At 37.3% G+C, this 288,358-nt stretch overlaps 15 protein-coding genes across 37 annotated transcripts; 11 read left to right on the top strand and 4 right to left on the bottom strand.

The window, feature by feature from the left end:
• Positions 1 to 28,497: 28,497 nt before the first annotated feature.
• Positions 28,498 to 46,876, bottom strand: LOC128217982 (E3 ubiquitin-protein ligase RNF180-like). Its single transcript, XM_052925466.1, has 7 exons — positions 46,823 to 46,876; positions 46,412 to 46,503; positions 45,482 to 45,567; positions 42,167 to 42,312; positions 40,738 to 41,287; positions 30,946 to 31,135; positions 28,498 to 30,308 (listed from the first exon to the last, which is right to left on the bottom strand). The coding sequence occupies exons 2-7, from the start codon at positions 46,476 to 46,478 to the stop codon at positions 29,782 to 29,784; spliced, it is 1,566 nt and encodes a 521-aa protein (XP_052781426.1). The 5' UTR covers positions 46,479 to 46,503; positions 46,823 to 46,876; the 3' UTR covers positions 28,498 to 29,781.
• Positions 46,877 to 52,860: 5,984 nt separating this feature from the next.
• LOC128218061 (gelsolin-like protein 2) lies at positions 52,861 to 72,973 on the top strand. Of its 2 annotated transcripts, none has more exons than XM_052925585.1 (13): positions 52,861 to 52,983; positions 53,499 to 53,538; positions 58,203 to 58,283; positions 63,655 to 63,728; positions 64,487 to 64,561; positions 65,946 to 66,017; positions 68,461 to 68,588; positions 68,871 to 69,090; positions 69,517 to 69,603; positions 69,783 to 69,871; positions 70,182 to 70,263; positions 71,413 to 71,508; positions 72,057 to 72,973. In XM_052925585.1, the coding sequence occupies exons 2-13, from the start codon at positions 53,535 to 53,537 to the stop codon at positions 72,150 to 72,152; spliced, it is 1,104 nt and encodes a 367-aa protein (XP_052781545.1). In that variant the 5' UTR covers positions 52,861 to 52,983; positions 53,499 to 53,534; the 3' UTR covers positions 72,153 to 72,973. The 2 variants fall into 2 exon arrangements, with proteins under 2 accessions (XP_052781545.1, XP_052781546.1); XM_052925586.1 differs by having other exon boundaries at positions 52,921 to 52,944.
• A 1,695-nt stretch (positions 72,974 to 74,668) lies between these two features.
• Positions 74,669 to 76,539, top strand: LOC128216303 (uncharacterized). Its single transcript, XM_052922869.1, has 3 exons — positions 74,669 to 74,700; positions 75,424 to 76,309; positions 76,489 to 76,539. The coding sequence occupies exons 1-3, from the start codon at positions 74,669 to 74,671 to the stop codon at positions 76,537 to 76,539; spliced, it is 969 nt and encodes a 322-aa protein (XP_052778829.1).
• A 3,162-nt stretch (positions 76,540 to 79,701) lies between these two features.
• LOC128217532 (gelsolin-like protein 2) lies at positions 79,702 to 104,033 on the top strand. Its single transcript, XM_052924721.1, has 13 exons — positions 79,702 to 79,861; positions 80,973 to 81,018; positions 92,699 to 92,779; positions 93,412 to 93,485; positions 94,260 to 94,334; positions 95,755 to 95,826; positions 98,962 to 99,089; positions 99,355 to 99,574; positions 100,009 to 100,095; positions 100,577 to 100,665; positions 100,976 to 101,057; positions 102,350 to 102,445; positions 103,157 to 104,033. Exons 2-13 carry the CDS (start codon positions 81,015 to 81,017, stop codon positions 103,250 to 103,252), a joined length of 1,104 nt encoding a protein of 367 aa, XP_052780681.1. The 5' UTR covers positions 79,702 to 79,861; positions 80,973 to 81,014; the 3' UTR covers positions 103,253 to 104,033.
• A 13-nt stretch (positions 104,034 to 104,046) lies between these two features.
• Positions 104,047 to 150,152, bottom strand: LOC128217530 (kinesin-like protein klp-3). 8 transcript variants are annotated; one of them, XM_052924711.1, is made up of 23 exons: positions 149,731 to 150,152; positions 144,483 to 144,804; positions 139,497 to 139,550; positions 138,566 to 138,607; positions 136,146 to 136,238; positions 135,362 to 135,847; positions 132,312 to 132,419; positions 130,666 to 130,743; positions 127,952 to 128,110; positions 122,994 to 123,107; positions 122,033 to 122,141; positions 121,121 to 121,215; positions 120,215 to 120,265; positions 119,429 to 119,587; positions 118,224 to 118,376; positions 116,924 to 117,040; positions 114,854 to 115,027; positions 114,389 to 114,525; positions 113,268 to 113,331; positions 112,337 to 112,542; positions 111,538 to 111,724; positions 111,079 to 111,174; positions 104,047 to 109,648 (listed from the first exon to the last, which is right to left on the bottom strand). In XM_052924711.1, exons 2-23 carry the CDS (start codon positions 144,768 to 144,770, stop codon positions 109,514 to 109,516), a joined length of 3,105 nt encoding a protein of 1,034 aa, XP_052780671.1. In that variant the 5' UTR covers positions 144,771 to 144,804; positions 149,731 to 150,152; the 3' UTR covers positions 104,047 to 109,513. The 8 variants fall into 8 exon arrangements, with proteins under 8 accessions (XP_052780671.1, XP_052780673.1, XP_052780672.1 ...); XM_052924713.1 differs by lacking the exon at positions 136,146 to 136,238; XM_052924712.1 differs by lacking the exon at positions 139,497 to 139,550.
• A 4,495-nt stretch (positions 150,153 to 154,647) lies between these two features.
• On the top strand, positions 154,648 to 163,079 carry LOC128217531 (uncharacterized). 2 transcript variants are annotated; one of them, XR_008258230.1, is made up of 5 exons: positions 154,648 to 154,768; positions 155,007 to 156,233; positions 156,728 to 156,838; positions 158,446 to 161,394; positions 161,433 to 163,079. XR_008258230.1 is itself a non-coding variant. In XM_052924720.1 (4 exons), exons 2-4 carry the CDS (start codon positions 155,150 to 155,152, stop codon positions 158,619 to 158,621), a joined length of 1,371 nt encoding a protein of 456 aa, XP_052780680.1. In that variant the 5' UTR covers positions 154,648 to 154,768; positions 155,007 to 155,149; the 3' UTR covers positions 158,622 to 163,079. The 2 variants fall into 2 exon arrangements, 1 of the variants encoding a protein (XP_052780680.1); XM_052924720.1 differs by having other exon boundaries at positions 158,446 to 163,079.
• A 2,478-nt stretch (positions 163,080 to 165,557) lies between these two features.
• Positions 165,558 to 177,256, top strand: LOC128217534 (gelsolin-like protein 2). Its single transcript, XM_052924724.1, has 12 exons — positions 165,558 to 165,621; positions 166,036 to 166,143; positions 166,834 to 166,907; positions 170,958 to 171,032; positions 172,625 to 172,696; positions 173,779 to 173,906; positions 174,166 to 174,274; positions 174,682 to 174,792; positions 175,102 to 175,188; positions 175,863 to 176,024; positions 176,604 to 176,699; positions 177,130 to 177,256. The coding sequence occupies exons 2-12, from the start codon at positions 166,065 to 166,067 to the stop codon at positions 177,229 to 177,231; spliced, it is 1,095 nt and encodes a 364-aa protein (XP_052780684.1). The 5' UTR covers positions 165,558 to 165,621; positions 166,036 to 166,064; the 3' UTR covers positions 177,232 to 177,256.
• A 3,452-nt stretch (positions 177,257 to 180,708) lies between these two features.
• LOC128217533 (gelsolin-like protein 2) lies at positions 180,709 to 193,097 on the top strand. Of its 2 annotated transcripts, XM_052924722.1 has the most exons (12): positions 180,709 to 180,827; positions 184,321 to 184,428; positions 185,853 to 185,926; positions 187,327 to 187,401; positions 188,365 to 188,436; positions 189,743 to 189,870; positions 190,064 to 190,172; positions 190,692 to 190,802; positions 191,278 to 191,364; positions 191,834 to 191,995; positions 192,269 to 192,364; positions 192,518 to 193,097. In XM_052924722.1, the coding sequence occupies exons 2-12, from the start codon at positions 184,350 to 184,352 to the stop codon at positions 192,617 to 192,619; spliced, it is 1,095 nt and encodes a 364-aa protein (XP_052780682.1). In that variant the 5' UTR covers positions 180,709 to 180,827; positions 184,321 to 184,349; the 3' UTR covers positions 192,620 to 193,097. The 2 variants fall into 2 exon arrangements, with proteins under 2 accessions (XP_052780682.1, XP_052780683.1); XM_052924723.1 differs by lacking the exons at positions 180,709 to 180,827; positions 184,321 to 184,428; positions 185,853 to 185,926; positions 187,327 to 187,401; positions 188,365 to 188,436 and adding an exon at positions 189,250 to 189,357.
• Positions 193,098 to 197,503: 4,406 nt separating this feature from the next.
• LOC128218086 (transmembrane protein adipocyte-associated 1 homolog) lies at positions 197,504 to 205,980 on the top strand. Of its 2 annotated transcripts, none has more exons than XM_052925623.1 (11): positions 197,504 to 197,601; positions 198,602 to 198,859; positions 199,115 to 199,247; positions 199,608 to 199,697; positions 199,956 to 200,028; positions 200,710 to 200,789; positions 201,446 to 201,562; positions 201,969 to 202,029; positions 202,449 to 202,551; positions 202,851 to 202,931; positions 203,624 to 205,980. In XM_052925623.1, exons 2-11 carry the CDS (start codon positions 198,639 to 198,641, stop codon positions 203,853 to 203,855), a joined length of 1,191 nt encoding a protein of 396 aa, XP_052781583.1. In that variant the 5' UTR covers positions 197,504 to 197,601; positions 198,602 to 198,638; the 3' UTR covers positions 203,856 to 205,980. The 2 variants fall into 2 exon arrangements, with proteins under 2 accessions (XP_052781583.1, XP_052781584.1); XM_052925624.1 differs by having other exon boundaries at positions 198,597 to 198,859.
• A 7,589-nt stretch (positions 205,981 to 213,569) lies between these two features.
• Positions 213,570 to 218,511, top strand: LOC128216725 (uncharacterized). 4 transcript variants are annotated; one of them, XM_052923377.1, is made up of 3 exons: positions 213,570 to 213,754; positions 216,337 to 217,034; positions 217,540 to 218,511. In XM_052923377.1, exon 2 carries the CDS (start codon positions 216,338 to 216,340, stop codon positions 217,013 to 217,015), a length of 678 nt encoding a protein of 225 aa, XP_052779337.1. In that variant the 5' UTR covers positions 213,570 to 213,754; position 216,337; the 3' UTR covers positions 217,016 to 217,034; positions 217,540 to 218,511. The 4 variants fall into 4 exon arrangements, with proteins under 4 accessions (XP_052779337.1, XP_052779339.1, XP_052779336.1 ...); XM_052923379.1 differs by having other exon boundaries at positions 213,570 to 213,796; positions 216,337 to 216,984; XM_052923376.1 differs by having other exon boundaries at positions 213,570 to 213,796.
• Positions 218,512 to 218,922: 411 nt separating this feature from the next.
• On the bottom strand, positions 218,923 to 228,835 carry LOC128216437 (MTRF1L release factor glutamine methyltransferase-like). Its single transcript, XM_052923003.1, has 11 exons — positions 228,799 to 228,835; positions 223,199 to 223,336; positions 222,464 to 222,588; positions 222,003 to 222,085; positions 221,461 to 221,554; positions 221,183 to 221,317; positions 220,874 to 220,988; positions 220,635 to 220,743; positions 220,374 to 220,472; positions 220,106 to 220,219; positions 218,923 to 219,901 (listed from the first exon to the last, which is right to left on the bottom strand). The coding sequence occupies exons 2-11, from the start codon at positions 223,284 to 223,286 to the stop codon at positions 219,850 to 219,852; spliced, it is 1,014 nt and encodes a 337-aa protein (XP_052778963.1). The 5' UTR covers positions 223,287 to 223,336; positions 228,799 to 228,835; the 3' UTR covers positions 218,923 to 219,849.
• A 16-nt stretch (positions 228,836 to 228,851) lies between these two features.
• LOC128216436 (uncharacterized) lies at positions 228,852 to 233,064 on the top strand. Its single transcript, XM_052923001.1, has 5 exons — positions 228,852 to 228,930; positions 229,576 to 229,864; positions 231,355 to 231,421; positions 231,550 to 231,650; positions 232,096 to 233,064. The coding sequence occupies exons 1-5, from the start codon at positions 228,872 to 228,874 to the stop codon at positions 232,525 to 232,527; spliced, it is 948 nt and encodes a 315-aa protein (XP_052778961.1). The 5' UTR covers positions 228,852 to 228,871; the 3' UTR covers positions 232,528 to 233,064.
• Positions 233,065 to 241,917: 8,853 nt separating this feature from the next.
• Positions 241,918 to 254,098, top strand: LOC128218434 (putative testis-specific Y-encoded-like protein 3). Of its 3 annotated transcripts, none has more exons than XM_052926099.1 (9): positions 241,918 to 241,952; positions 243,502 to 243,972; positions 244,114 to 244,251; positions 245,012 to 245,083; positions 246,638 to 246,755; positions 247,076 to 247,239; positions 247,588 to 247,723; positions 248,668 to 248,775; positions 251,329 to 254,098. In XM_052926099.1, the coding sequence occupies exons 2-9, from the start codon at positions 243,502 to 243,504 to the stop codon at positions 251,919 to 251,921; spliced, it is 1,800 nt and encodes a 599-aa protein (XP_052782059.1). In that variant the 5' UTR covers positions 241,918 to 241,952; the 3' UTR covers positions 251,922 to 254,098. The 3 variants fall into 3 exon arrangements, with proteins under 3 accessions (XP_052782059.1, XP_052782060.1, XP_052782058.1); XM_052926100.1 differs by lacking the exon at positions 241,918 to 241,952 and adding an exon at positions 241,962 to 242,046; XM_052926098.1 differs by lacking the exon at positions 241,918 to 241,952 and adding an exon at positions 243,163 to 243,283.
• A 1,289-nt stretch (positions 254,099 to 255,387) lies between these two features.
• LOC128217537 (protein-serine O-palmitoleoyltransferase porcupine-like) lies at positions 255,388 to 275,946 on the bottom strand. 3 transcript variants are annotated; one of them, XM_052924733.1, is made up of 14 exons: positions 275,622 to 275,946; positions 269,550 to 269,700; positions 267,481 to 267,642; positions 266,681 to 266,894; positions 266,182 to 266,222; positions 264,889 to 265,076; positions 263,585 to 263,691; positions 262,739 to 262,864; positions 261,753 to 261,853; positions 261,364 to 261,440; positions 260,375 to 260,438; positions 260,096 to 260,181; positions 258,131 to 258,235; positions 255,388 to 257,015 (listed from the first exon to the last, which is right to left on the bottom strand). In XM_052924733.1, exons 2-14 carry the CDS (start codon positions 269,668 to 269,670, stop codon positions 256,917 to 256,919), a joined length of 1,491 nt encoding a protein of 496 aa, XP_052780693.1. In that variant the 5' UTR covers positions 269,671 to 269,700; positions 275,622 to 275,946; the 3' UTR covers positions 255,388 to 256,916. The 3 variants fall into 3 exon arrangements, with proteins under 3 accessions (XP_052780693.1, XP_052780692.1, XP_052780695.1); XM_052924732.1 differs by lacking the exon at positions 275,622 to 275,946 and adding an exon at positions 270,487 to 270,653; XM_052924735.1 differs by lacking the exon at positions 275,622 to 275,946 and adding an exon at positions 268,234 to 268,262 and having other exon boundaries at positions 269,550 to 269,678.
• On the top strand, positions 271,084 to 284,946 carry LOC128217536 (ankyrin repeat domain-containing protein 50-like). 5 transcript variants are annotated; one of them, XM_052924728.1, is made up of 15 exons: positions 271,084 to 271,883; positions 272,630 to 272,719; positions 272,906 to 273,127; positions 273,800 to 273,928; positions 275,242 to 275,286; positions 276,433 to 276,522; positions 277,013 to 277,120; positions 277,543 to 277,662; positions 277,878 to 277,967; positions 278,191 to 278,289; positions 279,037 to 279,189; positions 282,209 to 282,301; positions 282,416 to 282,538; positions 283,737 to 283,838; positions 284,199 to 284,946. In XM_052924728.1, exons 1-15 carry the CDS (start codon positions 271,842 to 271,844, stop codon positions 284,331 to 284,333), a joined length of 1,641 nt encoding a protein of 546 aa, XP_052780688.1. In that variant the 5' UTR covers positions 271,084 to 271,841; the 3' UTR covers positions 284,334 to 284,946. The 5 variants fall into 5 exon arrangements, with proteins under 5 accessions (XP_052780688.1, XP_052780687.1, XP_052780689.1 ...); XM_052924727.1 differs by having other exon boundaries at positions 278,188 to 278,289; XM_052924729.1 differs by lacking the exon at positions 275,242 to 275,286 and having other exon boundaries at positions 278,188 to 278,289.
• The last annotated feature ends 3,412 nt before the right edge of the window (positions 284,947 to 288,358 follow it).

The raw sequence follows: 288,358 nt of genomic DNA, 5'->3' as shown, positions 1-288,358 counted from the left end.
TTACTGAGCGGTAACCATTTCTTCAACTCAAGGTCATGGCAACCTTGACCTTTGACCTACTGATCTCAAAATCAATAGGGGTCATCTACTAGTCATGACCGACTAGCGTACCAAGAATGAAGTTCCTGGGTACAAGCGTTCTTAAGTTATTGAGCAGAAACCATTTTTAAGCTTAAGGTCACCGCCAACGTATCATTTTTTACCTGAAGGTAACCTTGACCTTTGACCTTTTGATCTGAAAATCAATAGGGGTCATCTTCTAGTCATGAACAACTAGCTTACCAAGTATGAAGTTCCTGAAACCAAAGGATCTTTAGTTATTGAGCGGAAACTTTTTCTTCACTTCAAGGTCATGGCAACCTTGACCTTTGACCTAGTGATCTCAAAATCAATATGGGTCATCTTCTAGTCATGACCAACTAGCATACCAAGTATGAAATTCCTGGTTGCAAGCGTTCTCTAGTTATTGAGCGGAAACAGTTTCTTCACCTCAAGGTCACGGTGACCTTGACCATTGACCTACTGATCTCAAAATCAATAGGAGTCATCTACTAGTCATGAACAACTATGAAGTTCCTGGGTACAAGCTTTCTTTAGTTATTGAGCAGAAACCATTTTTAAGCTTAAGGTCACTGCCAACATAACATTTTTTACCTGAAGGTAACCATGACCTTTGACCTTTTGATCTCAAAATCAATAGGAGTCATCTAATAGTCATGAACAACTAGCATACCAAGTATGAAGTTCCTGGACCCAAAGGATCTTTAGTTATTGAGTGGAAACCGTTTCTTCACCTCAAGGTCACGTTGACCCTGATCTTTGACCTAGTGACCCCAAATTCAATAGGGGTCATCTACTAGTCATGACCAACTAGCATACCAAGTATGAAGTTCCTGGGTCTAAGAGTTCTATAGTTATTGGGCGGAAACGAAGTGTGACGTACTGACTGACTGACTGACAGACTGATGGACTGACTGACGGACAGGGCAAAAACAATATGTCTCCCCATGAATGGGGGAGACATAAAGATATTACACGGAAATGATTTTTACATGGAAGGTCACCACGACCTTGACTATTGACCTTGTTACCCCCAAAACAATTGGGATCATCTAGACATCATGACCAACCTCACTTCAAAGTTTGGTGAACCTAGATCAAAGCATTCTCCTGATATTGCACGGAAATATTTTTTTACATTAGAGGTCACAGCGACGTTGACCTTTGACCTTGTGACCCCCCAAAATATAGGAGTTTTCTAAACCTCATGATCAACCTCCCTACCAAGTTTGGTGAACCTAGGTCAAACCATTCTCAAGATATTGAGCGGAAATGTTTTTTACATTGGGGGTCGCCGCGACCTTGACCTTTGACCTAGTGACCCCAAAAACAATAGGGATCTTCTACACCTCATGACCAACCTCCCTACCAAGTTTGGTGAACCTAGGTCAAACCGTTCTCAAGATTTTGAGCAGAAATGTTTTTTATATTGGGGGTCGCCGCGACCTTGACCTTTGACCTAGTGACCCCAAAAACAATAGGGATCCTCTACACCTCACGACCAACCTCCCTACCAAGTTTGGTGATCCTAGGTCATGCGGTTTTCCAGTTATCGATCGGAAACGAAGTGTGACGTACGGACGGACTGACGGACTACCGGACAGGGCAAAAACAATATGTCTCCCCCAGAGAGGGGGAGACATAATTGAAAGTTGCATATAGCTATGTATTTTATTGCACAAGAGATTCATATATTCAATGGTTACAAACAAGAATAGTTCACAGAATTAATCCAACAAAGTCATTGCTATATAAAATTAAATTAGTTGATGATAACCTAGGTTCTTTTTGTGAAAGCAGTGAAGAAACTCTGCTCCATCTTTTTTGGGGATTGTAATAAAATACAGCCTTTGCTACAGCATATTTTACAAAAAGTGTATTCCATTGATCCAAATATTGTCATAAATAGTATGTTTGTTTTGCTAGGGTCTGGAAAAAATAATTTTAGTTTTGATTAATTGTTCCTAGAATTTAAAAAAATCACATTCCATTGTAAAAGAAAAAAATAGTTCCGACAGTACATGGATTTAATAATAGCCTTAGATTGGCTCTGGATATTTATTATAACATAAACTTATCAGTTAAGGACAGAAGTAATTGGACAGTTGTAGAACGTTTTCTACTTTAATCTACATTTTCATTGAAATTATTTATACTTGAATAATAGTTAAATATTAAGCATACAAATGAATATATGTGATATACTTGCATGTTTGTTTTTTTCTTTTCTTTTTTTTCCCCTTAGTTTATAGTTTATAATCATGGATATTTGTACGGTGTTTAAAACGATACAATAGAACATGTATGAATGTAACTTTTCATGTTTGTATATGCTGTTGTACTTATTGTTTTGAATAAACGAAAATGTCCATGAAAAAAAAAAAAATAAATAAATAAATATAAAAAAAACATTATTGCCGAAAGGCGACTGCTAATGGTTGATGGGGAATATTTCAGTAAATGTAGGTGGGCACAAATGAGGCAACTGTGTCAGATGTTGCTGGTAAGTAGCTTCTTGATTCTGGCATATTTGAAACAAAAACAGTAAACCTTGACCAAAATCTTTTATACAAGAGCCTTGTTGACGGAGCAAGAGATGCAGTTATTAGATGGGTTTTTATTGCAGCAATGCTAGTGGGCTCATCTGGAGTGGTAATGGTAGCGGTGTTTTGTTCAGATGTGGTGCTAAGGCCAGTGCTACTTGAACCTGTAACCAGGCACCAGAAAGCGGAAATCAGGAGGGTATAAATATTACTTATTGAAATGAGGACAGAACAACAACCAATATCTTAAACACAACAAAATTGGCCTCCTGAGCATGACCACAATATCCTGAATATAAGCCCATAATAAAAAAGTGAAAAAACAAGATATAAATTTCCACCACGCCCAATTATGTTATACTGATAAAAACCTACAGCAGAGGTTGAAACTCTCGTTTTTGTTAGTCAAGATCCTTCTATTGACTAAGATATTAATAATTGGGGATTGTAAGGATTTCCATAATAAATAGTAAAAGGGTCAATTATACTTACTCTTCCTTAACGCTTAAGGTTAAAAAACACAATTCTTAACGTCCGAACTTCATAACCCCAAGCCCGAAGACTCCTGTTCGAGCCCCGATTTAAATTTAAAATGAAAAAAGAGAGAAATAATATGTACTTTGTTCATAATTTCAGAGGTAAAGGTTGATAAGTAACTATCAACCTTTGATCAGAATTACCTTTGCAGCTGTGTTCTTGTGTTAATTTATTTAACAACAAGAGTGGCAAACTGCCACCAGATACACCCTTCTGAGTGTTGTTGGATTTAATTAGTGCTCATATATTGTGTACAATATTTCATACAGAGTAGATTCTGTGGACATTAAAAAATACCAGGATCAGTGAAGGTATATTGTGGATTGACATTATTCTTTTATACATTGTACGTCAGAATGATCATAGTCCCATTCCCATTCTGATACACATATGGATGATGCCAAAGACTAGAATTACTGATTTCAACACTTCAAAACCAATGCAGTAAGACAAACTTTTGCCAGTGGACAAAGGATCTTACTTCTGGAAAAAGAAACCTCAAACGCGAAAGAGGTAGCCACAGTTCAGTCTATGTCAGGAAAGTATCACCTTATTGATGGCCGGCATTTTGATTAAAGGCCATTCATTTACGAGACGTCCCTCTTCCTGGTGTGTCCAAAATGGGTAGGCTAATATGAACATTGATTCCAGCAGGTTTCAGGCATTTTGGTATGGACAGGGTAGAGCCACCATTGTACAACCCAGTCAATCTAAATCCCTGTGGAGGGAATTACATCTGGCTACTGAACTGGATGCTGCAATGACTTTTGTAGATATCGGTAGCAACGACCTTTGCAATCCCACTGCTACTCCTTCCATAATGGCTAATGCTATTATTTCTTTTGCACAGGATCTATTGTCAGGAGGTTGCAAAGTTGTTGTCCTCAGCGAAATACTACCCCGGCAGGGAGCTTCAGTGTACAGTCAGCGAGTGGCTGACAGGAACGCGCAGTTAGAGGGTTTCTGCTCTGGCGCATTTCAGGTGATATTTTGGAGACACTCCAGGAACAATTACAACAAGCTCTTCCTCACAGATTATGTTGCCCCTGATGGTATCCATGTTGATCCTTCACGAGGCATGAGGACGTACGTTTTTAAACTTTACAAACCTTTTTCTAATTTGAAACTTAAAAAATAAATCTGTCTGGCAACCATTTCGGAGTTACTCTTCATTTTCCCTTTTGTCACAAATGAACTGCGGAAACTTGGCTGTGCAAAAATAAAAAATGCCTCTAAAAAGAATAGCCCCAAACTTTTTCTATCAACGGCATATTCCCATTCCAGATACCATAACTATTTTCTGTCCCAGAAACAGAAACATCTGTGTGGCTGAAATATGTTTACATTCATTATAATATTGGCATCTGATTTCTGCTGTTCTACAAGTGCTTCGTAGCAAACCACGTGGAGGGACTTCAAATTCAGCTATTTGAAGGACAGATGAATATTTTACAGATGCAACGAGTCGATAGTAAATGACAGGAAAAAGCACCTGTCTGCAAAGGTGCATGATCTGACACCAGGTCACCCGAAATACACATATCATTTGATACTGGGTTCATTGAAGCCCGCTCGTTCAAAACCTTCTTGCCAGTGTATTTGGATGTTTACGACATTGGAAAAGGGGAGTGAAAATGATGGGCAACTGTTACTGTGTCGGCAACTGCAACTGAGTCGGCAACTACAATTGGGTCGGCAGAATGGTAAGGACTTTTGATAACTCCATAAATGAAATGTTCTTCGTTGACTTCAAAACGCATACAAACTTGTTATACTTGCATTTCCATTTTTGTTTCATTCAGTTGATAGTTTGGGTGATGCGAGGTTCCAGAAGGGGCCAGGTGCATTCCACCTGGTTTCAAAGCATGTAGGTAATACACTCAGCTGATATTTACATAATGAATCATTTTTATTTTGTCATTTTAACACACGTTCCTTTATATAATGCAGTTTTCCAACTGTTACTAGATGGAAGGACTTCCGACTCAGTTGGCTCGGAGGGCAAAAAACATCAACAATTGGGGAAGACTCAGGGTGTGTAATAGCTGTCGCTATATGCTGAATAAGTTTATTACTAATGACTTGCCTTATTGTTTACATGGTGCTTTATAATAAGGCTTCTCAAATTTCAGTTACATTAGCTGGTTCCTTGCCTTGTTAGGGTTTATGGAATATGGGTGACAGCAAAAGAGGTCAACCAGAGGCAGGTGGAAGTGAATGTCCACAACGAGGCGAACATGGTCACTGTTCACATAGATGGATTCATTACTCACATTTAACTTTTGCATTTTTTACAGCTGCTTGTATAACACTCTTATTATATCAATGATGTTTCAGGACTTCGATATGCACCCATACATGAAGGACACCATGGAGATGTTCGCAAAATCACCAATCAATCTTTTTGCGACAATGGCAGTAATTTAAATCGTAAAGATGAGTGCTTTCAATGGTGCCCGGGCGTCAGCATACAATAATCTGACTGTACATATTCTATCATGGTTGACTTTTGGTGGGTAAATCAAGAAAATAGACAAATTATTACAGAAAATATGACTTATTAACATAAAGTGGTGCTTTTGCCAATTTTTCAAAATCACAATAAGTATCCCTTGTTATATGCATGAAAAACATTGAAAATTCACCCATTTACAAGTGATAACTGTTTTGTAAGACTGATTATTAATCAAACTTCCAATTTTTTGTTGCTTTGGGCATTCATGATTCACATTCTTAAAAAGAAGGAGGTTCACCTGTAAGATTTTCAGGGTTAAAAAATCTGTAGAGTCCGTAATCATGCATGGGCTTGTATCTACATATGTATTAATGACAGAAATGTGGCATTCCACAAATAAAAACCTCTGTATGAGTATGTTTAATGGCTGAAATATTTTTGGAATATTTTGATTTTAAGTTGCATTTTTTTACATATTTAATGTTACGGACACTACAAAATCTGCCTTCAAATTTTGATTTGAAATTTCCATTGTTTTCAATAGCATATTTCCTTATATTTTTTCATGGTAAAAGCAATTTTTTTATTGTGCAATATTGCATCATCTTTTAACTATTGGAAAATACCAATAAAACGGCTGATGCAACAATATATGTGATGAATTATTGCATCATCCAAAACAACCGCCTTTCTAAGAAATACAACAGTCCAGCTGTAATGATGGAATCAGCTAAGAAAATGGCTTATTTTGGGTAATAGTCGGTCAGATTCCAGCAAGAAGTCCTTTCAAATGGAAAACACTAAAGGTGTTGGTTCCAGTGATGCTCTAGGTATGTATTATCCTAATCTAAACATTCCATGCTATGTTACGTAGGGTCCGTAACCAAAACCATATGTCTGTACATGATGCCCTGAATTAATGCAATTGTCCACATGAAATGCACATGTTGTGATGCTTATTTGTTGAAATTGCCATGCCCAACATATAACAAACTAAAATGGTCTTAACAGGTTGTTTAATGGAAATCCTATGACAGTATGACGCACAATTTCATTTTGTGTAGCCTATTACGGAGCCGAGATGAAATATTTTTACATAAAGATTGGCGTGTATGCCAATGAATACAATCAGTGTTATAATATACAGATCACAGACACAGTGGATACTTGTTAAATGAACAGAATTGAAGCTTAAGTAATATTTGATTTGTACTTGTACTCAGGTTACAGACTCTACAAAATACGGCCACTTGTTTCTAAGTCTACTGTAAGTATGTTCAAACACATTTTTATGAACAGAAACAATACAATTGAACCATATAGGGACATTTATACCTTTTGAGGTTTTTCTTTTCACAAAACCTGTCTTTATATGAAGATTTATATACCATATATATTAATATTCTAAGGTATACATTGAACCCAACCGTTTAAGGTTAATTAATATTCAGAATGTCTTTTTACAGAAGAGAGCCGAAAATCATCACTGCGATCCCGGAAACTTGAAAAAAATGCTGAAAAGAATGAAGACATAGAAAAGAAGCAAAAGGAGAAAAACAGGCTGAAAGTCAAGGCATGGAGAATGCGTCAGAAAACAGAAAACTCCACAAAATATTCTGAAATCAAAAAGAAAGACACAGAAAGAAAGAAGGAAGCTCGAATGAAAGTGAAACTCATGGCCAATTCAGATCCTGAATTAAAAGCCTCCTTAAGAAAGAAAAAAGCTGAAGAATTGAAAAGATACAGACAGAGAAAAAAGATGAAAACAACATGTTCTTCTGAAGATCCTGGTGTTAAAAAGAGTAAGAAACCGGCTCTGGAAGAAAAAAAGAAAAAAGCTGTGAAGCGAACACAAGCCTGGAGAATGCGAATTAAACTTAAGTCTCCTACAATTCCAATTGTTAACACAGTTGATGAAAATGACAAGTCATGGAGAAAGCAGACAGAACAAAAGTAACTTATCCCGTGCAACAGTATACAGACGAGCGCAAATGGTGAAAGGCATTCTGCCTAGGACACCAAAGAAGAAAGCCGCCATTTTAAAGAAGCTTATTGAGTCACCTTCAACATCCAAAGTACTTTCTGACCAAGGAGTAACAATGACACCAGCTTGTAAGAAGAAACTTGAAGTAGCAGATGCTATAAACAATAAAAATGTATTTAGGTTGCATATTTACTTTTGTAGTTCAGAGGTGATAACATGGAGCCGATATTCAGAAACAATGATGGATGACCTCGTCTGCCCGAAGCTCTTTGGTGAAGAAGGCATGGGATAAGTAAGGTACTTTAAATTATTGGTATAAACCGTTAAGCTAAAGGTCTGACTCTCCGACAATGAATCCATAACCAATACAAATTCAATTCAGGGTAAACCCAGCCAAGAACTTTACTATAACAGACAGGAGAAAGATGGTTGTGGTGGAGGGAAGCAGCCTCTTTGCCGAGAACAGAGAGGCATTGTCTCAGATGTGTGGGCATCGTGCTGCGCCAGCCGACCACTGAATATATCTATTACCTAATGACATTCCTAACTGTATACATGGTGCTTATGATGCTTCTCGCATTACAGTTATGTAAACCGGTTCCTCCCCATGATAGGGTACTTGGAATGTGGGTGAATGCAATCACTGTGACCGAGGTAGAGGAGCACGAAAGGGTGCTGCAGGATGCTGGGTTGGAACCAGGCACCAGAAAACGAATCCTGCATGCTATCATCGATTTCAAGGTAAAAACGCATTACAGCACAGCTAGTATTTCTCGTTACAGCAATACTGGTTTGCAAAGAATTATCCAATCACTTTATGTTTACAATACTGCCAGGACTGGGGCCAAGGGCCGGACAACGCGTCAAAGCTGTTTTCAAACCTAAATGGTTTGAAATCAGTGACCGCTAAGGAGGTCAGTCAGAGGCATGTGGAAGTGAATGTCCACGACGAGGCCAACATGGTCACTGTTCAGGTAAAATAGATATATTACTCACATTAAACTTATGCATTTTTTACAGCTGCTTGTATAACACTCTTATAATATCAATAATGTTCCAGGACTTTGAGAATTTCGATATGCACCCATACATGAAGGGCACCATGGAGATGTTCGCCAAATCTCCAGTCAATATTTTTGCGACAATGGCAGGAATTTTCATTGTAACGGTGAGTGCTTTCAATGGTGCCCGGGCGTCAGCATACAAGAATCTGACCGTACATATATTTTCATGGTTGACTATTTGCCTTATGTTAATTTAATCATCATCATAATTCGAAAAATAACGTTGTGAGTATGTGTTTCAGATCAACAACGTTATCCGGGCTGATGAGGATGGTGATGCTTGTGATGGCTACTGGACATACACAGTAAGCTGTCACAAGACATCAGCAATACATGGACCAGCATACATAACAGTGACCGAAGACATCCATTAGGCCATGATCCTTTACGGAACTCACCTTCCAGTGAGTAACTGCACAGCAATGCAATAAACAAAATGAACTGTATCAACAACAGACAGTGTTCCTGAACGCTAACAATAAAATGTATTTAGTTTGCATATTTACTTTTGTATTTCAGAGCTGATAAGGTCAAAAAAAAAAATATGTCTGGTTCAGGAAACCCGACCGACCCTATTTTTTACCCGCCGACCCTAAACTTTTTTTTCGAAATCGCGGCCGAAAACCGCTATACTGCGTATTGAAAATTTTCTTTTCTGTAGTTATTGCTCTTTGGGTTAATAGAGCGCGTTTATATCGATCTTTGGGTTAATAGAGCGCACAACAATGGCGGCGCCCATGGCGTGTTCACCAGCCACTTTGATGGCCATAAAACTCCAAAAATGTGAACATGGAGCAGAGCGGCAGGTCATGAAAGCGGTCCAGCATGGTTGCACAGCTTCGGAAGTATTCGAGGAGCTCCATGGGCCAACCAACCCCAAACTGTTTGCCACCAAATATGAAGCCGCAACTAGTTTAGGCCCGGGCGGAACGTTTTGGCAGGTGAAATGTGCCTTCCTTTGCTTTTGAAAAAAAGATCGAATTTAATATTTGTATTTTTGATGTCTTTTAAAATTAATACCAGAAAGGTACAGGTAGTTGATAAAGCCATAGGAGGTCAGATTTATTTAAAATAAATACTCAGCCAGTCAGATATATCAACAGTCAATTAATAATATTAAACTCACAAAGTATTGGATAATACTTTTGTTGCTCTTCTAACCTGGACCCCTAGGTCCTCAGTGCACTAAGGTTGCCTAGCTAATGCCTTATATGATTTTGTGCAACACCACTCACAATGTGCATTTGTTACAATGACAGAATTCACAAAAGAGATGTATTAAAGTGACTTATCTTTACAAGATATTTTAAACAAAATTGTCGACAGAAATCTTTAAAAAATGGAATTTTTATAAAATACTAGGTTGTACATGAATCTCTTTTGTGAACTCTTTGTGCAGGTTAGCATTGTACAGAGGGTGACTAAAAGGCATAGGGTACATAAACAGCAAGCATAGAAAAGGAAAATAATGTGAATAAACAAAGATGATACATGGTTAGATAGATTAGATAGATTTATTCGACATAAAAATTGCATATAACATGACAAATACAAATTTAAACATGTATAAACATATATAACATTTATGTCAAGGATAACACAAAAAAGAGTTAAAATAAAACCTTATTTCCATTGTGGTCCTTACAGATAATACAGGGTTGAAATGCTCTGTTATTATGTGGTTAAATGACTGCATTGAAACAAGCACACATCACAATACCACATGCTGGGAGTTACAAAGTGATCTGACTGCTCTGTGCATCGTCTACACATAGACAACATACGTCCAAAAAAAAAAAAAAAAAAAAAAAAAAAAAATGGAAAAAATGCCTTCCCTCCTAATTTTTTGGGACAACGTTTCCTGAACCAGACATATTTTTTTTTTTGGCCTAACATGAAGCCAATATTCAGTAATAACGAGAGAAAGGCGCCAGATACCTGGTCTGCCCTCAGCTCATTGGTGAGGAAGGCATGGAATAAGAAAGCACTTTAAATTATTGGTATAAACTGTTAAGCTGAAGGTCTGACTCTCTGTTACAAGCACTAATGTGACACAACAACCACCCCACGCCATTATTTTGAGTTTGAAGCTTATATCTTGAGGGAAATCACACAATGAATACAAGTTCTTTTCAGGGTAAACCCAGCCAAGAACTTCACCATAAGAGATAGGAGAAATATGGTTGTTGTGGATGGGAAGAACCCTCTTGAATAGATATTTGAACTTTGAATGATAAAATTAAAAACATGAACCAATTTTTCCTTCTACCTATGGGTACAGTTTTTGGTCCAACTTGCTCAATATAGAAACTGTATGAGGGAAATACAACACATTGTTTTCATCTTGTTAAAGCCTTTCAAAGCTTGTCACTTATAACTAACCAGTGGATAACATGAATTAGTGTTAAACTGTCCACATTAGTTGCTTCAACATCTTGGAGGACATTTAAAGATACACTGCCACAAAAGTTCAAACAAAAAATCCTTACTGCTATGACTATTGTGGTAGCATTAGTGATAAACACTTGACAATTAAGTCAGGACTCCTTGATTTATATGAGGCTTGTGATGGGATAATGGTCGATAAGGGCTTCCTTATATCTGATTTGACAATACTGCTGAGCATGCATCTGATAATTCCACATTTAAGTAACAAAAGTTCGACCGCTAACATGTTGAGGAAACAAGGAGAATTTCAAACTTTCGAATTAATGTTGAACACGCTATAGAAAGAGTTAAAAAAAACTTGAGAATTTTGCAAGGTGCAATGCCTGAACCTCCATTAACACAATGTCTCAATGGGATGTCCTTTAGGACATAGCAAGGAGGTTCCATGCGTCGAAATCAACATTTTCCAACATAACTAAACAGTGGATAACATACATGAGTGTTAAACTCTCCTTATTAGTTGCTTCGCCATCTTGGAAGACATTTAAATATACACTGCCACAAAAGTTCAAACAGAAATATCGTAACTGCCGCATAATTATTGACTGTACTGAATTCTATACCGATCCCCAACAATCGCTCGCCAATAAATCAATGTTGTTTGTATTCACACTACAAATCACATGACTTGGAAAGCACTTGTAGGAATAAATCCATCTGGAATTATGACATTTGTTTCAGGCTTATGGAATGGTAGCATTAGTGATAAACGTTGATAATTAAGTCAGAACCATATAGCCTGGTTTAATGCCAGGATTGATGACATGAATATGCAATTGATGTCGATGCTTCACGGGACAACACATGGTCGCTCATACGTTTGGCGGATGAAAGGTTTTTGGTCTGCCAACTGCCAACACCGCAACTTTTCTTCTGATGGTTACCACCTATCGAATGCCGGCCAGCTTTGTTTTATGAGCAATGTCCGTGCTGCATAACTAAAAAAGATACGTATATGAGCTTTCTCTCTTTTTTGGTGTGGCTTTCTAAGGCCCGTCATATAGTTCATGGTTACGTTTGGTTTCATTACCATTTATTTCTATTTTGTCCGCTAAATAATGCTTCATTTCTACATACTTGCATGGTTTAGTTATCAGTCCATGCCATACAAGCTTTTCTACTCAGTCTTCGGGCTGTACACGGTTTAGTTATCACACCGTGTTTCAAATTTTAAGCATGGTTTAGTTATCAGTCCATGCCTTAATTCGCCTTTTCTTCTCAGTCTCGGGGCTGATACATGGTTTAGTTATCACACCATGTTTCTAAATTTTAGCATGGTTTAGTTATCAGTCCATGCCTTTCTTCTTTTACCAGAGCAGTCCCATTACCATAGCTACTGTTATGGGTAACCTGGATTATTTCCTCCTTTAAGCACTGGCCATGGGTACACTGGCTCCTTTTTTAAGTCTTTCTATTGGTTACCTTATTCAAATTCAGATGAACCGTTCGTCTAAACGGAAACGGACTTCAACTACTAGTGCTTGCTCTTGCTGCGCTAACCTGTCGGTACAGACCACTCATGCCAGTTAGCTGCCGCCCAAGCATTCACTTGAGATGGCTGAAGCTACACCGAGCAAGGGCCCATCAAGGGTACAAACTTCCGCAAAGCATTCGCGTAAACGCCCGACCCTATAACCATTTCCCAATGAGGACAGCGCTGATCGTCATGCTCCGCATAACCTTCACAATCAATCATGTGTAAATCTGCCACTTGAGGACACTGCAGATTTTCAGGACCTTGACATTCCCAACGTCATTTCTGACCATGCACCTTTCCCTCTGGCTCCTCTACCGGCCCAACCACAGGCTTCTTCATTTCCGGCGTCCGTCCATCCACGGCCTTCTCGAATGGCTCCGCACAAGCCATCATCGACGATGACACATCAGATGACGATTTCCAAGACGTCGCCCAAGCCGTCCAGTACCATGGACACAATATTCTACCAGGTAACGGCATTCATTATGCTAAACCGATCAGCATACCAATTTCCAATCAGGTTAAAAAATCAATCCAACATGGCATATGGCGCAACAGATTCATTGACCTTGCGTCTCTACTACCCTCCCTTTCCTCTTCCTCTCAGTCTCCCGTACAGTACATCCTCAATTTAGATCAACATTCCAACATCTCTGTCCAAGCATTTTCACGATTACGCAAAATTACCTCCATCGACACTTGGACTACTGCCTTTCTTCGCTTCGTGGCTATATACACAGCCAAATTCCCTTTCGAAACTCCCCAGCTCATGAAGTATGGCAAGATTGTCCGTGACTTGGCTGCTCGTCGTCCTGGTTTGGTCCACCCAGATATGTTTTTCGGACAACTTTTCTAAATTACCTTTTGAATAACTTAGCAATATTTATGGCATTTTAATAAATGCCCATTTTTAATTCAAACAGTGTTTGTTTTCCTTCAATCCATACTAGTTCGACTTCCCTGTACATAACGTAACTTTGACCTTGGACAATTACATAAATATTTCAACGCAAGTTTCTAATGTAAATAAGTTGGTGTTTTTTCAATGGTTATGAAAAACTTCTGCACAAAATTTGAAATAAGCTCTTATAAAATTAAAGTAGAAGTTGGTAGATATAAGAATATTACAGCTAACAATATAATATAATTATATTGCAAGAAGTGTTCTTCCATAAAAGCATTGCAAAAACTATTTTAAACATTTATATCCATGGCTATCCCCGTCTTTAAGGCAACAATTGGCGCAGCAAATACTGTCACTACATGACACAATCACATTGCAATCCGCCCTGAAGGTTATCAGACTATTTAATGGGGACACAAAGACATTCATATAAATGGGTTAAAGTAATTGAAAAATATGCATTTTTAAATAATTGCCATGGGGCACTGCCGTAAGAAGAAATTACTGTTTCAAACCTCACATGGTTCGTTTTCGGATTTCATACAAAGGTATTTGCAGGCAAACGCTAAAATACCTACAAACAGTTAAAACGGGAATTTAGGGTTTGCTTTGGTGATATTGTAGACCCTCGCCATGCATTAAAATTGCTTAGGGAGGTCAAGGAAAGATATGGGGTAAATATTGTCAGTTTTGCTAAAAGGCTTCTCTCTCTAGCTACCGAAGCTAATGGTGGTGCTTTAGAGGGTATTGTAACTATTGAACGACTAATGATAGGCAGAAAATATCACTTCAATTAATTTTGTGAAAACTTTTTGGCAAATAAATTGTAGCCAGTAATATTAATGAGAATAATGAAATGGTCAGGTGACTGTGTTGACACAAAAATGAACTTGACAATGTTATTGAAATGATGAAAACATTATTTGTTTAGATGCTTTTGACAATAGAAGAATGATGCTTTAGAACATTTATTTTTCATTTCAGGCAATACAACAAAATTTCAGTTTCATTTACAACACGATCATCCCCATGATTATACTGTTGAATAAAGAAAGCCAAAAAACAACCAGTCCAGGCAACCAGTCCAGGCAAAAACAACCAGTCCAGGCAAAAACAACCAGTCCAGGCAAAAACAACCAGGCAAAAACAACCAGTCCAGGCAAAAACAACCAGTCCAGGCAACCAGTCCAGGCAAAGTTGAGTTTCGTGCCCCTGAGACTCAACTCGGATAGACAGGCCATCATAGATGATGCGTTGCTGAAACTTCTTGTTGGCAAAGTATTACCTATCAATTGACCATACAATTTTCTAAACAAACATTTGTACTGGTAGATTCATACTGGTGACTTTGGAATGTCTAATGTGAACATTTCAGTTTAATGTTTGTTGTTGTTTTTTCCTGAAAAAAAATTAGATTTATTTCTGCTTTATGTTTGTTAGTGCTGTTTCCTGAAAAATAAATATGTTAGTTCTATTCCTTGATTTATACATTAAATTCAGCTTACAGTGACAAAATGATACCCATTACCTTCCAAGTATATTACTAGCAACCACTGCTCTATAATATCCGACTATAGCCGATGTCTAATCGGTTGATGGTCTCCAATGGTAACCGATAATTGATTGTAAAATAAACTGATTGCCCATCACTAATGATGACTGATATTTGCAGAGAAACATGTATGCTCTTAGCAGCAGGGAATAAGTAAATATGACAAAATTTTAATCATGAATATATGAGTTATGACCATGACCTTTGACTCTTATGACCTCAAAATCCATAGGAGTCTTCAACTGGTCACCCATAACCATAAATGACAAATTTGGGGGCCATGGGTGCAGGCACTGTCAAGTTATTACACAGGCAAGCTTTTGTGTTCAGGGTCACTGTGACTTTGACCCAATGACCCCTTAAATTAAAAGGGGTCATCTACAGGTCAGGCCCAAGAGCCAAGCCAAAATCAGTAGGGGTCATCTACTGGTCAGGCCCAACCTTGATGTCAAATCTGAAGACCGTAGGTCCGGAAATGGTTGAGTTTGCCTTCAAGGTCAGGACAAGCCTCCATGTAAAGTTTGATGACCATAGGTCTAGGCATAGTTGAGTTAACACTCTGACTAGCCTTAAAATACTTTTACCATTAAATGTCACCCTGACCTTGACCTTTGATCCAATGACCCCTAAAATCAATAGGGGTCATCTACTGGTCAGGCCCAACCTTGATGTCAAGTGTGATGACCAAAGGACCAGAAACTGTTGAGTTTGCTTCAAGGTCATTGTGACCACGACCCTTGACAGAATGGACCCTAAAATCAATAGGGGTAATCCACTAGTCAGGCCCATCCTCAAAGTCGAGTTTGAGGGCCATGGGTGCAGGCATTGTCCAATTATCACTTGGACAACCTTTTTTCATTCAAGATCACTGTGACCTAGACCTTTGATCGGATGACCCCAACAATCAATAGGGGTCATCTACTCGTCAGGAAAAGCCTCCTTGTCAAGTTTGATGACCATAGGCCTAGGCATTGTTGAGTTATCACTTGGACAACCTTTTTTCATTCAAGGTCACTGTGACCTTGACCTTTGACCCCTAAAAACAATAGGGGTCCTCTGTTGGTCAGGCACTACCTTCATGCCAAGTTTGCTGACCATACATCCAGGAATTGTTGAGTTAGCATTCGAAGGGGGGCATAACAATACAAAGTACATTTTTGCTGAAAAATTACCATTTTTTTAACAAAATACAAATCAACATAGAACAGAGAGAGAGAGTCAATGTCTTTATGGCATCAAGATTTAACAGCCTGTTCTGATTTACTATATATTTTACCATAGACAGCAAATATTTTTGTAACAATAGTGTCAGAATCCTAATTGTACAAATCAACAAACTCAAAAACTGAACAATTTGCAGTCTGCCATAATGAACACCAGGGAGATGAGGACTTTTAACAGCGACTGGCGGATAAAGCCATTGAATCACTTATCAAGAAGTTGAAGTAGAAGGAAGTGTTAACATACAAGGGTTTTTGCATGAATTTGCTGAATCCATATTTTCTATATTTGCTGATACAAAGTTTCTTTACAGTATATGCCTGCTCTTTGGCTATAAAACTATCTTATTCACGCCTGACAAATTTATTGTCCTTCTAGGATAAAAGTGTCACGACTGACCATAAGAATATTGTACTCATTTGGCTGAGCTGAAGATCCGGAGCGGCAGGGCTCACAATAAGGGACGGGGGCCGGGGATATCCCCCGGCAATTATGGCTGTATGACCCGGCTATTCTCAGGTTAACAGCTGATTTCTCAATTAGTAATATGTCATGATTGTATTCTTAGAATGTCCCTTATCTTAAATAAAAAATAATACTTTGATTAAACGTAAAAAAATTGAATTGAAACAATGTATTACGATCAATTTTATTGTTAAATACGCCCGATTACCGATTTGCATCGTGGTATTCAAAGAGCTTGTATTTGAACTAATATGCATCTACAAGACTTGGAGTGCTTTGAATCAGACAGACGCTTATTTAAAATAATACGAGATGGTATCGGCGTATTAATTCGTTAAAGTACAACCCAGAACATCGGCGATAACAAGCTAAAAATAAAACAACAACATTAAAATGCGAAAATGTCAAAAAGTAAAAAGACGGGAAGGACGATGTTAATCAAAGAGAAATGGAATCGTTCTTTGTTTCTAGGTAGGTATATGAATGATATTCCAGTTCTATTTATGGCAACTCAATGACGGCGCAATGGTGGCTTTGAAATGTCATTGCAAGAACTGCACATATTTCGGATACGATTATTTTCGACTGTGTTGATATTCTTTTGAAAGACCCAATTTTCTGTTACAATGACTGCTTTAAGCTAGTTTATCTGACATCTTACTGATACAGGTATGTGGATTGTTATATATATAAACTTTAAAGCTGTTTGATACTCAGGAATGATGCTAACTCTCCCCCAGTTTTTTGAAGACTTGGAGAGGGGGGCACTTGTTATTGATTTGAGGTATCAAGTAACACTGCAATAGGAAAACCCCTGCCCAAATTATTTTAACATCTGTTGTTAAAAATTTCAATATTGTTAATACTGCATTTACAATCTTTGATTTTCATAATACATGTTGTTGTATTGTACATGTTAAATGATGCTTCTGTGCAATCTGAAGGTGGAAAACCTATGACCCGAGACAAGATTGCTGATCTGGTTCAGGATGAAGTGCTGGTTTATAGCAGGGCATTTGATCTGCCATGGGCTGATGACTCAGAGCTGGAGGATGACTATTTTGATTAGAAGATGACTATTTTAGATGACTATTTTGATTCAATGTATAATATGTAAGATTTTGAACCAAAGATTATTTTTGTTTACTTGTATCAATGGTATTTGCACATGTAAAATGATGTTCAAAACAGGAATTTTGCTCTAATGAGAGCTAACCTTGACTGAATTCATAACGCTTACAATCGTTTTTGGCCAGGGGCCTGTGGCCCCCTTGCTGAATAGGGGCTCTGCCCCTAAAACCCCCACTGGGGGAGATCCCCCCCTTCTACTTTCGTAGAACACCCTCCTACTTCAAAACTTATTGAGAGCCCCAGAGCGGAGGCAGTGATAAGCTCCTGGAGCGGAGGCAGTGATAAGCTCCTGGAACGGTGTTTAAAGATCAGCTAAGAGCTTTATACTGAATTCTTGATCAAGAACCAACATGGCTGGCCTGCCCGTTATGCAACAATTGAAGCAGCAAATATTGTCCCTACATGACACTAACGCATCTCAATCCACCCTGCAGGTTATCAGACCATTAAATGGGGACACAAAGACATTGATAGAAATGGGTTAAAGAAATTAAAAAAAATATGCGTTTTTAAAAGATGGGGCACTTAATATTCACACTGAGGCAAGGGAGGGACAATGAATCGTCGGCCAGTTAAATAATAATGGCTAAACACCTATGGAAGTTCTGCTCTTGTACTTTCACAGCAAAATTCAGCTGGGATCGAGGTGGTGGAAGACCCTAGTTCAGTGGAGATCGAGGCAGTGGAAGACCCTAGTTCTGTGGAGATGGAGGTGGTGGAAGGCCCTAGTTCAGTGGAGATCGAGGCAGTGGTAGAACCTAGTTCTTTGGAGATAGAGGCGGTGGAAGACCCTAGTCAGTGGGGAGTGAGCAATAGGATGAGCTGGTGAACTTTGGGCCAGGGCTGATGTACCTGTCCCTGAGGCTAGAAGGGCTGGATGTTTTGGGGGAGGCCAGACAGAACATAGAAATACATCCCATGTTGAGGTGTGTCTGGTCCTGAAGGCCCGGGAGATACTGGTGGAACTGTTGTGGGGGGATATCCCGGGGTTAAATATACACAGACTTGCTGCGCTTTTATATAAAGAATATTATTTTTAATGTTGAGTTTCACTCATGAGTAATTATAGTTGATTTCATTTATAACACTTAGAGTTTTTAGACAATGACACCAAGGGGTTCATGGGTAGTTTCTGCCAATTGAAAGACTTAGTTTATTAAGAAGAATAAGATTATATTTAGGGCTGTTTTCCAATCATATGTCCCATGAATAGTATGCATCAGTTTATCCCGAGTTATTCTTTAATATAGAGCTATATTTGGGACTATTTGTCTTGTTCAGGTTATGGCCTAATGTTGTGGAGAGTTATGATTTAATCCCCTATCCCTGTTTAGGCCAGGGCCAAAGAAAAACTTATTCATATTTACTTTGTTTTTCCTTACCTTAGAGATGTATCAATGGGGAAGTCCACGCAGATATCCCTTTATTGGAATAAGTTTATTTTCTGAGATTTGAAAAATGTATATATGAGGAAGAATTCACTCCCCGGCGAAATAATGACCATGGTCCCCACGGTTTTTGACAGTTTTTGACGGTCAACCATGTTTTATCATGGTTAACCATCAAGTACCGTGGGAAAATCATTGCCTGGACCACGGTCGACCATGGTCGACCATGGTACAAAAAAAGATCACCATGGTGTAACCATGGTTTGACCATGGTCGACCATGGTCTACCATGGTACAAAAAAAGATCACCATGGTATACCATGGTTTTTGAAGGTCAACCATCAAGTACCGTGAAAAAACCAACAGTAGACCATGGTACAAAAGTTTTACTCCGAGAGTCACCATTTCAACCATGGTCTACCATGGTACACCAAGGTTGACCATGGTCAGCCACTGTGACAGTTTACCATAGTCTACCATCATCCTTTTTTATCTGATTCTTTACTTTGGATAAGTCTAAAAATGATTTGTTGATTTTGGTAAATAACAGAAATAGCAACTTAATAAATGTGGTCTTATTCTTTACTGATATTTAGTAAACACACAACTTGTCAACAACAGAAGTTGTGTTACAGTATTAACCCTTTACCAGCTGTTCTGCTAATTTTAGACTCATCCACAACGAAAGCATCTGATGGAAAGGAAGAATATCTATTGGAAAGGAAGAATGCCAAATTTGAAAACCTTTGAAAACATTGTGGGAAATAGAGCATTTGCTCATTACCGAGCATCTATGCTCCATTACCTCTGTGAAATGATGTTCTTGTGTTTAATTACTGTTCAAGAACTATGCAAAACTGTACTAGAACAGTAACTGATCACTTTTAAGAACAGTTGTACTTGAACAGTTCAAGAATACTTTTTAAGAACAGTTCTTGAATTTTTTAAAGACTATTGTTGTTCTAATACTGTTCTATATTAAAGTCTAGTACAATATAAGAACAGTTCATGAATAGTGTTTGCACTTAAAATGTTCTTGAACTGTTCATAAAGACAAGTTGGCACATTTAAAGAATAGTTTATGAACTTTTATGTTCTTAATATGTTCTTGAAATGTTCTTTTTAAACAATTTGGCACATCATAGGAACAGCTTATGAACATGGCAAGTTCTTAAAATGTTCTGCATATGTCTTTGAAAGGAAACTTGTACAAAAACAAGTAGTTGCATCAGCAACAGGCAGGAAGTTGAGGTAGCTGTGGTTACAACTGGCTGGTGCATTTAGTGTAACACATTTGGCCCAGTTATAACCCAAAGATTATAAATAAAAAAATAACAAACGTAAAGAAAATTCCATATCAAAATAACATGAACATTAAAATTAAATTTATTTTAATTAAAGCACCACATATATCATATGTATCATGTAAGGTGCCATGGATTGCTGGTCACATTGCCTGGATACAGTAATTTATTTTTTATATATATTTTTTTTTAATAGATTTTTTTATTTATTTTTTGTCAAGATTTTGTCAAGTTATTAGTAACTTTTTTTCATGAAAAATGTGGAATATTTTTTAAAATGACATATATTCACTATCTTGTCAAAAAAAAAATTAAAAATAAAAAAATATAAAAAAATATTTTATTTTATATAAAATTACTGTATCCAGGCAATGTGACGAGCACCTGTGGTCAACACTGGTTAATTAGTTGTTAAACCGGTTAAATATAATATTTACAAAATACTATAGCCATATTCTAACGTAGCTATATAACTATATTCTAACGGTTACGCATTTAAGACGAAACGCTCTTCACTGGCGGAGATAGTTTCGAACGCCCGCCTTTTTTGTCGAAATAATGTGCCAAATAAACTGATGTCTTGTTTCGTTTATTTAAGGTAAGTTCAAGCGATGTAAGGAGTATAATTCAGTAACGTTTATAACGATCTTTTACGCTAATATTATTGTTTAAAATAACATAGCAACATTTTGAAGTAATGAGCAAATATGTTTTGTTGTAATACATTTTCGCGACAAACATACGAAATACGTTTGTGTAGAAACACAGTTAAATGCTTGTTTTTGACTAGCGTTCAGCTAATACTTAATTTATATATATATATATTAAAGCAGCTTTTAAATTTGTTTCTTAACGTTGGTAAGCTATTTTTGTCGAGAAAAAGGATCAATTGTAATGGGCCGGCAGCGATGCAAAAGTGGGTGGGGAAGGTCAAAAACTAAAACCTTTAAAAAAGTTTTTATTGTTTTGAGGAACGATCTTTTAGGGGAGTGAAACATATATTTTTGGCGACATGTTAGTAGGGAGTTAACAAATTTTACAATAGAATATTAATATTTTAATCAATACAATTCCATTTCACTGATTTTGATCTTTGTTAAGTTTGTTGTCAATCCTATTTATGTGACCATGGTCTACCATGGTATGTGACCATGGTCTACCATGGTATGTGACCATGGTCTACCATGGTAGTTCATGGTAGGTCATGGTCATATACCATGGTAGTTCATGATATATCATGGTAGTTCATGATATATCATGGTATACCATGTAACGTCAAATGGCCGCCCCACGGTTTATGACCATGGTCTACCATGGTGTGCTACCATGGTCGACCATGGTATCAAACCATGGTAGACCATGGTATAATACCATGGTCTACCATGGTGTGATACCGTGGGGCGGCCATTTGACGTAACATGGTAGTCCATGGTAGTCCATGGTCATATGACCATGAACTACCATGGTAGTCCATGGTTATTGGCCATCATTTTCGCAGGGGCAGTGTCCTGCATTTTCAGTTACATCTCAAATAATTAGATTTAGTTGTAGTTCGCGTTTTTTCTATGCTTCCAGTGTTGTAATCATTAGAAAGACAACATTGATGGAATTTTATATGTGTATAATAATAATTTTTAAAAATACAGGAACTAGTTATTTTTTATAAAATTTGGTCAGTTTTGTTTGACATTTGATGAACATTTTTACCGTGGGTTCAGAAAACTGATATTGCCTCCTTCAGCACTTTGGACTTTTGGTCGCTTAATCAGACGATTTATCTTTATAGAAAGGTATATTTCCCAACATCCATTTGCCAAATAAGCATTTGGAAGAGTTGAAAACATATAAATCCCGATTTAATCTGAAGAAAACATGACGTAACATTTCGTGTCAAATATGTTACGTCTCAAATCGCTTGGTTTTTTGACAACAACAGACATGCATAATTAACTTTAGTGACCTATTTTTAATTTTACCGAGGTCAGGTGTTCATTTGATGAAAACAATAGTTCCCATAAATACGTACAAAACGTGTATTGATCGACGGAAATATTTCGCCTAAAGTCGTGTCTCAAATGTTACGTCACAAATTATTCAGATTTTGTTCATGTACACAGCCCTTTGTGTATTTCGACAAACTTTAACTGTGTGGCATATAGCTAATACTGCGACAGAAAAGTAGCACCGAACGCCCGCATTGATACTGTGTAGTATATCCAAGATGGCGGAACAAGCAAAGCATGGGTAAGTGTTGTCGTGGAAGTTACGTCCTAACAGATTCGAGGTGGGCTTATTTTATTCAATTTCATGACATTAATTGATGCAGCTTGTATATTTCGCCTGTGCGGGTGCACAAACTAATGATTTGTCTCAATTGTCTTGAGGTTTAAAACATTCGATTTCACGCGCGTTCAGTTCAAATGTGTTGTAAAGATCGATCCAAAGCTGATATTTTGGTGTCTTATGTTACGTCTACGGTGTCTTATGTTACGTCTACGAAGTCATTGTGTTTACATCTGTACACGCTGTATTTTAAGCAGTCATAATTCGCAATATTGCATATAAACAGAGTAAATTTTAACCAGATAATTGGGAATTTCTTAAAAAATGCCTGTTGTCACACAGCTCTTATTACATGAATACGTAACGGCGACACCATTCATTACCGATTTTGACATTTGGGTAAAAGAGTCCCAAGTTACGTCCAAATAGTTTTGGAAAGCATTTTAAGTCTCTAGTGCTAGTAAGAAAGAATGTATAAACATGTTATGTACCTGTGTTACGCAACAATCAAGAGACATATACGAGAAATAAGCCTCAAATAGCTCATATTACTGCCACAAAAGTATATAACTTTACTCTTTGATGTGCGCCTTTGTGTCCAGTTACATCTGGATGTAAAGTCCTAAAACCGATTGTATGCTTCAAAACTCAGCATGGTTTGCTTGGTTTTTCTGCATAAAAAAACAACTATTTATGTGACAAAGCATTACAAATTATAATAAAGCAAATGTTTACAACAAGAAAGGGTTCCATTTATAGTGGAATGTCATCGTTACATCACCAATTTTTTAAATAAATTGAAGGCTCATTACTTTTTTTGTGTGAAGTGCTTTATTTAAATCTTCTAAGGTATTTTAGAAGTGACAAAAACAAATGCAGTAGCATGTAAAAGAACTCACTAAACTATTGGTAATTTTTTTTTTTTATGTGGACACCAAGCAATTTGTGATGTAACAAAACAAGCTGGACAGTGAATTCTTTCTCATATATATTACCAAATGGATGGTTAGTTTGGTCTCATAACCATTGTATTATGCCGATATATATTATCGGCACTAAAGTACAATAACACACAGAATCAAGACACAGAACTAACCACAAGCAAAGTACAGACTTATGGTATCCGGAAACATGGACAGTAAGTTTGATCATAATCTGTGCCAATAACCATTGTATATGACACTAAATAGTGCTATTAGTTTAAGCTGCTTTTTTTGACAAGACAATGCAACAATTCTGTTGATAGATAAATGTCTAATAATCTCTATATTCAAGCCAGCTGAAATTTCTACACAATCTAGGAATGAAGTTCTAAATCTATCAATATTTGGCTTTGAATTTTTTTTTTCCTTTTACAGTAATGAATACACCCCAAGGAAGTTTGAATATTCAGGTTTGGCTAATCAAGTGTAGTTGTATCCTCAGCGACACATCACATAGCATTAGAAAATGTCATTTTTCAGAAATGAAAACACGAGCAAATATATGTCGTGAACTATATGATTCAAGAGAGTATTTGTTGTTAAACCATTTCAAACCATTTCAAAATAGTGGTTTCTGAGCCAAACAAGTTGAGAATAAAACTCGAAACATAAAGTTATGTCATGCTTTATTTTACATTGTATTCACCTACTTTTATATGATAAAAGAAGTAGCAAGTACAATCCATGGCCGAGCAAGGGACCAGCAAAACACCCCCAACGGGTACAGAACTGGAAAAAAGTCCATCTTCGTTAATAGCGGTATGTATCGTTATGTCGCATTATTTCACCCTACTTCAAACTAATAGCATATTAAGGAACTATTTTCATTCAAAAGTCAGAGCACAGCACTGCTTCTTCTGCTGCTGACGACAACAAAGACGAAGGGCAAAAATGACATCATTATCATCATCATCATACCTATGCTGGTTATTCGATAATAGTCTGAGCTTGTTGAATACCAACTGAAATATCTTTATTTGCTTGTTGTTAAGATTATAACGCAAAATATAATCTTAAGAATGCCTTAAATGTGGTCAGTAAGAAACTAAAAATGATTCAACAACTTGTTTTATGATAAGGATAATGTGGACGATGATGATGATGATGGGAAGGTTTTATTGTGATCTTTCAAACGATTACATTTAGAGACTCTTGGATCAAGCTCATTGTCACTAAAAAAAAAAAAAAAAAAAAAAAAACACTGTTAATACAAAATATAGTAAATGTGGGTTGACATATTGTCAACAAATTGAGACTTTAATGTGTAAACATACAAACACCATCCGCTTGAATATAATTCTCTCAACTGGGGCTGAAATTATTCTATCAATTATTATGCCCCCTAAGAGGAAGAAGGAATATATTGTTTTCATACAAGTTTCATAACAGTCGGTCTGTCGGTCGATTTATTTTGTGAAACTAATACAGATCTTTATACATGATTCCTCGGATCTAAATTATCACTTAGTTTGCAAGAATCACCTCTCTTTCAGTACACGGGTTACCCAGGCACCACAGCTTCATCAGTGTTTAACAATTTGTACGTTGTGTACCATTTTGATCTTGACATAGTGATTCTTGTAGTGGGAAACTATGACATTTATCTTCCTGCATGGTGAATATGTCATTAGGACCATGTCCGTTCTACACATTTAGCCAGCGACAACGCCAGTGTGTGAACGATGTAGAAAGATCCTTGGGGTCCCTGCTCCGGATACGTGTGAGGTGCTACGCTAACATCTCCGGCAGCTCTAGTACATTGGAGAGCGCAACAAGTGTTGTGTGATCTCTTGGGTTGTGAAAGAACTGCGTCCCTAAGACAGGAATTCAAGGGAGTGATGGAGGACAACTAGGGTGGATAGTCATTTCCATTTGGATGGTATGGGAAGTAGTGGTCATCTTAATGTGTTGGACATAACTGCTGTACTTGAGTGTCAACCAGGTGATAGTGCAATCATGACAACTGCATTAATAAATATGGGAATCTAGACTGCCATAGGAAACACCCAAAAACTGCCAAAGACATGTAGGAGGACAATTGGCAAAAAGTTGAAAATAGTTCAGCTTTGCCAGGTGTACTTAATAGATGTGATCTTTTAGGTTTATCCATTAAGATGTGGACTTCCACTTTTCACCGTTTTGCAGCCGTTTCATCTGACCTTCATTACTTGTGGCAGTGTATTAGCTGCCCAGATTATTGAAATATAACTTAAAAAACGGCATTCTAGAATAAATGCCCTTACTTTAATTCAAACAGATGTTGTTATTCTTTCCATACATAGTGAAACCAGGTTGTCAATTACACCGGAAACAATCAAACATAAATGAATTTTATAAGCATAAAAAAGAACACTTGGGACTCGATCAATCTGCTGGATGACACAGGATATTTCTGTGTATTATACACTAGAACATCAATGATTGGCTTTTTAATCGGGATGGGGTTTTTTATGATAGGAGTAATAAAAATCTACATAATTTTCTTTTGTTTTTTAAATTTGTTTTTACATCTTGAGGCAGGATTAGCTGCACAGATTATGGAAATATAACTTAAAATTATTTAATTTCATTGTTAAGGCATATATGTAACGGGTGCTAATTTGGTAACATGCTTTACCTTACTTTCGGCATCTTCTTTTCGACAAAAGAACATCAATAAAAATTACAACTTTAAAATCTTTAAATATCCTGCTGATTATACATATAATTATTAAAATATAAATACACAATTGTTCACATAGTATGCACACACTATATATGTTAACAATTTTGATTGTATTTCTAAATATTCATGCTTTCTCCAGCAATTGAATATCTACAGCTAAATAATAATAGTTATTTGATCAATTCTTGAACCTAGTCAGACATTATTCCTGGCCTTTCTACTATGCAATGGAAGTCAGACATCAACGTCAGAACATCTCAGGACAAGGACTCCTGCAGGATCAGCGGCTCCGCCTTGCTCTCTCCTAGTTTCATCCTCCTGACTGACCATAAAAACTAATATGTCAAACTTGTGGACGTATAAGAGCTACATACAACAATAAATGGGTCAAACCGAGGCTCTGATTTGAAGTCAGAAATCAACGTCAGAACATCACAGGACAAGGATGCCTGCCAGATGAGCGGCTCCGCCATGCTCTCTCCTGGTCTCTTACTCCTGGCTGAACATAAATACAAATGTGCCAAACTTATAGAGCTACATACAACAATAAATGGGTCAAACTGAGGGTCTGGCTTGAAGTCAGACATCTACATCAGAACACAGGGGTTTCTCTCGAAAAAAAAAATTCTTACATATATTATATAGACCATCACAGGACAAGGATGCCTGCAGGATCAGCGACTCCGCCTTGCTCTCTCCTAGTCTCTTTCTCCACAAAAACAAATTTGTCAAACCTGTGGACATATAAGAGCAATATACAACAATAAATGGGTCCTTGTTTCTATTAGCTGAATTATACAAAAGAGTTAAGAATGGAAGACCAACAACAAAATTGAAGAAGTATACTGATTCTGCAAAACTGTTGCTCCAATAGAACCAAAAAATAAACAATCTCAGACAACTGTTTTTACATGTATGTCAGAACGGAATGCTAGAAGCACGACCATACGCGTTGAATGAAAAAAAACAAGAGTACCTGGTAATTTACTGCAACATAAAGCTCAGTCAAAGAAGGCATGTTATGTTAGCAACTATAAGTTCTATGGAGCATGTTTGTTTTCACAATCAACCTCTGAGAACTTATGGTAATCAATTATTGTTAGACCTGGATTACAATGCTGCATGACATTGTACTTCTATGAAAATGCCGTATTAGGGAGCTGATATTGGTCGGAAGGACTTGTGTGCCAATTGTTGCTTGCCTGAAGCCATCACTGATGAGGAGTTGAAACAAATGAACAGGACAGTTTTGCCCTTATGTGATGATTTGAAAATGATGGGTAAAACACAGTTGTTAAAAGGAAATATGAGAAAATAAGTCAACCCATTAAAGACTAGAGAACCTGACTACGACGAGAGGTACGAGTAGCCATTTTGAGAGACATCATGTCGAAGAAATTTATATTGTCGAACTTTGTAGAAAGTGAATGTGAGGATGTTGACATGGAAAAGGTTAAGAAGAATGTTGTGAACAGAAAAAGAAAGGGTATTTATTATTTTTTTAATATTTTATATGTTATTTTATGGTTTAATATGCATAAATGATGGGTGGGGAAATATAAACAAAAATGTTATGTTGTTGTGTTTCTGTTTTTAGCTGAGGAACATATGGTACAGGAGATAGAGAAAGACGAGAAAAGAAGAGCTGCATATTTCATTGATGATTCGTTAGATGTTGACAGCACCACCAATAATCCACCTCCTAATCCCTATATGGAAATGCCATCAACATCATCATCAGTCAAGAGGTCAAGGATGGAGTCAGATGTAACAGGAGATAGGGTTGTGATGCAACGCTTCATTGACCAGTACTGCTCTCCCACTGGTATGTTAAATTATTTATTTATTTTGTTAATATTATAATACATATTATTTATTTGTAATATTTATTTTGTTTATGATGAATATAAATATATATATATATATATATATATATATATATATATATATATATATATATATATATATATATATTATATTAGAGTCATCATCAATGAGGTTCTACCTGTCACCTCCATATGCCGTAACAACTACTGATGAGGACATGAGGACACACCCACCATTTACAGCAAGCAGACTGTCGCCAATCGCCAAAAAGAAGACACTGGGGATTGGGCATACTAAGCAACATAATAAGAGTTAGTAATAGTATTATATTTATTTAATTAGTATAGTCGAATGCAGATAAAGGTGAGACATTTTATTATTTTTAATTATATATATAATATTATGTAATATCATTATTTATAGTTGTATTCCGGGTGCCAGCAGCAGAGATTCCCACTCCCCACCACCACAACATCATTTGAACCACCACAACTGCCAGCGGCTGCAGGATCTTCGAAGTGGAAGGACAATGACAACAGATGGCAGAGGAACAAAAAGAACCCCACACTGGTCAACCCAAAACGGACAGTAGAGATGAATGATGATAAACTTACTCCACAGGTGAAGATCTATCACTTTCAAAACAGAAACCTCATATCATTAGATCCAGAGGCCAAAGTCAGCATTAGGCAATCTGAGCCTAATCTATTGATTATTAAATTTGAAGACAAAGTAGATAAGAATGCAATCTTGAGAACAGCATGTACACCATCACCAGCTCAAAGACCACCAGCAGCAACTATACAATCACCAGACACAGACATTATTGCTCAGCATCCCTACACCTGAACAGGCTGGGACCAATTTGTCCATGTAGGGAACGCTAAACCCTTCAAGATGCACCCCTTGGGGTGTGCGGGATGATATTTTCAACAAAGACGAACAGGTAGAAAATATTTAAAGGAACACCACCCATTGCAGTTGTCAGATGTAAAATTTAAATGAAATTTAGTGTTTTTCTGTTAAGTAAAGAAGACTGTATGCCAGGATCAGGAAACCTGGGCTTCAATCACAGTAAAGACCATCCTGACGCAATATTATCGTTGAATATCTTTGAGAAGTTTTTACGCCATAAACTTAATGACAACATAAAGAATACAACTAAGAATTATTGTATACGGGAATATTGATGAGATGTCTTCAATGTTTATACAGCACACATTTGTTTCTTTGACCAATGTTACCTGAACCACACATTTTTTTTATAACCTTAACAGAATTTCTTAGTCAAATAATAAGGGGGCAAACTTTGCATTATTTGCAAGATAGAGTTATCATACTCGATTGTATGTCAAGATTTTGGCAAGATGGACTGACTGACAAACTAGAGCAAACCTTGATGTCCATCTCAATTCAAGATGAAGCAATAACATTCTGTTTGTATAAATTATCAAATAAATAGACATAATAATTCACACACTAAATTGTGTTCAGTTAATAAATAAAGATCCTAAAATCACCATGCTATATCCAAACTGAATCCATGTATTAGTGTCAAAGTAAAATACCATGAACAAGGCTGCGTACACGACTAGGTATCCAAAAATATCACTTCGAACAAAGGTCAACCCTAGGCATTTTCTCACTGTGTGTAAAAATCCAAAATTAATTAACTTTAACATCATACTTCTAAGAAAATCATTAAAATGGAATGCATTATCACAATAAAAACTAAACCCAATCGCTTCACAGAAGCGAAAAACAAAGTTATGAATAAGAAAAAGAACCATAACCCAGGCGAAGCGCATGATGATGTCCTGAAGACTGGCCATCAGTAATTCCTCCATACCCGTTTCAGCCGGGGATGCGCCCCATCCCGCCAATCGTTGGGACAACGAGTTGTTGCCATGGTTACCTGGCAGGGGGTAGAAGCTCTTCGACTTTCGCATCTTCTTCACCTCCCGCTGTCGCTCCTCATAACTGTTCGCATACTCCTGTTTGATTCTCTCCACACAAGCTGACAATAAATTATAAATAAGCATTCAGCTATTGTAACTTCAAATATGAGCTACATGTACCTATGTCATCTTTGTACATATCTGTCATTCATCTTTACATTCCTTAAATCATTCAGCATTTTAATGACTAGTGTCCAACTTAAAAGCAAGCAAGGCTTCAGGAACCTATGCCAGGCCAATTAATATCACAGCAGCATCTTCCATTACTTTATTTATGACTTTAAGTAAAACTTAATAGACACCACCAAGATAGTCACTCGACAAACCTTTTCACAAAACGGCTGTCAGATCACTGTCAAAACATTATTTTGGAAACAGGTTTGTCGAAGGTTTGTTGAAACTAATCACCTTATTAAACTACGAAAATAAAACAAAGGCGGTGCTCTTTAAGCGGCATAGACTGCCCTTTGTTTCAATTAAAATGGTGTAGTAAACAAAAAGTTATCTTTGTTTTAAGTCTTAATTTAAAGCAAAATGTTGCCTTCCGATGTAGTATATAGACATTACTTATCACATGTTATATACACACTAATAGAATGGGTTGGTAAATAAAAATTAAAGTCAATGAAGAGTGTTCCAATTGGGGCTCGTTAATTCAAAGTCTTATTACCAAGAGTGAGCCCACCAGTGACCTACCATTATTAATAGTACAAGTGTCAATAAGGACCCTGCACAGGGGACACGGTGTGTATACAGGCTTCTGTTTACAGACATCCCTCAGACAATGTTCACAGAATGTATGGCGACACGGAAGACAAACACACGGCCGGTAATACAGGTCCAAACACACAGAGCAGGTCAGGTCTGCAGGGATCTCTACCTCCGGCTGGAAAGAAAATGTAACTCTTGAGTAAGTAAACTGCTAGAAAGTAGAAAATTTGGCAATTTGGCTGGAAAGAAAATGTAACTCTTGAGTAAGTAAACTGCTAGAAAGTAGAAAATTTGGCAATTTGGCTGGAAAGAAAATGTAACTCTTGAGTAAGTAAACTGCTAGAAAGTAGAAAATTTGGCAATTTGGCTGGAAAGAAAATGTAACTCTTGAGTAAGTTATAAACTTCATAAAAACATCAGTATATAAAACAGCAAGCAGCCAGTAGAACAGCTTCTTTGCCCATATCCATTAAAAATGTCATTTTCTATCCTTAGTCATTTTCCTGATTAAGGTTTCTCACTGGTCAAATGAATTAATTACTTAATATGTCTGAAAGATTGTTTATTCATTGACTCTATATACACACTTCAATTATGTTAAAAAATATTCATTTACTTCTTTTAATTTGGCAAAGAAACAAGAATTCTGCAAACTTGATGCATCACCAGTATTGAGTGCCCAGGCCTAAAAAAAATAACTGTTTGGTTAGGGTTACATCCTTTTCAAAAATAGGTAGGGTAGGTAGGCTTTTTTTTAATTTATTTTTATTTTTTATTATGCTTTATATAAGAATTTCATTTTCATCATTGGAGAATGGTGTTAAAGTTATCTCCTGTATAAGCATTTAAGGTTTAAACTACATATTGAAAAGCAATTATAAAAAAAAAAACGAAAAAAAAAAAAAATTGAATTTTTTTTTGTTTTTCATTTTTTTTTAAACTGACTATAAAACGGTAGGGTCGGAGCCTATTCCGTAGGTAGGGTCGGGTAACCCGAACCAAATGTATTTTTTTTTTAGGCCCCATCATTATGAACCATACCTAGGGTTTTCATGAGGGTATGAAACCCAAGAATCATTTGGCCTAATTTTTAAGAGTCAAAGTAAGATTTTCAAGAGTCATGGTCCCTTTTTCAGACTCATGGTCTAAGGGAGCCTTTGTTTGCAAGTCATATGTAAACATTGCTTGAGACTTTGTTTTGAAAGTAACAAACAAAACATAATAAACTCCATTTATTGCAATATATACATGTATCATAAGTATTATGAACAATGCAGCCCTTTTTTTATGGCAAATTTGTGGCCGAACCACCAAGAAAAGTGTTTATTTTTCCCCAGTTTTTGTCAAAAATTCCCGTTTCATTGAAATATTAAATCACCACTTATGTCCATGCTTAATGCTCAAAGTCGGAAATCGGGTAAATAACGAATCATTACCGTTTTGTAACCACCTTTTTTGCAGGGAGTTAAGGGGGCCGCGAAAGGCCCCCTTATGGGTCCAGGGCAGCCCCCTTGTGGGGGTTCAGAGGGTGCGAAGCCCCCTGAAGCTCATGTGTTTAAAGCATTTTAAGAGCCTTAAATTGCATTTAATTAGCACATTGTCATGCAGAACATAATATAATATTGTTGTACATGAAGCACAAGATATGAGAAATTGTTATTCTATTGACAAAATATATGTACAAGTATATCAATAAACAAGAGCTGTCACAGTATGTGACGAATGCCCCCGAATGTGACATTGACCTACAAACAAGGTCAGTACATGAAAAGTTGATCTTGCCTTTACGTGTCAAATACATATGGCAAGTTATTTTAAATTGCCTCTGAACATAAAAAAATACCACCCATGCTTGACAACCTACACTGTTATGTCCTTATGTTCAGAATTCCCTTGTGAATAAACACTTAGTGTTTCGTTCACCTTAGAGGTAGGGACATGGGTCTTGCACACGACACGTCATCTTCGTATGTGGGACACATGTAGCAAGTGATTTTAAAATCTGTCCATACAAGGGAAAGTAATAGCCCTGACACGACAACCTAAACTCTATGTCCTTATATGCAGCACTCCATTGTGAATAAACACTAAGTGTGACCTTGACCTTTGAGGTAGGGACACGGGTCTTGCACGCGACACGTCGTCCTGGTATGTGGAACACATGTGGCAAGTTATTTTAAAATCTGTCCATACAAGAGAAAGTTACAGCTCGGACACGACAACCTATACTCTATGTCCTTATATGCAGCACTCCATTGTGAATAAACACTAAGTGTGACCTTGACCTTTGAGGTAGGGACACGGGTCTTGCACGCGACACGTCGTCTTGGTATGTGGAACACATGTGGCAAGTTATTTTAAAATCTGTCCATACAAGGGAAAGTTACAGCCAGGACACGACAACCTATCCTCTATGTCCTTATATGCAGCACTCCATTGTAAATAAACACTAAGTGTGACCTTGACCTTTGAGGTAGGGACACCAGGGGTGTAGAAAATAATTTAAGTAGCAGGGAAGATCCCAAAAGTAGGCGGGGGTGTGTGTGGGGGGGGGGGGGGGGTGGAGTCTGCGTGTCCTCCCCCAGTTAGGGTCAAGGGGCCAATGCCCCTTGTGGGATGAATTTAAGCCTTTTTTAACCAAAATTTCTAGTGTTCTGGTGCATGTTTATTTTGTAACACAGGGAAACTTATGTACTTGAATATGTTACTGAATCTGAGAACTACCCCACTGAAATGAATCTGAATACTACCCCCCCCCAACCCCACCCCCACCAGTGAGGGCTAACTTATAACCCAAATAACTGTCAAATTCAGATTCAGGATACTATTAAAACATTCCAGACCACATGCCTTGCCATTTGCTAGCAATTCCCTCCTAATCGTATATGTTATTTCTTCTCTATCAATTATATACTTTCAGCCACTGAATCTCTGTGATCCTCTGTAAAATTAAACATCTAACTTCATTTTCTGTGGTTCTAAATATTTCACCTGCAGCTAACTTATTCTGCTTTAACACCCACACGAAATATCTGGACACTTTGTGACGTTCAAAGCGTACAAAGGTTCACCAAAGGTACATGTAAAATTCATCAATATAATGGATTATTTTTAGCAGTGACATCACCGCAAGCTTGTTTCATTTTGTTTACATCAGGGCAACACGCTTATATTAAAAGGAATGTTGCGTAAATGGTAATAGGACTAACAGAAGGCCAGACACGCTCATGTTGCAAACTTACTACGCTTTTTGGTGTCTGGAAAAAATATTCTTTTTTTCACCCTCTATTGCTTCGCAAATCATAAACTTCAAAACATCCCCATGGGGGGATGCGACTAAAGAGGTCATGTATTGAGCTAATGTTATTGTATTCAGAATACTGGGAAACCCAAACCTAGAACTTGAAAACATCCCAGAGGGGGATGCGACTAATGACGTCACGAATCGAGCTAATGCTGTATTGTAGTCCGAACGCGCGGAAACCAAAATAAACAATACCATCAATCGGGGTTTTAAACCGATGTTAACATAAAAACATGACGAAAATAACAGATTTTATTTTTGTTGATGCGGAGAAAATAGCCGGGTGAAAATGCTAAAGTAACCGGGTTTTTTTACCGGCTTCCGGCCCATTTCTACACCCCTGGGGACACGGGTCTTGCACGCGACACATCGTCTTGGTATGTGGAACACATGTGGCAAGTTATTTTAAAATCTGTCCATACAAGAGAAAGTTACAGCCCGGACACGACAACCTATACTCTATGTCCTTATATGCAGCACTCCATTGTGAATAAACACTAAGTGTGACCTTGACCTTTGAGGTAGGGACAGGAGTCTTGCACGCCACACGTCGTCTTGGTATGTGGAACACATGTGGCAAGTTATTTTAAAATCTGTCCATACAAGGGAAAGTTATAGAGCCGGACAGACGGACGGACGGACAGACAGACGGTGCGATTTTAATATGCCCACCTTCGGGGGCATAAAAAAAAGAAATATTGCCAAAAATGCGACATATACATCAATATGTTGATTTCAGTCGAATGCCTGCATACGAAAGTGTCAAACAATTAAAGAATACAATTATGAAATTATGAGATAAACTTAAAATTATGAGATAAACTTAAAATAAATGGAAACTTTAAACAATTCACATTGTCAAACTAAGGCCATACTGTCCAAATAAAATAGTGTCTACCGTATTTTCTCGACTATAAGACGGGGAAATTTGGTCCTGATTTTGAACCTTAAAGTAGGGGGCCCGTCTTATAGGCGAGTCTATAAGAATTTCATAAAGAATAGAGTCATAATCAGGAATATTCAACATAAGGTATTCAACTGACTGATTTATTGTCTGTGGATGACACCCCAATAAAAGTGACACAATCACACCCATCGGATTAAGACGACCATAGATCTGCTTTGTTTCGCTACGATGAACACTCAATATAACACATGTTATCGGTCCAAAAACGTTGGAGACTTATTTTGTTACCTTTAAAATAAAAATATTTTGACAATTTTTTTTTTTTTTAAATGCATTGTTATTTTTTCTATGTCGTAAATAAAACTTACTTTTTCCTTACTATAAGCAGGGTTCCCGCTGGCGATCGCCATTGTCGCCATTTGCGACAAAATCGCAAAAGTGGCGACAACTTATCTCATAATTTCACAAATGTATTCTTTTATTGTATGCAGGCATTAGACTGAAATCAACATATTGATGTTTATGTCACATTTTTTGCAATATTTTTTTATTTATATACTAGTCCATATACAATGAATTTTGTCAACAGAATAACAATTTGCTATTAATATCTTGTGCTTCATGTACAACAAAATGTTATGATTTGCACGACAATGTGCTAATTAAATGCAATTTAAGGCTCTTAAAATGCTTAAACCCCATGAGCTTCATGGGGGCTTCGCCCCCTTGGCCCCCACAAGGGCGCTGCCCTGGACCCGTAAGGGGGCCTATCGCGGCCCCCTTAACCCCCCGCGAAAAAGTGGCGACAACTTTTTAGAACCCAGGGGGAACCCTGTATAAGGCTTTGCATATATCATGCACATGCATGTAACTAGCAGATTTCAATACTTATTTCATTAATCGTTACATTTATTTATCCGCAATCATCAATGGTTATTTATTACTCAAAATTTAAGTCCCATCAACTGCAATCCTAACAAACACTTGCGAAAATATAACTCATTAACACATGTAATGGAATTTGTTCTGTTTGACGGCTGCAGATCAAACAGTACAATTTGTGACGTCACAGCACGAGCTGTGTAAAGATAAAAGATGCACTGCAATGGTTTGTATTTAAATAGGTCAATCAAATACCGTATGAACCCACTTAAATCCCAAAATTGCGTCTAGGCTGGTTCAAACATACCATACCATCGGAAAATAAAAATCAATAATCCCAAGCAAATGAACAAATTTAGTTGATACATGTATTTGACTGTTAAGCTTGAACATTATCACATACTTGGAGAATTTCAAGTGCTGGATTTGTTTTAAAAATCTACCCCGTCTTATAAACGAGTCAAGACAAAAACACCAGATTTCATGGGCAAAGTAGGGGGGTCGTCTTATAAGCGGATCGCCTTATAGTCGGGAAAATACGGTAATCTTTACTCCAGCCAAGTTATTGGAAGCCTTATATCAAATGGGATGTAGTTCTATTTATTTGTAAGCATACCAAATGACTTCTGTTAATCTTTTTAACACTTTTCAAACCTCTTAATTACTGCATTTAAAGCAATTACAAATTGCAACAAAACTGAAGGCAAATCTGTTTTTAGCGCTTAAACGTCATTACGAAATTTGCATATCACATGTCTTTCCAACAACCTAAAATTGTTAAAAACTAACCCGTTAATTATGCAACAACAAAGCTGTTGAGCTAAATCTTAATAGTGTTTGCTAATAAGAGACATACTAGTAAAGGATGGCATTGTTAATCCATGAAAGCAATAAAATTCCGCAATTATTAGCGAGGTGTTGACTGGGCCGTGACTGCTTGCCCTAATTATTGGATTTGTTGTCGCACCCGCAAATGCGCTTGATTTATGACAGTGACAGAATCGATTATCTATGTAGGCAGCATGGGCTCTGCTTACGCCATTTTAAGAAATATTTACAAAAAAATAACATTGTCTCCATAAATACGCCAAATTTGAAAAGTTGTCGCCATTTTTGCGATTTTGTCGCAAATGGCGCCAATGGCAATCACCAGCGGGAACCCTGCAATTCAGCCATGGTCAATAGGCGCTTATGAATAATTAAGCTAAAATCCTCTAGCGACCGGTCTGATTTCTGCACATCAGAAAAGCGTCCAGCAGATGGTGATGAAAACTATTGTCAAAAAGATTTTCTAGCAGTTTACTTTCAATTATTTTGAGGTTTGTGTTTTCTTTGTTCCGAGAGCAAAATTTCTCCAATGATACTTCATATTACAAATCCACTTCAAAGATATATACATTATAGTAAAGTTATTTATATTATGCTCTTAAATAAAACATACAACAATCAATGTCGGATAGTGTTCAAAAACTTACAGTATTAATTTAGATACATTTCTATTGACACTCAGTAAATAACAAAAGAAAAACAAAATACTTTTTTTTCCTGATTAAAACAGTATTTGCAGACACCAAGGTGGAGCTGATGCTTAAATTTAAGCTGCACTCACACAAATATACCATTTTTACAACTTTTTTGTCTTGGAAAGAGCAAATGTCTGCGGAAATATCTGCAAACCAATGAAATAAGATTGCTGACAAAAAATCAGATTTTAATATTTCCGTTCAAAAAGTGTTTAAAAACTAGAGATTGCTTTTTTGAAAAAGCGCTTGTCTCCCCTATTGTGTGGTCGTAGCTGAGAAAAAATAAATGATGGACATGAAATTTGTAACTTTGGACTGGAGACAAACCAACAGTGAAGTTTGGTTTATTCGATTATATTAAATAGTGAAGAGAAGAAAGTGTTGTTGATTAATCATGGAAAATGTAAACGAAGTTTGCATTGTATGAAGTTCCTGGGCGCAAGCGTTATTCAATTATTGATCGGAAACCATTTTTCAGCTCACAGTCATCGTGACCATGACCTTTTACCTACTGATCACAACATCAATAGGGATCATCTACATAACCAACTTGCATACCAAGTATTAAGTTCTTGGGTGCAAGTGTTCTTTAGTTACTGAGCGGTAACCATTTCTTCAACTCAAGGTCATGGCAACCTTGACCTTTGACCTACTGATCTCAAAATCAATAGGGGTCATCTACTAGTCATGACCGACTAGCGTACCAAGAATGAAGTTCCTGGGTACAAGCGTTCTTAAGTTATTGAGCAGAAACCATTTTTAAGCTTAAGGTCACCGCCAACGTATCATTCTAGACATCATGACCAACCTCACTTCAAAGTTTGGTGAACCTAGATCAAAGCATTCTCCTGATATTGCACGGAAATATTTTTTTACATTAGAGGTCACAGCGACGTTGACCTTTGACCTTGTGACCCCCCAAAATATAGGAGTTTTCTAAACCTCATGATCAACCTCCCTACCAAGTTTGGTGAACCTAGGTCAAACCATTCTCAAGATATTGAGCGGAAATGTTTTTTACATTGGGGGTCGCCACGACCTTGACCTTTGACCTAGTGACCCCAAAAACAATAGGGATCTTCTACACCTCATGACCAACCTCCCTACCAAGTTTGGTGAACCTAGGTCAAACCGTTCTCAAGATTTTGAGCAGAAATGTTTTTTATATTGGGGGTTGCCGCGACCTTGACCTTTGACCTAGTGACCCCAAAAACACTAGGGATCCTCTACACCTCACGACCAACCTCCCTACCAAGTTTGGTGATCCTAGGTCATGCGGTTTTCCAGTTATCGATCGGAAACGAAGTGTGACGTACGGACGGACTGACGGACTGACGGACTACCGGACAGGGCAAAAACAATATGTCTCCCCCAGAGAGGGGGAGACATAAAAAATGTTTTGTCTTAAACCCTTAGTCGGTTTAATAAAAATGCATAAAACATCAATATTTGAACTTAATTATAAAAATCTAATATTTTGTCAGCAGTCTCATAACAGATTTCCATGGATTTTCGCAAACATTGGCTAGTTCATAGACAAAAAATAAAAAAAGTTGTCAAAACGTTCAATCTGGTAGAGTGCAGCTTTAATGAAGGATGATGCCATCACCAGATCTGATCCGGCAATCAGCTATTTGGTGGACATGAGCCTGCTGCTACCCACTTCAACATTATGTGTTGAAAGACTTCTCAGCATCTTCAACTCCCTTTGCACACCTGCCAGGAGCACACTAGGCGCAGAAAATCTAGAAGCTCTCATACACATATGCAGTGCAGAAAAATAAACTCTTTCAAAAAGAGACATCAATGCCATAATTGACATATTCACAACAAATAGGAGGGACATCAACCTGTGATATGAAAATAAATACAGAATTATGTCCAGTTTTACTTTTTGCATCCAAAACTTATTAAGTAACATGTATGATGATTGCCTGCTATTTCCCCTATTTGGCAGTTCGTGACTCAAATTTCACGTCATAAGGCCCTGCCATGCTTCCCCAAATTCTGAAAAAAGGGCTACAAATTGCAATGTCTAGTCTTTTTTTTTTACAAACCCAAATATAATTTAATAGCCCATATAAAATTCTCTAGCCCAACTATAATTAATGACAAACTCTTTCAACCACCCGAAATAACAGTATTAAATAATAATAAAGATATTGAAATAAATATAGCACATTCATCTTTCTACTGCAGCGTGAATTCATAAAAATTGAATAATTTTTTGAATAGATTGTTGGGTATTTCTTCACCCCACTGAAATAAGTGAATGGTTTTAGACCTGCTGGTGTGAAATAAATATCTTTAAATGAAGAAATATGATACGATACAACCCTGAAGGTGTTACATGTGCTTTCCTGTACCCGGACGTATTCTGAAGACATAACATTGCAATTATTTGATATTTGCTTTTTGTCTGAGGGACAATTGTTGAAGTAAATTACCATGGTGATCATAATGATAAATTTGTCAGATTTCTTTAAAGAATGATCAGATTACTGTTTACAGACAAATTTACACATGATCATACTAAATATTCATTTATGTAAAATCAATTGAAGATATATTGAACTACAAAAATTATTTGTGTATTCAGGAAGCTCAGCTTAAAAAAATTTCTTCTCCAAGAACAACTTGCCCTATGCTTCCAGAATGCATAATGGCCTCATTGATCGTCAGTGAGGACCTTCAAGAAACTTTGCTAAATACAATATCCAGATTGCTAAATACAATATCCAGCTCATCCTTCTGCAGAACCCTGTATAGCTCAAGTATTTAATCTTCCAGCTGAGTTGTGGACCTTGGATGTAGGGTATAGGAAGTACCTATTCACGTTTAATACTGCGATGTGATAGTCCATGAAAGCTTTAACATCCCTCCTAGCCTGTCTAGCACACAGTGTCAGGCAGTGCGCAAAACATGGCGGGGTTCAAATTTAGTGGTCAATAACTCACTAAATGCGGGTCAAAGTCAGAAAGTGTTTAAAACATTGTGAAAGGTAAAACCTGTATGTCACTTTTTGCTGGGAACACAATTAAGTGAATAAACCTTAAACAATCTATTACCATATCATTTGACTTTATACTGAATTACTTGTCAACTAAATTTTTTTATCAACACTGAATCTGCTTTTTGACAACGAAACAACAAACAAGTACCTCTGGTTCAAAGAAATCTGTGTCTGGTTGAGTTGCTTTCTCTCCCATACAGCTGTCTGACAGGGCCCCAAACATGTTCTCTGACCGGGCACCATCCTCCCTGTGCATTAGAGCGCAGATACAACCATTACCATCACCAACAGAGGCAAAACACCTATCACACTGGTATTCAGCTCTTTTTCGTCTCTTTCTTTTCCTTAAACTTGTCTTATTACAAACATTATTTGTACCATTATCAGTTGACGATTCTAGCAGATTTTCCATCTTATTAGTCACCCCAAATCCTGTCTTCAACACTTGTATCCTTTCACCATCAGAATCATTGTCATTGTCACAAACATCGTCATCCTTTTTTCCATCAATCACCTTTGAAAGACTAGGACCAGAATTGTCCATGAATGTCCAGGCTGTAGTATCTATGTTCCTTACATGACTGTCCCCACTTGTTTGTCTTTGTTTTTCTGTACCCGAGGTGTCAGCAGGTGGTGAATCTTGACGTCTGTAGGTGGCTCGTCTGGGAAAAGGACCAACCGGAGAAATGCTCTGTTTTCTAAAATAAATACAATTTTACAATACAAGTACAGAAATTAAAATCTTTATTTATGTGTGGGATGATCTCTTTTTTTTGAAATTTAGGACTTAAAAAGAAAACAAAAGCTGTCACAGAGACTCAACTATCCAGGCCTTTTTCTACCCACTTAGGGAAAAACCCTTAGACATTTTGGGAAAATTGTGTTGCAAATTACGCCATTTAGACAAAAAAATAATCGCTTTACATCAAAAATTGGGAAAACTTTCAGTTAAAAGAATAAGTTTTCCTTTCCCCTACAAATGAGGAATTTCTTTAAATAGTTTCTTTTGCCCATTCAAATGGCATGAGATATCAATCCTTCAGGTGTAAATCAGGGAACACATACTTAAAACTTAATGTGGTTACATCCTAGCTAACAGTGTGTGAATACCACGTGATAAATTATGTCATTTATGCTACCTCGGAAGGCAATATTTTGCTTAAAATGAAATCTTAAAACAAAGATAACTTTTCTTTTACAACACCATTTTAAATGAAACAAAGGGCAGTCTATGCCGCTTAAAGAGCACCGCCTTTGTTTTATAACCGGAGTTTGACAAGGTGATTAGATTAATCAAACACTTCGACAAACCTATTTCAAGATAATGTTTTGACAGTACGGCCAAACTGTGAAAAGGTTTGCCGAAGTGTTTAAAGAAACTAAATTCTCAATCAATCTCTGGTAAAAGGCCGAAGGCGGGGCACTGTAAGCGGCATAGACTGCGCAACATTTAATTTAAAATGGTGAAGAAAAAGTGAAGTGTCTGTAACAACTGTTATACAGAAACCACAGGAATGAAGTAAATTGTTCCTATACTAACAGTGCCAAAACAAGACAACCAAGTGTGTTCATTATACCTGATTTGGTCGACTCTATCCTTGACCAGGTGAGCACAGGGGACAGTGTGTAGGCCACATTGGCATATCTTCTCATTAGTGAAGTCGAACGACCCCACACGCCCACTGCATTTGGGACATGTAAGTTTGCCTTTTGCCCAGCTTGCCTGAAATATATCATTTTAAACTTTTTACAACCAAACTTAATATTAATGCAAATGACTCATGCACTGTCAGATATTAGGTAAGTCCACTACAAAAGTTACATAGATATGAACATGAACCTACAACCTTTCTTTTTCTCTATTTGTTACTAACACAGTTGTATTGTTAATAAACTATTTCCCCACTAAACTCAATTATTGCCCAACCCTGTAGAGCATAACTACATTGGTGACAGCAGTGTTGACCCACCCTGGAGCCCCTCCCCTGCAAAGCACACCTACACTGTTGACAGCAGTGTTGACCCACCCAGGAGCCCCTCCCCTGCAAAGCACACCTACACTGTTGACAGCAGTGTTGACCCACCCAGGAGCCCCTCCCCTGTAAAGCACAACTACACTGTTGACAGCAGTGTTGACCCACCCAGGAGCCCCTCCCCTGCAAAGCACACCTACAGTGTTGACCCAACCAGGAGCCCCTCCCCTGTAAAACACACCTACAATGTTGACAGCAGTGTTGACCCACCCAGGAGCCCCTCCCCTGTAAAGCACACCTACAATGTTGACAGCAGTGTTAACCCACCCAGGAGCCCCTCCCCTGTAAAGCACACCTACAATGTTGACAGCAGTGTTAACCCACACAGGAGCTCCTCCCCTGTAAAGCACACCTACAATGTTGACAGCAGTAATTACCCACCCAGGAGCCCCTTCCCTGTAAAGCAGACCTACAATGTTGACAGCAGTGTTAATCCACCCAGGAGCCCCTCCTCTGTAAAGCACACCTACACTGTTGACAGCAGTGTTGACCCACCCAGGAGCCCCTCCCCTGTAAAGCACACCTACACTGTTGACAGCAGTGTTGACCCACCCAGGAGCCCCTCCCCTGTAAAGCACACCTACACTGTTGACAGCAGTGTTGACCCACCCAGGAGTCCCTCCCCTGTAAAGCACAACTACACTGTTGACCCACCCAGGAGCCCCTCCCCTGCAAAGCACACCTACACTGTTGACCCAACCAGGAGCCCCTCCCCTGTAAAGCACAACTACACTGTTGACAGCAGTGTTGACCCAACCAGGAGCCCCTCCCCTGGAAAGCACACCTACACTGTTGACCCAACCAGGAGCCCCTCCCCTGTAAAGCACAACTACACTGTTGACAGCAGAGTTAACCCACCCAGGAGCCCCCCCCCCCCCTCCCCCGTAAAGCACACCTTCAGTGTTGACAGCAGTAATTACCCACCCAGGAGTCCCTCCCCTGTAAAGCACACCTACAATGTTGACAGCAGTGTTAACCCACCCAGGAGCCCCCCCCCCTCCCCCGTAAAGCACACCTTCAGTGTTGACAGCAGTAATTACCCACCCAGGAGTCCCTCCCCTGTAAAGCACACCTACAATGTTGACAGCAGTGTTAATCCACACAGGAGCTCCTCCCCTGTAAAGCACACCTACAATTTTGACAGCAGTAATTACCCACCCAGGAGCTCCTCCCCTGTAAAGCACACCTACAATGTTGACAGCAGTGTTAACCCACCCAGGAGCCCCTCCCCTGTAAAGCACACCTACACTGTTGACAGCAGTGTTGACCCACCCAGGAGCCCCTCCCCTGTAAAGCACACCTACACTGTTGACAGCAGTGTTGACCCACCCAGGAGCCCCTCCCCTGTAAAGCACAACTACACTGTTGACAGCAGTGTTGACCCAACCAGGAGTCCCTCCCCTGTAAAGCACAACTACACTGTTGACAGCAGTGTTGACCCACCCAGGAGTCCCTCCCCTGTAAAGCACACCTACACTGTTGACAGCAGTGTTGACCCACCCAGGAGCCCCTCCCCTGTAAAGCACACCTTCACTGTTGACAGCAGTGTTGACCCACCCAGGAGCTCCTCCCCTGTAAAGCACAACTACACTGTTGACAGCAGTGTTGACCCAACCAGGAGCCCCTCCCCTGTAAAGCACACCTACAATGTTGACAGCAGTGTTAACCCACCCAGGAGCCCCTCCCCTGTAAAGCACAACTACACTGTTGACAGCAGTGTTAACCCACCCAGGAGCCCCCCCCCCCTCCCCTGTAAAGCACACCTACAATGTTGACATCAGTGTTGACCCACCCAGAAGCCCCTCCCCTGCAAAGCACACCTACAGTGTTGACCCAACCAGGAGCCCCTCCCCTGTAAAGCACACCTACAATGTTGACAGCAGTGTTGACCCACCCAGGAGCTCCTCCCCTGTAAAGCACACCTACACTGTTGACAGCAGTGTTGACCCACCCAGGAGCCCCTCCCCTGTACAGCACACCTACAATGTTGACAGCAGTGTTAACCCACACAGGAGCCCCTCCCCTGTAGAGTAAACCTACAATGTTGACAGCAGTGTTGACCCACCCAGGAGCTCCTCCCCTGTAAAGCACACCTACAATGTTGACCCACCCAGGAGCCCCTCCCCTGTAAAGCACACCTATACTGTTGACAGCAGTGTTAACACACCCAGGAGCCCCTCCCCTGTAAAGCACACCTACACTGTTGACAGCAGTGTTGACCCACCCAGGAGCCCCTCCCCTGTAAAGCACCACTACACTGTTGACAGCAGTGTTGACCCACCAAGGAGCCCCTCCCCTGCAAAGCACACCTACACTGTTGACAGCAGTGTTGACCCATCCACGAGCCCCTCCCCTGTAAAGCACAACTACACTGTTGACAGCAGTGTTGACCCACCCAGGAGCCCCTCCCCTGGAAAGCACACCTACACTGTTGACAGCAGTGTTGACCCACCCAGGAGCCCCTCCCCTGCAAAGCACACCTACAGTGTTGACCCAACCAGGAGCCCCTCCCCTGTAAAGCTCACCTTCAATGTTGACAGCAGTGTTGACCCACCCAGGAGCCCCTCCCCTGTAAAGCACACCTACACTGTTGACAGCAGTGTTGACCTACGCAGGAGCCCCTCCCCTGCAAAGCACACCTACAATGTTGACCCACCCAGGAGCCCCTTCCCTGTAAAGCACACCTACAATGTTGACAGCAGTGTTGACCCACCCAGGAGCCCCTCCCCTGTAAAGCACACCTACACTGTTGACAGCAGTGTTAAACCACCCAGGAGCCCCTGCCCTGTAAAGCACACCTACACTGTTGACAGCAGTGTTAACCCACCCAGGAGCCCCTCCCCTGTAGAGCAAACCTACACTGTTGACAGCAGTGTTGACCCATTCCGGAGCTCTGTCAACCTCCAGGTACCACACATGTTGCTGGGTCAAGTAACCTTCACATACTGGAATATACAGTTATGTTTGTACAACAGATACAATGGTGACATAAGTGCAAACCACTTTAAAATGAATCGAAGCAGCAAACAAGCAAAATCTTTTTAGCATTCCATTGATGTCGAGTTTTGTTTTTATTTATTATAAGTTTGTGATAGAAATAAGAATAATCAGTATAAGAATAATGCACCAGACAATTGTAATCACAGCCCCGCCAGGTCTGGAGGTATACTAGAGATAGCCGGGGAAATGGGCTGTGTTTTTACCTTCCAGGTGGCCCTGCAGTGCCGTGGTTTTGTCTTCCCACCAAAAATAGCGAGGAATGGGCCTTACCTAGGGTCCCTCAGGTACAGGGGCATTTTTTTGATGGGGGGGGGGGGGCCGAAATGGTGACTGAACCGATAAGGACCAGCCGAAGAGGTAATAGGGCCAAGTTGACCCAGACTCAAAGTGAAATGGGTAGGAAGTGACTGAAGTAAACTCTTGGATGTCAGAATGCTATACCCTAGCTCCTTTTCAATACTGCTTGGTTCTTTAATCATTAATGTGCACCAACATTCTAGTGCAAATGACCGTTCCACAGTAGACAATTTTCCTAAGTTTTAACTAGTACAGAGTACTCAAGATTTCCCAGTAATACCCTCTTATAAATGTAAAGCTCAAAGCAAGGGCACTCTACCACAATTTACTAGGCTATCGAATCTATAGATCATTTGCCCGTCTGCCGAAGCGATTAATTATGGTTGAACGAAGAGTTTTATTCTTCATATAAATTCAGCCTTTTAAAATATAACTGTTAAATGATATTTGCTTTCAGTTGTACATAAACTATGCATGTAAAACATTGTTTACCACTGTTTACTACAGCATGTGTGACCTGCAGATCACAGCGACATTTCCTGCATCGGTACACATCCATTGTTGATCAGCCATTTGTGTAAGCACTGGAAGATGTTTAAAATCAATAAGAAATCAAACTAATACTTCCACAGACTTATTAGGCTACCCATCATAAAAAAGCCTGGACGGCATTTTAGAATTACTAACAGCTATCTGAGCTTTATTTTATATTGGGCCTTTTGGGGTGAAAGCGCGCAAAAGTTGGTTCGAGACGTTATGAGTACGGAACACAAAGCTAGCAATATTTCATCATGGTCGACATACCACTTCCAGAGAGACATGTATATACACAAACAGAATTAACTCGATGGTGGTGTACTGTATTATTTGCAGAGTGATGGGTAAAAGTACGCAAAATAGCACCTAATCATTTCAAAATTCTTGTCGTTTCCTACGTACTACCTTTCCGCGATATTGGTTACATACTACTGATTAGCTAACGGTTACATATAACTAATAATTCATTCTCTAACGATTACTTCACCAAGTGTATGTAGGTTTTATGGGTAAACGCCATATATATAATTTTGAAATGTAGCAAATTAATTTAAGAAATTTGAAGATCATGAATTATATGATACATTATATATATATATTTCTTTGTTCATACGGGGAGGAGAATTAATAGAACTTCCAGTCTTGGACATATGTATACATATTTGTGTCACTTTCAGCTGCCTGAAATACTTTCTGTGCGTATCTATAAGAAGATCATGGTAGGGTAACGGTTATTGGTCGGATTTCACTTCATTATACACCCATTGACACCAGAGGCTCAACGGAGAGGGGCAGTACATTCCCCTTGAACCAACTCCGCGACCTTCTAATGTAATACTATCTTTTAAAAACGTAGTCATCCCCAGCCTGAGGTCAATCCATGCCTTTAAATATCTGTCTAAAGACATCCCCGAACCGTCACGGTTAAATATTCTTAATTTCTATCCAGCACCCTCGTCAATTTATTTGCCAACGCGGGTCATATATAGCGGCATTGAAGATTAAGTATATCCAACCCCAGTGACGTCTGAAATCACCATAGACACCAAAGTTTTATCCTGTCTGAAGTCGATCACCACTTTTTAAAGGTACCCCCACACACACACACACACACACACCCCATCCCCCTGAAGCTATCCCCAATCCGAGGTAATCCCATTCTGAAACCATCCCCTGCCTGAGGTAATCCCATTCTGAAACCATCCCCTGCCTGAGGTAATCCCATTCTGAAACCATACCCTGCCTGAGACAATCCCATTCTGAAACCATCCCCTCTCTAACGTAATCCTAATCTGAAACCACCCCATCCAGTAGATTATCCACTGCATGACACCATATCCTATCTGAGCTATTCGAGCTAGATCTTGCCCATACATAGTATTTGCAACGTTAGCCCGCTTCTCAACAAACTTCACCAACTTATTAAAATTTTGTTCTCGGCCTTCGTCAATAATTGAACTAGCCTTATCAACCCATTTTGTTTTAATGTGCATAGGCAGGCGTTTTACTACTTTCCTCAAATTTTCAGAGCTATTAACATCTGACATAAAACCTAACTGAGATAGTATAATCTCACATTTTTTCCATTTCTAGGGATAATCTTATGAGACCCTGCACCATTTGCCTTTAACGGCTGACCATTAACTAAACGATCTACATGGGACCGCGCGACAAGATGCGGCTTACCATACCGTGAAGACATAATCGTGTTTCTCCGTAAATATTGGCAATTGAACAACAGGTTTAATGCCTGTCGATCTGAGCAAGACATGTTTAAATCCTTTTGTTGTAACTCAAGTTTTTGTCTTTCTTTTAATTGCGAAAGTTTAAGTTCAGAGAGTTTTCTCATTCGGAACACCTCGGCCATTTTTATCGAAAACAACCTCGGATGTATGCCGGTACATCAGTTCAAGTAGTTCGTAATTTTTTTAATTATATCATTTATGAAATGTAGTGTTTTAGAATTGTATTTATTAAACGTACTTCTTTTTGAGTATGTAAACCGTCCAAATACACCCGAGGTTGTTTTCCATGAAAATGGCCGAGGAGCTCCGAATGAGAGTTTTCTCTGTATAGAAATATCCCTTTTACCTTTTGACGACACTGATGAGCCAGTCTCATGTTCTTGTCTCACGCTCCGGCACCAGTTTATAATCATGTTGTTCTTTTCTACAAATTCCATTTGTGACCTTTTGAACGACTCTTCCAGTTCATCTATGTCCTGCCCACTTAATGAGCTGATAAGCCTCTCATAGGTAAACGCCAGAACCTCGTATTGTTCTCGTATTTCTTTCAGTATGCCAATTAGCGAGGTGTAATTTGACACACTCTCGCTCACCATAAGCAGCTCTGCAGTTTTATACTGCCTGGCTAACAAAGCCGAATTCCTAGCTAGATCACGATTAAGCTGTTCACCGTCGATCGCCGCTCTCTTACTGCCGTCTTCAGAGACGTCGACGTCACGTATCGAACCAGTTGCCATCGCAATCCAATTAAACACTTAATGCACTTTGCACATTGCAAATTTCAATGTTTAATAATATCGCGGTTTCAAAGTCACTAAACCGCGGGATCTGCCTTTTCACATAATAAACCGGCACTCGTTGTAATATACTCGTTCATATTTATTCCATACAATCAAACAGTCAATCAGTCAGCATAACAGTACGTAATGTAACACATCTTAAGGCTATTGTATGTATAGGAACGTTAAGGAACGTTGGAACGTATGAACGGTTTTCTGAAATAACCCAGACACAATAATCAAGACATATACATCATATACACAATAACAATCCAAATAAGGCAATTAACATAGCAAATAGATGTTCACGGAGTATTTTTATGACTTTCAAAAATTCTTAAGTTACAAGAAATGATCTGAAGTTGTGAACCTTCAACATTTGCATTAACTAAACTTTCCGTTATATATTGTAGATTCACTTCATTTATAAAAAAAATGTTTCAAAATATAACTTACTAAACATTGGTACGTATTCCGATTTATTTAACAAAACCCAAACATTTATTCATGTCTTTTTACTTGCACCTCACTTACTGACCAAATTTACTTTCGCCCGGAGCCCTCGCAGCTGCCAGCCAATCAAAACCCAAAACAAGCTCATGATAAACATGCTAAGTATATTTTGTATATCTTGCATATGCCGGGCAAATAATCTAAACTATGGGTTTGATTAATTTGTTTTATTATTATTACAATGATTCATACTCGTTAGCGACCTACAAAGCTTATGAATTAAATAAACATATTCCTAGCTGCGGCACAGAGGTCATCCAATGTCTGAGCTAATCCTCTGTCTTAAGTATTTCGCTGTCTGAGATACACCCCCCCCCCCCCGTCACTGGTCATCCTCTGTCTAAAGTCTTACCCTTTCTTAGGTAAACTCCCTGTCTGAGGTTATTCGCTGCCTGAATCAATCCAGTGTCAGGGTTATTTCCTTGTCTGAGGTTTTCTCATTTCATTGCCCATCCACAGTCTGAGGTTATCCCATGTGTGAGAGCATCAGATGGTCATTACTGTTCAAGCAATAACCCGAAGCCGAGATATGTCCATCAATTATACATTAATTATCTCCATTGACTCGAACTCGATTGGCTTGCATTCCTCGTTGGCTCGAACTGGATGCAAAGGACCGATTTCTTCAGACTGAAGGTAAGCATACCCGCTTGGCTCGATGTATTTTCGCCGGTTCCTGGGAGTTCGAGAAATGCGTGAAATTAACCATCGTCAATGAGGCTGTATTAGGTAAATGACATGCCCATTGTATACATGTTGGCAGATGCGCCAGAAATGTTATTGGGTGATTCAGTGATTAAAATTGGATTGTGGTTACTCGAGCGCTAATTCCACTGTCGTCATAGAGGACGAGAAACTCATACCGTTTTACTATTTGAAAATACCACTAGCCTATTTTGCAATACTATGAGTCATTCGGAGCTCCTCGGCCATTTTTATCTAAAACAACCTCGGATGTATACGGACGGTTTACATACTCAGAAAGAGGTACGTTTAAGTCCGCTGCAAGTAGATCGCGTAGTAATTTTATTTAGAAGTGTAACTTTATGACTGAACTCTTGGGAATTTTAATTATGTTTGCAATAATACACTTCACTGGCAATCAATTTAATCTTAAATCAATAAATACAACTCTGAAACACTAAATTTAATTAATGACACAATTCAAACATGTACGAACTACTTGAACTGATGTACCGGCATACATCCGAGGCAATCGGAACTCCTCGGCTAGTATCAAGATATGGCCTCGGATATAACACGGGTTGTAAGAAAATAGTCCATCATGGCCGACCAAGAAGATGTTCAAACAACCAAGAGATACGTTAGACCAAAGACAGAATGAGGAGCGTAACTTTTATCACTTATTTGTGTGAAAGTGTTTTTTCATTCTTATTGTATTTTATTAAAATATAAAAATGGTTTTAAAAGAGCCCATATGAGAAACCAAATGGAAATGTCATTAATTCTTAGTGGGTGGGGTAAAGTCTTCTTCCATTTGACAGATTCTAAGATATACAGTTCATTAACTTGATTTTTTTATAATTAAAATTTACATTCTTTTGACACAGTTCATTAACTTGATTTTTTTATAATTAAAATTTACATTCTTTTGACCAAGGATGTACTGTATGGTTTATATGTCCGTGAGTGTTGGTATCGAACAGATTAATGTAATGGCACAATTGATGCCTGTTCACTAATATAGCTCTCTAACTAAATTAGATCTTCATTTAAGTAGTTTAGCAAAATGAGTTTGAACGCATAAACCAGCACACATTTTTTTTCAAGCTGGGAGTAAGATTACTATTATTTGTCCCAGTATCAACTTCATTGTTAAATTCTATGATATCCACCGGTGGTGCTAATGCAGAAACATTGAAAGATGCTTACATTTTTACTGTGCCAATGAAATGCAGACATTTAAATTTTAATCTTATTTTCATTGTCAGAGAGCAGTATGGTACCAGTGGTGCAGCCGACTCTGAATTCCTGGCTTGTTCTAATGAAAAAAAGGAAGATGAGGTAATGGTTGTGCTATTTTCGAAATTGGAACAATAATTTACCAATCAAGTATCCTATTTGTTTAAGCCCAAATGTACCTGCATGTTTATACAATTAATCAACAAGGATTGATAGTATTATTATTAAAATATCAACATTGTAGTGGAATTTAAATATGATAACAATTTCATTTCATATTCTTAAATTTACCACTAGTCCAGAGCTAAAAGCTGCTCTCTCACAGATTGATAGTTCTTCTTGGTCATTCTTCAAAAGCCCTCAATTTTTATCAAAGGAGTAATAAAATTAAATGTACACAAATATATGGCTTAAAGCAATAGCAACAAATTAGTTTCCAAACAATTGAAATCTGTTCTATTATGTGTAACTTATATGACTAAGTAGAAGGCATTTATACACATTTTCAATCTTGAATATGAAAGACTGTGATCTGATATTATGTCAGCAGTCTAATATCACTGGTTTCCATACATTTGCACAATAATTGCCAATTGGCTCGTAAAAAGACAAAAATAAAAAGGTGGCAGAACAGTAAAACTGTGAGGATGCAGCTTTAAATTGGTGTTGCACTTAATATTTTGTAAATACATTTCTGTTGTTGTTCAGGCTTTTAAAATAATTGATATGAAAATATAATTCTTATTATTTCTGCTGTATTTTATGTTTTCTATTTCAGGCACTGGAATCCGAATGAAATCAAAAATGCCATTGTATGAGGATTGACCTGCAATGCATGGAAATCATCTAACACAACTGCAACGCCTACCTTGGGGAAATGAGTGCAAGATGGAAACAAAGCGTTCAGTGAACCATCTTGTCATTTTAAATATTTGATGACTCAATACTGATGTGCAGTTGCAGATAAAAGTCATCTGTTGTGAAAAGGTGAAGTGGTCTAGTGGATAAGTCTCAAATCCAAGGTTTTGGGTTCAAGCCCCTCCAAGATACTTTCTCATGACCTCAGGAAAAGGATGTCCGTACGTGTTTCTACTTTGGCAACAGACTTAAGAGTGCTTCTGTAAGCCTCCAGATTGCATAGCGATCTGATAAGGCATAAAATAAGATACTAGCTGAATTGTAAACAGTTTTTCCATTTGTGTTGATTTGTTTTTCAGTCTGTTGGAATGTTTATTAGAAGTGATGAGCATTGCTTACCGCAACCAATTTTTTTTTTCTTTATTAAGTTGAATTTAACGAACACATAACATGACTTGTGATCTATCTCGAAGCTTGACGGAGATGGCCGAGTTGTTACGATTGACATCCGAGGTTGTTTTAGATAAAATGGGAGAGGAGTTCCGAATGTACTATGCGTCTATTTATACGAGGTTATTTCACGGTATTGGTTAGTATATCCGCTGAATTCTGTACTGTGACAGTGAAGTTGTTCCGGAGCTACTGTTTGATAAGATATTGAGAAATCCGTGTGAGTAAAAGATACAAGTGTTTTTGGTCACTTTAAAAGGTATGTCCTTCAACATATTTATGTATGTATTATTCATTCATATAATCTTAATATTCATATTTTTTTACAATATTGCAGTGTATTTACATTGAACAATATGTATTAAGATAACACACATGAGTATTATGTGTTTAAATATTCATATTAATTTCATTCGTGAACTATTTGCGTGTATATCAAATTATATGACTTCTAATAGCCGGTGCCAGGTTAATTAAGCTGCGAAATGCCGTTGTTGAATTAAGGTGCACTGTCAAGTTGTAGTTTTTTCCGCTGAGACAATGTTCTTCGTTGATTAAAGTGGTGAACATTAAACTCAATTCATAAAAAATATCATCATGCATTAAATGGAAACAAAGCTATGCATTTATGTACGATCGATCAGTATTGTGGGAGATGTTTATTCAAATCTCTGCGACTTTGTTAATGGAACACGTATTGATTATATCGAAATGATCGAATACCTGTGTTTGCTGTTAATTTGAATAAATAATCCGATTTTTGATGTATTTCAGAGAAAAACAGTTATCAGTAGACCTTATTCAACAATAATGGGTGAGTTTTCTGCAACCTTCTCTGGACAGGGGTGTAGCCACTTATGTGCCATGGGCAATAACAAAAAAGTTGCAATAAACTTTTTCCATCTAAATTTTAGCGTACTAGCAAAGCGGTTATCTGAAATTAAACATACTCTCAGATAAAAAAACAGCACACAAAACAAACTGGATACAAATGCATGCGTGCATATGAATATTAACAAAACACAATAGAAGGTATGTTAACAAAGAACTGTGGGAATCCTGCAAATAGTGATCGACATACAGTTTAATTAACCTTAACAATAAAATGTAATTGTATTTTATCTTAACAATAAAAATATAATTATCTTAGAATAAAATTATTAAAACAAATAATTCCTACGAACAAAGGGAAACAAACAAAACAAAAGTAAACTGAACAATGATATTTGTGCCCAAAACGTAATGAGATAATTAAAACTAATTTTCGTACTTAACATTCCGAAAACTAAACTGCGCCCTTGCAAGGCGGCAAATCTTGCATTTGCATATAATAATTATTCCAAAGGACAGTTTGGACCAATCAAATGCAGGAAGCGCCCTCTTACAAAAATAAATTCAAAATTTCATTTTCTACATATAGGACAAATTAATAACAAATGAACATTTTGGCAGGAACCAGAACGCACTGAACTAACACTGCGCTGGACAGTTGACATGATGCATTGTTATCCAAACACAGTAAAACCCGATAACTAGAAATCACCTGTAGCATTTTAGTCTACAACTTTCTCTAGTGTGGGGCGTACCTGTAGCATTTATAGTCTACAACTTTCTCTAGTGTGGGGCGTACCTGTAGCATTTTAGTCTACAACTTTCTCTAGTGTGGGGCGTACCTGTAGCATTTTAGTCTACAACTTTCTCTAGTCTGGGCAGTACCTGTAGCATTTTAGTCTACAACTTTCTCTAGTCTGGGCCGTACCTGTAGCATTTATAGTATACAACTTTCTCTAGTGTGGGGCGTACCTGTAGCATTTTAGTCTACAACTTTCTCTAGTGTGGGCCGTACCTGTAGCATTTATAGTCTACAACTTTCTCTAGTGTGGGGCGTACCTGTAGCATTTTAGTCTACAACTTTCTCTAGTCTGGGCCGTACCTGTAGCATTTTAGTCTACAACTTTCTCTAGTCTGGGCCGTACCTGTAGCATTTTAGTCTACAACTTTCTCTAGTCTGGGCAGTACCTGTAGCATTTTAGTCTACAACTTTCTTTAGTCTGGGAGTACCTGTAGCATTTTAGTCTACAACTTTCTCAAGTCTGGGCGTACCTGTAGCATTTTAGTCTACAACTTTCTTTAGTCTGGGAGTACCTGTAGCATTTTAGTCTACAACTTTCTCTAGTCTGGGCAGTACCTGTAGCATTTTAGTCTACAACTTTCTTTAGTCTGGGAGTACCTGTAGCATTTTAGTCTACAACTTTCTCTAGTCTGGCCGTACCTGTAGCATTTATAGTATACAACTTTCTCTAGTCTGGGCGTACCTGTAGCATTTTAGTCTACAACTTGCTCTAGTGTGGGGCGTACCTGTAGCATTTTAGTCTACAACTTTCTCTAGTGTGGGGCGTACCTGTAGCATTTTAGTCTACAACTTTCTCTAGTGTGGGGCGTACCTGTAGCATTTATAGTCTACAACTTTCTCTAGTCTGGGCGTACCTGTAGCATTTATAGTCTACAACTTTCTCTAGTCTGGGCGTACCTGTAGCATTTATAGTCTACAACTTTCTCTAGTCTGGGCGTACCTGTAGCATTTTAGTCTACAACTTTCTCTAGTGTGGGGCGTACCTGTAGCATTTTAGTCTACAACTTTCTCTAGTCTGGGCAGTACCTGTAGCATTTTAGTCTACAACTTTCTCTAGTGTGGGGCGTACCTGTAGCATTTTAGTCTACAACTTTCTCTAGTGTGGGGCGTACCTGTAGCATTTTAGTCTACAACTTTCTCTAGTGTGGGGCGTACCTGTAGCATTTTAGTCTACAACTTTCTCTAGTCTGGGCGTACCTGTAGCATTTATAGTCTACAACTTTCTCTAGTCTGGGCGTACCTGTAGCATTTATAGTCTACAACTTTCTCTAGTCTGGGCGTACCTGTAGCATTTTAGTCTACAACGTTCTCTAGTCTGGGCCGTACCTGTAGCATTTATAGTCTACAGTTTTCTCTAGCCACTGGCGTACCTGTAGCATTTCTAGTATACAGCCTCCCATAGTCTGAGGCGTACCTGTAGCAATTCCAGTCTACGGCCTTCTCTAGTCTGGGCGTACCTGTAGCATTTATAGTCTACAACTTTCTCTAGTCTGGGCGTACCTGTAGCATTTATAGTCTACAGCCTCCTCTAGTCTCGGGCGTACCTGTAGCATTTCTAGTCTACAGCCTCTTCTAGTCTCGGGCGTACCTGTAGCATTTCTAGTCTACAGCCTCCTCTAGTCTCGGGCGTACCTGTAGCATTTCTAGTCTACAGCCTACTCTAGTCTCGGGCGTAGCTGTAGCATTTCTAGTCTACAGCCTCCTCTAGTCAGGGGCGTACCTGTAGCATTTCTAGTCTACAGCCTCCTCTAGTCTCGGGCGTACCTGTAGCATTTCTAGTCTACAGCCTCCTCTAGTCTCGGGCGTACCTGTAGCATTTCTAGTCTACAGCCTCCTCTAGTCTCGGGCGTACCTGTAGCATTTCTAGTCTACAGCCTCCTCTAGTCTCGGGCGTACCTGTAGCATTTCTAGTCTACAGCCTCTTCTAGTCTCGGGCGTACCTGTAGCATTTCTAGTCTACAGCCTCCTCTAGTCTCGGGCGTACCTGTAGCATTTCTAGTCTACAGCCTACTCTAGTCTCGGGCGTACCTGTAGCATTTCTAGTCTACAGCCTTCTCTAGTCTCGGGCGTACCTGTAGCATTTCTAGTCTACAGCCTCCTCTAGTCTCGGGCGTACCTGTAACATTTCTAGTCTACAGCCTCCTCTAGTATCGGGCGTACCTGTAGCATTTCTAGTCTACAGCCTCCTCTAGTCTCGGGCGTACCTGTAGCATTTCTAGTCTACAGCCTCCTCTAGTCTCGGGCGTACCTGTAGCATGTCTAGTCTACAGCCTCCTCTAGTCTGCGGCGTACCTGTAGCATTTCTAGTCTACAGCCTCCTCTAGTCTGGGGCGTACCTGTAGCATTTCTAGTCTACAGCCTCCTCTAGTCTCGGGCGTACCTGTAGCATTTCTAGTCTACAGCCTCCTCTAGTATCGGGCGTACCTGTAGCATTTCTAGTCTACAGCCTCCTCTAGTCAGGGGCGTACCTGTAGCATTTCTAGTCTACAGCCTCCTCTAGTATCGGGCGTACCTGTAGCATTTCTAGTCTACAGCAACCTCTAGTATCGGGCGTACCTGTAGCATTTCTAGTCTACAGCCTCCTCTAGTCTCGGGCGTACCTGTAGCATTTCTAGTCTACAGCCTCCTCTAGTCTCGGGCGTACCTGTAGCATTTATATTCTACAGGCTCCTCTAGTATCGGGCGTACCAGTAGCATTTCTAGTCTACAGCCTCCTCTAGTCTGGGGCGTACCTGTAGCATTTCTAGTCTACAGCCTCCTCTAGTCTCGGGCGTACCTGTAGCATTTCTAGTCTACAGCCTCCTCTAGTATCGGGCGTACCTGTAGCATTTCTAGTCTACAGCCTCCTCTAGTCAGGGGCGTACCTGTAGCATTTCTAGTCTACAGCCTCCTCTAGTATCGGGCGTACCTGTAGCATTTCTAGTCTACAGCAACCTCTAGTATCGGGCGTACCTGTAGCATTTCTAGTCTACAGCCTCCTCTAGTCTCGGGCGTACCTGTTGCTTTTTGAATGCAACGCTCATTCACATTAGCGAGCTTTCGGTATAATTATGAACCTAATTTAAAGCTCTGTCACATTCTGTGGAATTATGACGAATTATATCAGTAGTTGCTTGTATATATATACAAAGCCTCGGGATTTAAGCCTTTGCGATTTCGGATTAATCAAAATTAATTTTTACCCCCAACAATGCCTTGGTTCACCCATGCTGGTATGCTTATAACCTTTTAAGCATTTACGACCATATATTTTGTTCTTTAGGCAATACATGGTTGTAATATTTTAAGCTATCTTTCGAGTACCTATATATACATAATTTATGTTTAAGGCAATAGTTTCTATAAAGTTTCAAGTACCTTTTAAAAAAAAAATAATTTATTGTACAGTTTCATATATCATCTGGTTTTCAATTTAAACGCACTTTTCACTAGTCGAAAACGAGTCTTTGAATGCACGTGCACACAATAAAAGGCATCCGATTTCATTGCAATTATTAACAGTGATAGCTTGAAAAAACGGGCGGATATATGCATACAATGGGGATTCCCGGATGCACAAATCTGTAGATAAATTTGTGAAACGTTCCGCTAGGTAGTGCGTTCGTAGTGCGTTTTATGTACTTAATGGTATGCAAAATGGCATAACCAGTTCTCCGTGTGGACGGAGAATATACTGTTTATAAGACCAGTCGACCCTTTCCAGGTCGAGGTTTTTTCTCTGAAGGGATCAGCCGGCCTTGTTGGCCTCGCACGCTACAATTGCACTAAACCTACATATTAAGAGGCTGAATTGCTCAAACATAATTTTGATGACGCTTAAATAAATAAATGTTGTTTTTTTTCAGCGTTGAGAAAACAAAAGCAGTACGACTGGAAGGACTCCAACCTCGCCTTGTTTGGCTCCGACACGGAAATACAAGTGAAAAGTATGTATACATGTATTGGATTCTCATTAAAGATGCACTCTTACTCCCACCAGAATATTTTCCAAAAATAATAGTATACTTTCGTAATCTGTTATATAATGATGGAGTCATGCCTATTTCTGTAAATAACGACATGCACAATACTGATATTGATGATAATGATTCCAATACTCTAAATGAGCCTATTACACAAATTGAAAACGCGATCCGCAAGTTAGTTAATGGCAAAAGCTGCGGAATAGACATAATTCCATCTGAATTTTATAAAGGCAATATCGATAGTATTGCGCCTTACTTATTGACTTTGTTCAATAGAATATTTCAATCAGGGGACTTCCCTATTTCATGGGGTCAAAGTATAATATCTCCTATACATAAAGCGGGACCCACACACGTTCCTGGAAATTATCGTGGTATTTCACTTACCAATACTATGTATAAGATTTTTTCAGGTATCATACACAAACGTTTATATACCTGGGCTGAAAATAATAACAAAATAGATGAATCACAATCCGGATTCCGATCTGGTTATTCAGCCATCGATAATGTATTCTGTCTCCAAGCAATGGTTCAAAAATATATATCAAAAGAGGGGGGTAGGTTTTATTGTTTATATGTCGACTTTCGTAAGGCGTTTGATAAAATAAATCACCAGATTCCAGTCGTTACAAAAAAGGATATCAACGGGAAGTTCTTATATGTTTTAAAGCAAATGTATAACACATTTTACTCTTGTGTTAAAGTACCAAATTAGGTCTCTGGCGCGCAATCTAAGAATAACGCCCGAACAACTATTACCGAATTCTTTAAATGTAATATAGGGACGAGACAAGGGGATAAGTCAAGCCCGACCAATTTTGCATTGTTTATTGTTTATTTTATATTACGAGAGAGATGTGGTTCCGGACCATTTATTACAAACGAAATTAATGATATTATATGTCTGATGTTCGCCGATGATGTAGCTAGCTGTGCGGAAACAGCGAACAAATTACAACAACAATTAAATGTCATTGAGTAATTTTGTGCAAATACTGGCATGGTAGTCAATTTAGACAAAACTGAAATAATCGTTTTCAGAAATGGTGGACCGCTAAGAAACTACGAAAAATGTTTTTTAATGATACCCAAATAAATACTGTATCTTTCTTCCAAAACATGTGGTTACTACTTACTCCCCAATTATCGTGGAGTGCAGCACATGATGAATTATCTGCACAAGCACAAAAGGCAATTTTTTCAATATATAGCTATAAGAAACACTTTGGAGCTTTCCCAACAAAGGTATTATTTATACTTTTTGATAGCATGGTTAAGCCAATTTTGTGATATGGATCGCAGATTTGGGGATATAAATATATTGATACCATAGAGACAGTTCAAAATAAATTCAGCAAGAGACATTTGTATGCTAAAAGAACTACAAATACATGTATAACTCTGGGCGAATGTGGACGTCTTCGTCTGTGTGTTACTTATTTTGTTAACTGCATTATATACTGGTGTAAGTTATTAACTATGTCTAATCATAGATATCATAAACACTGCTACAAAATGTTAAAATCGTTAGATGACGCTGGGCGAAATTGTTGGGCATCAAATATTAAATCTTTTTTTTATTCGCGTACCGTTTTGGATATATTTGGATTGCTCAAGATGTAGGAAATATAGATCTATTTATATATACTTTTAGACAACGGTTGATAGACTGTCTCGTCCAAAACTGGCATAACGACATTAGTGAGTCCTCAAGGTGTCATCATTATAAACATTACAAAACATTATTAAATACAGAAAGGTGCCTACATCTGGAAATTCCATTAAAATAAAAGATTGCGTTTGCTAGGTTTCGCTGCTCCAACCATAAACTGAATATTGAACTTGGAAGATATATAAATACTCCACAAGATGAGAGACTTTGTATATATTGTCTGAATCAAAATTTGACAGTTATTGATTGTGAATATCATGCATTCTTTCAATGTCCTAAATTCGATATTATTCCTAGACAATATCTTTTTAATTGGTATTCATCTGGTAATAGTTTAAATGATTTCTACTCTTTAATGTCTACTGAAAATGATAATACAATATTGAAGTTAACAATCTATGTATACCATCTGTTAGACATGATAAATGTGTAAATCGTATGTTGCAACTACTATACTATGTTTGTTTTTTGTACATTTTGTGTATTTTGGGCCGGTGGCCTTTATTTACTTGAATAAAATGAATTGAATTGAATTAAAATATTCCAAAAGTATGAATAAATGTCGAAAACAATGGTTCTTATGAAGGATACTAAGCTTAGTTTGAAAGAAATGTGCATAAAACACGATATTTCTACCTTATCAGACTATTAGTAGATCACAGTAAATCTATTAGCATTCACCATCATTAAATACTTTTGCGCTTTCTGCTATTGAATACATGGTCACAATCTTGTTATCAGTAATTAATATTTCCCATAAATGCATTATTCAGTAAGTAGTTAAAGGTTTATCAGTCAAAATGTATGTTTGATATACACATGTATGTTTTGTTTTTATATAAGAGTGTCACCTTAATGTAGTATCATTGGTGCCGATGATAGAGGTTTGGCTACAATTTGTTCTAACGGTTTGTGGTCGGTGTACACTGTGTTTCTTTCCCAAACACATAACAGTGAAATTTCTTTACGCTGTACACAATAGCAAGCATTTCTTTTTCAGTTTGCGCGTATCGTTGTTCTGCAGATGTAAGTGCACGCGACCCGTAGGCTATAACTTTTCCCTCTTGCACGAGAACTGCTCCTAGTCAATCTTTACTGGTATCACATTCAATTTCCACTGGTGGTGTACAGCACAATTTCTTTATTGTCATAAAACTATTTTTCTGTACATGTTCCCAGTGAAACTCAATGTCTGCTTTCAATAGAGTTCTTAATGGCGCATCCACCTGGCTTAGGTTTGGTGTGAATTTACCCAAATACTGTACGAATCCAAGTATTCTTCTCACACCTTCCTTGTCAGGTGGTCGTGTCATGTCCATAAGTGCTTTCACTTTGCTCGGATCTACTTTAAGACCATTTTCAATCAGTTTGTGTTCCATATATGGTACTCTTGACTGTCGAATAAGACACTTGTCGTAGTTCAGCTTTAAGTTGTACTGCGTCGCTCGTTCTACTACTTGTCGGAAGACTCTGTCATGATCTTCGACTGTGAGTTTTCCCAGCACTCAGGATGTCGTCAATGATAGCGAACGCACCTGGAATACCTACTACCATTTCGTCCATAAACCTTTGGAAAATTTCTGGAGCCGACTTAATCCCGAATGGCAAACGTAGCCACCTATATCTCCCCATGGGGGTGTTAAAAATTGATAAGAATGCTGATTTCTCATCCAGCTTGATTTGCAGGAAGCCACTTTTAGCATCTAATACAGAAAACACTTTCATGTCATTTATTTCAAGCTATGTCCTCTAAACATTGGGTGGTGTTCCCTCTTTGTTGCTTTGTTCAGATCTTTTGGATCTATGCAAATTGTAACTTTATCATTTGTTAAAGACACTGTTATTGAGCTGACCCACTCTGTTGGTTTTCATACTGTTGCGATGTGCTTGTTTTCCTCCATTTCATGAAGTTTTTCAATTGCCCTTTCTTTAAATGAAGCTGGCATCCTTCTTGGTGGGTGAATTACACCTTTAGCTCCTGCACACAATGTTATTAAGTGTTCACCTGGCATTACACTAGTTGTTTTCACTAACTCAGGGTAGTCACGGGATAGCTCATGTTCTAGGGGTAGTTCACTTAGCTTGTGCACTCTTTGCAGCAGACCAAATTTCTCCGCAATATCCAAAGAAATTATGTCCACAACTTCGAATGTTGCATTTGTTGATCCCCCTCTATTCTCGATAGCAGTTGTGAAACATCCGATTGGCTTTATTTCGTGGTTTGAATTGCTTTTAGGCGTTTTCAATGAACTTAATAGCTTTGGTTTAGGATGCATTTGATCATGCATTGTTTTCACTAGTATATTACTTTTAGCACCTGTGTCAATTTTGAATTGTATCCTATGTTGCTTTATTTCTAAAGCCAATGACCACTTGTCTTCAAGCATACTGATATTGTCATTGTTTGTAGCACAGTCGTCACACGTTGATGTGAAGTAGTTCTTCACTGCTAAACGCGTCGGATGTTTCATCAATTGACTTCACAGCCTGGTTCTTATTCCGACATACATTAGCCCAGTGATTTCTCTTTTTGCAGCAATTACATGTAGTTCCATATGCTGGACATTTGTCTTTATCGTGTCCTTTCCCACATTTACTACACCTTTTCCTATGTTTGTACTGAGATTGGTTTGCTTTGGGTTTATTTTCACATTGCTTTTCTTTGTATGTTGCTTTAAAAACATCACCTGTTCTCCACGTATAAGCTTTATTTGTGACTGCGACAGCTCAAACTGCTGGCCTATTTCTATTGCCTTATCAAGAGTCAGTTTTTGTCCTTGATCTAATAGCCTTTCTTGGACTTTGCTGTATCTCACTCCATTAATTATCAATTCAACAAGAACATCGTCCGTTTCCGGATACTCTCACTCCCTTATTAAAAGTCTTAAGTCCTTAACAAAGTTATCAAATGTCCCACCCTCAGTTTGTTTACGCTGTTGCGCACGGTATCTTGCAACACGTTTATTTCTCCTTGGGCGGACGCATTCCGCGAGTTTCTGTAAAACTATAACGCCATCTTCCTCTTCATCGTTCTGAAAGTTGAGGGTTTTGTATATTTTCTGACCTTGCTGGTTTATCCACATTCCAAGCCAACCGCATTTATGTTTCTTGTCTGTAGTCGCGAGCGGACCCTTGAACGTAAACTCCACGTGTTTCTTACACGTTAACACCGTAGAATAATGTCGTTGCATTCACTACGTTCAAATGTTACGTTCCGATTGGCAATATGCAGCGTGAAATCCTTCGATTTTTTGACACCATGTAAAATATCACGTTTATATGAAGGACGCCATTTATTGAGAGGTCGCTTACATACACAATTCCAAAAATACCACTTATATCATAATAATTAAGAATGTATAAAACATGTACGAGTGCCTAAATCGTTGTCGGATACATTACGCTTAACTTTTAAGGTCACATTATGATCTATATAGTTCGACAAACCCACCCACCTAGGAATGCAATGACGCTGTGGCGTCAAAGCACAGCGTCAAAGTGGCGTCATTGCATTGCGGCCAAGATTCGATGAATATTATTGCACGCACGTTTACAATTTATTACTGCAAGAACAGAAATTATATTCTTTACGGTTTTGTTTCACGAATGAAATCAAGTTACATGTCATTGGCTATTTCTCGGTTTGGTGTATTACAGAGGAGTCGGCGCAAACGGAACCCGCGTGGAAGAATGCCGGGCAGAAGATCGGTATCCAGATCTGGCGTATTGTGGTTGGTGAACTAATTCTTACAATTGCATATAAAAATCAACACGTATTTTACTAATATGAAAGTGTTAATCATTTTATCATTTATTTTCATAGAGAAATTCTCTGCCAATCACTAGGGGATCAAGGGGGGGGGGGGGGGGGAGGGGGCGCACTTTCTGTTTCAATATAGAATAAAAATGTTATAAAATAGCCCAAAACGCATTATTTCGGACTAGAAATTGTTACTGTTTTTAAGGTTTAGTACCCCCCCCCCCCCCATCAACCCTGTAGTTCAAAGATATTTCGGTTATGAATGAGGTGCGCAAGTCAAAAGGTTACACCCCTAAGGTACGCCCTCTCTAACGTCAAATTCTGGGTCTGCCCCTTGCAATGCATTTAAAGCCTTTTCCTGCTCAATCGGTATGGTCAAATTGTTGTTCCTTTTCAATTGGTGTGGTAGATGCACGTTTAAACATTAGCAATAAAAGTACTTTAAATGTTTTAAAATACAACATACCGAGCGTATTTTAATGATTTTGTTCTGTGTTGCTAGTTGTAAGCTTACCAGGGACGGGTCGAGTTTTAGACGTTGAAAAGGGTGCTCATCGGGGTGCAACCTAGACCGCCCGCCCCTAACCCAGAAACCGAACAATATTGGCTCTAACAGTTATATTGTTTTTTTTATAAGTATAATTATTTTTGCTCCTCACGTATATATTGAAGGCAGTTCACATACAAACATGTCACTTCGAGTTAATGTTGTTGTTTATTGCTTTGTAGAACTTCAAGGTTACCCACTGGCCGAAAGAGGATTATGGGAAGTTCTTTGACGGAGACTCCTACATCATACTCAACGTAAGTATGCGAATATGTAGATATAGGTTTCCGCCTTCCACCAACGAGGTTGTAGGATCGATCCCTAGCCGGGATACTTTCCCATGGCCTCTCTGAATGGACACCAGTACTGATTTCTACACAGGAGAGGGGCTCGAGAGTTATTCACATTAGCACCTTTCAGATCAAATAGTAATTAAGAATAAACGCTCTTGGTTGTCCGGTTAGCGCAGTGGTTAGCGTACTCGCTTCTCACCAAGGTGACCCGGGCTCGATTCCCGGCTTGGGCGCATGTGAGTTTGGTATGTATAAGTGGGTTTTCCCCGGGTTCTCCGGTTTCCCCCACAAGACCACACCACGCGTAAAATCATGCCAACGAAAGTGATTAACATAATTTTGTTATAACGTGTGTCTCCGGCAACGTTGTAAAATAAAAATAAAAAAATGTTTAAACTAAGTTAAACAAATTCAAGACAGTGGACAACGACTGTTTGTGTATTTGTATGAGAGAAGGAAGAAAGGGAAATACATTTGACAAGGCGTGTTTCAAGATTTTCTGAAGAGAAAATGTACTTACATTCATTAACTTCATTATTCATTGTCCATTGTTCGGGTGTAATATCCACGTACGTGGTCATACCACAGCGTTGCAGCTTGTGGGTCATAGTGCTGGCCATACTCATGTGGTATTAATGACTGAAACAAACTTGTTAATCTAAGTGACACTCTTATTTAAAATCAATGCATACACATGTATAACAAACTTAAATTATAAGTGATAAACCTTTCACTACTTACTAAATTATGCATTTGTGGAAAGTAGTAATTACTGATAAAAAGATTATACCGTGAAGTTAATAGCTGACAACTCACAAATATTAAATGATTGGTGACTCCTAAAATAAATAAAAACTACCGTGTTTTCTGCCCCTTTTTCAAATTAAACTCGGTATTCCTCATAAGAATCATTGATTTCGACATTCTTTTTGGTACATTATAAACACGTGTATTAATTGTTGTACACCTTATTTGGGAGTAAGAGTGCATCTTTACGAGCATTTGATAAGTTTTCTAATAAGTTTATGCACCAGTCAATTATTACCACGGCCCAGGTCCCGGGGCTATACAGGGGATAGCGGGGAGGGGGAATGGGCCATGTTTTTACCTTTCAGGTGGCCCCGCAGTGCCGAGTGAATGCGAAGGGATTTTTTTGCTCCCAAGATAGCGGGGAATGGGCCTTACCTAGGTCCCCGGACCTAAGGGAGGTGGGGCTAGCCTTACATTTGATTGGTGCATTATACCAGTCTAACTCTTCATAATAGCGCAAAAATACTTAAGCAAACTGTGAATATTTACCGTCGAAGATAGTCGCCTATTTATGGAAATGTTGTTGTTTTTATTGTAGACGTACAAGGAAGAGGATACGGAAAAGCTGTTATATGACGTCCATTTCTGGATCGGCAAATTTAGCACTCAGGTACTTATGACCATTGTTTGTCGATATAAATTTACCATTTTCAAGTTTTTTCAAGAAACAACATTGTCATTCCATCTGATGTTGTGACAAATTTATTTCAAGTCCAGTCTGCGTTTGTGTTTTGCAATATGTAACAATGAAAACTTCGAAACAGCGGTGAGGTTTATAAACGTCACGTGATGAAATGATTCTAGTGTGTTTACTTTACTTTAAATTGCCGTCATCAACCATTCAAATGATACAGTCGAACCCGTTGGCTCGAACTCCCAGGGACCAGCAAAAATACCTCGTGCCTCTAAATTTCAAGCCAAGTAAGATTTTTTACCTTCAGTATAAAGAAATTGATCCTTTACATCCAGTTCGAGCCAACGAGAAATTCGAGCCAAGCGAGTTCGAGTCAACGGGGTTCGACTGTACATTACTGCTTGTACTATGCTTGAGATGATTCCCTTCTTTGTCTATATATTAATTTCCTTATTGGAACGATAACAAGAAGGAGGAGCTTAGCCGTTCAATAACTAGCATGCGGATGACTTACAACGCTATTCACGCCCTAGTTATTGAACCTTGACCTTCACGACAGGGTAACGTCATTCGCCATACTCGTGATTAAAAATAAACACACTCGCCGACGCCCCAATGTATTATCTCAATAACCCGGGTTGTGGATGCAGGAACTATTGCGAAAGGCCCCAAAACGTGCATTTTGAAATAGTTCTGAAATACGAACTTGTCGAACTTAACATTTGCGTAAATGTATTGCTAAATTGAGAATGTCGAAATTAATTAAGTTTAGTCGAAAATAGAATATGCGCATATCGGATAAACTTTCACCGAACAAGTCATATAATAACAGGAAAGGTTCTATGAAATCCTGTCGCAAAAAATAGTTATATATTGCTTTAATACATTATGTAATAAATTCTCATTGTGGCGTGTTCAAGTTCCTTTGTTCATCTATAAATAAAGTTGTATCAAGAAACCTGATATCGTTTTATATGAAATATGATGGTTGAGTACCTGGTACAAGAAAGACAGGAGTTTATTTTCTTCCCGGTTTTAAATTAGAAGAAAACATTAATATGGTCAATATATACCGCAATGCAAAAAAAAAAAAGAAAACCGTATTTGGTTATCATCATGGAATTGATCTAAAAATGAATTCCTTGTTCTGAGCTTACTGAGATTTATATTATCAAATCTTGTTTTATTTTGGCTTGTATTTTGTCAAAGTAAATTGAATAGATTAAACTGGCATTATTAAATGAACACGATTCATATTTACACTGTTGAGCAGGCATATTTCACTTTTCACCAAACAACCCCACACTCGGCCTATATTAAATACGCCCCTGTTCTAACAATGCTACAGTGTTCACATTATACTTCCCTGTACATATACACCCCTTATAACTCAATTATCGTCTGTTCACTCCGTGTTTATCATCCCTCCTGTTCACTCCACGTTTATAATCCCTTAATGTTCACTCCACGTTTATAATCCCTCCCTGTTCACTTCACGTATAATCCCTCCCTGTTCACTTCACGTTTATTACCCCCCACCCGTTCACTCCACGTTTATAATCCCTCCCTGTTCACTTCACGTTTATCATCCCTCCCTGTTCACTTCACGCTTATTACCCCTCCCTGCTCACCTCACGTTTATAATCCTTCCTGTTCACTTCACGCTAATTACCCTTCCCTGCTCACCTCACGTTTATAATCCCTCCTTTTTCACCTCACATTTATAATCCCTCCCTGTTCACTTCACGTTTATAATCCCTCCCTGTTCACTTCACGTTGATCATCCCTCCCTGTTCACTTCACGCTTATTACCCATCCCTGCTCACCTCACGTTTATAATCCCTCCCTGTTCTCCTCACGTTTATAATCCCTCCCTGTTCACCTCACGTTTATAATCCCTCCCTGTTCACTTCACGTTTATAATCCCTCCCTGTTCACTTCACGTTTATAGTCCCTCCATGTTCAATTCACGTATATAATCACTCCGTGTTCACTTCACGTTTATAATCACTCCATATTCACTTCACGTTTATAATGGCCCCCTGTTCACATCACTTTTATAATGCCTCCCTGTTCACCTCACGTTTATAATCACTCCATGTTCACTTCACGTTTATAATGGCCCCCTGTTCACATCACTTTTATTATCCCTCCCTGTTCACTTCACGTTTATAATCACTCCATATTCACTTCACGTTTATAATGCATCCCTGTTCACTTCACGTTTATAATGCCTCCCTGTTCACTTCACGTTTATAATCCCTCCCTATTCACATCACTTTTATAATGCCTCCCTGTTCACCTCACGTTTATAATCACTCCATGTTCACTTCACGTTTATAATGCATCCCTGTTCACTTCACGTTTATAATGCCTCCCTGTTCACCATATATTTAACATATATCCATGTTCACCTCAGGATGAGTACGTCACAGCGGCGTACAAGACCGTGGAGCTGGACACACTGTTGGACGATGTTCCCGTGCAGCATCGCGAGGTCCAGGGTCACGAATCTGAGCTGTTCCGATCATACTTCAAGTCCATCACGTGAGTTTCAATAGTAAAACTTACAGGTATTGTTATTTTAATCAGTGACTTTATTTTGCAAGGGCCTAGTCGATAGGTATCATGAATTTCAAATGAAAAATAGAGTAACAAATATTGAAAGTTATTATTGTCGGGAATGAATACTAGTAAACACATTTCTACATTATATCATAGTTTATAATTTTATAAATGAATTAAATGCTTGACCTTTGCCGTGTAATCTAGTATCAACTATTTCATTATCGTTAAAACAATCATTAAAATGTATTTTCCTAATCAAAGGATTATGAAGGGCGGCGCGGACAGCGGCTTCCGGCACGTGAAACCTACAGAGTACAAACCGCGCCTGCTGCACTTCCACGGGGACCGGAAGGGGGTGATGGTGCAGGAAATTCCTCGGAACAAGAGTCTCCTGGACAACACAGACGTGTACATCCTCGACCTGGGCCTCAAACTCATCCAATGGAACGGCACTGGCGCCAACAAGGAAGAGAGGATGAAGGTATGGTGGACTAACAACTCTTAAGCCAAGTTTAAGGAACACCCGGAATGTTAATCCTCAGCTGTGGGTTCCCCTATGCATAGCTCCCATGTCACAGCAGGGTGCCATATTTCCTTTGCGTGATCATTGGCCAATTGTCATTTAGGGATGGGTTCAAAGAAAAAGAGCTGCATCGATTATGTTTTAACAGATAAATGAATTGATCAGTGTTCGTTTATCTGAGATCTGGTCATTAATAACAAAGGGCAAAACAGATTAGGACCATTAAACATCCTGGTGTCATGCTCCGGATTTGTGTTGGGTTGGGGTTTACGTCAAGAGGGCTAAAGAAACTATTTTACTTTACAAACATCTTTAAGGCAACTTTATCACGTTTTGACAAGTTCGCAATAAAAAAAATTGTTTGGTTTTGATTTGTTCTTTCAGGCGTTGATGTACCTGAAGGAACTTCAAGGAGAGAGGGGAGGGAAATGTAAGACCGAGACCCTGGATGAGGACCCTGTAGAAGATCAGGTAGGTCCTGTCACATCTTAGTGCAGTCTAAGTGAATGGTCTGCTTACTTTCTAAAGCGTAAATGATGTGGTAGACACGAGTTATGCACAGTGCTAGTATTTTTTGTATCGGCTACCGTGCCATAAATGAACGTTTCTATGACCCGAGCATTTACATTTATGGGCTTTGTGTATTACAGGATGAGTTTTACGGGGCTCTGGACGAGGAGCGGCCCTCGGTGGACGAGGAGGAGAAGGGCGCCCAGGACATGGTCAAGGAACTATACAGGTAAAATATATCTCTCTCCTCTCGGACAGGTAAAAGTCGAAGAAGTGAAAAACCACCACATGTCACAGGTTTAAGTACTCATCACATCTCTCTACATATCATGCTCTTGTGGCAATTGCTTCAGTCTCATTTTTGAGATCTTGCATACAATCTATACATGTTTTCCATACGGTGAAATAACATCTTTAAAAATAGACACGAACATATTTGGGAGGATGGGTTGCAATGTATCTGAGTATTCATCTATTAAAGTTAATTGTCCGGGTTCGCTTACTTGAGATTTCGATGATATCCGACATTGACTTTTCAGATTGTCGGATGCTACCGGGAAGATGACGATGGCCCTTGAGAAGAAAGGATCTGATGTCACCAAAAATGCTCTTGACAGCCAGGTGGGTAATCGGGTCGACATCCATTCGGAACTCCTCGGCCATTTTTTATAGAAAACAACCTCGGATGTATGCCGGTACATCGGTTGAAGTAGTTCGTCAATTTTTGAATTATATCATTAATTAAATGTAGTGTTTTAGAGTTGTATTTATTGATCTAAGTTTAAATTGATTGCCAGTGAAGTGTTTTATTGCAAACATAATTAAGATTCCCGAAAGTTAAGTCAAGTTTAACTGCTAAATAAAATTACTACACGATCTACTTGCAGCGATCTTAAACGTACCGCTTTTTGAGTGTGTAAACCGTCCAAATACATTCGAGGTTGTTTTCGATAAGGATGGCCGAGGAGCTCCGAATGCAAGGTGGGCAATTGGGTCGACTTCCAGTGTGAAATTGAAACTCTGTTTTAATTACTTAACCAAAGTCAAATGTCTGGTTACAAATGACACCTTGCTTTAACTTCACTCGGTGAAACCACGCTGTTTTACACTATCATATTGTATTGTAAACTGAAATTTGGATCAATACAAACAGGGACCAGCATCCAGCCTTTAGGAAAATCATACGGAACTCCTCGGCCATTTTCCACCGAAAACAAGATAGAATGTTTATGGAAGGTTTATTATGTCAGAAATATTTACATTTTACTACGCTGCAAGAAGATCGCGTAGTAATTTCAATTTAGCAGTTAAACTTAATGACTTGACTCTTGAGTTTCTTTATTATTCATGCAATAGTACACATTACTGGCAATCAATTAAAACTTCGATATACAACATACACGTTAAAACATTACACTTAATTAATACTATTATTTCATTTTTTACGAACTACTTCTACTGATGGACCGGCATAACTCCGAGGTTGTTTTCGATGGAAAATGGCCGATGTGTCCAGAAGGTAGGGCAATATATGTTTTCGCGCACATGCATCAGACTGGATCAAACTTTGTGTACAAAGCGACATATTTTGCAGTGTTAAATATGTTTGGGTAATATTTAACGTCAACAACATGATCTATTTTTAAGGCGATGTTTGTTTCACTTCAACCGCATGGATAAATACACAAGAAATTATTTATGCATATTTGTTATTTGCATAATTGAAAATCGTGTACATGTTACATTTGGGAAAGTATGTTTCTACTACAGGACGTGTTTATCCTGGACACGAAGGACTCTGTGTTCGTCTGGATCGGCAGCAAGACGACTGTCAATGAACGCAGAAACGCCATGACATATGCTCACGTAAGTCAACGCATGTAATAAAACAGTAAGCAATGGTTGTCCGTGAAATGGCATTCGTTGAGTGCATTCTTAAATTTCTTATTTATTAAAGACCAATCACATTTACTTGCACACACATGTTCGAATCGGAATACTTCCCTATTCAGGCGGCCTGTTTACTTAAATGACAGTCGCAAGGCAAGGCACAAATTTATGTGCATGTGTCAGGCAGGGATCTAATCCACGCAGGCGAACACTTATAAAAACTAACTTAATGGCAAGAAAGTAAAATACTGCTTTACTCACATTTTGGGTATGACATCTCGTTAAAACTACATGTATATACTAGTTTTATAACACGTTAATGGCATTTGCAATAAATAACATTTTTTCATTCAATCTACGTGTTTATTTTTCCCTTAATCCATACTAGTTCGCCTGAGACTGATTTCGTTCAAACCCATCTTTGGTCAATATATAAATGGTCAACGTCATTGGTAAATACCTGTTGACCATTTGCACGGGGTAACATTTAAGTGAGCTATCATGCATGTCCTTTGTGTTTACAGAACTACCTGATGAAGACTGACCACGCCCTGGTGCCAATCTGCTGCGTGTCCGAGACGATGAAGAACAAGTGGTTTGACACCGCAATCGCTGCCTAGGGTGCCAAAGCCACACCCACACGTCCATGTCTGGGGGCGGGGCGGGGGGTGGCTACGCCCAGACAGGCTTGATTATTTACTTCTCATGTAATATGTTCCTTCTTGCGTTTGTCCCGAAATTGTTATGCTTAAAACAGTGTTCATGTACAGTGTTGCTTATACATGTGCGTGGCAAAGAACTCGAATCAAAACCTGCGCGTGTTCTGGATTATGATTTTCAATCTACCCTTTAGAGGGTACACGGTTCATATGTACATAATAGATACCAAGAATTACTGATTATTTGGATTGTATTATTTGATTCATAATAGTTTATAACCATTTCCAGTACTTTTAATACAACTGATATTCAAGGTTCTACTAAGTTTAGTCGCCAATCATGTTCAGTCTGGGCATGCACTTGTCTTTCTGTAATGCTCCAGCATTTTATATGTACAGTCGTACTCGTTGGCTCGAACTCACAGGAACCGGCAAAAAGACCTCGAGCCTCGGAAATTCGAGCCAAGCGGGAATGCTTTCTTTCAGTATGAAGAAATAGGTCCTTTACATCCAGTTCGAGTCAAGGAGAAAATCGAGCCAAGCGAGCTCGAGCTAACGGGATTCGACTGTATTGTGTCGTTGACACTGAACAAACTTTTTCTTACTTGTAGTTTTGTTATGTGTTATAGCATATATAGTGAAGTGTTCACAAATTTTAGATGCAATAACAGTTACTGTCTGCAAATCCATACATCATACATGCAAATAGCTCTTCTTTGGTTATCTGGATCATTACAATCCTGGAAATAACTATATTTCTGAAATAAAATCACTAAAACAAGCCTTTGCTTTTTTTGAAAATATGTTTTTATTTCTTTCTATCAAACATCTAACAAATGGACAGATAATAAATAATGTAGTGAAAACTTGTTCCTCGGAACGCAACAAGACCGACATAAAATACCCAATAAAACAAGACCCAACATAAACACAATGAAACAAGACCTAACATATACAATGAAACAAGACCCAACATATACCCAATGAAACAAGACCCAACATATACCCAACGAAACAAGACCCAACATATACCCAATGAAACAAGACCCAACATATACCCAACGAAACAAGACCCAACATTTACACAATAAAACAAGACCCAACATATACCCAATGAAAAAAGACCCCAACATATACCCAACGAAACAAGACCCAACATATACACAATGAAACAAGACCCAACATATACCAAACGAAACAAGACCTAACATATACCCAACGAAACAAGACCCAACATATACCCAATAAAACAAGACCCAACATATACCCTATGAAACAAGACCCAACATATACCCAACGAAACAAGACCCAACATATACACAATGAAACAAGACCCAACATATACCCAACGAAACAAGACCCAACATATACACAATGAAACAAGACCCAACATATACCCAACGAAACAAGACCCAACATATACCCAACGAAACAAGACCCAACATATACCCAATAAAACAAGACCCAACATATACCCTATGAAACAAGACCCAACATATACCCAACGAAACAAGACCCAACATATACCCAATAAAACAAGACCCAACATATACCCAACGAAACAAGACCCAACATATACCCAACGAAACAAGACCCAACATATACACAACGAAACAAGACCCAACATATACCCAACGAAACAAGACCCAACATATACCCAACGAAACAAGACCCAACATTTACCCAACGAAACAAGACCCAACATATACCCAACGAAACAAGACCCAACATATACCCAACGAAACAAGACCCAACATATACCCTATGAAACAAGACCCAACATATATCCTATGAAACAAGACCCAACATATACCCTACGAAACAAGACCCAACATATACCCAACGAAACAAGACCCATCATATACCGTATGAAACAAGACCCAACATATACCCAACGAAACAAGACCCAACATATACCCTATGAAACAAGACCCAACATATACCCAATGAAACAAGACCCAACATATACACAATGAAACAAGACCCAACATATACACAGCTACGCATACTACACGTGTAATACATATATTGTCGTCAACATGGCTACACTCTCAACATTTAGTCTAATTTGCAAAATTCAGGTGCAGGGAAAAACAGTTGCTACCTACTGTTATAATTTTGAATTATTATGAAATCCAGGCACTCTGGAATGTCGAATGCAACGAACTGTGTACTGTATCACCAACAGGCTAGTTCAGATCAGAAAATAGTTCCATGCTTTCGTGCATGATCACAGTCTATCAGAATATAGCAGTTTAAACTAAAATGACTTGCACATAACTTAATATGTCGTTTAGGAAGTTTATATACTGGTCTGTCTGATAGAAAATCTGATAATCTTCTGTTTAAATTTCATCAAACATTTCCACAACCATTACAATCCTGGTTTTATCTAGAAGTATATTTCTAAGACGACATCAAATAACTAAAATAAGCCTTGCATTTCTTTGAAAATACTTTAATGCAGCACAAATAAAATGCGAATGACAAACCTTTCTTCTCAATACAGGTAAAATACCATTACAAACTATACACTTAAAGCTATATTAATTTTTAAACAAGTAAAAGCACTTAAAATATTCATACATTTATTTTTCATTAAGTGAACTGCAACAAGGAGGGAGGGGTCTAATTGTAACTTTTTTAATGATCAGTTTTGGGAATCATGTCAAATAAAGAATTCATAAAATGAAAAGATTAGCTTAAAACTACCCTTGACATTTAATACACATCACAAACTAGAGGCTTACTTCGTTGTTTTTTTCTATTCATAAAGAATCTTAGTGAAAATTCTCAATTTAGTGAAAAAAATATCAAACAAATCTACCTGACTATGTTGATTTTAAAGAAATCTTACAACAATAATACACTAAATTGCTGCAGGCAAATCCACATGAACTTTCTGACATTATAGCAAAATTATAGCAAGTTCAATGTTTTTCCAGCTATTTTAAACAGCCAGAGTTGTAACGCTGATGAAGAAAGTACTACCACCATATTTACAAAATTAAGAGATCCTCGCAGGACGGTGTTAGCTGACCACGGTTTATTGGACACAGGTGTATGACATCAGATTTAGTAACATGCTGCAGACAAGAAATTATAAATAAAATAGTGAAGAGATCCTAATGTGAGGAATAAGAAGATAAATGAAGACGTTTGGAAAAAATATACAAATAAATTAAACCATAAGCGATTACACAAAGCAAAAGCAAACCTACACTGTTGACAGCAGTGTTGACCCACCCAGGACCCCCTCCCCTGTAGAGCAAACCTACATTGTTGACCGCAGTGTTGACGAACCCTGGAGCCCCTCCCCTGTAGAGCAAACCTACACTGTTCACAGCAGTGTTGAGCCACACCGGAGCCCCTCCCCTGTTAAACAAACCTTCAATGTTGATAGCAGTGTCGACCCACCCCGGAGCCCCTCCCATGTAAAGCAAACCTACACTGTTTACAGCAGTGTCGACCCACCCCGGAGCCCCTCCCATGTAAAGCAAGCCTACACTGTTTACAGCAGTGTCGACCCACCCCGGAGCCCCTCCCATGTAAAGCAAACCTACACTGTTCACAGCAGTGTCGACCCACCCCGGAGCCCCTCCCATGTAAAGCAAACCTACACTGTTCACAGCAGTGTCGACCCACCCCGGAGCCCCTCCCAGGTAAAGCAAACCTACACTGTTCACAGCAGTGTCGACCCACCCCGGAGCCCCTCCCATGTAAAGCAAACCTACACTGTTTACAGCAGTGTCGACCCACCCCGGAGCCCCTCCCATGTAAAGCAAACCTACACTGTTTACAGCAGTGTCGACCCACCCCGGAGCCCCTCCCATGTAAAGCAAACCTACACTGTTCACAGCAGTGTCGACCCACCCCGGAGCCCCTCCCAGGTAAAGCAAACCTACACTGTTCACAGCAGTGTCGACCCACCCCGGAGCCCCTCCCATGTAAAGCAAACCTACACTGTTTACAGCAGTGTCGACCCACCCCGGAGCCCCTCCCATGTAAAGCAAACCTACACTGTTCACAGCAGTGTCGACCCACCCCGGAGCCCCTCCCATGTAAAGCAAACCTACACTGTTTACAGCAGTGTCGACCCACCCCGGAGCCCCTCCCATGTAAAGCAAACCTACACTGTTCACAGCAGTGTCGACCCACCCGGAGCCCCTCCCCTTTATTTGAAAATAATGAATTATGTGATACATTATATATTTTTTTCTTTGTTCATACTGGGAGAAGAATTATAGAACTTCCAGTCTTGGACATATGTCATGATACATGTATGTGTCATTTTCAGCTGCCTGAAATACGTTCTGTGCGTAGCTATAAGAAGCTCAGGGTAGGGTAACGGTTATTGGTCAGATAACACTTCATTATACACACATTGACACCAGAGGCTCAACGGAGAGGGAAACCTGGCGCCAATACATTCCCCTTAAACCAACTCCGCGACCTTCTTAAGTACATTATACTATCTTAAACGTAGTCATCCCCAGTCTGAAGTCAATCCATGCCTTTCATCAACCTCTGTCTAAAGACATCCCCGACCCGCCACTGAACATTTGTAACAAAGTCCAAGTTTCATAATTATTACATTTTATTTTTTAATGAGTTCGATGTAATGTAAGGGAGAAAACAAGCAAATCAGCTTTGATGTTATTGACAGAGTTGTCTTTCTTAGTAATTTTAAAATATAATTGCTGTGTGGTCATCTGTGACTATTATCCCTAAATTGACATTTTTGGTGGGAACACTGGATCACTCTGTTCTTTGTTTTCAAGGCGAACACATCATATTTTACTTTATCTGTTATTGTTGGAATTGGCGGGAAAAGATATTGAAGGTAAGTCAATTAGTTATACTTCTAGAACCTAGTATTTCTAGAATATTATCTAATAAGAAGTGTAATTGTTATAATTACATTTGAGCTGTTGTATCTAAGTATTTAGTAAGTTGGAAATATGATAGTTAAAATCTTTCTAAAAGGTCAAGATAGTGAATCAACCTTGCATGTTAATATTATAAGTAATATTAATAAATCCACTTATTTTAGATTTGCGGCACCAGTTGAATGTATGTGTCAGGAAGAATATAAAGGCAGTTTGGCCTACAGACGGTGAGTTAGATTATATGTAATGCGATGTGAAATGTGTTTGTACCTGTTTTGTATATGATGTTTGTATTGTTTTAATATGATTATATTATGTAATAGTATGGCCGCTAGAAAATAGTATTAATTATGAGGAATATTGATTCTCAAAGTATTATAGAAAAAATATACTGAATTAATTGTTAACTCTTGTGTGATATGCTTAAGTTGATGTTTATATACTTTCAGAGCTGTGGATTTATAATACATGTAATAAAAGCCCCTAAAGACTTCCGACGTGTTATCCAACTACACTGAACCCTAACTGGTGGTGGTGGTGTTAGTAGTTTATACTCCGGGTCCCGGCGTAAGCACATTGAAGGGTCCCAGAGTGACAGTTCGACCACCGCACGCCTATCCTGGGAAGAACCAGTACTAGGTGCCTTCACCTCTGCAAGGAACTGACAACTTCTGTACATGCCATGGGCAGTGGTACAGTGCGAATGGTCGTAGAAAGGATTTCATAACCAATCACAACAGAAGTGACCTGGCCCGCCCGGGAATCGAACCCGGGTTGTCCGATTCAGAGTCCAACGCTCTACCGATTGAGCTAACCGGGCGGACGAATCCTAACTGCTGAGTCAGACCGTTCTTATAGTTGTGGCCATAAGAAGCCACCCTATTACACATAAAGTAAACCATAAGAAGCGCTACCCTATTACACATAAAGTAAACCATAAGAAGCCACCCTATTACACATAAAGTAAACCCTAAGAAGCCACCCTATTACACATTCACCGTCACGGTTAAATATTCTTAATTTTTATCCAGCACCCTCGTAAACTTTTTTGCTACGCGGGTCATATATAGCGGCAGTGAAGATTAAGTATATCCAGCCCCAGTACGTCTGAAATCACCATAGACACCATGTCCGAAGTATTATCCTGTCTGAAGTCGATCAGCACTTTGTAAAGTCACCCCCCCCCCCAATCCCCCTGAAGCTATCCCCAACCTGAGGTGATCCCATTCTGAAACCATCCCCTGCCTGAGGTAATCCCATTCTGAAACCATCCCCTGTCTGAGGTAATCCCATTCTGAAACCACCCTGTACGCAGTAGATTATCCACTGTATGAAGCCATATCCTATCTGAGCTATTCCCCTGTCTCAAGTCATTCCATGTTCTCGAGGTAATCCCCTGTCTGAAGTCATGACATGCCCGTGAGGTTATCCCTGCTTTAAGTCATGCCATGCCGGTGAGGTTATCCCCTGCCTGAAGACATGCCATACCCGTGAGGTTATCCCCTGCCTGAAGTCATGCCATCCCCGTGAGGTTATCCCCTGCCTGAAGACATGCCATACCCGTGAGGTTATCCCCTGCCTGAAGTCATGCCATCCCCGTGAGGTTATCCCCTGCCTGAAGTCATGTCATGTCCGTGAGGTTATCCCCTGCCTTGAAGTCATGCCATGTCCGTGAGGTTATCCCCTGCCTGAAGTCATGTCATGTCCGTGAGGTTATCCCCTGCCTTGAAGTCATGCCATGTCCGTAAGGTTATCCCCTGCCTGAAGTCATGCCATGTCGGTGAGGTTATCCGCTGCATGTAGTCATGCCATGTCCGTGAGGTTATCCCCTGCCTGAAGTCATGCCGTGTCCGTGAGGTTATCCCCAATACGAGGTGTCAGAGGTCATCCAATGTTTGAGCTAATCCCCTGTCTTAAGTCTTTCGCTGTCTGAGATACCCCCCCCCCCCCGTCTTTGGTAATCCTCTGTCTAAAGTCTTACCCTCTCTGAGGTAATCTCCCTGTCTGAGATTATTCGCTGTCTGAATTAATCCTTTGTCAGGGTTATTTCCCTGTCTGAGGTTTTCTCATTTCATTGCCCATCCACTGTCTGAGGTTATCCCATGTGTGAGAGCATCCGATGGTCATAATTGTATAAGAAATGACCCGAAGCCGAGATATGCCCATCAATTATACATTAATTAACTCCCTTGACTCGAACTCACTTGGCTCGAATTCCTCGTTGGCTCGAACTGGATGTAAAGGACCGATTTCTTCATACCTAAGGTAAGCTTTCCCGCTTGGCTCGATGTATTTTCGCCGGTCCCTGGGAGTTCGAGCCAAAGGGGTTCGACTGTAATAGGTCCATTTATCATCATATACAATTTGAATAAAAAGTACATGTTTTATAAGCATATTCACGTGCGTGAAATTAACCAACGTCAAGGAGGCTGTATTAGGTAAACGACATGTCCATTGTATACATGTTGGCCTCATATGATTATGCGCAAGAAATGTTATTCGGTGATTCAGTGATTAAAATTGGATTGTGATTACTCGAGCGCTAATTCCACTGTCGTCATGTAGGACGAGAAACTCATACCGTTTTACTATTTGAAAATACCACTGGCCTATTTAGCAATACTATGCGTCTATTTATACGATGTGATTTCACGGTATTGGTTAGTATATCAGCTGAATTCAGATTACTGTGACAGTGAAGTTGTTCCGGAGCTACTGTTTGTTAAAATATTGAGAAATCCGTGTGAGTTAAAGATACAAGTGTGTTTGGTCACATTAAAGGTATGTCCTTTAACATATATATATACATGTATGCATTCTTTATTCGTATAATCTCAATACTGTAACCTTGACAATACTGCACTGTATTTGCGTTGAACTATATGTATTAAGATAACACACAGGAGTATTATGTGTTTAAGTACTTAGATTAATTTCATTCGTGAACACCCTGATGACCATTTGCGTGTATATCAAATTATATGACTTCAAATAGCCGGTGCCAGGTTAACTTAACTCCGAAATGCCGTCGTTTAATCAAGGTGCACTGGTGGTTTTTCCGCTGAGACTATATTCTCTTATTGAATATAGCTTTGTACATTAAACTCAATTCATAAAAAAATATCATCATTAAATTGAAACAGAATTAAGCTATGCATTTATGTACGATCGATCAATATTGTGGGAGATGTTTATTCAAATCTCTGCGACTTTGTTAATGGAACACGTATTGATTATATCAAGATGATCGAATACCCGTAACCTGTTCAACCATCGGTCAGATATTTATCCCAATAACAAAATAACTTGAATAGCACTCTAGCTGTTTTACAGCTCAGTGCTACTGGGGTATTCAGCAGTTAAATTTCTACAGTAAACAGCTTTTCATTGAGAGTTCAAGGTGAAACTGTTTTGTAGTGGAGATAAAAGGTCAATAAAGCGAGGTATTATATTGATAAAAATATTTTTATCAATCAACTATATTGATATTCTGATAACGCGGCAAAAATGATCGGTTTTACATATCAAATGTCACAATTATAAAACAGAGATTTGTTCTCAGTGGAAGATAAATGACTTTAGATAACAAAATATATGGTCATTAGTTTTCTGACTAACCCCAATTGTCCAAGTTCGACTCCGGCTTCCACATGATAGCATAATTCACTACCGAACTGCGCTGTTCTTGGTTTTAGATTAGTTATCTGTTTATATACATTTGTATTAAGAATATTTAAACAGCCTAATGCTGAATATAGCAATTATCTAAGTAAAGCTGCTATTCACTATCTAATCATTAAGTACGATAATTATGCATAGTTTATGAAAGCATGCTATATAATGACAATTTGCTGTTAATTTGAATAAATAATCCGATTTTGATGTATTTCAGTGCAAAGCAGTAATCAGTAGAGCCACATTTGATTCAACAAAAATGGGTGAGTTCTTTCTGCAACCCGTTCTCCAGTCAGGGGCGTACCTGTAGCATTTTTAGTCTACAGCTAGCCAGGGGCGTACCTGTAGCATTTCTAGTCTACGGCTAGTCAGGGGCGTACCTGATTCATTACTTATCTACAGCCTCATCTAGTCGGGGGCGTACCTGTAGCATTTCTAGTCTACAGCCTTCTCTAGTCTCGGGCGTACCTGTAGCATTTCTAGTCTACAGCCTTCTCTAGCCGGGGGCGTACCTGTAGCATTTCTAGTCTACAGCCTTCTCTAGTATCGGGCGTACCTGTAGCATTTCTAGTCTACAACCTTCTCTAGTATCGGGCGTACCTGTAGCATTTCTAGTCTACAGCCTTCTCTAGTATAGGGCGTACCTGTAGCATTTCTAGTCTACAGCCTTCTCTAGCCGGGGGCGTACCTGTAGCATTTCTAGTCTACAACCTTCTCTAGTATCGGGCGTACCTGTAGCATTTCTAGTCTACAGCCTTCTCTAGTATCGGGCGTACGTGTAGCATTTCTAGTCTACAACCTTCTCTAGCCGGGGGCGTACCTGTAGCATTTCTAGTCTACAACCTTCTCTAGTATCGGGCGTACGTGTAGCATTTCTAGTCTACAGCCTTCTCTAGTATCGGGCGTACCTGTAGCATGTCTAGTCTACAGCCTTCTCTAGTATCGGGCGTACCTGTAGCATTTCTAGTCTACAGCCTTCTCTAGCCGGGGGCGTACCTGTAGCATTTCTAGTCTACAACCTTCTCTAGTATCGGGCGTACCTGTAGCATTTCTAGTCTACAACCTTCTCTAGTATCGGGCGTACCTGTAGCATTTCTAGTCTACAACCTTCTCTAGCCGGGGGCGTACCTGTAGCATTTCTAGTCTACAACCTTCTCTAGCCGGGGGCGTACCTGTAGCATTTCTAGTCTACAACCTTCTCTAGTATCGGGCGTACCTGTAGCATTTCTAGTCTACAACCTTCTCTAGTAATGGGCGTACCTGTAGCATTTCTAGTCTACAACCTTCTCTAGTAATGGGCGTACCTGTAGCATTTCTAGTCTACAACCTTCTCTAGCCGGGGGCGTACCTGTAGCATATCTAGTCTACAACCTTCTCTAGTATCGGGCGTACCTGTAGCATTTCTAGTCTACAACCTTCTCTAGTCTCGGGCGTACCTGTAGCATTTCTAGTCTACAACCTTCTCTAGTATCGGGCGTACGTGTAGCATTTCTATTCTACAGCCTTCTCTAGTCTCGGGCGTACCTGTAGCATATCTAGTCTACAACCTTCTCTAGTCTGGGGCGTACCTGTAGCATTTCTAGTCTACAACCTTCTCTAGTATCGGGCGTACCTGTAGCATTTCTAGTCTACAACCTTCTCTAGTATCGGGCGTACCTGTAGCATTTCTAGTCTACAGCCTTCTCTAGCCGGGGGCGTACCTGTAGCATTTATAGTCTACAACCTTCTCTAGCCGGGGGCGTACCTGTAGCATTTCTAGTCTACAACCTTCTCTAGTATCGGGCGTACCTTTAGCATTTCTAGTCTACAACCTTCTCTAGTATCGGGCGTACCTGTAGCATTTCTAGTCTACAACCTTCTCTAGCCGGGGGCGTACCTGTAGCATTTCTAGTCTACAACCTTCTCTAGTATCGGGCGTACCTGTAGCATTTCTAGTCTACAGCCTTCTCTAGCCGGGGGCGTACCTGTAGCATTTCTAGTCTACAACCTTCTCTAGTATCGGGCGTACCTGTAGCATTTCTAGTCTACAGCCTTCTCTAGTATCGGGCGTACCTGTAGCATTTCTAGTCTACAACCTTCTCTAGCCGGGGGCGTACCTGTAGCATTTCTAGTCTACAACCTTCTCTAGCCGGGGGCGTACCTGTAGCATTTCTAGTCTACAACCTTCTCTAGAATCGGGCGTACCTGTAGCATTTCTAGTCTACAACCTTCTCTAGTAATGGGCGTACCTGTAGCATTTCTAGTCTACAACCTTCTCTAGCCGGGGGCGTACCTGTAGCATATCTAGTCTACAACCTTCTCTAGTATCGGGCGTACCTGTAGCATTTCTAGTCTACAACCTTCTCTAGTCTCGGGCGTACCTGTAGCATTTCTAGTCTACAACCTTCTCTAGTATCGGGCGTACGTGTAGCATTTCTATTCTACAGCCTTCTCTAGTCTCGGGCGTACCTGTAGCATATCTAGTCTACAACCTTCTCTAGTCTGGGGCGTACCTGTAGCATTTCTAGTCTACAACCTTCTCTAGTATCGGGCGTACCTGTAGCATTTCTAGTCTACAACCTTCTCTAGTATCGGGCGTACCTGTAGCATTTCTAGTCTACAGCCTTCTCTAGCCGGGGGCGTACCTGTAGCATTTATAGTCTACAACCTTCTCTAGCCGGGGGCGTACCTGTAGCATTTCTAGTCTACAACCTTCTCTAGTATCGGGCGTACCTGTAGCATTTCTAGTCTACAACCTTCTCTAGTATCGGGCGTACCTGTAGCATTTCTAGTCTACAACCTTCTCTAGCCGGGGCGTACCTGTAGCATTTCTAGTCTACAACCTTCTCTAGTATCGGGCGTACCTGTAGCATTTCTAGTCTACAGCCTTCTCTAGTATCGGGCGTACCTGTAGCATTTATAGTCTACAGCCGTCTCTAGCCGGGGGCGTACCTGTAGCATATCTAGTCTACAACCTTCTCTAGTATCGGGCGTACCTGTAGCATTTCTAGTCTACAGCCTTCTCTAGTATCGGGCGTACCTGTAGCATTTCTAGTCTACAACCTTCTCTAGTATCGGGCGTACCTGTAGCATTTCTAGTCTACAGCCTTCTCTAGCCGGGGGCGTACCTGTAGCATTTCTAGTCTACAGCCTTCTCTAGCCGGGGGCGTACCTGTAGCATTTCTAGTCTACAACCTTCTCTAGTATCGGGCGTACCTGTAGCATTTCAAGTCTACAACCTTCTCTAGTATCGGGCGTACCTGTAGCATTTCAAGTCTACAACCTTCTCTAGTATCGGGCGTACCTGTAGCATTTCTAGTCTACAACCTTCTCTAGCCGGGGGCGTACCTGTAGCATTTCAAGTCTACAACCTTCTCTAGTATCGGGCGTACCTGTAGCATTTCAAGTCTACAACCTTCTCTAGTATCGGGCGTACCTGTAGCATTTCTAGTCTACAACCTTCTCTAGTATCGGGCGTACCTGTAGCATTTCTAGTCTACAACCTTCTCTAGTATCGGGCGTACCTGTAGCATTTCTAGTCTACAACCTTCTCTAGTATCGGGCGTACCTGTAGCATTTCTAGTCTACAGCCTTCTCTAGCCGGGGCGTACCTGTAGCATTTCTAGTCTACAACCTTCTCTAGTATCGGGCGTACCTGTAGCATTTCTTGTCTATAACCTTCTCTAGTATCGGGCGTACCTGTAGCATTTCTAGTCTACAACCTTCTCTAGTATCGGGCGTACCTGTAGCATTTCTAGTCTACAACCTTCTCTAGTATCGGGCGTACCTGTAGCATTTCTAGTCTACAACCTTCTCTAGTATCGGGCGTACCTGTAGCATGTCTAGTCTACAACCTTCTCTAGTCTCGGGCGTACCTGTAGCATGTCTAGTCTACAACCTTCTCTAGTATCGGGCGTAGCTGTAGCATTTCTAGTCTACAACCTTCTCTAGCCGGGGCGTACCTGTAGCATTTCTAGTCTACAACCTTCTCTAGTATCGGGCGTACCTGTAGCATTTCTAGTCTACAGCCTTCTCTAGTATCGGGCGTACCTGTAGCATTTCTAGTCTACAACCTTCTCTAGTATCGGGCGTACCTGTAGCATTTCTAGTCTACAACCTTCTCTAGTATCGGGCGTACCTGTAGCATTTCTATTCTACAGCCTTCTCTAGTCTCGGGCGTACCTGTAGCATGTCTAGTCTACAACCTTCTCTAGTATCGGGCGTACCTGTAGCATGTCAAGTCTACAACCTTCTCTAGTATCGGGCGTACCTGTAGCATTTATAGTCTACAGCCGTCTCTAGCCGGGGGCGTACCTGTAGCATATCTAGTCTACAACCTTCTCTAGTATCGGGCGTACCTGTAGCATTTCTAGTCTACAGCCTTCTCTAGTATCGGGCGTACCTGTAGCATTTCTAGTCTACAGCCTTCTCTAGCCGGGGGCGTACCTGTAGCATTTCTAGTCTACAGCCTTCTCTAGCCGGGGGCGTACCTGTAGCATGTCTAGTCTACAGCCTTCTCTAGTATCGGGCGTACCTGTAGCATTTCTAATCAACAACCTTCTCTAGCCGGGGGCGTACCTGTTGCATTTCTAGTCTACAGCCTCCTCTAGTCTGGGGCGTACCTGTAGCATGTCTAGTCTACAGCCTCCTCTAGTCTGGGGCGTACTTATAGTATTTCTAGTCTACGACCTTCTCTAGCCGGGGGCGTACCTGTAGCATGTCTAGTCTACAGCCTTCTCTAGTATCGGGCGTACCTGTAGCATTTCTAGTCTACAGCCTCCTCTAGTCTGGGGCGTACCTGTAGCATTTCTAATCAACAACCTTCTCTAGCCGGGGGCGTACCTGTTGCATTTCTAGTATACAGCCTCCTCTAGTCTGGGGCGTACCTGTAGCATGTCTAGTCTACAGCCTCCTCTAGTCTGGGGCGTACCTGTAGCATTTCTAGTCTACAGCCTTCTCTAGTCTCGGGCGTACCTGTAGCATGTCTAGTCTACAACCTTCTCTAGTATCGGGCGTACCTGTAGCATGTCTAGTCTACAACCTTCTCTAGTATCGGGCGTACCTGTAGCATTTATAGTCTACAGCCTTCTCTAGCCGGGGGCGTACCTGTAGCATGTCTAGTCTACAACCTTCTCTAGTATCGGGCGTACCTGTAGCATTTCTAGTCTACAGCCTTCTCTAGCCGGGGGCGTACCTGTAGCATTTCTAGTCTACAGCCTTCTCTAGCCGGGGGCGTACCTGTAACATTTCTAGTCTACAGCCTTCTCTAGCCGGGGGCGTACCTGTAGCATGTCTAGTCTACAGCCTTCTCTAGTATCGGGCGTAACTGTAGCATTTCTAGTCAACAGCCTTCTCTAGCCGGGGGCGTACCTGTAGCATTTCTAGTATACAGCCTCCTCTAGTCTGGGGCGTACCTGTAGCATGTCTAGTCTACAGCCTCCTCTAGTCTGGGGCGTACTTATAGTATTTCTAGTCTACGGCCTTCTCTAGCCGGGGGCGTACCTGTAGCATGTCTAGTCTACAGCCTTCTCTAGTATCGGGCGTACCTGTAGCATTTCTAGTCTACAGCCTCCTCTAGTCTGGGGCGTACCTATAGCATTTCTAGTCTATGGCCTCCTCTAGCCGGGGGGGCGTACCTGTAGCATTTCTAGTCTACAGCCTTCTCTAGTCTCGGGCGTACCTGTAGCATGTCTAGTCTACAACCTTCTCTAGTATCGGGCGTACCTGTAGCATGTCTAGTCTACAACCTTCTCTAGTATCGGGCGTACCTGTAGCATTTATAGTCTACAGCCTTCTCTAGCCGGGGGCGTACCTGTAGCATGTCTAGTCTACAACCTTCTCTAGTATCGGGCGTACCTGTAGCATTTCTAGTCTACAGCCTTCTCTAGCCGGGAGCGTACCTGTAGCATTTCTAGTCTACAGCCTTCTCTAGCCGGGGGCGTACCTGTAGCATTTCTAGTCTACAGCCTTCTCTAGCCGGGGTCGTACCTGTAGCATGTCTAGTCTACAGCCTTCTCTAGTATCGGGCGTAACTGTAGCATTTCTAGTCAACAGCCTTCTCTAGCCGGGGGCGTACCTGTAGCATTTCTAGTATACAGCCTCCTCTAGTCTGGGGCGTACCTGTAGCATGTCTAGTCTACAGCCTCCTCTAGTCTGGGGCGTACTTATAGTATTTCTAGTCTACGGCCTTCTCTAGCCGGGGGCGTACCTGTAGCATGTCTAGTCTACAGCCTTCTCTAGTATCGGGCGTACCTGTAGCATTTCTAGTCTACAGCCTCCTCTGGGGCGTACCTATAGCATTTCTAGTCTATGGCCTCCTCTAGCCGGGGGGGGGGGCGTACCTGTAGCATTTCTAGTCTACAGCCTTCTCTAGTCTCGGGCGTACCTGTAGCATGTCTAGTCTACAACCTTCTCTAGTATCGGGCGTAGCTGTAGCATTTACAGTCTTCAGCCTTCTCTAGCCGGGGGCGAACTTGTAGCATTTCTAGTCTACAACCTTCTCTAGTATCGGGCGTACCTGTAGCATTTCTAGTCTACAACCTTCTCTAGTATCGGGCGTACCTGTAGCATTTCTAGTCTACAACCTTCTCTAGTATCGGGCGTACCTGTAGCATTTCTAGTCTACAGCCTTCTCTAGTATCGGGCGTACCTGTAGCATTTCAAGTCTACAACCTTCTCTAGTATCGGGCGTACCTGTAGCATTTCTAGTCTACAACCTTCTCTAGTATCGGGCGTACCTGTAGCATTTCTAGTCTACAACCTTCTCTAGTTTCGGGCGTACCTGTAGCATTTCTAGTCTACAGCCTTCTCTAGTATCGGGCGTACCTGTAGCATTTCTAGTCTACAGCCTTCTCTAGTATCGGGCGTACCTGTAGCATTTCTAGTCTACAACCTTCTCTAGTATCGGGCGTACCTGTAGCATTTCAAGTCTACAACCTTCTCTAGTATCGGGCGTACCTGTAGCATTTCAAGTCTACAACCTTCTCTAGCCGGGGGCGTACCTGTAGCATGTCTAGTCTACAGCCTTCTCTAGCCGGGGGCGTACCTGTAGCATGTCTAGTCTACAGCCTTCTCTAGTATCGGGCGTACCTGTAGCATTTCTAATCAACAACCTTCTCTAGCCGGGGGCGTACCTGTTGCATTTCTAGTCTACAGCCTCCTCTAGTCTGGGGCGTACCTGTAGCATGTCTAGTCTACAGCCTCCTCTAGTCTGGGGCGTACTTATAGTATTTCTAGTCTACGACCTTCTCTAGCCGGGGGCGTACCTGTAGCATGTCTAGTCTACAGCCTTCTCTAGTATCGGGCGTACCTGTAGCATTTCTAGTCTACAGCCTCCTCTAGTCTGGGGCGTACCTGTAGCATTTCTAATCAACAACCTTCTCTAGCCGGGGGCGTACCTGTTGCATTTCTAGTATACAGCCTCCTCTAGTCTGGGGCGTACCTGTAGCATGTCTAGTATACAGCCTCCTCTAGTCTGGGGCGTACCTGTAGCATTTCTAGTCTACAGCCTTCTCTAGTCTCGGGCGTACCTGTAGCATGTCTAGTCTACAACCTTCTCTAGTATCGGGCGTACCTGTAGCATGTCTAGTCTACAACCTTCTCTAGTATCGGGCGTACCTGTAGCATTTATAGTCTACAACCTTCTCTAGCCGGGGGCGTACCTGTAGCATTTCTAGTCTACAACCTTCTCTAGTATCGGGCGTACCTGTAGCATTTCTAGTCTACAGCCTTCTCTAGCCGGGGGCGTACCTGTAGCATTTCTAGTCTACAGCCTTCTCTAGCCGGGGGCGTACCTGTAACATTTCTAGTCTACAGGCTTCTCTAGCCGGGGGCGTACCTGTAGCATGTCTAGTCTACAGCCTTCTCTAGTATCGGGCGTAACTGTAGCATTTCTAGTCAACAGCCTTCTCTAGCCGGGGGCGTACCTGTAGCATTTCTAGTATACAGCCTCCTCTAGTCTGGGGCGTACCTGTAGCATGTCTAGTCTACAGCCTCCTCTAGTCTGGGGCGTACTTATAGTATTTCTAGTCTACGGCCTTCTCTAGCCGGGGGCGTACCTGTAGCATGTCTAGTCTACAGCCTTCTCTAGTATCGGGCGTACCTGTAGCATTTCTAGTCTACAGCCTCCTCTAGTCTGGGGCGTACCTATAGCATTTCTAGTCTATGGCCTCCTCTAGCCGGGGGGGGGCGTACCTGTAGCATTTCTAGTCTACAGCCTTCTCTAGTCTCGGGCGTACCTGTAGCATGTCTAGTCTACAACCTTCTCTAGTCTCGGGCGTACCTGTAGCATGTCTAGTCTACAACCTTCTCTAGCCGGGGGCGTACCTGTAGCATTTCTAGTCTACAGCCTTCTCTAGCCGGGGGCGTACCTGTAGCATGTCTAGTCTACAACCTTCTCTAGTATCGGGCGTACCTGTAGCATTTCTAGTCTACAGCCTTCTCTAGCCGGGGGCGTACCTGTAGCATTTCTAGTCTACAGCCTTCTCTAGCCGGGGGCGTACCTGTAGCATTTCTAGTCTACAGCCTTCTCTAGCCGGGGGCGTACCTGTAGCATGTCTAGTCTACAGCCTTCTCTAGTATCGGGCGTAACTGTAGCATTTCTAGTCAACAGCCTTCTCTAGCCGGGGGCGTACCTGTAGCATTTCTAGTATACAGCCTCCTCTAGTCTGGGGCGTACCTGTAGCATGTCTAGTCTACAGCCTCCTCTAGTCTGGGGCGTACTTATAGTATTTCTAGTCTACGGCCTTCTCTAGCCGGGGGCGTACCTGTAGCATGTCTAGTCTACAACCTTCTCTAGCCGGGGGCGTACCTGTAGCATTTCTAGTCTACAGCCTTCTCTGGGGCGTACCTATAGCATTTCTAGTCTATGGCCTCCTCTAGCCGGGGGGGGGGGGGCGTACCTGTAGCATTTCTAGTCTACAGCCTTCTCTAGTCTCGGGCGTACCTGTAGCATGTCTAGTCTACAACCTTCTCTAGTATCGGGCGTAGCTGTAGCATTTACAGTCTTCAGCCTTCTCTAGCCGGGGGCGAACCTGTAGCATTTCTAGTCTACAACCTTCTCTAGTATCGGGCGTACCTGTAGCATTTCTAGTCTACAACCTTCTCTAGTATCGGGCGTACCTGTAGCATTTCTAGTCTACAACCTTCTCTAGTATCGGGCGTACCTGTAGCATTTCTAGTCTACAGCCTTCTCTAGTATCGGGCGTACCTGTAGCATTTCAAGTCTACAACCTTCTCTAGTATCGGGCGTACCTGTAGCATTTCTAGTCTACAACCTTCTCTAGTATCGGGCGTACCTGTAGCATTTCTAGTCTACAACCTTCTCTAGTATCGGGCGTACCTGTAGCATTTCTAGTCTACAGCCTTCTCTAGTATCGGGCGTACCTGTAGCATTTCTAGTCTACAGCCTTCTCTAGTATCGGGCGTACCTGTAGCATGTCTAGTCTACAACCTTCTCTAGTATCGGGCGTACCTGTAGCATGTCTAGTCTACAACCTTCTCTAGTATCGGGCGTACCTGTAGCATTTCAAGTCTACAACCTTCTCTAGCCGGGGGCGTACCTGTAGCATGTCTAGTCTACAACCTTCTCTAGTATCGGGCGTACCTGTAGCATTTCTAGTCTACAGCCTTCTCTAGTATCGGGCGTACCTGTAGCATTTCTAGTCTACAGCCTTCTCTAGCCGGGGGCGTACCTGTAGCATTTCTAGTCTACAGCCTTCTCTAGCCGGGGGCGTACCTGTAGCATGTCTAGTCTACAGCCTTCTCTAGTATCGGGCGTACCTGTAGCATGTCTAGTCTACAACCTTCACTAGCCGGGAGCGTACCTGTAGCATTTCTAGTATACAGCCTCCTCTAGCCAGGGGCGTACCTGTAGCATTTCTAGTCTACAGCCTTCTCTAGTATCGGGCGTACCTGTAGCATTTCTAGTCTACAGCCTTCTCTAGCCGGGGGCGTACCTGTAGCATGTCTAGTCTACAGCCTTCTCTAGTCTCGGGCGTACCTGTAGCATGTCTAGTCTACAGCCTTCTCTAGCCAGGGGCGTACCTGTAGCATGTCTAGTATACAGCCTTCTCTAGTATCGGGCGTACCTGTAGCATGTCTAGTCTACAGCCTTCTCTAGCCGGGAGCGTACCTGTAGCATTTCTAGTATACAGCCTCCTCTAGCCAGGGGCGTACCTGTAGCATTTCTAGTCTACAGCCTTCTCTAGTATCGGGCGTACCTGTAGCATTTCTAGTCTACAGCCTTCTCTAGCCGGGGGCGTACCTGTAGCATGTCTAGTCTACAGCCTTCTCTAGCCGGGGGCGTACCTGTAGCATTTCTAGTCTACAACCTTCTCTAGTATCGGGCGTACCTGTAGCATTTCTAGTCTACAGCCTTCTCTAGCCGGGGGCGTACCTGTAGCATTTCTAGTCTACAGCCTTCTCTAGCCGGGGGCGTACCTGTAGCATGTCTAGTCTACAGCCTTCTCTAGTATCGGGCGTACCTGTAGCATTTCTAGTCTACAGCCTTCTCTAGCCGGGGGCGTACCTGTAGCATTTCTAGTATACAGCCTCCTCTAGTCTGGGGCGTACCTGTAGCATTTCTAGTCTACAGCCTCCTCTAGTCTGGGGCGTACTTATAGTATTTCTAGTCTACGGCCTTCTCTAGCCGGGGGCGTACCTGTAGCATGTCTAGTCTACAGCCTTCTCTAGTATCGGGCGTACCTGTAGCATTTCTAGTCTACAGCCTCCTCTAGTCTGGGGCGTACCTATAGCATTTCTAGTCTATGGCCTCCTCTAGCCGTGGGGGGGGGGCGTACCTGTAGCATTTCTAGTCTACAGCCTTGTTTTAACTCGGGCGTACCTGTAGCTTTTTGAATGCAACGCTCATTTATACTAGCGAGCTTTAGGTATTTGAACATTCTATGGAATTATGACGAATTATATCAGTAGTTACTTGTATGTACAAAGCCTCGCGGGATTTAAGCATTTGCGATTTCGGGGTAATCAAAATTAATTTCTACGCCCAATAATGCCTTGGTACGCCCATGTTGGTATGCTTATAACTTTTTTAGCATTTACGGCCATATATTTTGTTTTTCATGCAATAAATGGTTGTGATATTTTAAGCTATTTTTCGGGTGACAAATCATTAGGTATGTATATTATGTTATTTAACTTATTTCTGTGTGAAACATAATTTGCTCGATCAATTATTCATGTCCTGAAGCACACATGGTTATCGCTCCCATCTATCTATGTATATATACTTTAACTACAAAACAGAAGGAGTGGGAGGCTTGGTAGCACGTGTCATATATACGCGTACTTCCGTACAGGAATACAACAAATTTAAAATGATATTGTTATCACGCTTACTTCCTGAATGGAAAGTACCTATATACATAATTTATGTCATGTTTAAGGCAAAAGTTTCTTGAAAGTTTCAAGTACCTCTTTTCAAAAAAATATAATATAATTTATTGTACAGTTTCATATATCATTTTTTTTTCAATTTAAACGCACTTTCCACTAGCCTAAAACGAGTTTTCGAATGCACGAGCACACAATGAAAGGCATCCGATTTCATTGCATATATGAACAGTTATAATTTGAACAAAATTGCTGTCGATGTACAAGTGAAAATCGGGCGCATATATGCATACAAAGGGGATTCTGGATGCAATAATCTGCAGATAAAATTGTGAAACGTTCCGCTGTAGGCGGAAGTGCGTTCGTAGTGCGTTAATGTTCTTGATGATATGCAAATTGGCATAACCAGTTCTCCGTGTGGACGGAGAATATACTGTTTATAAGACCAGATGACCCCTTTAAGGTCGAGCAGATTTTTTCTCTGAAGGGATCAGCTGGCCTTGTTGGCCTCGCACGCTTCAAATTGCATCAAAACCTACTACATCCTAAGAGGCTGAATTGCCCAGACATAATTTTGATGACGCTTAAATAAAATAATGTTGTTTTTTTCAGCGTTGAGAAAACATAAGCAGTACGACTGGAAGGACTCCAACCTCGCCTTGTTTGGCTCCGACACGGAGAGACAAGTGAAAAGTATGTACATGTAATGGATTCTCATTAAAAATGCACTCTTACTCCCACCAGAATATTTCCAAAAATAATAGTATACTTTTAATATTCCAAAAAGTATGAATAAATGTCGAAAACAATGGTTCTTATAAAATATACCTAGCTTAGTTTGAAAGAATGTGCATAAAACACGGTATTTCTACCTTATCAGACTATTGTAGATGACAGTCCATCTTTTAGCATTACCTATCATTTAATATTTTTGCGCTTTCTGCTATTAAATACATGGTCACAATATTGTTATCAGTAATTAATATTTTCCATTGCATTATTCAGTAAGTAGTTAAAGGTCTATCAGTCAAAATGTATGTTTGATATACATATTTATGTTTTGATTTTTAATAAGAGTGTCACTTTAACTTTCGTGGTCACATTACGTTCTATATGGTTCGACAAACCCACCCACCTAGGAATGCAATGACGCTGTGGCGTCAAAGTGGCGTCATTGCATGGCGGCCAAGATTCGATGAATATTATTGCACACAAGTTTACAATTTTATAACTGCAAGAACAGTAATGATATTCTTTACGGTTTTGTTTCACGAATGAAATCAAGTTACATGTCATTGCATAATTCTCGGTTTGGTGTATTACAGAGGAGTCGGCGCAAACGGAACCCGCGTGGAAGAATGCCGGGCAGAAGATCGGTATCCAGATCTGGCGTATTGTGGTTGGTGAACTAATTCTTACAATTGCATATAAAAATCAACACGTATTTTACTAAAATGAAAGTGTTAATCATTTTATCATTTATTTTCATAAAGAAATTCTCTGCCAATCACTAGGGGATCGGGGGTGGGGGGGGGCGCACTTTCTATTTCAATATAGAATAAAAATGTATAGCCAAAACGCATTCTTTCGGACTAGAAATTGTTACTGTTTTTAAGGTTGAGTACCCCCTCCCCCCCCCCCACCAACCCTGCTATCCAAAGATATTTCGGTTATGAGGGAGGTGCGCAAGTCAAAAGGTTATGCCCCTAAGTTACGCCCTCTCTAACGTCAAATCCTGGATCCGCCACTGGCAATGCATTCAAAGCCTTCCTCCTGCTCAATCGGTTTGTTAAATTGTTGTTCCTTTTCAATTTGGTGTGGTACATGCACGTTTAAACCTTAGCTGTAAACGAACTTTAAATCTGTTAAAATACAACATTCCGAGCGTATTTTAATGAATCTGTTCTGTGTTGCTAGTAAGTTGTAAGCTTACCAGGGACGGATTTTGACGTTGAATAGGGTGCTCATCGGGGTGCAACCTAGACCGCCCGCTCCTAACCGAGAAACCGAACAATATTGACTCTTATAGTCATATAAGTGTCAAGCAGATTTGAGGCTATTTTAGAAGTATAATTATGTACCTTTATTTTTGCTCGTAAATATATATATCTTCAAGGCAGTTCACATACGAACATATCACTTCGAATCAATGTTTTTGTTTATTGCTTTGTAGAACTTCAAGGTTACCCACTGGCCGAAAGAGGATTATGGGAAGTTCTTTGACGGAGACTCCTACATCATACTCAATGTAAGTATGCGAATATGTAGATATAGGTGTCCGCCTCCCACCAACGAGGTTGTAGGATCGATCCCTAGCCGGGATACTTTCCCATGGCCTCTCTGAATGGACACCAGTACTGATTTCATCACAGGAGAGGGGCTCGAGAGTTATTCACATTAGCACCTTTCAGATGAAATAATAATTTAGAATATACGCACTTGGTTGTCCCGGGTTAGCGCAGTGGTTAGCGTACTCGCTTCTCACCAAGGTGACCCGGGCTCGATTCCTGGCTTGGGCGCATGTGAGTTTGGTACGTGTAAGTGGGTTTTCCCCGGGTTCTCCGGTTTCCCCCACAACACAAGACCACACCACGCGTAAAATCATGCCAACGAAAGTGATTAACATAATTTTGTTATAACGTGTGTCTCTGGCAACGTTGTAAAATAAAAGAAATATGTTTAAACTAAGTTAAACAAATTCAAGACAGTGGACAACATTATTATTGTTAAACGACTGTTGTGTATTTGTATGAGAGAAGGAAGGAAGGGAAATACATCTGACAAGGCGTGTTTCAAGATTTTCTGAAGAGAAAATGTACTTACAATTATTAGCTTTAATTGTCCATTGTTTATTGTTCAGATGTAATTTCCACGTTCGTGGTCATACCACAGCGTTGCAGCTTGTGGGTCATAGTGCTGGCCATCATGAAACAATCATATTGTCAGAAACAAACTTGTTAATTTAAGTGACAATCTTATTCAAAATCAATGCATACACATGTATAACAAACGTACATTTTAAGTGATAAACCTTTACCTCCTTACTAAATAATGCATTTATGGCAAAAAGTAATTACTGATAACAAGAGTGTAACCGTGAAGTTAATAGCTGAAAACTCACAATTATTAAATGATTGGTGACTGCTAAAATAACTAAAAACTACCGTGTTTTCTGCACCATTCTTTCAAATTAAACTCAGTATTCTTCATGAGAATCATTGGTTTCGACATTTATTCATCCTTTTTAGTATATTAAAACACTTGTATTAATTGTTGTATATCTTTTTTTGGAGTAAGAGTGCATCTTTAAGAGCATTTGATAAGTTTTCTAATAAATTTATGCATCAGTCAATTGTTACCACGGCTCCCAGGTCCCGGGGCTATACAGGGGGATAGTGGAGGTGGCTCGGGGGGGGGGGTATGTTTTTACCTTTCAGGTGGCCCCGCAGTGCCGATTGAAAGCGGAGGGATTTTTTACCTCCGAATATAGCGGGGAATAGGCCTTACCTAAGTCCCCGGACCTGGGGGAGGTGGGGCGTAGCCTTAAAATTGACTGATGCATTATACCAGTCTAACTCTTCATAATAGCGCAAAAATACTTAAGCAAACTGTGAATATTTATGGAAGTTAGTCGACTCTTTATGGAAATGTTGTTGTTTTTATTGTAGACGTACAAGGAGGAGGATACGGAACAGCTGTTATATGACGTCCATTTCTGGATCGGCAAATTTAGCTCTCAGGTACTTATGAACGTTGTCTGTGGATATAAATTAATTTGCTATTTTCAAGATTTGTTTAAAGAAACAATATTGTCATTTCATCTGTCGTTGTGACAACTTTATTTCAAGTCCAGTCTGCGTTCGTGTTTTTTATATGTAACAATGGAAACTTCGAAACGTCACGTTATGGAATGATTCTTGTGTGTTTTCTTTACTTTAAATTGCCAGGGTCAACCATTCCAATGATACAGTCGAACCCGTTGGCTCGAACTCACAGGGACCAGCAAATATACCTCGAGCCTCGAAAAATTCGAGCCAAGCGAGATTTTTTACCTTCAGTATAAAGAAATTGATCCTTTACATCCAGTTCGAGCCAACGAGAAATTCGAGCCAAGCGAGTTCGAGCCAACGGGGTTCGACTGTACATTACTGCTTGTACTATGCTTGAGATGGTTCCCTTCTTTGTCTATATATCAACTTCCATATCGGAACGGTAACCAGAAGGAGGAGCTTAGTCGTTCAATAACTAGCGTGGGGATGACTTACAACGCTATTCACTGTTACCGCGCACTAGTTATTGAACCTTGACCTTCACACAAGGGTACACACCAGTAACGTCATCCGCCATCCTCGTGATTAAAAAATAAACACTCTCGCCGACGCCCCCGTGTATTATTTCAATAACCCGGGTTGTGGATGCAGGAACTATTGCGAAAGCCCCAAATACGTGCATTTTGAAATAGTTCTGCAATACGAACTTGTCGAACTTAACATTTGCGTAAATGTATTGCTAAATTTCGAATGTCGAAATAAATTTAGTTTAATCGTAATGTGAACATGCGCTTATCGGATAAACTTTCACCGACCATGTCATATATTTATGCACCAGTCAATTGTAACCACGGCCCCCAGGTACGGGGAATAGCGGGGACTTTGACTTTCGGTCCAGCCAAGCCCGGGTAAAACCCCCGAACTGCTGGTAAAATCCCCGCCAAATCCCCCCGCAACCCAGGGACCCTAGGTAAGGCCCATTCCCCGCTATTTTTAACGCGAAGCCAAAACCACCGCATGCACCCGGCACTGCGGAGCCACCTGGAAGGTTAAACCACGGCCCATTTCCTCGGCAATCCCCGGTATACCCCGGACGTGGGGGGGGGGGGGCGTGGTTGCAATTGACTGGTGCGTTACAGGAAAAGCTCTTATTTTTATGAAATCCTGTCGCAAAAAATAGTTTTATTGCTTTCATACATTATGTAAATACTTCTCATTGTTGCGTGTTCAAGTTCCTTCGATGACCTTGGTGTTCATTTATGAATAAAGTTGTATCAAGAAACCTGATATCGTTTTATATCAAATATGATGGTTGAGTACCTGGTATAAGAAAGATAGGGGTTTATTTTCTTCCTGGTTTTAAATTAAAAGAAAACATTAATATTGTAAATATATACCGCAATGTAAAAGAAAAGAAAACCGTATTTCGTTATTGCCATGGAATTGATCTAAAAATGAATTCCTCGTTCTGAGCTTACTGAGATTTTACCTAGTCTTGTTTGAAAATTTCTTTTTTGGCTTGTATTTTGTCAAAGTAAATTGAAAAGATTATACTGAGATTATTAAATAAACACGAATCATGTTTACACTTTTGTGCAGGCATATTTCCTTGTTCAGCAAACAAACCAACACTCTCGGCCTATATTAAATACGCCCCTGTTCTAACAATGTTATACATTCACATTATACTTCCCTGTACATACATACCCCTTGTAACTCAGTCGTTGCCTGTTCATTCTGTGTGTATCGTCCTTCTCCTTTTCAATGCGTGTTTATAATCCCTCCCTGTTCACTTCACGTTTATAATCACTCCCTGTTCACGTCACGTTTATAATCCCTCCCTGTTTACATCACGTTTATACTCCCTCCCTGTTCACCTCACGTTTATAATCCCTCCCTGTTCACCTCACGTTTATAATCCCTTCCTGTTCACGTCACGTTAATAATCCCTCCCTGTTCACGTCACGGTTATAATCCCTCCCTGTTTACATCACGTTTATACTCCCTCCCTGTTCACCTCACGTTTATAATCCCTCCCTGTTGACATCACTTTTACAATCCCTCCATGTTCACCTCACGTTTATAATCCCTCCCTGTCCAGCCCACGTTTATAATCCTCCCTGTTCACTGCGTGTTTTTAATCCCTCCCTGTTCACTTTACGTTAATAATCCCTCCCTGTTTACATCACGTTTATACTCCCTCCCTTTTCATCTCACGTTTATAATCCCTCCCTGTTCACTGCGTGTTTTCAATCCCTCCCTTTTCACTTCACGTTTATAATCCCTTCATGATCACTTCACGTTTATAATCCCTCCATGTTCAATTCACGTTTATACTCCCTCCCCGTTCACCTCACGTTTATAATCCCTCCCATTTCACATCACGTTTATAATCCTCCCCTGCTCCCTTTACGCTTACAATTCATCCCTTTTCACTTCACGTTTATCATCCCTCCCTGTTCACCTCACGCTAATAATCACTCCCTGTTCACTGCGTGTTTTCAATCCCTCCCTTTTCACTTCACGTTTATAATCCCTCCATGATCACTTCACGTTTATAATCCCTCCATGTTCAATTCACGTTTATACTCCCTCCCCGTTCACCTCACGTTTATAATCCCTCCCATTTCACATCACGTTTATAATCCTCCCCTGCTCCCTTTACGCTTACAGTTCATCCCTTTTCACTTCACGTTTATCATCCCTCCCTGTTCACCTCACGCTAATAATCACTCCCTGTTCACTTTACGTTTATAATCCCTCCCTATTCAGTCCACGTTTATAATCACTCCCTGTTCACTTTACGTTTATAATCCCTCCCTGTTCAGTCCACGTTTATAATCACTCCCTGTTCACTTCACGTTTATAATCCCTCCCTGTTTACTCCACGTTTATAATCGCTCCTTGTTCACTACACGCTTATAATCCCTCCCTGTTCACTTCACGTGCATAATCCCTCCCTGTTCACTTCACGTGTATAAACCCTCCCTGTTTACTTCACGTGTATACCTCCATGTTCACCTCACGCTTGTAATACCTCACTGTTCACTTCAAGTTATCATACCCCCTGTTCACTTTTTTATCGTACATCCATGTTCACCCCAGGATGAGTACGGCACAGCGGCATACAAGACCGTGGAGCTGGACACACTTTTGGACGATGTTCCCGTGCAACACCGCGAGGTCCAGGGTCACGAGTCCGAGCTGTTCCGATCATACTTCAAGTCCATCACGTGAGTTTCAATAGTAAAACTTACAGGTATTGTTGTGTTTAATCAGTTACTTTTTTGCAAGGGCCTAGTCGAAAGGTATTATGAATTTCAAATGGTAAATAGAGTAACAAATATTGAAATTTATAATTGTCGGGAATTGAATGAACACATTTCTGCATTATATCATAGTTTAATATTTAATTAATGAATTAAACGCTTTACCTCTTTCCCGGAACTACTTCATTATCGTTTAAACAATCATTAAAATGTATTTTCCTAATCGAAGGATTATGAAGGGCGGCGCGGACAGCGGCTTCCGGCACGTGAAACCTACAGAGTACAAACCGCGCCTGCTGCACTTCCACGGAGACCGGAAGGGGGTGATGGTGCAGGAAATTCCGCGGAACAAGAGTCTCCTGGACAACACAGACGTGTACATCCTCGACCTGGGCCTCAAACTCATCCAATGGAACGGCACCGGCGCCAACAAGGAAGAGAAGATGAAGGTATGGTGGAATAACAACTCTTAAGCCAAGTTTAAGGAACATCCGGAATGTTAATCCACACCTGTGGGTTCCCTAACCCTAACCCTATAAGCTCCCATGTCACAGCAGGGTGCCATATTTCCTTTGTATGATCATTGGCCAATTGTCATTTAGGGATGTGTTCAAAGAAAAAGAGCTGCATCGATTATGTTTTAACAGATAAATGAATTGATCAGTGTTCGTTTATCTGAGATCCGGTCAATAATAACAAAGGGCAAAACAGATAAGGACCATTAAACATCCTGGTGCCATGCTCCGGATTTGTGTTGGGTTGGGGTTTACGTCAAGAGGGCTAAAGAAACTATTTCACTTTACAAACATCTTTAAGGCAACTTTATCACGTTTTGACAAGTTCGCAATAAAAAGAATTGTTTGATTTTGATTTGTTCTTTCAGGCGTTGATGTACCTGAAGGAACTTCAAGGAGAGAGGGGAGGGAAATGTACGACCGAGACCCTGGATGAGGACCCTGTAGAAGATCAGGTAGGTCCTGTCACCTCTTAGTGCAATCTAAGTGAATGGTCCGCTTACTTTCCAAAGCGTAAATGATGTGGTAGACACGAGTTATGCACAGTGCTAGTATTTTTTGTATCGGCTACCGTGCCATAATTGAAAGTTTCTATGAACCGAGCATTTACATTTATGCGTAATATTGGTTTGTATTATTTGCTACTGAGGCGATATTTTATAACTTAAATCATTTTCCTAACTCAAATCATTTTCCTAACTTTAGTCAATTTCCTTACTTGAATATTTATATATTGACCATGGTTAGGTAGAACGAAAAACCAGTCTAAGGCGAACTAGTATGGACGAAGGGAAAAAAGGGCATTTATTCAAAATGCCATAAAAGTGTTCTAAACTATTATATATATACATGTAGTTTTTCCAAAAGATCATATCTGGGTGGATAAAACCGCTAACAGGAGAATCCTACGCCATTTATGGGCTTTGTGTATTACAGGATGAGTTTTACGGGGCTCTGGACGAGGAGCGGCCCTCGGTGGACGAGGAGGAGAAGGGCGCCCAGGACATGGTCAAGGAACTATACAGGTAAAATATATCTCTCTCCTCTCGGACAGGTAAAAGTCGTAGAAGTGAAAAACCACCACATGTGACAGGTTTAAGTACTCATCACATCTCTCTACAGATCATGCTCTTGTGGCAATTGCTTCAGTCTCATTTTTGAGATCTTGCATCCAATCTATACATGTTTTCCATACGGTGAAACACCATCTTTAAAAATAGACACGAACATATTTGGGAGGATGGGTTGCAATGTATCTGAGTATTCATCTATTAAAGTTAATTGTCCGGGTTCGCTTACTTGAGATTTCGATAATATCCGACATTGACTTTTCAGATTGTCGGATGCTTCCGGGAAGATGACGATGGCCCTTGAGAAGAAAGGATCTGACGTCACCAAGAAGGCTCTCGACAGCAAGGTGGGTCATTGGGTCGACATCCAGTGTGAAATATCCTTATAATTACTTAAAGATGCACTCTTACTCCCAAATAAGCTTTAACACATTTAATACAATTGTTTTAATATACCCAAAATGATGAACAAATGTCGAAATCAATGGTTCTTATGAAGGATACCGAGTTTAATTTAAAAGAAATGTGCAGAAAACAGGGTATTTTATGCTATCTTATGAGACCATAGTAAATCGCAGTAAATCTTTTAGCATTCACCAATCATTTAATATATTTGCGTTTTCAGCTATTAAATACACAGATATAATATTGTTAGTAGTAATTAATATTTTCCATAAATGCATTATTTAGTAAGTAGTTGAGGGTGAAGCACTCAAAATTTATGATTGTTTCTGAAGTGTATGTATGGATTTTGAAAAAGAGTGTCACTTTAATCCAAGTCAAATATCTGGATAAAAAGGACTCCCTTGCTTTAACTTCACTGGGTGAAACCACGCTGTTTTACACTATCATATTGTATTGTACACTAAAGTTTGGATCAATACAAACAGGGACCAGCATCCAACCATCATTGGAAAATCATACGGAACTCCTCGGCCATTTTCCATCGAAAACAAGCTCGAATGTTTATGGAGGGTTTACAATGTCAGAAATCTTTACATTTTACTACGCTGCAAGTAGATCGCGTAGTAATTTCAATTAAGCAGTTAAACTTAATGACTTTACTCTTGAGAATCTTAATTATTTCTGCAATAATAATAATACACTTTACTGGCAATAATTTAAACTTAGATATACATCATACACGTTAAAACATAACAATTTATTTATACTATTATTTCAATTTTTACGAACTACTTCTACTGATGGACCGGCATACCTCCGAGGTTGTTTACGATGGAAAATGGCCGAGGTGTTCCGAATGTAGGGCAATATATGTTTCCCCCCCCCGCATGCATCAGACTGTATCAAACTTACTTGAGACACATGTTGGAGTGTTAAACATGTTTGCAGGCGCGTAGCTATCTGTACGCAAATGCGCAATGAAAGTTTGACAGGCCGAAGTTCTTGTCATACCAAAACCCCCGAATTTGAAATAAACACCGAAGGGGGCATGGGTGAAGGGGTTGAGCATCGATCTGCGTAATCCCAAATAGGCTCTAACTACGCGCCTGTTTTGGGTAAAATGATTCTTTAAGGTGATTGAACTTCAACCGCATGGTCAAATACACTAAAAATTGTTCATAAAAAAATATGTTTGAGTTATTGAATTATTTGAGAGAGTATGTTTCTTCTGCAGGACGTGTTTATCCTGGACACGAAGGACTCCGTGTTCGTCTGGATCGGCAGCAAGACGACTGTCAATGAACGCAGAAACGCCATGACATATGCTCACGTAAGTCAACGCATGTAATAAAACAGTAAGCAATGGTTGTCCGTGATACCGAAAATGGCATTCGTTGAGTGCATGCTTATTTATAAAACCAATCACATTTACTTGCACCTACATGCTCGAATCGGAATACTTCCCTATTCAGGCGGCCTGTTTACTTAAATGACAGTCGCAAGGCAAGGTACACATTTATGTACATGTATCAGGCAGGGATCTAATCCACGACCCCTTGCATTGCAGGCGAACACTTATAAAAACTAAAAACTAAATTAATGGCAAGAAAGTAGGAATGCTGCTATAAAAACTAAAAACTAACTTAATGGCAAGAAAGTAGGAATGCTGCTATAAAAACTAAAAACTAACTTAATGGCAAGAAAGTAGGAATGCTGCTATAAAAACTAAAAACTAACTTAATGGCAAGAAAGTAGGAATGCTGCTTTACTCACATTTTGGGTATGAAATCTCGGTAAAACCTACATGTATATACGTACTAGTTTTATAACACTTTAATGGCATTTGCAATAGATAACCTTTTTTCATTCAATCTATGTATTTGTTTTCCCCTTTATCCATACTAGTTCGCCTTAGACTGATTTCGTTCAAACCTATCTTTGGTCAATATATAAATGGTCAAGGTCATTGGTAAATACCTGTTGACCATTTGCACGGGGTAACATTTAAGTGAGCTATCATGCATGTCCTTTGTGTTTACAGAACTACCTGATGAAGACTGACCACGCCCTGGTGCCAATCTGCTGCGTGTCCGAGACGATGAAGAACAAGTGGTTTGACACCGCCATCGCTGCCTAGGGTCCGAAGCCACACCCACACGTCCATGTCTGGGGGGCGGGCGGGGGCTGGCAACGCCCAGACAGACTTTAATTATTTACTTCTCATGTAATATGTCCCTTCTTGTGTTTGTCCCGAAATTGTTATGCGTAAAACAGTGTTCATGTACAGTGTTACTTATACATATGTGTGGCCAAGAACTCGAATCAAAACCTGCGCATGTTCTAGATAGCTATGATTTTCAATCTACCCTTTCGGGGATATATGTTTCAAATGCCAACGAGAATTACTGATTATTTGGATTACAAGTATTATTTGATCCATAATAGTTTTTAATCATTTCCAGTACTTTTAATACAATTCATATACAAGGTTCTACTAAGCTTAGTCGCCAATCATGTTCAAACATTTGGGACATGCACCATCTTTCTGTGATGCTCCAACATTTTATATATACAGTGGAACCCCGTTGGCTAGAACTCACAGGGACCGGCGAAAATACCTCGAGCCTCGGAAAATTCGAGCCGAGTGGGAATGCTCTCCCTCAGTATAAAGGATTCGGTCCTTTGCATCCTTTTCAAGCCAAAGGGGTTTTACTGTATTGTGTCCTTGACACTGAACAAACTTTTTCTTACTTGTAGTTTTTTATAACATATATAGTGGTGTTCACAGATTTTAGATGCAATAACAGTTACTGTCTACAAATCCGTACATCATACATGTAAAAAGCTCTTCTTCGGTTATCTGGATCATTAAAATCCTGGAAATAACTATATTTCTGAAATAAAATCACTAAAACAAGCCTTTGCTTTTTTGAAAATATGTTTTTATTTCTTTCTATCAAACATCTAACAAATGGACAGATAATAAATAATGTATTGAAAATTTGTTCCTCGGAACGCAACAAGACCAACATAAAATACCCAATAAAACAAGACCCAACATATACACAATGAAACAAGACCCAACATATACCCAATAAAACAAGACCCATCATATACCCAATGAAACAAGACCCAACATATACCCAATGAAACAAGACCCAACATATACCCAATAAAACAAGACCCATCATATACCCAATGAAACAAGACCCAACATATACCCAATGAAACAAGACCCAACATATACCCAATGAAACAAGACCCAACATATACCCAATGAAACAAGACCCATCATATACACAATGAAACAAAACCTAACATATACCCAATGAAACAAGAGACAACATATACACAATAAAACAAGACCCATCATATATACCCAATGAAACAATACCTAACATTTACCCAATAAAACAAGACCCATCATATACCCAATGAAACAAGACCCAACATATACCCAATGAAACAAGACCCAACATATACCCAATGAAACAAGACCCAACATTTACCCAATAAAACAAGACCCATCATATACCCAATGAAACAAGACCCATCATATACCCAATGAAACAAGACCCATCATATACCCAATAAAACAAGACCCATCATATACCCAATAAAACAAGACCCATCATATACCCAATAAAACAAGACCCATCATATACCCAATAAAACAAGACCCATCATATACCCAATAAAACAAGACCCATCATATACCCAATGAAACAAGACCCAACATATACCCAATGAAACAAGACCCAACATATACCCAATGAAACAAGACCCAACGAAACAAGACCCAACATATACCCAATGAAACAAGACCCAACATATACCCAATGAAACAAGACCCAACATATACCCAATGAAACAAGACCCAACATATACCCAATGAAACAAGACCCAACATATACACAGCTACATATACTACACGTGTAATACATATATTGTCGTCAACATGGCTACACTCTCAACATTTAGTCTAATTTGCAAAATTCAGGTGTAGGGAAAACAGTGCTACCTACTATTAAAAGTTTTGAATTATTATGAAATCCACGCACTCTGGAATGTCGAATGCAATGAACTGTGTACTGTTTTACCAACAGAATAGTTCATTTCCGAAAATAGGTCCATGTTTTCGAACATGATCACAGCCTATCAGAATATAGAAATTTAAACTATAATGACTTGCACAGAAGTTAATATGTTGTTTAGCAAGTTTTTATACTGGTCCATCTGTCTGATAGAAAATCTGATAATCTGATAATCTTCTGTTTAAATTTCATTAAACATTTTCACAACCATTATAATCCTGGTAATATATACAAGTATATTTCTTAAATGACATAAAATAAGTAAAATAAACCTTGCATTTCTTTGAAAATACTTTAATGCAGCACAAATAATAATGAGAATGACAAACCTTTCTTCTCAATTCAGGTAAAATACCATTACAAACTATACACTTAAAGCTATATTAATTTTTAAACAAGTAAAAGCACTTAAAATGTTCATACATTTAATTTTTATTATGTGAACTGCAACAAGCAGGGAGGGGTCTAGTTGTAACTTTTTAATGATTTTTGGGAATTACGTCAAATAAAGTATGTATTCATAAAATGAAAAGATTAGCTTAAAACTACCTGTGACATTTAATACACATCACAAACTGGAGACTTACTTCGTTTTTCTATCAAGGGGCTGTATTTATAAAGCATCTTAGTGAAAAATGTCCACTTAGTGGAAAAAAAATATTTTAAAGAAAAATTAACATGTTTTTTTACGCTAGATATATGAAAATTAGCCAGAAAAAGATCCAAAGAAGAAAGGCAAACGAATAATTTTATGAAAAATATAGGTTATTTAAAATATTTGTTGTTAAAAAAAATAAAAAAACGTTCACAAATTTGTATTATCATGAATACGACCTCAGACTGCTCGTTGTTTCTTTTACTTACAGATTCTGTATTTTCCATATTATAACTAACAAACTGAAGTCTTAAAAAAATAACATCCAACATTTTTTTATATACAGTAGCTGGAAATGAAAAAAGCAAAATCCCAGCGTATGTAAACCCACAAGTAAAATAATAGCTTTTTTTAACATATCCTCTTGAATAGAGCAAGCCCTTAGTTAAAACAAGCCCTTAAGTACAAGTATAGCAATAAACTAACTATCACAGACATACTTAATATCTTAAAGGTACTCATGTATATATAAATATATGTTTAAATTATATATATACATATAACAACATTGCAACATAACAGTATGACAAACATGCACAACGTATAAACTATTGAAAAGTCACAGAATGCCAACTATAGTTGAAGTCTATTTATTAACATATTATATAGTGATAAAGTGATTTGTTCCATTATAAAACAAATCAGCTTGTTCCAGTCTTCCTTGAATTGGTTATCAAATAATGTACAACATGTTACATATATTCAAATCTACCACAAAAATATTATCACATAACAATGATTATCACAGAATTATACCATAGAATGTTGTACTTTTAAATCAAAAGATCAACATAAATATGCAACATTACTGGCAAAGCTATGTTAAACATGTGGCCCATAACCGTGGACAACAATAATTGGTGTTATGCTGGTTGTTTTTTTTAAAAGCAGACTGCATTCAGCTTTCATTATTACCAAAGAATTCAAATGTTTCCAATAATTCCTTCTATTCATTATTGAGATGTCTTCATAAAAAAAATACCTATGTGTATAGACATTAGCTTGAAGCTTGTTGATTATCAAGAATTCAACTGACAGGATACATCCATCAAAATTATTTATGTTTTTATATCAGAAAATCAAGGGCAAAAACAATAAAATAACTGGGGCAACATGGCTGGTTATTTAATTTGCTCACATAGTCTGCTCATACACATATTAACCAAGTTTCATAAAGCTCCATGAGTTAGAGCTCCTGCAACTTAATGGATGACGCCTGTCTGCCCGCTACAGGCAAATCCACATTATTACTTTCTGACATTATAGCAAAATCATAGCAAGCTTAATGTTGTTCCAGCTATTTTAAACAACCAGAGTTGTAAGCTGATGAAGGAAGTACTATCACCATATTTACAAAATTAAGAGGTCTTGCAGAACGGTGTAAGCTTTATAAATGTGACCACGGTTTATTGGACACAGGTGTATGACATCGGAATTAGTAACATGCTGTGACAAGAAATTATAAATAATATAGTGAAGAGATCCTTATGTGAGGAATAAGAAGATAAATGAAGACGTTTGGCACAAAAATATACAAATAAATTAAACCATAAGCGATTACACAAAGATTGGACGGCTTTAGTTTTTCATTTGATATGGTTTTTTTAAAAATAAGGCTGTATAACCCTATAATATGGTACATAAAAATAGTTAAGCAGACTGTATCGGACTGACATATTTTTCTGCAATCTAAAGTATGGCAACACAGAAGGTCTTTTTATCAGTGGTCCAGCCACTTATTCATGTACATGCCTACTTTTCACCTGTATTTTATTATAAATCATTATCAGTTTTAGCTCAAGAACAAAGCAAAAAGGTTCTAAATGATATCGAATAAAGACGCAGATAAAACCTTTTCCCTTTTGCCCCCGTTATCATTTTTAAAGTTAACTGGTTTTGCTTTGAATTAAGTAATGTCTAAAATGTAACACATATGCGTTTTATTGTACATTACATTTTAAAGCATAAAGTGAATAACAGCATATCTTGGCACAAACTTTTTTTACAGAAAATTATAAAAAAATAACCCATATAAATAAAACAGAACAATGAAATTTCAATGAAAGGTGCTGGCCAAATGATAAACAAGAGATGTTTGTCAAACATTATGCCCCCTGAGCGCCAAGTTGCCAGAAATATTTGGACAATTGAATGAAATATGCATGGACTGAAATGACAGCTGATTTGTCATTGGATGCATATGAGGCAGGTCATCTACTGGTCATACCTAATCTTCATGTCAAGTTTGATGACCATAGGTCCGGGAATTGTTGAGTTATCACTCGGACAAGCTTTGGTCTTCCAATAGACCGACCGACATGTGCAAAGCAATTATATAACCCCTCTGCTTCGAAGGGGGGCATAATTAAACTAGATGTTCACTGAAAACTGATACTTCAACTCATGCATTTAGTGACATATAAATTTCTACTGTCTACTATATAAGAAAATAAAATATGGACAATCAGAAAACCTTTTTTCAGCTTACAGTCACACTGACCTTGACCTTTGACCCACTGACCTCAAAATCAATAGGGTTCATCTGCTGGTCATGACCAATAAGCCTACCTAGTATGAGGTCCCTGGGTCAAAGCGTTCTCAAGTTATTGATCGGAAACCGTTTTTCATGTTAAGGTCACACTGACCTTGACCTTTGACCTCAAAATCAATAGGGTTCATCTGCTGGTCATGACCAATACACCTACCAAGTATGAGGTTCCTGGGTCAAAGCGTTCTCAAGTTATTGATCGGAAACCGTTTTTCATGTAAAGGTCACACTGACCTTGACCTTTGACCCACTGACCTCAAAATCAATAGGGTTCATCTGCTGGTCATGACCAATAAGCCTACCTAGTATGAGGTCCCTGGGTCAAAGCGTTCTCAAGTTATTGATCGGAAACCGTTTTTCATGTTAAGGTCACACTGACCTTGACCTTTGACCCACTGACCTCAAAATCAATAGGGTTCATCTGCTGGTCATGACCAATACACCTACCAAGTATGAGGTTCCTGGGTCAAAGCGTTCTCAAGTTATTGATCGGAAACCGTTTTTCATGTAAAGGTCACACTGACCTTGACCTTTGACCCACTGACCTCAAAATCAATAGGGTTCATCTGCTGGTGATGACCAATACACATACCAAGTATGAGGTCCCTCGGTCAAAGCGTTCTCAAGTTATTGATCGGAAACCATTTGGTATTCCGACCGACCGACCGACCGACAGACAGACAGACCGACCGACCGACCGACCGACCGACCGACCGACATGTGCAAAACAATATACCCCACTTTTTTCAAAAGGGGGGCATAATAATTGTTATCTTAAATACATTCATATGCAAAAAATTCTGTAATACATGTATCTTGAAATAAGAAAATGTCATGAAAAAAATAGAGGTCAAAATAATTGACAAAGATATATATTATATGCAGTTCAATTTTAAATTCCTACAACTATATGATGAATAAAAAATTCTGCTTTCTAGTACAAGTAGATACTTAAACGTACCGTCAAATCAAGCAAAATGTTAAATATTATCACATATTATAACCACTTCCAAAATCCCCATCTTGAGGTGACGTTGACCTTGTCCTCGACCCTTGTATTGACCCCTATGAATTGATCCCCAGACCTAGCCGTGATGATCATTATCCCTTGCCTTTGGAGATGTTCTGTTTGGCCTGCCCGAGGGCGACCTGTCGGGCGTTGGCTCCAAACTGCAGCGTGCTCACGGACTCCATGAAGTTGTAGCTGTCCGGGCTCACATTCACAAACAGGCACGCCTGGTGGGGGATACAAATGTATGGTCAGGGGGATAGTGATACCACTGTAAGTCTCAATATAGAATTACACCATAGAAATAGAAACACTTGTCCCGAAATAATTCTTGTGGACAGACTTTTTTCAATGTTTTTATGATAATGCTATTTCTAAACTGGCTTTATTTAAGCTGCACTCTCACAGATTAAACATTTTGACAACTTCTATTTTTTGACTTGGAACGAGCCAATTTAAATGAAAATGCATGGAAACCAGTTATATAAGACTGCTTACAGAAAGACAGATTGCAGATTTTCATAGTTTAGTTCAAAAACTGATGTTTTATGTATTTTTGTTAAACCGTTAGTAATGCTTTAGCCATAAAACATCAATTTTAGACGGAAATATGAAAATCTGCGATCTGATCTTTTGTCAGCAGTATTATATCACTATTTTGCAGATACTAACGCAAAATTGGCTCATTCCAAGACAAAATATAAAAAAGTTGCCAAAACAGTAAATCTGAGAGAGTGCAGCATTAGAAAAACAGTGACACATAAAATAACGAGAGTGCCACAGAGAGCAAGTTTGTTTCTTTTGTTATTTATTTCAGGCGATAAAGGAGCATAGCGCAACTATTATGTAGTCAAAGTAATGGGCCTTGCTGTAAATCTAGCAACATGCATATCAAGTTTCATTTACTCATCTTGAACAGTATTAGAGTTATGGCCATGGTTAGAGTTGTTGCACAACCACGCTGACACCATTAAGGTTACCAAGGCACCACTGATGTCACCAAAAATTTGTCAACACGTAGACTTTTTCTCATTGAAAATCAGACAAGCTTACAATGATAACAGTTCATGTTTGTTGACTCCCAGGTACATCAAAAATACAAAGTTAAACACATGAATACTCTGACCTTTCTTTACAATACTAATTGCAAGACAGCCTTTAGGGATTAGTGTTCGCCTCTCACTTAACACACCATGGATGTGTTCGCCTCTCACTTAACACACCATGGATGTGTTCGCCTCTCACTTAACACACCATGGATGTGTTCACCTCTCACTTAACACACCATGGATGTGTTCGCCTCTCACTTAACACACCATGGATGTGTTCGCCTCTCACTTAACACACCATGGATGTGTTCGCCTCTCACTTAACACACCATGGATGTGTTCGCCTCTCACTTAATACACCATGGATGTGTTAACCTCTCACTTAATACACCATGGATGTGTTCGCCTCTCACTTAATACACCATGGATGAGTTAGCCTCTCACTTTACACACCATGGCTATGAGCCCAGTTAGGTGTACTTTCTCTAGGCACTTCATAATGGACACCAACTAGTTTCTAACGAGCTGATTTAATAATTTATTGCCTGTTGTCTTTATTGAGCTCAAATATTAAATGAACATGAACTAATACATAAACCACAGTGTACCTTAGCATCTCCACCGAGGGATGGCTGTAGGATTTGGGTGAGTTTAGAGTTCCTGTACGGTACATGGAGCTGGGAGCTACGCAGGGCTGTAAACACCTGCAAAATATGATTCAATATATTTTAGATTTTATTCTTAATTAAATAAAAAAAATATATATATTTTCCATTTCAACAAAGAATTTAGAAATCCTCCGACAAAGGATACAGACATCAATGCAAACTTCAATATGTATAAAGGTTATAACACTGAAACGTTTAGATATAAATGTTTATAAAAAAACATATTTTGCTTGTTTGATTTTCATTTATATATCATTTCATATCAGACAAAAAAGTATATCAAAACTAAATGGCAAAAAATCATTCTTAATCAATATATTGTGTTAACATGATAATTCCAACTAAATCAATTATTTGGCAACAACCCTCACTGACCAAGATTCATTCACGTCCATTTACCTGGCCAAGCGCTGACAGTGACTTGTTAATGGCGGCTGCCTCCACAAGGCGCTGACCTTCGGCCTCTGTCTTGGAGATGCGCTCTGATCCTGCCAGATCACACAGCACAAGGGTTCCCCGGGTTATCGCCCCAGTCACCTTGTCCTTGCCCTCGACTGCCAACATCAACACCAGGTGGGACCGTGAACTGTATGAAAAGATATTACATACGATCAATGAAATCAGTTTTCAGGCAAATCTATCAATGGTTAAAGTTACAAATAGTTCTTGCTATGTAATAATGTGTATAACTTTTTGTAGCTGTTTTCCATAACTTGTTGATGTTATTACTGTTTTCAATGCTCTTATCCATTTTACTTTTTGTAATTGCATGCATGAATATAACAAGAAACGGCTTTTGTAAATACTTGTTCCAATATTTCCACCTATTTTAAACTGTATGCTTTTATTTCCAGGTCACAAACTCATTGCTATGTTTTGATAAGTTCTGTATGTTTGTTATTCATGTCGGAAAATAGGTCATTGAGCTAATGATTCTTGTTTACATATACTCGACCTTGATTAAAGATTCTTGATTATTATAGTTTTGAGATTTGATCAAGGTGCAAACTTTTATTTCTGTGAGAGTGTTGGGACTCTCTACACAAATGAACCATGTTTCATTTAAACATATTTAATTGTGAAAGATTTATAGCCATTAATCAAGTTTTAGCATGATGACCATAAAAATGATGAAAGAAAGGCTATAACAATGCCACTTACTCTTCCTCAGATAAATAGGGAAAATATCAAACCAGACCTGGTTGAGTTCATCTTGGTTGAGGCGACAGATCGGTTCTTGTCTCCCAGTCCCATGACCGTCTGCACGTCCTTGAGGTTTTTGATCGGGTACTCAGTAAGCCCGGGAATGTTCACTTTATTACCCGCTGTGCGCAGTTCCAGGGTCTTGGCCTCGCTCGTAAGCAGATCCTGGATCGTCTCATTGTAAATCTCTACCAGCGACACCTGCCGGAAAATACAGAAAGTAGTAATTAGATTAGTAGTAGAAATAGATCGAGTATAACTCGAGTCATACTTGGATACTTGTTCAGTGTCTCCAAATTGAGCTGTTGCAGGAGTGAGGACAAACCTAGCATTAAATGCAGTCGAGCTTACATTATTTCCGGTCAGTAAAACCCTGATTAAATAACTACATCAGTGATATCAAATTTAAGTTAGATGAAAACTGGTCCTATAGAGTGAAAGACTTCAAAGTTTAACCTGACCAAAAATGCTGTAACCATACTTATTGTTTTATATCTTTAATAAGTTTGAAATTTTTGTTATGTAAGCCCACATAGCTTGTTGGTCAGACAAGTTTCCCTCACACGGAGAGCCACTATAGTACACACCAAGCCCAAATTTCTCCAAAAGTCTTAAGTCCCTTATAACTGAATCAAGCTAAGCTTACTATTTTAGATTTGGTTTAAATCATTTCATTTTCTCCTTTTCAAGAGTTTTGAGATATTGAAAGAAAATTGTAAATAATTTGGGTAAATGGAATAAAGTTACTGAAGCTTGTAAGGCCTTATTTTTTTCTTGAAAAAATGGGTCAAGTGGGATTACTTGCAGAGAAATTATAATTCATGGTTTCTTTTTTTTCTCACACATTGGAATATTCACACAAATTAACCCACTAGGAACACTTTTTTAATATTAGGGCACACTAAGCTGTACACATGTATACTTACAACGAGGTTAAAACTCATTGTTTCTTTTTTCTCATCACACACTTTAAACAGCTCCTTCATCGCCCTGCAAACATAAAATAGGGGGCTATCAATATGCTGGTCACTTTGACATATTCCACATTTATTTTTACAGATAGATTAGAACATGTCTACGGTAAGGTTTCAGATGTACTAGATGTTTTGTTGCTACAACAATTCTTTAAAAAATCGCTTTCATTTACTCCACTTCAGTTTTATCATCAGCTGTTAAACTTTTTAGAATTAAGTCCCACTGAAATAAATAACCATGTAACAGGGGTTATAGCACAGTCTATGGGTAACTTACCTAATGTTGTACCATACTTGATGTCGCAACATCAAATCAGTTGTAACATACCTGATGTTGTAACATACCTGATGTTGTAACATACCTCATTTTGTAACATAAAATAAGTTGTACCATACCTGATGTTTTTAACATACTTGATGTTGTAACATACCTGATGTTTTTAACATACTTGAGGTTGTAACATAACTGATGTTGTAACATACCTCATGCTGTAACATAAAATCAGTTGTAACATATCTCATGTTGTACCATACCTGATGTTGCAACATAAAATAAGTTGTACCATACCTGATGCTTTGAACATACCTGATATTGTAACATACCTCATGTTGTAACATAAAAGAAGTTGCAACATACCTGATGCTGTAACATTCCTGATGTTGTAACATAAAAGAAGTTGCAACATACCTGATGCTGTAACATTCCTCATGTTGTAACATAAAAGAAGTTGCAATATACCTGATGCTGTAACATTCCTGATATTGTAACATACCTCATGTTGTAACATAAAAGAAGTTGCAACATACCTGATGCTGTAACATTCCTCATGTTGTAACATAAAAGAAGTTGCAATATACCTGATGCTGCAACATTCCTGATGTAACATAAAAGAAGTTGCAACATACCTGATGCTGTAACATACCTCATGTTGTAACATAAAAGAAGTTGCAACATACCTGATGCTGTAACATTCCTGATGTAACATAAAATAAGTTGTAACATACCTGACATTGCAACATAAAATAAGTTGTAACATACCTGATGGTGTAACATAAAGCAAGTTGTAACATACCTGATGTTGATACCCGGGTTATTTTCTGGTCCCATCATTGTGAATGTTTTCCCGCTGCCCGTCTGCCCGTATGCGAGCAGACACACATTGTAGCCATCAGCACATGACGTGATGATAGACTTTGTGTCGTCAAACACCTGACAACAGATACATGTAAGTCATTAGCTTAAGCACCTGATAGACAGACAGTTATAGTTGTAACAAAATCAATCAAACACATTTAACTTCATTCATCAGTGTCAAACAAAACACAGCAATCCACACAATAGGCAGCCATTTTGAATGGTTCAGAAAATCAACTGAAAATTCATAAACTATTGACATGATACTACAGATTTACTCTACTATTGATAGTTTGTTTAATTATATTGAAATCCATAATATGCTATTAAATGCTTATGGTTGTTTTAAATTTCAATAAGAAAACCAAGTCTTCTTTTAAGTATAAAATATGTTATAACATACCTGTTCCTGAGTTGAATTGGGATCAAAGACACGGTCAAATGTGAACATCTTCTTGCCCTGCTGGGGGTTGATAGCAACAATGTCCGTGTCACTCGGAAACTTGAGACAGCTCTCAGCCCGGTCATCCTTACGTACACGGCAGAACACCCGAATGTTGCCTCGCAACTCTTGTAGCTGAGCGAATAGAATGAGATAATATCAGCAAGATGACAGATACATCTAAATGAGGAGAAGAAATATTTTTAATCAAATTCTGGAGCCATATTTAGTACGCAACTTAAATTGAACTTAAATTTAAGATTAGAAACTGAGTGTTTTGATTGGCCTGTATATTTAGTTGACCAATAGGCTGAGTGGAATTACTGAGGCATGTTTAATGATAAGGATAAGATTAATATTGAATACTGGCCCTGGCCAGTACCAACCATAAAATTAACAAGAGCTATCACAGAGACAACGCGCTCGACTATTCCGGTGCTTTTCAGTGTAAGGATTGAAAAGTTTTGGCGAAACATGCATGGATCACTGTTAGATTAGATTTCAATGCAATACATGATGCGGAGATATTAACATAAATGTGGTTACATGCAAAATTTTAACCAGAATTTTTAAGTGTAATAATAAAGGGCCATTATTTGCAAAACACAGTTATCTAAATTGATCATTCATTTAGGTTGGGTGGTTGAATACCATTGTATAAAGTCTCAATGCAATGCATCAAGTAGTTGCTGAGATATTATCGTATGTGTGTTAACATGCAAGACCTTAACCAGAATTTCCAAGTCGCATAATAAAGGGGCAAAAATTATATAATATGAAACATAGAGTTATCTTACTTGATTAAATAAGAAGGTTAAATGGTTATGAGCCTGAGTGTAAAGTTTCAATGCAATACATGATGTATTTGCTGAAGCATTGACTTAAAAGTGGTTACATGCAAAACCTTAACCAGAATTTCTATGTTGAATAAAAAAGGGGTCATTATTTGAATTTAATGCAAACTAGAGTTATCTTACTTGGTTATTTAAGTAGATTGGATGGTTGAGTACCATTTTATAAAGTCTCAATGCAATTCATCCAGTAGTTGCTGAGATATTAACCTATGTGTGCTTGCACGCAAAACCTTAACCAGAATTTCTAAGTCAAATAACAAAGGCCTATTATTGGCATTAAATGCAAACTAGAGTTATCTAACTTGGTTAATTAAGTAGGTTGGATGGTTGAGTACCATTGTATCAATTCTCAATGCAATACCTCAAGTAGTTGCTGATATATTAACCTATGTGTGCTTGCACGCAAAACTTTAACCACGGGGTGATGTCGACGCCGACACTTGGGTGAGTAGTATAGCTCTCCTAATTCATCGAATAGTCAAGCTAATAAAAATGTAGTGAAATATCCATCCATCACTCTTAAACTACCAGGAATACAAACTGACCCATCTCTCAACCTGGAGCCTCGTGTAGCCGATAAAGGCTGTGCTATATTGCTTCTCAAATCTGGAAAACCCACCATGCTCTACGTCTACTCAAACCCTTTATCCTTAAATCAGGTCAATCCTCAGAGTAATATACGTCATCCCATGGGGTACATCTGCAAACATCCCTTGGTGACAACTCCCAAAGCTGAATCCCAGGATATCACCCACCCCCTCATCCCCAACCCCCCTGGTGACATTCCCCATGTGAAATCCCAAACCCCCCAATTCCTGGTTATACAGAAGTTTGCACTCTATCTCCTCCCCCCCCCCCCCCCCCCCGACCAAACCAAGGATCAAACCAAAACCCTCCCAATACTCACAGAGTGCTATACCTGGTTATACAGGAGTTTCTGTAATATGGCCTTCTTCATGTACATTGCACTAACTTCCTTTATCTTACCCTGGCCCCCAAAACAAGTCCTGACCCAAGGGTCCAGCCCCGAACACATACAGTGCTATACCTGGTTATACAGGAGTTTTTGTTATATGGCTTCTTTCCTGTGCAGTAACCTCACTTCCTTTACCTCACCCTGGCATCCCAACCAAGTCCTGACCCAAGGGTCCAATCCCAGCCCCCTAGAGTACTATACCTGGTTATACAGGAGTTTGCGCTGTATGGCCTCCTTCCTGTACAGCGCCCGCACCTCCTCTATCTCACCCTGGCTACTCTTCTCCGAGAGTTTCAGCTGCTTGATGGTCGGGCCAATCTGCCAATAGAGAGGCATAATGCAGGAACTTATACAAGTTATTTGTAATGTATGTTTCAGTTTGTGGGTTTTTTCTTGGCTTTTCTTGAAATCATTACATCCAATCTTAGCTGACCTAAGTGTTACTGAATAAAATGAACAGCAAATGTCATTTTAGTCTTTAGATGTATTACATCAAACAGTCAGTCCAGCCACATACTGGCCTGTTGATGTCTACCTAGCAATTTTATCATTTTGCAATATTACCTATTAGTGAATAGGGTCGCATAAGCCTAGTACAATTATGTTAACCCCCACCCCATACCTGTGCCATGATGTGAACCCCCACCCCATACCCGTCTCATGATGTTAACCCCCAACCTCATACCTGTCCCATGATGTGAACCCCGACCCAAATACCTGTCCCATGTGAAGCCCCATCCCCGTACCTGTCTGATGATGTGAAGCCCCACCCCCGTAACTGTCCATGATGTTAAGCCCCACCCCCATACCTGTTCCATGATGTGAACCCCCATCCCGTACCTGCCCCATGATGTGAACCCCCACCCTGTACCTGCCCCATGATGTGAACCCCCACCCCGTACCTGCCCCATGATGTGAACCCCCACCCCGTACCTGCCCCATGATGTGAACCACCACCCCATACCTGCCCCATGATGTGAACCACCACCCCATACATGCCCACTGATGTGAACCCCCACCCCATACCAGCCCCATGATGTGAACCCCCACCCCGTACCTGCCCACTGATGTGAACCCCCCACCCGTACCTGCCCCATGATGTGAACCACCACCCCCGTACCTGCCCCATGATGTGAACCCCATCCCCGTACCTGCCCAATGATGTGAACCCCCCACCCTGTACCTGCCCCATGATGTGAACCCCCCACCCTGTACCTGCCCCATGATGTGAACCCCCCACCCTGTACCTGCCCCATGATGTGAACCCCCAACCCTGTACCTGCCCCATGATGTGAACGCCCCACCCTGTACCTGCCCCATGATGTGAACCCCCATCCCATACAAGCCCCATGATCTGAAGCCCCATCACCATATCTGTTCCATGATTTGAAGCACCACCCCCATACCTGCCCCATGATGTGAACCCCATCCCAGTATCTGTTCCATGATGTGAACCCCCCACCCTGTACCTGCCCCATGATGTGAACCCCCACCCCAGTACCTGTCCCATGATGTGTTTGAGGTCTCCCATATATCTTTCCACATCCATTTTGAGTCGTGTGTGGGACTTCCGCAGCTCCTTGGCGTTGGCGTCCAGGTCCAGGACATCATCGGGGTTCACAGTCTCCTCAACCTGAGGCATTGGAACAGGCTTCTGGAATGTAGAAATGTTACACAATAAAGAGAATATAAATAAATCCTTATTTCAAAATAATGTTTATATGATTTGAAGACGAAATAAATTATTTAAATTATCAATTTAAAAAGAAAAACTAGCTATTCACATGAGCTACCAACACACAAAGTTTCATCACTACCCATCAATTCTAACTAAAGTTATTTAGGGGAATCCATTTTTCTATTATTAATTACAGTGACCTTAGCCCCACTCCCCTCAAAGCGATCCTAAGCTAGCTTTTCACATAAACTATCTACACACCAAATGAATTCACTATCCATCAATCCTAACTTTAGTAATTGGTTGGAAACCATTTCCCTTTTTTTAATTTGACCTTGACCCCATCCTACTCAAAAGCACTCCCAAAGTAGCTCTTCACTTAAGCTACCCACACAAAGTTTCATAACGATCCATCAATTCTAACTTAACATATTGGGCGGATGTCATTTTTCTATTTGAAGTAACAATGACCTTGACCCCACACTTGTCAAAAGCACATTAAAAGTAAGCCACCTACACACCAAGTTTCATCACTATCCATCAATGTTCACTTCAGTTATTGGGCAGAAATCAATGTTCAACAAAGATTCAGTTTGTATCAAAGAATTATATGTAAAATTGTTCACTTTAAATGCATTGAATACATCTTGCACTACAAAGTAAATAATTTAAAACTTATGGAAAACAGCCCTTTCCCTGCAGTCCTCCATAAATAATCTATTACTTTTTTGCTTTCTACTCTATACCAATTATCCATGGAACTGTTTATACAAATGTAAAGTGCTTATTAGTGCCATAATTTAAAATCTAATGAAAGCATAGCTTTAGTAAAACCATTAAGCTTCAGAAGTTGTAACAAGAGAAATCTTGTCTGGAAATAGCATCACTTAACAGTCATTAAAGCCAGTGTTATGTGCCGTACATGTGTGCACTGTCTCAGGCAACATGTGTTCAAAGAACAACCATTTAAGAAAATTAGACGACCTAACAAATACTGAAATAGAAATAGAAAGAGTTTCAACACCTACCCCTTTGCCTCCCTTTGGTGGAGGCCCCTTGCCGGCCTTGTGCATACGGGAGATGGGTCGGGCGGACATTGGGCGTCCCCCTGTGGCAGCAGACAGCTGGGCCTCCCATTCTTTGGCCTCCACCTCAAGTTCACTGTATTTGGTCATCTGCTCCTCAAGCTAATGGGGGGGTGGAATAAATATGAACAGGGTTAATGGTGAACATTTGTGGAGAAATCATTAGTATTACCAGTATTCTTGAATGGTTTTGCTGGACTTTATTTACTTTCATCATCTTTGCTGGACTTTGAGAATAAACAATCACAGATGAACAGTGATCCTTAAATAGTTTTCCTGATTTTAACAGACTTGTAAACTTGTTTTTTATTTAATAATATACGATTTCATCAAATCAATTTCCACACAACAAATCAAACAAAATGAAACAATATGCACAGTATTTTGGGAAAGACTAGTTTTGCTCAAGTTAACACTATTTTATCATATTTGCAAGCCTATAAATAGATTTCTTGAGTTAATTGGCCAGCATTTACTGAAAAACACTGCATGGGCACATGACCACATTTGTTTCATTTTTTTCCAAATGAATTTCATATAATTTGCCACGATGAATTGATGATGTGGATTGGACTTTTTTCTTAGTATGATGAAAAGGGTTTTTCTTTTTACCGAAATAACACGTGGGTATATATTCATCAGCCGGAACATATTTTTTAAAATGCAAATAACAATTGTTCCTATGTTTTTGATTTGATATTGAAAACCGTGAACTTGAGAGCCACATACATTTCTCTCCATCTCCTGCCTTGTTGTCCGCTCCTTCTGCAACTCAATTTCCTGAAAGAAGAAACCAGTCAATATTTTATGCAATGAAAACCAGTCTGCACAATATCTCGCTATACTTTTACAGGGTTGATACAATCATGATCGTGTTTTATTTCCTGTTTATTGACAATGAAAAACAACATTTATCACAGTTTTACCATCGGAGGAAAAATAAACAGAATATTACATGAAAGGCCTAAGACAGATATACAATCACATTATTTCATGACGACGACCTTGTTTATGAGATGAATACAGTAAATTTACAGGAAAAGTAATGTTTTTCAATCAGAACACATGTTCAACTTTCCAGCAAACAATATCTTAGCAAACCTAAAGCATTTTTGTAGAAAGGCATTTTTTAATTATTTTTTTTTACTTTATTTAACATTTAAAACATCATTTATGGCCAGATAACTAACTGAGCCCTCACATTTTTTTCATTTGAACAAGGGGTATAACACAACAGTTATAAAAGTCAGAGTTTTGAGCCTTGATGTACAAGTGTGTACTTCCTCTGGCAACATGCGTACTAAGTTTCAGTGAATTTCATGAACCTTTTTTAATAAGGTTCAAGTTTTTCACCAGGACGTCCAAAAAAAACCCAGAAGCTATCACAATTACACAACATTTTTTTTTTAAAACATGAGATATGAATGGGAGAATCTAAGTAATATGCATACAAGCATCATTTCTCAAAATATGATCCAACTTTTAGGTTAATGACTTGAACAGTTTTTTAACTGTGGCAAACATGAACGGTGAGCATGACACCATAACAACATTGATATCAAGCCCATGACAACACCCATCTTTGTTTCAGAAAAATAGACAAGCTTAGCACAGTTATATGCTAGAGGTCAATACCATTTTCCGGACTTTTTCCTCCAAATCAGCCATCCGGTTTTCACCTTCCTCCATCGCCTTCCCTTCCTTTGCTGTCTTGGGAGCTTTCATCCATTCTGAAATGACAAACATGGTGTGCCGAATAACATGACATAAATTGGAGGCTTTCTCTCCCTTATCACTTGTGGGAGGCTGACTGTCACTGTCACAGGTCTTAACTATAATCATCAGATTATGCAAGCATATGCTATTATTTATTTAAGAAATAGGTTCAATCATTTTTTTTTATGAAGAACAGTCTCTGGATTTTGACACCGGTATTTATTTATTCACTGAAAACTCCAATGTGATTAAGATCTTATTATAGCTGTCTTCAAAACCAAGCTAAAATAGATAAAGACTAATAATGCTGACAGAATACAGACAGATATTCCACAATCCAACTTCTTGGAGAAGCAAGAATGGACTTAACCAATTTAATTTTCAGCAATTCGACAGAAGAAATTTATGCATGAATATCTTTAAATTATATCAATCTACAGACTAACATTTTTTTATTTTCCAGAACCATATAAATTCTGATAATAATTCAATGTACAATGCGCCAAAACTAATATTTGAGAAAGTTATCATACTCTGGTAAAAAAATGTGATGACGAACCACTCTGATACAAATATTTCTAACTGTTCAACCAATGGAGATATTTACTAGCCACATGGTAACTCTGGACTTACAAATGCTCTTAGAACTTGCAGGCGTTCAATTAAAGTTTGGCTTCAACATTTAAAAAAGTGATTCTTATGTATAAGAAAACTACATATTCTCTCGTTAGGTACTCAGTTATCATAGTCTGTTGTAATTCAATTAACAGTCAAATCAATTAAGATCTTATTATAAGTCTGATATAATATGTTTCCAGCATGTTTACTTACGGTCCTTCTGTAGATGTAGGTATATTGATATACACTCATCGGGGTCATAGTTGCACGCCCGCAGCAGAGACAGGATGTCCTGACGATCGCCCCATGTTGGTACTGCTTCCTGTCATACAACGATAAGAGTACAACCTACAATTACAGCCAATGAAATTGCAGATAGGCTATCATTAAGTACTAAAGTGTGAGAATAATTGGTTCAGATTTTAATCAAGTTCAGATGATGACTGATATTTGCAGATAAACATGTCTAATTATCATTCGGACAAGCTTTTCGCGTTCAAGGTCACTGTAACCTTGACCTTTGTTTCTATGACCTCAAAATCAATAGGGGTCATCCACAACCCCCAACCTAAATGTCAAGTTTGAGGGCTATGGGTGCAGGCATTGTCGACTCACACAGACAAGCTTTTTGCGTTCAAAGTCATTGTGACCTTGACCTTTGACCAGATGACCCCTGAAATCAAAAGGGCTCATCTACTGGTCAGGCCAAACCTCCAAATCAAGTTTGAGAGCCATGGGTGCAGGGATTGTTGAATTATCACTTGAACAACCTTTTCACATTCAAAATCACTGTGACCTTGACCTTTGACCTGATGACCCCTACAATCAATAGGGGTCATCTACTGGTCAGGCCCAGCCTCCATGTCAATTTTGATGACCATAGGTCCAGGCATTATTCGAGTTATAACTCTGAAAAGCTTTGACCACTTTTTTGCATTACGGGTCACTGTGACCTTGACCTTTAATAAATAGGGTCATCTACTGGTCAGGCCAAACCTTAATGACAATTTTGATGACAATAGGTCAATGATTGTTGTGTTTACACTCGTAGAAGCTTTGGTCTACCGATGGACCAACCAACTGACATACCCACTGACATGTGCATAGTAATATACCCCCTCCTCTTCTAAGGGGGGCATTAATATTCATGAATTAAATTATTATGAAGACATACCTCAACTTGATCCACAAGACTCTTGACCATGTTATGATGTAACTCCCAGCCAATAGGCATACGCACCCACGATCCCGTATCCTTGTCGAAATACATGTGAACATTGTGCTTTTTCTGAAATATACCGGATAAATCACAGTAAAATTAATAGTACACATATTGGGGTTATTTCATCAATACTACCATCTTCTTGACAAGCATTCAAATGCAGACAAACTGTTCATAAAGCTGTTAACCAACCTTGTCCTATATGGTCACTTTATACCTTGAACTTAGACCTACTGTCCACAATAGGAGTCATCTACTGGTCAAAGGTAACATACCACAAAAGTTTCATGATCCTACGTCAAACTGTTCTTAAGTTAATGTACAGTGAAGATAAAAAAGTTATGGTCTAAAGACTGACCAACCTATATATTTGCAAACCCATATACCCTATCTTCATCAAAGGGACCTTGAAGGGGGCATAATAACTGTTTAACTGCTGTTTAAACTTTACAAATATCGATTTATTTATTTTTAAATATTACAACAGATTTATACCGAATGCCAAACTCTATGGTATTAGATATAAACTTGAGCCCTGATACTTCAAACTTTGGAAAAAAAATGTTTTGCTACTTGTGGTTGTATATATTTCACGAAACATTTAAGAGAATAATTTACAATGTAAAACATTTATATCTAATTGACATATGAGCCGCGTCGCGCGATTTTGGGCCTTCGGACATATTTTTGCTATTACAATGTTTTAAGGTATTTGAATGCCATGTAATTACAGAAAGATATTCTGAAAATTTCATGCTGATATCACTTAAATTGCTTAAGTTACGTGTTTACAAGTGAGATCATGTATTGCGCATTTTGAATACTAAATTTGACGTCACTCAAATGACGTCATAATAAAAATGCATTATTCAAATGACGTGCAAAATTATTGTATCAATATTACAACTAGCTTATAATTTAAATTATTTTCTTTTCACAGAATCTTTAAGGAACATAAATTAAGATAAAAATAATGAATCATTTTTGTATTTTTAATACATTTGGCAGTTTTAAACACAGACTATCAATCCAGTCAAAATACGTCGGGACGAAATCATGGTTGCTATGGAAACATGAGTAAACCTATGGTCATAAATTATCGAGAAAATGATGCACCAATGACAAACCTTAAAAAGAAAGAAGTCAGGAAGAAATTGATTTACATAGAAAAAAATCATTATTTTTGGCATTTTTTATTAATGATTATTTCATTTGTAATAATTATGTCCGAAGGCCCAAAATCGTGCGACACGGCTCATATATCTTTCACTTTGAACTATTTGTTTTAAGTTTTTTGAGCACTTAATGTTTAAGTGCTTTTCCTACTCATTACAAAATGGTTCTGAATGTTAACCCCAACTATCGCAATGGGTGTGAATGGAATTGGCAGTTTTAATTTCTTACTGATCAAACGACAATAAAAACAAGAGATGTTTGTCAAACATTATGCCCCCTGAGCGCCAAGTTGCCAGAAATATTTGGACAATTGAATGAAATATGCATGGACTGAAATGACAGCTGATTTGTCATTGGATGCATATGAGGCAGGTCATCTACTGGTCATACCTAATCTTCATGTCAAGTTTGATGACCATAGGTCCGGGAATTGTTGAGTTATCACTCGGACAAGCTTTGGTCTTCCAACAGACCGACCGACATGTGCAAAGCAATTATATAACCCCTCTGCTTCGAAGGGGGGCATAATTAAACTAGATGTTCACTGAAAACTGATACTTCAACTCATGCATTTAGTGACATATAAATTTCTACTGTCTACTATATAAGAAAATAAAATATGGACAATCAGAAAACCTTTTTTCAGCTTACAGTCACACTGACCTTGACCTTTGACCCACTGACCTCAAAATCAATAGGGTTCATCTGCTGGTCATGACCAATAAGCCTACCTAGTATGAGGTCCCTGGGTCAAAGCGTTCTCAAGTTATTGATCGGAAACCGTTTTTCATGTTAAGGTCACACTGACCTTGACCTTTGACCCACTGACCTCAAAATCAATAGGGTTCATCTGCTGGTCATGACCAATACACCTACCAAGTATGAGGTTCCTGGGTCAAAGCGTTCTCAAGTTATTGATCGGAAACCGTTTTTCATGTAAAGGTCACACTGACCTTGACCTTTGACCCACTGACCTCAAAATCAATAGGGTTCATCTGCTGGTGATGACCAATACACATACCAAGTATGAGGTCCCTCGGTCAAAGCGTTCTCAAGTTATTGATCGGAAACCATTTGGTATTCCGACCGACCGACAGACAGACAGACAGACAGACAGACAGACAGACAGACAGACAGACCGACCGACATGTGCAAAACAATATACCCCACTTTTTTCAAAAGGGGGCATAATTACCTTAAATTGAGAACGTGAGCACATAATAAAAGGATTGTATTTATTAATATTTGACATTTATTCTTCCATAAGTTAACCTTTCCAATTCAGTAGTTAGCTCCAGACGTCACTGAAAACCATATACCCACCCAAGTATGGTCATATCATTAAAGTCATTACTTAAACATGAAATGACTTAAACACGTCCCACCATTCATCACATAGTTACTGTTCAAAATATTTGTAATTTGTTGAACATGTATATCATTTTATTGCAAAATATTATTGTCGGTAATTGATAATTAGTATTGGTAAAAAACTGGTTCGTTTCAATGACCGATCTTATAAGAACAGTATGCGTTAATATCTAAAAAACAAAACAATACAAAAGGCAGATAAAAAAATGGAAATAAATCTATTATGCACACACAATCTTGTGACGATGTTTATGAATGAAATTATAGAACATCAATAGATGGCAGATTATTTAAATACAGTTCCGCTCGATTTTTTATCAGAAACGAAACTGTTACAGGCCTTTTGAACATGTGTCACAAATGAATCCTGCAAAATGATTAAAAAGTCAATTGTCTGATCAATATGTATTGAAATAATTGAGGATGAGTTGACGTCAAACGGGCATCAATAATTCATCTGGTAAATGTTCATGGCCTGTCGATTCTGCACAATAATGGTGCAAAGGAACCAAATATAAATCAATATTTTTTTTCGAAACTTAAATATTTGAATATTAATGGCAACAAGTTTAGTTTATTCACTGTTAAAGGGACTTAATTGACACCAGATGGTCCAAAAATAGGCAAAAAGTATTTCCTCAAAGAAGCCTAGAATTGTCAACACAAACTAGAATATGGATATTACATAATTTTATTTTGGTTTTAAGAATATACGCAACAATCATGTCATCTCACAAGCTTTCTCAGCTGAGTTTCCGCGTTTGAAAATAGTGCGGAATTGTTTTTCTGAACACTTAGAAAGTCTAATGTGATTGTTTCACACACTAATCTGTCATACCCAGTAAATTTTAAATTGGAGAAATACACAAAAACTGCAAAATATAAATGTGTGGTATGCGATAAGATACATCAGTAAATCAGATTAAATGCCTTGTACACAACGATATCAATTTGATGTAAGTTTTTTACATTTGTCTTTTCTACTTGATATGGTATCATTTGGTATCAAGTCCCTTTAATATCAAAACATCTATAATTAGTTCTCTCGATAAATGTGTTCTAAAACCAGAAAGACATTGTCAGGGTCAATGTCTCACTATGAATAGATATCACGAAACTAAATTGAAGTCATTGTCTTGAAGTGTTTAAGGTTGGCGTGAATATTTGCAAAACAACATTAGAAAGTCACTTGAGAGTGATCGATTATTACTTCACTTTAGGAAATGATATCAAACCAAAATGTACACAGTTAGATACCGGTTATTTAAAACATACTGCTATAAAACACGATATATTTTCAGTCATGTCGATTTAAACATACCCAAACCTTACAACTGTATAATATTTTAGATATATTTTTCAAACAAATGCGCCTTTTATCAAGATATTTTTTAAAAATAAAAAAAATAATCACAAACAACAAACTTTCAGTCATTCTCATAGAATTCTGACTGTAGGTGCTAAAAGGCAAAGATTCCTGTTTTTACCAGGAATGAGGCCAGCGTCATGGTATAGCTGTATTTTAATCATCACCCTCATGTATTCGAGGCCCTCATAGTGGATTTATCCAGATATCTTTTATGTATCAATGCTCACAACTTATCACCAATGACTTTTTATTCAGTTATTCTACAAACCGATGATAACAGGGCCCTGCAACGGATGCCTTACATATTATAATCATGGAGTGTTTGCATCTAACAGTGAAAACAGTATCAGGGATCTTGGTCTTTAAATTAAATATGTATCTATTAATAAATTATTGTATTTATTCAATTAGTTCCGTGACAGGAATTAACAATCATGAGTCTCTGTGAATATGCCTCATTTCTCTAATGTGCAAAAAACATTAACTAGTATGATGGACGATTCCTTAGGAGTTTAAAGACTGATTAAAAAAACAAGCAAAACTTTTTACACTCTAGAACATATTGATGAGTTAAGTTTTCCTTATTGACCATGAACATCTTCATCGTGAACAACCACAAGTTAAAAGCATGAAGACAGTTACAGCCATCTGAAGCCGAATTCAATAAGCATCTTAGTGAATATTTCAACTTAAGAGAGAATTTCGTAATTTTTGACATCAATTATTTGATATACCAGCTCAGCAGCTTTTCATCCAAATTATTCATATGCATAAAATGTTTAGACCTTTTTCTTGCTTATTTTCATATTTTTGGTGTACAAACATTTTTCGTTTTCTTGAAATTCAATTTAGAAAAAAGACATTTTTTTCAATAAGCAGAAAATTGTTACTAAGATGCTTATTAAATACGGCCCTTGAACTCTGATTGAATAGAAACCACAGAGACAATACCATTAGTCAAAAAGTTAAAAGAAAGCTTTGCTATATAACTTACATAGAATATATATGTCGGTATTCTTCCCCTTGTTGGGTGCATCAGGAATCCCTCACGGTCATCTGCCCCTCCACCCCGACTGCGACCCTGGGACTTTGAACTCTGACCCTGGCTTGACGCCCCTGCACCCTGCTCCCCTGATTGGCCAGCCTGCTCCTGCTGTAATATACGTACACAGGGATAGAATGTAGCATAATATAGACACACAGATCATAAGTCAACAAGTTTACAACTATTCAATTCAGTTTGATTTTTAAAAAGCTGATAATGTTCTATATTTATGTACAATAAATGATGATCAGTAGTGTTCTATGTTCACATTCAATGACATGACAATCTGTGTTCAATGAGTTATATGTTCATGTAAGTAACAAGACAATCAGTAGTGTTCTGTGTTCACATACAAATAAATGACAATCTGTGTGTTCAATGAGTTATATGTTCATGTAAGTAACAAGACAATCAGAAGTGTTCTGTGTTCACTAACAATGACATGACAATCAGTAGTGTTCCATGATCACATACAATGACATGATGATCAGTAGTGTTCTGTGTTCACATACAATGACATGACAATCAGTAGTGTTCTGTGTTCACATAATTATGATGATCAGTAGTGTTCTGTGTTCACATACAATGACATCACAATCAGTAGTATTCTAACCCTAACCCAACAGCTGAACTTAAAATTCCATACTATTTAAAACTCTGACAAATATGTAAATTGGGAGTATGAGAGTGGTCTAGCAGTATATATATGCACCCGCCTGCCTTTAAGAGGGCGTAGGTTCTATCCCTAACAGAAGCATGTTATATTGGTCTTTCAAAAAGCACACCAGTTCTGATTTTTACCCAGGAAACTGAATCAGGTATGATTCTATAAGCTAGCTATCAGCTTTTGTCTCAATCATGCTAAAAGAAACGAGTATAAACTAAATAACTGTCTAATAGCGTAAAACTGTAAAGAAACACAGAGCTGCTGTTTTTTGTTTGGAAATCTGTAGACCATCATTATATAGCGGGAAAAACTTATCTATATAATCTACATACCATCATAGTGGAAACACTAGCAGATTCCCCCCCCCCCTTAAATCATCCAAGATTTTTTTAATATAGGAGAAAAAGTAAAAGAATACGCCCAAAATGCACCATTTTGGACTAGATTTTTTTAAATTTTCTTGAGGAGGTACCCCCAAACTCTTCTGCCAACATTTTAAACAAATATAATTTTGCGTCTGATGGAGGGGCGCAAATCAAAAGGTGCGCTCCTAAGTTACACCCACTCTAACGACAAATCCTGGATCCGCCCGTGGGAAAATAAACAAGAATGACACGGACTGAATGGCAATGCTCGACTTTTTTAAATAAAAATCAGTAAAAAAAACAAGGGTCACAGCTGAACAATGATTAAATCCAGGGTTACTGACCTTGCTGAATACAAATGTGTTTTGTCACAGGTAACATGTGCGACAAGTTTCATGTGAATATCGTTAATGGTTTTTGAGGGTCGTGGTAAAAGCTTCTTTTATGCAGACAACAACAACACTAAGGTTATCATGTTAAGCTATTTTTCATAAAAAACAGACTATCTAAAACAAAATGGGGGGAGAAAATCACTGGCGATAAAATGAAATGAGCTAGCTGATAAGGCAACAAAATGAATATAAATTGAAATTAATGTTCATGTACAATAAAAAGAAACAAAAATGGTAAACATTTATTTTACTCGATAATAAAAAAATGAACTTTGTAGCATGCACTTAAATTCTTTTAAACTACATTTTGTAATCATTTAATACACTAATTATAAAAATAGCTCTAATTGTTATGACTAAAGAATAATATAAACAATTATATTTCAATTATCAACTATTTTCATATCTAAAACTGCATTTGAGCACTAAGAATCTACAATAATACACAAGTTTACCTCAAAGATATAAAATTGCAAACCCTCTAACAACATTACCTGTCCACCTTGTGCACGCTGTTTTGTTAAAAACGCAACAATCTTCATTTATCAAGAACATTATAAAACTGTCCGGAGCACAAAGAATATGCATCAGACAATTTGTTTCTTAAATGTAAGTGGACCATAGGATTTAATACAAGCCTACATTATTTTTAAATTTTTACATGAGGCCATACAAAATGGTTTTTCATGTTAAGTGTAAAAAAAATGAAAAAACATAAATGAGTGACATCCTATGTAGAATATAGACCCAAGAGCAGGCTCCTTCGTCCAATCTGAGTTCATTTTTAAATGTTATATAAGATTTCCACTAACAAAATGAGTTCAAATAAAACTCGTATCTAAGTTGATCATGGGAATCACACAAAATGCATCATTTTCTAATATCAAATGCCAGGAATTCTAATTCCAATTTATGAAGCATGATGTTTTAACTTGTGTTCTGCAGTCTTCATTTAGTTAAAGGAAATTAACATGTTCAGCAATCATTGTTGATCATATAAAATGTTTTTGTTTTTATGGGGAAGCCCAAAATCTATCCATCCACAGCCCTTTAACAAAGAAAAATAACACAGGGAACTGAATCTTAACACGTTAATCATTAAAGATTGTCATAATTCTATAAAATACTGAAATTTGCAAGAGATATAATATTTTCAGTTATAAAGCCTGCAAGTGAAGCCTTGAAGGTCAAAGGTAAAAGGTCAAGGCTACAAGCTGAGGTCATGTAAAGGTCAAATACCTGGCTGTCATCCTTGAGTATGGTGTTCGTGACGAGCAGACCCTCGTTGTACCAGCGCTTCGGGAATGGCTGCCACTCCTGAAAATATAGGGGGGGAAAAGATGAGAAATCCAGCTCAACAGTATCTTTGACAGCATTTTAAGAAGAATTAAAATAATTCATACATTTATAGCATGTGTACAATGAATATCCAACGGTTAGCTACACCACTGGATATGTGCAGACTTTCCTGTTATATGTGTCCTGGGCAATAATGAGGTAAAAATAATTGAACTTAAAGATGCACTCTGACTCCAAAATAAGATTAACCACAATTCATACAATTGTTTTATTATACCAAAAACGATGAATAAATGTCGAAAACAATGGTTCTAATGAAGTATACCAAGTTGACTTTAAAAGAAAGGTGCAGAAAACACCATATTTCTGACTTGTGAGTCAAATGTAGATCACATTACAAAACTATACTTTCAAAAACTTGATTCTTACATTAGATTTACACTGTTGAAGTATTATTTATACAAGTTAAACTCTTAAGAAATTTCACAACATTTCACAAACCAACACTGCTTTTATAATTAGATCATTTGTAAGTATAATGGTGTTATACAACGTCAATATTTGAACATGGTAGTTCAAACAGCGGCGAACTTGCCTGATGTTAGACCCCACGAGAATTCAAGCCTAAAGCAGGTCTAGGAATATGTAATCAATGGAATCCTGCTCTTTTAATATTTTCTCAGGTCATAATCAATTTAAGAAAGTTTCAACAAATATGTCCAATCAAGGATATATAAAAGTTTTATACGTTGTGATGGTAATACTTATAACAATAAAAACCATAACATATAAATGTTATTATTGTTAACTTTCATATATTTTTAGCTTTGGAAGTTTCATGGATACTATTGTGATCTGCAGTAGCTTCTAACAAGATTTGGGACAACTGTTTCAGCTGCACTGGTTTTATGAAAATATATGAACATATCATTAACTATTTCAAGGTTAAAAGTAAACAAGGATGTTGTTAACCAGGTTGTTAACCAGGTTGTTAACTTGAAAACAGTTCTGAACAATAGGTCTGATGTATCTCTTTCTATTTCAAATCTCTCTCAAGTACCCAATATCATTATAACATCGAATACTGGTGATGTAATCAATAAATTACTGTGATCTTAAAGATGCACACTTACTCCCAAATGAGATTTACCAGAATTGAAACAATTGTTTTAATATACCAAAAAGGATGAATAAATGTTGAAAACAATGGTTCTTGTGGAGATCGAGTTGAATTTTGAAAGAAAGGTGCAGAAAACATGTTTTTTTCTACCTTATGAGACTATAGTTAATCTTTTAGCACTCACCAATCATTAAATATTTTAGCGTTTTTAGCTATTAAATACGCAGTTATAAACTTGTTATCAGTTATTAATATTTACCATAAATGCATTATCTAGTAAGTAGTTAAAGGTGTATCACTCAAAATTTATGTTTGTTATACATGTGTATGTATTGATTTTGAATAAGAGTGTCACTTTAATAACTTTCAATTGAACCGAATAAAACAATTTAAGCCTGTCCAAGGGTAAGAGTTAAACTAATATTAACTTTTGAGTAATTTCCCTTGCCCACAAAGAGTTGCGTACCTTGGAGCCCCAGTCGTCGAGGTAGAAGCGCATTCCAGTCTGGTAGATACATTGGAACTCCTTCCCGCTTCGATGGTAAAACGTCTCAAACACAATGTCATCTTCTTTCTGAAAAATGCACAAAAAGTATTTTTACAACATTTATACATTGCCAGAAAAACCTTGAAATTACATGAGTATATATAAAACATGATTTATTACACCAGCATATAATCTGTATAACAACAAAAACAACATTTTATTAAAATGAAAAATATTAAAACTTTACTAACAATGGAAATAACTCATTCAACATTATAACATTTGCATATAATTATGATGGAAATAGTTCATACAACATTGCAACTATGGCATAATAATTATGTAAATAGCATATCTGTAATTAAAAAGCGATATTTGTTTTTTAATGATTGTATACTATAATTTTAAGTCAAAATAAATTGACAATATTAAAGCTTTACTGCATTTCTAAATTACCAAATATCAGTCTAACCGCGATGATACACAAGGATGATAAAATCATGGAAATCTTGAAAAGTTGAGTTTGAGTATGTGGGTTTCAAGGGCTAAGACCCCCCCCCCCCCACTTCCCTCCCCTCACCTGAAAATGTCTGAAAAAGCCATTTATATCCATTTAAAAGTACTGTTTTGCAACTACCCAGAACCACCTCCCCCCCCCCCCCCGAACTACGGTAGTGTAAATTGATAGCTCCCAATCCTCACTTTAGGGTTACTCCGGAATTTTATCATCCCTATTTTCTATAATATGATTTTCACAGTACTATTATAATTCTTTTTGAGGTTGTATATATTCATAATGACTACAGACATCTGAAAGGTTAGTAAAATTATGCATTTACCATAAACAATCTTATAAACATCCAAAAAGGCACCATTAGAAATTAACTTCAACCATTTTTTAGTGTTAAAATAATAACACCAAGTCATATCCCTTATATAGGAAAGATCAAATCATTATGACATACTGTATTAGGATTTAACACAAATCATTATGACATACTGTAGTAAGATTTAACACAAACCATTATGACATACTGTATTAAGATTTAACACAAATCATTATGACATACTGTAGTAAGATTTAACACAAATCATTATGACATACTGTATTAGGATTTAACACAAATCATTATGACATACTGTAGTAAGATTTAACACAAACCATTATGACATACTGTATTAAGATTTAACACAAATCATTATGACATACTGTAGTAAGATTTAACACAAATCATTATGACATACTGTATTAAGATTTAACACAAATCATTATGACATACTGTATTAAGATTTAACACAAACCATTATGACATACTGTATTAAGATTTAACACAAACCATTATGACATACTGTATTAAGATTTAACACAAATCATTATGACATACTGTATTAAGATTTAACACAAACCATTATGACATACTGAATTAATATTTAAAGGGACTGTACACCAGATTGGCACCAAAAAAATGGTTTTTTTCTGTGACGAATCTCAGGACAATTATTTATAAAATGTTTTACTCTTTGATATCATAATTGTAAAAAAAATCCAAAATGTAAAAAAAAATCCGAGTCGGAGACCGGGTTCGAACCGGGGTCGCCAAAATTGCAGTCCAGTGTTGTATCCACTGTGCTATTAATGCTTACCCTGAACAGTAGGAATATTTCAGCTATATACCTAACTTGGTAATATCCTGTGATAACATCGACTAGACAATCACGCATAAGGAATGAATTCTACTAGGTAAACATACCTAGTAATCTTTTTTAATGGAAAAATACAAAAAAACTACAAAAAAATAAATTAATCGTTAACTATGTGTTACTTCAGTTAGCAAGTTTCAATACATTGTACACATTGATACCAAGTTTATGTCAGTTTTTCGACAATTTTATCATCATACGGAGTACTGCCCCTTTAAAACATATATTATTACCTGAAATAAATTAAAAAGCAAATTGTTTTGAGTTACAAACAATCATGCTTTAAAATGAAAAACAATACTTCACAAAAATGCTAAAAATTGCAAATTAAAAATAACATGCAGAGGTCTTAATTAAAATACATTTGAATATAACCATGCGATATACACATGTTTCAGTCCTTATTTCATTCAAAGGAGTAAATATACACCCAAATAACAATCATTGTCCGAGATCATGTAACTAAACCTTGTCAGTAACATTTTGACCTCACAAGGACAGAGTTCCTAATTTGTTAAATAGAAAACTATGACCCTGATGTGCTAATCTTATCTTTTGTATTCACAAGTTTTTACAAATTGAAGCATTTGGTGATAGTCACTTAGAGTAAAATTTGACAAGAAGCCATCTATGCTACATAAAAAAAGAAAAGAAACAGTAGGTTTTTGAAAATAAAATGTTTCTAATTTTCTGAGATTTATTTCAAGGAGTGATTAACCATTTCAGGAACTGATTTGTGAATTATTTAAACCATTTCCTGCTTTCGTTAAAAGCCTAACATCCATTTAAATCTCATGTGAAAATCAAATATTGACATTTATATAATGAAGATATATGGAAAGCCATTAACATAAATTTTGAATGTCCTCACAGGTAGAAATTTATTAAAACCCTTCAAGATGGCCTGTAATTTGGACTTTAGTCCATTTATTCCTGCTATTGATAAGAGGATCAATTCAATGAAATCTGAAAAATGACAAAATCTTTAATTGCTTAAACACTCGGACAACCTCTTATTCTACTTGTCATATATTTATCAAATCATATATGTATGTAAATTTGATTTAGTGTGGCTGTATTTTTCATTACAATTAAATCTTGGCGAGCTTAAAATTAATGATAGTTATTGTCAAAAACAAATCTTTTTTGATTCTGTATTATACTCATTAAAATGCAAGACTTAGTTAATTGTTAAAATTTTCTGTTATACATATATTTTTTTCATTAGACATGTTTTATACATTTAGACATGCAAAAACAGGTAAGTGTTACAAACTACTTTAGATTTCTGTTATCCAATCATTAGTCTTTGTTTTCAAAGTTGTTACCATGGATACACCCTCCGCTTTATCCTCAGTTCCTTTCGTCTTATTTTCCTTCTTTTTCTGTTTCCTATCAGTGTTGTTGCCCCGACTACCATCCCCATGACTACTCGACCCCTCAACAACCTTGACCTGAGACGTCCCTCCGTCCCCACCATCATCAAAACTAAGGTCAGAGTCAATGCCAGCATTCCTCTCATCATCATTAACATTCTGGCTGGTATTTTGACCTTGACTGCTGATCATTTTTCCTTTGCCTTTATTAATATCATCTCCAATTTTTAGATCAGCTTGTTGGACCCTTTCCCCAGCTTGTGCTGGTTTTCCGCCAATATTCTCCAGTCCGCTCTCCCGCAGGAGTGCTAGGTCTTGTTCTATCTCATCCAGAACCTGTTTGGTGGCACTGGGTCTCACGGTCGAGCCAACCTGGGAATCTGATGGGGCTTTCCTAGCAAGGGGAGGCTTCCCAGACACAGCTGGCTCATGGAGACCCTGTTGTTACATAAAGCTGGGGATTCAGATATAGGGCTAAAGATAATAAGATGACAAGTAAATGTGACCAAAGTCTTTCCATTCCAAGGTGTGTAGTCATGGTGATGGCATCTTGGAAACAAATGTACAAATCTTATTTAAATCATGACAATATGAAATAAAAACATCAGAAATAAACAACTATTTGATAACACATATTATTTTAGACTACAAAATAAAAACTTTACTCCGTACAAAAATTTATAAAACTCCCTCAATAAGCATGTTAATTATAAAGCCCACGCCAAACTTTGTTTACCCCTGCAATCTGCCCATGGGCTGCAGATCCATTTGATGTGGCTGGCTCGTTACCCTCGGCAACCGTTTGTAATGGTTGCCGGGCAACAGATCTCTATAGCAAGACATATAGAACATGCTATTACATAGAAAACGGGAAATATATGAGAATATGGGCAAAACGTTGATAAATGCCTTCAGACAACATGATGTGGATGTATCTGTGTATATTTAGACATATAGATAGTGAATATATGCAACAATAAATATCACAACTGTACCATGTCATACATCATCGGCAACCACAGTACTTTCTGCTGTTACACTTAATACGACGCATAGCGTAGTGTGTATTGGGGGTATCAGAGGATGCATGTGATAGTGAATTGAATGGCGTAGGGGAGTGTTATATACAAGAGATAATTTTGTGTTTTACTACAAATACACAACAGTCAATCATACTTGACGAGTTTCAAACAAATCTTGTAATGTATACATGTTTTTCCCTTCCTGTAAAAAACATTTGAATTACATGATATGCAGGATTTCATATCAAATACAATCCAATGAGGAAGAGAATTATTTACACCAAACATGGTAATTGAAGTCAATGATTAAAAACCCAGGGGCAGATGTTAAGTTTTAAACAACACTATGGGCTAATTGTTGAGATCTTTGTTTTAAGTTAAAAACATTGTTAATGTTATCATAGATATCTTTCAAATCGTTACAACTATGGAATGTTTATGGAAACACCTCATCTGTTGTATTTCTGTTGAGACTATCATTTCAGACGTACTTGTTTAAATATAATGCACCAGTCAATTGTAACCATGGCTACCCCAGGTCTGAGGAATAGCTGGGACTTTGACTTTCGGTCCAGCTAAACCCGGGTAAAACCTCCGCCCTATAGGACAAACTGCTCGCAAAATCCCCGCCAAATGCCCCCGCACCCCAGGGACCCTAGGTAAGGCCCGTTCCCCACTATTTTTGGCGCTAAGACAAAACCACGGCATTCAACCGGCACTATGGGGCCACCTGTAAGGTAAAAACATGGCCCATTTCCCCAGCATACCCCCGGCCTGGGGGGGCCATGGTTACAATTAACTGTAGCATAAATATATGAGCATATCATCGTTTCACTTTTAAAGTAAAACAGCGACGCCGTTAATCATGCTGTTAACCTTAACAAAATTTTGAACAATCGGCCCTACATAACACATAAGCAATGTGGTGTTAACATTCTAAAACCATTTTAATACAACGCACTAGGAAGTAAAAAAACTGCCTGTATTTTAGTTCCAACATATTTGTTTGCCTTAAAAAATATATTTGAACAGACTTGTTAAAAACTGCATCACCCTTTGGTCTTTTCTGAAAAAAAATTGCTGAAATATTCACAGACAGTCAACATAACAATTATGAAAAATATTTTCACAACATAATGACGGTTAAAAAAACAAATAAATGTTTTACTGCATTTAGGAATGATTTGAGTGGTACTCATTCATAACATAGCAATTACAATTGTGAACAGCGAGCAGTTTCACCCCCTTTGATATCTACAAATCTGCAATGGAAGATACCATACAACAACAAACACTGTGCAGAGGTCTGCGAGCTACAACAGTAGGCGTGTGGTAATTTGTCTGGGAATTAGTGTATATTGCTATACAGAGAACACAAAAGGTCTGCACGCTACAACAACAGGCGTGAATTGCATCTGGGAATCAAGCTCTGGTGAGCGAGGGCGATAGTTTACATAACAATACAGAGAACATGGGTCGCACGCTACAAGAAGCAAGTGTGAATATTGTCTGGTAATTAAGCTCCGGTTAGTGCGAGTGATAGTGAACTTAACAATACAGAAAATATAACATACTACACAAAATACTTGCATCAAATAAATTAGGATATATTAGCCGATAGTCATTCTTGAACATTTAGAAATGTACGAAATAATAGTTTGCCAAACATTGTAATGAATAACGCAAAAAAAAACATTGACAGGGGAGGTAATTCTGTTCCAAGAAGACACAGAAACCTAGACAATCTAATTTAAAACCTTTTCTTCTTGTTTTTCTACATTTCTGCATCATAATAGACTATTGAAGAAATCCAACTAAATCCAACTAAGTATAATCAATTTTAACTGTTCCTATTTTTACCTAAGATTTTGGCTTATTTAAGAAGAGAAATGGAAACATTTGTGATTTTTCATGTTACAATAAATTATTGCAAAAACAAAATACCATGTCATGCGAGTGTTTGTTCTTGAAAATACTTTGATTTTAATTTACCGGTAACATAAATTCAAAACAAAGAAAACATAAACAACATCCATGACCTGACTTCTAGGGTCAAGGTCGGAGTGTTTTCAAGGTCAAAGTGTTATAAGGTGAGTGTTAAACTGCAGTTAGGTCAACAACCATCAACAAGTACCTGCTGTGCCGGCATGTTGGCTGATCTCCCCTGAGATTGAGGCTGAAAACAGAGGCAGTCAACAGTTTCTAACTCTGGTTATATTTATCTACTCAAACAAGTTATTGACCCTAAAGGTCATTGTTAAGACAGATCAAGTATACATTGTTGTATGGTGACCACGATTTCAAGGTCAATGTCAAGGTCATTTAATGTATGTTATATATACTTAATGTTTATATGTTTTTTTTATGATAAATTTGAAAATACTACATATGAGTCTGCCTTCCTTAACTGCGATTACAATACCTTGAAGTAGTTTGTGGAGAGGGAAACATAAAAAATATATTTGATATTTAAAGACTGCGATCAAACAGTAAAGAGTTTTTAATTACAGTATGTTTCAAAGCTTTCCATAATGGATTTTTTTTTCTATTATGTCAGCAGAAAAGTAAAAAAAAATAGAAATCATAGACACTGAACTTAAAAAAAAGCATGGTTACAAAATACTTATCATCGTAAAGTAATAAATATAATTACGGTGGGATTTTTTTTATTGCAATATTTAGTTTTTGGTTTAGAAACTGGTCCCAATTTCTCCAAAATTCTCAAGCTCCGAGTACGCTATTATTTCTTTTATGTATATTGCTAATAGAAAGGAAATAAATTCTGGTCCTTATATTTTGAACATCTTTTGAGTTCTTGGTGATCTAAGCTGAATTTTGTATGATAACTATTATATTGTCAATTAAAATGTCATTAGACATGTAAAAAAGTTGAGAACTCTAAAAATAGTATGTTTCAAAGCAAAATCAAAAATATAAAAAATAAATTCTCAAATCATGCCTCATAAAAATAGCGTGCATTAATACATTTTCAAATACTCTTCTAACTTAAACAGTATAGAAAGCAAAAATACGATGTACACAGAAATTACAACATTTATTCATACTTTTTTGTCCTTTAATTTTACACCCTCCAAGGCAGGGGTCTGTTCTGGGGGGTCCTGGAATAGTTTATTTACGCTTGTGTTTGTATTATACTGTTAGAAACTTTTAGCGCAGAGTGGCCAAGTGGTATCCTAGGTGTCTGCCTCTCACACAAGGGGTCATAAGGTCGAGCCCAACCAGGGGCCATTATGTTACCCTGTTCCGACCAAGCGACAATGGAAACAAACTTGATCATGGTCAAGGTTTGATAGATTGTTTGTGTTTATGCTGTATGAACTCAGAAGGGCAAGTTTACCAATTCATGGAAATTGTGCTAGCACTTCTTGGGAAATTTGCATGTGTGACCAGCTGCATTCATACAGCATAAACAAACAAAAAATCCAATCAAGCCTCACATTTACAGTACATGTTCAATATACACGGTAATTTTTATCATGAATAAAACTTTCGAAAAATCTTAAGATGTTAATTATATTGAGGCCAAAAAAAAATTGGTTTGGTTAGGGTTACATCCTTTTCAAAAACAGGTAGGGAAGAAAGGCTTTTTTTCTTATTAGGGTTAGGGTTATATAAGAACATTATTGTTATCATTGAAGATTGGTGTTTAAACAATCTTCTCTATAATGCTTTAAAGGTTTTAAAGTACATATTAGGACACACACTTAATTTTTTATTTTATTTTTCCAACTGACTATAAAAACAGTCGGGCCGGCGCCCATTGGGTAGGTAGGGTCATGCAGGTAACCCGAACCAAATGATTTCTTTTTACGCCTGAGTGGAGTAAGAGGCAGACACCTACAGCACTGAAATATCACATGTCACTGAAATATCACCTACATGTGATCAGAAAATGTGTAATAGTAATTTAAAAGACCATCTGCGTTAAAATCAGCATTAGTAACATGGAAAATACAGAAGATAGTTCACACAGCAAAGAGCTCACAATAATAAACTGCACAATATAATAAACTGCACAATATTTTAAAAGAGCATATGAAAACCTTTAGAGATTAAATAGTCACTAATCTGTTATTTACAATCCAGTGGAGATTTTAACTGGTTAAGAACAATTGAAGAGCCAAAAGATTTTAATACCTGTATGTACAATTATTATGTACTAACAGTAGAAGTATTACAACCAGGAGCTATTTTGGTTACATGTAAACAAACTGTACTAAAGTTCATTTTGTTAACTAATATTATGCTTTCACATTTTCATATTAATGACAAGAGCTTAGCGAATAAGTATAACACTAATGTATAACGGTGTAAAACATTGGACAATAATTTGTCCTTAAAATTGTAATCATAATCATGTACATGTTCAGAATATTCCATATTGTTTAGTTTACAATTTTAAGCATCCATATTCTGAACAGGGAAACATAACCAAAATTTTAAGGGTCCATATTCTGAACAGGGAGATATTATTACAATTTATGAATCCATATTTTTAACAGAGAAACATTATCACAATTTTAAGGATCCATATTCTGAACAGGGACACATGATTACAATTTAAGGATCCATATTCTGAACAGGGACACATTGTGACAATTTAAGGATCCATATTCTGAACAGGGACACATTGTGACAATTTAAGGATCCATATTCTGAACAGGGACACATTGTGACAATTTATGGATCCATATTCTGAACAGAGAAACATTATCACAATTTTAAGGATCCATATTCTGAACAGGGAGATATTATTACAATTTATGAATCCATATTTTTAACAGAGAAACATTATCACAATTTTAAGGATCCATATTCAGGACAGGGACACATGATTACAATTTAAGGATCCATATTCTGAACAGGGACACATTGTGACAATTTATGGATCCATATTCTGAACAGGGACACATTGTGACAATTTATGGATACAAATTCTGAACAGGGACACATTGTGACAATTTATGGATCCATATTCTGAACAGGGACACATTGTGACAATTTATGGATCCATATTCTGAACAGGGACACATTGTGACAATTTAAGGATCCATATTCTGAACAGGGACACATTGTGACAATTTATGGATACAAATTCTGAACAGGGACACATTGTGACAATTTATGGATCCATATTCTGAACAGGGACACATTGTGACAATTTAAGGATCCATATTCTGAACAGGGACACACTGTGACAATTTAAGGATCCATATTCTGAACAGGGACACATAATTACTATTTATGGATCCATATTCTGAACAGGGAGACATGCTTACAATTTAAGGATCCATATTCTGAACAGGGACATACTGTGACAATTTAAGGATCCATATTCTGAACAGGGACACATAATTACTATTTATGGATCCATATTCTGAACAGGGAGACATGATTACTATTTATGGATCCATATTCTGAACAGGGACACATAATTACCATTTATGGATCCATATTCTGAACAGGGACACATAATGACTATTTATGGATCCATATTCTGAACAGGGACACATTGTGACAATTTATGGATCCATATTCTGAACAGGGACACATTGTGACAATTTATGGATCCATATTCTGAGCAGGGACACATTGTGACAATTTATGGATACAAATTCTGAACAGGGACACATTGTGACAATTTATGGATCCATATTCTGAACAGGGACACATTGTGACAATTTATGGATCCATATTCTGAACAGGGACACATTGTGACAATTTATGGATCCATATTCTGAACAGGGACACATGATTACAATTTATGGATCCATATTCTGAACAGGGACACATTGTGACAATTTATGGATCCATATTCTGAACAGGGACACACTGTGACAATTTAAGGATCCATATTCTGAACAGGGACACATTGTGACAATTTAAGGATCCATATTCTGAACAGGGACACATAATTACTATTTATGGATCCATATTCTGAACAGGGACACATGATTACAATTTAAGGATCCATATTCTGAACAGGGACACACTGTGACAATTTAAGGATCCATATTCTGAACAGGGACACACTGTGACAATTTAAGGATCCATATTCTGAACAGGGACACACTGTGACAATTTAAGGATCCATATTCTGAACAGGGACACATAATTACTATTTATGGATCCATATTCTGAACAGGGAGACATTATTACAATTTATGGAACCATATTCTGAACAGGGACACATAATTACTATTTATGGATCCATATTCTGAACAGGGACACATAATTACTATTTATGGATCCATATTCTGAACAGGGAGACATGATTACTATTTATGGATCCATATTCTGAACAGGGACACATAATTACTATTTATGGATCCATATTCTGAACAGGGACACATAATTACTATTTATGGATCCATATTCTGAACAGGGAGACATGATAACTATTTATGGATCCATATTCTGAACAGGGACACATAATTACTATTTATGGATCCATATTCTGAACAGGGAGACATTATTACTATTTATGGATCCATATTCTAAACAGGGACACATGATTACTATTTATGGATCCATATTATATACAGGGACACATGATTACAATTTATGGATCCATATTCTATACAGGGACACATAATTACTATTTATGGATCCATATTCTATACAGGGACACATGATTACAATTTATGGACCCATATTCTATACAGGGACACATAATTACTATTTATGGATCCATATTCTGAACAGGGACACATTGTGACAATTTATGGATCCATATTCTGAACAGGGACACATTGTGACAATTTAAGGATCCATATTCTGAACAGGGACACACTGTGACAATTTAAGGATCCATATTCTATACAGGGACACATGATTACAATTTATGGATCCATATTCTAAACAGGGACACATAATTACTATTTATGGATCCATATTCTGAACATGGAGACATGATTTCTATTTATGGATCCATATTCACAACATATTCTGAACAGGGAGACATGATTACTATTTATGGATCCATATTCTATACAGGGACACATGATTACAATTTATGGATCCATATTCTATACAGGGACACATGATTACAATTTATGGATCCATATTCTATACAGGGACACATTATTACAATTTATGGATCCATATTCTATACAGGGACACATGATTACAATTTATGGATCCATATTCTATACAGGGACACATGATTACAATTTATGGATCCATATTCTATACAGGGACACATAATTACTATTTATGGATCCATATTCTGAACAGGGACACATGATTACAATTTATGGATCCATATTCTTGTGACAATTTAAGGATCCATATTCTGAACAGGGACACACTGTGACAATTTATGGATCCATATTCTGAACAGGGACACACTGTGACAATTTAAGGATCCATATTCTGAACAGGGACACATAATTACTATTTATGGATCCATATTCTATACAGGGACACATGATTACAATTTATGGATACATATTCTATACAGGGACACATGATTACAATTTATGGATACATATTCTATACAGGGACACATGATTACAATTTAAGGATACATATTCTACACAGGGACACATGATTACAATTTATGGATCCATATTCTGAGCAGGAACACAGAATAACAATTTTAAGGGCAGCTTAGAATCCAATGTTTAATACCTGTTACATACCAAAAATACTTTATATCCGAATTACAGAGTAATGTTAATATAACATGTGTAAAATGTGTTTTAACCCGTTATTCATATAGACATTCTCATACTCAAAAGAGGGACAAACACCATCCCTTTTAACATGTCATCTGAGGCACTTTTAATTGATCAATTTGAAGTCAACATATTTTGCAGGAAGTATTGAACAAGTAAAGATAATGTTAATGTTAATGACTAGCAACATGAAACAACCTAAAGAAATGTCATATTAATGTTAATTCTTCTAAAAATCTAATGGGGTTTGACACTGGTTTGTGTCTTAAACTAAATGTTGAACACATCTGGCTAAACTGCCTAAACAATTATTGGCACACAATTATCAACATTATTAACACAATTAATTACCTTTTTGCCGTTGCTAGCGTTTGCAGCTGCCCCGCGCTGCGAGGTCTGTTCCTTCGGCCGCCTCTCTGCGGTGCTGCCCGAGGCTCCTGGGTCCTGGCCCCGCGGTGTGCGATTACTGGAGCTGCCCGGGTTGGGGCTCGCTCCTTGGGAACGCGCACGGGAACTAGTCCCGGCGGCGATCTGAACCTCCTCGAACTGACGGTTACGTTTGGGCTGTTTGGGTGTCTGACGTGCGGTAGGTGGTGCTGACTGGACTTCTTTAGCTTCAGATGAAGAGCCACTCCCCATCGTCACCTACAGAGATCCACACATCATTCTCAACCTGAAATATAACACTTTAAAGTGAAACTCTTATTTAAAATCAATACATACACATGTATAACAAACATAAATTTTAAGTGATGAATCTTTAACTACTTACTTATTAATGCATTTATGGAAAATATTAATTACTGATAACAAGATTGTAACTGTGTATTTAATAGCTGAAAATGCACAAATATTAAATGATTGGTGAGTGCTAAAAGATTTACAGTGATCAATCAACTATTGTCTCATACAATAGTAATACAGTGTTTTCTGCACCTTTCTTTCAAATTAAACACTATATACCTCATAAGAACCATTGATTGCAATATTTATTCATCCTTTTTGATAAATTAAAACAATTGTATTCATTGTGGAACATCATATTTATGAAAGTTAGTGTGTATCTTTAACTTAACTTAGTTTATATGTTTTATTTCAGCTGGATTGTGAAGGCAGCTGCCAGCCTGTATGAATCAGACTCGAGTCTGTCTCTGGAGTATTGGAATTGAGATCTAGTGTCGCTTTGAGTAGTCCAGGGCTGGTATTTATAAAACATCTTCACTCTTTTCCTACCTAAACTCATTTTCCTAACTTAAGTATCTCGTTTGTTATTTGTTATAAAAGATTAATACTATCTGAAATGCTTTATTTTTTATTGATGTAAATGAATAAACATACATTTATTTTAAAATCACTTATATACTTCTTTTGAATTTGACTATGAAAATTTTAATGATTCAACTTTAGTTAAGAAATGTCTCAAGATGTTTTATGATACCAGCCCCAGGAATGTTCCCCTTATCAAGCACGGTAAAAAAAATGAAGTTTTCTTTTATTTTTTTCAAATCTAGGTGAAGAAAATGTTTGGTTAGGGTTACATCCTTTTCAAAAACATGAAGGGTAAGGTAGGCATTTCATTTTTTATATTTATTTTTATTATTTAATAGGCTTTATAAATATAAGAACATTATTTTCATCAATGGTGTTAAAATAATCTTCTTTATGAAGCCTTCAAGGTTTAAACAACATATTAAAACAGATTTTTTTTTTATTTTTTTTTTCAACTGACTACAAAAACCGTAGGGTCGGTGTCTATTTCACAAGAAGGGTTACCCAAACCACATGTATTTCTTTTTTTAAGTCTTTCTTTTGTATCACTACATCAACCCCACCCCTCAGAAAGTAAATCAAGTATACTTTTATATGCAAGTTTCATTCTACATTTAGTAGCTAAAGGGATAAAGATTGAAACTTTTTAGCATTCATGATTAGTAAGTCAATAAGAGTTTTGTGATCTCACACGGAAAACACCATCTACCGGTAGTTAAAGAATATTTTTAAGGGATTTGCAACTCTTTCAATTAAAAGGCTTAAAAATATTTGTTGAAGAATCATCATTTTGAATGGTTCAGATTTGCAATATTTAGCTTCAAAAGGACGGATGATGGATTTGACTATAAAGGAGGCATAACTCAGGAGCGTAATCTCTTCACTTTCGCTCCTTCCTAAGAACCAAAAAAAGAGTTTGCAGAGAGTTTGGGGGGTAGTAGTTTGGGGGTAGTCCCCCCAAGAATTTGTTTAACAATTTCTATTCCCAAATGGTACATTTACGGCATATTTTTTTATATTATTACTTTTTTCTCCTCAACCAAATATTTCTCCCCCCCCCCCAGCCCCCGGGTTCAGCTAGTGCTTCATACAATTAAGATACTTCATAGTTGATTATTATGATAACGAACGGCTTTTGTAGATACTTGCTCCAATATGTGTTCATTTTAACATACTGTGAAATCATTAATATTTGTTGGCATGAAATTTCGTGGTTTGCTGAAAAAATACAATTTCGTGGGTACTTGAATTCGTGGTTTTTCAGTTTTGAAAAAAAAAATCGAATATGCGATCATCTGCATAATCTCCACGCGCTGGCCCGTGATTTCCGTCTTCTACGTCACACGGTTTATGACACTCGCTAAAGTGGTACGAGATGCCGATTAGTGCACATACCCATGTCAATTATCGATTTGATTAGGAGATTAAGGTTATAAAAGAAGATGTTCCCTGATCATAAATACAGATAGGGAAAGCCATTGAATACCAATTAAGAATTTTGCAAACTGTGAAAACACAGAAAAGGTGCTTATATTTGAGTAAACAAGATAATTTCAATATTTATTCACACGTTTTTGTTTTATTAATATAATGAACGCGTTGTTTTGTACTTTGTACTCTGTTACCTCCCATGTAATCGATTAATTATTTCATTAAATAAAAAAATCGAGTACCAACACTCATCACAGTCTTGTAAACCTGGAGATTTTCATTAACAGCACACGTTTAAACACGTGATGTCATTTGGTTCATAAAAACACATTCAATTGATTTGGTTTATTTGTTAAAGGCAGATATAATATATTAACAAAACAATGATAGTAAAATATACAGTGAGACAGCTATAAACGCTGTATCCTGCGACTTCTGTAATGAATAAACTAGTATGTACATAACATGGCAGTTGAAAAGGTGAATAAAGGGTCTATATTTCGTGGGATCTTAAATTCGTGGATCACCCTACCCACGAAAACCACGAACATTAATGATTTCACAGTATATGCTTTTATTTCCAGGTCACAAGTTATTTATTTTTATTATTATTTTGTTATTTTTCGTTATTTTTTTTAACTGTTATGTATGTCTGTTATTCACGGAAAATAGCTCATTGAGCTAATTTTTCTTGTTAACACATACCCGACTTAAAATAAAGATTCTTGTATCTTGTATCATGTATCTTGTATAGTTTTATCAGATATAAATTTGACCAATGTTCTTTACGACTAACTGAAGAGCTGGTCTTTAAGTGAAAGGAAACCCTTGATAAACCTTATTGAAAATTAGTCCGAATTTCAACGACCATTGATTTCATTAGTGGGTCAGATATCGTAAAAGTAATAGATAAACATCATATATGGGCCATTTGCAGTAGGAGTCGACATAAAGTAAACTCAGAATAGCTGAAATACTTGACTGGAGCACTCTCATAAAATATCTACAAATCCCCTTCAGAGTGTTTGCACATCATTAGCATTTTGTACAAAAATATTTCATGAGCATCAATGAAAAACAAACATATTTGAAAAATGTTAACGTAATTAAATTCCAAATTCCTATGATGTTACTTTTATTGTATAAACAATGTACTTCATAGTTGAAATCATATTACGTAAGACTTCATATTGCTTAATGTGAGAAGGTTTCAGATTTAACTATATACATGTAGCCAGTAAGTATTAGGCATGTTTACCTGTATTTTTTTTATTGCTAATGTTTGCATATGAACTTAGCATTTGAAGGTTTTGGAGCATTTAATGATTGTTGCTTTTGCTCCTAGTTTATTTGCAAACAGTAGTTATGGCCAACATTGAAAAGTAAATGACTATACTTGTTGCTTGAAGACTGAGGTGGTTGGTCCAAATGAACGATGACAATAAAACTGCATGTTGGAGTTTTGTTCATGGATTTATCCAATATTAATCTTCATTTAACCATATTGATTTTCATTATCCCATGATTGATTGGGTCCAGGAATAAAACTGTTCCAGAAAGCACAATGCCGATTCCCGCCCAGGATGCAACATACTGGCTTACACAAGAACACTGAACAGACTATAAGCATTATGTTGCTTATGGCAACATATGACCTTTCCTGATTTAACACCAGAAGCTTTAAAGTGGTTCTTTAAACCCTTATGAGCAGATAATGAAGAATCAGGCTGGGGCAGGGCTAGGAAGACATTATATAAGCATCACAGACACAAATATTAAAGTATTGTTTATAACAAACAAATCTATTACAGTCAACGAAATCCGTCTTCCATATAAACTAGCCCAGGTTCTCATGCTTGTGCTTAGCATCAACATTTTGACCAATACATAACATCAGGAATATGAGCAAGCCCGGTAAGCATGCTACCAGTTCAAGGCTTGAAGGCTTACTTCAACCACTGCCAGGATTTGTTTTTCATACTTGTCATTTGAGCCAGGTTCCTTGACTTGAAGTCTTACCTGACAACTGAAATACCGGGGGGGGGGGGGGGGGGGGGGGGGGGGGGTAATGGCATCAAGCAAACAGGCATCTGATTAAAAACTACTAGGTTAGCTAAATTCTAAATGTTGTGACTACATCTACTTCACACAATGTATATAAATACCATTAACAAATAAAACAGTTGTTTCTCTGGTCTTGTTTAGTTCCAAATAATTAATATTGGATTTCTTTTATGAATTATAGATGATCACATTAATATAGCATGACTGTGTCAACTAAGTACATTGTACGTATACAGACAAGCTAGGTACTTATATCCAGTACAGAACAATAGCTACTGATTGACTATTGATAATTTATTATGTTCATACAATAGATTAGGGAAGCTATTATAAACCCCACCCTTAGAGTTTATATGAACAGTCAAAACTGACATGATTTAGCCCATTTCTATAACCACAAGATCATGATAAATTGTTATTGTTTTTTTTAATTTATAATTCATGCAATGTTAAAATGATTTAAGTAAGTTTCAAATATTCATATTTCAAAATAAATTACAAAGCTTTAATAAATTGACCTACCTGGTATGTACAATAATTAACTTTGTTTTAAGGGTGGGGTTTCAGTCATTATCTTTAAGGAGCTTATTTCAAACAAATATTTCAGTTAATACGAAACAAGCAAGTATCTCTTAAACAGAAAATGACTTCCTGAATGGCATTTCAGAATACGTTAACTTTGCTTCCTTTCCGAATGTATTTGTATGTTCAATAGTTATTTTGATGTTTTAATATCCTAATGACTTCAAAATATGTTTAACAGTTTATAACTTTAGGAGCCATATTTTTCCAAATAAAATTACTGTACAAACTAAACTTTGTAAGTTTATCTTACCTGTAAGTTCTGTATATATTATGTTTTATATTCCAAACAGAGACTTAATTCCAAATGTGTGATGTATGTATTCCTTTATTAAACACTACTGATGAATTGCCAACTATATGAAATAACGTCCATATGATTCTATTTTAATCCCACGGGTGAAATACAGTTTTTATTGATCACCAATAATTTGAACAGTAAGTTAAATAGTTGACAGAAGAAAAAAAAGGAATTCGCCAATGTGACTATTTTGCCGTTACTCTTCAGTGTTCAATATCGAGAAAAAATGTAGTTAAATCATACAGCTAGGTAATTCCTATATACTGACAGTCAAGTAAAGCGAAGTATTGATTAACTTAAAGAGTATAAAATGTACATGTCTCAATGAAGTTCCACTGTATAGAGTATAGACTAATTCTACAAGGATTACTAGGTCTGTGGTCACAGATAATAAGTTAATTTGCAAACCATAAAATGCAAATCTTGTTAATAAGTCTTTAACTCATCAAATTGACACATTCAAAAATATTTTTATTAACCTAGTCTTGCATGTAAACCAATTCAAATAAAAACCAATTAAATCTCTGTAAATAAAATTGAAATTTAAGCTGATGTGTTTCATTTCAGTTCAAAACTACATTTTATTTTGAAAGTGAAAGGACATTAGAGGGTTAAGTCAATTTTGATTTTTTAATTAATGGAATGAACATTTAGTGTAAGTGTTATTTAGTAGAAGATAAGACGGCCAACTTTCTATACACCTTATTGAGTTCAATGAAAACTTAATTCTTCCATTGTGGAATAGCAGGTAACCGCTCAGCTCGCTGCTAGGCAAATGTAAACACTCAGCCAAAACAGTGTCGCATGTTACATATTTAATAGTTAACTTCTATTAACTGCACACTCTAATGCTCAAAATATTTCTGTTATAAAAAAAGCAGCAGTGTTTTAATGACTCAAAGACTAAAGGCTAGTTATACACAGGATAATCAAATATTCTTTTTAGACTTCTTTGATCTTAATCAAAAGGGAGGTAACTCTCAGTTAATAAAATTCAAATGTTAAAGATTGTCCACTTATTACCCCCCCTTCTTAAGCATTGATCGATTAGGACATTGGGTCCACTATTTTTTTTAATCTTTTGTTGCAACTAAAAAGATAAGCTCACTCATTTTGTGGAAAAAAGAAAAGAAAACTAAAAAAATATGATTTGTATACAGATTAAAAAAACATTAAACTTTTTATACATGTATCATAATGGTGTTTTTCAAATTAATAGCTATGATGCCACAAAATAGGTTTAAATAGGCTTATTCCAAAGTTAAAATGGCACAGAAATATCACATATTTTTTTTATTTGTATACAAATCATATACTTTTTTATCATTAGATTTAAAATTAAATGGTTTGCATTAAGAATATATATCATAATGGTGTTTTTCAAATTAATAGCTATGATGCCACAAAATAGATTAAAATCTATAGGCTTATTCCAAAGTTAAAATGGCACAGAAATATCACAATTATTTTTTTATTTGTACACAAATCATATACCTTTTTTATCATTAGATTCAAAATTAAATGGTTTGCATTAAAAATATATTTTTTTAATTTTGCATCACCCTATAATGTGTGCCCTTAATGTAAGAAACGTTACATAATGAAAAAATATAAGTAACTATCAGTGTTTTTTAAAACACAACATGACATGAATTAATATTCTAGAAGTTTTTGATATGTATACGGTAAGCCAGATATTGATAGATATTATTTTAAACCTAGTGACTCGTACAACAGTACATCAACAACAATTAAAACTCTCCATAACTAACCCTAACCCTAACCCTAACCTATACATTGCATCTGAGTATAACATGTTTTAAATTGGCCTCTTTTCAGATGTATTTATTCATGATGTGAATCCGGGTCAACTCGGCCCAATTACCTTTTCGGCCTGGTCCAAATCGGCCCAGTTACCATTTCGGCCTGGTCCATTTCGGCCTACTTTTTGTATTGTTATTATTATACTCAAATTCATTTGTGAATACGTATATTAGACGACAGTAATGTTGTATATATTTTTTCAGACATTCTATTTCCTCAAGAGACAAAATGGAATCAGAAAGAATGAGAAATATGTTGTATTAAAATATTTATTTCCGAATCTAATATACTCTACTGCAACCAACACACATTTAATAATAAAACAAAACAATTATTGTTGATCTCTACAAATCCGCAAATGACATCATCACATCCTTACACATCTTGGACGCCTGCCTGTACTCGTCTTAGGAGATCCCTGAAAAATATCATTTCATGCATGTATCGTAACATCATTATTATTAAAACTAAATTGAAATATAAAATTGACCACAGTATAAACAAGTGAAACATGCATTTTTGGGCGTCCTTGTCCCTTTTTCTTTGACAAGTTGCGGTATCAATAATGAAATGACATCCTAACACGTGCCAATACATTACCGTAAGTGACACTCCAATAAAAGTAACACAATTTACTAAAAGTAACTTAGCAACGGTCTTGTTCATGAACAGATCATATCAGTAAGTTTAATATAATCATATATAATCTGAATACATATAGTTCTAAATATAATTATGTTCATGCAAATTCAAAACTTCTTACCTGTTCCGCAAGTTCTGTGTTGCCATCGCTGCCACCAGTCAAAATCCACAGCCTGCTGACGCTGCCTAACTGTGTTACAAACTCAGGTAAAATAATTAGCTTTAAGTAGTTTAAAAACATCATTATCATCCTTTGAAATTTTCAATTAACAAAGGTGTTGTTGGTGTTCATTTAAACACTCTCACACTGCTCTAAATAATTGCGCCAACTTAGGTGTGAACAACTTAATACCATAGACAGGCTTTCCTTTTAAAAGTAGGCCGTAAAGGACTAGGCCGATTTGGACCAGGCCGAAAAGGTAATTGGGCCGAGTTGACTCGACACCCATGATGTAGTACCAACTGAGTTGTTCTTAGAACCCCATACTGGTTTTTACTCAAACCTGGGCCACAATACCACTCACTCTTTCATTTGACGTTTTTAACTGTTTATCCATTTAATGTTTAACGTACATTGTACTTGTGTATCAATTTATTTGTTGAAATAATACTGGTGTGCACATACTATAGACAACTAAAATTTAAGAATACATAAATACATATTTCTCAGACTTCTCCATCTCCTTCAGATAAGAGTTTTCACTACTAGTTTCTTTATAACATTTTTCTTTTTCATGCTTCTCTGATATAATTTGGAAGCATGTTCAAATCCCTTATACCATTGCAATAAAAGAAAGATGCTGTAAAACAAACAAAATGTCAGACATAAATAATAAAGTTAGACCTACTGCCATAAGAGTGAACTTCATCACATTTGATAAAAAACATTCTTAAAGTTTGTATAACTTGGACATTTGTCACACAAAAAGAATTATGAACATGATTCCTTAGTTGTCTTCATCACTGTTGGACATTTAAAAAACCAAGATCGGCAAAGTTTGCTACTGAGAGCGAGGTTTTACAATGAACATTATTATAAAATCTAAACCATTTTATTTTGTGCAACCTGGGGTCTATTTTTTACCTTCATGGTGAGACCACAGTACCAAGACAAACAAACATAACCAAAATGACATTGTACTAAGGCATTCCAAGGTTTTCCTAAGAGGTTTGTTTAAAACTTTACTTTATCTATACATGTATGTAGTTCTTTAGACCTTGCGGTCAAGTACAACTCGTGAAAGTGCAAGCACTTATTTCCAACGGGTTCCTTTGTTTTTGCTGAAGGGACAGCACGCGGAAGAGACAGCAACACCCTAGCTCTTTTTTCGAAGAGACCCCTTGGTTCTTTAACGTGCTTGGTGTAAAGCACCGAAACACGGGTACAACTTTCCTGGGTTAAACCAGTACTGAGTACACCACATTTCCAAGCACTACACTTTAAATGCTGAATGCCAGGCAAGGGAGCTACTTGTTCATATATGTTGTCTTTGAGTTTTATCGGGTTATCAGATTCATTTGTAGGTTTGTCAGCCAGACAAATCTTTAGATTTAAAGTTAACCTGGGAGGAAAAGTGCACCCAATGTGGGGCTCAAACCCACAACCGACGGAACACTAGCACGGCGCTCTAACCATCTGAGCTAACCAGGCGGCTGATTCTAACACACACACACTACACTCCTCCCCCCATTAATCTTTTAGGCTTACAGAGGCACTCCTGCCGTTTACCGCTGCCACGAGTAGAGTAAACCTGGGTGGAAAAGTGCGCCCGGTGTGGGGCTCGAACCCACGACCGCTGGAACACTAGCACGGGGCTCTAACCAAATGAGCTGTCCGGGAGGCTGGTTCTAACCCACACACAACAGATTTGGTTCCTCCACTACTCTGTTCTTGGAAATAAACAGGTGTAGGTTCTGACCTTGGTTTTCTGAAATTTGTGTAGCTACATGTAATTTGCTAAAGCAGTGAACAGGCAGATAATTTTGAAAGTGTCATACTACTTGTATGTTTTAACTTAACCCTTACCTTCGAAAACATACCCTAACCTAACCCTAATTTTCTAATCATAACAAATGGATATATATACAGTACAGTAAACCAAGGTTTACCTGGGGGGAAGGTTTACAGGTCCGTTTTAAAGCTCGAGTGGGGGCACCCCTCGATGGTAAAAAAATAACAATTTTGGTAACAGACCATTAAGCTCGATCTAAATAATCAATGCTAGAAATGTCCAGCTGTTTGGAATGAATCGTTTAAATTTATAATTTAACAAGTACAAATCCTGCTGTTTCCCGCGCAAATGTCAACTTATCAACGAACATACCTCTAAAAGAAGAGTTTCCGTCAATCTTCGTTTTAATGATGTGGACCAATAAAAACTCTCGTAAGTTTAACCGGTTACACGGAAATGAACGATCCTTGGTAAACACAGGCCATGACAGTTCAATTTCACAAGTTATGCCTCATGACACAATTCAGAAAGATAACAAATTGAAACTTCGTTTGTGATGTCACCAACATATGGTAAGTAGAGACACGTATACTGTTTACTGTCTGTATCTTCTGTCAAATTCCTGATTTCCTGTCAACATTGCCATGAGGCGACATATTAATACCTGGTCAACAGCATCACTGAATTGCCAGAAATTACCAGAATAAGAACTGCAGACTTCCTAAACAATTCTCTTGTTCATACCTTTTGCTACCACATCTTATTGTCAAGTAGTGTTGGGACTTATTTATACTTTTTATTTATCTTCAGTTTGAAAGGTGACAGCTATAAATAATTCGGACTAGAATCTCAAAAATCCCTTCTTTAATGGACCAGAGTGTCATGTAATGATCAGATCAACTCAAATGGTGGCAGACTGAACTACATCATAACATTCCAAGCAACATTCCGTGATGTTTACCCTTCCAACAATGATATCAAAAGACATCATACTGCTGCTGATCATTGTTCTACTGTTGGTGCGTGGTGCGGTATTGTTAGAGGTTGACACAGCAGTGCACAGACAGGCCCCAGGTCTTGAGTCACCATTGAAGGTGTGGTGGGCGAAGGAAATCACGCCAGACTTCCATGTTGCTGGAAGACTAACTGAGAGACAGGTCAAATATGCTGCAGAGGCAGGGTTCCGAAGCATTCTCTCCCTGTTCATGTATGAGACAGGAGATAGTGGGAGTTTTGGTGGTGAATATTTGCCAACAACAGCAGAAGCCTGGGTGTCTGCTCATATATCTGGAATGCAGTATATAGCTCTGGTTGGTGGAAACGATGACTGGGCCAGCATTGCAACAATACAGAAGTTCCATGATGCCTTACAGCATCTAAATAGACCAATCTTGCTACACTGTGATCGAGGTTATACAATCACTTTTGTTACCCTCATGCACATGGCCAATCAGACAAGACACAATTCAAGTTATGAGCCAAAAATTTATAGTGAAGATTTCTATAAAATAACAGCAGCCATGGGCCTTGATTTTACTCATGAAGATCTGAAACATACCGTATCTCATATAACTGGAGAGCCTTTGGTTGAAAACCCACCGAAACACAACTGTGAACCAGAAGAATGGTTGGACTTCTGGCTTGCTCACCCTGTCTCCACAAACTGGTACGTGGGCGGACAGATCAGGGACTGTGATGTGGAGGTTCTGGAGACTGTCGGGTTTAAAGCCATAGTGAATATGAGGATGGGACTAACACACGACAGTAAACATTCACAAGAACCTGTGGCATTGTTGAATATTAAAGATGGCACCACAACATATGGTAATGATACAGTTCCCCCACGTCAGGACTGGAAAACATTGAAGGATAACCGAATAAACGCACATCATTCTTCGGCCTACATCAGTGAGAGATCAAGGATTAACTTTGAGGTTGAGAATCATCTTGAGTTTGGCGATGATATCGGCTATAATGAAGAAAAGGAAAAATCTTCTGTTGGGAAGTCATCGCTCAAATATTACCACATTCCAATACGTAAGTATTTTGTAACTAACTGTAACTTAAACACAAGTGGGGTACCTAGACATTATCCAGTACACCTTGGTATGCAAATCAACTTCGGTTCCTCCAAAATGGCAAGCAAGATCAGAAATAAAAAATAAAAGGCTAACGATTGTAAAAACTTTTCACTTGATTAAGTGTTTCCTTACTTGACTGAGCATTGTCAAATGATTCTGTCTGTTTCCTTTAAAAATTCCCTAATGGAACAGACACTCCTCGAGCTCTGACCTCTTATAACACACTGAGATCATTCTTATGAAAAAGGCCCGCTCATGAGTACAAGTGTACAATTGAAAATGCTTGAGGTTTTCCACTGACATGCAAGTAAACATAGATTTAACTTCATTGACTGTTGTTTCTGCAAGTTCATGAAGAAGATAATACTATATTGAACTATTGGTCAGGCAAACTTGACAGTAAGCACAGGTGTGTATGACCGATTTTAGTTTCCATTATTTTGCTTGCAGCTCCTAACCTGACAATGACTTCAGAGACGTTCACGCAGGTGCGATCCACACTGCTGGAGGCGGGACAGAATGGCCCCGTTCTTCTGCACTGTTCGGATGGGAGGAGAGTCGGTATGTGATGCTGTGCTTTTGCATTTCTTGACATTTAACATGTTTGGAATTGGAACTACCTAGGAAATTCTGAAATTGGAAAGTTTAATGTGTGTATGCTTGTAAGGTGATAAATTTCACACAAAAAATCACCACTGGTCAAACTAAAATTGTATTATAAATAATGTCGCCATCATGAAATTTTGTCAATATTATTATTATATATATTTTTTAAATATAACTAGTGTTATAACTGGTGAGGTGATTTCACAAATTGATAGCGTTGAGGACACACACACTATTAAGGAACCTATTATTTATTTAGCACAGTAACTCATCAAATATGTATTTTTGTAATAAACAGAATATCACATTCCTGGACATTTTAATACAGCCACTGTGGCAAGAAAGTATCTATCAAATCTCAAGAGAATAAAAATATATAATTTATGTCATCAATTTTAACTGATGATCATTTATTCATAAGCTTCATACCACACTTTTGTTAAACTTCTCCCATTTATATTTTCAGAGTTAAATATTTTAGATGGTGAAAGACATTAGTGAAATATTTTACTTTACCACCATTGACCCCCCAGGTTATTAGCTCGACTATTCGAAGAATAGGTGGGCTATACTACTCGCCCTAGCATCAGCGTTGGCGTCAGCGTCTGGTTAAAGTTTTAGGGCAAGTTGGGATTTTCACTTATAAGTCCAATACCTTTCATTCAATTGACTTAATACTTCACACAGTTGTTCAGAGCCATCACATAATGAGGTTAGATAACTCCATATTATCTTTTATACAAATTATGGCCCCTGATTGACTATGGAACTTAGGTTAAAGTTTTAGGGCAGGTTGGGATATTTATTAATAACTTCTATACCCTTCATTCAATTGACTTAATACTTCACACAATTGTTCAGGACCATCACCCAATGAGGTTACATAACTCCATATCCTTAATACAAGTTATGGCCCCTGATTGACTTAGGTTAAAGTTTTAGGCAAGTAAATGTTAAAGGCAAGTTGGGATTTTAATAAAAAAAACTTCTATACCTTTCATTCAATGCACTTAATAAAATTCAAAATTATTTATGACCATTATACAACAAGAAACATAACTCCATTTTAACCCTAAATACAAATTATGTCCCTTGAATATATGTATATATATATTTTTTTAAATTTCTTTTGACAGGCACATTTTTACATTGAATCTTAATCAGTTTTTTACCAAGGGAAAACAAGGAGGGCTATACTATATGGCCCTTGATTTTTTTTGATTTTTTTATTTTTTTTTATTTCTTTTGAAAGGCATATTTGTATATTCTTTACCACATTTTCATAATGGGAAATCAATTTATTTGAATGACTTGCGTCATTTTTCGGGTGGTGGGAGGGCAGCATCAAAGTCACCTTATGTATTGAATAATTTTAGTAAGGTTTGACATAAACAGACCAAACTTGGTAATATTACATTATTATTGTATTTACTTCTAAGTCAAAGCGGCAAAGTCGAGCGCGCTGTCTTACGAAAGCTCTTGTTTTTATTTACTGTAAGTTACAACTTACAAATTAAAATTCCAGCTCCATACTGAATCTAACCCAACACGTACATTTTTAGCATACCTGGGTGTGCTGGCTGCAGCGGTCAGTGAGGGACGCGGGCTCGACTGGGCGCTGAAGAGGGTGGCAGAACTAGGGTTCGAAGTGAGCCCGGATGCCAGGCCAGATGTGTACGCCATGTACTGTGACACTTTCAAGGATGCGGCAACCAACATGGGACATGAGGAGTTGTAACACAGGCTTAATTTAGCTCGTGTTTAAGAATAATAATAGGGCCCATCTATTGACCTTTCATAAATTTATTTAAAGTTTTTTTTTTACGATTATATCTTTATTTTTTGATAACATAAATTTTAAATAAGAATGTTTTAAGGATACACCGTTGGCTTGAAATCCCTTGGCTTGATTTCCTTGTTTGCTTGAAATGGATGTAAAAGACCTATTTCTTTATACTGAAGGTAAGCATTCCGCTTGGCTCGATATTGCCAGGGCTGGAGGTTTTTTCACTGGTCCCTGGGATTTCAAGCCATTGACTGTATTTCAACATCCTTTTTTTGAATGATTGTAAATAAGAAAGGCCTATAGTTTTCACGTGGGTACTGATCTGTGAAGTCTGAGTGTATTGATACTTACCTCATACAGGTCATATTTAAATTCACCAATATTATACATGATACACTCGATAATTGTTTGACTTTCTGTTTTATTATCCATTATTGTACAAAGAATATTGTAAAATTTGTTGAAAATTAAATAAATCATGTAGAAATTTATGGCATTACCAAGATTAAGTATCGGTACATCATGTATTATAGCGGAATATAGAAACTGTGCATACACAAACATAGCAATAAGCAAATCCACCAGTAAGGCAAATTTTTAAAGTGACACTCTCATTCAATATCAATACATACACATGTATAACAGACATTAATTTTGACTGATAAACCTTTAACTACTTACTAAATAATGCATTTATGGAAAATATTAATTATTGATAACAAGATTGTAAGCGTGTATTTAATAGCCGAAAACGCTAAAATATTAAATGATGGTGAATGCTCAAAGATTTACTGTGATCTACTTTAGTCTCATAAGGTAGAAATACCATGTTTTATGCACATTTCTTTCAAATTAAAATCGGTATCCTTCATAACATCCAATGGTTTCGACATTTATTGATCCTTTCTGGAATATTAAAACAATAGTATTAAGTGTGGTAAATATTTTTTCGGGAGAAAGAGTGCATCTTTTATCTATTTAAGTAGGACTTAGGTCACAAGCTTTGAGACAGTTCCTCTCTATTTCACATGCATTTATGTGTCAGATGGTTGTGGTAAATAGCATTTTTCCTCAAACAACATTACAGTATATTTGACTATTTTCTTATTAGCACGGTCTCTTTTTCCTGCCATAACCCTACCCCTACAAGAAGTGTTTTGAAATCATACACATGACAGTTGCATATGTGTTATTGTACATGAAGGTTTCTGGTTTATCATACATTGTTCATTATCCTCCAACCATGGTGTTTTAAGAAATGTACATGTTTTATATAATGCTGATGTTAAACCAAAAATTTTATTTTTTATTTTATTAGTGTGATTGTGTTGTCTTTTGATAATGTATGTAACGGAAGAATGGAGGTTACTTGGTAGACTTTATAATTGGGCATTTCAATTTTGTCTTTTCTTCATAAAAGATTTGTCATTGTTATTGTCAAAGCCCTGGTGTTGTTGTTGTTGTTGTCGAGATGTCACTTGACCAGATCTCATAAACTCTTCAAGGTATTGATTAAATATGTTTCACACACGTTACCACTGACACGTAATGCATACATGTTTCTAAGGCCCATAACTATGATCCTAAATAATTCTCAAGTTATACCCCTAAATACTTTGAAAAGCCATAAAAAAAAGTTTAACTTGGCCATATCTTTATTTCTCTTTAAAGATAATTATGTGATACCTTGTACACAACATAACGCCCAAATTTATCATAGCCCATTATGGCATATCTCTTTGATGTAATGTTATGTAGTTTTGCCAGTTCTCTGACTGAAAAATCAACAACAAAGGAGTGTTGGCATCCGTTGCCTTGATCTTGTCATTACTTCTTAAAGGCATTTATTGATATTGCAGTTAATTCAATGGTTTCTAATAATTTATTGATCATGTACTCAAATTGTCCAACACGCAATTGTGTTCCTGTTTATTGATGTGTGTTTATCCGAAAATGTGTGTGTGTATTTTGAATGTGTAAAATGCTGTTACGGTAATTGCATTTGTGAAGATGACACATTTTGGTAATTTTGCCTAAATGTATGCAGTAAAAGGCCTAGTTTAAGGAATGTTTGGCATGATAATCCCCTGCTGTGCATCTCCTGCTAATTGCACTGGTGTCACAGAAGGGGCCAATGTCCTGTGTATTCGTTAATTGGCCCAGGACCATTTAGGGTCCATTTCTATAATAAATCTTCCAAAACTGCATAGGAGGATACTCAGATCGGAGATCTGATAAGAGGGATCAAGGCAAGTAGATTAAGATCAATAAACAGAAGTTGTGTAATGTACACAGTTGGGTTTTTTGTTGGGGGAGGGGTCACTTATAGAAGGCTTAAACTAGGCCTTTAAGCTTTAATTAAAGAATGTTATCTCCATATTTGTTAAGACTTTCAACTCATAGCTCATTAAAAAGGAAGGCATTATAAATACTGAAGTTTTAATTTCTGAACTGTCCGTGAAATTATCATTGTCATTGACTGCGTGTATAGCTTTTAATTATGTTATTGAAATAGTTACGCTGCCTTTTGAAGGCACAAACATTATATTGTTTGTAAGCGGCTATTAAAATCTTAAGTGCCATTAAAAATGACTTACACTAAAACCAGTTTTAAGTTGTCCTCGATGTACGGTGTGTAATTCTTAATTAATTTGTTTGTGACATTAATTTTATTGTTTTAAAGTACTTTTTTCAAGAAACGCCATCAGGTATTGTCCTGTTTTAGGTTTTCAAGTAACGCCATCAGATGTTGTCCTGTTTTAGCTTTTCAAGTAACGCCATCAGGTGTTGTCCTGTTTTAGCTTTTCAAGTAACGCCATCAGGTGTTGTCCTGTTTTAGCTTTTCAAGTAACGCCATCAGGTGTTGTCCTGTTTTAGCTTCTCAAGTAACGCCATCAGGTGTTGTCCTGTTTTAGCTTCTCAAGTAACGCCATCAGGTATTGTCCTGTTTTAGCTTCTCAAGTAACGCCATCATGTGTTGTCCTGCACAAACCTTAACCTTATCAATAGCTCAAAACCCATTCAAAATAATCACTTGAAACTTAGTTTATGTAAGTAATATGTGCTTGTGATAAGTATAATTATATAACTGGCATATGTAATGGCTTTTTTGGACTGATTAGAATTGCAATATTTTGTTTTAGAGCTGGTGTTTATATAGTTTTGAAGACTAATGAAGGAATGTTTGGTATGTGATATCCATGCGCCTTTGTCGTTTGCATTTATGTTTGCCATCAACCATATAAATTGATTTCTATTTTGATGTTTTATGCAAAAATTACTATTAATTTGCAAGAAGATTTCATTTTGTATTAAACAGCCATTTACAGCGCAATTTTTTTGAACTATGGACTGAATAATTTGATTGTAGGAATTTGTAAATAACGTTCAAAAATGTTATTTTATACCAGTTTTTTTTTACAGTTTATATTGTTTTCTTGTTACGGATGTATCCGAAATGTTTTGAAAACCATGTTCATGTTCATGTTGTTATAAGTTAAATATGATGCAAATGGTATAGAGCTTTTGAAGTCTCGGTCTATATGTATATTACCCAAAATATCTAATTGCTCAAATGTTAAAGCTATCTCATGTACAGTGATGTGAGTTTTAAATGCTTGGTGACGGCATATTTTTGGGTATCATTTTAACGGGTTTTGTTAAAGGCGACTTTATGGCTCTGGTGTGTTGGTAAACAGGCAATTTCATTTCCAATTTCATTTGAAAGTGACACTCCTACTTTAATAAAATCAATACATATAAACATGTATAACAAACATAAATATAAAGTCATAAACCTTTAACTACTTATTTAAAAAATGCATAAAAGGAAAATGTTAAGTACTAGTAACAAGCTTGTAACCTTGTATTTATTAGCTGAAAAAACAAAAGTATTAAATGATTGGTGAGTGCTAAAAGATTTACTGTGATCTATTATCGTCTCATTAGGTAGAAATACCATGCTTTCTGCACCTTTCTGTCAAATTAAACTGGGTATCTTTCATAAAAAAAAAAAAATCGACAGTAATTCATCCTTTTGGTATATTAAAAAATTGTATTAATTGTGGTAAATCTTATTTAGGAGTAAAAGTGCATCTTTGAAATTTTGAATTGCAATAACTTTATTATAGTGTTTTTACATACATGTATATGTTTTCAGTATGCAATTGCCTTTCAAAAGATGCCAACATTATAAAGGGGTCACCAGGGTCACCTGGCACCAGCATTTAACCTAATAACCAATGGCTCAATCAATGACAATTTGATCCTACATCAGATACTTTAAGTATATTTCGCTTTGTACACCTGCACAGGTTTATAACTGCTCTCCGACATTATTTTGCATAGAAACTGTTATTTAAGATATTTGTTAGAGATGAAACTATTGCAACATTAAACTGTTATGATATCCATTGTTTTGTGTTATTTTATTTGTAACATTGGTTGTGAGAAAATTAATTAAGTGCTCTGAAGTGGGGCACTTGAAGTGCTTGCCTTTCTGTTGAGCATCATCAGTTTTGTTTAATCAACCTTTAGCAGGGGCGTAGCTGCCTATACACGAGAACGCGACTGAATCCACATGATTCTGACAATTCTTTCTTTTAAATCAGCCAAAGTTGCAGTTTGTGTAGTTGACTACATGATCCTAAAACTATCCAGTTTCCAGTACTAAATAAAGCTCCTCAAAATGCCCAGAATGCATCAGATTGCACCATGGTTGTCAAAATTTTCAGAGGGAGCATGCCCCTTGATCCCCTAGCACAATGATGAATGTACATGAATAGAGGGCTAGCTAAGCCCCTGTTTAGTATTAATAATAATATTAAGGCAAGTGCCATTGTGTCATTATAACAGGGATGTGATTTGTCCGCGGATTCGCGGAATTCCAGGGACCCCCCCCCCAAAAAAAAAAAAAAAAAAAAAATGGTTTCAGCCCTCCAGTTGCCAGGACAATCACATCCCTGTTATAAGTATGCAGTACATTATCTTTAAATGATAATGAACCCTTTTGAATTTGTTTTTACAAGTAAATGCGTCAGAAAACACTGGTTTATTTTTATTTATTTTTTTGATGCCGAAATTGCAGAAAAAATACACTTAAACAATTAAAGTATACACAAATATTCTGGTTTTCGTGGGGAGCGAACCCTCACCAGTAAAGACAAGGAAAACTGGCAAAAACACACCCATCATGACTCAAACACAAACGTAAGGATAAATACAGCCAAGAAGACACACTATTCTATTCTAAACAAGTTCTATAATAGTGTGTGTACATGCACATATTGAAAGAACCTGCGTGCTAATTAAAGAAAAATGTCCACAGGTTTGTACGCGTTTCAAAGTCAAACACTTTTCTATTATTTTCTATTATTGAATCACATTCATGCAGAAACATTTACACAAGTTTTTACCACATGAATTGCGGCCCTTTCCCATCAAACAGTCAAACACACAAACATTCGGAACTTCTCGGCCATTATTTTCAAAAACAACCTCGGATGTATTTGGACGGTTTACATACTAAAAAAGAGGAACGTTTAAGTCCGCTGCAAGTAGATCGCGTAGTGATTTTATTTAGCAGTTAAACTTTATGACTTTACTCTTGGAAATCTTAATTATGTTTCCAATAATATACTTCAATGGCAATCAGTTTAAACTTATATCAATAAATACAATTATAAAACACTACATTTCTATAATGATTTAATTCAAAAATTGTGCGCCCGCGTTTACCCATTCACTGATTTGATTGAAATTGGCGCTCTACTCGGTATATGAAATGAGCGATGTGCACTGAATGATAACTAAAATAACAACAACTTCTTGTAAATATTTGTGTTGGCGCTTGAATCTGATTAAAAGAAAGCTTTTAATTAGTATCTCGCCGTAACAATGCATGTTTTACTGGTGTTACCGCGTCACTCAAAGCCGTTTTGGATTTGGTATTTTAAGACCCTATTTAATAACTTTGTATGACATTTACTTGGCCAAATAGATATATTTCATTTCACTTAAGACATAATCGTGTAAGACAATGGTAGAAATATGCATTATACAGCCAAAATCTTCACAGGCCGCGTTGATCTTGTGCGACTTACAAACTAGGAAACTTGCGTACATGTACGAAACTAGCATGATGGTCACACTAAGAGTTCAATCCGTTTGCTGTATAGGGTAAGGGTTCAATTCTTATGACCAACAGTGTAGTTCGTATGTAAAGGTTAATTTATAAATATCGACCAATAAAATGATAAGTTAAATATATAAAACCTGTTTCAGACATCACACCATACAAAACATTGCATATACATGGAGATTACATGGATTGAACGAAATGACAATTGCGTCTTGTACTGTAGGGGTGGAATCGACATGTTTATACACATCCGCTTTTTCGGATAAGTCTCCGATATTTTTTTATGAAAAGTGTTGTTAAGGGTGTATCTTGAAAATAAGGTTTTGTCTTAAAACAAATACAGTTAATTAAAAACAAATATATGAGAAAATAGAGAAAAATTTCCAACTGTAATAACTCCTAAATATAGAACGTGAAAATTATTTTGCAATGATAAGCACGTACGTATATCAAAAAAATGGAATACAATAATTATATTCCTCCATATGTTTTATGTTATTCATGTCCACGACACATCACTGCCAAAACATGTTATATTTAATATACTTAGAGCCTGTAATTTTTTTAAATAAATAAAATGAAATACTTAATTCACAACTTAATGCCATCCAAACATGTCAATCATTTCTATATGTCTATAAAAATTTCAACTTTCTTTCCAGGAACCTGTCAGTGGGCGGAGTTTCACACCTGGCGGCCACGCCCATCACGGAATCTCGTGAAGCATCACTAAATACGGCGGTGTATTGGCTATAAGAAGCCTCACAGGTGACATACAGTTAGGAAACATACAGAAGCTCGCATCACAAACAGGTTGGTTCAGGTTAGTCCATGTTCTACTCTATCTTTTATTGCAGACATTGTTTATTCAAAGATAATGGAGCAACTGTATTTATACCAAACTTTTACTGATTTGTATTTCAGTAAAACTATTTGTATCGTCAATCATGATTTGCAAAAGTAAAAAGCACCGACGAAAATAGTCCCAAGATGTATTGTATTAAATTTGCGGACACATGCATATACTTATACATATGTGCTTACAGATTATTGATTTTGACAGACTTTCATAGGCTTAAAATATATTTATAAGCATGCACGCATCCTTTGAAGCCGTGGAAGTTTTTTCTGTGTGCTTGTCGGAGTGCCCTGACTGACGGACACGTGTCGCTGTTGGCGTAGCCCTATCGCTATCGGCGTAGTGTCCATGACTATGTCTAATTCCAGCGCTACTAGAAACATAACAACCCGCCAGAATGCAGAAAGCCAAGAAGTACGACTGGAAGGATTCCAACATTTCGCTGTTCGGCTCCGACACCGATAAGGCGGTCAAAAGTAGGTGCCTTGTGGTGTCCTTGACATTTATGGCCAGTTATAATGGCGGACAATTTTGTCGTGCTTGCTCACTGCACTACATGTTTGACTAAGCTATTTCAATGTATTCTCAACGGCATTGTAAACAAAAAATGTTTTTACAAAAGAAAGTAATGAAGCCAGCCTATTTGTGTGCTTATTTATGATTGAGGATGTATATTATCCTTTTATTTCCATTTTTTGTTTCGCGCCGATTAAACATTTTGGATATCTCCCCGCCTTGCCTTATTAAGCAAAATGCAGATTTGCAACATCACTAATAAAAAACAATCCGTCACGTCGTCGCAATTTATCATACGAGTGAAACAGGAAAAGTGAGAGGGAAAAGGGAAGTTTAAATATTCTTTCACTCTGGCATAACGCAGGTATGTTGGCGGAAAATGTAAGGGGCATCTATCACTTCATCAAAGTCAACAGGTTGTTCAAACACCAGGACGTGTTTCAATTTAGCGTTATCATTTTTAAAATCTCGCAAAGATGACATTTGGTTGAAATAAGAATAAACTCCCATGTATAGAAAACTATATTCGAAAACTGTGCAGTTCAAAACCGGTAGGGTTAAGGTACATCGTTGTTGGGACTAAAAGATGGTCCAAATTATACACGTAAGATACTGTACATATATAATATGACTGTGTATTTATATTGCAGAGGAGTCTGCAGACAGCGAGCCAGCGTGGGCGGGTAGCGGCGAGGAGCCCGGGGTTCGTGTCTGGAGGATCGAGGTTAGTTCCCCCACCCCCTCAACGATATGCCCATATAATGTCCCAACAAAAGCCCAAAAGCCAAGTAGTTTCACAGGCCAATTTTTCTTATGTACATACATTATACTCATTTTAATGAGGTAATTTTTGAATATAAAAAGCAAAACACAAACATTTTTCTCCCTTTTTCTTTATATTCTCATATAATAGAATGAGAAGAGTTTTAACGTCTCTCTTCTACACATACCTTGTTTAAAATGTAGACACTGAACAAAATAGTACGTATTGCATTAATACACATTTCTCTTACGATTTCCATAGAAAGTTACAGTCACAATTTTACCTAGAAAATAGTTCACGTTACTTTTAAGGTTGACCGTGCTAGAAGATTACAAATGTTCTACGAATTAAGATTTTTGGCACATGTATTGTGAATTTTATAGTGCTAAATATGTTATTTCAATGAGATACTAGTACATGTTAAATGTCCAACAGGAAGGTAACAGAAAAAAATGGCTATAAGAGGCTCTTATAAATCCGCTCTGAAATTGTAGTGTTTTTCATGCACGTGAAGTTAGCGGCCTAGCGGCGTGAAGTTAGCGGCCTAGCGGCGTAAAGTTAGCGGCCTAGCGGCGTAAAGTTAGCGGCCTAGCGGCGTAAAGTTAGCGGCCTAGCGGCGTAAAGTTAGCGGCCTAGCGGCGTAAAGTTAGCGGCCTGGCGGCCTAGAGGCCTAGTGGCGTGAAGTTGGCGGCCTAGCGGCCTGGCGGCCTAATTATTATTATTTTCTATTTCCAAGCAATTGTTAATGCGTTTTTTTAAAACAATGATAAATCGAAAGTTTTTTATTCATATAGTTGCACAGCGGCCTTAAATTGTTATCTATTCAGAATATTTTTCTTTACCTTTTATTATATTTTTTTAATTAACTGTTTAATGCACAAATTATTACTCTGAAGCGTTTTTCAATTTTTTTTTTCCAAAAAGTCGATCAAGCACTTCAGCGACCTAGCGGCTAGCGGCGTAAAGTTAGCGGCCTAGCGGCCTAAAATGGTTTCCTATTTCAAAGCATGTATACATGCATGTTTTTCTAAAACAATGACATATTAACTGTTTGAATGCACAAATAAACACTTTGAAGCTATTAGCGATAATCAACATATTTTTTTTTCCAAAAAGTCGTTTAAGCAGTCAGCTATTTCAAAGCATTAAACATGCCTGATCTTCTAAAACAATGATATTTTTTTCTGTTCTTATGCACAAATTATCACCCTGAAGCGTTTTTCAACTTTTTTTTCCAAAAAAGTCGATCGAGCACTTCAGCGGCCTATAGGCATAGCGGCGTGAAGTTAGCGGCCTAGCGGCCTAAAATGGTTTCCTATTTCAAAGCATGTATACATGCAATTTCTTCTAAAACAATGACATATTAACTGTTTTTATGCACAAATTAACACATTGAAGCGATTATCAACATATTTTTTTTTTCAAAATCGTCGATAAAGCAGTCAGCTTATTCAAAGCATTAAACATGCCTGTTCTTCTAAAACAATGATATATTTACTGTTTTTATGCACAAATTATCACTCTGAAGTGTTTTTCAACCTTTTTTCAAAAAAGTCGATCGAGCACTTCAGCGGCCTAGCGGCGTGAAATAAGCGGCCTGGCGGCCTGGCGGCCTAGCGGCCTAAAATGGTATCCTGTTTCAAAGCATGTATACATGCGTTTTCTTCTAAAACAATGACATATTAACTTTTTTTATGCACAAATTAACACTCTGAAGCGATTAGCGATTATCAACATTTTTTTCAAAAACATCGATAAAGCAGTTAGCTATTTCAAAGCATTAAACATGCCTGTTCTTCTAAAACAATATATTTACTGTTTCTATGCACAAATTATCACTGGGAAGCGTTTTTCAACCTTTTTTCAGAATGTTTAATGCTTTGAATTAGCTGACTGCTTTAACGACGATTTTGAAAAAAATGTTGATAATCGCTTAAATGTGTTAATGTCTGCATAAAAACAGTTAATATGCCATTGTTTTAGAAGAAAATGCATGTATACATGCTTTGAAATAAGATTCAATTTAGGCCGCAAGGCCGCCAGGCCGCTCATTTCACGCAGCTAGGCCGCTAGGTCGCTGAAGTGCTTGATCGATTTTTTTTTAAAATAGTTGAAAAACGCTTCAGAGTGATAATTTGTGCATAAAACAGTTAATTTAAAATTGTTTTAGAATAAAAGGTAATGAAAAATGTTCTGAATAGAAAACAATTTAAGGCCGCTATGTAACTATATGAATAAAAAACTTTAACATGGTTTTAAAAAAACAACGCATTAACAATTGCTTGGAAATAGAAAAAATAATTAGGCCACCAGGCCGCTATGCCGCCAACTTCACGCCGCTAGGCCGCCAACTTCACGCCGCTAGGCCGCTAACTTCACGTACATTGTTTTTTTCTTCTAATTTTATCGGTTAATCAGGCCACAAAACATTCCCTTGAAAATAAAATTCATAAATGGACGATTAGTAATTATGCTCAGTGAAGAGTATTGTATTACTCGTTCATTAAATGAACTGGGGCAAGTTTACGGACAAGTCTCGAGTCTAACTTCTAAACTCATTTACAAAGAATCGCCTTTGTAACATTCGTTTTTCAAACATACTTGTGAATAATTGTAAAAAAAAAAAATAATAAAAAAATCAGCAAATTTCATCCTTGTTACTTTACTTGAAACCAAGTTACGACTTAAAACATTGCAGTTTTGCCACTTGAGTCTGAACTCAGACTTGGGCCTGTTCTTAACCATGGCCCCTGTTGTCCTAACTTAAGTCTTTTTCTTAAGTTAAGTATCTCACTGGTCATATGGTATAATAACTTAAGAGTATCTTAAATACTTTATTTCCATTAATTTTATGTATTAAGATGAGAAATGACTTAAGATGTTTTATTAATACCGTCCTTAATCTGCATTTACTTTTAAACTGGTAGAGGTTGAATGTAGGTTTTTAGTTGGATTTGATTTTAATATTGTTCAAAAGCGCGTTGATCAGGTTTGCAACTTATTACATCTTCCAAAGATGATAATGTTTATGCTTTATATTTAATTGTGCATTTTCATAGGAAATATCGGCAAATGAATCATTGTCAAGATTAATTTCTGATTTATTTCACCTCATATGCCAATACAATTATTTAAAAATAAAAGTGAACAGTGATTTCCATCACTTGTCAATATAAATGGTATGCTGTCATATGTTTGTCAATCGCAAATTACTACTTAAACCGAATTATGCACTCAAAACTCGTACACGTTGTGAAAACGCCAAAAACCTGGTGGTTCATGAACTAAGAATGCTGTTGTAAAATTGATGCTCAGAAATCTATAAAACTGTGAGGGAAAAAAACAAGGGAAAAAACACATCGATCATATTTATTTCTGTACACTTGTAAGATAACCCATTTCTCCGTTTCATAAAAAATATGAGGTTTTGCCGTATTATATGCTGTTAAAACATAAAAGATTGATCAATAAAATTGCACCAAATTACTTACAGTTTAACGTATATACAATGTATTTGAAAGGTTGCAAATTTAAATGAAGCGATATGTAGAGATACATTTGCCAGAACAGACATGCACCTCTATTTTTTTCTTTATACGAGCCATTTTCTGATAACATGTCTGTAACGGTAGTCCTAGTTTACAGCACAGGGACAGGGTGCGTTGTTTTGACACACCCATTTGACCACGCCGCTCCCCCCATTTTTTAACCCAAAAATCCCAGACTTATTATTAATGATGGTGGAACTGTTACTTATAACTTACAAAAAAATATTTTTTTATTCTATTATCTCTTACCCTAACCCTGCAACGATAAAGAATAAAAAATCCATTTTTTGTAAGTTATCATTAGTAACAGTTCCCTCATCATAAATAATAAGTCTGGAAAAAAGGGGGGGGGCGTGGTCAAAGATGTGTGTCAAAACAACGCACCCCGCCCCTGTGGTTTACAGCTTCACGTGTTAATCGAGTATTCATCTTATACCATTTCCCCGTGGTTCTCTCCTCGCAGAACTTCGAGGTGAAGGACTGGCCGAAGGAGGAGTACGGTAACTTCTACAGTGGGGACTCCTACATCATCCTTAACGTGAGTACTGACTACCTACATCGTCCTTAACGTGAGTACTGACTACCTACATCGTCCTTAACGTGGGTACTGACTACCTACATCGTCCTTAACGTGGGTACTGACTACCTACATCGTCCTTAACGTGGGTACTGACTACCTACATCGTCCTTAACGTGGGTACTGACTACCTACATCGTCCTTAACGTGAGTACTGACTACCTACATCGTCCTTAACGTGAGTACTGACTAGTTACATCAACCTCAACGTGTAATATGACTACCTTTTGAGAGTATCCTTAACGGGCTATCTACCGACATCATTCTTAACGTGACAACTGGCTACCTACATCACCATACGCGCGAGTACTGACTACCGACATCATCTTTAATGCGAGTACTGACTACCTACCGACATGATACTTAACGGGAGTACTGACTACCTAACCGCCATTAACGCGAGTACTGACTCCCTACCGACATCATTAATGCGAGTACTGACTACCGACATCATTAACGCGAGTACTGACTACCAAACCGCCATTAACGCGAGTACTGACTACCGACATCATTAACGCGAGTACTGACTACCGACATCATTAACGCGAGTACTGACTACCGACATCATTAACGCGAGTACTGACTACCGACATCATTAACGCGAGTACTGACTACCGACATCATTAACGCGAGTACTGACTACCGACATCATTAACGCGAGTACTGACTACCGACATCATTAACGCGAGTACTGACTACCGACATCATTAACGCGAGTACTGACTACCGACATCATTAACGCGAGTACTGACTACCGACATCATTAACGCGAGTACTGACTACCGACATCATTAACGCGAGTACTGACTACCTACCGACATCATTAACGCGAGTACTGACTACCTACCGACATCATTAATGCGAGTACTGACTACCTACCGACATCATTAATGCGAGTACTGACTACCTACCGACATCATTAATGCGAGTACTGACTACCTACCGACATCATTAATGCGAGTACTGACTACCTACCGACATCATGGATGCGAGTACTGACTACCTACCGACATGATGCTTAACGCGAGTACTAGCTACCGATATCATCCTTAACTACCTCAATCGCCCATAACGCTAGTACTGGCTACCTACTGAGAGTATCCTTAACTACCTCAATAGCCCATAACGCTAGTACTGGTTACCTACTGAGAGTATCCTTAACTACCTCAATAGCCCATAACGCTAGTACTGGCTACCTACTGAGAGTATCCTTAACTACCTCAATAGCCCATAACGCTAGTACTGGTTACCTACTGAGAGTATCCTTAACTACCTCAATAGCCCATAACGCTAGTACTGGCTACCTACTGAGAGTATCCTTTACGGGAGTATTGACTGCCTACATCATACTTCAGTATTACTAATTCATTGAATTACCAACTACCTACCGACATTTTCCTTATCGCGAGCACTGACCAGATCATACTCCGGTATTTCTGTAATCCATTGATCTTGGCAGACCTTGTATCTATCGTGATTTGATTGAAAAAGAATGAATTTTCATCTTCTTTAATGATCTTAAATTGTTATGAAACTTTCATTTTTGTTCTCAGACGCACAAAAACGACGACAGCGATGAACTGTTGTATGACGTCCACTTCTGGATCGGAAAGTACAGCACGCAGGTATGTAACAGCTGTTGTATGACGTCCACTTCTGGATCGGGAAGTACAGCACGCAGGTATGTAGCAGCTGTTGTATGACGTCCACTTCTGGATCGGAAAGTACAGTACGCAGGTATGTAACAGCTGTTGTATGGCGTCCACTTCTGGATCGGGAAGTACAGCACGCAGGTATGTAGCAGCTGTTGTATGACGTCCACTTCTGGATCGGGAAGTACAGCACGCAGGTATGTAGCAGCTGTTGTATGACGTCCACTTCTGGATCTGGAAGTACAGCACGCAGGTATGTAGCAGCTGTTGTATGACGTCCACTTCTGGATCGGGAAGTACAGTACGCAGGTATGTAGGAGCTGATGAATGACGTCCACTTCTGGATCGGGAAGTACAGTACGCAGGTATGTAGCAGCTGTTGCATGACGTCCACTTCTGGATCGGGAATTACAGTACGCAGGTATGTAGCAGCTGTTGTATGGCGTCCACTTCTGGATCGGGAAGTACAGCACGCAGGTATGTAGCAGCTGTTGTATGACGTCCACTTCTGGATCGGTAAGTAGAGTACGCAGGTATGTAGCAGCTGTTGTATGGCGTCCACTTCTGGATCGGGAAGTACAGCACGCAGGTATGTAGCAGCTGTTGTATGACATCCACTTTTGGAACGGGAAGTAGAGCACGCCGGTATGTAGCCACTGTTGTATGGCGTCCACTTCTGGATCGGAAAGTACAGCACGAAGGTTTCTTGCATATGTTGCAAGACTTCCACTTCTGGATCGGTAAGTGGAGTACGAAGGTAAATTGCTGAGCCCGGAAGACTGCTACAGAAGCATCAGTTGCAGAGGTGTTCTTACTTTGCAATAGAGACATTGTAGAGATGTACGTCAAATTGCAGATTTGAAGAATTATGTCCGCTATTTAAAATTAAGTGTTTACTCCATGTTTTATGCTCGAAGACATCTTTTTGTGTGACATTGTGCCAACGAGCGTAGTGAATATAATGTGATAACATATAACCCATCCACTGTAAAATAAAGACCGTAACGTACGTATTATATTTCCACGCAATTAATCCCTCCCTGTTACCGCTCCAGGACGAGTACGGAACTGCGGCCTACAAGACAGTGGAGCTGGACACTTTCCATGACGACAAGCCCGTCCAGCACCGCGAGGTCCAGGGCCACGAATCGGAAATGTTCAAATCCTACTTTGAAACAGTCAGGTTAGACCGGTTACACCGTCTTTCGATGTATTAGGAATATTCTAACGCGTGGACGTTCGGCTATAACCTGTACTATTTAAGATAAATCAGTGAAAGCTCCCGAGTCCTAGGCCGAGTCCTGAATTGGTAAGGGGAAGGGGCCACCTATAGACCCGGATACTTGTTAGATGTAATGCATTATGGGCAAGTATTTTATAAATCTTTTAAATGTGAATATTGTAACTGAATTGCACCATTGGAAACCTTTCTCTCTGTGTAGTTACCTGAAGGGCGGCGCGGACACTGGCTTCCGGCGTGTGGAGCCGGAACAGTACAAGGCCAGGCTGCTGCGATTCAAGAAGGACGACCGCCGTGTAGTAATGAGCGAGGTGAGACGAGAGCTGCTTTGATAAATATTTTTAGTAGCACCATCATGCCGTCATGGAGACCAGCACGGGCACCCAACTGCCTTCCATTTAATTTAATACTCAAGGCTGACAAATATATCTTAACTATTGTTTAAAACTTATAATAAAATTATAAATACATACAAACTTGACACATCTCGGAGTTTAAACCTGAAAGTATTTAATTACACACAATTTAAAACATTTTCTGCCAAATTCATATGTTCAGGTTCGTCGTTACCAAATTCAGTGTTCTTTTTTACCCTTCGCTCCCTGTCCCTTTTCTGCAGCACCCTGCCCTTTTTAATCCTGTCTAAAACCCTATATCAGTAGCATGGGGTTTCTTATAGTATTAAATAAATACAAGAGAATGTTATATTATCTAACAGAAACCTCGTAACCGTAAAGAACTGACCGGTGACGACGTGTTTGTTCTGGATCTAGGCCTCACTATATACCAATGGAACGGTGGATCAGCAAGCGGCATCGAGAAGTTTGAGGTACCTTATTACATATAATTTAATTACAATCTCCAATGAATAACCCTGACCTTACTATCTCCCAGCGGAACGGGCTTCCGCCAACGCCGACGAGGGTTTTTTAAGGTTTCGCATCTGTTTTAAAAGCGGAATCTTATTCTACATCAGTGCCTCATCACCAGTGTAGCCAAATCTTGTCAAAATGATGTCTTCTCTTTAGTAAATATAATCTTGCAATCAGAATTATGCAAGTGATAATTTCAATAATCATAATTTGCGATAATGTTTACTTCCCTTGTAACGTCCAGTAACATTTACTTCTCTCCCCAGGCGGCAAAGGCTGTAGCCCAGATCAAGAGTGACCGAGGCCGCGACATCGAGCTCGTGGTTTTGGAGGAGGCAGACACAGAACCGGACGTAAGTCGACTAAATATGTGCTCACATTTCGGGAAATGTGGGCGATATTGTTTAAATGATGGTGGTTGATCCAACAGGTCAGGTATTCCGACCCCACTAGCGAATTTATAGGTTGGTGCAACCGGCGCGCGCCCCCTCTAAAATCGTCTAAGTGTATTCTTTAAATCAACATGGCATTAAAAAGGTATAAAATACGCTCATAATGCACCATTTCCGACTGTATTTTTTTTCTGGAGGGAATACCCCCAAATTTTCATGCAAACATCAAAAGGTTGCGCCCCAAAGTTACGCCCGCCCCAACGCCAATTCCTGGAACCGCCCCTGGACCCATCTCTTTAAAATCATGAAAAATTACCTGTTATGACAAGTTCTATTTTATCGATAAATTTCATTACTTGCTTCAAAAATTCTTTAGACATGCACTGAATAAACTAACAGTTGTAGATGGAATCCATTCAGTTTTGTCCTTTGACATTTAGCAGTTTTGTTTTCTGTTCAATAACTGTACAGCAGCTGCTAGTTAGAATTGCTGTTGCTGATCTAAATATCGAGATCCGAGTCCGCTTATTTAATAAAGACAATTGTTGGTATAAAAACGATATGTTCGCTTTATAGGCCATTCTTTGTAAATCAAGTGTGTGCATTGTAACCACCATGTGTTGCCATGGTTACAGGACGCGTTCTACGGTTTCCTGGACGAGGAGGGCGATGACGACGAGGATGACGCTGATCCGGAGGGTCCGCCAACGCTGCTAAAGCTTTCCGACGCCGACGGGTCGCTTGACATGCAGGAGGTGAAGACGGGCGAAATTACCGCCGACGACCTCAGTTCCGATGTAAGAGCTGGTTTTAACCATACTTGCCGCATTTTAAAGTGACACTCTTATACAAAATTGATGCATATTAAACATGTATAACAAACATATACATTGAGTGATAAACCTTCAACTACTTCCTAAATAATGCACTTATGGACAATGTTAATTACTGATAACAAGATTGTAACCGTGTAATTAATAGCTGAAAACGCAAATATATTAAATGATTGGTGAGTGCTAAAAGATTTACTGCGATCTACTTTCATCTCAAATGGCAAAAATACCGCGTTATCTGCACATTTCTTTCAAATAAAAATCGTTTACCTTCGAATTTTATTCATCCTTTTTGGTATAATAAAACTGTGTTACTTGTGGTTAATATTATGTGGGAGTAAGAGTGCATCTTTTTTTGCGGAATGCGAAGTTTTTTTAGTCATGTACAAAGAATGTGCGTTCTGTAATATGCATTCATTTCTATATGACTTAAATGATTGATTTATTTATAGTTTACACACTGTACATGTTTTAAAAGTAATTTATCAAAATTTTGAAATGTTAGTGTACTGTTCAGTAACATTATGATATATTTATGCTCAGGACGTGTTTATCGTGGACACGAAGAAAGAGGTGTTTGTTTGGGTTGGCAAGGGCGCCTCCATTGATGAGCGGCGGAACGGCATCACATACGCTCACGTGAGTAGCGCGAGCTTCCTCCCTTTATAGCATTGTTGTAGTTTGCAATAAATCTGACTCAGTCGTATACAAGAATATTTTGTCGTGACTTGCATTATTACCATAATGTGTATGTTGGAACTTTTGAATTATATCATCGAAATACTTCTATTATTTTTTGGTTGTCCGGTCAGCGCAGTGGTTAGCGCACTCGCTTCTCAGGAGACCCGGGTTCGATTCCCGGCCTGGGCGCATGTAAGTTTGGTTTGTGGTTACCAAGCCGGACAAGTGGGTTTCCTTCGGGTACTCCGGTTTTCCCTACAACACAAGACCACGCTCTCGCATAAAATCGTGCCAACGAGAGTGATTAATATAATGTGGTTATAACTTGTTTCACAATTGTTGTAAAATAAATAAGTTCAAACTGAACTAACCATTTTCTCGCTTCCAGAACTACCTGAATAAGACGGCTTATCCGTACCTGCCAATTACCGTGGTCGGGGAAAGTCAGCTGTCTAGTGCCTTCAAGGAGGCCGTCCCCGGCGCCGCCTAGACGCCCGTCGTCCATCTCGACTAGACTACCGTCACCATTTCCGGTCCCTGCAGCTTCATGCTGTGGTGATGAACGCACTTTGTGGCAGCGTCGTAAACTTGTGTGGAATTATTTCCTTTATTGTTGTTCATTAGTTGACATTTTATACATATCACAGTTTGGTGCACGGCCATCGGGCGAACCGTAATATTTCCCTTCCATAAGCTTTGACATCCTTTCGATGCATATTTCAAATTGTCTAAATATCCTTAATTAAAATGGTTACAAAGAATCCTATAAGGGAAACAAAGATAAAATGTAAAAGACAAAGTTAAACTATGAGAGTTTAGTTGTCGATTTCTGTATCGCTATACCTAGTATTTGTTGTTGACTTAAGCGCAATACTTACTGATTTCATGTATTATGTTACCATTGTTTTGCCGAATAATGTATTTATTTGTAATAAAACAAAGTAAAATGAGGTTTCCTTTTCTTTCAAATTATTTCCTAAGTTTATTGATGTGCTGATTTGTTAAAAAAACACAGCATGGCCAGTGTGTGGTTCATCAGCCTCTGATGTTGTCTCCAAAAGTACTTTACATGTTATTGTTATCAATGATATAAAAGAAATTCAATACATGTATTATATATAAAGTACAAGAAAACAATTGTCATACATTTTTTTTAAATTTCATTTTAACCTTTGTATCTGAAAACTATCGTTTCATTGAATAAATTAGCAATGCATATGACGTGCAACCCGCGCGCTATACACGGGAGGGGTTGCCTTGGGGGTTCAAGCCATGCAGACACGGTCTGTGCGCTTCTCATAACTTGCTGGTCAACATGTCAACGTTCATCCAATACCAGGGGCGGCTCCAGCTATTGATGTTAGAGTGGGGCGTAACTTAGGGGCGTAACATTTGACTTGCACCTCTCCCTCAGAACCTAATTTATTCCGTTTAACGTGTTGACAGCGGTGTGTATGGGTATTTCTTTTCTATTTTCTTTTATTTAAATAAGTAAACTTGGGCGATTTAAGGGTGGGTGGGGGCGCCCCCCTCCCCCTGAGCCGCTAGTGGATACCTTAAGTCTATTTTGCTTTGAACATGTGTGCTGATCTTTAACTGCGCCACTTTACTTTGTGGCAACGTACATTAAATTGTAACGGTGTCAATTGTTTGAGGTCATTTTATGCGTAACATTAAATTAGAAGTGCTTTCAAGTGGGGAGCTTAAAGGTACTTGACTTTTTGTCGGACACTTATCAGTTCTGTTTCATCACCATCCACAGTAGACCAATAAGAAAGTGATGTCTTGATTACACCATTAATTGTTTATGAACCATTTTGAATTCGTAATGAAAACGACAATGTCAAGATAGCAAATGACGTTTGTCCGCAGAACGGATTGGCTATCATTTGGAAAACAAGGTGAACTAAGGATCAGAAACCTGGTGTCGTATAATTGCTGTTACTTTACTGTGGCGCCTGGCCGAGAAGTACGACAAAAGGATTAATTTATAGAAAAGTTATGGGGGAAAAAAACTTTGCATCAGATATTTTTCTTTCAATCAGTGTATTTTTGTTTGCAGTAAACCCTTGAGAATGTTTAAGATACTGGATCAGAACGACGGCCAGGTGGACGAACATAATAAATGTCGACTACAATAAACTAAGTACAGAGAAGCGCCGTGTTAACTATAAGGCAAAATGGACACCAACTTTGGATGGCGTGTTTTACACATGTGTCTCAAAGTTACTTTTATTTCGGTTTGATCAAAATTATTTTATTGCAATTTGATACTTTAAAGCACTTTTTATACTGAAAACAGAAAGAGTGCGATGTACCAGTCCTGCTTAAAGCCCTTACCCTTACGAAAGCCTTAGGAAGGCCTGCTTACTGGGAATTAAGAGCTACTAATTCTTGGTTCTTGGTAGCTATTCGAAACACTAATTAGTTCTTAGTAGCTCTTGGTAATTATTAGTAGCACTAAATACCTCTTGGTGGCTATTCGTAGCACTTAGTAGCTCTTGATAGCTATTCGTAGCACTTAGTAGCTCTTGGTAGCTATTCGTAGCACTTAGTAGCTCTTGGTTGCTATTAGTAACATTTCGTAGCTATTCGTAGCACTTAGTAGCTCTTGGTAGCTATTCGTAGCACTTAGTAGCTCTTGGTTGCTATTAGTAACATTTCGTAGCTATTCGTAGCACTTAGTAGCTCTTGGTAGCTATTCGTAGCACTTAGTAGCTCTTGGTAGCTATTCGTAGCACTAAGTAGCTCTTGATAGCTATTCGTAGCACTTAGTAGCTCTTGGTTGCTATTAGTAACATTTCGTAGCTATTCGTAGCACTTAGTAGTTCTTGGTAGCTATTCGTAGCACTTAGTAGCTCTTGGTAGCTATTCGTAGCACTTAGTAGTTCTTGGTAGCTATTCGTAGCACTTAGTAGCTCTTGGTAGCTATTCGTAGCACTTAGTAGTTCTTGGTAGCTATTCGTAGCACTTAGTAGCTCTTGGTAGCTATTAGTAGCACTTAGTAGTTCTTGGTAGCTATTAGTAGCCCTTAGTAGCTCTTGGTAGCTATTCGTAGCACTTAGTAGTTCTTGGTAGCTATTCGTAGCACTTAGTAGCTCTTGGTAGCTATTCGTAGCACTTAGTAGCTCTTGGTAGCTATTCGTAGCACTTAGTAGCTCTTGGTAGCTATTCGTAGCACTTAGTAGCTCTTGGTAGCTAGTGAATAGCACTTAGTAGCTCTTGGTAGCTATTCGTAGCATTTATAAGTGCTACTGAAGTAGTTCCAAACGGCTTTTAGCAGGCCCAACGTAGAATCGTTAACTTCATATAAAGAAGGAGATGCACAGGCATTGCATTTGAAGAACATCAATACTTGTCGGGTGTGTGTGAGGGTGTGTGAGGGGGCGGGGTTGGTTGCGTGAAAGGAAATGAAATAAAAATGTTCATTATCAAAGACAAAATAATAAGGCATTTATTTGGTTGGTAGTCCAACGCCGCGTTGGACTTGCGCGACTCACAAACTAGAAAGCATTCGTTGATGTAAGCCACTAGCACGAGTGTCAAGGTCACACTAAGATGTCATTCCGTTTGCTGTTAAGACTAAGGCCAGTAAGGGTTTAATTGTTAAAGTTTCTCATAACTGGTACTAATAAGGTACTCTCTTCCGCGGACCTGCATTTCTCTCAACTCAGTAGGCCTCGTGTATTGGGTCGTGACAGCCTCACTGTTACGGCGCGTCGGTAGGACTTGCACATTGAGGAGCAGCGAATGAGTTGGGCTCGGGTGTCAGTATCCTTCCCGCTGCGAAAAAAAAAACCTTAAATGGGTCAAGATCGAGGACGACATGTACATACGAGTTTCAATGTATTTAAAGGATAATTGCTATAAAAGCAAAGCTCTTTTGATTTACCTTTTTCCTATAACACAAAAGAACGACAACTATGTTTCCCGCCAACCTGTCAACATGCGGTATTACGCCCCCTGGCTGCCACGCCCATTACTGAAATAAGTGAAGCATCACTAAATACGGCGGTGTATTGGATGTAAGAAGCCTCACAGGTGACACACAGTTGGGAAGCATACAGCAGCTCGCATCACAAACAGGTTAGTTTATATCGTTGTTTATATTGTGCGTTTTAATTATAAGTTTAGACATTTTCATATATGGAGAATGAACTAACTGAATTTGTAGTAAAATGTTGTCGATATTTATCTTTCAGTGAAAATATTTATAGTGTGTATCATAGTCTTTGCGACAGTGAATGGAGTATAAAAAGAAAAAGGTTGAAATATTATTATTTTCTTGCGGAGAAACTGATATACATTGATTCATATTCTTACAGACTTTTGACATACTTTTTTTTTGGCTTAAAATACCTATTTAAGGATGGATGTATTTTTAAGCGTAGTAAATTATTCATAAATGTCATCTCATTATACTGGCAAGAGAATGTTAGGAATTTCGTGAATGTTGACAATTTTGCAGTAACTGAACTATGGTAACTATACTGTATATACTTAATAAACTGTGATTGACTTGATGCCCAACGGTTGTTTCCGCAGTGTTGTGATACTTAAATTTGTTTTTAGCCAGACCTGCGTAGATGTGGGAAATAAATGCTGACGATCAGACTAGCTGGCAAATCAATATTCACATATTTATTATGTAACTGCAGACATCCAAGGTCAACATTTTCACTGTGGATTATCTACATTTATATATCTTAACATAAAGTTTTCGTTAATTTATCGTATCTAGGCCAAAAATTGGTTTGGTTATGGTTACAACATTTTCAAAAATAGGTAGGGTAGGTTGGCTTTTTTATTCATAATTGATCTTGAAAAAAATATACGTTGTGATGTTAATTAACTTGTCAGTTGTTAACTTGTTAGATGACATGAATTAAAATCCTTATGATTGAGAATGGACGATTAGGCTTCATATAAGAACGTTATTGTCATCATTGGAGAATGGTGTCAAAGCAATCTTCGGTATAAAGCATTAAAGGTTTTAAACTACACATTAAAACACATACCTAAATTTTTTTATTTGTTTTTATATTTTTTACCAACTTATTATCAAAACCGGTAAAACTCGAACCAAATGTATTTTTAAGCCCTAGCTTAACATTGGACTTCAGCCAAATTTCCATCATTGGGTGAATGTAGCCTTTTTTACAGCGTCATACTTGTATTATACAAGAAGTAGCGTAAAATAGCATGAATGGAGGTTTATATTTGGTAAAATTAAGCCACTTTCTCCCACACAAATTATATATGAACTAGCCTGGCTCTCGAGTACCCGCACGAAACTCATTCATGTGTTTTATTCAAGCTAATTTAAGTGGCACTCGTATTTAAAATCAATAAATGCACATGCAGAATAAATTGAAATTTTGAGTGATAAACCTTTAGCTACTTACTAAATAATGCATTTATGAAAATATTAATTACGGATAACAATATTTTAACCGTGTTTTCAATAGCTGTAAACGCAAAAAATATTAAATGACTGGTGGGTCCTAAAAGATTTATTGTGATCAACTACCGTCGCATAAGGTAAAATACCGTGTTTTCTGCAACTTTCATTCAAATAAAACTAAATTTCTTTCATAAGAACCTATTGTTTTTTATATTTATTCATCCTTTTCGGTAAATTAAAACAATATTGTTTTTTTGTGGTACAACTTATTTGGGAGTAAGAGGGCATCTTTAAGAGGTCGAGGATATTAAAAAGGATGCAGAACTTTAGGTATGGGTATGTGTGGGCTTCATCACGTGGGGCATCACGTTCCCACAAATATACATACAATGAAATTTCACAAAACATCCTTAACACTAAATTACATCTATAACATGACTGTACAGGTTGTGTATCGTAACTCCCGCCCCCACCTTCCCCGCTAAACTTCTTTATATATACTTTTATTTATATTTTTTAGATAACAGCCGGCCTAGAATTACTGTCAATACTCATTTTTTAGCCCAAAGAGATTGGATGCATGAGGGTATATGGTATTTTCGGGCTTTAATGAAGGTGATTCACCTGATATTAGGGACTGCCCCAGTCATGTTCACTGCGGTTGGACATTTCCATTCGCCTTGAAGCCAGTCTTGTCTGGTTTGACAGGCGTATATGTAATAAAATCGGGATGAATCATGGTTCGAATATGTTTGTGGCCGGGCTCCCCCGTACTTGTTTACAATGTACATGTTTGTTATCAGTGATCGAAGTATCCATATTCGATAGATACCATTTCCCATTGACGCATCATAAGGTAACTCTTTACTCATGCGGGACCAAAAATGAGTTTTCAATTGATCTCACGGTGACATACATGGTTTTACTTATCCTTATATACACGTATACCTGTATTTTCATTATAATAGTAACTTGTCTTATAACGTGAGTCACTGCAATGTCGATTTTCATATTCGTTGCCATGTAATTTTACACACAGATCATGCGTGCTCCAGTAACTCATACATCCTTGTCGCCATGAACAAGTATAATTTATACAATTTTATAGATAGCACAGAGAGCAAAAACATTTTTTAAACCTGAAGTCAGTATTGAAAAGACAATTGGCAAACTTGAAAAATAGCATGGCCGTGTTTCATAAAACAAATGCACTCTCACAGATTGAACGTTTTACAACTTTTTTACTTTTTATCTTCGAACGAGCCACTTTATGCGAAAGTGCATGGAAACCAGTCATATAAGACTGCTGACAAAAAAGGAGATTGCAGATTTTTATATTTAAGTTTAAAAATTGATGTTTTATGCATTTTTCTTAAAACGTTAGTAATGCTTTAAGCCATAAAACATTAATTTTCGAACGGAAATATGAAAATCTACCAGCTGATGTTTGTCAGCAGTCTTATATCACTGGTTTGCAGATATTTACGCAAAAATTTGCTCATTTCAAGAAAAAAAAATAAGAAAGTTGTAAATCTGTGAGAGTGCAGTTTTAAAACGACTACATCAGTATAAAGGATCGGTACTCGTAATTGCTACGTTCTTTTTTCTTTTTTGCTGTTTTTTTTTCAGTCGTCATAAAAGTTCGGCATAGTATTATGATACTAATTGGTTTGTATATGCTTTCTACAGTGTTTAATCATATTTAGGTATCACTTATACAGGACTGTTGTCAACCGTTTACAACAATCCTGTAAAAGTCCTACCTAATTATGATTATAGTCGTAAAACAATCAGGCGCGTAGCTGCCTAAACGCGAGTAAGCGGCTGAATCCACAGTCATGATTCTGACAAAAAATCAGCCAAAGTTGCAATATGCATACTTAACAACATGATCCTATAACTGTCCATTTTCCAGTACTAAATAAAATACCTCAGGACGCCCAGAATGTATCAGATTGCAATTGTTTTCAAAATTACTGAGGGGGCAGGCCCCCGAACCACCCTTGCACAATTATTAACACATGTGAAATAGAGGGCTAGCTACGCCCCTGACAATGGATAGTTTGTTGGGTGATGGTTCATCTGCCAATAATGGAGTGCATTGTAGGAGAAGATACTGTATGATGTTAGCAATATTGATCACTGTCGTTACTGAATTGCTGTGTCTGATTCCAGCCATACTAGAAATATAACAACCCGTCAGTATGCAGAAAGCCAAGAAGTATGACTGGAAGGATTCCAACATGGCGCTGTTCGGCTCCGACACCGAGAAGGCGGTCAAAAGTATGTAACTTCTGGTTTCCTTGACATCAATTTCATGGCCAGTAATAATGGTGGACATTTTTGTCGTGCTTGCGAACTGTTTGACTGAAGCCATGGATGCCATTGAATCTACGGCATTGTAAACAGAAATACAATACATGTAATTTCAAAAAGTAATAAACTAAGTCTATTTGTGTGATCCTTTATAATTAAGGATGTCTAGTGGCGGTTCCAGCAATTGACGTTAGAGGAGGCGTAACTTAGATGCCCAACCTTTATACATACGCCCCTTCCTCAAAACCGAAAGTATATGGCATAAACTATTTGCATGGGTGTATGAGGTTACGCCCACAAGAAAAAAATAACAATATGTAGTCGGAAACGGTTCATTTTTAGTTATTGTATTACCTTCTTTCTCTTATAATGATATAAACCAAGTGTGTATAAACTTGTGCAACTATTGAACTCTACCAAGAAGACTTTGCTACACAGATTAGCGATATTTATTCTTAAAGCAAATGAACATAGAGATGCTTATTTAAACGTTCCGGGATAAGAAATTTACTCTCATGAAAATTATGTTAAAATATGTACTCTAACTTTGCTAATATTTGCTCAATTGCTTTTTGTTTACTCCATTTATGTTATCATATGTATTGTATGTGCATGCATTACTAAATATTCCTAATGTTTATGATCATAAGCTGTATATGCTTGTATCTAAATAAATATTCTGTTCTGTTCTGTTCTGATATAAAAAGTAATTTTGGGCGAGTTAAAAGAGGGCGCCCCCTCTTAATCCGCTAGTGATCTTATTCATCCTTCCTGTCTGGACGTTTTGAGCAAAATGTGCAGATTTGCAATAATAGTATCCATAATCAAGCGGTGTTCTCGCAATTAATCAAAAAACATGTATACAGGGAAACAGGGAAAGTGACAGCGTAAAGGAAGTTTAAAACATTTATTTCACTCTTTAATAACGCTGGTATGTTTGGGGGATCTTTTATTTGATAAGTCACCCGGTTGTTCAAATACCTTGACGTGTTTCCAAAATGTAATGGTTTTTAAAATACCCTAATCATAAAATTGCGATGAAATAAGGATAATGTACTCCATGGTTAGAAATCTGTATAGAAATCTATGTGCAGTACCGTTCTGATAAGGCAAACAGGGGCGAATGCAGGATTCGACGTCAAGAGGGGCGTAACTCAGGGGCGTAACTTAAACTTAGACTTGCGCCCCTCCCGTTCAGAACCTTAATTGATTTCAAGTGTTTGCATTTTAGGCGTCGTTTATAACTTTTTTCTCTTATATTGAAATTAAAATAGTAAATTTGGACGATTTTAGTTTGGGGGAGGGGGTCCGCTAATGGCGACGTGTGTTGTTCTAGGGCCAAAAAGATGTCCCGTGCTATAAGCATTGTATGCTACATATTTATATTACAGAGGAATCTGCGGAGAGCGAGCCGGCGTGGGCAGGTAGCGGCGAGGAGCCTGGGGTCCGTGTCTGGAGGATCGAGGTTAGTTCCCCCCTGCCCCTAGACAACAATACCCATACAATGCCCCACTACCCTGTATTGTTAAATGTACAGCAATGTGATGGTGTTTGCAACTTATTATGTATCTTTTTAAACGTATTCAAATCATCGGATGGGAATGCTTCCATCCTAAAAATATTATTTGTGCATTTCCATACGAAATGTCATCAAATTAATCATTGTCAAAATAGCTTGATTTATGATTGATTTCACCACAAATGTGTCAATATTATTATTTTATAAAATGTACTGCAAAATCAATAACCTGTCAGTATGTTTTTTATATTGTCATACGTTTATGAGTCATATGCAAAATAAAACAAACTGAATGACGCACTCGACACTCATACATGTTTGTTTTTTGTGAAACGCGACAAAACATTCAAACCATTCACTGTTTCCTTACGGTTCGTGTATTAAAGCTGCAGTCTCACAGATTTACCATTTTGACAACTTTAAAAAAAAAAAAAACTGTTAGAATAAGCCAATTTTTGTGTAAATATCTGCAAACCAGTGATATAATACTGCTGACAAAAAAATCAGATCGCAGATTTTCATATTTCCGTACGAAAATGAATGTTTTATGTCTAAAGGCATTACTAACGGTTTAAGAAAAATGCATAAAACATCAATTTTTGAGCTAAAATATTAAAGTCTGCGATCTGACTTTTTGTCAGCAATCTTATATCACTGGTTTCCATGCTTTTTCGCATAGATTGGCTCGTTCCAAAACAAAAAATAAAAAAAAGTTATCAAAACGTTCAATTTGTGAGAGTGCAGCTTTAAGAAGGCTTTTTAAAAAAAAAAATATTATTTAATAACTAACATTCGTATTACCTGCTTAAAAGTCTAAACAACTGTGACGAAAAAACACATTTGCGATATTATTGTATACATGAAAAATTATCCATATCTCCGTTTCATAAAAATAAGTTTTTTGTCGTATGCTGTCAAAACTTCTTTAAATTACATAAACCTTTATAAAAATAAAACTGCACCCAACTGCTCAGAGTTGCGCTTCAATATGAAAGGTGAAAAAATAAACAAAGGCATATACATTCAGTTAAAACCCGCTGGCTCGAAATTCCAGTGACCGGCCAAAAAACATCGAGCCTCGCGAAAATCGAGCCAAGCGGGAATGCTAACTGAATTAATATTTTTCTTTGATACCTTAAATGAAGTCACGTTTAAAAATACCTGTTTGTTATTTGCATAGCGATATACTTGACAGTTAAGTTGTATCAAAACAGATTGCATCTCTACATTTGTTCTTATTACGGGGTACTCTATAAGTATTATAGTAATGCTAGTCCTAGTTTACAGCATCACGTGTATATCGAGTATGCGAATAATAACCACTCCCCATGGTTTTCTCTCCGCAGAAGTTCGAGGTGAAGGACTGGCCGAAGGAGGAGTACGGTAACTTCTACAGTGGAGACTCCTACATCATCCTTAATGTGAGTACTGACTAGTTACATTAACCTTAATGTGAGTAATGACTACCTACTGAGAGTATCCTTAACGCGAGTATTGACTACTGACATCATCCTTAACTACCTAAATGGTCCATAACGCTAGTACGGACTACCTACTGAGAGTATCCTTAACTGGAGTACTGACTACCTTCATCATCCTTAACGGGAGTACTGACTACCTACATCGTCCTTAACGCGAGTACTGACTACCTACATTATCCTTATTGCAAGTACTGACTACCGACATCACCCTTAATGCGAGTACTGACTACCGACATTATCCTTAATGCGAGTACTGACTACCGACATTATCCTTAATGCGAGTACTGACTACCGACATTATCCTTAATGCGAGTACTGACTAACGACACTATCCTAAATGCGAGTACTGACTGCCGACAGCACCCATAACGCGAGTACTGACTACCTTCAGTATCCTTATTGCGAGTACTGACTACCAGAATGATCATTATCGTGAATATTGACTGTCTACAGTATCCTTAACGCGAGTACTGACTACCTACATCGTCTTTAACGTGAGAATTGACTACCTACGGACATAATCATTATCGTGAGTACTGACTACCGACAAAATCCGCAACGTGAGAACTGACAACCTTCATCATCCTCAACGTGAGTACTTAATACCTACCGACATTATCCCAATCGCGAGCAAAGACTATATCATACTTCGGTATAATATTATCCATTGAATTACATTGACAGAACTTGTATATAATGACGTACTTATACTGATCTTGATTTGAATGGAATTATTATTATTATTATTATTATTATTATTCTTATTCTTATTCTTATTCTTCTTATTATTATTATTATTTTATTATTATTATTATTATTATTATTATTATTATTATTATTATTATTATTATTTAATAATAATATTATTAATATTATAACAAAACACTTCAACTTTGTCCCCAGACGTACAAAAATGACGACAGCGACGCCCTGTTGTATGACGTCCACTTCTGGATCGGGAAGTTCAGTACGCAGGTATGTAGCCGCATTTCATGACGTCCACTTCTGGGTCGGGAAGTACAGTACGCAGGTATGTAGCCGCATTGTATGACGGCTAGTTCTGGATCGAGGTACAGTGTGCAGGTATGAAGCAGCTGTTGTATGACGTCCACTTCTGGATCGGGAAGAACAGTACGCAGGTATGTAGCAGTGTTGTATGACGACCTCTTCAGGATCGGAAGGTACAGTACGCAGGTATGTAGCAGTGTTGTATGACGTCCACTTCTGGATCGGGAAGAACAGTACGCAGGTATGTAGCTGTGTTGTATGACGTCCTCTTCAGGATCGGAAGGTACAGTACGCAGGTATGTAGCAGTGTTGTATGACGTCCACTTCTGGATCGGAAAATACAGTACGCAAGTATTTAGCAGCTGTTGTATGACGTCCACTTCTGGATCGTTTTGTACAACACGCAGGTATGTAGCAGCTGTTGTATGACGTCGTCCACTTCAGAATCGGGAAGTACAGTACGCAGGTATGTTGCAGCTGTTGTATAACGTCCCCTTCTGGATCTGTAAGTGTTGTATTATGTCCACTTCCGGATCGGGAAGTACAGTACGCAGGTATGTAGCAGCTGTTGTTTGACGTCCAATTCAGGATCGGGAAGTACAGTAAACAGGTATGTTCCAGCTGTTATATGATGTCCACTTCAGGATCGGGAAGTACTGTACACATGTATGTAGCAGTGTTGTATGACGTCCACTTCTGGATCGGGAAGTACAGTACGCAGGTATGTAGCGACTGTTGTATTACTTCCATTGCTAGATCGGAAAGTACAGTACGCAGGTATGTAGCAGCGGTTGTATGACTTACATTTCAGGATCGGCAAGTACAGTAGGCAGGTATGTAGCCACATTGTATGACATCCATTTCTGGATCGGGAAGTTCAGTACGCAGGTATGTAGCAGCTGTTGTATGACGTCCACTTATAGATCGGGAAGTACAATATACAGTCATGTAGCAGCTGTTGTATGACTTCCACATCTGGATCGGGAAGTATAGCACACGTTGCTGAACCCGGAAGACTGCTACATGTAGGTTAAATGAAGTAGAATAGAACCATATATGTATAGTTATGCAGAATAGGTTCCCTTTATTTATAAACTGAATTGTTTTCGACGTGTTTACCCTATATGTTTACTAGTAGATAACGTTTACGTGTAAGACAGTGCCAACGAGAAAAAGTAATATAAAGTTATGATACTATAGTAACCTGTTTCACAACAATAACTTAACTTACATGTCCACGAAATTACTACAATTCCCTCCCTGTTTCCCCCAGGACGAGTACGGAACTGCGGCCTACAAGACAGTGGAACTGGACACTTTCCATGACGACAAGCCCGTCCAGCACCGCGAGGTCCAGGGCCATGAGTCGGACCTGTTCAAATCCTACTTTGGAACAGTCAGGTTAGATCGTCTTTCGATTTATTAGGAATATTCTAATGTTAGCTAAAACATAAACTATTTTAGGAGTGCCGTCTAAATGGCGTGAGATTTAATGCATTATTGGAAAATACTTTATAAATCTTCTAAAAACAGTGAGTGAATATCGTACCATTGAAACTGTTTTAAACCATTGGAAACCTTTCTCTCTGTGTAGTTACCTGAAAGGCGGCGCGGACACTGGCTTCCGGCGTGTGGAGCCGGAACAGTACACGGCCAGGCTGCTGCAATTCAAGAAGGAGGGCCGCCGAGTGGTCATGAGCGAGGTGAGACGATGGATGCTTTTATTAATATTATTGTGTACATTTCAAACATTTAGGAAATAGGTTATACGCCACTTTGCTCCATTACACGCGAGGAATGGTTAGGATCATGTATAAGCGAGATACCTGATCAGTGTTTATTAGACTAGCGCATGCAATGATGGTTCGCTCGAATCAAAACAAATCCCGAGCTTTGGAAAACTACAGTCAAAACCCATAGGCTCGAATCCGCTTGGCTCGATTTCCTTGTTCGCTCGAATTTGATGTGAAGGACCTATTTTTTCTACTGAATGTAAGCAATCTCGCTTGGCTCGAATTTTCCGAGGGTCGAGGTATTTTCGCCGGTCCATAATGAGTTCGAGCCAACGGGGTTCGACTGTATTTTTAACTTTAAATAGTATTTTAATTCAAGAATGCACTTAAATATTTAATGCATTGATGTTATGCATATCAGTACCATGGGTTTTAATCATATTATGACATATATGAAAAGAATATTAAATCATCTACATTACCTAACAGAAAGCACGTAACCGCAGTGTTCTGACCGGAGATGACGTATTTGTTCTGGACCAGGGCCTTACCATATATCAGTGGAACGGCGCGTCCGCTAATGGCATCGAGAAGTTTGAGGTACTGTATTTAATATTTATAGCTAATTACAATCTGCAATGAATAACACTGACCCTGTACCATGTTCTTTCAATCTCCCAGCGGAGGGGGCATCCACCAACGGCAGGATTGATGAATCTGACTCTACGTTAGGTCCTCATCGTGTACCAGTGGAACGGTCCCTTCGCAATAAGATAGTATAGTTATTCATTTAGGCCGTATTGTTGTCTGTTTCCAGACTATCATTCTCTACACCGGAGTGTTGACGCTATGCGTACCACGATTTATCATCATAAAACCAGCCTATATGTAGTGTAAAACCGCAGAAAATACTTCGATTCTTGACAAAAAGACGCCGCTCAATCATTTAGTATAAAGTGTAAATCACGTATCTTCCAAAAAAAAAATGATGTAAAAGGTGATCAAGTTCAATAATCATAATATGCAATGTTCTCTTACCTTTTAACGTCCGGCTATATTCACTTATCTCCCCCAGGCGGCAAAGGCTGTGGCCCAGATCAAGAGTGAGCGAGGCCGTGACATCGAGGTCATCGTTCTCGAGGAGGCAGATATCTCACCAAATGTAAGTCTACGAAGAGTATTTTGGTATGTTGGTGGATGAAGGCGTTTGTTTGAAATAACAGTGTAGGCCCTAAGGGAGCAGATATATTGTTCCATTGCCAATAGCAACAATCTTTAACCTTATGCAGTTTTGACATGTTACCTTTGGATTCGAAACTCAAGGAATTTTTAAATTTGAATCTATAAATTTCCTAAATATAAACCAAACAACTTTCTCCCAAAATGCTTAGAAAACAGACCTGCTCTGAGTCAACTTTTTCATATTTATGATTTGACATTTAGCAGTTGTGTGGGCCCATTTACTGCTACTGTAGTTAGTAATTATGTTGTTGATCTAAATATCGAGATCAGAGACCGGTTTCCAGATAAAGATAATAGTTGGTTTACAGGCGACATATGTTCGCTTTGAATGCCATTCTATACCAATCGAATGTGTGCATTGTAATCTCCATGTGTTGCCATGGTTACAGCACAAGTTCTACGGTTTCCTGGACGAGGATGGCGATGACGACGAGGATGACCTTGAAGCGGAGGGTCCACCGGCGCTGTTCAAAGTTTCAGACGCCGACGGGTCCCTGGACATGGAGGAGGTGAAGACGGGCGACATCAGCGCCGACGACCTTAGTTCCGATGTAAGATAACTGATAAGCCATCTGGCTGTTACCCTACATTCCGCATTTAAAGGGCTAACCCCCGACCCACTCGTGCTATAAATAGTATCTTTAGTCATGAGCAACAAATGTACGTTCTGTAATTCGCAGTCTTCTGTATATGACTTTAATGATTCATTGATTCATAGTTTATACAAGTGCTTATGCAACAATTAATTTTAGCATTTTTTTTTTATCAAATTTAAGCAATGTTTATGTTCTGTTCAATTAACATTATGATATATTTATGCTCAGGACGTGTTTATCGTGGACACGAAGAAAGAGGTGTTTGTTTGGGTTGGCAAGGGCGCCTCCATCGATGAGCGGCGGAACGGCATCACATATGCCCACGTGAGTAGCGCGAAAAATCTGATGTTGTTCGCAATAAATCTTAATAAACCATTTACAAGGTGACTCACCTTATAACAATAGTGAGTATTTTGGTACTTCTGAATCGTGTCATCGAAATCTTTTTTGTACAATTTACCATTTTCTCGCTACCAGAACTACCTGAGTAAGACCGATTACCCGTTCCTGCCCATCACCGTGGTCGGGGAGGGTCAACAGTCTAGTGCTTTCCGGGAGGCCGTCCCCGGCGCCGCCTAGACGCCCGTCGTCCAAGCCGTCTCGACCCCTGCCACCATTTCCGGTCCCTTCAGCCTCAATATGTGGTGGTGAACGCACTTCGTAATGGCGTCGTTAACTTGCGTGGACTTCTTTCCTTTATATTTTAGACTGTGTTCATAGTTGAAATACTGTATACATATCACATTTTGGTGCGCGGGCCAGCGGTCTAACCGCAATATTTCCCTTCAATTACTTATGTATTGATATCCTTATTGACAAAGTTGTTAATTTCAATTTGTCTAAATGCCCTAAATCAACATTGTGTACAGACATTATATAAGGGAAACAATGATAATATTAAAAAAACAAATTAAAACTATGAGGGTTAAGTTTATTTTTTTATCACCATACCTGGTATTTGTCATTGATTTAGCGCAATTCTTTTTTCATTTCATATATTTTGTTTATTTTGTTTAGCCACTTAATGCATTTATTTGTAATAAAAAATAAGGTCGAATGTGGTTCTCTTTTCTTTCAAGTTATTTGTAAACAGTTTCTCGATATGATTGCCTAACAATAAGCTGGTTTGTTAATGAAACTGTAGCTGTGGCCGTGTGTGATTCTGTCCGACGTTGTCTCCAAAGGTACTTATATCACGATATATTTACCTTTACAGGTTTTGAAAAGGTGCGTTAGCGGTTCGGTAGCCCAGTCGGTAGAGCACTCGCCCTGTCCGAGGGGTCCCGGGTTCGAGCCCCGATCTGGCTGCACATAATTTTCACACTGTGACACTTAACAGGAGAGTTTATTATTCAGTCCAAATGAATGCATTAGCTGCATAAGGAAACGGTCATTGTCATGGAATGAAACGGTCATTGTCATGGAATGTTTCATGTGAATTTGATATATAAGTGTTCTCTCATCTAAACGGTCTACTGATGTACCATACACTCATTCTCGTACAGCAGATTGATGATGCTGTGCTTACCACAAATTCATGCGTTATGTTTAGCATTGTCGAACCACTGATGAATGAGAATGCATACAGTTTAATTTACAATTTTGAAATGAATATAATGATGTGCAATGTTGCGCTATACATGGGTTCGGTTGTCGATGGAGTCCAAGCCATGACGGCACCGTGCTCTACTCCTTACTTGCATGTAAACAAGTGGACGTAATTGTCCGACCACCCAGTCTACTTTGCTGGTGACAAACAGTGTGTCCTTTGTCCCTGGGTAACAATTCGCAGCAAAATAAAAAAAGGAACATCAGTCTATTTTTAGGTTTTGGCGGGTCGACCTTTCACCACTTTGACAGTCTGAGCCCGAAGCTCAACAGAAGTAGCTCCGCCGTCCCTCGTCCTCATGAAACCCGGGCATGCGCATACAGGAGTTCATGTAGTCAAGCCGCTCAATTGTCATAACTATTTATATATTGACCAAGGTTAGGTAGAGCGAAAACCAGTCTCAGACGAACTTGTATGGACGAAGGGGAAAACAAACACGTTGATTGAATGAAAAAAGGGCATTGCTCAATGGTCATAACTATATATAGTAGCTGTGCATTTTTGGAAAATCATCTTATATAGATCTCAAGACGTTCGGGAAATGTTGCCGTTCAACGAATTTAACATCTAGATGCAAAACTTCAATATCTTTTTATTAAAGCCTCACTCTCACAGATTGACCGTCTTTGTTTAAGAATGAGCCAAATTTTTTGTAAATGTCGAAAAACCGGTGACATTAGACTACTGATAAAATATCAGATCGGAGTTTTTAATATATATGCTAGAAATTTGATGTGTTATGGCTGAACGCGTTATAACGCTTTAAGAAAAATGAAAAATTTGTCAGTTTTCTAAACAATTGTGATCTGTTCTATTTCGTGTTATCCTATTTGTCTGATTTGAAAACACTGGTGCTGAGACAAAAAAAAACGAAGAAGTTGTAAAATCGATCATACTGTGAGTGTGCAGCTTTAAAAGATAAATTAAAGAACGCACATGTTCCGCTAGTACAGATACATTGCATTACATTTATTAGTGGGACTTGGTGAAGCGTTCACGTTATTTTGACGTCAATAATAATGTGCAGTAGGTTACATTTAAACCATAATACAATGAAACAGATTTGCATGGCAGCGAGATGCCGCACAAATACGTGAATGCTTTATTAGTATTGAAACATTGTACGTTCAGATTCTTTGAGAATAGATCGAATTTAACGTTTAAAAATAGGCATGATATTATACAATTCTAAATAAATATAGGCCGAAATGGTCCTGACCAAGTATGTCTCTCGATGCATGAGAGCCGCCTTAAAAGCGCACAATATACGTTGATGCATTTTGTTTGCAAATGCTGTATTATGTTTTACTAATTCTAGACTTTACTGATAAAAATAATGATTTTCGTACATATTTATTAGTAAAAAAAAATCAAGTCTTTAAGAATACTTTTAATATCCCCTTGGGATACTGTGGGGACAAATATATGCCATTTTGTATTCATGCAGTAGTAAAAGTACATTCTCGTTCATCAGTGGTTAGATAATGATAAATCTAATAATCTGTTGTACGCATAGCATCATCACTCTGGTGCACGAGAATGTAAAAGTAGCAATACTGTTGAAACTGCAACATTGGCCTATCTGGAAACACCGAGTAGTCGTTTTCACTGCTTGGTTGGTTTTGCTTTCCGATTGGGATACACCCTAGTGCTTCACAAATCGAAAAAGTCTTGATAACTCCAGAATGGCGATTTGAAAAATAAATCTGAACGATTTATTTTGCCAGTACACAACCATGGTTTTATTTCTAGATCGGGACAAATGTTTTCTAATCGGGAATTCTAATCGGGAAACACCGAAGGGGAATCCTCTAACCCTGGATCGGGCAATTCAAGTTCTTTCAATGGGATATTATATCCATATTTGCTTTGCCTTATTGACATTGAAAATTTAGTGGGCGCGCTAGTTGGACCCCGAGCGCCCCCTCACCATCCTCACCATCTGCCGAATACGTCAGTGTGAACATACTATCTTACCGTATTGAACAGACTTTGAAAATTAATGTTTTGTTTACCTAGATCTGTACGATACAATATGTTAAATTGTTCCTAACAGATATCAAAAATGAAATTTGACTATTTGAATTTCATGCTGTTAAGGTAAGATACGATGCGATTTAAGGTATCACTCCCCTAAAGAAAACCTCCTTTTGAAACTCTTCGATTTTAATGCTTTAGGATAACAAATCTTTGAGGGTTTCGTGGAAGCGGTTCGAATCGACGCCGGAAAAGCATCTTCTTATTTTTCTTCTTTCTATCGTTTTTTTCAGTAGTTAACATTTTTTACAGAAGATTATACAGTATGTTCATTAAAAAGTAATTAATTTCATTTCTACATATAAATATTAGTGACTCTGAAGATTCGGTCACGGCTGAAATAGGTGGTTGGGAATTTCAAACCCTTATTTCTTAGCTGCACTCTAACAGATTTACCGTTTTTCCACTGTTTTATTTTTTTGTCTTAGAATGAGAAAAAAAAATAATTTAATATCTGCAAACCACTGATAAAGGACTGTTGATAAAAGATCAGATAGCAGATTTTCATATTTCCGTTCGAAAATTAATGTTTTATGGCTAAAACCGTTACAAACGGTTTAAGAAAAATACATAAACCATCAATTTTGCAATCTAATGTTTTGTCAGCAGTCTGTCTACATGCATTTTCGTATAAATTGGCTCGTCCAAGACAAAAAATAAAAAAGTTGTCAAAACGTTCAATCTGTGAGAGTGCAGCTTTAAACTCGACGGTAAAACATTCTGATTTTTTGCATATATAATGTTCCAAAAAGGTTGAAGTTAATTATTAACAAGGACCAGTTCATGAGCATTTCTAGAACTTGTTTATTTTGCGTTTAAACGTCAAGGTTCCAAAGTTTTATGAGCCAAACAGTGTGTTAGAATTGTAATACCATATACGCTATTTCAGTACAGTTTGATTATATTTGTTGATGAAGTGATCAAAAATGAATTATTTCTGAATGCAAATATATTTTGTGTTATTCTGATACCAAATTATTACCAAAATGTTGAAAAATATATGAAATAAATATTTTTTCTTGTCTCTCGGGTACGTGATGTCTTTTATATCGAAAACTCTGAAATAGGGTTAGGGTAATTCAATTTTAAATAAAATTGTTATTTGACGGTTAAGTTCTTTCAAATTTTGTTTTTGAAAGCAGGAGATTATACAAATTAAGAAATTATCAAGTTGATATAGTTTGAAATGACGCCGCCATTAGGGGTGTGCTACCCTAAGTCGGAAATTCATGGTACAAGACTGGTTTTTATCTTCTTTATTTAAATCCAACTTAAGTTTTGACCGTTTTTTTAAAGGACAGAATGCCACAGAAGAGGGACATGGTGTTAAGTGGAGAAAGGGCATATTGTATTTAGCGCTTTGAAAAATTCAGTCAGTATTTTTTAAGTCATGAGTCGACAGAAAATGTTACGAACTGTGTTGTGTTGAAGTAATACTATAATTCAGCTGCCAAATATCACGGTAAATAAAGTTTGTATTTGTTATCATATTATAACTTTTAATATAAAATAACATATTTGACAATATGTAAAGCATTCTATTGTGTGAGGTACTGAAAAGAAGGACGGACCGTGCACCAATCTTCTATAACTCTGTACACATAGAGCAATAAAAATAAAACACAACAAGTATCAAACTATGTGTACATGTAGGATTCATCTGACCAAATATTGATGTCCAAACGTATTACTTATTGAATTTAATAACACGGACCTTTAATGGTTTATACGGATACTCAATAGAGAAAATGTAGCAATCGCACCAATAAACGGAAAACCCGGTTTAATCGATTTACAGCATCAGGTCATATGACTAAGAAAAACAATCGAGTATTCGTCACCACCATAATTTTGTGAAAACAAGTCGTTTTATTAAATGTTGGTTCAGATTATTTGACTGATTTCCCGATATAACGTAAGCAAACTTATTCAGTAAATGGAACTCTCGCTGTTTAAGTCATTAACCATATCTCTGTCCACTTCAGCGTGTGAAACCTTTATGTGGTGTTATTTCGGATGTTCAGATTCGGATATATACAATTCTAGTGTTTCAAGTGTACACAGGTTAAGATCATATTTATTTTGAGTCGGAAAAACACCAACAAGTACAACATAAGCTATTTAAACGACTATGTTTTAAAATACAGTTTCTACAATTGTATAAGTTCTGCAATGGCAAAATTAGTGATGATTATGCACCAGTCAATTGTAACCACGGCCCCCTCCAGGTCCAGGGAATATTGGGGACTTTTACAAGGGACTCTATGTAAGGCCCATTCCCCCCTATTTTTAACGCGAAGACAAAACCAACGGATTCAACCTGTCATTGTGGGGCCACCTGGAAGGTAAAAACACGGCCCATTTCCCCGGTATAGCGACGGGGTGGGGGGGGGGGGCCCGTGGTTACAATTGACTGGTGCATTACTGTTTACAATAATAATAATAATATTTTCCAATAAAAATATATGATCAGTTCATGAAAATAATTGTTGATAATAAGAACATTTAAAAAACCCAGTAGCACAGCTATGTGATATAATTCTTAAATAAAATTTATAAGAGTAGCGTGAATGATAGGTGACAGGCTAAGATGTCAATTAAAAAAAATATAAAAAATATAATGACATTTATTACAAAAATGGTTAGGAAGAAAAAAGCCAAGTACCCACAAGGTATAATGATATTTCATTACTATGTACTGCTCTTGGTAGGTTATCTGTCACTGTCAGTTAATACCTGGGTTTGTTGGGGCTTGATAAAGTCTTTATAAATAAAAGGATGATGACAAGACTTGAAGAGGAGTGTTACTGTCCAGTTAGTGTTTGTAGTGTGTGAGGGTAGAGTAGTGTGTGAGGGTAGATGTTCAAATTTTAAAACCAACAGTTATTAGTAACATTGTTTTCAATTCAGTGTAGGATGATGACTTGAAGATGTACGGACAGAGTTTAGACTATGAGCAAACAATTGCCATATCTGTTTGAGTCACAGATGGATTTGAGTAGTGTGGGTGGGGCCGGCAGTGGAGCTGGGAACCACTCTGCAGTTGATGCCAATATGAGCCTTGGAATGGCGCCTGGGGGAAATATCACCACTACCGGTGCAGATTTCCCTCCCGCTGTGATACAGACAGAGATTTGTCAGTGGATTCTGTATGAAGATATCAAAGAAACAAGGTGATAATCGATATCTTTATTTCAATGGCACGAATTCTTGAAAGTAAATCTCTTATAATTTTTATATATTTGTCTAAATATTTTGTTGATACAGTGAAATAATGATAGAACTGTAGATTTGTCTGACATGAAAAATGATAGAACTGGGTATGTAACTTGTGAAATCTTCTCTTACCTACATTTACAAACATGGGATATATTCTTTCAGACTTAAATCTCTTTCATTTTGCATTGATATTGTTCTTGCTCATGCAGGGTTCGTGTGTGGGATCTGATTATCCTGATACCCAATGCTCTGTTCCTCATGTTTCTGCTGTGGACCATGAAGCCTGCCATTTCCCGTCTCCGACAGCTCAGTAGCCCCATAGTTACAGCCTTCTTCACTCTTGTACGTTCTTATGGTACACTCAGAGTCTCAATACAGTGTTTACATTTGTACATACTTGTACTTGTCTCTTAATGTGACAGTGTGTATATTTAATGATAAAACTTAAGTCTTCTTGCTTGAGTTTATAATTAAATAATGACCTGGAGTAATTTCATTCGGTGCGTATCACTATGTTTTCATAATGAACAATCAACTGCAGGAAGTTATTCATGTTTACTTTGAAATCTCGTAAACAAACCTAAAATACATTGTTTATATCTGACCCCCTTTATAGAAAGATAATAACAATATTAATAATTGAAATTAAATTACAATAGTTCCTATTAATTTTGTTAAAAATCCCACTTTATGTACATGTAGGTTTTCATGGTTTCTGTGATCAGCGTTCTGCGATGTGTGGTTGCAATGACGGTGAATGCCTCTGTCATCACTGGTGATATCACAGACAAGGTAGGGCAGGTTTGCGATGTGCATTTGTACAATAAATTACTGTATGCAATTATTACGTATTTAGAGGTGTGTTATATTCAATAAGGCAATTTGTTGTAGTGTGTATTAGACTTTCTCATGCATGTACATGTATATTAAAAGCAATTCCTTTGTTCACAATACAAATTATTTTAAGAAGAATGCTTTTGCTTAAACCATCAACAGTTTTAACTACTTTGGTGTTGTCATGGTAATAAATTATGTTCCCGCCATCCACAGGTGATCTGGCTCGTGCTAAGGTTCTTCCTTCTCGCCACAGAAATCTCTGTCGTTATTTTTGGTTTGGCATTTGGTAAGTTGTGAATTGTTAAAAAAATATGCCTTTTATGGAGAATGAATGTAGCATGGTTAACAGTGAGCTATGTGTAACCAGGTGTTTCAAATGTAAATAGCGGCACTTATACTGTCTTGCTAGAAAACTAGCTTTTATAGCGACGCGGTAAAGTATCTGCATGCAGAGCTAGAGGTTGTGGGTTCAAACCCTGAAGGGTGCACATAGCAATTTGAGCAGTCTGTTACATATGAATAGTTCAATATGAATTGTCATCTGTTGTCAGTAGGACTCCAATAATAGTAGAAACATTCTGTTACATGGTAACAGATGTGTGAACTCCTTCATCACTACTTGTAGTCTCCTGCACTGGCTACAAACTACCTGCAGACAGAAGCGCATGTTATATGATAGCCAATTGCTAGTATGCATTCTCTTCAGTCTTGCAGTAACATTTTAAAAGTTTCCGTAGAAAGTTTGTTGCCATAAAAAAAAGTCCTAGGGCCCTTTGAATCTTGTCAAATATATTTTGATAAAATGGTTTGGGCAAATATGAACATGTATAATGTTGAATGTGCATGTATAACTATGTACATGAGGGAAAACAAATTCTTGTAAACTGTTATTTTTAAATACATGTACATGTATCTGCTTGATATTATTTCTTAAAATTACCTGCTATGCAAGCTTGTCATGTTACAGGTCACCTGGACAGCCAGACGAGTATCCGGCGTGTGCTACTTGTCACTTTCTTCTTTGCCTTCATCTACTCCTGCGTCCAGGTATGTCCTGGGAAATTGTTGTTGTATATTGTATGTAATCAGCATTAACACTGGCAAGTCTTTACAATCAATCAATGATGATAATCCTCCTTAATCTCTATAGAGCAGATTAGATTTTTTACTATAACATAGCCATAAGTCGAGGCAGGTTTTCAGGGTGATTTTAAGATCTGTTTTTGGTAGACTTATGACCGAGTACCTACGGAACAGAATCAGTGTTTTAACCTCTGTAGAGGTGTTCACCGCATTCACATCATGGTCCGAGTGCAAAATTAAGCCTGCTCTATTCAAGGGTCATATTGAGTCAGTGGTTAAAGGTCATAGAACCTTATTTTGTGTCAGCTTGTATTGTTCTGTTCAGCATTAGACAGTTCATTTCTGACTCTTTTTTCTGTAATATGATGCATGGAGAAAATTTTTACCTAGTCTCAAGCAATTTATTTACTAGGTACTTTTTGTTTATGACATGTCCCGCTGTTTCTGTTTCAAGCGTTCTTCGCTTTTCAATACATATTTGTTTCTATTTTTGAATGTCAAATGTCGTGGAACTGAATCTGACAACCATAGGGGGAGGAATCAAAAACAACAGTCTGGTTTAATCTAGTTTTGTGCAATGATAACTTGTTGTTTTTCAACCTGTATGTGCATGTTTTCAGGGCGGCCTGGAGTTTGGCTACCCGGACCCAAAGTTTCACGTGAATTCGAAGAACTATGACATCTTCGCTCACGGAGGCATGATCTTCTGGATGACTAGCTCCATCTTCTTCTTTATTGTACGTGCTGTGTACATGTATAGTGGGAAAGTATTTGAAAGGATTCTTGGTTGGAGACCTCACATTAATGTAATGGATGACTTTATTTATGTTTTTCCATAGAAGCCAGGGCGGACTTTTAGTACATTTTTGGTCAAATTTCTCTACATTCTTGTTAAAGTTTCCATACAGGTTGTCATATTCATGAAAAAAATACCATTGGAAAAAACCTAATTTTAAATTGCTAAGGTACAGACATTTTACTTCTGCAAACATTTAGAAGTTCATAGATTGGTATTTCAAAATAAAAATAAACAAAGTTTTAAATGTATGTACATGTAGAAACTTTCCTTAATTAATTGTCATTGTTGTCTTCTTGATTTAAAAAACCCAACACACACTCAAATACCCCACACAATATTTCCAGGTATACAGTTTCATCTATATTTTACCATGGACGAAGTTAAAAGACAGATTAAATCTACCTTGTAAGTAGTGCTTTAATATATATCTGTATAAACAATAAATCAATTCAATATGCCTTTTTTAGTTTGCAAGTTTCTGAAAAAGAACAAAATCTAAAGATTTTGATTTTGAATTTTGATGTTAACTAGCAGGGTTTCATCCTTGCCATCTCAAAAAAAATAGCCTTGGCTATAACTTTAGCCAGTAACAGATATTCCACTCACATTGCTCTTGTTTATGCCTTTATGCGCATAAAATTGAATGAAAGGGTGCCTCATTTTCTAAAAAAAAACATTGGGAAAAGTGTATGTAATTTTCATTTGAACTTTTTTTTTTAAAGAAAATTGAGAAATCAATTTGTTGAAATGAAATATGAAGATAATCTTATACTAATGTTAGTCAAGCATTATTATGTTGAACTGACAAAGCTCTATGTTTTCAGCGAAGCGTGCATTCTATGTGTATGTGCTGGTGTTGGCGTGTCTGGATGTGACGCAGGCGGTCGGCAGCTCCCTGCTCTATGCTGACATCCTCAATGGCATGTGGTGAGCACCTCACCTCAATCAATACATAGTCATATTCACAATATTGCCCTGAACAGATGATTTTAGTTAAATTGCTAGCATGTTGCAATACTTTTTTTTACAATAAGTTTCTTTGGCATAAGTATGAGACAATCAAAGATTTTCTGTGTTGATGTAATTGTACTTGGTGGTTTATACTGTTATTCTAGGAAAGGACTATCAATTGTATGCCTTTAATTTAATAGTGTATTGTTATAATTAAAAAGCTAAGGACATCTGTAGCGCTGTTTTATCACCCTTCATTCTGCCTTTGTTTGTAGCGTGGTTGACCTGACAACGTACCTGTATTTCACGTGCTTCCATCCCCTCGTGTACCTCACCTTTCTGCGGGAATTCTTCAAGTGAGTAGTAACACATTGACAGGGAATGTATGGGGAGTGTTTTCCTAGTTAGGCCTCAAAAAAAATGTTTGGTTAGGGTAACATCCTTTTCAAAAATAGGTAGGGAAGGTTTTTTTTTTTTTTTTTTTTTATTAGGTTTATATAAGAATGTCATTTTTATCATAGGGGAATGGTGTTAAGCATTTAAGGTTTTAAACTACATATTGAAAAGCAATTAATTTTTTATTTTTTTTAGTTTGTCATTTATTTATTTTTCAAACTGACTATAAAAACGGTAGGGTCGGCGCCTATTCCGTAGGAAGGGTCGGGTTACCCAAATCAAATGTTGTTTCTTTTTTACACCTTATGTTGGAGGGATTCCTAAGAATAGACTGAATATAAATTATGTGACGTTGAAATCAGATAATGCCTGACCCCTGTTTTTGATAAGTTTGTCGTACTAAAGAATCTTTTGAATCAAAAGTCATGATTTTTCTTATTAAGTCCATGTGACTTGGCATTCTGCTAGTTGGGTAATGTTGTTATAATCTTGATAGACATTCAGGAAAATTTGAAATCTTTTGATCAATGCTTACTCACATGGGGTATGAATATGTTGATAAGAAATAATTGTGCGAACATCATTGATGTAGATTTTACTAACATGTTAAATATACATGCACTCAAGGTGTGTTTGTGATGTGTTATTACAGGTCAGAGGGGTTGGGCGTGCCACAGTACAAGTACCAGGAGGATGAGGGGGGTGAGGAAGACATTGTCTCCCTGCCGTACAACACCCCTCATGAACCACACTTCCCCGAGGCTGACAACGCAAGCTTCGATAGTACACACTTTGACCGAGGTTCTGCCACACCTGGCTCCTTGACCCCTGGAAGTATCAATGCGGACATTTTCGGTCCGACACAGTCATATCAAAACCCCTAGACATGGGAGGAGTATCAGAGCTGTTTATGTCTGAAAGCAAGTCTGTTGGAAGCCTTAATGAAAACCATTCTGGCTATTGCACCCTAGATAGCAGTTGTATGCAGAATATGCTCTGGTACAAATTCTTTACATTAACTATCAAAACTACTGAAGTATGAAGAAATTACATTCAAATTTCATTTGAAACTGTATTCTCTATCAGTTTTATGTTTAATTTTGATTCCATTATTTTTTAAAAAGATATATAAAGTTGTGCGAGGGTATTTTGATATTGTAGTATGGTAGAAACCATGACCTTCAAATCCACAGTATATGTCTGTGTACCGAGTGACTGACAGCAACTTGTTATTGTTGAATATGCTGTCATTGAATGTGATACATTGCAAATCCTTGTAAGTGATTTTCCTGATTTATGATTGTTATCATTGAAAATGCTTTTAATATTTATGTTTAATTAGTCTACAATTTTTCAATATACAATTATATTTAACTTTAAAAATATGCCGGACTTGCATGTTTCGGTACATGTATATGACATAAGACTTGCGTGCTTCTTGTTAATAAAGTTTTATAGAGGTGGGTCCAGAGAGTGCCACGCATTACAACAGTCCCACATACCTCCATGTTATAGGGCTTCTAACTTACAGCTGCACTCTCACAGATTGAATGTTTTGAGAACTTTTTTATTTTATGTCTTGGAATGAGCAGTTTTTTCGCATAAATATTTGAAAACCAGTGATGAAAGACTGATGACAAAAAATCAGATCTCAGATTTTCATATTTCCTCTCCAAAAATTTAAATTTGGAATGTAAATATGAAAATCTGCGATATTTACGTAAAAATTTGCGAATTCCAAGACAAAAAATAAAAAGTTGGAAAAACAGTAAATCTGTGAGAGTGCAGATTTAAAGACTAATAATATTTTCCGATATTGTGCGCCTTTAACCAACAATCTGTATCAAAAACAGTTAAACCTTGGTCCCATTCTCCCAAAACATACTGTTGCATAGGTCCTATTAGGAGTTGGTTCTCAGCGTACAATAGAAAACAGCTTTAGAAAATTTCCCCCTAATTCTGAACTTCGTATTCATACTAATAATATAAAAATTGTGCCATAGATTTATTTAACGTACTAATATAATTTGAACAAAAAAGAAATAAAAACAATTGTACTCATGTACAATATGTAAGTAAGGCAAATCAATCTCGTCCCCCTAGTGCAATAACTCAATAACTTCATACAGAAATAGAATCAGATATTGAGTTCTTGCACTAAAGTGATGCGTTGTTGTATTTGAAACAGAAACAAAAAAAAACAAAAGTCTTCAAAGATATTTGAATATTCATGGACAGTACGGTGTGTTTATGTTATCTTGAGTAAAAAGAAATAGCTGGGTCATAATATTAAATAAAATAATTGTTGTATATTGGACAGATCTGAACAACTTTTCTGAATTTTCTTCATTAGTTTTTTGATATTGTCTGGAAAAAAAGCAAAAGATAATGGTTATGTGATAGAAAGAAGTACATTTATAATGTGTGTTTGGTTGTTGTTGTTTTTTTTAACTACCGGGCAATATTTTTTCTGTAAATTGTCCATTGTTCAATTTTTCTTTTACTTGGATATACTTGATTATATGCTCAGTACATTTAAAAACCTACTTTTTTCCAAAAACACATTTGGCCTAAAAAAAAAATTGATTTGGTTCGGGTTACCCGACCCTACCTACGGAAAAGGCGCCGACCCTACCGTTTTTATAGTCAGTTTGAAAAAAAAATGAAAAACTAAAAAAAATATTATTATTATTTTTTTTTTTTTTTAATTCCTTTTCAATGTGTAGTTTAAAACCTTAATTGCTTATACAGGAGATAACTTTAACACCATTCTCCAATGATGAAAATAACATTCTTACATAAAGCCTAATAAAAAAAATAAATAAAAAAAAATAAAAAGCCTACCTACCCTACCTATTTTTGAAAAGGATGTAACCCTAACCAAACAAAAATTTTTTTTAGGCCTTTTGTGAAACTACCAGTTACAAATACGAAGTATAAGTTGATTTCACGATTATTAATTCTGAGTTTAATTGATTGAGATCAAGTTTTGGTCAATTTTTATTTTTTTAATAGAAAAAGTTAGATACTTAAGAAAATAATGCTATAAATAGATCTACAAAGAACATATGAATTTTTTTTCCCATAAGCCAGTCTTCTTAGGTGGCTAAAAAAGTTGATTCTTAAAGCTTAGCCAAGAATATGTGACATTCTTAATTAACTTTAAACTATCACAGCAATGGATTGGATTGTTTTCTACTTAATAAAGAAGTTAGTAATCTATTGAATTATAGGCAAGTATGACACTTTATTTGTTTAAACCTTGAGGTAGCATTTTATAGCAAATATTTAATCATTTTATATTGAACATTGGCAGAAATTACAAGATATGCAGATTTAATTTTTATTCGAAACATCTTTTCCATCGAACACAACCTTGGATTTATGCGGTTACATCAGTCGACGTAGTTTGTAAAATTAAATGTGTATTTTGTATATCTTAGTTTAAAATTATAGACAGTGAAGTGTTTTATTGCATAATCAAGATTCTCAAGAGTATAGTCATTAAGTTTAACTGCTAAATTGAAATCACTACGCGATCTACTTGCAACATAGTTAAATGTTAAGACTTCTGACATGTTTACTATCCATATACATCCGAGGTTTTCCATGATTGAATTTTATGTCAAATCTCTATGAAACTATGAACACAAACCTTCAACTCTTTTGCGTATTCTCTTTGAATGTACATATGAATGTTTGCGTTTTTAAATTTACTTAGTATTGTCCAGTATTATGTATAAATTTTAAATAAAAATCAAAATGTTTGAAATTATAGTATGGGGCTTTAAAAAATTCTCGTATCACATGGCTGTATATATTGTTTATTCGATATCGACTCAATGGTGAGATATAGAAGTTGTTTTCTGTAAAATAATGTGCAATACAATTTGTTAATTATATGTTGCAATTTCAATGTGCTTATATGGTTTTAAATAAATTACGAAAGATTACAATGTTGGATATGTGACCTTCCATTAAGAACATATTGGTTGTTTAAGATATTGGTAGTAAACTGAAATTATCTTAAGAATAATATGATTATTTGCTACTCTGTATATTTAGTACAATGTAGATAAAGCTTAAGGCTTTATTAGACGAAATATACAAAGATAGCAGTGGAATTAAAAATAAAAATCATGTTGCAATCTGTAACATTCCTACAGATAGAATATTTTTGCACTTACGAATAAGATGCTTAAAGATGCACTCTTACACCCAAATAAGCAGTACTACAATTAATACAATTGTTTTAATATACCAAAAAGGACCAATAGATATCAAACACAATAGTTCTTATACATGATACATGTTTAATTTATGCATGTGTATGTATTGATTTTAAACACCGTGTCACTTTAATGAGACAGGCCCCTACTGGGTCGACCCTGTTGGGAGGATTGAGAAGAGAAAAAATTCAGTTTGGACTTCTTATAAAAATGTTTCATTGCAGAAATGGAGAAAATTGGAATGAGATTTCAGGTATGAATAGTTGTTTTTAGCTCGACTATTCAAAGAATAAGGAGGGCTATACTACTCGCCCCAGCGTCGGCCTCGGTGTCACTGTCCGGTTCAAGTTTAAGGGCAAGTTGGGATTTTCACTTATAAGTCCAATACCTTTCATTCAATTCACTATAATACTTCACACAGTTGTTCAGGGCCATCATATAACAAGCTTAGATAACTCCATATTATCCTTTATACAAATTATGGCTCCTATTGACTATAGAACTTGGGTTAAAGTTTTAGGGCAGGTTGGGATATTTATTAATAACTTCTATACCCTTCATTCACTTGACTAAATACTTCACACAGTTGTTCAGGACCATCACACAATGAGGTAAGATAACTCCATATTCTCCTTTATACAAGTTATGGCCCTTGATTGACTTAGGAACTGTTGTTTATGGTCATGTTGTACATGAACCTGTCAATTATGGTCATGTTGAGTGTGTAATTGTTGTTTATGGTCATGTTGTACATGGAGCTGTTGATAATGGGTATGCTGAGTGTGAACCTGATGTTTATGGGCATGTTGTGCATGAAACTGTTGTTTATGGGCATGTTGTATAAAGGCCTGTTGTTAATAGACATGTTGTATAAAGGCCTGTTGCTTATGGACATGTTGTATAAAGGCATGTTGCTTATGGATATGTCGTATAAAGGCCTGTTGCTTATGGACATGTCGTATAAAGGCCTGTTGCTTATGGATATGTCGTATAAAGGCCTGTTGCTTATGGACATGTCGTATAAAGGCCTGTTGCTAATGGACATGTCGTATAAAGGCCTGTTGCTTATGGACATGTCGTATAAAAGGCTGATGCTTATGGACATGTCGTATAAAGGCCTCTTGCTAATGGACATGTCGTATATAGGCCAGTTGCTTATGGACATGTCGTATAAAGGCCTGTTGCTTATGGATATGTCGTATAAAGGCCTGTTGCTTATGGACATGTCGTATAAAGGCCTGTTGCTAATGGACATGTCGTATAAAGGCCTGTTGCTTATGGACATGTCGTATAAATGCCTGATGCTTATGGACATGTCGTATAAAGGCCTCTTGCTAATGGACATGTCGTATATAGGCCAGTTGCTTATGGACATGTCGTATAAAGGCCTGTTGCTTATGGACATGTCGTATACAGGCCTGTTGCTTATGGACATGTCGTATAAAGGCCTGATGCTTATGGACATGTCGTATAAAGGCCTGTTGCTAATGGACATGTCGTATATAGGCCAGTTGCTTATGGACATGTCGTATAAAGGCCTGTTGCTTATGGACATGTCGTATAAAGGCCTGTTGCTTATGGACATGTCGTATAAAGGCCTGTTGCTTATGGACATGTCGTATATAGGCCTGTTGCTAATTGACATGTCGTATATAGGCCTGTTGCTAATGGACATGTCGTATATAGGCCTGTTGCTAATGGACATGTTGTATATAGGCCTGTTGCTTATGGACATGTCATATATAGGCCTGTTACTTATGGACATGTCGTATATAGGCCTGTTGCTTATGGACATGTCGTATATAGGCCTGTTGCTTATGGACATGTTGTATATAGGCCTGTTGCTTATGGACATGTTGTATAAAGGCCTGTTGCTTATGGACATGTTGTATATAGGCCTGTTGCTTATGGACATGTTGTATATAGGCCTGTTGCTAATGGACATGTTGTATATAGGCATGTTGCTTATGGACATGTTGTATAAAAGCCTGTTGCTTATGGACATGTTGTATAAAAGCCTGTTGCTTATGGACATGTCGTATATAGGCCTGTTGCTTATGGACATGTTGTATAAAGGCCTGTTGCTTATGGACATGTTGTATATAGGCCTGTTGCTAATGGACATGTTGTATAAAGGCCTGTTGCTTATGGACATGTCGTATAAAGGCCTGTTGCTTATGGACATGTCGTATAAAGGCCTGTTGCTTATGGACATGTCGTATAAAGGCCTGTTGCTTATGGACATGTCGTATAAAGGCCTGATGCTTATGGACATGTCGTATAAAGGCCTGTTGCTAATGGACATGTCGTATATAGGCCTGTTGCTTATGGACATGTCGTATAAAGGCCTGTTGCTTATGGACATGTCGTATAAAGGCCTGTTGCTTATGGACATGTCGTATAAAGGCCTGTTGCTTATGGACATGTCGTATATAGGCCTGTTGCTAATTGAGATGTCGTATATAGGCCTGTTGCTAATGGACATGTCGTATATAGGCCTGTTGCTAATGGACATGTTGTATATAGGCCTGTTGCTTATGGACATGTCATATATAGGCCTGTTGCTTATGGACATGTCGTATATAGGCCTGTTGCTTATGGACATGTTGTATATAGGCCTGTTGCTTATGGACATGTTGTATATAGGCCTGTTGCTTATGGACATGTTGTATAAAGGCCTGTTGCTTATGGACATGTTGTATATAGGCCTGTTGCTTATGGACATGTTGTATATAGGCCTGTTGCTAATGGACATGTTGTATATAGGCATGTTGCTTATGGACATGTTGTATAAAAGCCTGTTGCTTATGGACATGTTGTATAAAAGCCTGTTGCTTATGGACATGTCGTATATAGGCCTGTTGCTTATGGACATGTTGTATAAAGGCCTGTTGCTTATGGACATGTTGTATAAAGGCCTGTTGCTTATGGACATGTTGTATAAAGGCCTGTTGCTTATGGACATGTCGTATAAAGGCCTGTTGCTTATGGACATGTCGTATAAAGGCCTTTGCTTATGGACATGTCGTATAAAGGCCTTTTGCTTATGGACATGTTGTATAAAGGCCTGTTGCTTATGGACATGTTGTATATAGGCCTGTTGCTTATGGACATGTTGTATATAGGCCTGTTGCTAATGGACATGTTGTATATAGGCCTGTTGCTTATGGACATGTTGTATATAGGCCTGTTGCTTATGGACATGTTGTATAAAGGCCTGTTGATTATGGCCATGTTGTATATAGGCCTGTTGCTTATGGACATGTTGTATATAGGCCTGTTGCTTATGGACATGTTGTATAAAGGCCTGTTGTTAATGGACATGTTGTATATAGGCCTGTTGTTAATGGACATGTTGTATAAAGGCCTGTTGCTTACGGCCATGTTGTATAAAGGCCTGTTGATTTTGGACATGTTGTATATAGGCCTGTTGCTTATGGACATGTTGTATATAGGCCTGTTGCTTATGGACATGTTGTATATAGGCCTGTTGTTAATGGACATGTTGTATATAGGCCTGTTGCTTATGGCCATGTTGTATATAGGCCTGTTGCTTATGGACATGTTGTATATAGGCCTGTTGCTTATGGACATGTTGTATATAGGCCTGTTGTTAATGGACATGTTGTATATAGGCCTGTTGCTTATGGACATGTTGTATAAAGGCCTGTTGCTTATGGACATGTTGTATATAGGCCTGTTGCTTATGGACATGTTGTATAAAGGCCTGTTGTTAATGGACATGTTGTATATAGGCCTGTTGCTTATGGCCATGTTGTATAAAGGCCTGTTGCTTATGGACATGTTGTATATAGGCCAGTTGCTTATGGACATGTCGTATAAAGGCCTGTTGCTTATGGACATGTCGTATATAGGCCTGTTGCTTATGGACATGTTGTATATAGGCCTGTTGCTTATGGACATGTCATATATAGGCCTGTTGCTTATGGACATGTTGTATATAGGCCTGTTGCTTATGGACATGTTGTATAAAGGCCTGTTGTTAATGGACATGTTGTATATAGGCCTGTTGCTTATGGACATGTTGTATAAAGGCCTGTTGCTTATGGACATGTTGTATATAGGCCTGTTGCTTATGGACATGTCGTATATAGGCCTGTTCCTAATGGACATGTCGTATATAGGCCTGTTGATAATGGACATGTTGTATATAGGCCTGTTGCTTATGGACATGTCATATATAGGCCTGTTACTTATGGACATGTTGTATATAGGCCTGTTGCTTATGGCCATGTTGTATATAGGCCTGTTGCTAATGGACATGTTGTATATAGACCTGTTGCTAATGGCCATGTTGTATATAGGCCTGTTGCTAATGACCATGTTGTATATAGGCCTGTTGCTCATGGCCATGTTGTATGTTGTACATAGGCCTGTTGCTTATGGACATGTTGTATATAGGCCTGTTGCTAATGGACATGTTGTATATAGGCCTGTTGCTTATGGACATGTTGTATATAGGCCTGTTGCTAATGGACATGTTGTATATAGGCCTGTTGTTTATGGACACGTTGTATAAAGGCCTGTTGCTAATGGACATGTCCTATATAGGCCTGTTGCTTATGGCCATGTTGTATAAAGGCCTGTTGCTTATGGACATGTTGTATATAGGCCTGTTGCTAATGGACATGTTGTATATAGGCCTGTTGCTTATGGACATGTTGTATATAGGCCTGTTGCTTATGGACATGTTGTATATAGGCCTGTTGCTTATGGACATGTTGTATAAAGGCCTGTTGCTAATGGACATGTCGTATATAGGCCTGTTGCTTATGGACATGTTGTATATAGGCCTGTTGCTTATGGACATGTTGTATAAAAGCCTGTTGCTTATGGACATGTTGTATAAAGGCCTGTTGCTTATGGACATGTTGTATATAGGCCTGTTGCTTATGGACATGTTGTATATAGGCCTGTTGCTTATGGACATGTTGTATAAAGGCCTGTTGCTAATGGACATGTCGTATAAAGGCCTGTTGCTAATGGACATGTTGTATAAAGGCCTGTTGCTTATGGACATGTTGTATATAGGCCTGTTGCTTATGGACACGTTGTAAATAGGCCTGTTGCTAATGGACATGTTGTATAAAGGCTTGTTGCTAATGGACACGTTGTATAAAGGCCTGTTGCTTATGGACACGTTGTATAAAGGCCTGTTGCTTATGGACACGTTGTATAAAGGCCTGTTGCTTATGGACATGTTGTGCTTATGGACATGTTGTATATAGGCCTGTTGCTTATGGACATGTTGTATATGACAATGTTAATGGGCAAAAACAGCCAGATCTTGTAATCAACGCTTGAGTTATGACTATCATAATTTGACAAAAATCATTATTCCGCTCTATGACTTAGGCATTTAAGAATAAATAAACGGAAACCTATTGTGATTTGCTAAAACAAAATTAAGCCTTTATCGGATATTTCGTAATCAGGGATTAAAAAATCTTGTTAAGCAAATTTGCTTATTCAATATACACAATATTGCATACTAGTATCTTGGATGAATACACTTATTCCGTATAGCAATAGATCAGAAAATTTACAGATCTCATAATTTGCTTTGATAATTTGATTTTCCAAAGTTCCCAAATTTACTTTATATTATTTAGTAATATCGCATTATGAACTATTAAGTTCTTGTACTTTAAATGTCAACATTTTACCATATAACTTTAGCAAATTGTTGACATTGTTTTTGGGGCGTAACATTTCGACTTGGTACGATCAACAACCAGTTCGCATTGATAACTCGGGAGTTGCGGCCCTTGATTTGTAATATATTACGCAAGTTTGATAGCCATTCTCTTTGGAGTTACTGTCCTTGAATGTTAGAATTTGACGTACTGTACATATAAAATACTACCATGTTGAACTAACTTCGTCAAGCTGAATAGTGAAACATATCGCTCGATCAGTCCTTTTCATAACTAATAACTACTAGTAATTAATAATCAAAAAGAGAGCGCTCCAAGCAGGCGACATTTTATTTAATGCGCACCATTCGCACCCGACGCGTGCTCCCCCCCCCCCCCCGCTCTAAAATCGTCCCAAGTTTACTTTTTATGTTATTATTGGAGAAAAGAAGTAACAAAATACGCTCAAAATGCATCATTTCGGACACGAAAATGTTAAAAAAACCTGCCACCATTTTAAACCAAATATATTCTAGCTCTGAGGGAGGGGCCAAAGTCAAAAGGTTGCGACCCTAAGTCACGCCCCCTCTAACGGAAAATCCTGGATCCGCCCTTGTGATCTCTATTTGTACAGGCAATAAATATAACTATTAAAGTAATATATGGGCGTTCAATATAACCCTCGGCGCGCCTCTACCTGGTAGATCGACCATGCGTGACGTAGACATGTCCTAATTTGGGACAGGTAGTAAACAAAGCAGTGTGCCAATTTAAACTGTTTGATATGTGCGGAAGTTTATACACCTCGAAATATCTCATACTATAGGAATTTAACATTTCTAAATAACAGGACAGATCAAGATTATATATACCGTCATTGGTACACGGACGTTCTAGGTATGTGGCAGTGATCCTTCAGCATTACGCAATTCATTAAAGGTATGTTTCACCGTGAGGCCATTCATATAATTTATTTATACTTAATACATTTTGGTTTTGAGAATGTATATGTGAAGGTTGTTTATATACATTTATATGTGAAGACAAAACGTCTTTCGCTTCATCGTTTCATCGTGTATATTGACTGCAGTAGTAAAATAAAGCACTATTTGTCAAGATTCAATTATTTGAATAATTAATTTAATTAAATCATGATTAGTAATTGATTAGCAATTGATTATCTGATTATAATTACAAAGTATAGACAGTAAGCATTGAAATTTACAGTGTATTGATTTTATTGAAAGTCGCATACTTCACTGACACGTACATGTCTTATATATATTTATTGATTAACTACAATGTATATGAATACATGGTGTATACAATTAAGATATACAATGTACCGTATAGCTGTTGTTATTTAATAAACGGAAATCCTACTGTGGTGTGTTAATGATTTATAGTATGCAAATGGCTTAAATGTTTATCGGATATTTCGTCAAGAGGAGATTATAAAATACGGTAATGTTAATTTGCTATAACAATACATGTATACACAATATTGCATATCGTGCTTGAATACACTTATTCCGTATTAAAATAGATTAGAAAATGTATGCTTATTGTAATTTGTCGAACAACAATAAACGTATTTACCCTTTTAGTACTGTGTTGAGGAAAGAGTTTTTAATTTCGAAAATACAAGAATAACTGTTCGTTTTAACAGAATACATATTGATGGGATTCGTTTATATTTCAAAGGCACTCGTTCATGCTTTAAAGAGATTCGTTCATGCTTTAAAGGGATTCTTTCATGCTTTAAAGAGATTTGTTCTTGCTACTCGTTCATGTTTAAAATCACTCGTTCATACTTTAAAGGGATTAGTTCATGCTTAAAAGGGATTCGTGCATGTTTTTAAGGGATTCGTTCATGCTTTAAAGAGATTCGTTCATGCTTTAAAGTGATTCGTTCATATTTTAAAGGCACTCGTTCATGCTTTTAAATGATTCGTTCATGCTTTAAAGAGATTCGTTCTTGCTACTCGTTCATGTTTAAAAGGCACTCGTTTATGTTTAAAAGGCACTCGTTCGTGTTTTAAAGGGACTCGCTCATGCTTAAAAGGGATTCGTGCATGCTTTATAGAGAATCGTTCATGCTTTAAATATATTTGTTCATGCTATATATGTAAAAGTCCATGCTTTAAAGGGACTCGTCCATACTTTTAAAAGACTGATTCATGCTTACGGGGATTCGTTCATGCTTTGATGAGATTCGTTCATGCTACTCGTTCATAGCTAACAAGGACTCGTTAATGTTTTAAAGGGACTCGTTCATCCTTTAAAGGGATAATTTTTATGGAATTCTTCATACAGGAATGGATCCGTCCATGTTTTAAAAAATATTCGTTCAAGCTGTTTAAGGGACTCGTTGATGCTTTTATGGAACTTGTTCATGCTTTTAAGGGACTCGTTTGTGCTTTAAAGGGAATCATCATGCTTTTAAAGATTCGTTCATGCTTTTAAAGGACTCGTTCATGCTTTAAATAGGTTCATTCATGTTTTGATGAGAATCGTTCATGGCTTAAAGGGGCTCGTTCTTGTTTTAAAGGAACTCGTTCATACTTTAAATGGATAGTTTTTAGGGACTCCTTCATGCTTTAAAGGGATTTTGGGGGAATCCTCCATGCAGGAATAGATCCGTCCATGTTAAAAAAAATCGTTCATGGTTTTTAGGGACTCATTAATGCTTTAAAGGGATTCGTTCATGTTTTAAAAAAATATTCGTTCATGCTGTTTAAGGACCTTGTTCATGTTTTTAAGGGACTCGTTGGTGCTTTTACGGTCTCGTCGATGCTTTTAAGGGACTCGTTTATGCTCTAAAGGGATTTGTCATTCTTTAAAAATATTCGTTCGTTCTTTAAAGGGACTCGTTCATGCTTTAGAGGTTTCGTTCATGCTTGAAAGGGACTAGTTCATGCTTTAGATATTTCGTTCATGCTTTAAAGTGACTCGTTCATGCTTTAGAGGTTTCGTTCATGCCTTAAAGGGACTCGTTTGTGCTTTGAATGGATTCGTTCACGTGTATAGGGTCAGACATAGGAAAATGATTTAAATTGAAATGTGAACTAAATGCTTGTAACATTGAAAAAACATCATGGACAGTTTTAATAAGAGCTATATTATAAAGACATATATAAACAATAACATTGAAGAAACTACTCCTTATTGCCGAAAAGCGGTAAGAGAGGATTGGAATTTCCAGATGCAATTTTAACATTTGTAAAAAAAACGGCATGATTGCAATGAAATATCGTTTAAACTAACTGCTCCTAGTTATACAAGAAATAATTCTGACAGCCCCTGTTATATAAAGAGTTATAAACTGACTGTCCGTGTTATACATAAAGCAGTGTAAAACATAGACCATACAGGAATGACAGGGTCATAATTATTCCTCATTATCATAGTATATCCGCGTCTTTACGACAAGTAGTCTTTCACCGATTAACTTCTTGAGTTGTTTTTGTCTTTTGCAGGATGTCGAGCGGACAAGAGGACGAAAGCCAATTGGTGGAGCATGACCAGCTGTCCGTGCAGCCGCACCTTGCGAACGGAGACGCCACTTCCGGGGAGGTGACCCTGGAACATGTGAACCCTGCCTTAGAAGCGGATGAGGCGCCCGGAAATAACGCGATGGCGGTGGGCACAAGTACCAACAACAATGTGATGAATGGAGACCGAAAACAAGAAATACCGACATCCGTCGCGCCAGTGTATTACAGCGCCCAGAACGGAAGTGCCTCTGTTGTCACAGAGCCTGTGGTCATCAGGCAACCAAATGGAATACATGTGATTAGAACTCGAGAGATTGAAACTGCTAGGACACTAAGCAGGGAGAGACCACTAAGATTAAAACATATCAAGTTGCTCAAAGTGTTTTCTGTTGTCGCAATAGTCGTGTTCTTCCCTCTCGGAATTCCTGCCCTTTTGTACGCGATCAGATGTGAGAAGGCGTTCCATGAAGGCATCATGCGCGGCAACATAGACGAGGCCCGGAAGTTGGCGAAGCGGTGTGAGCGCTGCATCATCTTCTCCATAATGGCGGCGCTCCTGGTGGCAGTGGCCGTGTTCGCCATCGTCGAGCGGAAGTTGATGGCTGATGACGAGGAATATTGGAAGCACAGGTCAAGCAATCATGTCTTTCCGGCCGGCTGACGCGCCTTTTGCCTATAAGGTTATGAGCGCTCTGCAATTACCCACAACTCAGCTCATGTGTAACCATAACCATTAGTTCTTTATGCTTATATACTCGAGCTTCATGCTTAAACTAACCACCAGCTACAAATCTTTTATAACTTTTGAATTTTAACCTCAGAATGTTTTCTTTTTCTGAACAGTATAAGCTAACATTTTCGCCAACACCGCATCTTACTTTCTTGATAATAATAAATTGTCAGCGTCCAACACACTGTCATTTAAAGCACGCTTTTGCTTTACTGTTTATAGATTTAACAATCGTATATATGTGTTCTCTAAACTTGCACTGTGTACCAATGTATTGACTCTTCCTATGCGCACTTCTAAAAAACACCGGCCTTTTTTGAGACTAAAATAAAAGGTCTATATTTTACAGATAAAATGGTCAACCTTAACTTCGGGCGTCATATTTTCAAAAAAAATGATTTTTTTAAAGCTGATTTAATATTAGCTTTCAACCGCGTTTGCATTTATTATTGTAGGTCGTATGTGGGCGCCCGGTAGCCAGTTCCGGTGACGCCAGCCGCCCACAGTGCCGGTGTACAGGATATCATGAGGTTTACCGGTGACGGATAGAACAATGGCTGAAATGACCCACACACACGGATATATATGTGATACTGTATAGAACATTGGACATAATATATAATGTTACTAGACCGGGCTGTGTGGAGGTCTTGGCAATTTTATTTTTTCTCATAAGAAGACGCATACAATTTAATGAATGAGCATAACCAATCACTAACAGCCAATTTGCTGGAATAATATACATATAAAGGAACACACCAGCCAGAAAAATTGTCATTATGGAAGAATGTGCTAGGGCTAGTAAGCTGATCTTAACTTTTGCAACCTTAAATTCTCATTTTCATAGAATCTCACCATGTTCTACAGTTCGTAAAGTGCCTTTGCATAATGTAACTATCGTGTTAACTGAAATTATTATTTATGTATGTACTATTCGTTACGTTAGTATAAAATGCGAATTGCCTTAACGTTTTTTTTAAATACTAGGTGTGATTAACAATTTTTAAAGTGTTGCTTATAATAGTAGTATCGGTGAAAGAAAAAAACAAATGATGCAATAAAAATGAGATTTAATTTTACTGGCATGATAATGCATAAGACGTTGTTGATGTATTTTACTTGATAACAAATCTGACATAAAATATGCACTAGTGAATCTCAGGTTAGAAATATAAGACTTAGTAGTCAGGCGTTTACCTGCTAGCATTGTATTTATGCGCATTAATTGTTTTACCAATTGATATTGAGGAATGCTCCTGCATATTATAGTTATATTCCATGTTATTTGCACTTTTGCATAATATAAATTGTTCAGAGTATAACATATCCTACTATAGATGCATTTGTAATCATACATGTATGCTAACCATTTTGTTAAAATCATGGTGTTTTGTAATTGTTTGATAAATATATGTTTCGTTACCGAGCGTTATCACTTGTCTTTTGGAAATTCCTGTTGCCGCCAAAACTACTGAATAATTAATAAAATTTAAATATGAACAACTTAAGACCATGATTTGGTCAATCTAATCGTCACGTTTATAATAATAATAATAATAATAATAATAATAATAATAATAATAATAATAAAAAGTAATAATAATAATCATGATAAAAATAATAATAAAAATAATAATAATAACAGGTTTTCAAGTAACCAATCACAAAAGGGTAGGAATAAAAGCGGTAGCATTTATTAATAGGCACCTCATTTCACTTAAATGCAGATATTCCTCGGTGTTGAAAAGTATTTGGTTGAATGAACTTGGCTCAGAGGAGTTTCGATCTTCGAAAAAACGGTACTTTTAAAAAACAACACCAAAATCAGATAAAACCATTCGTTGCATTTATTTTACATTATGTAGTTATGTTGACAATGCCTTTGGTATTTAACATACATACATTTTCAAACTGCATGGTCATAACATAATAGTTACGTAACATCAAAAGTACATACATACATCACAAAAACAGCGCCATGGGAAAACGTCATTGTTTATCTGTTTCTTTCAGTCGAACAAGGGGCAAAACTCGACCATTATTAAAGCCAGAGTTACGAACCCTTCTTTTAATACACAATTGGCTCTTGAAAAATGTCGTTCAATGTCAATCTGCGTATCTTTTTGGTTAAGTTTTTGAGCTAAGGTCGGTTTTTGAGCTATGGTTGAAGTTTTGCACTATACGACGACGATACAAAGATCATCACATTATCCCAAATGTGTTGTTTTTCTTCGAAAAACAGACGATCTTAAATGCAAAAAAATTCTGCTTTCAATTTATATATGCCTTCATTTGACTGCCATATTTTTAACTTTCCTATTAGATGATGAATTGTGAATCACATGTAGCCTTTCTACAAGTACTAGTTTAAAGTCCCATGCGTCCAACCTCGGCACATACTTTGCGGTAAATGTACTCATATATGTTCATATATGCATCAAGTGACCGTGAACAAATACCAGGACGTCAGAATATATACCAAAATCCATCGACCAAGCCACGTCCCGTCAATGAGAGTATCTTTTTAGCTATGCTGTCACAATGATACTATAATTAGTACCAAACACCCTCTTAAACACAGCCTTGAAACGCCATTAATAGAGTTGTTGTTAAGAATTTGTTTCTGGGTCAAATCTTATTTGTGCTAAACCCAGCCTAGAACCATGACGTAAGATGTAATACGCGATATACTCCATCTAAAAACATGGTGCCAGGCCCGGAAAGGTATTGTCGTAGGTTGGTCGATCTTCAAGCGGCATAAACCACTAGGATGACCCGTCAGCACCCGAACAAGCTGCAAGCTCACAAAATCTCTCCCTGGAAAGAGTGTAGAACTTCATGAATAAAATGCTTAAGGCCCAAATAATTTAAGGATATAACTTCACAAAAAATGAAATGATGATACAATGTTTGTGCCCGTGGGTAACCTTAAGTCACCTGCTCATTATAAAGGCGTTAGAGTCTTAGGGTAGAAAACGGATCTTGTTAGAAACGTTTAAATACATCACACAAGAGCCTCACCTGTTGGTGAAGTCCTTGCGTGTGTGGAGGTAGCGGAGGCGGTCGTGCAGGCCATGCCGGACTAGCCGCTCTACTTCCGCCGGCTGTCCCAGCCCAAGCTCCAGGTATAATCGTCTGTGGAAATAATGAATAACAAATAAAAGTCCGTTTTTCCTTGTAGTCGTGTTTCGTAAAACGTCGAACATGCACATGTATTATTTATTTCATGAAAGTGATGAACGTAACTCATTAAGGCAAACCTTATGGCATACACCAACAGGTCACTTACCCGGTGTGAGGTCGCAGGAGGCTGGCAGCCATATTGAGCAGGCGGCGTGTGACAACCATCCCGTCAGTTCCGCCGCAAAGAGCGCCTCGGTCCTCGTGCCTGGGAGGAGAGAAAAGTGTATGTGAACAATAATGCACCGCTCAGCTACGGTTCAGCACCAGTGTTTATAACGAAAAAGTAATTGCAAACACATTAATTGGTATCATTTACCATTCGGTTAAAGATGGGACCTATGTTACGTTAAGTAAGAATGAGACTCACAATGCGACCTCAGGCTGCAATGCGGCCATTTCCGCTTCCGTTATGTATGGCGGGTTGCTGACCACAATGTCGTAAGGGCCCGCCGATGCGAGGTCTCTAAAAGTGCTGTCTGAAATACGAAATGCAGAAACACCAATTAGAGATTACATGTACATGAATACACTATTATCATATAGCATGTATCCTAGTGAATATGATCTAAAAACAAACGAGCAAAATATGTTTATATAGCCTCCTACCTAGGTGAATGTCGCCCTGATGGACGGACAGACGGTCGAACACGCGGTGGCGGCGGGCGTTCAGGGTCGTCAGCTCGCAGGCGACAGGGCTGATGTCAACACTCACTCCCCGCCACTGCAAAAAACAATAATCTCTGATAAAAAGTACATCTGTTATAAGACTCTCAGGAGGCATTTCCAGAGCTTCAATGCATGTTTAGAATTTCTTTATTTAAGCAGTTCGCAGAAAGACAATTGAAGAACTTCAGAGATTTTAACAATTATGATCAACTTCAATATGCATGGTATCAGGGGCATTGAATTACCGACCCCGGGAAGTCGGGTAAGTAGGAAGACAGCCAGGGCCCCGGAACCGCTCCCGACATCCAGTAGCGCTCCCGACTCCCGGAGCTTACTTCCAGATCCACAGGCATGAACACCAGCCAGGGCAAGAGCAGCCAGCTCCTAAAACACAGAACCGATGTTATCATATGTTTTGTAAAAGGCGAGACAATAATACGCATGAGCTAGAAACTAGTCATCAGTTTTCCTTGACACGTTGTTTTGCATACACGGCGCATGTTGGCGCATATAATTCCAGTGTTTACCTCCGTTTCCGGTCTAGGGATAAGGACGGGTGGCCGAATGTGGAGGGTGAGGTCGTGAAAGTCCCACTCTCCGATAATGTACGCCACCGGCTCCCTGCAAAAACAAATAGATGTAGGCGCTGTAAATATCTAACAGACAAGGAGTGGGACTACCCGTAGTCTAGTGGTTGAATGCTTGACTGTCAATTCCACGCCTCGCCACTAAGTCGTATTCTGTATGAGCGCTCAACAGCCTAACAGCACTGATACTCTCTCTGGAGCTGACGGTCGTAGATAGGCCTGTGGCGCCGTAAAAAGAGACGTACACATCAAACAGAACTGAAAAATCACACTTAGCATTGGAGAAACCCTGATTGGCTGATATTTTACTTAAAATGTACCCCGACGCTAAGTTTACCCCGCAGTCAGGATTCTAAGCAAACCCTGTTACAGGAATAAGTGTCATGTTTAGAATGTTTTGACTTCCCGTGTCCATTGGGACTATGGTTTGATGTACATGTATGACGGTGTTCAATGATCGAGCTAACCACGAGCGCACCAACCTTTTCATCCTTCTCCGACACATGTGTTCCATCCTCGCGGCCACGGTTTTCGTCATTGCACGAGACAGGTCCACTTCATGAACCTGTATTCAAATATTTACGCGTAATTTTATTATGAGTATTTAATGAGTATACAATATACAGTATATTATTCAATATGAAAATAATGTGTAGCTTACAGATACAAGTGTTTCTAACTAACCATTGTTAGACAGCGAGATATTAAACAGTTTGACGCGCAAACTTCCCTTGTTGTGTATGCACTCATTTATCTGCCATTTTTCTGCGTCAATAATTAACTGAAATTATAACGTAAAGATTTTTATAATTATCTAAAGCTTGCTGCTACAAAAATACTAAAAACAATAAGTATCTCTCTCCATCCGTGGTTAAATGCTACATGCTACTAGATTATCATGTTTTCCCAATGGCGTTTGAGATTAATTTAGAGAATAACGAACCATGTTCTTGTCGACAGCATGAGCCAAAATGAGCTCAGCGGACGACTCCGGTTCGTCGATGCCCCTCTCTCGGAAGTTTTGCGTCCAGTGGGCCAGCACATCACCGAGTGTCGGCAGACTGCCACCTTCATATGAACACGATAGTTGCAGAGTTATTCATACAGTTGTATGGTTTTGATAGATTTGGGTAAAAACATCATGATATACATGTACTAGATTTGTTAGTTTTAAAAATGTATCACATGTATATAACGGTTAGTTACAAACAACTGCATTGAATGATAAAGATTTATGATTTAACTACGCTGATTCTCATGTAAAATTCAGCATTATTTAAAGTGACCCTCTTATTCAAAATCAATACATACACATGTATAAGAAACATCAATTTTGACTGATAAACCTTTAACTACTTACTAAATAATGCATTTATGGAAAATATTAATTACTGATAACAAGACAGTAACCGTGTATTTAATAGCAGAAAGCGCAAAAATATTAAATGATTGGTGAATGCTAAAAGATTTTCTGTGGTCTCCTTTAGTCTCATAAGGTAGAAATACCGTGTTTCATGCTCATTTCTTCCAAATTAAACTCGGTATTATTCATAAGAACTATTGTTTTCGACATTTATTCATCCTTTTTGGAATATTAAAACAATATTATTAACTGTGGTAAATATTATCTGGGAGTAAGTGTGCATCTTTTAAGCATTAAACTTCGTAGAGTACAAACCGAAAGAAGAAGAATGTCTTCTTAGACATTGTCTGAAGATCGTAAGAGAAGCGGCGTAACCATGGCGACCGTGGATGAACAGCACCATTGACCAGCTCGAATGCACATGTAAAACTCGCCAGAGTCTCGTGCTTATATCTTAAATTCAAAATGCTGAAAACTTATTTGCAAAACAAACACTCGATATTCAATAAATGAAAACAAAAGCAACAAATGTTACTGTACTATCTATAACTACCGGACAAAACTACGACCAACGGTCACTAGAATACTCGGAGACACATATTCACATAGTCGTGCTTTGTTGTCCATATTTGAAAGAATAAGTACCATACCCATGTTAAGACTATTAGCTGCCATGTCAAATAGCCCCCAAGTCAAATAGCCCCCATTTTGGTCAAATAGCCCCCACTCACATTTTAAACTTGGTCAAATAGCCCCCAAAAAACGCCCCCACTTTTTTTATTTTTTTTATTTGTATGTATGCATACTTATTTTATTCCAAAACATTTTTAAACCTATTTTTTTTTTTTTCAAAAGGAAGTTCAATTAACGTTATTTGTATATTAATAAATCTGACAATTTTACCAAGTAAGAATATCAAACGTTTTAAAATATTACTTATAAATAATATATTAGTACATGTACATCAAATCTACATTTTAAATGCCATAAATTTTTTGTGTTTTTCTTTATTTTAATATTGATTACACATCGAAATTAAGTAACAACAAGAAATTTTATAATTTAACTTTTTTTTTAATTTTGAAATAATTTACATTTTATTCACATCTATGAATCAAAGTTTCCACTTCAGAAAAACAGAATGTGAGTTTAGCTAAAATCCTATGTATAATTCTTGTTTGAAACCATTGAATGTACTGGGTGAGTACCTAAATAGGAACACTTTCGGCACTATTTTTGAAATATTTTTAGTTAGACTTGCACCACAACTACAAAATTTTCCATCAGCATACTAGGATTCAAGACCAATTGGTTGATATAAATGGCATTTTTTCAAGATACTACCAATCTGCAATGTATTAACCGCACAATCAACGACTGCCATTTTCGTCCTTGGCGTACCTAAATATGGAACAGTTTTAATTTGTTTTTATGTATTCTTTTAAAATTATTGCACAATGTTCTTTTTAAAGCTGCACTCTCACAGATTTACCGTTTTTTACAACTTTTTTATTTTTTGTCTTGGAAAAAGAATTTGTTTGCATAAATATCTGCAAACCAATGATAAAAGATTGCTGACAAAAGATCAGACCGCAGATTTGCATATTTCCGTTCGAAAAGCAATGTTTTATGGTTTAAGAAAAATGCATAAAACATTAATTTTTGAACTTAAATATAAAAATCTGCGATCTAATTTTATGTTAGCAGTCTTATATAACTGTTTCATTGGATTTTCACAAAAATTGGCTCGTTCAAAGACAAAAAATAATCATGTATCAATATGTGACTATTTACATTGTATCATGCTACAGGCTAAGTGAGGTGTACAACAACTAACAATTGCATACTGATCGCCATGAAACACAGTATATATTGTAACTTTGGTGCCATCTCCCGCACTACTTGCATTCGACTCCATGCTGCCTAGGCCGCACCTCCTTCTCACAATCTACACAAGGATAGTCCATTTTGCATCCAAACACTCACAATTAATAAATATGACTTAATAAAAAATGAAAAATCCAATATACACTTAAAAGATTGTCAATACGACTTAACAAACATGAATAATCCAATATACACTTTAAAAATTGTCATTATTATTATTAAAAATATCAAAGAGAAGGTGTGCAAACTAAATTATTTGAAGTCAGTTATTAAGCTAAGTGTGAACCGACTTTAATATTGTGCAAACTAAATTATTTGAAGTCAGTTATAAAACTGTGAACCCACTTTAATCTTTCTTCAAAGTATTATTGCACAATGTGATAATTTTGATGCCATATCTTCTCTAATTAATAAATCTTTAATATGTGCAAAATATTTTTTATATTTTAACATTTTAATTATGAAGAAATGCTAGTGTTTGATTTGCAATTATGTAAATGCAATATATCTTAAAAATATTACAACTTACCTTCAAATATAAATACAAATATCTTAAAAATATTATAACTTTAAATATACATTCATTATGATTCAAATATCTTGAAAATATTACAACTTAAATTCAAATATCTTAAAAATATTACAACTTACCTTCAAATATAATTTCAAATAAAAAAGGAGTGGGGGCTATTTGGCCAAAATGGGGGCGTTTTGACCAAATTGGGGGCGTTTTGACCATTTTTTTTCCAAGTGGGGGCTATTTGACAAAAAGTGTGGGGGCTATTTGACCAAAATGGGAGCTATTTGAGGGGCTATTTGACTTGGGGGCTATTTGACCAGGTTCCGCTTTTTTTACTCTTACAAGTAAAAATGAAATTTCAGGCGCAGTATGAAATGCATACAACAAAGAAATAGAGTAATGCATACAACATAGGCAAAGAAGGGTTTTCACATTTGCATACAACATACACAAAGAAGGATGTTGAGAAACGCATACAATAAAGAATAAGAACAAAAATATTGACATTGAAATATTATTGTTTAAATCAATAAATTAGTATGTTTATGAGGTTAGTCAAGTGAGAAATAGTTAATTAACTTTATATTTGAATTTTGCTTTTAAAACTAAAACATAATTGATTTGTTTTTCAAACTTTTTGTTTTGTATGAATAGGGAAAAGATCCTTATATGAAATCATTAAAATTGGTTTAATAGCTTGAAGGAAACAAAAAGTTTATGAAAACTTTGCAATTGGATAAAATAAAGATTGTATTCATTGTGTATACTACAAGTATATAAGTACATTTAGGAAACAGAAACATATCATGTCACACTGATAACAATACATCAGAAACTTGTAAAAAAATCTATATAAATAATTTCTCATAAGTATAGTAAAGCACCTGGTATTTGATAAAAGACATACATGTATTTTTAAGAATTATTGTAAATTATTTGTAACAATTATAAACTGTATCCGAAATGAACAACACATTTGCATAAATATATTATATAAAAAATGATGAATACAGCATGTGGGATGTAAAGAGTTTACACATGATAAATGTACATTCATTTGTTTACTATAATGAGTAATTTTTTACTTAAATATTGCATGAAAAACACAGAAATTGCTCAGTGGTTGTTGAATTATCTGAAGGTGTGTTAACACAATATTTGTTGGTCTTTACGGGTGTGGTGAATTTGACATGCAGGCGAAATTGTTGGGTCCATTTTAAAATTATATTTCCACCGTTCTTCATCCTCATCGAAAAGTGGGAGACATTATATAGATTCGTACTAAGTAAATTTGTTCTATACAAAATATGTGCTGCTTCCATATGTTTCAAAGAAAGCTTTCTGTTAAGTTTTTGTCATTAACAGTCAAATTAAGGTTGACCAGTATGAAACATTTCTGAAACTGGTTCATTATAATTTCTTATGTTTTCAAGATATACAAAGCTTTCACATTTTTCTTTTTCTGGTAATGGTTCTATTTTAGGGATTTTATGAATTCAATTTGCCTCAAACTTTAATTAAAAAAAATCTTTTTTTCCTGCTTTGGAGTCCTTGATGTTTAATTAGTAATTTTGGAGTTAATGCAGAGTAAAAAAAGTGTTTTTTGCTGTCCCGGGATTTTGTGGTTTTTTTTGGCGTTAAAATTAATGAGTTGTCTAGATTTACAAAATCATCAAATTCAATACAGATTAAGATCAATACACAGAAACTGTGTACTATATACAGATTCACTTATCCAATAAAATTAAGGGTCACTTGTCCAGTAAAATACCAGTTATTGGAGATTACTTATGTGTATTGTCTGCCATAAGGTGTCCAAATGACATAATTATGATTCATTAATGACATAATCATGATTCATTATATATTTTTCATTTGTCACCTAACACCTATCTTTATGGCATCCCTTAAATTAACGATGTGTGAATAAAGAACAAACAAACGATTGCATAGCACCTGCTATCATGGATAATTGGAGTATTGTCTCAGAATTTTGGGGAGTTTATAATAAGGAAGTCAATAAATGAAATCAAAGGATTGTTATTTCTCAACTCATTTTATTGGAAAGAAAACACTATAACACGATTTATCCAAGCACTCTGACAAATATTTTGTCTGACTATGTCCTATCACTAAAGCCATTGTTTATATAAAAAAAAAATGATAAATTTATTCCAATCACAAATATTGCAATCAATATAATATGCCCATGTAATAACTACAAATTTAATCTAACAGAATAACCAAATTTACTACACGAAATATATATACCTACCCTTTTTACTCATTTTTCCTTTCAATTTATAATTTCAAAAGGATCATTTTATATATTTGGGATTGTTTGTTCTGATGAATGTATTGGATACGGAAAGATCAAATGTTGTTTTTTGGCATTGAAAGTTAAACTATTAAACAAATTTAACATCTGAGGTTTATCCCTTTACAAAATATATTAATAAATATATCCCTTTACAAAATATATTAATAATCTATATTTCTCATTTCGCAATAATGGTAAGAACTTATAAATCCTATTTTCACCTATTACAATATAAATCATCAATTCAGACATTTTTACAACTACCAAAAACTGGTTTAGTTTTTCATCTTATGATGAAATGAAAGTTATTAAAAGTAATTCTGTGTTTGGTTTTATAATCCTTATGCTTCTTCAGGTAATCTTAAAATTTATATTTTGTTATTGTTGTTCCGTGTCTTTGCTTTCCCCGATTTCAAAGTTTTCATAAAAGAAATAATAAATTGTTTCTTTATAAATCTAGATATTAAACCATTAAACCAATTTTAATGATTTGAAATATGGTTCTTTTCCCTATTCAAACAAAACAAAAAGTTTACAAACAATCAATTAGGTTTTAATTCTAAAAGCAAAATTCAAAAATAAAGTGAATTAACTGTTTTTCACTTGACTAAACTCATAAACATAACAATTTATTGATTTTAACAATAAAATTTCACTGTCAATATTTTTGTTCTTATTCTATATTGTATGCGTTTCTCAACATCCTTCTTTGTGTATGTTGTATGCAAATGTGAAAACCCTTATTTGCCTATGTTGTATGCGTTACACTATTTCTTTGTTGTATGCATTTCATACCGACCCAAAAATTCATACATTCTTCATCATTGATAAAGAGTATGAAATTTCAAAATATTTAATGTGTAAAAATAGACGACCAAAAGTTGATTATTTGTTTATTATGTGTATCATAGAGTACTAAAGCACATTTTATATGATTCTCAGTCCAAGAGATCACCCTAGGGACCAATCGCTCGACTGGCCAAAAAATGCAGTCCAATAACCCCTGTGGTCCAAATACCGAGTAAAGTTCTATGACTAGAGGCAGGCCATGCATGAGCACAAGGATTTCTCTCTCGACCCCACCGCCCCCGCCGTATTTAGTGTCTTTACAGTATATATACGACTATGTATCTCGATTTTTTGTGAGGAAAACAAGGCATTGTATACAGTAAACCAAAATGTACTTACATGACAAAATGGTTCAACGCGCTTCCTTCGTTTGAAGAGTATTGGGTACAGCAACAACCTTGACCTTGGAGAAATGTCAACTTTCTCCAGTGCATGTTTTCGACTGTTTGTAGCTCGAACTCCATGGCTAAGGTATTATTTTGATCATTAAACTGTCTCTTACAGTGACCTTTCCTATATTGGAATGACGTTTTCTTACTATATGATGACATTGTCTGTATTTCATAACAAGTGTAATTTAATCTGAATTCGGATTTACAATAATTCGGATAAAGTTTAATTAAGACAATAACTGCACAGATGCTTTTACGGAATGATCTCCTGCTTTGATGTCATCTGACCTGTGAAATATTAAGTGACATTGAACTTAAAGTATTTTTTCTTCAAATTTATAAAGGGGCCACTCCAACCAACCATCTGATCTAGCTTAAACTTACTATACAGCAGTTTACCAATGTCATAAAATCGAAAGGCCTAAAAAGCTAGTGATTTTATGCCAGATCATTTCATGATTTGTAGGAGTGAATAGAAAAAAAAGTAGGAAAGTGTACCAATAAAAAAGAGTCGGAGAGTATAATAAGTCATTCTCACAGACTGTCCCTGTGTTTTTGAACAAGCAGATTTTCTGTGCAACGACTTCCACAAGCAGCACAATTATAGAGCAGGGGAAAAATGCTGCGCTTTAAGCATACTGACTATTGCATACAATTTTTTTTGAGTGATCCATAGAAAACAGCTTAAGCAATGCACCCCAGGTACATGTGCTTTTTGTTTTAGGCATGGTTCAAGGCCACAGCGATGTTTGACTCATCGGGTCAATATCTACAGACAGAGTAGCAGTAAAGCACCACAGGCTTCCAGGGAACAGCAGGATAGTAGACTGGACCTCGACCCGGAGTATGGAACACCAGCTTCCGACCGTGGCACCCAGTTGTCCGTTTTGAGCCTGGATGTGGAAGATCGCATCTTCATCACCAAGATCAGTCCCTATGGCTTCACGCTCCACAATGGGCATCGTCTAATAGGACCGACTGTTTGTCTACCTCAACACTGCTTTGCCTGGAAGGTATGGAACAAAAACCACTGCATTAAACATGTCATGTGACTTTAGCCTAGCAATAACATTATTAAATCAGAACTCAAGTCCTTTTGTTGAATGATCTATTTTATACTGTTCAATCATAACAATGATCATCAACTCAAAAGAAAAAAGGATGAACTGTATTAACTATGTAATCACCGTACTAACTTATTATAATCCCTAAGTCCAATATCCTATATCTCCCCCCAAGTCTTTTAGTAGTTGACCTCAAAGACTAACATTATGCATTAAAATGAAAAAAATAAAAGATGGCTGACTCAAGAGTGCAAAATCATTTTAATTAAAAAAACATTCTTGCATAAGGTTGATGATCATAAATCAGAACTCAAGTCCTTTTGTTGAATGATCTATTTTATACTGTTCAATCATAACAATGATCATCATCTGAAAAGAAAAAAGGATGAACTGTATTAACTATGTAATCACCGTACTAACTTATTATAATCCCTATGTCCAATATCCTATAATTATTATCAACCGCCTTCACAGTCAAACATGTATGTCATCGAAAAATAATTTGGCAGATAAATTATTATTAATCCCGAGTGTGGTAGTCTAAGAGGAATAAACCAGCTATGTAAGAAAAAATGTTCACATAAATCAAATTACCATACATGTAAGCAGTTTATAAATTTAGGTAAAGGGTTTGGTAGGTCAACATATTATAAAGTTGGTCTGCAGTTTTCATGTGGACAGTCTTTGAAAGTTAACATATTGCCATACATATAATTTCCCTGTCAGAGCATGAACATTGTGATCTAAGTCATATTGGGTTACAGGGCTTTTTCACCAAAAATTGTGAAGAGGCCTAGTCTTTTCATTTTGGGAATTTTAAACGCTTGAAATTCTGAAAATAGGGAAATTTAAATACGTAAACGTCTCAAAATGGGAAATTCCACATGAGGATTGAAGACACCTTTTAAACACGGGTCAAGGTATCCATATGAAACTTGGAACTCATGTTACAAAAAACAGGCTCATATTTTACATGTGAGTCTACTTCTAGCTGATTTTTTGATGACCTTTTTAATATGAAATGTGTACAAACACTCCACAGAGTCAAGCTTGAAAAGTCTAAAATGTATGGCCTTCCAGTTGATTCTAAAAAAGAGAAAGAATTGAACACAATATATGGACTAATTGGTCCTCGAATAACATTTAAATTATACAGAATTGTTAACTTAAAAGATAAAAAGAATAAATTTTTATTGTAAATTTTTGAAGTAATATCTTCCTTTTTGGGAAAAATATCCGGGAGTTGTGAAAAAATCTATCTGGAAATTGAGAAAATATGCCATTTTTCCCAATTGTGAAGTAGCCTAATTTCGGCCCCTAGCAAAGAAGGTGAAAAAGCCCTGGGTTATCTGACATTGAGTGGTACTATGCTATTGCATCATTACAACATGTAGGCTTTTAACTTGGAGTGAGAGTGACAGTAGTTTTGTACATTGCAGGTAGTGGATGTGGAGGACATCACGGAGGCTTCCCTCACATTGTTTACCATGATAGAACCTAAACCAGGTGAGTTGCAGGCCTGCTTGTATAACATTAACATACTTGTTAAATTAGTGTGTGGATTAATAATTGTGTGGGTGAAAAATCATATGTCTTGTATTATTTTATTGCATTTGTTATTGTTTTCTTTTCAGACACTTTGATTATTGGGACAGGCCGTGAACGTTGTGATCTCCCTGCAAATGTTATAAAGTATCTCCGCAAACACAAGATCATCTTTGAGGTGCATTCAACAGTAAGTTGTGGGAAACAATCAAACTATTCACATTGTGATTGTTCACTTTGTTTTGTACATGAATTACAAAGTTGCGCTGAAGGTAACATCAATAATGGGCAACAAAATAAAGTATTATTTTGATAAACCCAAACCAGAACATGATAATGCTTATAGCTTATCTGTTGTTTATTTTCAAAGAAAAAGCTTAAACCGTTGCCATAACTAAAAAAATTCCAAGGTGTTCAAATAAGGGTTGACTCATAGCTCTGGGAATAGTTATTGACGAGAAATGACCCTTTTTGGCTGAAAAACACCAACAGATTAAAGTTTGCGCCCCCTTGTGGGGCTTTTTGTTATAGAGATAGTTCATCTTTTAATAGTGCATTTTTTAAAATGGTCTGTCTGTATGAAACAAATTGTTTCTTTCATCCTTGCCAACTAAGTGCATATTGTGTGTTTACAGGAGCAGGCGGTGGCAACATTTAATTTCCAGGTTATGGATCACCGGTGGGTAATGGCTGCCCTGCTTCCCCCTGATCCACCTGCCCCCTCTGCAGCCCCTGGCCAGCCCCTTCGGAAATTTGTCCATGAAAAACTTGAGTCTCAGATGGATCTGACCACAGCTCTGCCTGACAATGACACTGACCTCCTGTCCTCTTCAACTGATACAAAGGCCAGGATTGAAACCAAAACAATACCCGTCCAAGACAGCCTGGCAGAAACTGTCACTGTTTCTGCTCCATTCGAAGGTGGCCTCAGGTCCCCACTGGGGAGTGGGGGCTCCTTTGGAGACAGTTTGACAGTGGGAAGGAAGGGTGACAGCTCTAGAACAGAGGGACAGACCTCTCAAGATACAGACAATACAGGAACAAACATTCCAAGTGATAAAAGATGAAACATTTTCTGATTGTCACATCCGCTAGTATTTATTTCCTGATCATCAGAATTTGGCAGTTCCACCAAGAGTTGGATAAGCATGGGGACTCACACTCCTACTGGCTTACTGGTACTGTAGCTGACGGGCCTTATGACTTTATAGTTATAGATGCATTCAGTTATCTGGATGAGTAATACACCTGGGAGGCTATGTGTGCTATGTCTGCGGACACTACTTTAAAACTCAAAATAATAAGACCGTATACATGTACTATCAGCAGGCTTGATAATCAATATAATGTCTTGTTGTCAATGTACATGTTTTTTATAGAATTATCTTTTAGTTCCAACCTCAACTGATAGTGATGGCATTTTTGATGTTGTTTTTAATGGATTTATGCATTTCATGGTTATCATTTATATATGTGTGTGGTAATTACTGTGGGGCTGTAAAGAATGAAATGAACTAGTGATACATCTAGCCTGACCCTTGTTTGAAATTGGTAAATGTACATTAACGTGTGTTTGATAATAAATGCTGTAATGCCAAAATATATGAAGTCTGGTTCCAATGACATGCTTGAAGTAGTACACCACTGTGACCAATTTTTAGCTCCACTGGCCAAAGGCCAGAAGAACTTATGCGATGGTAATGTGAACGTAGTATGTGCGTCCGTGCGTCAGTGTGTCTGCAAACAATTGTTTGTGAACACGATACAGTCTTCAGTTTTGATTGGATCTCGATGAAACTTGTACAGTATCTAGATATCCATTAGAGCTCGGTTCCTTTCGAAAACCAGCCAGATCCGCCCATGCATGCCTAGATTATGGCCCTTGATAGTATAAAAAAATGCTATTGTGTAAACACTAGCTTGTGAACACGACACAGTCTTCAGTTTTGATTGTATCTCGATGAAACTTGTACAGTATTTAGATATCCATTAGAGCTCGGTTCTTTTCGAAAAACAGTCAGATCCGCCCATGCATGCCTAGATTATGGCCCTTGATAGTATAAAAAATGCTTTTGTGTAAACACTAGCTTGTGAACACGATACATAGCTTGTGAACACGATATAGTCTTCAGTTTTGATTGGATATCGATGAAACTTGTACAGTATTTAGATATCCATTAGAGCTCGGTTCCTTTTGAAAACCAGCTAGATCTGACCATGCATGCCTAGATTATGGGCCTTGAAAGTATTAAAAAATCAGTTTGTCTGTAAACAATTGCTTGTGAACATGATACTGTCTTCAGTTTTGATTGTATCTCGATGAAACTTGTACAGTATTTAGATTTCCATTAGAACTTGGTTCCTTTTGAAAACCAGCCAGATCTGCCCATGCATGCCTGGATTATGGGTCTTGGAAAGTATAAAAAATGCTATTTTAAGCTAAGTCTATTTTTTGCCAAGTCTACATGAGCGAAGTCTATTTTTAGCCAATTTTACATGTAAAGTCACAATTGCTTGTGAAGGTTTGTTCAAATTTTGCCCCTGGGGTCATTACTGCCCCCCCCCCCGGAAATTGTCCCGCAAGGTGCGGCAAATGCAAACGACCTCGGCGATGTTGGCGGAGAGGCCCAGGGAAGAGTTCTCTTTTCTTTGTAAGGGACAGACTCCCCCCCCCCCCCCTCCCCTTAAAATGGGAAATATTAAAAACCTTTTTGTCTGAAACCACTATGCAAATCCTTGCTATTTTGAACAAGGCTTTATTTAGTGGTCCACTACCATGGTTGTTCAAATTATGCCCCTTGGGTCAAAACTGGCACTGCCCTGAGTGTCACAATTTTCCTAGAGACTTATTTAAGAAATATTTTCAAAATCTTCTTGTTTCAAACCACAAGGCCCACACCTTTGTTATTTTTTGTGGAGCATCATATGATGCAATTGAATACATTTGAAATAATGCCCCTTGGGCAAAAGCTGGCCCCACCCCTTTTGACTTACTTATTAATTTTTAAAGCTACAGTAATGCAATTTTGACCATGTGAACAGTTTTGCAAACAAGCATTAATGTTGTCCTCGGATGTCCTTGACTTTGACCTTTGACCGACTTTTTATTTTTAAAGCTACAGAAATGAAATTTTGACGATGAGTACAGTTTTGAAAGCAAATATTTTTACCCTCAGATTACCTTTATTTGGCACACATTAAAATAGTTCATGCAACAAATCTGCTTACAACACTTCCTGTCCTCAGATGTTGAACGTGCAGCGTTTTCAGCTAATCCAAACACTAAAAGCGAACTATATATTTGTTGCCTATTACTCAAACGTACATGCTCTGGATTGAAAATGACCACAAGAGCCATGCCAGTAGAGCATAGGCCCTTTTGGGCCTCTTGTTTTATTATTATTATTATTATTTTATTTTTATTTTATTTTTTTATTATTATTTTTTTTTTTGGGGGGGGGGCATAATTTTAGGGTTGGTTGGGTCACCATAGATATACCGAACAGTTTATGTTAATCCTCAATTTTCTTGGTTAATTTAAGTTTTTTTTTATGTTCTGACATTAATAATGGTATTTCTACTTTTTAAATTAATTGTGATACATGTATGTCATTTAATGTTTTCAGTACATCTAAGTGTACGTTTTTTGGTTGTACCAGTGAATTTTAAGTGATGACATGTTGCATTTTTGCAACTCTTTCATTGAGCAATTACGATGCTAGAGAGGTTCTCTAGAGTAATCTTTAACAGGAAAAGGTTGTCAAAGCTTTTCCTAGTGATAACACAACAATGCCTGGACCTATGGTCATCAACTTAAGATGAGGCCGGGCGGGACCAGTAGATTACCCCTAATGATTTCAGGGGGCATGAGGTCAAAGGGCAAGGTCACAGTGACCTTGAATGCAAACTTTACGATTCCTGGACCTATGGTCATCAAACTTGATATGAAGGGTGGGCCTGACCAGTAGATGCCCCCTACAGATTTTAGGGGTCATCAGGTCAAAATTCAATGTCACAGTGACCTTGAATGCGAGAAGCCTGTCTGTGTGATGACTATACAATGCCTGCACCCATTGCCCTCAAACTTAACATTTAGGTTGACCAGTAGATGACCCCTATGAATTTTTGAGATCAGGGGTCAAGGTCACAACTCCGATTTGTCATTAAATTATCTGATATTGTCATTAAAATTACGTCATATTTAATTATTCTCTGATGATTAGAGGATACATGTTTATTTGCAAATATCAGTCATTATCTGAACATGATTAAAGACTTTACCTACTATTCTCACACTTTGAATGGTCATGATCTTAAAACTGCCTCAAAGGCATCCAATGTCAATGACAAATCGGCTGTAATTAAGGTCCATTCATATTTCATTCAATTGTTCAAATATTCTTGACAACATGGCGCTCAGGGGGGCATAATGTTTGACCAACATCTCTTGATCCCAATGCGCATATAATTGGACAAAATCAGATTACAGGATGGTAATTGCTGTTAATTGATGTATATAAAAAATTAAGGTCAATGGCTTAAAAATCAAGGTCATGTTGATTTTCACCTGAAAATCCGTTTCCAATCAATGATTGAAAAGTGCTCAGGCCCAGGGACTTCAAACTTTGTATACTTGTTGGTCATGAACATAACATAAACACATACTACAACGACATTGAGCTCAGTGAGTCAAATGTCAAGATGATGGTGACCTTAAGCTGAAAATCTTTTTTCAATTAATAACTTGAGAATGCAGAGGCCAAAGGATACCATACATGTAGCTTGGTAGGCAATTCGGAAATGGCCAGCATGGCACATGACCCTTATTGATTTTAACGGTTGTTGGTCAAGATCAACATTCAAATATGTTAGATTCTTAAGGCTATCTGTCGATACAGGCCAAAATACTTTGGGCTTTCTGAGCAACGAGGTCTTTCAGGGGCATTCGTCACGTTCCTGTGACAGCTCTTATTTCCAATTTGCTTAAATTGATACATTTCAAAGAAAAGTGTTTAATGTAATTTAGAAAGGTATTTGGTTGTAACAGGGAGATACATAGGTTTCAATAATATTTTAAATAAAACTGTTTCACTGAAAATACAAGCTCAAAGTCAAAGTCAAAGTCAAAGTCAAACACCGTTTATTCGCTCATACCATACACATGGCAAATGAGGTCATATACAAAACATATATACATACATGGCGGCAGATACATTGTAAATTTTTAACTACAATTTATATGATACCCAATACGAGTATCGGAGAGACATTCACATTAGGTCAGAAAACATTTTAGACAATTCTCAATGAATAAGGTTGTATCAATAGTAGAAATATTACCTTTGAATCACTAGTAAATAAGAAAAGGATTATCTTACAAGTGTGTGCCTAATTGAAAATTGATATATTTAATCGAATTTGGCGAACGAAATACTGTAAAAGAAGAGAGAGTCATACAAAAAACCCTTAATATATGAGAAAACCTATCCGAAACAAAATGATAGGAAGTCAAAGGGTTTTTTAATTCAATATTTTGTTTTCCTGACATGTTAATAATACATCACTGCTTGTTTCTAACTAACATTAACATAACGCCAATATGAGAATTTTAATGTTTTACATAATTATAATAATTTAAACTACAGCACATGTCATACATATATGTTTGTGAAAAATCTGCAAATCGACAATGATTAACATATAACTACAATACATATATTTACATATGTAATACATACATTCAAAAACTCAAAATAATGAATGGAAATTTTCAAGCAAATCACTATATATAACTATCAATTCACTATATTGTATATAGTTACTTAATTTTTGAAATAATAATATTAACAAATCTATATAGATTTATCTGTGTTTGTTTACTGCCTGTATTCATTAGTTTTTCTAATTTAAATGTATTGGGATGTCTATAAAAGTAAGGTTTTAGAAACTGTTTTCTTTCATCGTTTAAGAATTGACATTCAAACAAATAATGAAATTCGTCTCCTAGTTTGTTATTGCAGTGAGTACATAATCGTTCGTTGAGTGGTATTCTACGCCAATTGCCTATTTCAATAGGCATTCTATGATTTCTTGTTCTAAATTTGATGAATGAAAATAACTGTCTATTTGGAAATTTGGCGAGATACTTTTCAAAACCAAAGTCCTTTTTAAAAATTCTATAAAATATACTGTTGCTTGCATTTTCCATATTCGACAACCAATCATTTAAAAATAAATCGGTTAGCTTTTGCTTTACATTGTTTTTTAACCACTTGTGATTTATTACTTCTTGATTAAGCCATAGGTTATTCAGGCCACATTTGATGAAAATCGTTTTAATGAAATATATCCAGGGATATTTTTTCTTTGTTACTCTGTCATCTAATGAAAGTGTTAAGTTGTATATAACTTTATATATCATTGATGAGAGTTTTCCTTGTGTATTGTTGAATGGTGTTTGTAATCTTCCCCAAAAAACTATATTTCTTTCTTCTATATCGATTGATAAAGGTTTCATGCCTGTTTCGCCATAGACCATGTAGTTTGGTGTTGATCGTTTTAATTTGAGAACATATTTCAAGTATTTAAGTTGGACCCTTTCCAGTATGCTATTGTTACCAAATCCCCAAATTTCTGCACCATATAACAAAATAGGTTTAATTGTTTTATCAAAGAGTTCTATACGTAGGTCAACAGGTAATGATAGGCGATTTGAGTTTCTTATTAGACTATACATTGCACGTGTTGCCTGAGAAGCTATATGTTTTTTTGCAGCTAGCAAATGAACCGGTTCTACTAAAATAAATCCCGAGATACTTGTATTCGTTTACTACTTCTAAGTTGTTATTTTTGAATTTAAAATCATAGGGCCGTTGTCGACCTTTACCAAAAACAACTATATTTGATTTTGTGGTGTTGACTGTTAGTTTCCATAGATCACAATAATTGGAATATGTATTAATAGCATTTTGTAGTCCTATTTCTGTCTCTGACATGATTATTGTATCATCAGCGTATAATAAAATAAATAGTTTAAGGAACATATGCATATTGTCATTATGAGCAGGATCTTGAATATCAACACCGTCATTCATTATATTTTGGGTAAAATAGGAGTGCAAATCATTTAAAAACAGCGAAAAAAGGAGCGGGGATAGATTTTCGCCTTGGCGGACGCCAATATTACTTGGAAAGAAGTGTGAATATTCTGAATCTTTCGTAACACACGATTTTATGTTGTTATATATGTTCTGTATAAGTTGCAGACATTTTCCATTAATATTTGTCTTAATTAGTTTTTGCCATAAGCCTGATCGCCATACCGTGTCAAATGCTTGCTTTAAGTCTATAAATGCACAAAATAGTTTCTTTTTTCGGTTATTCAAATACTGTATTAAATGGTTAAGTATAAACATGTTGTCCGTTGTTGAATATCCTTTTCTGAAACCAGCTTGACTGCCATCAATAAGGTTATTGGATTCAACGTATTTATCGAGGCGATTATTTATCATACAAGTAAACAATTTACCAAGGCAACTTAATAATGTAATTGGTCTATAATTTTCCGGACGGCTAGGATCACCTTTATTTTTATAGATAGGGTTAATAACACCGGTTGTCCAACACTGTGGGACAACTCCTTTGTCTAAGATTAAATTGAATAAAATTACATATATATCTTTGAATATATTAAACGTACTTTTTATATGCTCATTTTTAACATGATCGATGCCACACGCCTTATTGTTTTTGAGTGTTTTTACTGCTTTTTCAATCTCTTCGACGGTTATTCTTGCATTAATTTCTTCGTTAATGTCATTATTGTGTTCGTTTTCTATATCAGCTATTTCTACATCTGGAGAAAAATTAACTTCTTTAAAGAAATTGTGCAAATCGTCTAAGCTAGCTTCATTTTTACTTATTTTTTTATTACTTAAGCACTTCCAGCATTTACGCGGGTCTTTGATTTTTAAGTTTCGTAAGTTATTAATATTTTTGTTTTTATCTTTATTTTTGAATGTATTCATCGTTGATTTATATAATTTGCTTTTACATTTTAGATTTTCCTTATTCTGTATATTTTTACGAAGTTTGTACATATTTTTAGCCCGGTGTAAGTCTCTGCGTGCTTGTTTACATTTTGTTCCGAACCATTTTGGCAAGATATTATGTTCATGATCTTTCAATTTATTACATTTACTGGAATTTGTAAGACCAAATGAACTTTCGCACGAATTTTTGAATACATTATTTAATGAGTCGACAATGTTATCTGCGATTTCTTGAGTAAAAATATTTGATTCGGAGCATGTTTTGAGACGTTCGTGGATAGACGATACTTTTTGTTGATCAATACTTTCAATGAATCTATTACTTTTTGCATTATTCCATAAGATCAGTTTATCTCCCTTGTTGAAAATGTTTTGCATGTTATCCTGCATTTCGAAGTTGTATGTCAAACTGACAGAGTTGTGTGCATCGGATAAAATTGGGCAAAAAGCATTTACTTTAAGACAGTTTATATACTTAAATAAGCTTGATGTACATATAAAATAATCAACTGTACTAACGCCTTTACAGGTGAGGTTTCCTATCATATCACCATGTGTTCGTCCATTCAAAATATAAAGATTATTTAGCTGAAGGAATTCGATAAGCCTACTTCCATAATTATTACTGGATTTGTCACTATTATTGCGTTTAATAAATACATTTTTCGAGTTTTCAAACTTACTAAGTTCACATAGAAACTCATCGTAAACTGCTTCAAAGTGTTGCCTTTCAGCAAATTCTTTATCTACAAAAGTTAAATCATCAAAACACTTAGTTCTGGCATTAAAATCTCCGAACAAGCAAGTATACTTGTATTGGTGAGAAAGCGTCTCAAGATCGCTCTGTAAATTTGAAAAAGGGTCCTCTATTGAATATAACGAATTTTCAGGTGCTAAATATACTACACCACATAAAATATCTGTATCTGTCTTTACTAGTTCTTTACTTATGGAAAACCATATTACTAACTTACTATCAGTGTTTATAATCGTTATATATCTAGATATATTACTTTTAACTAAAACCGCAATACCGCCTGACTTGCGCGAATTAGTAACAATAGATTTTCTATTTTTAGTGAATATATCGTACCCTTTCATTGCTATGGAATCAAGATCATCAATGTGCGTTTCTTGGAGCCCAACAATGTCATATTGGTTTACTAAATCAATGAATTCGGGTCAATGCAGCTTGGATTTAAAACCCGCTTACATTTAGAGACAGAACATGTAAATTTCTTATAGTGGTGTTTGCATGTACGCTATTTATATCTATATTTTCACCAACACTTAAATATTCTGAGGAAGCACTGTAATTGTTAGCACTTTTATCAAACGGTAACCTATTTGTTGAAAGATTTTCAGTTTCATGGAACTTACTGTTTTTATACATGTCGACTAGAAAATTCGTATTATATTGATATCGATTAACACCCAGATCGCTACTTAAACAACTAGTATTTTCATTTTCATAATACAAACAATCATTATTCATGTAAGCATCAACTAGAAAATTCAAATTGTAGCGATTAACATATACATCGCTAAGCAGGTTATCCACCATTATATAAGATAAATAATTATTACGCAAGTACCAATCAACTAAAAAATTCATGTTATATGGATTAACATACAATTCGTCAGCATTAACACAATAACTTACACGATCAAAAGTCTCATATTCATAGCAATATTCATTTTCAAAAACATCTAATTTTGATTGATGCAATTACAAAACTATTTTGAATTTCGGTATCGCTAGTAAGTGGAATACATTCAGAATTGTTAGGGTATGAATTGCGTGCAGGAAAATAATCCCCTACAGCTATATAGGCTTTACAATGGTTATATAAATCATCAGTGTTTGGATAAGGCCAATTATACACAAGATCACTGTTGCTACTTAAGGAGTTATAGATCAACAATGACTCTCCTTGCCTGTCCTAGTTTCGGAGTCCGTCTACAGCGGGTTGAGGTTCGGCGGGGGGGTCGACAACCAGTTCGATGGCGGCACTGTGGTCCACGTCGGTGATCTCTTCGGTCACTGTCGGGAGTGTAGGGGAGCCAGCGTCATCGATGCGTTTTGGGGCGGTTTCAAGCTCGAGGGGTGACACAGCCTTTCGTTTATTGTCAGTCAGTATGGTTCGGTTAGGGGTATCAGCGACAAGCCCTGCAAAGCGATTCGGAGTTTCAAACCCTGCTCGGTTGTCACATGGATGGTGGGTTTGGGATTGTGTTTGTTCCGAGAAGTAGTTCGGTGGGGTTGGCGGCCTTGGTCTAAGCTAAATGTGACTTCGTTTGACCGTTTGGAGAAGTCACGATCAGATAAAACGTTTTGACTATATATTTTATAACCATTGATTTTATTGGTTCGCTCTATTGCGCGTTTAACCAATGATAAAGGCTAAAACATTTACGATTGACACAGTCTGGGAAAAAATGTAAACAATTTGTACTTTCTTTAATCTATGACATATTTAAGTATTATTTATCTTATCAGAAGAAAACTATAGAGTTTGAATTCGATTTATATTCGTATGTTTATAGTTACATCCAACTTTTTGTACAGATAAGACTTCAAAATAATGAAGTCATACAATTTCGAGTCACACTTGTTTTGTCTTTTAATCTTGCTACCCACATTTGCTTAATAATCACATAATAAAGATAGGTTAGGACGTTCTTATGTGGTTTTTGTTATATTTTCAGTCTTAAACCAAAGTCAAAATTAAAGCGAGGTTTATCAATGTCTTTTACAAAATTTCCCATTCGGACCAATTTCTTAAGAAAAAAATAATGGTTTTCCCAAATTTGTAGACAAAAATCCAAACTAAACCCCCGAAGAAGTATAACAAGTATGATTCCGAGAATAAACAAAAAAACACACTGAATGTCAGCTCTCGACGCTCTGGGATTTTATTGTCAGTTTTAATATAATACACTATACGTCATGTATGCAAGAATCAAACCAAAATCCAACAACTTTGATTCCTAAAATCAGACATATGAAATAAGTAAAATCTACCACATTTGGTACCCCTCTACTGAAAAAAAACTAACAAAATAAAACATTTTATGTCTAGTGAGCATACAATTGACACAAATTGAATGCATATGTCTAGTCACACATTGCTTGAGGTCAGAGATTAACACCATGCCAGGGCTGCAATGATCCTGCCAATAAGCATAATCAGCTATTATCTGCCTATTGTATTCATACTGTTGATAAAGGTTGACAATCAATTGGTGATTGTTACATGGTAAGAAATATTGGCCCTAATAACATGCAGATACAAAATTGCCATTTATGCAGACTTTCTTAGTAATAGTGGTTTCATTAGCAAATTGATATCAATATACATCCCAGAAGACTGAGACGTCCCTACCTCTTACTTCATCACTTCCCTAAATTAGAGGTTAACAATCATTGGGGAAAGGCATGTGCTTGTAGTTTATTTGTACATACATGTATTAATAATTAAATAATCTATTGAAGTGGATGGTATTTAGAGGAAAGTCATCAATTACTGTGACAGTTCTTGTTACAAAAAAGCGGTAGATTTCTAATTGAAATTGGTAGAGGGGCAGGAGGGTCTCCAAAGTGGTAGTTTTGTCCTACCACTGTAAGAATTCACATGTTTTCAAATTTCCAGGATATTTTCCCCAGATTGGCTAAAAAGAACCTGTTACATCATGTTACACCAATTAATTTAGAATGACTTGTAGAGTTTTCAAACTTGGTACGCACTTTGGTGACCCCTATTGATTTCAGGTAAGTAGGTCAAGGTCAATAGGCGCACCCAACAGACAATACATCCAATTTGCAGAATTCTAGATATAAATCAACAAATGGTTACCATTTGTGAATGCCTCAAGTGTTTTCTTTTGATTTAACTATTAATTAAATGTATTTAATTATTTTTACATGAGTCAATTCAAGTTGTAGATAACTATATCATCTGAATCCAAATTGATGATGTTATTATTCAGATGGCTGACACAAGTCTAAATGAGGGTTCACCACCAAGCAAAATGCCAAGACTTGATGCTGCTGATGACACAGCAGGCATGTCAGGGGACACTTCAACCATGTCAGAGGACACTGCAGTGAAGTCAGGGGACACCTCAACCATGTCAGCAGACACTGCAGTGAAGTCAGGGGACACTTCAGCCATGTCAGGGGACGCTGCAGTGAAGTCAGGGGACACTTCAGCCATGTCAGGGGACGCTGCAGTGAAGGCAGGGGACACTTCAGCCATGTCGGGGGACGCTACATTTATGTTAGAGGACACTGTAGCTGTGATGGGGGACAGTTCAGCCATGTCAGGGGAGACTGCAGGTACCTCGGAGGATACATCAACTGCCGACTTGGACAACTCTGTCATTGTGATGGGGGAGGAGCCAGGAGTTTTAGGGACTGTGTCCGTACAGAGAGCTTTGGATGGAATCGAAGATTGTCAGGTAATTGTTAATTTTTTTCCTCTAATATTGAACTATCTTGCAGCATCTTAAGATTTCTATAACAAATTAGGCATAAAAGAACCTTATCATTCTCATGTGCTGATATATATGTATCCATTAAAATCCATTGTTCCACAATAGTGCAGGATTGAAGAATTGAATGACAAGGCTACAGAGGAGATTCTCGCTGTGGAAACAAAGTATGTGAAACTTCGTCGGCCACACTTTGAGCGCAGGAATGAGCTTATAGCTGGCATTGACAGCTTCTGGGTCACTGCAGTATCCTTCCTTGTTTGTTAAAACTAGTAAAAGCTTCTAAAATCCATAACATAATTTTCTAGTGAAGCCAAACTTCCGAATCCTTCGGCATTGTTTGAATTAAAAATAAATGTAATTATACCCCAGAAAGGCGGCTTACCGGTATATCTGCTGGAAAACCTGATTCATTACCTTTCAGTTATATAACTATTTTCCTCTTTGATATTTTGTTTAAACATAAGTTGTTTTACAATGTAAGAATGGGCCATTTCAAACTTAGCACCAACATCTCGGTCGTTCGAAAACCGGTGATCAGTCGAGGTCGAAGCTTACTCCCGACCATTATTTTTTTTATTTTTTTGATAAAATATACTGATGCTGGATCGAAACCTTAATACTTTGAGGAGTCAAGCACCATTGACGGTCCCAAAAATACAAATCATGTGGAAAACCTTATGATTACAGTTTACTTTCAGGTCATAATTATACACATTTTCCAGAAAGGATGTTCTAAAATAAACAATTAATTGGCAGGTGTTAAAATATTTGCAAGTTGTAAAAGTTGCAATGACAGATGAATTGGAATTTGAAAAGGTGTATATTCATTGTAGTGCGTAGTGGTTCTGTCTGCATTGAAAAATGCAAAGCGATTTTTAAATAACTTGGCTGTCTTGCATTTTATTGAGTTAACTTGAAAACAAAGGTATATTATTTGCAATTTCATGTATAGTTGTTTTTTGTATTAAATTCTACTACTGGTATTTTCCTTGACCGTGGTGAGATCCTGAACCACCCCAGCCTAGCAAACCTGGTGGATGAAGATGAGGAGGATTGCCTCAACTACCTCACACAGGTAATTCATAGTACACACATTTCAGAACTTCACACAGGTAACTCACATATCAAAACTCACAGGTTACTCTTACATCAATAAATCACACTGGTAACTCCTATATCAATACAGGGTTCCCGCTGGCGATCGCCATTGTCGCCATTTGCGACAAAATCGCAAAAAGTGGCGACAACTTTTCAAATTTGGCGAATTTATTAAATAAATCTCAAAGGTAACTCATATTTCAATTCCTTTGCACAGGTGAGTCACATATCAAAACCTCACACAGGTAATTCACATAACAATTTGCACAGGTGAGTCATATATCAATACCTCGCATAGGTAATCCACATAACAATTTGCTCAGGTACCGTAAGTCATATATCAATACCTCGCACTGGTAATTCAAATAAAAAATCACACAGGTAACTCATATCAATACCTCACAACAGAAACTTACATATCCATACCACGCACAGTTACCTCACATATCAAAACTTAAAACAGGTACCGGTAACTAAAATATAAATATATTACAAACATAACTCATACAGTAAAACTGCGGTCATTTAAACAGGCGATTGCTTGAAAATACGCCATTTGAGGTCGAAGCTTAGTCCAGACCATTATTCCTTCTTTTTTCATATAAAATATACTGACGCTGGATGGCAGTTAACATTTGACCGATTATAATGAATAAGGGCATTTGAAAAGATAATTGTGAAAAGTTTATGACAAGAATTTTATCATATTCTTATGTTGTTTGTTTAGAAAATGTTTTTTTATAAGAATGCTTATTATTCAGTAATTGGTTTTTCTTTAAGATTTTCACATTTGGTATACGACAGCGTTTGAACATATGAAGGAATTCTACAACGCAATACATAATCAGTGCCAAAGTAAACTTATGACTACAAACTCTGAAAATACATTGTAAGTCATTTCATAACAGACTTAAATGGAACACAGGTTACGCAAGTGACTCACATTCCTAACAGTGAAGCATCACAAACCTTACATGTTACACAGGAACCAAACACCTAACACAGGTACGACACATCGTACATAGAGTCATAGATACCTCACGCCCCAGTGCCATGACGCCATCTACATTACACAAAGACCTTATTTATCACAAACTGGATGACATTAAATGTAACAGTGTAGCATCACAAACCTTACATGTTACACAGGAACCAAACACCTAACACATGTACGATACATCTTACATAGAGTCATAGATACCTCAAGCCCCAGTGCACTATACAATGACCTTATATATCACCAACTGGATGACATTTAATGTTACAGTGTATGGGAACACTTGTGTATAACAGTTCAGACTGGTTACTTGATCTTCACCCAAGTTTCTAGGACGACTTTGCAAATACAGACTGGGATATTGATCTTCACACGATCACCTGGGAAAATTTGGCTACACTCCAGCTTTATTATGTACTAGCGTTTACTGAACTAGTTAATATTACCTTGAGTATAAAGTGTATGTTTGGCAGTTTACAACTGATGGTAGTCACAGATGTATTGAATGAAATTGTTAAATAACCATGTCTTCAGGTGGACATTGAGGAGTTTGCAGACCTGCGTGCAGGGTTTGCCATTCACTTCCATTTCAAGAGTAACCCATACTTCACTAATGACGTGCTCACAAAGTCCTTCTTTCACACTTCCACAGGTGAGATACACATGTTCCAAGTACATAATTTTATATATAGGGGCATGTTTAAAACCTAGAATATCTTTGGTAGTCATTTGCATTTTTTAGGTGTGAAATCTTTTGTAAGAATTGAAATCTCAGGACGAGTACATTTCTTTGCCAAATTTGCAAACATATTGCGAGATTTTGATGTCTTGTTGAGGTAGTAGAGTAGATTGGTGGGAACTAGAATAAAATGAACAGCATATAAGTACATTTTATAATGAAATAGTAAATTGAGAATGTTGAAATTTAAATACAAAGATACCAATTCTAGTTTTTGTTATTTCACACACCAGGTGGTCAGCCGCGGTCCCGGTGTTCGGAGATCCGTTGGAAGCGTGAGAAGTCTCGTATCAACCGACTCCAGCTGTCCACTAGCAGAGCGGCCAAGTCCGGGCGTCGCTGCTTCTTCTCCTGGTACCTGCAATACACTGACCCAGCCCGGGACCGCATTGTCAAGGTCAGCAGTAATAATTATGATATCTGTCCGAGCCTAGGGCACATACAGAAGCTCAAATCAATTAAAGTTATGATAAATAACAATTGGCTTTGAGGCAGTTATTACTAATGAAGTTACAGCTGATTGAATGTGAGGCTTCAAATGCAATTACTTATATTAAAAAATAAATTCTTTTTAGGAATTGATTAACATATTTAAGTGGAATAAATTGTAGAATGAGAAAAGAAGGAAGAAGAAATAGTAAGAGAAGCAGGGTTTGGGTAATGGATAATCCAGATTTGATAATTTCTTTATCTTTATCCATGAAAGTATGGTCACAGATAAATCTAACCTTTCTCCTGGCTGTAGATGTTGAAGGAGGAGATTTGGGTGAACCCGCTGAAGTATTACCTGGCCGGGGAGGAGAACGGGATCACAGGGACCAGCGATGATGACGAAGACTCTGTGGTGATTGTTGGGGACGACAGTGATGAGAGTGACGGAGGTGAGGAATACAGCAAGAGGAGTAATATCTGCTGGTTGAATTGACATAACTTACACTTAATTTGGTTTCAAGTTGATCCATGCTTTAAAAAAAAGGTATTGTTATAGCCATGATGAAATGTGTCATGCAAAAAACATTAACCATGCCTTCCTTAAACCATCCAAGATATTCACATGAACCTTAGTACTTGTTACCAGTAACAATGCTGTTGTGGATCTTTTTAGGCCATACCAAATTTATTTTCTATGTTTAATGTCCTTAAGCAGATAAGTTTTCGGACTATGGATGGTAAAAAAGTAATGATTGAATTAAAATTAAACGAAGCAGCAGATAAGGATGAACAATAGAATAAACAGAGGTTGTCTGATGTAGACCTGGATATATATATATGACCTAATAATTTGTGGTAAACTCTGCATAGATCTTTTTTGTGGTATGAAGGCTCATTTTTACCTTGCAAATTCTCAAAAAAACCAAACATTGCGGGGTTTAAAACGTATGATATTTAATAAATTTAAATAATGTGAAGATGAAAACTACCATTTCTCTTTCACCAATTAATTAAGAAATATTAAATGAAAAATAGTTACAGATTTTAAAAAAGTGTCATTTTTTGCATGATTTTTTTGCCTATGTTTAGCATTACAAAGTATGTGTATTAAATATTTTTGATGGTAAGATGTGCTGCTAGATTCATTTTTATTCTTGAAAAATGGAAAGAAAAGAAAACCAGCATTTCTCATTATTGCAACTTGTTAAGTGAAATAGAACACATAGTGTATATATTTTCTTTATTTTCGGGTCATATATTATCATAACATAGATTCAATACTGTTTTCTTATTTTTGGTGATTTATGGGGCTGAAAAATTAGTCTTCATTATTTCTACACTTATATACACAAGTCAGTACTTGAGTTATATGTATGAATGTGCTTGTCTGCAGACTCTGTATATGAGGTCGAAGGTGGGGTGGAATCGGGATCAGAGGGGCCATCCGGGTCCAACATGGAGGACACTGTTGAATCTATTCAGGTTGACGATGACACAGATGGTACGTATTGAGAGTTGAACTACTCTATATGATCATAAGTGACACTCTTCTTCGAAATCATTACTCATGTATAACAAACAAAAATTTTGAGTGAAAAACATTCAACTACTAAATAATGCATTTATGGAAAATATTAATTACTGATAACAAGATTGTAACTGTGTTATAAATAGCTGGAAAAAAATTAAAAATTGATGATTGGCGAGTGCTAAAAGATTTAGTGTGATCTACTATTGTCTCATAAGGTAGAAATAGCGTGTTTTCTGCATCTTTCTTTCAAATTAAACTCAGTATCCTTCACAAGAACCATTGTTTCGACATTTATTCATCCTTTTTGGTATATTAAAACAATTGTTTTAATGGTGGAAAATCTCATTTGGGAGTAAGAGTGCATCTTTAATATAAATACCTCACTATAATAATTAAGATTAATTAATTAAGATTAACCTTGTTCGAGTTTGTAAAATCAATTTTAAATTTGTAATATGGCTGAATGAAACAAGGTAGTTGAGCTGGATATTTTTCATGAAATTGGTTCCTGAACTATATTTTCAACTTACATGCTGGGCTAATATCAAATTCACACCAATAATTTCAACCTTTGTCACAGACCTTTAGTTTTCAGAATATTAGCTCATCTGATCTGTATGCTAACCTTAACCTTTGGTGTCATGGTCATTGGCAGCATCATCTTGCAAAACCGTAATGCCTTGGCCATAAATCTGATAACTATTCAAGACATTTCAATAAAACTTCGTACACTTCGAAGAAGTGAAACAACACATGTGTTGACTCCATGGCACATTTGTCATCCTATGAAGTTATCTATTCATGTCAGACTAAATGCATAAAACTTCTGAAGCAAGGTATTATTAATTTATTAAGGGTCGTATAGAGAGAATAATTGTGTGTTTCAGTATAACATGAACTTTTCTTTTCATGCTTGTTATTCATTAAAAATGATATTTAATTGATTTATATTTGCAAAACAGCGCCAAATATAAACTACCCGGTACACTCGTGACATCTTTCTGCATTTTTATGCCCCCTTTTGAAAAAAGTGGGGTATATTGTTTTGCACATGTCGGTCGGTCGGTCGGTCTGTCTGTCTGTCGGTCGGTCGGTCGGAATACCAAATGGTTTCCGATCAATAACTTGAGAACGCTTTGACCGAGGGACCTCATACTTGGTATGTGTATTGGTCATCACCAGCAGATGAACCCTATTGATTTTGAGGTCAGTGGGTCAAAGGTCAAGGTCAGTGTGACCTTTACATGAAAAACGGTTTCCGATCAATAACTTGAGAACGCTTTGACCCAGGAACCTCATACTTGGTAGGTGTATTGGTCATGACCAGCAGATGAACCCTATTGATTTTGAGGTCAGTGGGTCAAAGGTCAAGGTCAGTGTGACCTTAACATGAAAAACGGTTTCCGATCAATAACTTGAGAACGCTTTGACCCAGGGACCTCATACTAGGTAGGCTTATTGGTCATGACCAGCAGATGAACCCTATTGATTTTGAGGTCAGTGGGTCAAAGGTCAAGGTCAGTGTGACCTTTACATGAAAAACGGTTTCCGATCAATAACTTGAGAACGCTTTGACCCAGGAACCTCATACTTGGTAGGTGTATTGGTCATGACCAGCAGATGAACCCTATTGATTTTGAGGTCAAAGGTCAAGGTCAGTGTGACCTTAACATGAAAAACGGTTTCCGATCAATAACTTGAGAACGCTTTGACCCAGGGACCTCATACTAGGTAGGCTTATTGGTCATGACCAGCAGATGAACCCTATTGATTTTGAGGTCAGTGGGTCAAAGGTCAAGGTCAGTGTGACTGTAAGCTGAAAAAAGGTTTTCTGATTGTCCATATTTTATTTTCTTATATAGTAGACAGTAGAAATTTATATGTCACTAAATGCATGAGTTGAAGTATCAGTTTTCAGTGAACATCTAGTTTAATTATGCCCCCCTTCGAAGCAGAGGGGTTATATAATTGCTTTGCACATGTCGGTCGGTCTGTTGGAAGACCAAAGCTTGTCCGAGTGATAACTCAACAATTCCCGGACCTATGGTCATCAAACTTGACATGAAGATTAGGTATGACCAGTAGATGACCTGCCTCATATGCATCCAATGACAAATCAGCTGTCATTTCAGTCCATGCATATTTCATTCAATTGTCCAAATATTTCTGGCAACTTGGCGCTCAGGGGGCATAATGTTTGACAAACATCTCTTGTTGTTTCTATTTTTGTTTCTAACAGCTTGATGGACAAAAAAGACACCAACATTGAAATTATATTTTGATAAACCACCAAAAAGCATGAAAGTACGTGTTTAAATAATAATTTATGTGATCACCCTGTATTGAATTGCTGGCTATTCATTTGAGGAGTTGCCACCTGATGGTTATCGGTAACTCTAAGATGCAATTTTATACCTTATGAGTGGCTCAATATGAGACATTAATGAGGATTACAATAAATAGCCTTAATTTTGCAATTTTTTGTGCCAAACATGCGGATTATTTCTAGTTTCACACTTGTAGATTCTGACTCGGACGCTGTTCAGGTGTTGGACAGCGAGAGCGAGCCGGAGGTGCATGAGATCTCGCCCGTGAAACCTGGGGCAGCCAAACTATCACCATCCAAGCCCGGGCCAGCCAAGCCAGCACCTTCCAAGCCAGGTCCCTGGTCCCGTGGAAAAGTGTCAGCAAAGAAACCCTCAGAACTTGACTCCATCAACTCAGTGGTAGCTGCAGCAATGCTGGACTTTGCCCAGGTCGGCCAGGTTGGTGATAGGGCAGGGGACACAGAGGGCCCCAGTCATGATACTGAGGGGGTCACTGTCCCTGGGGCGGAAGCAGATATACAGGGGATCACACCAGTACAACAGGAGAAAGGGTCGGACATTGCTGCTAAAGGTGTGGAAAACAACAAAGATAAACAACAGGTGAATATTGTCGATAAAGATGCTGCAAGTGATGGCTCAAAGGAGGGTGTGAATAAAGTTTCAGAAAAGTCAGACATTGGCGGCTCATTAGAAACAAACAATGGCCCTGGGGATGATGCTGGGAAGGGTGGGGGGACAAGAAATGGCCAAGTTGAAGGGAACCTAGGCACAGGGAAGGGTGTGGACTGAGCCAAGCCAAGTACAGCATGCTGCGAGAAATGATGAAGATATGTATAACACTGGTCCGAGTAAAGAGGAGGAACATTGAATGACTTTCAAACAACCACTTTAAAGATATATCTGGATTTGGAAAGTGAACCACTGTTATTGTGAACAGAAGAATGAGTGGTTTTATAGTTTACAGTTTGGAGATGGAGTAAAGTGAACTGTTCCAACCCTTTTCTTTAGAAATACTTCACTTCAAGAAAACTTCTTGCTTTTAAAACAAAGCAAAGCAGCATTTGCTTTAATAGGGTTACATTTTAGTGTACTTGTTGTCTATGAAATGTCACTGTCTATAAGCATATGCTGTCTAAAATGTTTTATATCAGCAATAGTTCCCAACTTGGTCACCCATCTTTCCACTGGTTTACACAAAATGACTACAAAGATGTTAACCGCATCAAGGAAGTTTGCATATTCTAACATGTGTATGTTAGTGAGTCTATGTTGAACTTAAAGGCAGCTAAAATTGTATCATTTACATTCAGACACACTGTCATATGTCAGGATATTTCAACAATATTTTTATACCCCAAGATTTCTTGGCTTTATAGAGGAGTTGCATCCGTCATGTCCCGCCCCTGAAAAACCTTTAGTAGTATTACCTCTACAAACATGAAACTCCATAGCAATGTTGCTCAGTATGAGCTGCTGTGTACCTGCCATTTCCTTCACTGTCCACTCTGTCTTACAAAAGTCGAAGCCCTCGAACTCTTAAAAAATTATTATTTTTTGTAACGCATACAGTGGCAAAAGAATTATGCATACATTCATTAAAGTTATTAGAAATGTTTTTAGCAAGGGCTGTTATGCACCTGCTATTTCTTTCATATTCCCTTGCTTAATTGCACAACTCAACATTTAATCATTTCTGTGTTCTGGCAGCGTCTTGTGGGTATTCATCACAACTGTGATAGCTCTAGTTACAGTTTGTTTATCATTTCATGTTGTACATATGCTTTTAAACTATGCATGTTGTTACTATTTATTTTGATGACATTACAAATTTTAAACCATGATGATTTAAAATGAAATGTACTTTTCAATATTGTGGTCAGATGAAATTACAACTATTTAGAAAACATTTCTATTTTATTGTAATCATTTTCATTTTATTTGTTATCAATTATCACATCAGTATCCTTTTTATTTAGTCAGTTGATGATAACATCAAAAGGTCCATAAAACTTGGAACCTAGCCTGAATTGTAAATTACCCTGCTGTTGTACCTAGCCTGCCAAAATTAACTTGGTACATAGCCTGCAAAAAGTAACTTGGTACATAGCTTGCCTAAACTCTGTACTTAAACTAAATCTTAGTACCTTCCCAGCTTGAACTTGTTTCCTTGCCTGGGCCTTTCGGGCAGACTTGGGACCAAATTTGAAAATGCCTGTACAAACTTGGATACTCGTGTTTAAGTAAAACGAGAAAAATATCACAGCATTGAAAGCCCATAAATAGTACCGGTAGGTCACAAGCAACATTTCCTTTGAAAAACATTGAAGCTTTTGTCATCTTTCTAACCTCACCTCAAGGCAATGTGGGTAAATGGCCATTATCTACAATCAACGGTTGGCCTCCTACTAGTTTTCTGGCCCTAGTTTCTCGATACTTTGTAATTCCATTATAACAGGATTTAGGTAAGCTCACTATTTTTTCTTTGTCTTTAATTGGTGTAATATTTTTTTTTTCAAGAGTTATTAGATTTTAAATATGAATTACATTTATGATTATCACAATAACCATATTATATTTACCTAAAGTATGTTTTTTGTCTAATTGAAATAAGCTACTTAAGACTGTTAAGCTTAAGAAGTTTCGAGAAATTGGGCCTTGGATAATGTGCAATACCTGTTCATATTAGGCTAACTGTGACTAAGAATTTACAGTGGCCTTGACCCTTTTATTTCTGAATTGACGGAGAGTTCATCTTCATAACTGGTCCACAACCTACACCCTTGTACCTTCTTTCATGATTCTGGTCAAACTGCACTGAATTGCTTTTGATCTAATCATAAGGCCAAGTGTCCCTATTATTTTAAAGTTGGTGTAATAAAAATGTGTGTAAATACTAAAAAAATGTATCATTATTTAAATCTTGTTCATTTTTCTTGAGTTATTTCTTGAAAAATAAAACATCAACCTCAAAATTGTACTCCCCCCCCCCCCCCCCCGGTAGTTTAAGGACCATATGATAACTCAGTTCTATATTGATTGAAAATATCATTATGACCTTGACCTACTGACCTCCGTATCAATAGGATTCATCTACTGATCATAATCAATACTCCTCTACTTTAAGGACTGTAGGATCAAGTGTCTTGGATTGATTAAAGGAAAAGATAAAGGTCACCTTGACCTTCCACCTCAGGGGTCAACTTTTTTTTCATGAACAAATATTTTTTCCAAGTTAACTGACTGTAGGAACAAAAGTTGTGTACACATTGAGAAGAAACTATTTTTCAAGTTAGTGTCGACACCTATTTATCTCAGCATGAATAGTTGTTTTAGATTCAAGAATATTAGATCAAGCCTTTGGATTATTTGTCACCTTGACCTACTGACCTCAAATCAACATAAATGTCTACTGGCCATGATCAATAATCATAAGTTTGAGTACAGTTGAATCAAATGTTCTGGCAGAAACAGTTTTTAGTGAAGGTTAAAATTTCACTGTGACGTCAACCTTTGAGCTACTGACCCCACAATAAGTACTGAGTTTTCTTGATGTAAAACTAGCAATAAGTTTATGACAACTGAATGCATTATAAGCACAACCAACAATTTATTGCATGAAAATAAAAGAAACCATCAGACAGGACTTGATGATAATGATTTATTATTAACATACTAGGATCTACCTATAGATACAACATGTAAATGATATTGTGTGAATGTATAAAAATATCTTTGGCACACTAACAAAGACGTACATGAAACTACACATATATATATCTACACTGTAATTATTAGCACTTTCTTACAATTTTTTTTTCAACAGTCTTGAAAGATAGACATGAAATCAAAACAGGGTTTTCCAGTGCTGAGGTGAACTATCCAGGAATTCCAGACTTGCAGGTACTTTTCTGTTGCACACAAGGCAGAACGTGAGAACGATATGAGAATGTGATTTGTTGAAAAACTAGGGCTAATTTTACAAACAATTTTGATTCCATTAAATAGCAGGTAATTAGATAAATAAATGTAAAACCACAATTGATCTGTTGACATTCACTGCGTATTGATCACCTTTTGAAAAGGAGCAAGTGGCCTGTAAGGATCGCCAATATTATTACTACTAATGATCATCTCTGGGGTCAATAGAGGTCAGTTACTGACCGCAACCAGTGTGAATACCATGTTTGAAAAGAATACACAAAATAAGTTAAAACTTAATGATCGGTAACAAAATTGACCAGATATATTTTTATTATATGTCACCTGTGACCATTTGACTTCAAAATGATTAGGAGTCAGTTTTATTGACAATAGAGTACAGTTACTGTACATACCAAATAGTTCATATGTTTTCATATTGTGAACAAAAGTGTTGTGACACAACAAAAATGAAAAATTTAAATTCTTTCTTACCAGTTTTTGTATAGCTAAAGACCATAAGACTTTATCAAGATGTTTCCATCATTTAGCCCCAAGTTGGTGGACATGAAGAACATTAAAAAAGGGCCTTTATCAAGGTTGTTCTATCATTGTAGCTCCTTCTCAGTGAACAGGAAGACCATGACGCCTTTATCGACTTTGTTCTAGCATTTACCTAGTGGCCTATTTTTGACCCAGTATTTAATTGTGACAAACACTCAAAACTGACCTTGACCAGTTAGTTGAATCTATTTTTTTTATTTTTTTTAGTAAAAGTGACCTTGACCCCTAACCTTCTAAAGCAATACTAAGCTAGCAATTCACAAAAGCTACACTACAAGTTTCGTTAATATTCATCAACTTTAACTGAAGTTATTTGGTGTTAACCAATGTTTGATGCCCGAAAATGACATCCTCATTGTAATGAACAGGTTTTTGTTGAAAATCTGGTTAAAAAATATGCAATGAACCCTGGGGTGGGGTTTGAACCCATATCTGACAAGGAAGCGGACCTCGAACTGATGCTTTATAGACGGATTCAATTAGTTCTAGGGCTTGTGATTTGGGCCTCAAGTACAAAAAAGTCATTAACCTTGTCAGATATGATCTTAACAAAACTGGATCAATTTGAACAAATACGAGAGAAAACTACATTTTGCATCGAGCAAAGTTCCAAATAGGATACTATATGGATGTGCTGCCTGTTAGGAGCTTTCATCGAAGTCTAACCATTTACAAATACCAATTTTAATGGAAAAGGAGCAACACTTTGTAGTCAAATGAGAGCTTTGTCTGTTTATCATACCCTTTAACAAAAATTAAACCAGCTGTATTTTAATGTAAAAGGGGCATAACTCTGGATTTACAGAGGTGATTTTCCCTACGAATTGATAAGGACATTATGACTAAATACTCACCAAGTTTCTTTATGCTTGGATAAAAAATACTTGAATAATTATATGCACAAAACTGAACCAGACATTATGACCTCAAACATTATGACCAAGTTTCATTGTGATAGGATAAATACTTGAGTAATTGAAATAAACCTACTATGATTTATAAACGTAAAAGGGGCACAACTCTAGTTTTACTCAGGAAATTTACCCATTATTTAAAACACTGTCACCAAGTTACATCATCACTGGATAATAAACACTTAGTTCTTGTGTACAAAGATTTTGCTGATGTAACCACTGCCGCAATCGACGCCTATATATGTGACCTTTTCAGGCAACACAAAATTGTTTCCTAAAACATGCAGATCACTGATCAAATGAAAATGGCTTGGTGCCAAGTGAGATGGACGGAGGGCCCGTAGCTTCACAAGGTGATGGGTACAGGTGTTGTGGAGTGAAGCAGGTATCAGATCATAAGATAGAAGAGGAACGTGCCCACCACCAGCCAGTGGCTCAAATAGCTGAAGGCAGCCCACTTCTGCAGAGTGTGTGCCATGTTATAGCCCTGAAATACACACCACATTGCGATACAGTACTTAAACAAGATAGACAATTATCAACAAATATGCATCTAAATATGAACAAGAAATGCAGCAATGTGATAAAAAACCAAGTTTTTATTAATTGACTAAAAAAAGTTGTGGTGGGATTCAGTTTCCATTGTTTTTCAATTTTTAGTAACAATGACCCTTGGGGGCCCACAATGCAATCGCATGAAAGTCCTTCATAAACTCTTCCTACATACAAGTTTGGTCAAAATATGTCAACCCTAACTTAAGTTATTCAGTTCCAACTGTTTTCCTATTTTAAGTAACAGTTACCTTAGTACCAAAGTTTTTTTTTAAATTTCTAGGGGCCTAGATGCAACCCTGTGAAAGGTCTTCATAAACTCTTCCTATATACCAAGTTTGGTAGCATTTTGTCAACCCTAATTAAAAATATTCAGTACCTTCTGTTCTTCTTTTTTTAGTAACAGTGACCTTGACCTTGAATCAAGGGGACCAAAACGCAATCCCATGAAAAACCTCCATAAACTCTTCCAATATACGGGGTACCAAGTTTTGTCACTATATTATGTCAAACCAAACTAAATTTATTTGATACCAAAGTTCAGTTTGAAGCTGCCTAACCAAGGTGGACACTTTTGTATGACTTTTTGAGACCTTCGCACTGCTCTACAATTATCAAGGCCAGAGTACTTGGGTGAAAGTATGGAAACCTTACTGAATACTGAAGATTGCCAGATTTAACTACCACACTTTATGTATATAGAATAAATAAATTCTGTATGGTTCTATTAGACAAAAGCACCTCCAGTTAAGGCAGGAAAAACAAATTTTGTGGAATTAAGAAATTCAAGATTCATAACATTAAAGTGACTGGGATGACTCCGCTAACACATCAGTTGACATAAACCTTCTCTAGCTAACATTTTAACATATCACCCTTCATGGTAACTGATATTATATAACGAATAACACATCTGAATTTTAGAGTCCAATCACATCTTCAACATATAAAAAGCAATTCTCCAGGTTGTATTTGTGTTTACAGGATTAACATTTTTATCCAGTTTTAATGATAAAACCCCCCAACTACAATTCATTTTTATACACTCACTGTAGTCTCGGAAGCACTGCTGTCGAACATGAGACCAAGGTAGGCAAGATGGAACACGGCCAGCACACCAAACACCAGGTTAGCGCACACAACATACGGGTGGCCCTGGATAGAGAGCACATGTATTAACACTGCCAGCACACCAAACACCATGTTGGCGCATACATCATACAAGTTTATCCTTAACTTTTCTTTGATTTGACCTAGTGGCCTATTTTAACCCTCCATGACACATTCAAACCTGAACTAGAGCTATCACTGAAGGTGATTAATACCCCCCGAACGCCGCCTCTCATTATGATTTATCATTGTATGAAGTTTTATGAAATTCCATCTAGTAGTTTTCAAGTTTACTGTACGGACACAAGTTTGACAAAAAAAACACAGAAAAAGGCAATAAATCTGTAATTTGCTAATATAGTGTAATGATTCATGTACACTGAACTCCTTCTCATTGTGCTGTACCATTGTATAAAGTTTTATTACATTCTATCCGATAGATTATGATATATCACTGTATGAAGTTTAATTAAATTCCATCCAATAGTTTTCAAGTTATGCTCTGGACAAGAAAAAGTAACAAAGGGCAGTAACTCTGTAATTTGCTGAAATAGAATTGCGGTTCCCATACACTGCACTTCCTCTCATTATGACCTATCACTGTATGAAGTTTTATTAAATTCCATCCAATAGTTTTCAAGTCATGCTCCGGACAATAAAAAGTAACAAAGGGCAGTAACTCTGTAATTAGCTGAAATAGAATTGCGGTTCCTGTACACTGCACTTCCTCTCATTATGATCTATCACTGTATGAAGTTTTATTAAATTCCATCCAATAGGTTTCAAGTTATGCTCTGGACAAGAAAAAGTAACAAAGGGCAGTAACTCTGTAATAAGCTGAAATAGAATTGCGGTTCCTGTACACTGCACTTCCTCTCATTATGATCTATCACTGTATGAAGTTTTATTAAATTCCATCCAATAGGTTTCAAGTTATGCTCTGGACAAGAAAAAGTAACAAAGGGCAGTAACTCTGTAATTGGCTGGAAAAGAATTGCGGTTCCTGTACACTGCCTTCCCTCTCATTATGATCTATCACTGTATGAAGTTTTAATAAATTCCATCCAATAGGTTTCAAGTTATGCTCTGGACAAGAAAAAGTAACAAAGGGCAGTAACTCTGTAATTGGCTGGAATAGAATTGCGGTTCCTGTACACTGCACTCCCTCACATTATGATCTATCATTGTATGAAGTTTTATTTAATTCCATCCAATAATTTTCAAGTCATGCTCCGGACAAGAAAAAGTAACAAAGGGCAGTAACTCTGTAATTAGCTGAAATAGAATTGCGGTTCCTGTACACTGCACTCCCTCTCATTATGATCTATCACTGTATGAAGTTTAATTAAATTCCATCCAATAGTTTTCAAGTTATGCTCCGGACAAGAAAAAAGTAACAAAGGGCAGTAACTCTGTAACTGGCTGGAATAGAGTTATGGTTCTTGTGCACTGCACTTCCTCTCATTGTGCTTTACCATTGTATTAAGTTTTAATAAATTTCATCTTGTAGTTTGCAAGTTAAGGTCTGGAAAAATATTTGACGGCAAAAAAAACAAATAAAGGGCAATAACTCAGTAATAAGCTAAAGTAGAGTTATGGTTCTTAAACATTGCACTTCCTCTCATTGTGCTTTACCATTGTATGAAGTTCCAATGAATTTCATTCAGTACTTTTCAAGTTATACTCCGGACAAACAAAAGTAACAAAGGGCAATAACTCAATAATAAGTAAGAATAGAGTTATGGTTATTGTACACTGCACTGTATAAATATGCACATATTGGTTTGTATATGTGTTCTAATGAGCATACTGGTATCTATGGGTGTTCTAACATGTGATGCATCTCAAACATGTGCGTTTTTTATGTGTGTTCTAACAGGTGAAGCATCTGTAAACTGAGCGTACCTGTTTGTATGTGTGTTCACATCCCTCCCTGCAGCGGCGCGCCTGCACACATGCATCAAATATCACCGATAATTTGTTCCTAAACACTGAAACGAACAGGCAAAATATTGACATAATAAAACAGCTGAAGTATATTAGTATTAGTATGATACAGAAATTATATAATTAATGCATTTTGAATCCAAGTAAAAAAAAATACAACAAGCTTACAAGTATAAATGAAAGTGAGAACATAACTATTTACAATCAGAGGGAAAGTAATTTGACAAAGCGACCTACCATATTCTACATAAGTATATACACCTAAAGACAATAATACAGCTGCTATCTGAAAGTTTAAACCCTGAAACAAAAAGAAAATTGTTATGAAAAATGAAAAAAAAAAATATTCAGATTTTATAGCACAACTGTTTTTGATATCATTTGTCATACATGTATACAACAAGAAACTTATTAAAGACCCTATACAACCCTTCACGTGAGTACCATTTTGGTTCATTTCTTGTGACCAAAAGACCAAGTTTTATGAGGATGGGGTAATTAAGTGCCTTGTTTGAGACCTATGACTAACATCAGACAACAGGCTGTCAAGACCAAGTTTTATGAGGATGGGGTAATAAAGTGCCTTGTTTGAGACCTATGACTAACATCAGACAACAGGCTGTCAAGACCAAGTTTTATGAGGATGGGGTAATAAAGTGCCTTGTTTGAGACCTATGACTAACATCAGACAACAGGCTGTCAAGACCAAACTTTATGCTTAGCTGGCTCACAAAAGTGATCAAACTCCTAAACACAGTCTGGTCACAGGAATGGTTAAATATGACACAATTTTTTTCCTAATTCAAGGGCGATAACTTGTGTAAGAATGATTGAAATGTGAAATAAATCACAGGTCCACAACAGCTCATGCTTATGTGTATTCCTACACTGTTTCCTTAGTGTAGGTGTCATACTTCTGGAGCTGCATGAACCACAATATCTTTCAGACCATAATTTCAAGGGCAATAACTATTGTTAGACAAAGTGACACGTGAAATAATTTGCTGGGAACCAGCTGCTGGTGCTGAGGAACATTCCTTTGAAGTTTCATGAGTGTTGGTGCAATACTTTTAGAGCTACGTTCTACACCAGATTTTTCAGTAGCGCTACACAATGATAAATGCGCCATATGTAACTACTATAAAGTCTTGAGATATATATATATATATATATATCTGAGAGTATAATTACAGTCCTACATGTCATGCTGAAACAGAACAACTTACATGTAAAACTGCACTGGCTATATAGGTTAAAAATATGGCAGCAAAGTTCCCAAGAGGTCTTGCTGACTTGAACACATCTGAAATAATCAAGAGCCATTACATGAAACCGTGTATATATATAGCCAAATGTATTTGCCATAAGATTAAACACAAATTTGGTAAAACATACAGTTTTGTTTTTTTCAACATTAAGCACTGCAATATGCTGATACACAGATGTATTGTGTGTTTATAGTACAAGAGTCGGGACACGACACATTTTCTATCAAGGGTGAATACTTGCAACGCAAGTGTCATACTTTCATTAAAACATGCATAACAGATGTTTAAAATGGATTAAGCAATCTTTACAAGTAATCTTTAATTGAAAGTCTAAATGTTTAACATACAAGTTTTGAGCCAGTGATGCATGGGGATGTTCCAGTTAGTGACGACCTCCACCAACGACCGTGGCAGCTCTATGCTTAATGGCCGACTCACTTTTATATCCCTGTAACCGTGGAAATACAGATAGTACTTTCTAGAACTATGTTTATGGGTAACCATAGAAGATATTATGAATTTTGAAACATTAGAATATGTTCTTTACTCCCAAAAATTATCATGTACAACATCAAAATCGTTGAATTTTGGGTCTTCAGATAAAATATCATATTACCATTGTATGTTATATGTATGTTTAATTTTTGTTTATAATCCTCTCAAGACCTCCTAAGGCCTAAAAAAAATACATTTGGTTCGGGTTACCCGACCCTACCTACGGAATAGGCGCCGACCCTAACGTTTTTATAGTCAGTTTGAAAAAAAAAATGAAAAACTAAAAAAAAAAAAAAAAAAAAAAAAAAAATTTTGTCCTTTTTTTTTTTGCTTTTCATATGTAGTTTAAAACCTTAATTGCTTATATAGAAGATAACTTTAACACCATTCTCCAATGATGAAAATGACATTCTTATATAAAGCCTAATAAAAAATAAAAAAAAGCCTACCTACCCCACCTATTTTTGAAAAGGATGTAACCCTAACCAAACAATTTTTTTTTAGGCCTAAGCCAAAATTGTGAGTTTCAAGATAATAACATTACAGTAAAGAAGATGCTCGCAGATGATAACAATAGTTTGATATTGTAGCTATTGCAAGTTACTTTTTGTATTTCATGTAATCATATTAAATGCATTTGACATTTTTCTCCACACAGAATTGGATATTATCTTATGATATGTCTTGATGGGAGATTTTTGTCTATAGTTTGCAATTATTACTTGTATATTAAACACAGCTATTAACCTATTAAAACATTAGTATTCTAAACTTAATTAAGAATTGAAAATCTTCACATTATATATGAGATAAAAATCCAGATTAAGTGAGCACTGACCACTTGACGTCATCGTTGGTGTGTGTTGCCCCCAGGCCACACAGAACCACTGTGGCCTCAGACAGGAAGCCAATAAAGTAATGGCTGAACCGGAATGACTGTGCATCACGGAATGAAACTGCCCACCTGTCAAGAAAATGAAAGAAATATTGTGACCAAATAGGTTGATTTCAAACTGACAAATAAACATCTCTTTCATCTTAAAAACCAAAGTGCAACTTTGATTTTGAAAAGAGATTGATAAAACACCTTAAATAGCATTACACCTTAAATAAATATCACCATTACCATGACTGGGTGAAAACCCCCACACATTTTAGTTCCAAAACACAAATAGTATTGATAAAAGCAAAGAACTCTCCTAAATTTCCAACTAAAAAGGGTTAAGCACAGCTATGCCCATTTTAGGATGAGTCAGGAGCCATACGTGTCAAACATTACCCCAGATACAAATCTTCCTGTACTGACCAATATTACCTGTTAAGTTTTCTGAGTCTATGTGTTATACTTTTAACAGCTACATTCAATAGTTCCATAATTTTCAATACCAATTTTTACTTAGTCAAGGACAATAACTAGTGATGTTTAAAACAAATCGCCTAAATTACTCTGCTGACAAGTTTTCAGTGTAGGTCTACTATGTCTACTAGGTACATATAAATTTTTTGAGACTAAGAAGATGACAAGCAGACAAGGCCAAATCTATATCTGTCCCCAACCCCTAACTCGAGGGGCAATAAAACTAGTAGATGAGAAAAGTAACCATTTATCAATTTCCTTGCGTAGCACATGTCCTCCCAAAGGAAAGAAGTTATCTAATCAAATACTTTGCAGGATGGCAATTACTTGAAGCTGTTGTCGAGGATCAGCCAGTGTACAAGGCAAGTGGAGCAGACAACACACAGGAGGGCCAGCAGTGTGCTGCACACAGCCTTCACAAACCACATCACTTTCTGTATAGAAAACACACACATAGAGATAACGCCCAGCAGGGCCATAATACACTATGCATATAAAACATGTAAATAGTGGTAACACACAGCATTTTCAATATATAAGACACGTAAATGAACTGCTACAAGTAGAAAAGGGTCTTAGTGTAAATTTTTAATGATCAGTTTCTAGCCTCAAATCAAATATGTTACTTAAGACTAGAACTTGGATGGATGTGTCGCCTATTATAATACATATTCATTGTAAGTTGGGCAAGACTTTGATGTAAATTGAGTTACTGAGGTGATTTATCACATGGACAAACTTGACTAAGATCAAACTCAAATGACACTCTCTGCCCACAAACACTGTGTCACCAAGTTTCAGAATGATTGGATAATGAATACTAAAATTCTTGTTTACACAAAGCACCGTCATACCATTTTAAACGTAAAAGGAGCATTAATCTTGTGAAACTAAGTAACTCACTCCACCAACGAACATAACCAAGACTTTATGCCCACAACACTGTAAATAAGTTTCATTATGACCGGATAATAAATAAAATATTGTCTGCACAAGACAAAAATCTACTATTTTTAACTTCAAAGGTGCACAAATCTCAAGTTACTGACGTAATTTACCCCACAATCAAACTTGATTCTGACATTATGCCCACAAACTTGGTGTCCAAGTTTATAATGATTGGACAATCTGCCTGAAAAAAGCTTTGCTGACACTGACACAACCAACTTCAAGAGTAATACCTACTGTATATGTCGCCTTTTCATGGAAGATTACTATAATGTGGTATTTCCCTGTCACATCAATTTTAAAAGGTCTATTTCTGCTCATTGCAGTTCATTATCATATGGGGAGGATGCAAGGCTTGCATATAATATACACATCCTCTTAAGTCTGCTGTTGACAGAATCCAGGAAGTTTTTTTTTTACATACTGTTACAATGCATCAAGATATTTTTGGATCATGAGTTATGTATTGAGTGATGGTAACAATTATGCTTCTTTTATAGTAACTTCCACATACCAATATCTTAAAAACAATAACTGTGCTTTTTGCATAAAATCAACATGAGTGGAAACCGTTTTTTCACCTCAAGGTCACTGAAGGGGGGAGCCAAATTTGCTAATGTATACTAAACTGACCACAGGTCTCATGTGCCAAGTGATACTCAAAAAATCCCCTGGGTACTTACCATAGGTCTCCTGTGTTGGGCAAGAATGTGACGGTACTCGCTGAAGCTGATCCATGGGCCGAAGATTACTGTGCCCACACAGAAGTTGTAACCAAAGTAGGCAAACACGCTCGGGAACTCCACCATGGACCCACAGCTCAGATCAAATGCCACACCGATCACCTTCATTGACAGGATGATCTGGGCTCCTGGAACATACACAGAAACTACCTTGGTTAGCTCAGTCTACAGTCTATATTACATAAATGACAAACCCAGAAGATCGTAGTTCATGGAATTAATTTGGCAACTAACTCCATCATCCCAGCCTACATCAGAACAAACATAAATAACAGACCAGGATTTAGTGATCAAATTGAATTGACACAACATGAAACTTTATTGTAAGACATTGAGTAATAATTAAAAGTTCCTATATACCAAGTTTGGTTGCTATATGTCAACCCTAACTAAAGTTATTCAGTATCAACACTTTTATATTTTTAGTAACAAGTGACCTTGACCTTAACCCTAGGGGCCGCAAACACAATCCCATGAAAGGTCCCCATAAACTCTTCCTATACACCAAGTTTGGTCACCATTTGTCAAACCTAACTAAAAAAATTCTATGCCATAGATGAGTTTAATGCCGCCCTTATGCCAGCACGCCAGGTTTCACTTTGGTTACAAATATCAAAATGTGGCTGTCAAAAGCATTAAAGAAATAAATAAATAAGAGACAAAAAGTCAATCAAGGGCCTTAATTTGTATAAAGAGTAAACATGGAGTTATGTAACCTAATAGAATGATGGCAGTAAACAACTTTAGGAAGTTTCAGTCAATTAAATGAAGGGTATAGAAGTAATTAGTGAAAATCCCAACTTGCTCTTAAACCAGACACAATGTGCCCTAAAATATTAACCCAAGTTCCTAAGTCAATCAGGGGCCATAATTTGCATTAAGGATAATATGGAGTTATGTATGCTCATAGTGTGATGGTCCTCAACTACTGTGTGAAGTATTTAGTGAATTGAATGATCGGTAATGGGGTAATAAGTGAAAATGTCAACTTGCCCTAAAACTTTAACCAGACGTGGACGCCGAGCAAGTAAAGTCTCCTTATAATATTTTCCCAATGGTCAAACTTATAAAGGCTCTTATGATCTTAAATTTTTCCTTAAGAAAAACATTTTAACAATAGGGAATTTCAGAATAGGGTACATGTCATAGGATTCAGCAATTACCAAATAACATTACAGAGAGACAATAAACTCAAATTTTCAGTTATAAGGTAATGCTGATTAAAATACCAACCTCTTAAACTATGCCAGACTGTTTTTTGGATGAGAAACTCACTGAAATACAAGAATACTTCTGTCATTATATAACAGTTATTAATGAATAGTCGGATATTTAAGTAACATTGCTTATGATTTTTCCACAACTTGTTGCAATTAAATGCATTTTTTTGTCTATGCAGACTGAATAACAACCAAAGAATAAAACTTAATAATCATGCACTGCTTTTAAGAAACAAAAGAAAAAAACGTGCATATTTTTTCGCTTACAAAGGACATATATGAACTATGCAACTTGCAACAAGCATTCATTTTGAAGTTATCATTAATCATATGTCAACCTTTTCACTGATTATTGGTCAATCACATAAGTATCCATTCGTAGAATCGGGTATGAGAAGTTACGGATGTAATCTCGGTTAGAAATAATCCAATGAGATCACGGCTTACAAATCATTTTAGGCAGGATCATTTGTAAAATTGGCTGTCACAAAAGTGCATATAACATTATTTACCAGGCCACAAGGTAAGTGATGACAAACAGTGCCATGGATATTCCACAGTAGTCACGATTACGCCAGTTGGTGAGGACGAGGACGAAGTAGGAGAGGGCGCAGCAGAAGAGTAGATAGAGCAAGCCGCGCTGGAAGAACATATGGAGGGCGAGCAGACCGAACATCAGACTGGACATGTGCATCAACCAGGGTGGGATATCCTGGTCATCTGAACCTGCACATAAGGCATGACCATTACAGCATTTTATCTGTGTCAAAATGACTGAATTATATCATCAATATCAATATATCAAATCAAACTGCTCAGTGCTGTGTTTAAAAGATATAATTGATGACAGAGGAAAATCATTATGATGTGAAAATCATGAAATTGATATAAAAAACTTAACAGAAAAACTAAATTTAAGGTCATGAGGTTAAACCCATCAATTACTTATTGTTGATAACTCATTCATCTGCCCCTGAATACACTTCAACCTGGAGATTTAGTGACCGGAAATAAAAACATATATAAATATATTTCAAATGCCATGCTTCAATTTTGGCTTGTTTTGGTGAATCCAATGTTTCTTGCATAATTATTTGTATTTAAACAAAGAAGCATTAGCTACACCCAAAACGCCAAAATTTAAGCATGGCTTTTGAAATATAATTCTGCTTCCAGTGACTAAATCTCCCTAATAAAGTGTATTTCAGGGGCAGATGACTGAATTAACGGAAAGGACAACTCTACCACCACATACTCTTCATGTAAGCTTCCACAACATGGTGTTTTTTTACCAATCTGCCTCAGTAGTTACCTGTCTTGGAGAAGGAGCATATAAGCTTGAAGACAAAGCAGAGCAACATGAGGGGAAGGACATTCTCCAGGGTCTGAAAGAAGGTCGGGGAGAGGCAGTTCTCCCACAGTTCGTGGACGGACACCCGCGACAGTGCCTCTCCAGCTGTATCATGACCATATGCTACAAGCGAAAGTTAAAACACATATGTAATTGTAAAGAATAAAAAATCCAAATAAAGTATGAATAATTTTAGAACAGGCAGGTTCTCACTGCTGTTAAAACAATGTAGTCAGTGCATGATATAATATGTATGGATACAACACATGCGATATAATGTAAACGATATAATATACTCTGATACAACACAGATAGTTAAATTCAGATACCAAAAACAAACACAAGAGAACCAAGAATACAATTTTAAAGCCATTCCTTTCCATAATGTATTAATCTTATAATAAGAAATTTAACAGAAACTAATTAAAGTAGCATGTATGTGTATAATAAAGGATAAAAAAGTAATTAATTTAATTATTTTTTTAACTACTTTTTAAAACAAATGATCTGAAAGAAATCTATATTGTTGGATAGACCAGATGCCAAGTGACTAGAAAAAAGTCAGTATGATTAGAACTATTTATACAATTCAGTCATCGAAACTAGACTTTGAAATGAACAAGCCTGAATTCTTATCCTATTGCTTGACATAAAAAATGTTAACAATCCATGCTATGTAAAATTCAGAATTTGAGCAAGCCCAGAACATTTTACCTGTGCAGGGCTTGTGTAAATTTTGTCCACTGAAATGTTGATTGATTATATATGATATTTACTATTGGTTTATAGCATTTATAACTGGTGGTTAAAAATAGCTAGCAACTTTTTTATTCTCCACAGAAACAGGCAAGAAGGTCTTCAACCATGAGCTCTTAACTTTGAACGAGTGTTTTCGAACATCTTTAAAAGTAAGTTACTAGGAACATAGGGCTAGGTTAACACAGCCTTTTCCAGGTCTAATGTTTTAATCAGTATTTATATTATATCAAAATAAAAAATGTCATTCTTCAGTAATGATATAATCAAATTGTCCACAAATGCAAAAAACATGAAATGCATGGGCAAATACTACTGCATTCTTGAGGTAAACTAACTTCATGCAAAATGTTATGTTTTAAAGTTTATCAAATAATTTCTCGGAAGTGGATCTGACAACTAAGTTAAAAGGGCAGAGGAAAAACAATAACAGCAATTTACTGTAGCCATCATGATCTATTGATATTTTTATTCAAGCAAAATCAATTTTAAAGAAAATTCTAATCAAGTTTCCGCACAGTTAGACCCTCCAAGGAATACTGGCTAAGGTCACAAATCCGAACACTTTTTGAGGTTTTTCACAATTATCTTGGAGAGTTTTTGTTGTAGTAAAATTTAAATTTCGTATGAAACATCTTAGGTTAATGTGACAACATCTGTCAAAGTACAGATTCACGATCTCATCAATTTTATGTCTAATATCCTTCATTTTATGGACAGTAAATCACCCTTAAATTTATGCTATGGTAGGCACAAATACCGAACACTTGCAAAGGGAAAATACATGGTCATACAATTATAATTAATAAGTATACTATATTAAATATACACTAAGCTGCAAAGTTATTTATTGTTTCCGATGTTTTTCAAAACATGCAATTCAAATGTAAAGCGTGATTTCTATTTATAAATATCTTGAATGTAGGTCAACATAACTGCAATACCTAAGATGCGCGTGCGCCCTCTGACGTCATTCCCCCATGTGCTACATTTTGATCTAGATCATCAAATAATCGATCACGGTAAACAAACGTGTGTTTTAGCCGGTGTTCGGGATTTGTGCCCTGTGCGGAAATGTACCTTCAACCAGTGCAGTAATTGTGATACTTAAGTCAACTGACCAGCCTCCAAAAATCCAAACTATGTGGAAAAAAAACAGTCGATTAATTCCCTGTGTTGGCTGCAAAAGTGGCAGTCTGCTGAGGAAAATGGAAATTGGGTCTAACTTGTTGAGTGCACTGTTTTAGTAAAAACTGCACATGATATTCTTTCACCTTTCAAAAGTTCATCCAACTCTGGGTTGGCAACATCCCCATCGAGATACGCCCTCAGCATGTCCTCATCAATGTCTCCCAGGTCTGGAAGCTCATCTCCATAGTAAACATCCTCCTCCATTTTCTTTCTACACTAGTTTGCCACTTCGCTCTAAGAAAATACATTCATATGTTAAGCAATATTCAAATCGTTTCTAAAAAAACAACATTGGCCCCTTAAAACCTGATCTTAGAGATGCATTTGCAAATAGCTAAGGTATTGCACAGGGAGGTTTATAGCTAAGGTATTGCACAGGGAGGTTTATAGCTAAGGTATTGCACAGGGAGGTTTATAGCTAAGGTATTGCACAGGGAGGTTTATAGCTAAGGTATTGCACAGGGAGGTTTATAGTCATTTTTCGTACCCTTTGGATAGTTATTTGGTACCCTTTGAATAATTATTTGGTACCCTTTGGATAGTTATTTGGTACCTTTTGGATAGTTATTTGGTACCCTTTGGATAGTTATTTGGTACCCTTTGGATAGTTATTTGGTACCCTTTGGATAGTTATTTGGTACCCTTTGGATAGTTATTTGGTACCTTTTGGATAGTTATTTGGTACCCTTTGGATAGTTATTTGGTACCCTTTGGATAGTTATTTGGTACCTTTTGGATAGTTATTTGGTACCCTATATTTTATTTCCCTCCTTGACTGTCACACAGCTGTTCAAATCTATTTATATCTTGATTTGACAAGGAATTGCATCTTCCTTTGACATTAAAATAGTTAACACAATTAACTTAGTGATGTTGTCATGGCAGGTTCAATCCATAATGTAGCCAATTGGCGTCAAAAACTCGTGCAAACAGCATAAGCGATGGATACAATATTAGTGTTACTTAGTATTAGTATATACAAAGTTAAATGTCCTGATTTCCCCACAAAAATAGCATTACCTCAGTAGTTTCTTTCAAATGAAACCTTGGTGAATATCGGTGCAAAGCTTGAAATGTTGAAATGAATGTAATTGATTTGAACCTATTTGCAAACATTCATTTGCGGCCTTTAGCTTTTTTTGCTAATAAGAAAATAAATATTTTTCCAAAATTTGACAGATCCTCGAAAACCTATGCCGTAGATGTCGACTTTAATGGCAATAACGGCAAACAGAGAACCGGTCACGCAGCGATGTAGGACTACAGAAACGGTGCTTTATTGTATTCGAGAAAAAGAACGAACAGAATTTAATTACTTTCCGAAATTCTACCTGAAGCGACAAGACAGCTATTATAAATTTTATTATTTGCTAAAGTATGAACATAATAACGTTAACTAAATAAACGTGGGTAATTATTTTTTTAATAAAAAGGAGTGCGGTCTTTTTACAGTCGGAAAACGAGTCAAATATTATTTTCATATTCAGAGTTGAATCGCACCAATATGATCTGTGTTTACTATTCTGTTCAGATCTAATCTATAGCTAGGACCGAGCGTGTGTCCACCACGACCGTGACGTCACGTGCATGGATGTGGCATTAAATTAATTGCTTCTCAATATTGTGAGAGAAAACCTGGCATTAAACGGGAAGAGATTTCCAGAATCAATATAAATCACAAGGAGGATCAATGAACGTCCGTATTCCTGTTTAACCCTGATAAAATTAGTTTCTTAAGCAAGTGCGTGCATGTGTTTTCTTTATCAGTTGCGGAAATAATACACACAAACAATAATAAAACAAATCTGAAATAATGTTTTAACATAATAATCTCAGTGGGAAATTTTACTTTAAAATCCGCAATTAGTAATATCGATCCTTTATATTGGAAGTGTATCATGTTAAGTTTTTACTTATTGAAAGAACGGATATAGGAGAGGTTTAATGAGGGTAAAGTTTTACCCATAAATGAATGATTGGTATGTTTAAGATTAAGGTTAAGGTTAAATAAAGGCTGTTAAAGCAGGTAAATATACAATCGGACCACTCTGAAACATAGCAATACCGTAAATGCGTGTGATAAATAATCCATAGGTTCAGCAAAAAAGAAATTTAAAGATAAAAGAAGATCATTTGAGGAAGCGTTATGTTTTAAGGGAAATATTAGTGAATGAGTGAAGATATCTTAAGACAGAACTTGGCGTTTGAACTTGTTGTGATTTTTTAATAACATTAAGAAAAAAATCAAGGATGGATACTTGTATAATTTTAATAGTGCTTTAGTAAGCTGTCAGGACTTAAGGTATATAACTGGCAGACAGCCCGTGGAAGTTAGAGGAAAGCCAACATCTCAGAAAGAGGGAGAGAGAGCAGCTATGCTGAGCCTGCTAGACACGGAGGAACAGACGCCTGAACAGGTAAACGCGGACGGATGCCGAACAGTGTTATCCCTTCCCTGACGGGCAGAATTCGACCTGTCAATTTCTAATGCATTTCGCATTCTTATCACTAATCTCTTAAACCACTCGATATTTCATGTATGAGCTATTTATGTTACTGATGTTCGAAGTTGTTGTTAAAATACATCTAATCAAGTTTACGCCGTACTTTAATGGTAAAATACAAAATCACGAACTACTAGAACAATTTAAAATAACATGTAAGTAACTATGATTCAACCAAGTTGCGTTTTAATGAATCCGATATTGTTTAAAGTTGCAAATATTTTGAAATCAAGATATTTGCTCTTATCTTTCTGGCCTTATATTGAAGAGGTAAACCAATAAATGTCAGTTTTCACATGAGATTAGCATAATTCAATACGGGAGTATTAAACTGTTCGTCGATCAACTTAAATACAAAATTTAGATTTCGAATCTTCAAAACCATTTTATATACATGTACATAACTTTTTCAAGCTAAAAAATAATGTTGCTATAGTTTTGTAATTATACACTATTTTTTTCTAAATTTGACAAGAAGGCTATAATGCTTATGTCCAAGCATAATTTATTTGAATCGTGAAGTTTACCATATTCAGTATTACAAAAATGACTTGAAGTGAAGATACTTTTATTGTTGTAGCGGTTGAGACGTTCAGCCGACTTACATAATTTTAAAATGTTTAAATGACATCTATACTTTCACGTATGCCGAATGTCAGGCGCGGCTGTACGAGGCGTGTCTTAAAGGGAGCCGCGAGGACATCCGGAAGTACGTTAGTCAGGGCGCCCTCGCATCACAACACATTAAGGTAATTCCTCCCCCACCTCTACGCGTACTGCGGGGTAGTTGCAGATCTTCTTTTTAAACTATTTCAGTGAAGTTTTTTTATACATTTCAATAAATCGATATCTTTTTCCAAACATTTCCCATTTGTATTGACCTGGAGCAACATCGCTTAGTCTTTACTTTTGATGTTTCCCCGCAATCCCTACAGGATGGTATGAACCCTATGCACGTGGTGGCGGTGGCCGGGCGGGCAGACGCCGAGGCGATCCTCACCGTGCTGCTGGAAAGTGGACTTCCGGTGGACGCGCCGACTGCTGGCGGCGGCGATACCGTGCTACACCTGGTAGTGGAGCACGTGGAGGTGCAGCAGGCCTTTCCACTCGTGCTCAAGATCCTGGAGTATGGCCCAGACCTCTCCATCCGTAACAGGGTGAGTCACGTACCCGCACTCTTATGACAAGCGTCCTCCAACGGAGTCAGGCACACTTCATATGAAACGCGTTCTATTCGATACATGATATTAAGGACAAAATATTAATGCGTTTTACTTTTTATAACGTTATGATCTCGCACGTATCCTCATGATTGCAAAATAAAATTAGATTGAATATTGTTGCAGATTTGTATTTTTAAACTGCATGTAATATTTTCCATAAGTTCATTATTTAGTAAGAAGTTAAAGGTTTATCAGACATAATTGATGTTTGTTATACATGTGTATAAATTGATTTTGAATAAGAGTGTCACTTAAAAATACAAGTGCACTTTTATTATGCGAGGCCGCTTACAGCTTCCATAGACTTTACTTTAACAACCAGTTTTGTATATTCGCCTCTCCTAGATGATATGTTTATAGAGGAGAAATCTTGGTTTCAGTGTAAGATCGTAATATAGTTCACCGAGTGAGCACCAAACGCTATACAGTGGAATATCATTTTTATTTTACCGCTAAAACGCCGGAAAGTATATAGTAAGAAATAGTGTCATTCTCACATTTAACGCTATAATTGTGGTTGATTTTGAAAAAAATATGTATTAAGTTAGTGAATGGACCCTGTAATCACCAGCACTGGGTTAAACCACCCGCTGTTTGTTGTTTCAGAAGCTGCGGACGGCGTACGACATAGCGGTGGCGCGGGGCGAGTTCGAGCTGGCGGCAGTGCTGGACGGCTCAATGACCGCCCAGGAGGCGCGTCAGTTCTACACGGACAAAATTGCCGCGCTGTACGGGGTACGTATGCTTGATGCAATGCAACATAAAAAGAAAAATATACTTTAAAACACTTATGCGCTGTGTAGAACACAATCACGAGCCTTATACCGCTCTGTCCCCAGATAATTAAGATCCTTTTCAACAACTACATCGTCGGCAACCACGGTACTTTTTTCCGTTACACTTCATACATAATGAAGCATAGCGGAGTGTAAATCGAGGGTATCCGATGGTGCAACAAATATTGACGTATTACGAGCATTATTATAATAACAGGGACATTTATACCAAACGACATGTTGAGTTGAATTAATATACTGAGCTCAATTGTGGAGTCATATGTAAGCTGATATAAATCACGCTCGAGTTTGTTTCCTGGGCAGAAATCATTTTGAGATGCCAAGAGAACCAAGGAAACGTTCTAACCCTGGGCCTGTTAATATTCAGCCATTATTCATTTCATTTCCAAAGTACTATATATTTTTTTTAATTACATGAAATGTGTTAATTGTCAGATTAAGCTACATGCAATGTAATTACAATGTAAGTGAATTAACATTAAAAATCGCTTAATTGATCACCAATGCGTCATGAATATTATCCAATACATCTCCATCTCATCAAGACCGCATAAGCGGTTTCTGCATCAGGTTTTTGCGATAATCTAATAACGAGGGAACTTCAAAACGTTCTGTGTTCTGTGGTTACTACTCCATGTACTCGGTAGACACACGTATCGTGCAGACCACAATAAATACAGGAAATCGCGTCGTTGCATCACACCAATACATACCCTGTGTACAGAAGCATTTGCTGTATTCCACAATATAATTATATGCCCCCTCCCTTCCCACGGAAGCATATGTTACATCCCGACAATATATATGCCCCCTTCCCACGGAAGCATGTGTTATATCCCCATAATATATATGATCATGCCCTCTAAACATAGAAGCATTATTTGCATGGGCTTAAAAATGCCATGTAACATGAAAATGTTAGAATAATAAAAATGATTTTAAATTACTCCTTTCTGAAATCCTAACCTCATTTATAACCTTAAATCATTTGTCACCAATTTCCTTCCATATTCACATTATCACCATTCTTTACAAAGTTATTTTTCCATTACAATGGCCATATTTTATACTTCTTAAATCGACCATCATTTTTCACCATTGCCATGAATTAAGCGCTAAAAATATCATACATCTTTTCCATGTTTTAATTGACAATGTCTTTATTTCTTGCTATATTATTAATAACTGAAGTTTTTGAAGGAACGTTACCCTTGTATTGAAATGACTCTAACACAATGAGGAATGTTTTAGAGAAGGGACCGGAAGTTGTCGGCGCGGACAAAACGCCTTCTTCAGGTATCTCGTGCACGCGCGTACAAGCTCGTGCAGGCTAGGTTGGACCATGGCAATAGCACGATCTTCATATTATTAGTGGCATAGCTAGTGTATTATTCAGATTTGAGTTCTAGTGTATGCGATCTATTGATTATAAATGATAATGAAACCAAGAACGTTTTTATTTACGTTGACATCTTCAATCAAGAATTCTAGTTTGATACTTTTACGGCGCAATGAGGTTTCCAATTTATGTATCCTTTTTTGCATGTACATACATATTTGTTTGCAAAATAGCAAAAGCACAACACCTTAAAACCAACAAGGCGAAACATCCCATATAGAGAATGACTTACTGAGTTTCTGCGCTGTTTTGTGCTGTCCTGGTCGTCAGAATTTAAATCCCTGCAATGCGTTAGATTATAAACATTTAATTCTCAAACTTGCACGTGTGTCTTGACTTTACTCTTGTGCACGTAGCTAACAGCACGTGGTGACGCGGCTAAGATTTCATGCACGGTGTCAGACGTCATTTCACGAGTACACGTCACAACTTTACTGGGAATGCTTCAGTTTGCTGTGTTGGCCGTATATCTTTCATTATTCAAACACTACATTTAAATAGCTCATAAATTTCATCAGCCACGGTATTGATCACATCTTTTTCGTCTGGGCGTTATTCATCAAGTTTCGTGATCAGAGTTTTAAGTTTCCTCTGAATGCACAAGTTTATTAAGTTTGTAAACATTAAAAAAAACAAAAACAAATGATAAATAGGCATATTGTTAAAGTCGAACACCAACTACCAGTCTCAATATAAATGTACACTGGTATACAGCGGGTTCATTTTATTAAGCAATCACTCTCTCAGGGGAAGATCCCGCAATTGACATTAAAGGGGGCGTAGCTTAGGGGTGCAATCTTTTGACATGCGCCCCCCCCCCACAGAACCGAGTTCTATTTTGGTTTAAAATGTTGGCAGGGGTGTTTGAGGGTAGCTCCCCCCTCCCTCCTAAAATTTATATCAAATAGTAGGAAATGGTGCATTATGAGCGTATTATGTTCCTTTTTACGATATTGACCAAAAAATTAACTCGGACTCTGTCACCCCCCCCCCCCCCCTCAGCTCGCTAGTGCATATGAGTGACACCGTCTCCTTTCCTGCAGGCGCGGTTGGTGGACGCTGTGCTGCGCAGCAACGAGCAGGAGATTGCGGACTTCCTGAAACTCGGCGCCGACCCCAACTACGTAAACGAGGTAAAGTCCGGTCCGCGCTGAAACCTGTGCCCGCACCGGGGATGCAACAATGATATATAGCGAATATTAGTATCATAAATATGATATCAGAAACGCACAGCGTCGATTTGACAGAAATAAGTTTGAGTTCAAGCATAAGTTACAAGAAATACTTTTCACATACAGTCCGTAGTACCATGATAAAATAAACACACATTATTTAGGCATTATTTTTTTTTAAGTAACAATAAAAGAACAAATTGATATACAATCGAAATCGGTTGGCTCGAACTCTCAGGGACTACTGAATTTACCTCGAAACTCGGAAAATTCGAGCCAAGCGGGAAGCTTTACCTTCAGTATTAAGAAATCGGTCCTGTACATTTAATTCGAGCCCACGTGGAATTCGAGCCAAGCGAGTTCGAACCAACGGGGTTCGACTTATGTAACTTTACGCGAGAAACAAGACCTAGATTTAGAAGTATACTGATCTAAGTTTCCCTTTCTGCAGCACAAGAACGGGTCGATCCACTACGCAATCACGCACTGCACGCTGCCACCACAGCGGACCCTCAAGCTCCTTATTGACGGCGACGCTGACGTCAACCTCACCGATGATGTAAGTTTTTGAAACCAACTTTCATAGAGATACTGTCGGTGTGTCCCTGTATCTGTCTGATCTGATAATACCTAAGCGGTATACATAACAGTTTCATTATTTGATGTCTTTGCTGTCAGAAATATGACAAATGTTGATCATTTTAACAAAGATAATTACATTCATATGCAATAAATCGACCTTGCGTTACTTAATAAATCAAACATCATCGTTCAGACTATACTTAATTTATACCTCGTTAATAAAATAGTCATGTATTTAAGCTTCTTGTTATTTTATTAAAGTAATTCCAACTTTATATTCTCATTTACAATTCATAAACCTCTTCCGAAGACCTTTTTTTGTAACTATTTACACCGTCCGGTATATAAATTTTCATGGTCCGACGTCCCTTCGTTAATAAACTCGCGTGAATTCTTCAGGAGGGCGACACGGCGCTCAATCTTGTGATCAAGAGTTCGCGGCTGCGAGACAACGGCGACATGCGCACGTGCTGCGAGCTCCTCGTGCAAAATGGCGCCCTCTCCACCTCCAAAGACCTGGTGAGTTCCGACATTCCATGCTGTAGATGTAACATACGATTGTGTAATGATTAAACCATTGAAACAATTTATCTGTGCTGTACAAGGGCTAGATGGATCTGCATTGAGTGTGCCATTCGAACTTAACATGCGTGGTAAAAAAACGGCTTTCGTTGGCAAATATTCATGTGTCTGTTCTGTCTGTCTGGGTCATAACATCTTATTCTTATATTAAGGACGGAAACGACGCGTTGGCGCTGGCGACCAAGCGGGGTTATGACGACATCGTTCAGCTGCTGACGTCAAACCGGGGGCGTCACGTGCAGGTAGGCTGTATTGTCTAAGTGTGGCCAGATGCTAGTTGTAGAAAATTACAGGAGTACTTTTACTCTTAAATAATTTAGTTTATTTTTTTGAATGCATATGTCTTATTTTGCTTGTGTTTGAATTTATGAGTGCTCGTTAAACCTTTATGATCTTCACTATGTTGTCTTAATGAAACACATTTAACATCACTACAATATTTTGAATAATATTGCGTGCAAGCAGGAACCACGCAGCAGGCCGTCGTTCCAACTTCCGGTACCCGAGGAGTCGGACGAGGACGGTGAGGAGGCGGAGGCTCCCCCAAACCCCGTAAACGAGCAGGTAGACACCAGCCCTCTTGACTCGGAGGCAGACGCACTAAACCTAACACTTCCGCTTTTAGACAGTCACAATCCCCTAGTTCCCGTCCTGTGCTCCCGGGCACGATATTTTTATTTTTAGTCCGTACCCGGGACCAGGCGCATTTAATCTTTAGTAGTCACCCGCCTTGACAATGGATCACTAACACTCCTATCGCCGCCCAGCCTTTGGGGCAGACTCATTACCCATCTAGTACTATCCCGGTTTCGGGCAAAGACTCACTAGTGAACGCCACATACTGTGCACACACTTTTTGACATCTGCGAGGCCAGTTAACTTGTAAGCAAACTATACTTCTGCACCCGCTTCGCACTTTTGCATTCACATGCCTTGCTAGGCGGTTACCCTATAAATATAAGTCTTATTTCTGTTCTATTACTAGACAAGTATATTTAGACCTTAAACCCCCCTTGTACGCCATGTTTCCTTTGCCTCATCTACAGAATACGCATTTCTTTGCATGCTGCTTCAGTGGATTTCCAACAGACTCATCTCGCTTGCCACACAGAAACCTCTAATCGTTTTGCATATACTCCTACTGTGTAACCATCACTCATGATTAATAGGATTGTGTGTCTGTGTGTGTGTGTGTCATTATCTCAATCAATATATATGTGATAGTCAGTGATTATATAGTTATTGTTGTATGCCATGTTATTGATAAACATTTCACTTTAGTCATGCCGTAATATTGCCGCCCTGTTATAGTCAGCTCGGGAGACAGTGATACCCGTACAGGTAGCTCCAGCCACTCGGCCACTGCCGGCCGTGCGATCCACGCCGCGGTTCCCACCACCCTTGACCGTCACGGAGGAAGACGAGGAGGAGGAGTCGCCCGTCCCGCCACCTGTTATGCCCCAGGTTGTAGCGGTTGTTCGCTCCACCCCCTAACCTGTGGTGTTTTTTTTTTCTAATTATTACTTTTATGGGCTTCCATAAATGCGCCGGGATGCATGTTCCTAACCCGCTCTGTTTACAGTGTAACAAACCATCGCATGCTTGTTAACTATGTCCATCAAATACTTTGATGAACATTGTATTTTTTAAACCATAACAGAGGTTGCGAACCACTACTTGCACGTGAACGCGTGTACTTGATTTTGCGCACTACGTCATCTCATTCGGAACAACTCGGCCATTTTCCATCGAAAACAACCTCGGATAATGGACGGTTGGCGGGTTCACGATGTCAGAAATCTTTACATCTAGCTACGCTAAAGTAAATCACGTAGTAATGTCAATTTAGCAATTAAACTTAATTACTTTACTTTTGGGAAATTAAATAATTTATAAATCACTTCACTTGCAATCAATTTAAACTTAATTATACAAAGTACACAGTGAAACATTTCAATTAATTAATACTATTATTTATTTTTTTACGAACTATTTCTTCTGATGTACCGGCATACATCCGAGGTTTATTTCGGCCAAGGGTTTCCGAATGTTCTACATCCAGGAATGTAAACATCGTGCACGTGCAGAATTACATGTGAGATGGCACGAGGGAAGGGAGAGAAACGAGTTTAAGTTGTCCTACAAGTACCAGTGAACTTTTCTTTTTAAATTCACGTGTATCTGTTACTTATACATGTAGTTACACGTTCACCTCGTGCTTCGCAACCTCCTCGCTATTTTATAGAAATGCTGTATATCTCTTTTTTTAATTGACCCTCTTATTCAAAATCAATTAAACACATGTAAACACACATACATTTTGAGTGATACACCTTTAACTACTTACTGAATAATGAATTTATGGAAAATATTAATAACTATTTAATTATTATTATTATTATTATTATTATTATTATTATTATTATTATTATTATTATTATTATTAACAATATTATAACAATAACAATATTATTACCGTGTATTTCATAGCTGAAAACGCAAAAATATTAAATGATTGGTGAATACTTTAAGATTTACTGCGATCTACTATCGTCCCATAAGGTAGCAATACCGTGTTCTCTGCACATTTCTTTTAAATTAAACTCGGTATCCTTCATAAGCATCATTGTTTTCGACATTTGTTCATTGTTTTTGGTATATTTAAACAATTGTATTAAATGTGTTAAATCTTATTTGGGAGTAATCGTGCATCTTTAAATTAAAGCCGCACTCTCACAGATATACCATTTTTACAACTTTTTTTTTATTATTTGTCTTGGAAAGAGATTTTTTGCGTATATATCTGCAAACCAATGATATAAGATTGCTGACAAAAAATCAGATCGTAGATTTTCATATTTCCGTTCGAAAATAAATGTTTATAGCTTAAACCGCAATGGTTTAAGAAAAATGCATACAACATCAATTTTTTAACATAAATATAAAAATCTGCGATCTAATTTTTTGTCAGCAGGCTTATATAACTGCATGGTCCATCATTTTCGCAAAAATTGGCTCGTTCCAAGGCAAAATGTTTTAAAAAAGTTATCAAAACGTTCAATCTATCAGAGTGAAGCTTTACGGTCTGGTACGTGCTTTTTTGGCAGGCATTTGATGCTGTCGCTTTATCATTTCCGATTTTGTTGTTTTATTTTGTTTCGAACTATACTGGTATCTGTTTGTAAATGTGTATCTCAGTAGCATGCACCTAAGGCCTAAAAAATAAATTGTTTGGTTAGGGTTACATCCTTTTCAAAAATAGGTAGGGTAGGTAGGCTTTTTTATTTGTTTATTTATTAGGCTTTATATAAGAATGTCATTTTCATCATTGGAGAATGGTGTTAAAGTTAACTCCCGTATAAGCATTTAAGGTTTTAAACTACATATTTAAAAACCAATAAAAAAGAAAGATTTTTTTTATTTTTTTTAGTTTTATAAAAAAATTCAAACTGACTATAAAAACGGTAGGGTCGGCGCCTATTCCATAGGTAGGGTCGGGTAACCCGAACCAAATGTGTTTTTTAAGCCTAACTAAATGCTTTTTACAATGGTTGAAGGCTTTATTATTTAACTGAAGAGATGAAACTGTGAAAACTGCCGTGACGGTTCTGCCCGCCAAATACCACAAAGCTACAACACCAGTGTGGGGAAAGGGTTATGCTTCATACTTGAACGGTCGTGTATTGTTGAGTAATTGGTATGTTGTTATCCTATACAGTATATCATGCATGACTATCTGACGCCCCGGGGAGCGGCCGCCGGTTCTGTCACGCCCCCATTCGGGGTCCGCGGGCCAGGGCTCTTGCCTATAGCGCTCCCCGAAGATGGCGTCACATCCGGTGACTCGGGGGCAGGGGAAGACGGAGATCAGAAGTCGGAATTGGTAATCGTGTGACACCGGATAGGTTGATCGAAGTTAACGTCACATCGCCGTGTTATGAGCACGTTCAATGATTGTATGTGTTCTATTGTAAAGCAAAGTGGACGTAATATTATGTTTTGCAATATAGAATATGTTAAATTTTACACATTTGTGTTGTAGCCGTTATTAACCGCTTATAACCTAGTTTTGTTTGAACTAAATATTGCACTGAAAATTGTACAGCATATACATGTATATAATTATTTATTGAACTCACAATTATTAACACCTTTTTAGTTTCACATTTGTACGTTATGGTATTCATAAACTTATTATCTATTCTATATTGCCGTGTTTTATTTATGTTTTGAAGATTGCATTATCAATTATAATTCAGTGATAATTATATATTAAATACAATACTAGCATAAAATATTAAGAATGATAAAGTGATGTTAAAGTTGCAAATCAAACAAACCACTTTAAGGTGTATAGACAATACGGCAGTTTTTTAAACAAAACACATAATTATTTTTGTATACAGCATAAAATATGTACGCGAGCGGTTGCATGACATGTTGTCGCGCACGGCACCGTAACTCTAGGTTCCTGTGTTTTCAGGAAGCGCTCGTGCGCGCGTGCCGTGAAGGAACGCTTGCTGACGTCAATGAGGCGCTGTTTACGCTGAGGGCCGACCCGAATATTCCTGACGACGTAAGGTCAACACATCATAGTGTTTTCTCTGTACCTCGTTCTTTAGTGTATTGCATTATAATAATTCCAAAAAACGTTAAACTGTACCAGGATATATTTCTGTTATATCTCTAGACGGGCCTGTACGCGCTGCATCACGTGCTAATCCGGGGAGAGTTCGAAGATGAAGAGGAGCGTCTGGACATGCTGCGCTCCCTTATAGAGTCGGCGGCCGATATTAACATAAAGACCGTAAACGTAAGTAGGCGGGGCTAATATGAACATGCAAACAGTAAACGTAAGTGGGCGGGGCTAATATCAAGATACAGACCGTAAACGTTAGTGGGCGGGGCTAATATCAACATACAGACAGTAAACGTAAGTAGGCGGGGCTAATATCAATATAAAGACAGTGAACGTCAGTAGGCGGGGCTAATATCAACATACAGACCGTAAACGTAAGTAGGCGGGGCTAATATCAACATACAGACAGTAAACGTAAGTAGGCGGGGCTAATATCAACATACAGACAGTAAACGTAAGTAGGCGGGGCTAATATCAACATACAGACAGTAAACGTAAGTAGGCGGGGCTAATATCAACATACAGACAGTAAACGTAAGTAGGCGGGGCTAATATCAACATACAGACAGTAAACGTCAGTAGGCGGGGCTAACATGAACATGCAGGCAGTAAACGTAAGTAGGCAGGGCTAACATGAACATACAGACAGTAAACGTAAGTAGGCAGGGCTAATATTGATATAAAGACGGCGAAAGTAAGTAGGCGGGGCTAATATTGATATAAAGACGGCGAAAGTAAGTAGGCGGGGCTAATATTGATATAAAGACGGTGAAAGTAAGCAGGCTAATATCAACTTACAGACAGTTAACATAGGCGGGGAAAAACAACAGCACACAGACCATGAGCGTTAGTATGCATACCGTGAATGCAACTAGGCGAGGCCAATATCAGCATACAGACAGTAAACGTAAACGGTGCCAATATCAACATTTCTTGGCGTCGATGAAAAGGAGTGATATACAGACCGTGAACGTAAGAAGAGGGGTGATATACATACATTGAGTATTAGATAAAGGGTCAGGGGGGGGGGGGGTCATGATTTTGTCATAATTGATTTACGTGAATATAAGTAGAATGGCATTGACATTACAGATTGTGCACAAGCCGCTATTGTTTAGACAACATAAAATAAGAGTAAATACGTGCATATATCGTAAATATGCATTAACGCATATACACTTGTCTTTTTAAGGGGTTTGATGCAAAGTTTCGATATATTTACGTTTTAACGTAGTTTACCTCTTATTTTAATTGTACATTTTGGTTTTATGCCGGATAAACAACAACATCTTGTGCAACAAGCCATGTACAATAAATCAAGGGCTGCCTTTCCAACTAACTCATATTTGCATTGCATATATTTCACCGACAGAGCGAGAGTAGCGCCTTGCACGTGGCGGCCACCAAGAACCAGGACCACTGCGCCCAGCTGCTCCTTGACACACACAAGTGCGACTACAACGCCAAGAACAAGGTAACTCCGATGGCTGTATAAAACATTCACTTGACTATTTGAGGTTTCAATGACCGAATACGCTTAGGTGGATTGAAAAGGATAGCATGTACATATATATATATATATATATATATATATATATATATATATATATATATATATATATATATATATATATATATATTGACCTCTTTACTAACTGCAACCACAATGATCCACTTCGTTTCCTATATCACGAATTGCAAAGTTAAGACTCGTTGATGCATTGCATAACATCGGTAATCTAAGTTTGCTTTGACCCTTGCTAGCTCGGTTGCTGAAAAAGTTACAATGTACTTGAAAGATTGAGGTTCCAGTGTTTGATGTTGTATTATTCAGCACGGGAAAACGGCGTATGAAGTGGCCGAGGAGGAGGAGTGCCGCGAGGTGATGGACGTCATTGAAAACCACCGCCGGAAGGTCCGGGATGGCATGCAGAAGGCCGCCAAGGCATCTACATGCACCATTATCTAGAATACACACAAACAGAAAATACTACAGACAATGATATTGTTGCCATCTTGTTATTTCAACATCATTATACAGGTTATGTTAAGCTAACCTTTGGACTATATTTGGAACTCATTCAAACAAAACAGGTTCAATAAGTAAACGTTACTGGATTCTCTACAAGAGGAAATTGTACACTAGCACAAAGCGGAAGAAATAAGCATGGGTATTAGTAAACATCGTGATTTATCGGCACCCTAGTTATTGCACGGTTAAACTCCGCCCACTGGTGACGATTCGTATACGGGGTTAAAACACCCAAAGAAAACCAGTTCCATCATTGTACAATGATGTACATGTTTATTTATAGCTTCTGATTTTGTCTCAGTCCCCTTCAGCTTACTTTCCAATGGAGGTATGCTAAAAAGCAATTGCACGGTGCGCTCGTGGACATGTTTCAGACTGTGATCTATTTATAGCTCGATTTGTGTCTATCAATTATTAAAGGTGTTTATTGTTCTATGCACTTTATAATAATTATTATTATATATGATGCACCATTACAATGTATTGGCTGGACCAATACTAGCGTGATGGATCATTAAATAGTTTATTATTAAATATATTATTAAACAGCTTTTGGACTTGTTTTTACTTCTCAACCAATACAATTGGCAATATACATGCAGTAGAATACTAGTAATATAAACTTGATCAACGGTATTTGGAGTCTCTGGTTGGAAATACGAGCGGCTTAAAAGCAGACACTAGAAAAAACAACCCCATGTTCGTTATACATGTTGTCCCCTAGCACTGGTACATAATTTCGCAGGACTGTAGGCATGGGTATTGTAAAAAGGTTTGTCGAAGTGTTTTAAGAAACTACACTCTCATTTAAAATCTGGTGAAAGACCGAAGGCGGGACTCTGTAAGCAGTATAGAATGCGTTATGTTTTATTTAAAATGGTGAAGAAATAGGACAGTCTTCATTATAAGCAAAATGCTACCTACTGTCAAAGCATTACTGTCGCAAATTATCAAATGAAATACACACAATATAACATGGCTTTCCAACTAAATCACAGTTAAAGTATTGTTTATATAAGGTGTATTCACTAATCACATAAAAGGTAAGATTGTAAATTGCCATGATCTAAATGTAAATTAAATGGAAAATTCTGATTATTAAATTCATCATTTGGTAAAAAAGAAATTATTTTTAAAAATAAAGAGATATAAAGTTTCCTCACCTACAAACCTATAAAAAAACAATTATTATCCAAGAAATGACTAATATGAAGAATTAATGTAATATAACATAAAATCCCTTGTTACTAAAAATAGACAATGCACTCTTCAACAGAAAGGGAGACAATACAGCAAGAGTTGCTGCCCTTGCTTCAAGAGTAAACTTTACATTACTATCAAGATTTTAACAAAATGTATTTATATTGAACTTGTTACCCACAAGGTGGGACAAATTTTGACCCCAGGGTAGACAACTACTAGACAATGTTACATACTTAATATCTAAGCTCTAGGCCTCATGGTTTTGCTGAGATAATCACTTAAAGCTGTCTACATGCACAATCTTAACCACTATTTGACGCTGACACAGACGTCGACGCTAGAGCGAGTTTCATAGCTCTCCTTTTTCTTGGAATAGTCAAACTAGCCTTTATAATCAATCAAAGCGCTGATAGCGCTGCATGAACAGGGTTTTATACGGGTTTTTCACCATTATGATTTACGATCATGTGTGTATTAATAAGGTGCTGATATGTTGCACAGTGAATCTAAGAGTCCGCGTGTAAAACAACCACAGGGGCCGCCCCAGGTTTGTTGAAGCATGATGGTAAATGAAAAATTAATATTTTATTGACAATAAAATTAATGTCGCTGTATAAGAAGGCAAACGAGGATGGAGAATGTAACCAATCCAAGCAGAACTCCATCATATGGTGTTACATATGAGTATATATATACTAATCAAACTTTATTCATTTGAAAGAGTTTGCCTATGTTTGCCTTGTTATTCACAAAACAACTTCGAAAATACAACACATTAAAGAGAAATAGTTTCTTAATTAAAACGATGAAAATTTAAATAATTTATTTCAAACAATTGTAGATGAAACACCTCAAAAAGTTATTAAATCCTCGATATTTTCTCATATTTTCACCAAAGCAGCAAAAATAGAAATCGATTCATTTCAATAAAATTCCATTTTCAAAAATAAATGCACAAACATCCGTCTATACGTACACTATAAAAAGTGCACATATATAAAATAAAGGGAGCATAAAATCTTTAATTTCAAAACTTGTTTTCCTTTATTGTCTATATGGTCAGCAACTCTTTTCTTTTTCAATATCGTCAAGTAACTCGTCAGTACTTTAGCACGTTTGTTATTCCCACGTGGCCTATCACATGATGTTTTAAGCAGGGAAACTGTGCGATTATTAAGATCAATGAGACCATTGTTGCTTTCTATGTCATTCCAGGTTTTAAGATGATAATACATTTGTAATTCCTAAGCGAGGGTGGGTATATATGTCCAGGTTACCATATGTAGCAATTTAATAGTTCAAACAACAAACACAGTGTGCTTCAATATATCTATATTCAACATTATTGAATGTAGATATAATATCGGAGCGTCCTGAAAATATAAATATAAACAATCATAAGATAATGAATAATAACATGTTTATAAGTTAACATCGTAAACAGTCTAATATGTTGTATAATTTAATCGTGTGCAGTGGCAGATTAAATTAAATGGCTAAAGCATATAAAACACACATATAATACAAGCGATCACAACAACAACAACACAGTACATCATAAATCAAAACATTGACATGGAACTTACTGATTTATGGAATCAAACACTCATACTCCCTCGTACTTCCATGGTGACTTCTGTCGTCCATGCATGTTATCATCTGTAACCAAATCCACATGTATTAGTATATTGAAAGAGGCTAAAAGAATATCACGGAACTGCCATTCTCGTTTTAAATACAAGATCTGCTGATGTCGTAAAGATACATGACAAAACTATATAAATGCAGCTAAATGAAATAATGATCATTCCAATCCATTGCTAACCCAAGACATACACAAACGACTACAAGTGCAAATCAATACTAACCATCAGATTCCAAGTGAAACAATCAAGTTTTCTAAAACAAAGTAAAACAAACATCTCTGTAGACTTCAACTGTGCACGACAATCAATCAAGCTTGAGATTTCCCGCTTCTTCTTTACAAAGGTAAGGGAGATAAATCTGATTAACTTACTGCATTATCTCATTACAGGATTATCTCTCTTCGAGTGTAAATTCATTTGGCTTCAACATTGTGTCACGTGATTGATTGAGTGGATAGTAATTCTTTGTTTACGTTTCGATGTTCATTCATTTTTGGCGCAGGGATACTACTTTAATGTTATCTTTATATAAGTTCAACATATTAAATTATTTAAATAGATATTGCGTTATGATTGCTTCTTGCTTTGTCAAATCTTCCTCGGTTATTGGAAACGTAGCTTGTAATTTATATAGTTTGCACTTTTTCAAACTATATTTTTGGTGGTAAATCGGCTGGCGACATTTGTTACTATTAATAGGAATTTTCTGTTGTGAGTGTCGAGTTTGTGGCTACACTGAACAGGGTTGAAAACAACCCTGTTCAATAAAACCCTTTATACATGATAGCTTTTTTACTCACTTTCGTTCTCAGCTTTCTTCATATGTTCTCCAGCTTCCTCATCTCTCCTTCTCTATCATCTTGTCGCACTCATCTAGTCGCATCTGATGGTACAAACAATAGTGGGATCACACAATCAATTGATAAAATGTGTTTTCCACAATAATGCTAAAAAACTCCGTTAGATTACTAAAAACTGAAACAAGAATGAATCAGTAAAACACAAAGGAATGAAAATCTATTCTGTACACAGTTATAACATTAAGAGCTGTCACAGAGACAGTGCGCTCGACTATTCCGCCGCTTTTTAGTGTAAGGATTGAAAAGTTTTGGC

Source organism: Mya arenaria, chromosome 14 (assembly GCF_026914265.1).
Source record: "Mya arenaria isolate MELC-2E11 chromosome 14, ASM2691426v1".
Lineage (NCBI taxonomy): Eukaryota > Metazoa > Mollusca > Bivalvia > Myida > Myidae > Mya > Mya arenaria.
The sequence above is the reverse complement of the archived record's forward strand: the minus strand, read 5'-3'. Positions and strand labels throughout refer to the sequence as shown.

Bases quoted from the DNA above. Each gene is read 5' to 3' on its own strand.
- LOC128217982 (XM_052925466.1), bottom strand. From the start codon at position 46,478: ATGGATGTGTACCGATGCAGGAAATGTCGCTGTGATCTGCAGGTCACA. The intron at 42,313-45,481 runs GTAGGTTTGCTC...GATATATTTCAG, and splicing joins TCAACACTGCTGTCAACAGT to GCAAGCTGGGCAAAAGGCAA. The intron at 30,309-30,945 runs GTAGGTCACTGG...ATTTATTGTCAG, and splicing joins CACTTGTACTATTAATAATG to CTTGTGTGGAGAGAATCAAA.
- LOC128218061 (XM_052925585.1), top strand. The intron at 64,562-65,945 runs GTAAGTATGCGA...TTTTTATTGTAG, and splicing joins ACTCCTACATCATACTCAAC to ACGTACAAGGAAGAGGATAC. The intron at 66,018-68,460 runs GTACTTATGACC...TGTTCACCTCAG, and splicing joins TCGGCAAATTTAGCACTCAG to GATGAGTACGTCACAGCGGC.
- LOC128216303 (XM_052922869.1), top strand. From the start codon at position 74,669: ATGCGAATGACAAACCTTTCTTCTCAATACAG. The intron at 74,701-75,423 runs GTAAAATACCAT...CACTGTTGACAG, and splicing joins AACCTTTCTTCTCAATACAG to CAGTGTTGACCCACCCAGGA. The intron at 76,310-76,488 runs GTAAAGCAAACC...TGTCATTTTCAG, and splicing joins CACCCCGGAGCCCCTCCCAT to CTGCCTGAAATACGTTCTGT.
- LOC128217532 (XM_052924721.1), top strand. The intron at 94,335-95,754 runs GTAAGTATGCGA...TTTTTATTGTAG, and splicing joins ACTCCTACATCATACTCAAT to ACGTACAAGGAGGAGGATAC. The intron at 100,096-100,576 runs GTAGGTCCTGTC...TGTGTATTACAG, and splicing joins AGGACCCTGTAGAAGATCAG to GATGAGTTTTACGGGGCTCT.
- LOC128217530 (XM_052924711.1), bottom strand. From the start codon at position 144,770: ATGGGGAGTGGCTCTTCATCTGAAGCTAAAGAAGTCCAGTCAGCACCA. The intron at 122,142-122,993 runs GTATGTCTTCAT...GTTGTATGACAG, and splicing joins GTCTTGTGGATCAAGTTGAG to GAAGCAGTACCAACATGGGG. The intron at 117,041-118,223 runs GTACTGGGGTGG...CTCTATTGGCAG, and splicing joins TCAAACACATCATGGGACAG to ATTGGCCCGACCATCAAGCA.
- LOC128217531 (XM_052924720.1), top strand. From the start codon at position 155,150: ATGTTTACCCTTCCAACAATGATATCAAAAGACATCATACTGCTGCTG. The intron at 156,234-156,727 runs GTAAGTATTTTG...TTTTGCTTGCAG, and splicing joins ATATTACCACATTCCAATAC to CTCCTAACCTGACAATGACT. The intron at 156,839-158,445 runs GTATGTGATGCT...GTACATTTTTAG, and splicing joins TTCGGATGGGAGGAGAGTCG to CATACCTGGGTGTGCTGGCT.
- LOC128217534 (XM_052924724.1), top strand. From the start codon at position 166,065: ATGCAGAAAGCCAAGAAGTACGACTGGAAGGATTCCAACATTTCGCTG. The intron at 166,908-170,957 runs GTTAGTTCCCCC...CTCTCCTCGCAG, and splicing joins TTCGTGTCTGGAGGATCGAG to AACTTCGAGGTGAAGGACTG. The intron at 174,275-174,681 runs GTGAGACGAGAG...ATTATCTAACAG, and splicing joins GCCGTGTAGTAATGAGCGAG to AAACCTCGTAACCGTAAAGA.
- LOC128217533 (XM_052924722.1), top strand. From the start codon at position 184,350: ATGCAGAAAGCCAAGAAGTATGACTGGAAGGATTCCAACATGGCGCTG. The intron at 185,927-187,326 runs GTTAGTTCCCCC...TTCTCTCCGCAG, and splicing joins TCCGTGTCTGGAGGATCGAG to AAGTTCGAGGTGAAGGACTG. The intron at 187,402-188,364 runs GTGAGTACTGAC...CTTTGTCCCCAG, and splicing joins ACTCCTACATCATCCTTAAT to ACGTACAAAAATGACGACAG.
- LOC128218086 (XM_052925623.1), top strand. From the start codon at position 198,639: ATGAGCAAACAATTGCCATATCTGTTTGAGTCACAGATGGATTTGAGT. The intron at 199,698-199,955 runs GTAGGGCAGGTT...CGCCATCCACAG, and splicing joins CTGGTGATATCACAGACAAG to GTGATCTGGCTCGTGCTAAG. The intron at 202,030-202,448 runs GTAAGTAGTGCT...CTATGTTTTCAG, and splicing joins AGACAGATTAAATCTACCTT to CGAAGCGTGCATTCTATGTG.
- LOC128216725 (XM_052923377.1), top strand. From the start codon at position 216,338: ATGTCGAGCGGACAAGAGGACGAAAGCCAATTGGTGGAGCATGACCAG.
- LOC128216437 (XM_052923003.1), bottom strand. From the start codon at position 223,286: ATGGTGCTGTTCATCCACGGTCGCCATGGTTACGCCGCTTCTCTTACG. The intron at 222,086-222,463 runs GTTCGTTATTCT...ATTTGAATACAG, and splicing joins ATGCTGTCGACAAGAACATG to GTTCATGAAGTGGACCTGTC. The intron at 220,989-221,182 runs GTCGGTAATTCA...TGTTTTTTGCAG, and splicing joins TACTTACCCGACTTCCCGGG to TGGCGGGGAGTGAGTGTTGA.
- LOC128216436 (XM_052923001.1), top strand. From the start codon at position 228,872: ATGTCAACTTTCTCCAGTGCATGTTTTCGACTGTTTGTAGCTCGAACT. The intron at 228,931-229,575 runs GTATTATTTTGA...TTTTTGTTTTAG, and splicing joins GCTCGAACTCCATGGCTAAG to GCATGGTTCAAGGCCACAGC. The intron at 231,422-231,549 runs GTGAGTTGCAGG...TTTTCTTTTCAG, and splicing joins CATGATAGAACCTAAACCAG to ACACTTTGATTATTGGGACA.
- LOC128218434 (XM_052926099.1), top strand. From the start codon at position 243,502: ATGGCTGACACAAGTCTAAATGAGGGTTCACCACCAAGCAAAATGCCA. The intron at 244,252-245,011 runs GTATCCTTCCTT...GACCGTGGTGAG, and splicing joins ACAGCTTCTGGGTCACTGCA to ATCCTGAACCACCCCAGCCT. The intron at 247,240-247,587 runs GTCAGCAGTAAT...TCCTGGCTGTAG, and splicing joins CCCGGGACCGCATTGTCAAG to ATGTTGAAGGAGGAGATTTG.
- LOC128217537 (XM_052924733.1), bottom strand. From the start codon at position 269,670: ATGGAGGAGGATGTTTACTATGGAGATGAGCTTCCAGACCTGGGAGAC. The intron at 265,077-266,181 runs GTTGGTATTTTA...TGTATGTTCCAG, and splicing joins AGTCTGGCATAGTTTAAGAG to GAGCCCAGATCATCCTGTCA. The intron at 261,441-261,752 runs GTATGTTAAACA...TGATTATTTCAG, and splicing joins GCATCACTGGCTCAAAACTT to ATGTGTTCAAGTCAGCAAGA.
- LOC128217536 (XM_052924727.1), top strand. From the start codon at position 271,842: ATGCTGAGCCTGCTAGACACGGAGGAACAGACGCCTGAACAG. The intron at 272,720-272,905 runs GTAATTCCTCCC...CAATCCCTACAG, and splicing joins TCGCATCACAACACATTAAG to GATGGTATGAACCCTATGCA. The intron at 278,290-279,036 runs GTAGACACCAGC...GCCCTGTTATAG, and splicing joins CAAACCCCGTAAACGAGCAG to TCAGCTCGGGAGACAGTGAT.